This window comes from Rousettus aegyptiacus, unplaced genomic scaffold (genome assembly GCF_014176215.1).
Source record: "Rousettus aegyptiacus isolate mRouAeg1 unplaced genomic scaffold, mRouAeg1.p scaffold_m13_p_12, whole genome shotgun sequence".
Taxonomy (NCBI): Eukaryota; Metazoa; Chordata; class Mammalia; order Chiroptera; family Pteropodidae; genus Rousettus; species Rousettus aegyptiacus.
Window position 1 is genome coordinate 30,437,489 of NW_023416287.1, and position 288,358 is coordinate 30,725,846.

The following is a 288,358-nucleotide window of genomic DNA, read 5'->3' on the forward strand; positions in this document are numbered from 1 at the left end:
TGAACTGAAATAAAAGGTAAAAGTGAAACATCTTAGAACAAAATCAAAAATCAAATTCTAAAGGGATTCTAAAGTTCAGTTTCATGTTTGGGGGAGTAGAAAAGTTACAATTTAAGCTGAGTCTTGGGCAATGGGCAGGTTATATAGAGATGAGAGATATGAGGAAAGAATTGGAGGATGAACAGCACAAAGAAAAGCAGAGAAATAAGAAATCATCTACAAGTTTGGGAAACAGCCGACAACAGCTAGTTTGGCTGAAATATAAGTTGTTTGGAATTTATGTATTAGAGATTGGGAGATAAAATTAGAAATTTAAGCAAGGGTCAAATAACAGAAAACCTTCAATGTCAGGCTAATGTTGTGACTGAGACACCATTGAAAGAATTTGAACTGAGTATTATTTCACTAGATTGAGCCTTAGGACAGTGAGCCTTAGAGAACTGTGTAGAATCAATTAGAGTAGGAGAAAATTAAAAAGTAAAAATAAAAAGTATAACAACCAGGTAACTATTACATCTATCATGGATGCACTGTAAGAGCAAATACTAGCAAGAATGTGGAGCAACTGGAATCTTCGTACACTGCTGGCAGGAGCATAAAGTGGAACAATCACTTTTCAGAGTTTGGTGGTTTCTTATAAAGTTTAACTGTCCTTTGTAACCTGGCAATTTTACACCTAGATACTACCCAAGAAGAATTAAAATATTTCTCCCCAAAAACATTTGTATAAGAATATTTCTAGCATCCTAACTCAAAATATTGAAAAACTAGAAATAGCTCAAATGTCCATCAACAAAAAATTAGATAAACAAATTGCAGTACATTCATATAATGAAACACTACTTAGCAATAAAAAAGAATGAACTAATGCAGATTTATATATAGCAATACAAATCAAATAGTGGGTATTGGAGAGGGAAGTGAAGGATGAATGGAATGTAAAGGTGCATGAGAGAACTTTCTGGAGAGTACAAATGTTCTGCATATTATTTTTGATGGTTACACATACAGTTGTCAAAAACTCATCAATCTTAACATATGACACTTCTGTATTTTATGTTAAGTAATATCTGCATTAAAAAAAAATTCTACAGTCCTGAAAATGTAGCATCCTCTCAATCTTCCTGAAAACAAAACCTAACAAATTAAACATTACCTTGAGGAATCAATCAAAATAAAATGGCAGAAATAATGGCTGAAAAAGACCTAGAAGCGAGTGATAAAATCAATAAAAATTTATAATAAAGGTAAAATAATATGCTTAGATTTCTTAAAATTAATCATTTTTGTTAAAAATAATGAAAGTTATAAAATTAATGCTTAAATATTAGCCATTATCTCAAATGCTAAATTATGGACAAAAATTCTGAGAAGTCAGTTGGAAAAGATAAAGCACTGGTGTGTTTAAAGAAATCTGTAATTAAAATAACTAAAATCTTGAGGAGATTGGATTAAACATGGTGGAGTGAGAGACATCCCAGATCTCTCCCCTTGAAACAACAATAAGCTGAACATCTAAAACTCAACAACAACAAAACACCCAAACTGCACACCAGCACATCTGAGGCTGGGATCTGTGTATAAGAGCTACTACAGGTCCAAACCCCCCGGGTGTCAGTCGGTGGACTGGGAAAAACAAAGAAGCTGCCTCTCACAGCCAGAGCTCCCTGTGGGAGAAGGAGGAGGAGAGGAGAAGGTGTGGTGACTTCCATGAACAGCCCTGCCTAGAAGTACTGTGAGCTCTATGCAGTTGACAGCAGTGCCCAGTCATCAGGGTAGAAGGCAAAGAAAAGAAGACAGCAGAAAAGTGGGGATGGCAGAGAAACAGCAGTTGATTTTTATCAGCTGCGGTTGCAAAACCGAGGCTGAGCCACAGTCTGCAGCCTCCTGCCGAGAGGGCTCCTCCCCCTATATCCTCTAAGACCTGATCAATGCAGGGTTCCAGGAGAATCTGAGCAAATTCTACCAAAACTGTCACTAACACTGACAAGAACTGAGACTGAGAGTAGCAAGTATGATTAAATATCTATATATATATATATATGTAAAAAAGGACATTACTAAGACTTTATATAAAGCAGAAATCCAAGAGGCTTAAATGCCACATATTGGAAACCAAAAGAAAACCTTCTTTTTTGTAACAGGCTAGGGACCATTATATAATAAATCTTCTTTCTAGAATAAAAAAAGCAGAACACACTTCCATTACTGCGCAGGAAGAGAAATAGTCCATTAAACACCATGAACAATCAAAATGACACGACATCTCAGAAAGAAAAAGAAAAATCTCCAGAAAATAAGCTTACAGATGTAGAAATATACAACTTAAATGACAGAAAATTCAGGATGATACTTCTGAAAAACCTCAGTGAGATCCGAAATGAATCATATCAACAATTTCAGGAACTGAAAAACAACTAGATGAGGAGAATGAGATTGAAACCCTCAAAAGGAACCAAATAGATCTGCTGGAAATAAAGAGCACACTGCAAGAGTTGAAAAATGAAATAGCAAGCTTGGGAAATAAAGTCAACCAAATGGAGGAAAGGATCAGTGATATCAAAGACAGAAATCTAGAAATAAATCAGAAGGAAGAAGAGAGAAAGCAAAGAATGAAAAATAATGAAAGAGAAATATAAGAACTAGCTGATACCATCAGGAAAGGAAACATAAGATTAATGGGCATTATCGAAGGCGAGGAAAAGGAACAAGGACTAGAAAGCATTTTCAGACAAATAGTTGAGGAGAATTCCCCAAATCTAAAGAAGGAGCTGGAGCTTGGAATTTAAGAGGTCGACAGAACAACCAATTATCTCAACCCAAAAAGGCCTTCACCAAGGCATACTGTATTAAAATTATCAAAAATCAATGACAAAGACAGAATTTTCAGAGCAGCCAGAGTAATGTATAAAGAAGATGGTAACCTATAAGGGAAATCCCATTAGATTATCGTCTGACTTCTCAACACAAACCTTACAATCCAGAAAGGAATGGAATCAAATATTCAAACTATTAAATGCAAGGAACTACCATCCAAGAATAATGAATCCAGCTAAGTGCTCCTTTAGATATGAAGAAGAAATAAAGTCCTTTCCAGACATACAAAAATTGAGAGAATCTTCCATTACGAGGACTTCACTACAAAAAAAACACAGAAAGGGGTCAGCTCACATAAAATAAAATGACAAATATATCTATATCTATATCTATATCTATATCTATATCTATATCTATATCTATATCTATATCTATATTTATATCATCTATATATTTAGGAGTAAGGTGACTAGCAGGCTGATAAAAGCAGAGGATTGCAACTCTTACTAGAAACAGGGCATTATAAACTTAAAATAAAAAAGTGATTTTCTATAGCAAGATAGTAATGAACGTTCAGCATACATAGGGACAAATAGAGACAACAATGACTGAAAAGGGCAGGATTCAAAGATCCAAATTCACAAAGGGAAATGGAGATAAGGCAGGTGCAGAAGAAAAGGGATGACTATGTATATATGACTATCCTGTACATATTCATAATGGTAACCACACGCCAAAGATTCAGAACTAAAGTATATACCATAAAACAAGGGGAAGCAGAGGGAAAACCCACAAAAAACAACCAAAATAAATAAAAAAATAAACACAAGGGAAAGAAAGCAATGAAAACACCTAGCTACCAGAAAGCAAAGGATAAAATGGCTATAAGAACAACTCATATTTCAATAATCACCCTAAATGGACTGAACTCACCAATAAAAAGTCATAGGGTTGCAAATTGAATCAAAAAAACAAAATCCAACCATATGCTGCCTCCAGGGGACACATCTCAGCTCCAATATAGACTCAAAGCGAAAGAGTACAAAATGGTATTTCAAGCAAATGGCATTCAGAGAAAAGTGAGAGTAGTGGAACTAATATCAGATGAAATAGACCTCAAATAACAAAAGATAAAAAAAGATACTGAGGGACACTTCATAATGATAAAGAGAATCATGCACCAAGAGGACATAACACCTATTAATATCTACGCTCCCAATCAGGGAGCCTAGAAATATGTAAAGCAATTACTAACAGAACTAAAGGGAGAAACAGACCAAATACTATTGTTTTAGGGGACCTAAATACCCCACTGTTGGATATGGACAGATCATCCAAACAGATAATCAATAAGGAAATAACATCTTTAAATGGTACATTAGACCAATTGGACATAATTCACATACACAGCTGCTTATACTTTCTTCTCTAGTGCACATGGAACATTTTCAAGAATAGACCACATACGGGAACACGGAGATAGCCTCAACAAATAGAAGAGGGTTGAAATCATACCTACCATATTCTCGATCATAATGCTTTGAAAATAGAGATCAACTGTAAAAAGAAAGTGGAAAGAACCACAAGTATATGGAGATTAAAACATACTACAGAAGCATAACTGTGTCAAAGAAGGAATAAAAAGAGAAATCAAGAGATACATAGAAACGAATGATAATGATAGTGCAACATATCAAAACTTGAAACATGGCAAAAGCAACCAAAAGAGGAAAGTTCATTACAGGCCTATCTCCAAAAACAAGAATGAGCCCAAATAAACAACCTAACGCTTCACCTTTAAAAACTAGAAAAGGAAGAACAAATGAGACCTAAAGTTAGCAGAAGGAAAAAATCAAAATTAGAACAGAAATAAATGATATTGAAAACAAATCAACAACAACAACAACAACAACAACAACAACAACAACAAATAGAAAAATTAAATGCAACAAACAGCTGGTTCTTTGAGAAGGTTAATTAATTGACCAACCCCTAGCTAGACTCACTAAAGAGAAAAGAGAAAATACACAAATAAAATCAGGGATGAAATAGACACTGCAGAAATATAAAGGATCATATAAAAATATTATGGAAAAGTATATAAGACCAAATTTAATAACCTAGGAGAAATGGACAAGTACTTAGAAAGATATCACCTTCCTAGACTGAATAAAGAAGAACTGGAAAATATAAATAGACCAATTAGCAGTATGGAAATTGAAACAACCATCAAAAACCTACCAAAAAGTAAAGTCCAGGACTAGATGGCTTCACAAGTGAATTCTACCAAACATTAGAAGAAAATTTAATACCTATTCTCCTCAAACTTGTCCAAAAAATCAAATGCAAAGGCACTTCCCAACTCATTTTATGAGGCCAATATCATCCTGATACCAAAACCTGGTAAAGAGAACACAAAAAAAGAAAACTATAGACCAATATGTCTCATAAACATGATGCTAAAATCTAAGTAAGATATTATTGAACCGAATACAGAAACATATTAAGAAGATTATACTCCACAATTAAGTGGGCTTCATACCAGAGGCACAGGGATGGTTCAATATATGCAAAACGATTAACGTGATACATCACATAAACAAATTAAAAAATAAGAATCATATGATCATATCAGTAAATGCAGAAAAAGCCTTCGACAAGATACAGCATCCATTTGTAATCAAAACACTTAATAAAATCGGTACCGAAGGAAAGTATCTTAACATAATAAAGGCCATATATGACGAACCCTCAGCCAACATTATACCTAATGGTGAAAAACTAAAAACCTTCCCTCTAAGATCGGGAATAAGATGAGTCTGTCCACTATTCTCACTGTTATTCGATATAACATTGGAGGTCCTAGCGAGTGCAATCAGGCAAGAGAAAGATATAAGATGCATCCAAATAGGAAACAAAGAAGTCAAACTGTCAGTATTTTCAGATGACATGATTCTCTATATAAAAAACCCTAAAGACTCCACAAGAAACTACTAGAAACAATAAGCACATGCAGTAAAGTGTCTGGATATAAAATCAATGTTCAAAAATCCATAGCATTCCTATACTATAACGAAGTGTCCGAAAAAGAAGTGGAAGAAAATAATTCCTTTTACAATTGCAACAAAAAGAATAAAATACATGGGAATAAATCTAATTAAACAGTAAAGGACCTATGTAATGAAAAATACAAACTCCTATTAAAAGAAATCCAAGAAGATACAAAGAAATGGAAAGATATTCTGTGTTCTTGGATTGGAAGAATCAATATAGCTCAAATGACCATATTACCTAAAGCATTATACTGGCATTTTTTAAAGAAATAGAATAAAAATATCATCAGGCTTGTATAAAAGCACAAAAGACCCTGAATCACCAAAGCCAGCCGGGGGGGGGGGGGGGCGGGCGGGGGAAACGAGTCTGGAGGCATCACTCTGCCTGACTTCAAATTATATTACAAAGTGACAGTAATCAAAACAGCATGGTATTGGCAGAGAAACAGACACACGGACCAGTGGAACAGAATCAAGAGTTTAGAAGTAAACCCATATTTATATGGGCAAATAACTTTTGACAAAGAAGCCAAAAACATACAGTGAAGGAAGGAAATCCTCTTCAATAAATGGTGCTGGGAAAACTGAAAGCCACCTGCAAAAGAATGAAATTAAACTGTTGTCTAGCACCAGACACCAAAATTAACTCAAAATGGATTAAGGACCTGAATATAATACCTGAAACAATAAAATGCATAGAAGATAACATAGGAACAAAGCTCAAGGACCTTGGACTTAAAGAGAATTTTATGAATTTTACCTCAAAAGCAAGGGAAGTAAAAACAAAAATAAATGAATGGAACTACATCAAACTAAAAAGCTTCTGCTTGGCAAAAGAAACCACCAACAAGATAAAGAGACAATAATCTGAATGGAAAAATATATTTTCAAGCAACGCCTCCAATGGGAGCCTAATATCCAAACTATACAAAGAACTCAGACGACTCAATAACAACTAAAGAACAAACAATCCAATCAAAAAATGGGCAGAGGACCTGAACAGATTCTTCTCTCTAAAGAGCATACAAATGGCCAACAAATATTTGAAAAGATGCTCAACATCACTAGCTATTAGTGAAATGCAAATCAAAACCACAATGAGATACCATCTCACACCTGTTAGAATGGCTGTAATCAATAGGACAAGTAATAACAAATGTTGGAGAGGATGCGGAGGAATAGGAACCCTCATACACTGCTGATGGGACTGCAAATTAGTACAGCTGTTATGGAAAGCAGTATGGACATTTCTCAAAAATCAAATAATTGATCTACCACGTGATCCAGCAATCCCTCTACTGGGATTTACCCAAAAGACTTGAAAACTCATACCCAAAAAGATATTTTCACACCAATATTCATAGCACCATTATTCACAGTGGCCAGGACATGGAAGCAATCAAAGTGTCCTATGATAGATGATTAGCTAAAGACGCTGTGCTACATATATGCAATGGAATATTACTCAGCCATAAGAAGTGATGAAATACTGCCTTTTGCAACAACATGGATGGACCTTGACATCATCATACTAAGTAAAATAAGCCAGACATAAAAGGTTGAAAATCACATGATATGTGGGATATAACCTGAAAAGCAACAAAGGAACAGGACAAACAAACAGAAACTCATGGACATGGACAATGGATTAATGGTTATCAGAAGGAAGGGGGAAGAGGAAGGGGGAAGATCAATAAAATGTTAAAAAAAATAAATGTTAAAAAAATTTTAAAAATAACTAAAATTCTGTTGTAGAATAAACCGGTATGATGCTCAAATATCATATGTATATATTTAAAAGTATTCATTATGAACTTTTTTAAAGAATAATTTTTCAATTAAGTTCATGGCTCATAAAATTTGCTTTAGAAGTAAAACAATTTGCTGCATTTATTACTCACAGGGAGAAATAATATAATACTTACTAAAGTGTGTCCTTCTACCTGTTGGGTAGATAGAACTCACATAAAAAAGGCAGAATATAGCTTTATGTAATTACTTTAAAAAGTATAATTAAATTACTGTTTATCATCTCTCATCCAGATAAGCTCTAAGAAGTATATACTTAAGATTATGTTTTGGGAGTTAGAAATTATATTTCCTGTTTAAAAGCAAGATAGAAATCTGTAGAATCTGCCATTCAGGTGACTGGCGAGGGGAGCAAAGGTGAGTTGAGAGTAGTTGAAAATCCATTTGAGAATGAAAATATAACCCCATGTATAACCCAAGTACCTCTCTCAAGAAGGAAAGATAAGATTGTACCTGGAGATGTATTTTCCAGTGATAAGCAGGTGTAGTTCTGCATAGAAATCAGATACAGATACAAAGAGTAATGGGGTGCTAACTCTGGAAATACATTATGATAATTTGGGCCTCCTTCACTCCCCATTCTGGATACTTGTTAATTCTCTAGGCTTCTACTACTCTAAGAGACTAGAACTTGGTTACTGGAAATAAATGGAATGACTCTTAATGGTCAAGTCATTGAATACATAGTGGTAAATGTCTACAGCGGACTATTAGACAGCCAGTAAGCAGAGTGAATTAGATCCATAAAGACACTGTGTAATGTTTTCATGTTAAATGAAAAGAGAAAGTTTCAGAATGATGTGTGTTATAAGTATTCATTTTGATAAAAACAAATCATGAGGGATAAAATCCTAATATAAGATGTGAAAAATGCCATATTAGAAAAGTTAAGAATATTGTTCATATTTAGGAGAAAAAACTTGACGTATCTGTTTGTAATGTACATAGCAACTACTCTAAGGAAATATCTTAGGAAATGTATAAGAAAATATATGGATTACAGAGGAAAATTCAGGAATGAGGAGTTAACATGGATGGATGGACGGATGGATGGATGGATAGATGGATGGTGGGTGGATAGATAGATGGATGGATAGATGGATGAATAAGTAAATAAACTGCTGGATGGAGAGAAGGAGAAAAAAGGAAAGGGAAAGAAAGGAAGCAAAATTATTTTTTTTCAAAAATATGAAAGCTTTGTTTTATTATTTTTCTAGTATCTAAGGTTTCCAATGATAATTCTGTTGCCAAAATGTCTTTTATTCACTTAGTGTTCTCCTAATCTGACATCATATAATCAGGATCTATATGTGAATCTTCTCTTTTTAAAGAATTCTGTTCCCCTTCAGATTTAAAATATATCCTCACAGTGTTTCAGAGATCACTTAGACCCCTCTATTTCCTCTGTTCTCTTTCTGGCACTACTATTTTTGCTGGCTTTTGGACCTCTTGGATAGATTCTGCATGTCTCTTACTATTTCTCTGAAATATTGCATATCCTTTACTTGTTGCTCCACATTTTGAGAATTATTTTATTTTTTCCCTTTTTTTAACTAAGAAGATTATTTTATTCTTTCTACTTCATAGTGTATGCTTTGTGTTAGTTCTTGCTTTATGGATATAATATCTTGCTTTTGGGATATAATATCCTCTTAAATTATTGAGTGTCTTTAAGTTCTCTTGTGTGCCCTGGTTATCTCTGTATCATTTAGGAATACTGAGAGGAAGACTGGGGGAGAGAGAGAGAGAGAGAGAGAGAGAGAGAGAGAGAGAGAGAGAGAGAGAGAGATTGTATTATACTAAAAATTAAAAGAACAGGAAGTGAGATTATACTTATAGGACAAGATATATCCACAGATTTCTTGAAGATAGAGAATATATTAAGGATTATTGATGACTAAGAAAAAGGTGAGGAGAGAAAGCTGCTTCTTAGAATACATGCCAAGGAATTTTGTGGAAGAAGCCAATGACCTTGTAGAAATGAGTTACAATTCCAGCACTGCCACTTATTACCTAGATAGTTCTAGTATTTTATTTAATTTAGAAATTTTACTATTATTTAATAGATCAAATTTACAAGATATTTACTTTTTAAAGACATACTTGTGTTTTCATCCCCCAATTTAAGATATTGAAGACATGGTATTCTAGAAGGTTCCCTGAATGGTTTTTCCATATAACATACCTCTCTCATTGCTGATTTTGAATTGTGCTAATTATTTTTTAAGTTTTTAAAATTTTACCATCTATGTTTGCATCTCTAACATACTTATATTAGATATATGGCATTTATATATAATTATATACAACATATAACTTTGTTTTGCTTGGTTTTGAACTTACATAGAAGTATGTTATAAATGTCATTCTAAGACTTGTGTCTTCCAATATTATGTTTTTGAGGTTCATTTATGTTAAGTCATATAGCTGTCATTTATTTATTTTTACTGCTAGAGTACATTACAATTTATTGATTCAGTCTACTTTTATGAAAATTAGGTTATCTTTAGTTTTTGGCTATTGTGAATCATGATGCTGTGAACATTCTTGTGCATGTTTTGTTACATGGATGCACAACTGAAATGGATTATTGTTTTACATAAGTGTGTAGATTCAATGCCATATTTGATGTTAAACTGGTTTCCAAAAGCATACCATTACACCTAAGTCAACAGTGAATAAATGTTCTAGTTCCTCTACATCTTAATAATCATTTGATATCTTCAAATATTTTAAATCTTATCAAACTGGTAGCATGCAATGAAGTGTAATTTTTATTTTAATTTGTATTTCTATTATTACAATAATTTGGTGCATCACTTCCTTGAGAGTTGTGATTTTTTTGACTGTGGAGAGTGCCTCTTGCCATTCTATCTGAAATTTTGTCTGTGGGAGCTTTTAAATGTGAGATTGAATTTGAGGTTTTGCAGAAAGAATATGCATTTTCATCTGCAGAAGAGTATTATCAAAATGGTGTCCCTTAAATTATTTAATTGAAATTCTCCAGAACTAAAATCCATGTAAGATCTGGCTTATGGTTGCCTAATTTTACACGGGGTGATTATTTTATTCTATTCAGTACCAACATCAGAAAAGACAAGATTTATCTATCTATCTATCTATCTATCTATCTATCTATCTATCTATCTATCTATTTATTTGCAGGGTGAAGTTTCATTTTAGTTCACCTTACCACTAGGAACCTTTAAGAATCCCATAATTATAAGGAGATATTCTAATGGACTTCCACTGTGGGGAGGCCCTAAGTTTGCTTCCTGTGCCCTCTTTTTCATAAAGCCAAATCAGAGCTCAAATTCACCAAGTTTTTAGAAATTTCTGGTGAAGTTCCAGCTATGACACTTAACCTAACTCACCGGGTTCCTGCCTCTACTTCAGTTTGAAGACTGCAGATTCTTTTTTTCTTTTTCTTGTCTTTTCTTTTTAATACCAGCTCCCTGAGGCACTTAAATTTTAAAAAATATTCCACCCAACATTTTAATTATTTCACTTGGCAGAGTCATTCAGCATATCCCATATAAATCTAGCAAATTATAAACCTTACTTCTTTAATCTCTACCAAATAGACCAATGCTGCTCAGTAGAACTTTCTGTGATGATGGAAATGTTTCATTTCTCCTCTGGCCAACATGGAAGCCACTAGCCACGTGAGGCTGTTAAACACTTGAAATGTGACTTGTATCATTAAAGAATTTTTACTTTCACTTAATTGTTTAAAATTTAAAATTAGCCACTTGTGAGTAGTGGCTACCATGTTAGACAACAGGAAAATAGACATTTATTCACCCAAACTTAAGTGCTCTTATGAGGTATATTAGAATTATATATAAACTGGAAGATGAGATTCTTGGGTACATGACTTGGGTACATGACTAAGAATACCATAGCCAAAGGAAAAATAATTTTAAAAAAAGTTTAAAAGGGAACCAGTCTTTCTCCTAAAAGTACTGAGCTTCTGTCTTCATAATTTTGTTTTCTTAAGAAGAATTCTGGATGTGTGGCATCCACCTGACTACATCACAAGAAAGGATTTAGCATAGTTTATGGGATTGCACAATTCAAAAATATAAACAGCACAGGAAATGGTAGGAGGCACTCCCCAGAAGGTTTCATTAGGACAAATCTTATCTCAGCTGCAGTGGCCCTGCCTACCAGCCCTAATGAGCTAGCTCTGACTCAAACTAGCTTCTTGAATTCAAGCCAAAACCAGTACATGATCACAGCTTCTTCTTTTTGTTATTCGTGGCATTGAACTTCTCCTTGCAACTTCGGGAAATCAAGCATTCAGCAGTAGGTCCATCCCAGAGTTATTTCTACTAGACACACAAAATTTGCATATTCATTTAAGAGTACGGGTGAATATTTAAATTATTCTTTTTTAGAGTTTCATAGAATAGGCATAGTCTTGTGAAAAGAGCATTGTACTTAGGGTTAGGAGAAAAGGGCTCTTACCCCAGCTCTGCCGTTAGCCAGATGTACTCTTCCTGCAGAAGTCACATACATAACTTTCTGGGCCTTGGTAGTTTTGAGCACTTGGTGTTGGTATAAGTATCTTCCTTCCAACACCAATTATTATTAATCTTGTTTATCTTTGGTCCTTTGCAATTTACTATCAATATCCTGGTTTCTAGTTTAGGGAAGATTTAACGCCCACAGTTTCTGAGAGTGTTTCTGGGTCAGTTTCTGGGGATTATGTTCTCTCTTTAAGGACAATATTTTATTGCCCATTAATATGCATTTCATTTTCATAAATAGAAAATTTTTTCATATATAGGATATCTGAAAAGGTGGAAATCATATAATAAACTTACTTTAAAATCATATTTCAGTTTCATTCAGATAATAGGCATTAAATTTAAAACAATGGATTTAATTCGTAGTTGAAAAACTATACAGTAAAGTGTCCTAAAATCTGGAAACATAAAAGAAATAATATATTTATTGTATGTAATACAAATCAGGAAATGAGTCTCAGAAAGGCTAAGAGCTCAAAGTTAGTAAAGAGCATACTGGTTCCAGAATTCCAGCCTATATTGGTCTACCTCTAAAGCTTTGTAGCTTGTCCCACATTGGATATAAGTCTCTCAAATGAGAACTAGCTCCCTAATACATTCTTATATTTTTTTCTCATTGAAAGTTTATATAGAATAGTCCAAGACACCAGCCTATCCATCTCAAAGGTGATTGGATAAAGTGGTGCTGATTCTTTTAATGTATGATGGGAGAATCTAATTTTTGGTTGTGTTAAAACCTAAAAAAAATCATTATCTTTTTATTATTTTTCTTAATGAACGTTCTGAAAATATCTGTCTACTTTTCAAAAGAAAACTTGTTATCCTGAAGTCTATTCTGTGTATAATGACCTTGTCTTCATTCTATAACCTTAAATATATGTGCATATTAATATCCTCTGCTTAAAGTGGAAAATGAATTGCAGGGTGCTGTCATGTCCCTCTTGTTTACACAACATATGTCCCAGTACCGTAGGCAGCTCCGATGATATAGACTTGAAAGACTCTTCAAATATTTGAGCTGGATGAGAGCCCATAATAGGCTACTCTGATCTCCTTACTTCACAGATGAAGAAGCCAAAGTTCTTTCATTCATTTAGCACACATTTGTTGAATATTTATTGTGTGTCTTCCATAGGGTTCAGTACAATCAGCAAAAGAAAAAAGAATCATCTCAAAGAAGTTAAATGATTGCCCAAGAATACTCACAGCTCCATGCTACATTTAGGATAATGATAATTGGGGCAATGGTAATCAGAACACTTAAGATTTAAATAAGGTCACTCAGGTCTGACATTATTTATGAAGGTGCTAATAATAAGAGTCCCAGTGAATGCAAATTTAGTATCAAGGGAAGAAAGCCTGGAGAGTTTTTTTAAATATTAAAATCAGAGGACTTCAAATAAATTTTTCGAAGCCGATATAGCAATGTCTCTTATATTGGAAAGACATAACCAGATTGAACAGTTGAACATTTAACAGAGTATTATTAGAAAAATATGGGCGTTGGGATGCTATGGTGTCCAACAGATTCAAAAATAGTCAAGAGGTTTTGCAAGAAAATAAATGACAAACATTTATTCAAGGGTCTTGGGGTTTATGAACTGGAAACACAGCTTGGCAAAACATAGAAGTGTTCTGAAAGAGAAAGTAAAACTAAGGTTTCTTATAGTAAAAAATACATTCTTGAGAAAAATTAGTTCTTCACTCTTGGCACTTGAATTGTTCTAAGATGATGATCTTTAGGTGTCCAGTGGTCCAGATAATGGCATAATTTCTTCTTGATATAATTCAAATGGTCATCTGAGAGTCTGATGTATGCTTAGTCAGTAATGCACAATGACCTGATTTGCATCCAGGTATTAATGTAAGACTGAAAAGTTCGGTAGTTTAAGTCCCCAGACTAGTCAAGGCAAAGTGGTGCTTGGCAAAATGTTCTCATATCTCAGTTTACCTTATTTTAATAATTTAGCAGCTTGACCATAGATACCCAATTCTATTTCTTCACTCTATTATTCAGGTTGAATAAATACCACATATATATTCCCATTTATTTTTTTCCCTTGGTAAATGTGCTTATTCAGGCAGTTTCTAATACAAACTACAAACAACTCACGCATATGAACAAGAAACAGGGAGTTTAGGTGTGGAATGCCACAACCTCTTGCTCTAATTCAGGACACCGAAGGAATTACTAAACTAGGGAGGTTCTGGCCCTTAGGTGCATAGAATTAACAACTGATTAGTGTTCAAAAGTGTCATCCCTTTTCCCATGTGACATTGAGTAGGGGAGATTGCTTCTTGTACTGCACCTTCATTCACAGGGTGAGATCTTGGGCAATTAGCTTAACTTTCTTGGATGTAACTTGTTTATTCATAAAAAATAATAAAATATATGTCTTTCTCTCCCTCAAAGAATTGTCATAAGATATCATCACATAAAGTAGAAAATAATATACAGATATATTTCTATTTTATTACAATTAGCCTCGTTTAAAAAAAAATTACATGAGCACTGTAAACATCTTGGTAATATAAGTAAGATGGAATAATAAGCAGTCCCAGTACTTCATCTCCCACAGAAAAATATGTCACACTGGTATACATACCAAAATATTTCTATGAGAGATCTAGATCATTTTACGAGATTTCAGTGCTCAAGATGAGGACACCTGTTAGATAGCCATCACCCAAAAAGGTAAGCATTGACAAGGATACAGAGTAATTAGAATCCTTATACACTTTGTATTGTTGGTGGCAATACAAAATGGTAAAACTGCCATGGAAAACAGTATGAATCTTCTTCAAAATATTAAAAATAGAATTATCATACAATCCAATAATCTTATTTCTGGGTATTTATCCAAAAGAATTAATATTAGGGTATTAAAGAGATTTATGCATCCTTGTGTTCATTGAGGCATTGTTTAAAATAGTAAAGAAATAGATAAAGAAAATGTAATCTATACATACAATAAAATAGATTCAGCCATAAAAAAAAAAAGGGAAATCCTGCTATCTGCAACAACATGGATGAAACTTGAAGACTTTATGCTAAGTGAAATAAACTAATTTCAGAAAAACAAATAAATGTTGCATGATTTCACTTACATGAGGACTCTAAGACAGTGAAACTCAAAGAAACAGAAAGTAGAATGATGGCTGCCAGGTGAAGTAGGAAACAAGGAATAGTTCAATGTGAATAAAGTTTTGTTTATATATGATGCTGTACAACATTGTGTTTATAGTTAAGATACTGTACTGTACACTTAAATTTTTTAAAATGTCATTTATTTATTTATTTCCAATATACATTTAATGACATTTTATTTTATATATTTTTAATTTTTATTTTTTAATTAGTTTCTATTCAATATTATTTTATATTAGTTCCAAGTGTATGTATAATGGTTAGCCATTTATATAATTTAAGAACTGATCCCCTGATTAATCTAGTACCCACCTATATGTAGTTATTATAATATTATTGACTATATTCCCTACGCTGTACTTCACATCCCCATAACTATTTTGTAATTACCAATTTGTACTTCTTAATTTCTTCACCTTTTTCACTAAACATTTGTTGAGAGTAGATATCATCTTATCAGTTCTTACCACACACACAAAAAATTAAGTAATGAGCCCTTCTAGGATGACTCCCTCTCACAACCTAAAATATTGTAATGCTAAATTCCAAAGCAAATTATAAATAACCTTGAGAACAAAACCTTATCATTAGTTAACAATAGTCTGTATAGGATATTTGGTGGGACAGGAGTTTTGGGTCAAATATTCCCTGAGATATGAGGTAATAACTCCACTTTTTCTGTAATTCGGGTACTTCATAACTCAGTGTAGTACACAACAGAAGTTTGTTCACTATGGTTTGGAAGGTAAAGAGGCAGAAATCACATGTCAGAGTTTTCTCACCTGAATAGTAAACACTGACAAAAGAATGTAGATTAAGGGAAAAAAAAAAACAAATTTGTGCCCATAGGTAATGATTTCTCTGGCACCTCAATAATGCTTCATCAACCCCCTTGGCTGACTTCATGAGGTCATTGATCAGACAATCTTTTGGCAAGAGGAGCATGTGAATCTTAGGGCCACTGCCTGTGATAGACACTGGGGACCAGACACCCAATTTCTATGAATCCAAGAAGTGTTTCTCTTTATGACTCTGATACTACACTTGGTGGAAAACTAAGAGCTCTTATCCAACCTGTCACTACAAAGCAGGTGGTTCCTGGGGACAAAGCTGATAAATGTCCTGCCCCTCCAAAAAAGCAACTTTAAATGATGTAAACAGTATTGAGATTGGGGAACACCAGCAGTTACAACTGGATAGTGGTCCAACTTTCTGCCCTGCCCCATTCTTGTACTTGAACATTTTTGTCATTCTCATAGCTGTCAGATGACTTTTACATTAAAAAAAAAAAATAGGTTTGCAATGTTTTGTTTCTTTGTATTCTAAAAGTCCTAACTGTTCTTTATAAAATGTTGATTTTAAATAGAAAAGTTTATTGTTTTTATCTTGCCCTTCATATTTTTATTACAATAACAATCTTATAACATAACAGATATAGAAAATAACCAACATCCCTCCATAAATATTTTTTAGTTCTTGTTCATATGCATTTGAATTTTAGCAAGGTATTGTTTTAGTATAATGCAATTTTGCGCTTTCAATTTTTTTTTACTAGACTTTTCAAGATAAATATTTTTCTTGTTATGGAGTCTGCCCATGTAACAGCTGCTTAATGATTCATGGTTAGTATCAATAAACTAATTAATGATTTACCTATTGTCTAACATATGAGTTACTTTTTCATTTAATAATTACAGATAACTGTGAAATGAAAATATTCATGAATATAAATCACTCTTTTAAAATAAATTTTCCTTGGATAAACTACCAAGAACAGAGTAGAATAAATATGTTAACAGATCTTGAAATGTCATGTCAAATTAATTTCCAAAAGTGTGGTACCCATTCATGCGGGCACAAGCAAGGGATTAGACTTCTGAATGACATGTAAAGATCTCTAAATAAAGACCAAACAATCTTTAGTTTTAATGAGTTTTTTGACATTTTAGAAGTATGATATTTGAAACAATGGTTATCCCTGGGGGAGATAATGACTGGAAGAAAGAGCAAGTGGACTTCTGTGGCCCTGGTTAGGTTCTGATTCTTGATTTGGGAGCTAATTAGTTGTATGAATTCAGTTTGTGAAAACTAGGAGAGCAGGACACTTCAGCACTTTTCCCTGTGCGAGTTATACATCAATAAATTTTCAAGAAATGCATTTTGAGAATTTCATGGGAATGCCTGTCACATCGCAGAGACACATAAATAATCTGGAACGTTTTTCCAAGCGCCACTTTGAACCGGAATTGAATATCTATATATGCTCATATATTTTGCTACAAACCATCAAAGATGTATCAAAACACCAAGTCTATGGGTGTTAGAAAGTTTCCCCAAGTCCTAGATGATCAAAAATTCTTTGTTTTCTAAACTTTGACAGCAGTTTGACAGTGACACCATTGGGAAAACCAGACCTATCAACTTGGAGTTTATTTATTCTCAAAAATGAACTTACCTAGTGAAGAACTTACCTAGTGAGAAAGTCCAGAGAGATTAAATGATGGGTCCAAGGCACACAGCTGGCTAACGAGTGGTAGAGCTGCAACTAAACCCAGGCCTCCAGTTTACTATAACAGTGATTTTTCCAACATAGCAGGTCACTTTCTCTCTAGCCTGAAATAAGCATTAGCCAAAATAGCTGTTGATTAAAGTCCTTAGTGGATTCCCAAAGGGACTGGTTCAAGTCATCTAACTCTATTTTTAGTCCTTCCTTAAGGTGTCTTCAGCCCTACTTTTTTACCTCCCAACACATACTCTCATCCTAGGAGAAGTATGTACTTTTGTGCTTTATACCTATTGCTTCTTTCATCTAAAATACCCTCCTATGTTCAGTCCTTTGCATATATTATCACATTTAAAATATTCCACACAATTGTCTCATAAAGTAGGTTTTAGAGATGTGTCCAAGAGCACACAGATACTAAATTTTCATCTAGTTCTGTTTAATTCCAAACCCCATGTCTGAACCACTCCTACCTGTTGCCTCCATTCTTGCATTCACAGCTATTGTGAGTCTTGACACTTACATGCACACTTGCGTATGCAGTGTCTCATTTCCCCTTCATTATAATTTTTTGAGCTAAGCATTAATATTGTCCCCACTTACAGATGAATAAACATAAGCACAGAAAGTTAAAGTGACTTATCTAAAGTTATACCATGATTATAGTCCATATCACCAAATTTAGTTTCTGATTCTATATTATCTTTGAGCTAATTACATAAATATTTATTAAGGATTTACTTGAAGAGCATTAAACTAGTTACTCTAAAAATTAAATAGAACACTTATAAATTGCTTTCTGTGTTAGATACGTATCTTCCACCTAGTTTAGAACATCCTAAACAGAACTGAGCTCATCTTGCTCTATCAGCTAGCTTCCCACAATGTTTAGATTGTCTTAGGATCTTCTCATCTTGGCTGTCAAGAAAACCAGATGCCAATTAGCCATGAAACATTTTTATCTTGTGGTTTATTCAAGTTCATTCATCTCCTGGTGCCCCTTATTTTCCTTGTTAGAAAAATAAAAGTCTGTTTAAGTTTTTTTATTCAAGCCAGCACTAGGCAACACATAAGAATTCAACATTTCCAAAATATATAGAGAAAATCATCAACTAGTTTGCCACTAGAAATTCTTTCCTAAAATGATAGTAAACATATCACATTACAGGAAAACAATACGATTAAATTTTAAGCATTAACAATGCAAAAATGCTTCGAAATCTTATTTAAGAATAAAGTTTAATGACACCAAAAGCAGAAAGTGAAAAATAAAAAACAGATAAATGAGACTTCATCAAAATTAAAAACTTTTGTGCTTCAAAAAAGACCATCAAGAAAGTAAAAAGACAACCTAAAACATAGGAGGATATACTGCAAATCATATATATGAAAGACACTTGTATCTAGAATATGTGAAAAATTTTTACAACTTAATAATAATGTTAAGACAAAAAAAAGTTAAAAAAGGGCAAAGAATTTTAATAAACATTTTTCAAAGAAGACATAGACATAATCAATAAACACATGGAAAGATGCTCAATATCATTAACTATCAAGGAAATTAAAATCAAAACCACAATGAGATACTACCTCATACCTACTAGAATAGCTATAATCAAAAAGACTGATAATTGCAATTGTTAATGAGGATATGCAAAAATTGGGACCCTCATATATTGCTGGTTACAATGTAAAATGGTGCAGCTACTTTGGAGAATAGTCAGGTAGTTCCTCAAATGTTAAACATAAAGTTAACACATAGTCTAACAATTCTTATATACTTATCCAAGAGAAATAAAAACACATTTCCACATAAAACTTGTATGCAAATGTTCATAGAAGCATTATTCATAATAACCCAAAAGTAGAAGCAATCAATTAACTAATGAAAGGATAAACAAAATGTAGTATATCTATATAATGAAATGTTAGTCAGCCACATTAAAAAAATGAAGTTGTGAAGGAAGCCTTTCACAAAAGAATACAAAACATATGATTCCATTTATATAAAATGTTCAAAAATGTAAAATGGTTAAACTAAGAAACAAAAAGTAGGTTAGTGGTTGTCTAGCTCAGGCAAATGAAGGGAAGGGAGGAGGAGAAATTAAGGGAAAATGAGGAGTGACTGCTAATGGGTATGTGGTTTCCTTTTAGAGTAATGAAATGTTTTAAAATTTATCGTGGTGATGATTGCACAACTCAGTTTGGTGTAAACCATTGAATTGTACCTTATAAATGAGTAAACTGTATTGTATGTGAATTACATATTAGTGACACTGTTAAATAAAAACAATAAAGCTTGGTCTTGGAAATTTCAAAAACAGAAGAAAATATTTGATGGCATACCCTTACATTCAAAATAAGCTAAGGCGTAATTGGTGTGCATGTTCCTTGTGGTTTATTTCTGTGAATTTTTCCCTAGATCATTATGTATGTGTGATTTTGTCATGCTCATCATTGCTCTAACTTAGCAAGAACAAGAAACCAATTAGTTGAAAACAGTGAGGAAAAATTGTCAGGTTCCTAGAACTGGAAGAACAGGTTGAATATAGATAAATTTGGTATGTCACCAGCTAACGTTTCCTGCACCAGCTCACTCACAGGAATTAAAAAATAACCACTTGGAAAAGAAGACAATGTGATTAAATGTGTCAACCAATATTTTCTGGTGATTTAACACACCATGGTTTCTGGGAAACCGACACTCTATTCAAAGGTCAAAAACCAGTTAATACACAACCCTGGCTTCCCCACCTCCATTCGGAATAGACTGAATTCATCACCATGTGTGTGTGTGTTTGTTTATGTGTGTGAGTTTTGTGTGTGTGTGTGCCTGTGTCTGTGTATCTATGTGCCTATGTGTGTTCATGTAAGAGGAAAATTCTGGGGGAACTTACTATGACATCAGTAGTTACAACTTTAAGATTCAATACAATAAATGTTATCTGGCAATAAGAATAAACAAATTATAGTTACATACAAGGATATAGAAAAATCTCACAATTATAATGTTGAGCAAAAGAAGCCAGACATACCAAAAAAAAAGTATATTCTGTATGGTTTCATTAACATAAAGTCAAAAAGAGGCTGAGCTAATCTGTATTGTTAGAAATAGGGATAATGGTTACTCCTGGGCAAGTTATAAGTGGAGGAGGCAAGAGGAAGATTCTAGGGTGCTGGTAATGTTCTACTTCTTGTTTAAACGAAGGGTCCATATTCTTTTCTTGTACTAGGCCTGCAAATTGGGTAGCTGGTCCTGCTGTTCGATCTATTCATTTGACATTTCTCTGTCTGGAAATTCAAGAGGCAATATTTACAGACTCCACAAAATATCATGAATCATGAGTCCAGTGCTGGAAAATAAAATCAGTGAAGACAAGACAGTCTGAATAAAACAAGAATTCTTATATACATTATATGACGTACCCCAATACTGGTACCATTCAACTTTGAATCACATCTTTAATGTGGTTTGAAGAGGAGAGAACAAGGGGAAAAAACAAGAGAGACTGAATTTTGAACCTGAATACCAAGCTGATATAAAATATTATCTTTTATGCTTTTCTATTTCCACTAAGGAAAAGAATAATTTATTTGATCACCAATTACTAATTGATTGTGATGTCTCTCTCATCTATTTTTTTCCTGAAAAATGATACTTAGATTTTTTTAAGTTTAGGAATACTTAAAAATTTTACATGCCCATGCTTCGCTTTCACAAGTGCATTGTTGAATGTTAGTTGCTCAAATATCTTATATTTCTTGATGCAACTGACATTCATTCTCTAACATTTTATAGGCCACCCTGTATGAAATAGGGATTCCAAAGTAATTGGCTGGCCAGTTTGATTTCTTACCAAATGTCGCTTGAAATCTCCAAAGTTAACAGTTTTCTTTTTCTTAAAAAGTTTTAAAATGAGGAACTTCAGGTCTTTCAATACTTTAATTTTATAGGACTATGTGGTCCTGAGCAATTTTGACTTTAAAATGGTTTAGGATAACACAAGGTAAATGGATTTGAAGTAAACTCAATAATTATTGAAAACTCAGCTGTGTTGCAGAGTACTTTTTAATTACCTGGGACCTACAATTAAACAAATCAATTTTTAAATCTCAGTTTTAAATGTATAAAAAGTACATTTTATTGCTTGTTATTGTGAAAATTACTGTGAAAACTAAATGAAATGTAGAAAAACACTGAGAAACTATTTCGAATGTTGATGAAACAAGAATAAGATTAGAATAGCAGTTTAGATGCCAAAGAAACAGTTTATGCTACAAATGACTATGGTATAATTTTCAAAACAGTAAAAAGCTTAACTTTCAAACAAATATAAAATGAACACATATAAGTTTTATTCAACTTTTTAATTAATTAACCAACAGTAATATATTAAGTCAGGGAAGTCAGGGTCAAAGGAAAATTTAAAGAATAGATAGCTGTAGATAGATACATATAGAGGCAGGAATGCAAAAATGAATTTTCTAATATATAAAAAACTGGATAGTGTCCTCAAAGGCAATGAACTATAATGTTTAGGTTTATCTTGTCAAATCAGCAGAAATCAATTATATTTCTGCCAGTCAAAATTTATTTGCATAGCTAACCACAAGAATCATTAGCATCGCTATTGGTTTTGTACACATTAACTTCTATTCCTACAGAACTGTGAAATAATCAACAGAAAATCAATCAAAAGGCACATACTCTCATAGAATCAGATGATCCCCCGAGAGTTCACCAGACTATGTGCTGCACTCCACTGAAAGGACAACTTCTCAATTTCTTTTGCCCATTTCCGAGTCTTGGACAATTTTTTTTCTTATAAATTTATCAACCGTATAACTCAGTAGTGTATGTGTATATGTAGCTGAATGGAAACAATTTGAAATGCCTATGCTCACATTCATTTCAAGTGGTGGGACAAATACATTTGTTTCTTTGTGTTGTGTGTTAATATGTTGCAAGGATAGATAGGTAGATAGGTGAATTATTGTTGTAGAATATTATTCTAATATAGTAACTGATAGTCATTATTACTCTCTTCTGCACCCCTCATCCTAGCCATCAAGCTGCTCTACTCTCATCAAATCAGGAGAGAGAACAGAATACAAATAATCTTCTCTGAATTTTTGTTTTCCAAACAAAAGTGAAGACCTTAGGGAAACACAAAAGACTCCCATTGAGTGATAGTCTCAGTTTTGAGGAGAAAAAGATTCTCAGAGACTAGGAGAGAGATGCTTCCAGGCTGGGAAGAAGGGAGTCAGAAGGGAAGTAATAGGAGGAGAGGCATAGGTGGGTGGCAGTGGGAGGAATTTAACCTGCTCCCCAGGCAATGCCTCTTGGAGGAGGGAAGTCCCTGCAGAGAGAACAGCTGCATAGAGCCTGGATGGATGGGGCCATAGGAAGACTTGTAGAGATCCCTGAATCCTAGCCTGGCATGGAGGGAGCAAAATGATTCTCTTGCTTTCCCACGTGGAACAAGAAAAGCAGAGAGAAATTCACTAGAGCCAAAGAAGGCAGGAGGGAATAATGACAAAATATTCAGTAGTTTATGTCAATGACCAGCAATATTGTCATTCTCTATTTTCTTTTTTTTTGCACAGCTGAGTTGTGGGTTTATGATTTATGTATGCTATATTTATGATATGCTTAGAGAGATTCAGCCCTCAGCAGACGCAACGCTGAACTTCTCATTATTAATATCAGAATCCACAATATTGATCCTCTTATTGTTAATATCAGAAAGGCTCAGACACCAGCCCCTTGGAAGCTTGGAAATTTCTCCATTCTAGGGCATTACAATCACCTCAGGATGTACCTCCAGGATCACTCCACTCCAGGATGGGTTTACCCTACAAGTGTCTAGAACTCACTTGGCTTTTTAACTGTGCCCTTCCCATAAGAGCTATAAAATGACCCAGTCACACTTAGGAGTCCAAATGAACTGTCTAGCAAAGCGAGAGACAGGCTACACCAATGTATCAGTACTTCAACCTAGAGAATATACTTTTCCTTAGAGTTATGTAATTGTATTGTCAGTCTTGGAAATATTGAAGTTAATAGAGAGGTGATAAAAAATCAAGTCCATAGTATTAATATTTGTGTATTAAATTTAGGAGTAGTCTATCTTTGCAAATAAACTGAAAAATCTATAATATTTAAGGTACTTTCACATAGTAGTGTTGTAAATTTAAATGAAAACATATAACAGAATATTAACTAGTTTATAGATAGCATTGAGATATTAAGGAGAATTTGATTTACTGTATAAATTATTTAAATTTATTAAATTTATGTGGGTCAGTTTTGTGCTTGGCAAGGTTTGGCTTATTAAGGCTAGAAGTTTCCCCAGTAGCCATTTCAAGGGCTTAAAAGAAAAGAAAATATATTCAAGTGTTTTTGTGTTTTAAAATTTAAAGGCATTTAATTAATTAAGTTTTAAATGTTTTAAGGCAATGCATTAACTAAGTTTATAAATGGCATTGTTTTCTTTAAAGAGAACTTAGCCTACTCAACTTTAATTAACCAAATATTGATCGATTAATAATTATGAAAATAATTGTTATTTTTTCATACAGAATTTATAACAAGATTTATAGATGGAGCTTAACTAGGTTGTCAATTTGTTTTTAAAAATACATAAATAAAGCATTATTGCTTTGTATAAATTACGCCCCAAGGAAACAAAGAAACTCATTTGACAGAAACAAAAATGTTTTTTTGGGTTAACAAAATCAGGGAGCTGTTTCCAAAATATGGTTGCTTGGAGAAGCTCATCCCCAAACATCTGAAGTTGCAGGTTGATAATAGTGGCTTTTGAGTACTTCTTAGTATTTCACTCTCTATTTTGAAAGTGTGAATCCTAAACTTTCTAAAAAGACATGTTCAGTTTCATAGGCAAAGAGTTTTGACATACAGAGGGAGGGTGAAACCCCATTCTTTGCTCAGGGGTATTCTGCAGGTAATTGCTGCTACAAGAACTTCCAGGACACTACTTCCTGGAAGATTATATCATGAATAAAAGAAGAAATAGTATACTTTTGCTGACCTTGAAATCATAGCCATAGATAACAGTTTTTTTCCTAACTTAAAATAGCATTACCATACTATTAGCCCATATTTTGAAAGAAAGAAAGAAAGAAACTTGACATCTGACACCTGTAATGTTGGTATCTGGCCTCCTCTGGTTTACAACCTATTGATGAGAAAGTTTTTTAAACTGAATTATCTCTACACTGAGAATTTTCCACACTGAACTTTTTAGGAAACTTAAATACTTCCCTGGAGAGGAATCACAGACTATCAAATCCCAATAGATTTTGAGATGTCGGTAGATTTTTTGCTTCTGTTTAATAGATGACAGGATTTTAATGGATCAGGAAAGCAAAATAAAATATTTTTATTACTTGGCATGGCCAATTCAATGCAATTTCCCAAATCATAACAGTTTCTGTGTTTTCTTCTTGATCCATGTTCTTCTGCCACATTTTCTGTGGCTTTGGAAAAGTCACTTAACTATTGGAACCTCAGTTTTTGCAGCATCATTGTGCCTTATTAAGGAGGTAAAAATTGATTTACTGAATAGGTTTCTAGATACTATAAAATTCTGACTATTTTCTTTGCTCATTTTTCCCTTTTCTGTCAACTTTCCACCTCCAAGTGATTCCCAGAGCTTTTGTAGAACACATTACCAAGCCCCGAAACTTATTTTTCTTGCCTATCCCTAGATTCTAGTATCTGGGCAAAATGTCTCTTCAGGGGATACCAAGAGGCCTTCATTAAATAATTTGTTATTTGTCCTTAATACATTAATGAATAGGCTTATTTTTATCTTCAATAATGAGAGATCTTTAGTAGAAGATATGCAGGTGCTGCTAACTCTTAGCTTTTTGAGCGTGAAGATTGCCTGTATCTTGTTCATTGTTATATTGAAGGGCTTAGCAAATAAACTAGTACACAATAGTTATTCAGACATTTGTTAGGTTTACTGATTGATCTGAAATACATAAGATTATTCAAAGACAACAAATCATTCTCAGTATTTAGCCTGTGTTTTAGTGTTGATTGATGTCTTAGCCGTTTTGGGTTGCTGTAACAAAATATCATAAACTGAGTCGCTAATAAGCAACAGAAATTTATCCCTCACAGTTCTGAAGGCTGAGATGTTCATGATCAAGGCATCAGAAGAGATGGTGTCTGGGGAAGACTTGCTTTCTAGACAGTGTCTTTTTGCTGTAACCTCACATGGCTAAAGGAGCAAGGGAGTTTCTTGGGCCTCTTTTAGAAGAGCACCAATCCCCTCATGAGGGCTCCACCTTCACAACCTAATTACATTCTAATATCATTGCTTTGGGAGTCAGGATTTCAAAATATGAATTTGGTGGAGGGTTTGGGGGAGGACAAACATTCAGACTATAAGCAATCAATATTCTTACACTCAAAGCTACCACTCACTCAAACTGACCTCCATGCTTATTCTCACTAGAGATGATATAAAATGATTGATTATACATATATACAGTATCTGATGGTGAATGGTTGGTGTGGTAAGACAATTCTGTGCACACAACAATTCACATATTCTAATATAACAAGTACAGTGGAAAATTTGAAGAGCGAGAACATGTGGTAGATTTTTCCTGAAAGTCTAACCTTGGCAATTGGAATTGGGAAAAAGAAAAGTGAAGCAGATTTCAGTTGTCTTTTGAGAGTATACACACACACACACACACACACACTCTATATATATGTGTGTGTATATATATAACTTTTTTCCCCTTGTAAAAAAAAAAATGAGAAGAAAAAGAGGAGGAGGGGGAAAATTAGAAAAAGGGGATAAGGAGAAATTTAACAGAGGTAAGGGAAGAAAACAGAAGAGAAGAAAAGCAGGAAGGATAGAAGTATCTAATGTTCAGAATTTAGTTTGATTTATCTCAAAATCTTTATTAAAAAATAACTTTCTGCAGGTCAGTATAGCTCACCCAAAATAGCAGTGTCTTCAACTTGTTTTTCTAAGTTGAAGCAGTCAGGCCAATAGTTACCAGTTCTCCATCTTACCTTTCCATCTCTCTTTTGCATAAGTCTAGAAGAAAATAAGTCAACAATACAGGTTTAGCTCCCAACACCAGGTGTACTAGCCATGAAAGACCAGTAAAAATCTAGTTCTACTCTGATGACAATGGTTGGGAAGATACAATAAAAATTCTGAACTTGAGACATAAAGGAATGGGTATTCTTGGCATTAACTTCATCCTGTTATTTGGCCCAAGACCTTATTCCTTCAGCTCTCCATGGGATGGAAAAAATGGCAATGCTCACATGCAAATCATGGTTAGGAGAAGCATGATCATCATGTCCTCTGTAAGGCACCTCTTCTGGAGGGGAAACAAACCCTGACCAAAGCTGAGAACCAGGAAGTGAGGCTTTGACAACAGCAGCCATTTTTGTCTTTTTGTTTTCCTTTTTTCTTTGTTTTTATCCATTGGCCCAATAAATGTTTTTGTTTTTGTTTTTCTAAGTGCCTGATGTTAAAGAAGTCTTGATTTATAAGAACCATGAGGGTAGGCTTGGAAGAACCTAACGGGCTATAAATGATTGACACTGTCTGACAATCATATCACCACAGTGCCATTGGATGGTAATAGGAGGTAGCAGACCTTTGATGACTAGTGCATTTAGAGAATGAATTAATAAGTAAACCAGAGGTGTTCATGACTGGGACACTGCAGTCACCATCTGTCTCACAACACCTGTGTCAGTAAAAAAGCCAAGTCACAGTTTTACTTTTTTACCACCTCATCAGACATTAGCCCACAAAAAAATGTGTTTTTTTTTCTCATTTTACAGGTAGAGAAACTAAAGCATAAAGAGAGAAAATGGTTTCCCCTAGGTCATGTGACAAAGTAATGCAGTCATGAGAAACCAAGTATTCTGTCTCCCAAACTTCTGTCTTACAGGAACTTTTGATGAGTTAGCACCTCTAATCATATCACTGGTTTTAACATTAGGTTAAACATTAGGCAGGTTCGACATCAGATGGAGTCTAAATATTATTTTTCTTCATCATTTTTGTATTATAGGAAAATATGCATCACATAAAATTCATCATTTTATCCATTTTTAAGTGTACAGTTCGGTGGTATTTAGTACATTCATATTGTTGTGCAACCATCACCATCATCTATTGCCAAACTTTTTCTCTCTTCTTCAGCTGAAACTGTGCTCATTAAACAGTAACTTCCCATTCTTTCCTCCCTCTAGCTCCTGGCAATGACTTCTAAATGTTATTTTACAGCAAAAAAAAATGTTGACTTTGCACTTGATTTACAACCAAAAATGTAATTAGATGCCAGAGGGAGGGCTGGGGAATAGACATAAATTCTGAACTGACTGTACCTACATAGAAGACTCCACGTAAGTGTGTTCTGTGTATGTGTGTATGTGTGTGTGCATGTGTCTTTAAAAGGTTTTCCTCCTCCCAGTCCGCCCTCTCACAGTTGGCCACCGGGTTTTGCAGTCTCCTGATTTCCTCAGTCCATAAGTGAGCCAGCATGGGCAACCTTCTTTGTAGTTTCAGGATCTAGTTTGCTGCCGTGGAAGCCACATTCTTAATTGAGGAGTGGAATGGTAACAGTTTGTTTTTAGTTTCACAGATCTCCCCAAAAGATAGACTGTTGCTCTTCTTCTGGAAAATCTTGATTGGTAGGATTCCTCCAAGGATTCAGCCTAAAGTGCTAATCCTATCCCCTCACCAACTTCAAAACTGAAACGTGCCAAGAACTTCTGGAGGAAAATCTGCTGGGTTCCATCATTTCGCACAAATGGCTAATTCTGGAGGTGGTGCTGTTTGTAATGGGCATCTTCACAGTCACAAAAAACAGACTGACGGCTCGCCAAGTGGGAACTGCACAAAGAATGGGATAGTGAAAGAAGCGCAGGTAAGAAGCAATCCCTTCCTGACTCTGACCAGAACATTTCAAACTTTCTTTGTAAAACTGTTTGAAGCTGTCTTCACTGAAAATTCTTTTTTATGAGGTGTTATGTGTTTTGATTCTTCACTTCAGCTAATTTCAAATGCTTGGCTACCAAACAGTTTAGATGTGGGTTAAGGAGAAAATTTCTTCTCTGTGCAAGAGAGGGCACACACAGTCCCAAGACCTTTAAACAGAAAATACAAACATACACACTAGACTTTTGTTTTCTCTCAAGCATTTCTGGGGCAGACTTGTGAAGGCTCAAACTTTTCAGCTAAATTTCAGTCCATCAAGAAATCATAACAGCCTGCATTCATCATGCTTTATAAAAAAAAAAAAAAAGAGGAAGTGAAAGTAAACTGAAAGTCGCTGAGATTATGTGGTATGGATGGCATTTTCCCTTGGTACACGATAAATGCTTCTCTGGATAAAAGGTGGATTATTTTTGGTGTTTAGTGGAGCATTATCATAGCTTACAGCTTGATTTTGGGCCAGAGTCTTTCTTTGAAACTTGACATCACAGCATTCCTTTGGAAGACAGTTCAGAAAATGTGGCTTATTGTTACATTCTGCCCACATGAACCATACAGCCTTTGTTTTCCTATTTGATACTTTTTTTTTTTTTTTTTGCTTCTGTTGTGGCAGAATGTTTGATGGTGATATACTGAGGAGGAGGAGAAAATCAAGAAAAGTTATCAGCTTATTCAAAGAGGGAGCTGGGCTCTGTAAGATACCTGGAAAAAAAACAGTTTCCCACTTCCCACATAATGCCTTGGCTCTTTGCTCTAAGTAGAGAAGAAGCATATTAGCATAGCCAAACAGGTAGCTTCACTGTTGGGAAATGAGAAGCTGGGCAGGGAACTTACATAGTCCTCCATCACTCATCCATTCCCAGAGAACCAGCATCCACCCAGGAGACAGGTCTGATTGTTCTAAGATCATAGAACAGGTTGGGCTGGCTGGGGGCCAATTCACCACTCAGTACATTAAATTTGTGCATCCAGTTGGAAGAAGTAAAGGGGCAGAGTGTAGGGAGGTACTCTGGAGCCTAGGTTGTATATAAATAGGTTATGGTCTCCTCTTAACATAGGCATTACCCTGACCTTAGAAGTGTCTCCCTGAAATCTCGGGCCTAGCTTCTCCCAGCTCAGTATCTGAAACCTAGTGCAGTATAAAGAGAAAACAGTCATGAGGGCAATCATGATAATTTGCAACATCTATTTGTCATTGTGTTGATTCAGACAGCTGTCACAAAAGACACTCCTTGTCCCTGAAATGCCTGTAAGACTGACCATTCACCTACTCACCCTCTGGATTGTTCTGATCCTGAGGACTCTCATTTGGGTAGAGAGGTCATTAAAGCCATTCTTCTCTCTTCTTATTTTATCTTGGTTTTATAAGCATCTTCTAGTGTCTAAGGTTAAAAATTTAGCTACATGGTTACAATCATTTCTAAGACAAAAGCTAGGATCCTGAAGATTCATTACTAAGTGCTCCCACAAACTGTAAGTAACCTTGGACACTGAGACTTTCCTGAGAGCAGCAAGAAATATCAGGGGTCCTGTTACCTTTCCTGACAGTTCTTTTTGAAGGACCATCCAGAACCTGTTGGCTCAGATATATTTACGTGTTACTAAGTTGGGATTTGCAACCACTGAGAGACTTGATTATTGCTTTAGAAATATTTTCCATAAAGAGTAAGCACTGCTGAGATCTTGGTATAGTTGAGAAGAAAGGACTAGATTTCCCCTCCATGATATGGACAAAGTTCTCTTCAGTTCTTGTTTTTTAGTTTTAGGCTATTTTGCCTTGAGACCCTTTATCAAACTGGGTCTTAACCAAAAACCTTGATAATTGATAAGCAAGCACTCCATAAAGGCTTACAGATGTCCTGGCCAGTAGTTTTCCAAACACGGTTTGCCAGGCCTAGGGTCCTATGAAGCAGCATCTAAAATCCTACCATCTCCTTTGAAGATCCCTCCATCCTTTCTCTTTCCGCTTATATGCAACCATGCAGCAGCACATTTGTCTCTTGTATATACTGGGGGAACTTGTAAGATTCTGTTGACGTGGGGTTATCGAGCATAAAATACAATTTAACAAGTACTGTTAGACAATTTCTCCGGAACTCTCCTTTTCTTTGTTCTAACATAGCCTGGTTTCAGTACTCTAGTACAGAGTCCAGGTTCAACTTCCTGACCTCAAGACTGGGAAGAGAACCAGATTCTTTCCATTTTCCATTCTTTCCAAACTTTCTAGAGGTCCTTTCTGGGCCTTTTTTGGAACTCAACTGTTGTCTGTTTGTTTTTCCTCCTTAAATCTCACATGACCTGAGGATGCACTGCTGATTAGTTTTCATCACTGATTAAGCCCATTTCTTTGTTCACTTCTAATATGACATCCTACCTCTTACTTCTGACTAATGGAGCCTCAGTCAGTAACAGAATATTATTGTCCTAAAGGGTTTGTTCTCCCTCCTCATGAGCATATCCTCATAACAGACAGAAGGGCCCTTAGTGTCTTAATCCAAATTTGATATTTTCTATAATTTCCTATTCATTAACTTAATCCCCACCTAATTAATTTGCAACTATTATTTACTTAATTGCTCTTTTATCTCCACTTATTATTTTTCACCTGGCCATACAATTTTATTAGGAAAGCCTGAAGTTAAGAAGGTAGTTGTTGTGTCTTCAGTGCTTTTAATATTGCATTTCCTCAGAGGTATCTTTTCATGAGAAGGAGTCACAATTTCTTCTTTTTAATTAATCCTATAGGATGAAGGAAAATTGTTGATCTTTTTCCTAAGCATTTCTTTCCTAGAAAATAAAATGTTTGGAGGTAGAATTATTCTAATTCAGTGAGTTCTTGATCCTGAATGTTGTAATATTACAAAGAGTCCTATACTGGGCCCTAAGAGGTAGTTGTTCATTCTATTGTTCATTCATGCACCAATATTTTTTAAGAATCTGTTATCCTTGGAACATATAAAGATATATTAAAAACTTTATAATTTAGCTATTAGGAGAAAGTTTATATTAAAATTAAATAATAAATTAAAGTTAAATAATATGCAAATATAAGAGCTGAGCTATCACAAGGCAGATATGATTTGAAGACAAATGGGTCTCAGATATTAAATACCAGAAGTGCAGAGTGGATGGGAAAAAACATTTATCAGTGTTGTATTACATGTCAAGACCAAGCTAAGTATATCATGTAGAAGTCAACTGTGCCCTCATAACAGCCTCATGAAGTGGTATAGTATTGTGCCCATTTTATAGATAAGGAAACAAGAGATTAAGGAACTTGTATAGAATCACAAGTGGCATAGTCAAGATTTGAACCCACATCCATGTTACTCCAAATTCAGTTTCTTTTGTACTACTTTCTAGAACCCCACAGGTTGGAGTGGTCAGTGATGGCTTTATAAAGCAGGTAGGACTCAAAATGAATCTTGATACATTTGAAATGGCAAAGTAAATGGGGAGTTTATTTTTGGGAGCAAAATGAGGGGGAAAAAAGGAAAAGAGCTCCAGAGATGGAGTTGCTAGGTGAAGGACATGGGAAGCTCTCTAGGAATGAAGAGGAAAGAGTGCAAACTCTGGGAGAATGCAGGGTATTTGAGAAATTTCTCTCAATTTGGTGAGACTTTAGCTTAGGGTGAGAGGTAGTGCCATGGCTGATGTGATACTCAGAAGATGCTAGATGAAGGGGAAAGGTAAAAAAAGGTAATCATGGAAGTCTTTTCTAGTTCTATAACCACTGAAGCTAGCCTTCCTGTTCTTTACACCTTTCTGCATCCTCTCGAGACCTGCAATCTGCTGGTACACCTGCTTTTTTGTTATGGGTTAAAATTCTGGAAAATGAGAACCATGATTGACAGTTTAATTGTGCAGAGTGGTAACTACCCGACAGGGCTTTGTAAATATTAGTGTCTTTGGGGCTCATCTAGGTTGCACACTGATTGAAATAGACGCCAATAATCTCACCAATTTTTAGAAGAATTTATAAACTAAAAGCTTTGGAGCAGCTACCAACAAAGTTATTTATTAGCCTTACTATTATTATTGAACCCATCAAAATGACTAGATTATTCCAACTAAGTTTCAACTTAATTTTGTACTTTATAGATACAACCTAAGAAAATAGACTTTCCTTTTTTCTCATGGAAACTGATTCTAGTTTATTCCTTTCCTTTTCTCACGTCTCTTCCCCTCTTTTTCTTTCCTCCATGTAACTCTGAGTCATGTGGACTCACACTGAGGCTCAGACAGAGTTCTAGAGATAAGATGCCTTTCGAAAGCTTTCTTCAAGGGCAGATGGCCACCCTAAATAAGCAGTTCACTTAGCACAGAATTTCCTGGTAATAGTGATAGTTTTGGAAAGTGATAAAGTAGATGAAAAATAGTTGCAAATTATTTGGTATGTTTCTCATTGAAAGGTGACCTATACAATGTGACAGAAGACAGAATCTGAGAAGGACTTTGGGGATTAAATTTGCAAGAAACCATATAGCTTGAACTCAGTCCTCTTAGAACATTCACTCTTAGAACCCAGCCATCATGCTAGAGGAAAGCCCAAGCAGCCCAGAGAAGAAGTCCAAGTAGAGAGAAACCAAGGATCTTTGCTGTACTTCTAGCTGAGATGCAGCACCAGATTATAAACTGTATAAGAGAACTGTCTTTGAAGTGGATCTTCCAGGTCAGGGTCTATCTGTTCTAACTGATATTTCTTGGTGTATAAATTAGTAAACCCTGATGAACTCTGTCCAAATTACAGATTCTTGACCTAACAAATGATTGTTGTTTTAAGTGTGGTATTGGTTTCTTAAGCAGCAATACATAAGTGAATACATGGATATTCTATTCCTTTAAAATGTCTAGAAAAGTCATTCTGCAACATCATCATACCTATTGTCAGTGCTGACATTTATATTTTGAAGGAAGAGTTTGTTTTGGCCATTTGCTTTCAATTTGTGGAAAAGATGCCTTTCCCTAAGCTATGCTTTTACTTTGTTTTGTGTTTTAGCATAGACTATGTGCTTAAGAAGAGCATCTGACTGGTATAGCCAAATACAATGCATTCAAATATTACTAATGCAAAAGCACAATCATTTGAATGCTGCTAAATCTGAGGTGTAATTATTCAACCTGAGAAGGCCTATAATTTGTTGCATTATCTATGAAGAAATAGTTGGCTCAGGAGAGTGTATGTTCAGGTGCAGATGTTTTCTTAATTAAAAGAACAGATATTTTAAAGTATATTTAATATCTATTAATTACATCTGTTTGCCAAATGGGTTTAATAGCAGTATCCATTTGCTAAAGTTTCCACTGTTAGAGGTGGACTGAGGTTAACCTAAATACTTGCAAAGATTCTGCTACATTTATTTTGGAATACACTGAATTTAATCTTTTTAGTAAATGTTGTCTCCTTTGTCTCAGTTGGCCTGAACTAATATAGTTTGACTGGAATTCTAAAGTATACCACCTGTAAATTCATGTGAGAGGAGCTGTTGCCGCCCTACTAAAAATAGAGATGTTAGCCAGGTCATTTACAATATAGATTTGACATTTGGGGAGGGGGCGGGGACAAAAACACTATAAGAGTAACTCTCAGAAGTATTCAAAATTGTTCTCCACAATCTACTTTAAGCATCACAATGCCATTTGTATCCTGCTCCACTCAATAGTTTTGCCACATTGAAGATTATATGATTACAAGTAGAGGTAGAGATTGCAAATGCCCAGAAGGGTAGCAGGGCCTGGTATGGAGCAGTAGGAAGTGGTAAGAATAGGATTACCTAAACAAAGCTTTTGTCACCATGAGGTAGAACAGGTCCTATGTTGACAGATCTTAGGATTTTCCAAAGAAGCTGGAAATCCAACTATAGTGAGTGGGGAAGAGAATCTCCTGATTTTTAAGTATTGGCATCTAATCTTTAAAAATTAAAATAGTGTAAATTTCAAGTAAATATTGCTACCAGCCACATATCTGTACTCTCTGAACTATAGGTATATAGGGTGAGAAAAATAAGAAGTTATAAACAGAGTGCTGTTTTCTCATATACATTTAGAAAGAATGATTCAGAGAATTTGGCTCCTCTTAATTTTGACTTACTTTATATTTTTAAAAAGCAATAGATGAGTCTTACATTTTCATTTTCCTGAGTTACATGAACACTTAATCCTGGAATGTGCAAGTTTGAGGAACAATTATGACAGACCACATATACTAGATTTCCCTGGCTTCAAATATTACTTGTCAACATGTTTGTCAAAATGTCATAGAACCGACAATATTTTACCAGTCAACCTTTATCTTTCAAATTCCATAGGAAATGACACACAAAATTTTTGTTAGACAATGCACTCATAAAGTTTGATCACCATTATTGTTCTCTAGATATGGTATATACTGGGCCTTCAAAAATTGATGAAGAAAAAGGTTATGTGCAAACCATAATTATTCTGTTAACCACAAGTTCTATTTGACCTTTCTCTGCCATGTGGGCTTAGCCTTTTGGAAGTCAAAGTTCCTTTGAAGATCTGATAGATACTTTTTAGAAAAATGAATACGTCTATAATCATAAAATTTTCCATGTCGAGAGTTCATATATTAGGATTTTCTCAGATCCCCAGGTTAACAATCTTAGCTTTGGAATGCCGTTATCAATTAGGCTACTTCTGTTCTCACAACCTAACCAGAAAAACCAGCAAATCAACCTCTCCAGAGAAGCTAGGGTAAGGTATTCATAAATTGATTCACCAAGAAGAGAAAACCACACATAACCCTAAGCAACTCAGGCAATAAGTACCCACATGTGTTGTTCATTTATTTAAAAATTTATTTTAGAATTTTGCATTCTACTCTATAATACATTCACATTTCTTTTACTATAAAGCTACTTTTATGTCCTCCCTTAAAACCTTGAGTAAAAATGAACTCTCCAGAAAGATATTTTTTTTTTCCTGGTGGCTTTTCTCACCCCAGCACCCCTCAGGATTTCACAAAGAGCCGTTTAAGGAAGAATGATAGCAGTAAGACAACTCGCTTCAACATCAGATAGGACTGGGTTTGAGACCTAGCTCTGCCCCTTACTAACTGTGTCACACTGGGCAGATAACTTCATGTCTCTAATCCATAATCTCACAAAGCAATTATAAAAATGAACTGAGATCATAGAAGTAAGGCTCACATAACTCTCAGATATTTAGTAGATACTCAGTAAATGATAGCTGTTATCTATTAAAATTAGCCTGCAGTTTTCTCTTTCTCTTCAACTTCTTTTATGAGTATTAAGTATAGTGCCTGGCATATAATGGGTACTCAATAAATGATAGTCTTAAACCCTCCACTTCCCTTGTCCAGTGATGGCTTCTCGGTTTTCATTATACTTGGCCCGTCAGCAGCATTCGACATGAGTGATCACTACCTCTTCCTTAAAGCACCTTATCTTGGCTTCCAGAATAGAATCCTTCTATATTATTAGCTGTTCCTTTGGAGTTTCTTTTCCTGGTTCCTCTCCATCTCTTTCACCTTTAAACAATGGGATGACCCCAAGGCTCAGTCTTTGTACCTTCTCTCTTTTCTAACTGCATATCTAATCACGTCCAAAACTGAACTCTTGATACTTTCTCCCTCTGTCTCCAAACTGTCTCCCCTTATAGTATTTCCAATCTCAGTAAATGACAACTCTATCCTTCCAGTGGCTCAAACCAAAAACCTGGGCATCGTTCATGATTTATCTTTTTCACTCTACATTCAATCAGTTTGCAAACTCAAGATCCTACCTTCACAGTATGTCCAGAATCTGACCACTTCTCAGCTCTCCCACAGCAACCACTCTGGTCTCAGCCACCATTATGTCTCATCTGGATTGTTGCAAGAGCTTCATTTCATCTCCCTGAGTGCCAGTTATGTATTGCTGAATAACAAAACCTCCTAATACAAGGTGGCATAAAACAACAACTATTTTATTATGCTCACAGATTCTGCTGGTCAGAAATTCAGAAATAGATGTAGGAGGAACAGCTCTTCCCTGTTCTGATATCTGGGGCCTCAGCTGTGATGAGTCAGTTAACTGGGCCTGGAACAGCTGGGCCAGGAGAATCTGTCTAGAAGACGGCTTCCTCACTCCCATGTCTGGCATCCAGGCTGGGATGGGTGAAAAACAGGACAAGCCCAGATGGTGGATTGGATTTCTGCATGGCCTTTCCAGCAGGAAAGACTCCAGAAGAGTTGTCTAGTAAATAAAGGAGAAGTCTTGTGGCCTTTTACAACCTGACATCAGAAGTCAGCTTCACTTCCACCTTACTCTGTAGGTTGCAGTAGTCACAAAGAACCCCCATCAGGTTCAAGAGGAAAAAACTATCTCATCTCTCACTGGGAAGAGTATCAGAAAATTTATGGACATATTTTTAAATCAACATACCCTACTTTCACCCTTGCCTTCCCCTCAACCACCATCAGAAAAAAAGTGTTCTCAACACAGCAGCCAGAATGATCTGATCTTGTTGAAATGAAATCAAGATGTCACTCTTTTGCCCAAATCCATCCCATGACTCCTGTTTCACTCAGAGTAAAAGCCAAAATCTTAACAATAGCCAGAAGACCCATCACACACATGACTTGGTCTTCTCTGACTCATTCTGTGCTTCTTTGCTCAGAGCTCACTATATTCCAGTCACACTGGAGCAAGTAACCATGTATCCTTTTACCTGGGGACATGTGCACTTCCTCTCCTATTTGCATTTCCCAGATGGCTGAAAAACAGGACATGCCTGTGCCCTCCCTCCCTTACTCAGATGTTATCTCCTCAATGAGAGGTAATTTCTATCTAAAATTGCAAACCTCCTCACTTCCTGCCTCTTTCATGCTTGTTTTCTTTAGTACTTAACACCATCTACGTGTGCACACATGGGCACACACACTCAGGCACCAATTTATTTTCTATGTGAGAGCCACGTGGGCAGGGATTTCTACCTTATCCACTGCTGAATCATCAGCACCTAGGCCAAGCCTGTACATAGTAGGTAGGTGCTTATAATATTTGTGGAATGAATAAAAACCATCTGTTTTTACCAATCTATTGTTTGTAAGAACTCTCATTTCAGCTTGTTTTGCTTGTTATTTAAATTGCCATTTGCTATTCACATGCCTAGTTCTTTAAAAGACTAAAAAGGCCATACTCATATAGAAGCTTGTTTGTAGACATTAAAGTGTATAACCTCATTAATTAATTTACAGATTTCTTAACCTTTGTTGGAGAACATTCACCATCCTTCTTTTAATAATCACTAAATCATTGGGGTATTTTGTATGACTAGGTAGCTACATGCTTTTCTATCTGACTTAATTTTACTTAGCATGATACCCTCTCGATCCATTCATGTTGTTGTAAATGACAATCTTTCATTCTTTTTTATTTGTGAATAATATTCCATTATATATATGCCTCATTCTTATCCATCTATCGACGGATACCTAGGTTGCTTCTATATCTTAGTTATTGTAGATAATGCTGCAATGCATATAGTAGTATATCTTTTTGAATTAGTGTTTTGTCTTCTTCAAATATCCAAAAGTAGAATTGCTGGGTCATATGGTAGTTTTATTTGTAACTTTTCGAAGAACAATATTGTTTTCCATAGTGGCTGCTCCAGTTTACAATCTAACCAAGAGTGAACTATTTATACTGATATCCAGATATTATGTATATTCCAAGCCTGGGGCCAAGAAACATGCTTTAAGCAAGTGAAACTTTTTGAAGGAAATGAAAATAGATATTAAATATTATTGATTCATCCTAATAATTTTGTTACCTCTTAGCAGGAGATGAAATATTCTGAATTAGGGAGAAAATAACTAATACCTTAGGGTATATATGCTGTCATTGGATTTTAATAAAATTCTGCATTGTCAGGGTTAAATGTCCAAAAGTCAGTACAATCTGTGTTCCCACCAATGACCCTGTATATGAAATGATTTTAACAATTTCATTTAACAAAATGTTGCCTCATACTGCATGCAAAGAACTCTACAAATACTAATTTATTTGAGCCTTGCAACGTCCTTAGGAGTTTAATACTATTACCATTCCTATCATTTAAATGAGGCAACAGATCATACAAAGTTAGGTAAATTTGCCTAAGATTAAGCCTCCACTTAAATCTCTACTTAGTAGTGCAATCTGGCCCTAGTGTCTGTGTTTTTATCACTAGGAGGAAAAAAATGCATTTCCTCAAACATCTTACTGCAAACTTACAAAATAGAATTTTATAATAAATATTCATATGCCTACCACCTGGATTCTACAGTTAATATTTTACTGTAGAATCACATATCTATCTACCTATCCATCCTTCATCCATTAATCCATATGCTTTATGCATTTCAAAGAAAATTATAGAATCATCAATACACCTTGCCCCTAAACTCTTTCACAAGCCTATCATTAACCAGAGTTTAATATTTGTTTATAGTTATTTTTTTCTTTCCTTTGAGGCAAAAGTTACATATAATGAAGTGCATGAATCTAAAGTATATCATTCAATGAATTTTGACCTACAAGACTTTTTGATTGTTCTTATTGGAGAGGGTTTAATAAAATAGTTTTGACTGTAGAAAGATGTTATAAAAACGTTTATTTAACATTGGAGAGTTTAATCTCTGAACAAAAGAACTGAATAATATGTAAATTGGCATTTAATGAGGTAAAGGAAGGGTCTAACAGAAAGCTGACTCACTAGAGATATTCTCTTCTTTACACATTTAATTCCAAAGGGATTGAGAGACATTTCTTTTCTTTTCTTTTCTTTTCTTTTCTTTTCTTTTCTTTTCTTTTCTTTTCTTTTCTTTTCTTTTCTTTTCTTTTCTTTTCTTTCTTTTCTTTTTTCTTCTCTCCTTCCTTCCTTCCTTCCTTCCTTCCTTCCTTCCTTCCTTCCTTCCTTCCTCTCTTTCTTTCCTTCCTCTCTTTCTTTCTTTCTTTCTTTCTTTCTTTCTTTTTTTCTTTCGTTTGTCATATAATCCAACTAACAGGAAGGGGAGTTAGTTTAGAAATTCTTACAATTCCACTTCATCCCCTGTCTTCTTACCCCTGGAGAAATAGGGCTCAGTAAAGCTAAGTACCTGCCTCCACAGTCACACCAACATGAAATCTCTCCCTAGTCTCTTGGTACTCAGACTAAAGCCCTTTTTGAGATGCCCTTTTTTTTTTTTTTTTTTGAAACATCCAAGTTCTTAAAGTAAACTGCAAGGACAACATATTTGATGACTCAATGTGGTATTTGCTATTGCAAATTCTTTAGCCTTAATTTCAAAATTGATATCACAAAATTACATGTGTCTCATGTAAGGAATAAAGGCATCTCCTTTCCTGCTTTTTTTTTTTTAACCTTATGCAGAGAACTTTCTTCTTCCTTCCTTCCTTCCTTCCTTCCTTCCTTCCTTCCTTCCTTCCTTCCTTCCTTCCTTCCTTTCTTTCTTTCTTTCTTTCTTTCTTTCTTTCTTTCTTTCTTTCTTTCTTTCTTTTTCTTCTTTTTCCTATCTTAAAGCACCATGTCAGAGAAATAAAGATTAGTTAGAGTTAATGATTGCTACCACATGTGGGAACCTACTATGTATTTGTGCTTTTTGAAATATTATTGTTAATCAACAATAAGCTTTCAAATTTCACATATAAATCTAAAGTTCTAAGATGTCAATCACCCATATGGCTGGAAGTACTGGAACCAGAATTTTTTGACTCCCAGCGTCACATAACCTTTTGCCAAACCCCACAGTCATGCTGTCCTAATAAATTGAATCATCACAGAAATTAGGGATAGGGCTTATTTAGGTACTGCCTAGGCTTGAATTCCAGCTTGTGTCGGTAGCTCTGGGACCTTGGGTAAGTGGCATAATCTCTTTGTGCCTCGGTTCCCATTTGGGAATTGAAGATAATCATAGTGCCTACCCAATAGGGTTGCTGTAAATGATAACTATGGTAGTGCATGCAAAGACTTTGAACAGTGCCAAGGACAAAAGGAAATTCTCCATAATGTGAGCTTTGTTAATGTTGACCTTTAGGGAATCTGCCTTATTTCCATCCTTACGCTTTCTTTGAAGAAACAGTGCCAGAGTACAATGAGAGGATGCATATTGGTCTGCATATTATCACTGTCTTTAACACACAGTGACAGAAATACTTGAGTAAAAGACCAATAAGTCTTCAAATGAAAACAATTTGAATATTAGAGAATAATAAAATAGAGGTGAAGATTAGGTATAAAGGTAGTTATGAAATCATGATGACAGCAGTAGATCCTGTTGGTGCCGTGTTCACTTTCCCTTTCTGCTTTTACCATTTCTGTGTCCAAAGCTTCCTTTCAAAGACCAGCTCCTAGATCCTTTGCCTGAGGACTTTCTCTGGTCTCCCAAAGCCTGTTGTGCCCTCCTGTGAAGCAGACAAGAAATGCCTGAGAATCAACACCCCCAGGAGCAGCCCTCAAGCATTGATGGAGTGACAGGATAAATACCGCCACTCTTTCATCCTTCAGGTGCATAACTCTGAAGAATGTTCCACAATGTTTCCCAGAGTCCCCAGCGTAAGTGAGCTCCAGTTTCCCACAGTATGAAAGGGATTGACAGCACAGCTTTCACTGGTTTCTTATCTTTTTCTGTCACATTCCCCCTCCTCTAACAATACTTCCTCGGATCACCCTCTGAATAAACAATTTGCATTTGCACACTTTACTTAGGGTCTGCTTCTAGGGAACCCAAAATTAAGGTGATGATTTCTTTAAAATTTAACCAATTATTTGCCCCTTTAATTTTCAGCATCGATGACAATGATTCTTCTATCAATGATACTTATATCAAGGATCTCATTATACACTCACAGCATTGTTGTGAAGTAGACAGAACAACTGCTACTTACCCAATTTAAGGATTTAAAAACCAAGACTCAGAAATATAATGAGACCAAAGCCACATGGATAGGGACAGAACTGGACAACAATCCCAGACATTCTGACTAATTTCAAGAATGTCTTAAAGGACTGGCTGCAGTAGAATCTATCAAGCCCTTATTTAGTGCATGCAACCCCATTAATTGCTTCTTATAAGAGGTCCTGAAAAAATCAGGACCTCTGTCCTTTAGCAGTTTAATTCATGGCAAGAAAAAAAAATGGTGCTATTTTGTTTATTACACTTGCTCAGAAGAGCAGCTTTGGAGGTCAGTTTTACTTTTTTTTTTTTTTAATCTGTGAGATTCTAAAAGCCTTGAAAAACGCTTTTTCTCTTAGATTTCTATAACCAAGTAGCAAAGCAATTTCATATGACATATCAGATAGCACAACTTTTAATAAATCTTTTTCTGAAAATCATTTCTCTTTGTTCTTCTAATGTTATAAAGCATGGATATTCCTCAGAATCACCTTTTGAGCCCTTGATCAGCCTCAACTCCATTTTCAAACACATGACATCATGAATGCTTGCTTTCAGACCTCTCAGGGGAACATGAGTCAATTCACTTCTTAGTTCCTTTGCTGAGCTTGCTGGAGGCATTAACACTATTGAACACTTGGGGTCTTGCAACTTAGCATGTTTCTCAGTTACTTACTCTGATAGTTAGTACTAAAGAAACTAGGCTCCAGATCTCACACACATGAGTAATAATGGCAGAACTGATCTCAGATCTCAGAGAAGCATGTTATCTTGTTTTTCAGATCCTAGTGACACATTTATCAATAGGCAACTGAGAATTAAATAGGTGCCATCAGTTTCCCAGGATCTCAAAATGGCCAATCCAGGGCAAGACACCTCTGTCCACCACCAGTTTCTAGCACTTCTAAACAACACTGCCTTTCACAGAACCAAAAATGAATGTAGGAGAATGTAGGAGCCCTTGGCATTAACAGTTAGCCAACCCATGAAAATAATTTGGCACACCTGGGAAAATCCTACAACTGATGTATATACCTCAAGATTGGTTTGTTAGTTTATGTAAGACAGGCTGGGATTTTCTCTAAGGGGCCATGCTTCCTGTTTATCAGTTCTTTGCAAGATCACAGAATCAGGTACCTATAGACTGAAAAACAGAAGTACTCCACATGATGACCTGAGAAAATGATTCAAAAATTGAAATAAACAGGTTTCAAATATTAGTTTCCTTTTGTTAAGTGTAGTATCAGTCTTTATATTGACCATTACTAACGCCTGCACCCCTGCACCCACCCATTATTTAGAGGTCAGAAACTATGATGGCTAAAGAAATTCCTGGATCAGCTAGGCTGGTTGATTCAAGAGAACAGGTAAAAAACTAGTCAGGATTAGCCTTGCCCTGGAAGAAGTTATTTTTTTTCTATGTTATATGCCACAAAATAAGAAAAAAATAATCATGTTACTATAACCATGGATATTATCATATTTTTTGGAGCAAAGAAATAAATTGTAGTGATGTCCTGTTCTTGATGAAATGATTGTTTGGAGACAGGATGCTTATTTTTCCAAGAAGCAAAAACAAACTTTTTATAGAAAAAAGAATGGCATGTGCTGCCTTTTATGAAAACAAAAGATTTTAGCCACAAAAGCATTATCTCTTTAAGGATACGTTCTGTCTTAAAGGCAAGCAAAAGATAAACCAAGTTATAGGCTCCTAGGCTGTTCCTGACATGCATAAAATGTTCGTGGTTTTGTAGAGTGGCAAGCAGAGAAAAGTTGGAGGGAGAGAAGCAAGGAGAATATGTATGAGCAAACATGAGCCAAATCCTAATATACACAGATAGAAGGAACAACAACTGAATTCTTGGCCAGTTTCTCTCTTTCAGAGCAGGAAAGCTTTCTGTTTCTTCATGTTGTTGAATGGAAGGCACTGTTTGGTCTAACTTCAGGGGAAAAGAAGTTTGGGGTGGGGCTAAGAAAGTTCAGCATTACTGAGGTACAAGAAGTTATATCAATTTGATTCAAAGAGAAAAATTATTGTTTGTTATCCAAGTTCAACCCTCTGAGCTTAGCCAAATGACTCTCAGAACCATTTGTATGCTTCCAGGAGCTCCACCCTTGTTAAAACTTACCTATGACTCATTGGCTGCCTGGCATGGGAAAGAAAGGCCATGGTGCACACCATATGTCAAAGCATGACTCTGTTGTTGGTTCATTGTCATGCAGTTTAGAAGACTCTTTTTTTTATTTTGTTTTTTGGTTGTTGGTTCAAAATTTCAGAATCAACTGAACCAGTTTGCTTCATCAAATCTTATTCTATAATGGATATAGTACAGATTTTAAAATTGCAAACCATAAAACCATGAATCATTGTGAGTCACAATGTGGGGCTCCCAGAAGACTCATTCACCACACAGCCTTGCAAGGGCCCTTCTGAAAATGTATATCTGATCATGTTTTTAAGCCTTCATTTGCTTAAAACTCAACAGTTCCTTATCGGGATAAGAACTAAAAACCTAAACTCGGCTTATGAGTTCTGCATAACCTAATCATTCATTCTTCAAATATTTTTTCAATACCTACTGTATATCAGATGCCATTTAGGCACTGGAGTATAAGCAATGGATAACATGGATGGAGTTGTCCTCCTGGAACTGACATTCGGGCATGCCTGTTCCTTCACGATCCCTCACAGCCAAATCTCCCTCACCTGCTTCCCACAGATCCTCAGGCTCTTCCTTTTGCCAGGAACACTGTACCTGGCAAACTCCTACTGATTATTCCAATATCATTTTAAATACCACCTTCCTTAGAGAAGCCTTTCCCTTTTTTGTGAGCTACGTCAGATCTCCAACCTCTCTGTTCCATAGCACCCTTACTTATTCATTATTTCCTTTATTGTAAGTGTTCGTTCTGCATCTGTACCACCACCTAGTTCAGGCATTAGCAAACTTTTTCTATAAAGAACAAGATAGTAAATATATTTAGTGGGCCCTACAGTGTCTGTCACAACTATTGAACTCTGCCATTACAGTGCAAAAGAAGCTAAAGACAATACATAAACAAATGAGTGTAGCTGTGTTCCAATAAAACTTTATTTACAAAAGTAAGTGATGGGCCACTTCTGGACTATGGACCACAATTCGCTGAACTCAGAACAAGAGAAACTCCTGTGATGATAGAAATGCTGTATGTATGTCCCGTCCAGTAATGTAGCCATCAGCCACATATGGTTATAAGCACTTGAGATGTGCCTAGTGCAATTGAGGCTCTAAATCTCTAAATGTATTTCATTTTAATTATTTAAGTTTAAATGTAAATAGTTATGTGTAGCTAGTTATTATTGTATTGGACAGCATACATATAGAACATGAGTGTTATGAAGACAGGGGCTGTGTCCCTCTGGATCACCACTATGTCACCTGGACCTACCATAGCAGCTGGTGCAGAGCAAGTGCATGCATAAATGAACGAATGTATAAATATGGAATGACTTATCAGACTTCTTATTTGTTTTTTACCACTGTTACATACTTGATTAGATGTTGCCCTGGATACTTCTTGCTTTTTGGTCCTAAAATGTTCTATTTTTGTATGCACATTTTATCTCTTCATTAGCTCATGACCTCCAGGAGGATGGGAGCTATAAGAGAGACTACTTGAATGATCCTTCCAGTATTCAGCATAGGTCCAGGCATGTGGTAGTCAGCCTTTCCAGAAAGTGTTTGTTGCTGCCAGTACCCACCTGGAAAAGAGAAAGATTCAGCCTCCTGGCTATTTCATTTGCGAAATATGTTCTGTACTGTCATGTTTCACAGATCTAATTTCAAGTTTTTTTGCTTTAATGCTGATGTTGTGGAGTTGAGAAATTCAACTTAGTCCTGACTTTTCTTGTTTTATAACCTTGTGGAAGTTGCTTAATGACATGTGTCTCTTTTATTAAATGATGACAATTCTAATTCTGTTACAGCTCTTCACTATATATCTCTTAGGAATATTATGTAAATAAATAAGATCATGACCACAAAAGCTTTGAACACCTTAGAGATAAGCACTGTTTTTGTATGGCACATTATAACTGATCAAGAAAATAGTAGATGGTAATTATTCTCAGTGATATTAAACCACTGATGTATTGTTTTCGTTGGTTTATTAGAATAATTTAATACAAGTGCTGTGATCCTCTAGTGAGCAGCTGGTTGCAAATAAGATCAGAAGAATGAAAGCACTGAAGGATGGTGAAGGACAGCCACTTTGTTCCAAAGTTGATTTATATCTAATTGACTTTAGAGCCTACATCCCAGCTGTCATTTTAGGTAGGATCCTAGGATCCTACAAATCTCTCTGCCCTGCATTCCTCCTGTAGTTCTGATAAGGGGTATCTCAATGATGGTACACCTTTTTTCACTGTTGTCTGAGACAGAAAATCTGGTTTACCCTGCTATAGAAGGCTATTCAATTCTAGTGGGATTTATATATGCCATTTCCAAGTAGATAACACATGAGGTCCAGCCAGAGGTCCATGTTTGGTGCTGGTCTTCTTGTTTCTACCCACTAACAAGAACTAATGCTTGTCTTCCTGGCCTGCAAGGCCCTTACTTCGTCTCCCAACCTTCCCCAATTGTGACTGTCTCTCTCATTCATTATTAATTTATTCACTCATACAGCAGATAGTGATTGGGCACTCTGCTAGAGACTCTGTTTAGACTCCTCCGAACAATATTGGCCTTTCTGTTAATTCTCTTCTTCCAAATCTGGATGTATCCTATGGAAGCCTGTGTCTCTCTTCATGGGCTGCCCTGACTTATTATACAACTTCTCAGGTGGTGAATGGGAAAGCCAAGACAATGAGACACCAACTTAACCTCTCAAGAAATAAAATTGTTTATAAATAGAAAGAAAAGGTTATCCTACCAGAGAGCGGGGGCCTCTCCTGGTGCATTGTGCAGGTTCTTGATGTCTCGAACAAAGAATTGAGCAAGACACCAAAATACAGTAGAAAAGGAAAGCTTTATTAAGAAGGGAAGGTACAGTTCCAGACATGGAAGTGGGCCTGAGCAAGAGACATGTGGCTCAAAAGACCTGGTAATGAAGCCTTTGGGGTTTTTATCTCTATTTGCTATGTCTGGTTACTTTTCTTAGAGGGGTGGGCCTCCTTGATTGACGATTCAGTTTGACAGGACTCAGTGATTCATCATTTGCTTCCTGCGCATGTTTGTTCTCAGAATTCATTCTGTTATAATGATATTAATGAATTTATGAGCATATGCATCATATTATAATGATGGCATAATGAGGCTCAGGTGAGTTGAAGGTCGTTGGGTCTTCATTGCACGGGTTTGAGTGACTGGATTAAACTGGTAGCTAATTCTCTGCTTACTTGTGTCTTTGTGGAAGTTACTTTTAGCCTAAAAATGCCTTCTGGCTTGCTTAATTGTGCACGGATTAGGGTAGACCTCTTCTAGGATAGGATGACCTCAGTGTCTTTGCAGGCAGACCCAAAACCCCCTAACTAACTTTCCTGCCTAACTCTTTGCTAAGAGCCATCAACACCTTATTATTAGTATGGATGGGAGGTCTCTTTTTCATATCTGCTTCCTGCTGAGAAGGGCCCTTGTTCCTGTCTATTGGGGTTTCATGGAGCTCTTTCCCTTACTGCCTTAGTTAGGGTGGGGTCTTGGGTTTCCTGCTGAAGTGCCTCCTCAGTCCCTAGACAAGGAAAAGAAGATACAAACTTGTTACTTAAATCATATATCTCTTAATTTCTATTATTGATTTGCCTATTAAGCAAGTAAAGGGAAACAGGCTTGGTTAATATATTTCTTAAAGAGTAAAAAAAGACCTTTGGCCTAAAGTCCTCTCCCCTCTCAGGCTCTAAGGGTCCTATCTGGCCTAACACTATTTCTGCTAACAGTGGGCTCCAATGACTCCTTATCAATTGCCAGAGGACCTGAGTCACCAGTTTTGGGGCAATTATCAGGATTTGAGGGAGAGGGCCTTTTTCCCAAAGAAAGAAGAGAAGAAAACTTAACTAGGTTTACTAAAAAGATTAAGAACTCTGCAAGAGATGTCTCACATCATTTCCTGCTAAAAGATTAAGAATCTTACAAGTGATGTCTCATATCAGTTGGACTCGCTATTATATAATGAACTGGTTCCCTTTTAAAGGCTTCATGTTTATAATATGTCTCTGTCTCTGACTTTTGCAATCAGCTAAGCCTAAAATTTATAATGTAATTTTTCCCATCATGCACTGCCCAACACATAGAGATGTTCAATAAATCAAAAATTGATCTTTGATTCAGTTAATTTTCTGACATAAACTTCCCCAGATTTAAATCTGAATTTTTGTCAACTGAGATTGGTCTGATACATACATTTCTTTGGGAAGTTAACATGGTTCTCAGATTTATTTCAAATGTTTCTAAGTGAGGATTAACATGAAAGAATTTCAACAAATTTTTATAGTATATATTCATTAAGGTGATACTAGATGTCAGAATAAATGAGCCACCATATCTCAAAGGCATTATACAATAGAAGTTTATTTCTCACTCATATTAAGTCTAATTGGCAGTGGTAGGAAGTGGAAGGGGAAGGTGGTGAGGACTCTGCTCCACAGAGTTATTTAGGAACCAGACTAACAAAAGCGCCGAAATCTTTAAGATGAGTTTCAAGGTCACCTTGACCATCAGCATTCAGATAGCAATGAGGGAAAGAGAGAAAGAGATGGATCATGAGAGAGGCTTTTTCGGGCCAGGCATGGAAGTGACACATTTCACTTCTACCCATTTCACATTGGTCAGAACTTAGTCACATGGCCACATTTGTTTGCTAAAGATGTGGGAAATGTAGCTAGCTATGAGGAAGAGGGAAGGAAAATGGGTTTGGTGAATAGTCAGTCTTTGACACACTGGACAAGAAGGTTAAAATATTTGAAATATTTGAAAGGCCTAAATGAAAGATAATGAAAGCTCCTTTATTTTCTGTCCTTTTTGTTAAATGACTTGTCTTTTAAAAATATTATTGCAATTTAACATGGTAAATGTAATGATGGTGTTATGCTGTGAGAACATCTAGCCTGGATGTTTTTAGGAAGTGAAGCCAGAACTGGGTCCTAAACAGTGGATATTAGCAGGCAAAGAATATACTAATGTGGAATGAAGATGAAGGAGAGTTGGCATCAGAGGACAGTAGGGAAAATGAATGAAAACTGAAGAAATTATAGAAGAGTGGCAGCATGAGGAAAGGTTTGGAGGGGACAAAAATCAGAGTGTGAAATGAAAGCAATCTGATGTTGTTTAGGTAACAAATGGAAGGCAGGAAATCAGAGGACTTATAGGCAAGTCATTGTCTTCTAGGCTAAGAAACTTTGTGCTGAAAGCCAACTTCCCAAAGAGAGTTTTGTCATGGCATAGGCAAATTTATAGAAAAGGTGAAAAACACATTTGACACATGCTGAGTTCCTCAAAGTTAAGTGGTTTTCAATAGCATTCAATACGCTAATTTAATTAGCAAATATTTATTCAGTACTTACCATGTGAAGCTGTGTGCTGACAATGGGGGTTACAATAATGAACAACAAAGATGTCTCCCCTGGCTGTTGCATTCTAGATTTTGTATACTGTGAACACCCAAGGAGTGTAGCCTTTTCCAAACCCTTTTTGTTGAAGTCCATATCTAGGAAGCACTGTGGAGATACTATTATAAATGACACTTGGATGTTAGAGCTAGAGATAAAATTACCTAGCACCTGCAGATTTGGGTAGTAATGATATAGCAAAGAGATCATCCAAGAGGTGATTGCCATGGTTGAGGAGAAAGGTTAATGAACATCTCTCCTTATGCTCTCAATTCTTTCTGGGGAACATTTCTCTCAGTGCATTTCTACTTCCCTTATTCTTCCAGTCCTTATATTTCCAGCCTTTGGTCAACTGCCTCATTATTCATGAAAGCTCCCTACCTATTTCAGAGGCTGTCAAATGTATCTTCCTCCCACTTCCCACAGTACCCTGAACATCCCTCTGTGGTACCATCAATCAAACTATAGTCTGTCTGTGGACACATCCTGTCTCCTGGCAGAAAATTTGGTGACACAGGCATTCGATAAGGATTGCTCTACTGTTGAAATAAGAAAACAATAACAAAATCTTTTAGATAGACTAGATACTGAAGTTTTAAGACAGTAACATATCTCAATGATCTGAACAACTGGAGCTGGCTGAGCAACTGTTTCTTCTACTCCAACTATCCTGTTTGGGTCTCCTAGGGAGCAGGTTTCCACCATATTTTATCCTGTAGAACATCTTATCCCAGAGGCTGCTGATAAGTTAATGACTAATAACACCAAGAGTCTTAAAAATTATAAACAAAATCATCGGGAATGTGTTTATGTAACTGAATGTGACTGTATACATATAGAATCAAATGACACATTCTAAACCAAAATGACTCCTCTATTTGTGACAAGATGACCTGAGTTAGACTAGAACAAGATATATGTTTTATAAAGCATTTTCTAAACACATGACATAAGCTTAAAATGTGGTTAAAATACTCATTTCTTAAAATCCCTAGACAAATGTAAGACCCTTCCAAATAAGATAGAACTGTGTACTCTAATTATTCTTGTATCATTCTACTTTCACGAGCTTCAGTTCAGCATTATTCATATGACTTCAATCATGTCTAATAACATTTCAAAGTATTTTAGAAGAGAAAAAAATGGCAATTTTGGAATCAATAAGACACACAAGTGTTTTAGAGTAGAAGTGGAGAATTCTGCTGAAGAAAGACCTACTTTAAATTTTACCTGATTTTATATATATATATATGTGTGTGTATATATATATATATATATATATATATATATATATATATATATGCATGCAAGCAGTAAAGCATGTATATTGCCAAGCAGAGAAGACTCATTGCTAACATAAAACAATTGAAATAAGTATATCATGTGTACTTAGTATTAGTATTAATATTAATACTAAGTATTAGTATTAGTCCAGCCCTCCTCCACTAGCCTCTCATCTATTCTACAATTTTTGTTACTCCCTTGATTGGAGATGAGAACTGAACTGATGGGATCCTTTCAGCTGGAAGTAATAGAAGACTCAAATATAGGTAGATTAAAAAAAAGTTTTTGTTATTGTTACATAATAAAAAGCCTAGAGTTGGGAAGAGTATAGAATTGAATGGTCCCTGGATTGGTTGATCAGTGACTCAACACTGTTATCAAGGACCACAGTGCTATCCTGGAAACATATAAATGGAACTATACAGTTCCTGGTCTATCGTGAGTGGCTTCTTTGACTTAATATAATGTTTTCAAGGTTCTTTCATGTTAGAGCATTTGTCAGTATATTCTCCATTTTTTATGTCAAATAATAATCCATTGTGTGGTTATGCTATATTTTATTTATTAATTAGTTAATAAAATTCTAGGTTGTTTCCACTTTTTACCTGCTATGGATGTTTGAGTACAAATTTTTGTGTAGACATGTGTTTGCATTTCCTTTGGTTATACACCTAGGAGAGTTTCTGGGTCATATGGTAACTCTATGTATAACATTTAGAGGAACTACAGTGTGAGAATCACAATTTCTTCACATCTCTGATAACACTTGTTATTATCCACCTTTTTATTATATTTATCCCACTGAGTGTGAAGCAGCATCTCATTATGATTTTAATTTACATTTCTCTGATGGCTTATTGGACATTTGTATATATTTGGACAAATGTTTACTCAGAGCCTTTGCACATTTTTTAAATGAGTTATTTGTCTTTTTATTATTGAGCTGTAAATGTTCTTTACATATTCTAGATACTAGGCCCTTATTGGATATGTGATTTGCAAATATTTTATCCAATTCTATTGTTGTCGGTTCATTTTCTTAATAATATCCTCTGAAGCATAAAATCTTTTAAATTTGATGAAGTACAACTTAACTGTTTTATTTTTGTCATTTGTGTTTTTGGTGTCATATCTAAAAAGGTTTTGCCTAACCAAGTTCACAAACATTTACTCCTATATTTTCTTCTGGGGGTTTTACAATTTTAGCTTTTACATTTAGGTCTATGATCTATTTTGAGTTAATTTTTGTGTATGTTGTAAGGAGGGAGTCTAACATCACTTGCTCAAATTTTCTTATGAGAGTTCCCATTTACAATATTGTTTCTTAACTTTGGTATCTCAACCACCATCACCACTCTTTCCTCTTAACCTCCCACTTCTTTCCCTCATACTTGCTATTTCCTAGTGGACCCCATTTCCCATTTTTTCCTATGTGTAAGAATTGGCTAAGGCCCTATACTTTTTTTTCTCTTCTTTTCCTAATATTTCTTTAAAAGCAGCACCATCCATTCTAACAGTTTCATCCATCATCTCTATTCAGATTTAATTAAAGTTATGACATTTAATAAGTGCTTAGTCTGTCACAGGTACTTTGCATATAGTATTCCAATTAATTTTCAAAACAACCCATATTAGCTCCATTTATATAGTTAGCAAATGAACGTGCTTATATTTGAACCCAGGCAGTCTCACTCCTGTGCGAATGGTCTCCAACTTTATATTCTATGTACCATCAAGACTGAGATCAAACTCTACTTTTTTCAGGAAGCCAGAAATGATCACCTAATGTGATATGTTCCCCATTTGTGTCACCCTTATGATATTTACTTTTTACCCTATGTTACAGTCATTTACACTCACTTCCCTCCCATACTTCCACATACTATTATCCTATTGACTCTGAGAGAAAGGGACCATATTTATTGATTTCATATCCCCCTTAATATTATCCTAGGACAGTGCAAAATGGCGTCCAGTAAAAGACCTGTTAATTTAAAGAGAAGAATAATTGTCTGTAAAAGTGGGTTTTACCAGCATGCTCAACATCCTGTTTATTTCCAGATGTGACAGGCATACAGGAAGTAAACCAGCCCTAGGGTGTCACTGTGTCCCAAATGACCAAACATCTGAAAAAGGTGACTCAGGATCTATTCATTTTCAAGGCTGTGAAAGAAAAGGTAGAACAAGGAAAGAAAATATATTACAGCTTCCCATGCTGTGTTAGCCTTGGTCAGAGAACTTATTAAACAAAATTTTATACTACATTTACTTTGATAGGGCAAATTCTCATATTTCAAAATAACCTTCTAACCTCAGTTAGAAACTCTTCTCATGGGGTGTGCTGATTTCAATTTTAAATAAAAGTATGTAGTAAATGAGTCACTTTCCATCTATTTTAGTAAGACCTGTATATTTCCAGATAACTTTGTTCTTCATAAAGGTATCTCATTTTCTCTCTGCCAAATAACATTACATAAATTAAATTAAAAATAAAGTTATAAGAGAAAGAGTAAGGTAGATATTGGTTTGGGCTGATGGACATTGTTGAAAATTTCTCCTTTGTGTTTTAACTATTTTAGAGAACAAATCACACACACACACACACACACACACACACACACACACACACACAGTTTCACGGGCCCAGACTGTGCACTCAACTGAGAGTTTTATTTGCATCTAGGTAGACAGTCTGTTATGTACAGTGTAGGTTTGCCTCAGAGATAAGTTAAGCAGAAAGTTCTCATGGATTTCAGGGGAAGTGCTCTGCTTGTTTTGGCCACATACGGAGCTCAGAAATGGATGTGGAGCTAGGGAAAGAAAAAGAGAAAACCTGCTGATCCTCACAGGATAGCTTTGAATGTCCTGGTAGTTTATCTCTTCACATGTGCCCACACAGCTCAGCCATCCTTTAAGTCATCAGTCCCCAACCTTTTTGGCACCAGAGACGGGTGCTCCTATGAGAATCTAATACCTGATGATCTGAGGTGGGGCTGAGGCGGTGATGCTAGCACTGCGGAGTGGTTGCAAAAACAGATGAAGCTTCTCTTGCTTGCCTACTGCTCACCTGCTGCTGTGTGGCCCAGTTCCTAATTGGCCACAGACCAGTACTTGTTCACAGCTTACAGGTTGGGGACCCCTGCTCTAAGTCACCCTAAGGAATTAATTTGTAAGCAGGCTAAATCAGGTTCCTGAAGTCACCCACATTGGGTCCCCTTCACTCATGTGTCTTCTTCTGTGGTGAACTTAAAAGCAATGGGTCCCAAAATCCTGTCCCAAGCCCACTCCTCTTCTCTTTTTATAATTTGTCCTTTTTCACATTCACTTTTAACCATAGCTTAAACTTTGCCTTATAGTAGTGGACTCCTAGATCTTCTACTTCAACCAGTGCCTTTCTTTTTTCCTGCATTCCTAACTGCCTGGCAAAGAGTCCCACTTCTATGAACAATTATCATCTCCAACTTAGGCATGTCCCATACATACTCACTGTCTTCCTCTGCATAAGCAGCCCTCCTAATTTCCTGTTTCTTACAAACAATACTATAATGCTTCAGAAGATACTTTTCATTTTCTTCTTCCTTTACACCATACCTAACTAATCACAAAATTTCATCAAATCTTCCTTCATGAGAATCTGTGTCCCTTTTCTTAAAATCAGGACAAATCCAGGAAGGAAGGAAGCCAATTGTGTGTCTCCATGATATGGAAGAAATCAGGAGGTAGATATCACCTGGAATGCTGGAGACAGATGCAATCCAAAGGTCAAGTGTAGAACAGAGCCAAGGAGGGGAGCCAAAGGTTGGCACTAGAATAGAAAGACGAGCCATCCATCAGACCCATAGGACTGGTGAGAGGACATAGTGAGAAGGAGGTCAAGAAGTCAGGAGCAGGAACCAGGTCCTCTTTCAAGCTCCAGAACCTAGCTCATTGCTGGTTCATTGTAGGCACTCAGTAAATGCTCTATATTCCCAAACATGATTCATTTGTTATAATCCTTCTTTCATCTTTTCTTTAAGACCTCATATTAAGCAATGCTGTCTCATTTTTATTATTCCAGAACACCACATAGTGTTTGGGGATGACTTATTAGAAAAGAGCCACATTCATCAATGTTAGTCTGGGGTGTCTAGATATAATGGATAAATAATAAATAATAAATATAATTGATAAATAAGGAAGCAAGGAATTTTAATAAGATTAATAATAATTTGTAGGGTTTTGACTTAATAACTCAAGTGTTAGATGTCATTGTAAAAAGGCTTTTTAAAAATTGTTTTAAAAACAAGTAATGTCAACATCAAAAGTACCTACTACAGAGTTTTTTTTTTTTTTTTGATTGTCATATATTTTGTGGCTTGGTGACTAAGTCATAGAGGTTCTAAAAATACTTCATCTCAACAATGTGGAGGAAATAAAGGTAATAAGCTCTAGGAAACTGTGATGGTAGAATAAAACAGTGCTTGTGTTGACAAAGACTATGTTAGTGGCAAAACCAGTATTTCTATTAACATAATTTTATATAACACAGCATTCTAAATATATGCATAAGATAATACATTAAATATCAGCAAACATTTGCTGATTTCAATTTCCTGTAAATCTCTAAAAGTTATATATTCTAAACAGTCAAAATAGATTCCCCATTTTCCAGTGAGATGATCCATAAGAAATGTTGTTAAATGAAATAATGAATTAAGGTATAAATACTTATTAAAGGCTAAATCTTAAGCAGTAGCATTAGGAATAGCTTATTCACTAATCCATTGAGCCAGCACTGATTGAGCTACTATGTACAAATTAATTAAACAGGAATTAGAATGGTTTGGTACTAAAAGTCTATTTTCCCCTGGAATGTTGACATCTAAAATAAAAGAGGAAAATACTGTAGTATTTTATTATAAAAAATTTCAAAAACACAGAAAAGTTAAAAAAAATTATTTAACACGTATCTATAATGTTCATCTAGATGTAACAGTTATTAACATTTTTCAAGAATTGTTTTATGTCTATATTTTATTTTTGAAGGACCATTTGAAAGAAAATTGCAGTTGTCATAATGCTTTACCATCCCCCTTCATAGTTTGGTATGCATCTACAAAGATTAAAACATTCTTCCGCGTAACTTTAATACTGTCACTCCTAACAAAATTTATAATTCTTCAGTAAGATATATTTCCAGTTCACATTTGGATTTTCACAATTGCTCAAAATATGTATTTTACTAGTTTTTTTTTTAACAAAAACAAAAGTTTCAATGAAAGAACATACACTGCATTTGATTGTGTCTTTTAAGTCTTCTCCCCCACTCTTATCTTTTTTTTTCCTGCTTAACTCAGGTATAATTGACAAATAAAATTGTATGTTTGAAGTGTACAATGTAATTTTATCAAAGTATATGTTGTGAAATTATTACCACAATCAAACTAATGAACATATCCATCGCTTTACTTAGTTAAAAAATTGTGTGTGTAGTGAGAAAACTTTAGATCTACTGGTTTAGCAAATTTCTGTACCGTATTACATTAACTACAGTCGCCACACTGTACATAGATACCCAAAACTTATTCACCTTATTATTGTAGTTTTGTACTTTTTGACTGATACCTCATTATTTCCCCATCGCCATTCTAGTCTCTGTTTCTAAGTTCAGCTTTTTTTCGATTCTACATATAAGTGAAATCATACAGTATTTGTTGTTCTGTGTCTGGCTTAATTCATTTAGCATAATGTCTTACAGGTTCATCCATGTTGTTGCAAATGACAGGTTTTCCTTCTTCTTTATGGCTGAATAATATTCTTGTGTGTATGTAACATTTTCTTTATTCATTCATGCATTAAATGACACTTAGATTGTTTCTGTATCTTGACTATTGTGAATAATGCTGCACTAAACATGGGAGTGCAGATATCCTTCAAGGTACTTATTTAATGTCCTATGGACATATACTATAGATTTAATGTCCTATGGAGATATACATATATATATATATATATATATAATTTTTATTTTTTAATTTTTTGTGGAAACTTCATACTGTTTTCCATAATGGTTGTACCAATTTTATAGTCCCACCAATTGTGTACTAAGGTTCTCTTTTCTCTACACTTGCTATCTCTTTGTTTTTTGATGACAGCCATCCCAACAGGTGTGAGGTGATATCTTCTTATTCACAATTACATTATCAATGAAATTTTGATTTGCATTTCCCTGATACTTAGTAATGTTGAGCACCTTTTCATATATCTGTTGGCCATTTGTATGCCTTCTTTGGGAAAATGTCTGTCTGTTTAGGTCCTTTGTTCTTTTTTCAATTGGGTTATTATTTTTTTTTAACTTATATGAGTTTCTTTTATGGTTTGGATATTAATCCCTTACCAGATATATGGTTTGCAAATGTTTTCTCCTATTCACAAGTTGCCTTTACATTTTGCTGATCATTTCTTCTGCTGTGCAGAAGCTTTTAGTTTGATGTAGTCCTATTTATTTATTTTTGCTTTTAAAAACCATGCCAGTTGTCAATCAGAATATTACATATTGTGGATTATCTGTTTGTTTCCTCATGAAGTGATTTACCTATTCTTTTATCCTGTTAATTCTTGTGAAATGGAAGTGAATTAACTAAATTCAGCTTAAATGTTTCATTAGTATATTGACTGTTACATCATGATAAGAGCATAGAGTGGCTGGTTTTTCCAACATTTACGATAAAATTTGATCACCTAGTTAAGGTATTAACCTCAGGTTTGTGATTACGTAGTAACCTATGAGTGATATTTTGGTATCTTGCAAAAATCCCATTCCTCATTAGCTGTTTAGTTAATGGACTTAGAACCTGTTGAGAATTTTTACTTGAGTCAATTATTTCATCAGGGGTTTGTAAAATAAATTTACATTTCTGATTACCCTCTTCATTGATCAATTTCCAATTTTCTTCAAGCAACTTTTATAATCTTAAATATGTTCTTTGAAATCTAAAAGGTCAAAAGTCCAAAATTTTAAATATCATATTTTATTGCAATTGGAGAGTGCTAATCTTTGATTTTATTTTGTGTTTTCAGCAAAATGGGAAGCCACATTTTTACGATAAGCCAATTGTTGAATCCTTTGAGGAAGCACCTCTTCACGTTATAGTCTTCACTTATATGGGATATGGAATTGGAACTCTATTTGGCTATCTCAGAGACTTTTTGAGAAGCTGGGGAATAGAAAAATGCAATGCAGCCACAGAGCGAGAAGAACAAAAAGTACGTATGTGCATCTCCCTGGATCTTTGTCAATGCTATTCTTTTCTAAAGTGCTCTTTTTCATAAGTGTTGATGTATATATGGATTCTAAAAAGAGTGAAGAGCTCAGAAAATCCTCAGGATAAATTCTATTTATCTTCACCTCCTAAGACTCCTCCCTTGTTTGTTCATGGACTTGTTGTTTACGAATATTTACTGAGTAACTACTATTTCTCAATACTGAACTAAAATTTTTCTCATACATTACCATACTTAATTTTTATAACGACCCCATGAAAAAGATTAAAATTCTATTTTAAATATTTAAAAAATCATAATATAAGAGCAAGGCACATAAATGGGACTGTACTCTGTCTTTCTAGTTGTAAGATAAGTATCCTAGAATAGAAAAGTATATCTGAATGAAATGTACAATTTTTATTTCATCTAGATCAGAGCTTTTCAGCTTTGTTTGGTACTATTGATATTTTGGACTGGATAACTCTTTGGTATGGGAGGCTGCCCTGTGCATCATAGAATTTTTAACAGCATTTCTGGCCTCTACCCACTAGATGCCATTAGCACTCTCCCACACATTCGTGACAATTGAAAATGCCTCCAGACATTACCAAATATCTCATGGACTACAAAATCACCTTCGATTTAGAAGCACTTATCGTGATACTTTCAACAATTAACCTGTAAGAGTCTACATCATCTTCTTTTCACATAGAGATAACAAAATAACCTGAAAAATATTCAGAGGTATGCAAAGAGCCTGCATTTTGTTACCTTGTTTCTCAACTGGTTTCATGATGCCATAAAAATCTTTTTTCTAAAAATTGCTTTGGAATGCTATGAGTGTGGGCATGAATCATTTGACATGATGAAGTTTTAAACACATCCAAGCGAAGAAGGTAGGTGAGGCATGAATTTCAATGTAATTAAAGAACCTCAAATCCTATAACTTAGCAATCAGTATCCATGGTAAAATAAACACTTATTACAGTGGTTCATCCATGAACCAATCATGTGGAACATTTCTTTTAGAAATGCCTTAAGTCAAATGTATCATGTTCAGGAAAAAATCAGGCCAAGTTTTATTGTTACAGTCTCTCCTATTATTTAGCAAGTATTTAAGCACATGCTTTATACTGAGTAATGGGTGCTAATATACATAGAAAACAGTTTCTACCATTAGAAAATTTGAAGTTTGGTTTGCAAAAATAGACTCATGAGCAAAATATGTGAAAAAAAAAGTGGTCATGGGGAGAAAGGTAATGTGGGAGACTGGGATCTGTGCCCTGTGATTCTCTTAGAAATTCAGGAAAGCATGGTGCTGGGTCTTGAATGGTGATCAAAATTTGCCTAGTGAGCAAGGGCGCAAAGGAAAACTTTCTTAGAAGAGGTTACTGCTTGAATCAAGGCATTCATTAACTCATTAAACAAGTCAAATTTTTTAAGCATGTATTTTGTATCTCTAATTCAGAGATAAAGAATAACAAAAGCAGATATAGTTCTTGTCTTCAGGAAGCTAATCAAAAAAAAAAAAGCAATTGCAATTGAATTTGATAAGACATACCATTGAGGTAATTAGAGAACATCAAGGATGTGAAGAACAGAAATATCTAACCTGAACTTGGTTTTCACTGAAAGTTTTTGGTAGGAAGAGAAAGTTAAATTGAGATCTGAAGTCTGAAGAGTAAGTAGTAAGGCAAAGGGTGGGGCAAGATAGGACTGAAGGAATCTTTGGGGAGAGGAAACATCGTGAGAAATGGCTCAGAAGTAAGAGAAAGCATTGTACATTCAAGGAATCAGGGAATTCCAATGACTGGAGTGTTGTGAGCAAGAGTGGGAGTATGTGGGGAGGATTGTTTGAAAGGCAAGTAGAGGCAAGACTATAATGGCTTTTTATAAGACATTGATATTTATTATAAGAATAATGAGGAGGCATTGAAGGATTTCAGGCAGAGGAATGCACATTTGCAGATTAAAAATATCATGTTCACTACCTTTTGAAAAAAAAGATTGCAAGAGAAACCTTAGAAGGCTGATGCAGAAATTCAGGTTAAAAAAATCTTGGTCAGAACTTGGACTGAAACCAAGGTAATGATAACAGGGATGGTGATAAGCGATAAGACCAAGAGATGTTTAAGAAGATAGGGATGATTGGTTTGATGAGGAATTACAGAGATGGACAAATCAAAGACCATATCCAGGTTTGTGACTTGGACCACTGGGTAGAAAGAAAGTGGTGTCATGGAGGAAGACCTAGTTAGAAGGGGAAAGCGATCAATTCATTTTTTGAATTGGCAGCTAGATATAGAGCTCTAGACCTCTGGAGAAAAGTCTTGGACATTGTGACATCTTCAGTATATCTTAAGCAGATCAACATTAATCAATGCCACAGAAGTAGATGAGATCTTCCAAGGAAGGTCAGAACAAAAAAAAAAGAGAAAGGGTGAGAAGAGAACAAAAATAATAGATGTTAGAGATGGAATTCCAATTCTAGACTAGAAGCAAAATGGCAATAGAAAGGACATATAATAGTTTGAGAAAGAGGTCATTTGGGCTTGAACTTGGAAAGAGATAGATGAAATGAAGAAAAGAGAATGAATTTTAGAAATATTTGGGAGGTAGAATCAACAAGTCTTGGTGGCTGAGTGCATAGGAAATAAGAGGGAAGAAACCAGAGTAATCCCTAATTTCTACTTTGCTCAGACAGGTAGATGATAGTGGCATACCTATCACAATGAAATGGTCTTATTTAGGCAAAAAGATGCCTACAAACACAGTTTTGAGGATACGAAGGTTTTTGAATGGTAAAGGCTTTAGAAGCAGTTATACAAGTTTTCCAGTCCTAGCAGAGATGATAATGAAACTGGGAAATTGGGAAGAGAAATCGAGTTTCTCTTGGGCATGCTCACAAGGATCTCCACAGCTCCTCCTTGACACCAGCTTGTTTTCTAGAAGCTCTTATCTCCAATCTGCCTTCGCCCCAAGTGTAAGTAGCATGTATCATAAATCAGCCCGCTCCAGAATATCTGTTGGAACAAAGGGTGAGTCAAATATAAATTTGTCAGGTGTGGCATGTCATGACTGGCTTAAGCTTCAGATCAACCATCTATTTTCTAACCTGTTTCAATATTTTTACTCTATCAACCCAATGGGGCTAGTCATTTTGCTTTTTCTAAAGCATGTCTTATATTTCAAGCAAACATATTGATATATATGCAAGTTGGTTTTTAACAATGTGGACTCTAAGATGGAGGGTTGAGGGCAGGAAGATTATTGAGGTGTGCTTCTGGGGTCAAGATAGGGCAGATGAATTGTAATACAGTTCTAGCAAAGGCATCGGTGGCTCCCATTGAGGGAATTCTCTAGATTATGTACCCTTTAGAAGAACTGAGGCAAGGGAGTTGAGCTTTCAATAATGATAGATGAGAGCTGCCACCAGAGGAGAATGTGGTCTTGAGCTGGGCAGCAACCTTCATTGAGCTGTCAGCCCCCAACACAACACTCTCAGCTCAGGGCCTGTACTGCAACACCTGTCACCACTGCTATAAGAACTGCTGGAACTACTTCCCAGTGGGGAAGACCTTCTATTTGATAAATCAGTGCCTTTTATTTATCTACAAAATAAGTTATGTCTTTCCTGTTTGATCTCTGTGAAGTAGAGATCAGTCAATTGACCCACCCTAGTAGATATTCCTTTTATATGGCACCCTTTAAATGATGTGTTCCTTCCTTTTGAGCCCATTTAGAGATTTAGAGCCTTTCCAGGTGATAGGTTCTAATAAATTGCAATAGCTGCAAACATTTTTTTTATGGGATTCAATCACTACACTCTATCTTCAGACTGATCTTTATTCTTTTAATACTGTACCCAGCCCCATGTTTCTGAGAATATCCTTGCTCTGTATTACTAAGCTATGGGAGGGACATCTTGAAGTCTTTTTCTGGAAACATGGAATGTGCTGCTTTTCAATAACCCGTAGTTCTTTTTAGCAGAAATTAGAATTACTCTATTGTGAAAGGTGATCACTGGTAATGCATAATAGATTGCCCTATAAGACAAACCAACCATTGTTGATACCACAGAAGAGCACATTCATGAAGGTGTAGACAAGAGTGACTATGTTTTTTAAATATCATAAATGGATATTCTTATTTATGATTACTCTCTTTAACTCTATGTTCATTTAAAATTTTATCTTATTTTTAACAAAATTGTATATATTACAGTTGTACAACATATTTTTATATACATAGTGAAATAATTGCTACAGTCAAACTAATGAACATGTCCATCTCTTCACTTCTTTTTTCTTAATCAAATATAAGTATTTATTAATCCAGTTTTCCTATTTTCTCTCACTGAGAAGACTTCTGTCATACCAGACCATCCATTCAAACCTGTGTTGCCCCAAATTTAGAAACTCTTTTTGCTTTTTCTTCTTTTTGATTTCTAGCCCAAACTCACTGAAATTGATTCCAAAACATGAAAGCTGTGATTATCCTCTTTTTCGGAATCTCTTGATTTCTGATTCACTTAGTATAAATTAAATTTAAAAAGTAGAAAAAACAAAATCTCCCTCTAAGAGAGCACTAAAAACACTAGAGGCCTGGGGCACCTGGAACCTTCCATAGACTCCACTAACAGTCAGAAGACATTGGCAAGGAAAAAGGCAATACAGATATAAAGTTTAAATATTTTTCTTATATCCTCCTTTTAAATCTTAATTTTGGGGACATATATATCATTTTTTAATCAAAGGCAACTTTAGAGTTGAATCACAGTTTATTAAAAACTTATAGATAAATTACTTCCTCAATGATGTAATGGTCCAACTTCACAAAACCCAGAAGTGGACGTCAGTAAATATAATCAGATGAATGTCAAACATCATTGGAGGCTTTAAAAACTACATGCAAAGTCACATTTTTCAGTTCTTATGGTTTGGTAATGGGGTCAGCAAGACCCACTCCAGATAGCACAAGTCTGTTATAAAATATTTCAATTGCAATTTCACATTCACATTAGATCCAGATAGTTTCCAGTGCCCCTACAAGTAAACCCCAGACATTTCTGGCACATCCCCAGAACTTTTGCTCCTACATAAAAGAAAGTGGATTGATCAAGTTGTAGCTGTAGAAAAATTTAAGACACATCTCCAGATATTTGCATGAATTAAAACTTGCTCTTTTGCATTAAATTTTGCATCTGATGCAACAGCAAGATTCACCTAGAGACTTTCTTCCAAATAACTTGAAGGATGGGTTACACTAAGGCCGCTGGATGTGTAATATGGTTTTGTCCAAAGCAAACAGATGGTTTAAGCACTGGTCTTCCTGTTTGGACTTGGGTGGTTCCAAACTCAGAAAGCTTCATTGAGGCTTCCCTGGGAACTTAATATTTTAGCCAGCAGCTTGTAGGGCGGTAATATCAGAACAATGCTTCTCAGTCTTGTCTACATGTTGGAATCACTTTAGAAGCTTTAAGAGCAACTTATACCTGGGCCTTACCCACAGGTATTCTAATTTAATTGGTTTATCCTGCATCCTAGTTGATGGAGCTTATGAAAGCTTCCCAGGTGATTCTCATGTATGACCCAAGTTGGAAATCAATGTTTTAGAGCAATGCATCTCAAACTTTTCTGTGCATACAAATGCTCTGGAGATCATGCAGATTCTCCTTTAATAGTTTTGGGGTGGGGCCAAGATTCTGCATCTCTAACAAGCTCACAGGTGGTGCCAGTGCTGCTGGTCCAAGGACCACACGTTGATTCTTACCATTATCAAATGAGCACTTATTAGAAATATAGAATTTCAGGCCAAGTCCAGAACTTCTGAAGCAGAATCTTCAGTTTATTATGATCCTCAAGTGATGTGGCCACACATTAAATTGTAAGCAGCATTGCTATTCTAGAGGTTCTCAATGTGAAGTTCAGTTATGACCTGTGTTCAGGTGTAAATAGTGTTCTGAGACTAAATTTCAATATGATGGTGAACCCTAACACCAACAAGCAATTCTTGGACACCAGTAGGGTCTCCAATAATTCAACTCAATTCTGACACTATCTACCCAGAGATAGAATCAGATTCAATAGGTTAAAGATTCAGTTCTACAAGACTGACACACCCTACCCCTCTAGCCCCCTGCCCAACACTCTCTCTCTGTCTCTCTCTCTCTCTCTCTCTCTCTCTCTCTCATGCTTCAGATGCCAGTCACCAGCTTAACTTGTGTTTCTGACTGGCTATAGATTGAAGGTTCTGATAATCCTTTCCTTGGACTTCAGACTCCAGTTACAAGTCACAATTGTTACTTGTATTTCTAACTGACTAGCTATAAATCAGAATGTTCCAGATCTCCTTCTCGGGTTTGGTTAATTTGCCAGAGTAGCTCACAGAACTCAGAGAAATGTTTTACCCTCTAGATCACTAGTTTACTATAAAAGTATATAACTCAGGAACAGCCAAATTGAAGAGATGTATAGGGCAAGGTATACGGGATGGGGCATGGAGCTTCCATGCTCTCTCCAGTACACTACTCTCTTGGCACATTCATGTGTTCACTATCCCATAAGTTTTTTGAACCCTACCCTTTTTAAAAATTAATTAATTAATTTTTATGGTGACATTGATAAACAAAATCCAATAAGTTTCAGCTGTATATTTTAACAGTGAGGCATATATATGTTTATACTCTGTGTTCCCTTCCCATAGTTAGATTTCTTTCTGTTACCTCCCCCTTACCCTCTGTTAACCACTAGATTATTGTCCATGACCATGAGTCTCTGTTTATTTGTCCTGTTCATTTGTTGCTTTTAGGTTTATATCCCATACTTAAGTGATATCATGTGGTATTCAACTTTTTCTGTCTGTTTTATTTCGATTAGCATGATCATCTCAAGGTTCATCCATATTGTTGCAAATGGCAGTATTTCATGTCTTCCTATGGCTGAGTAACATTCCATTGTATATTTGTGCCACAGCTTCTTTAGCCAATCATCTATCGTAGGACACTTTGGTTGCTTCAATGTCCTGGCCACTGTGAATGAAGCTGCTACTAACATCAGTGTGCAAATATCTTTTTGGATATGGGTTTTCAAGTCTTTGGAGTAAATACCCAGTAGAGGGATTGCTGGATCATATGGTAGATCAATTCTTAGCTTTTTGAGGAAACTCCATACTGTTTTCCATAGTGGCTGTACCAATTTGCAATCTCACTAGCAGTGTAAAGGAACCCCATCCTTTTGAGGTTTTATGAATGTTTAATTACATAGTCATGATTGATTAAATCTTTGGCCAATGGCAATTGATTTAAACTTCTGCTCCTCTCCATGGAAGTTGAGAGGTAGGATTGAAAATGCCAACCTTCTTATCACGTTTGGGTCTCATGCTTAGGTATTTTTAAAAAGTCACCTCATTAATACTATCTCTTACCGCTCCCTGTTCCTGGAGGCCATGACTCCTTAATTTTAAGCTCTTTCATTCTTCCATACTCCCCCATCCTGCTTTTTCCTTCTCCTATCCAGCTTAAATTTCATGGACCTTTATACACCTTCAACTGGATTCACCCACCATACTGATGAGTCTTCCTTTAAATTTAGGATCACTAGCTTTGAGATGGCCTTCTGCCAATCACATTACATTACCTTAGTGCATTTAATCCGCAGCTCTTCTAGATGATTATTTCATACTTTCTCCTTTTCTTCCCAACTTCCAACACTTCTTGACTTTCAGCTAATAATCTTGCTTCCTATTTCATTTTGGAAATAGAAAAAGTCAGAACTTCCATACACTTCTCCAGCCACCACCTATCTGCACCTGTGCTCACACACGTCGCCTCTCCATACCTCTCATGACCATGGAGTAGATGCCTGGTCTCTTATCTAGGCCAGCTTTCCACCTATACAGTGGATCCCATTCATCAGCAATCACTCGTGGTTAACATGTCCAAAGCTGTGTACTTGAGTTTTCCCTTAAACTTATTCCTCTTAGTCTTTCCCATCTCAGTAAATGGCAACTCCATCAGTCCATATATTCTGGCCAAAAAACTTAAAGTCGTCCCTGACTCTTTTCTCACATCTGTCCCCAAATACTACTAGTTCTGTGTTCAAAATGAATTTATTTTTCAACTATTTTTTACCACCCCTGCTGCTAACAGCTTTGTCCAAACAACCATCTTCTCTTGCCCAGTTGTACCCTGCTTTCACCTTTGAATCCCATAGTCTCTTCTCAACTACCAACCAACAGGATCCCTTTAAAACTTAAGTCAGGTCACTTGGCATCTCTAGGCAAAATCCTATAATGTCTTCTCTTCTCACTCAGAGTAAGAGCCAGCTAGCGAAGGCTCTATGGAACTCAGCCCCTTCTTACATATCTACCTTCATCTCCTCTGCTTCTTGGCTCTCTCACTGTGCCTCAAACACCTGCACCCCTTCACTCTTTCTCAAGAACTGCCCACATGTACCTACCTCAGGGATTTTTCTTATTTTACCCTCTTCCTGGAACGGTCTTCCCTTAAGTATCAGCACAATTCACTTCCTCACTTTCTTGACTTAAATGTCACTAAGAAATCAATAGCTTTAAATGCAGTAGGAATCACTGACCAGTGAAATATCCAATCTCCCCAACTAGGCTCACTTCCAAATACTTCCTAGCTGCTTCCAAAAAGCAAATGGATCCTTACAAAGGATTGATATTTTTCACAATTGCATCTAGCCAAAGAGCATGTGCTGTAGGTTGGGAAAACAATTCCAAAATCAAATTCTAGAAATATAATGTAAAATAAGGCCATTGGTAAAATCAGATCACAGCCTCCCCACAGTAAACACTCAGGTCAACATTCATTTGAGTATAAATATTCAAATATCTAAATAAATATATGCATATGTGCATACAATATGTATGCACAGCTATTTTCTGGTGTATCATTAAAATGATAGTCAAATCATTTTATTAAATTCTTTTTGTATAATATAGACCTCACTGGTTCCCTTAGCAAAAAGGAATCTACAAAAGTAAGCAGGGTTGACTGATTTTGTTAAGGTAGAGCTTTGTTAATGTATATACCAACTAGTACTAAGCCAACGCGAGGAATATATAACAAGCCCTAATGAAGAGACCATCCTCAAAGTCGTGTCTTTTTTATTTTGGAAATAATGAGTAAAAGTAATCTTTTTGTGCATCTTTTCTGTCTTTTTGTGACCTTAATTACACATATGTTCATTTGCGCTTACTCTGCCTTTTCCTTAACTTAAGAGATCATATCATATATACTGTGTAACTTGCTTTTTTTTTAACCTAACTTTATTTCTGGATATTTACACACCAGTATAGGACTACCTCATTCCTTTTAATAATTGCATATTGTGTTACATAATACAGATATATGATTATTCCTTTATATTCCCACATTTTTAGTATTGTAAATACTTATTTAATGAACAGCATATGTACTTATTTGAGGATACTTTCTAGAATTAAATTTCTGAGTCCAAGAAATGTATATTTTAACTTCTGAGAGATTGGTAAATTTGCCTTTCAAAAAAGGTTACCTATCTAAACTCTAGTCAGCAGTACCTGAGAGTGCTTGTTTCCTTAATAGCACTTGATATGTTGATATTATCAACATATATTTTTTTATTTTTGTCAATCTGATAGGTAAATATATTTTTGTTCTTATCTTAATTTGTTTTTTCTTGATTAATAATGAGATTGAGCTTCTTTTCATATGATTATTGGTCATTTATACTTATTCCTCTTGAACTGCCTATTCATATCCTCTGCTCAAAATTTTATTAAATTTTCTCCTTACTGATTTAGAATGCTTTCTATATATACTTATATAAATAATTTGTATGTTAAATGTATTTTAAATATTTTTCTAATTCTGTTTCTTGGCTTTTAATTTTTTTTCTCTATTATATTTAGCCATACATACATTTTAAATTTTAAGTCATATGTATCAAACATTTCTTTTATGTTTTCTTTGTTGTTGTTATTTTTGTTGTTATTGTTTTCCTTTGAGGAGGGGGAGTCAATTATGTTTAGGAAGCAATTTTTTATCTTAAATTTATAACAAATTTTCCTAAAATTTCATTCATTATTTTCATGATTGGTTTGTTTATTTACATATTTAATCCACAAATCAATCTGAAACTTATTCCTATTTGTTGTGTGATATTGGAAGACTCTTTTTAAAAGAAATTTTAAAATTGTCTCAATTATCATTAATTTTCTTTATTTACTGATTTGAAGTATTTATCTGTTTGTCTAATTTTTAGGTAAATACATAAGTTTTTGCAATTTTGAAAGATTTTTTCCTGTGTACGCTTTAGAATTATCAGGTATTGAATTTTAAGAAAAGAAACAGTTGCCATTTTAATTAGCAAAACGTTAAATTTAAAAAAATTATTATATTTATTGGGGTAACTGGTTAATAAAATTATATAGATTACAAGTATACAATTCGGTAATATGTCATAAACGTACTGCATTGTGTATTCATCAACCAATTACACTTCCTTCAATCACCATATATTTGACCCTCTTTAACCTTATATCCCTTCCTTATCCTCTTTCTCTTTTGTAACCAGTAAACTGTTGTCTGTGTCTATGAGTTCTTGTTTGTTTATCTTGTTCATTTGTTGCGTTCAGTTTTACATTATACCTACAAGTGAAACCATATGGTTCTCATCTTTTTCTGTCTGACTTATTTTGCTTAGCAAGATAATCTCAAGATCTATCAATGTTGTCGCAAATGGCAATATTTCAACTTTTCTTATGGCTGAATAATTTTCCATTGTATAATATGTACCACATTTTCTTTATCCAATCATCTGTCAAAGGGCATTTCGGTTGTTTCTATGTCTTGGCCACTGTGAATAATGCTGCAATGAACATCGATGTGCATACTAAATTTATAGGTATAGGTCAACTTATGGAAAACTTGACATCTTAATATTTAGTCTTCTCATTCAGAACTATGATGTGTTTCTCCATTTATTTCTTATGTTTTTAAATAAAATTTTATAATTCTCTTTATTCTAAAATTCTATCATTTTCTCTTATAATTTACTCATAAAAATCATTACTTGGGTACAATTTTATTTTTTATTATGGGGATATTTGAATGCAGTCTTTTTTCCTATCCCACATTCTAATTAGTTATTGATGGCATATCGAAAAGCTATTAATATTTTCATATTAATTTCAAATGTTACCACCTTAATGAAGTCTCTCCTTAGTTGTTAGCTTCTTAGATAGTTGTATTGCAATTTCTTATAATTTTCCATGAGTACTGTGAAAAACTATATATTGTTTTTTTAGGTCCATTACAACAAATTTGTTAATTATGCTACTTGAATCTAGGCTTACTTATTTTTTGTCTATTCAAGCTTATAATTTCTGAGAAATGTGTGTTAATGCCTTCCACTGAGACTGTGGATTTGTTAGGTTTTTCTTCTTCTTTTTTTTAAATGTATTTTGATGTAATTGGCAGATATTTAAAAGTCCATAGTTCTTATAGTTCTCAGTGGATTTTTCCATTTATCATGCACTTACCTTGTACTCTATTTTCCCCAATAGTAATATTTATACATTTATCTTTTGCCAAGAGTCATTTATTTATTTTCAGTCTTCATCATTTTCAGAAAATGCATATAGATTTATTTTTAAAACAAATGTGAAAACTTCTATATTTTAATAATATATAATTAAAATACAGTTACTTGAACCAAGTAAAATTGTTTATATAGGTCAAAAACAGTCAATCATTGGCAATTCCATAGGGTTGAACCTAATATTTTAATTACTTGTGTGTTTAAACTTATTTTGGCCATTTTTATATTTTACATTCATATTTTCTGTTGTTCACTTATTTTCTATTTTAATTATTTCTCCTTTCATACCTTTAGTACTTTTGATTGAGTTTTCTTTGTTCTGCATTTTTTCCTTCCTTTTTGTTGTTAGGAAGTTGTAGACAGTATTTTCCCTACTACTTTTTAATAGTCCTCTTTGAATATTTAACACATATATTTAGAATTTAGATATCACTATTCAGTAACTAGAGTCTTCTTCTAGACGGGAGAATTCAATAAAGTTTCACTTTCTTTCTCCCACATACCAATTCTCCAGGTTGATATTTCTTTATATTTTTAATTTATGTTTCTTTATATTACATATATAAAATTACTTGGACCAAATCATATTCCATTAGTGTCTTAACTCACTATTTTTTCTGGCATCTCTTGTCTTCTTCCTTAGTTATTTCATTATTTTTGTTGAGGTGCATGCTCAGTTATTACAGAAAATGCCTGTGGAGGTTAAACTCATGATTCTTTTTGTATATTAAAATATTTTTATTTGGCTTCTCATTTGATTGTTGGCTTGGCTGAGTACAGGGTTTTAAGTTCAAAATAACTTTCTTTCACAATCTTTTAAACCACTGCTACCTAGTAAAAGTCTGAGCAATCTCTTATTCCCTTGTATACAAACTGCCTTTCTCCCTTTTTTCTGAAAAATTTAAGATTTTTTTTCCTTATCCTTGGAGATCTGAAATGTAACCAGGATGTATCCTGGTATGAGTTTTTTACTTGTTTGCTCCATTCAGTACCTGATAGCTTATTAACATCTTAGGATTCAAACGTTTTTTTCCTTTCTGGAATTTTCTCCCTCCTCTTTCTCTTCCTTCACCTGCTTTTCCTCAGCTTCCACTTCTCCTCCTTCTCTTCCTCCTTTTAATCTTGTAACTCCCATTAGGGAGATTTTGGACCTTCTTATCTGAATCTGTTCTTTGAATCTCTTGACTTTTCCTTCATATTTTCTTTTCTCTGTCCTGTCTCATTATGGCCTAGAAAAATTAGTCAATTTGCTATTCTAGTTTATTAATTTACTTTTCAGCTGTGTTCATTATACTTTTAAGTATTTCATCTTTTTCAAGGATACATTATTTTGTTGCATCTCTCTAAAGATGTTATGCACATATAATTCTTTTTCTGTTTGCTCTATTAAGTCTTTTTACTAGATGTTAATTCTGCTCATTGATTTGGTGCATCTTGTTATGCTAGTTTTCCTTAAATAGTAGTGACACTTTGCATCATGCTTATTTTTTATTTAGGAAGGCTTACTTGCCCACATATTCACCTATCTTGGGCGATTATAGAAGAGGAATAAAATGAGTTGCCAGGACCAGTGGCTTGTGTTCTAGCTGTGTGGGCTCCCCACTTCTCTACATTGGAGTACTGCTCTTTTGTTCATCTCTTGTTGCCTACGACATGCTTTGTTCTATGGACAATATTGCCGCTTCTGACCCTTTAACCTAATAAAAGAGATCTAGCTTTCTAGCTATTCACCTTGGTATCAACTTCTTGCCGGTATTGACTCTCAGCTTGAAACTCCCCTATAGGTAGTTTATGTCCACACCAGTCTTCTCTGCAAATGTTTCAGACCTATGATTTTTTATGGTCTTGTATCTCCATTAATCAGATCTTATTTATGTTCTACTTTTTGTGATCCTTCAATATTTCTGACTCATTAAGGATACTTGATTGTCTTTCTAGGCATTTTAAATTTTATTTTGTTTTTATATTGCAATTTTATTTTTTTACAGTTAGCATGCAATATTATATTAGTTTTGGGTGTACAACATAGTGATTAGACAGTTATACAAGATACTAAGTGACCACCTTGATAAACCTAGTACCCATACATAGTTCATACAATATTATTGACTGTATGAACTATGCTATACTTATGCTATACTTTATATCCCCATGACTATTCTGTAACTACCAGTTTGTACTTCTTAATGCCACCCCCCTTTCATCCACCCTCCTAATCCCCTTTCCATCTGGCAACCATCAAAATGTTCTTTGTATCTATGAGTTTGTTTCCATTTTGTTTGTTCATTTATTTTGTTTCTTAAGTTCCACATAAAGTAAAATTATATAGTATTTGTCTTTATCTGACTTATTGTACTTAGCACAACAACCTCTAAGTCCATCAATTGTTGTAAATGGCAAGATTTTAATTTTTTATGACTGAGTAATAGTACATATGTGCCACCTTTTCTTCATCCATTCATCCATTGATGGACACCCAGGTTGCCTCCATATTTAGGTTATGGTAAGTGATACTGCAGTAAACATATGGATGTACATGTCCCTTCGAAGTAGTCTTATGAGTTTCTTCAGATAAATACTCCAAAGTGGGATTACTGGATCCTTCGTTGTTTCCTGTTATAACTTTGTTTTAAAGTATTTTGTCTGCTAAAAGTATTTTTACTCCAGAGTCTTTATTTTAAATTTCCTAAAATATCTTTTCCCATCCCTTTACTTTCAATCTATGTGTGTCTTTCAATCTGAATTGAGTCTCTTGTTGGCAGCATATGTAAGGGTCCTGTTTTCTTACCCATTCAGCTACCCTATGTATTGTAATTGGAGCATTTAATCCATTTACCTTCACCTGTTGATAGATATGTAGTTATTGCCATTTTATTATTCCTATTTAAAATTTTTTTTTCTTCTCCTTAAAGAAGTCCCTTTAACGTGTTTTATAATGCTGGTTTGGTGTTAATGAACGCCTCCAGCTTTTTCTTGTTTGGGAAGCTCTTTATTTGTCCTTTGATTCTAAATGATAGTTTTGCTGAGTGGAGTAATCTTGGTCGTAGATCCTTGCTTTTCATCACCTTGAATATTTTATGCCAATCTCTTCTGGTTGCAAAGTTTCTGTTGAAAAAACAACTGACGATCTAATGAGAGTTCTTTTGTAGGTAACCAACTACTTTTTTATTGCTACTTTTAAGACTCTATCTTTGTCTTTAACCTTTGACATTTTCATTAGGATGTATCCTGGTGTGGGCCTCTTTGGATTCATCTTGTTTGGGACTATGTGCTCCCTAGGCTTGTATGTCTATTTTTTTTCACCAGGTTAGGGAAGTTTTCCATCATTATTTCTTCAAATAGATTTTTAATCCCTTGATTTCTATCCTCTCCTTCTAGTATCCCTATGATGTGAATGTTGTTTTGATTTATATTATCCTATAAGCCCCTTAAACCAGGGGTTCCCAACCCTGGGCTGTGGACTGGTACTGGTCCGTGGCCTGTTAGGAACTGGGCTACACAGGAAGTGAGTGGCAGGCAAGTTGAACAAAGCTTCATCAGTATTTGCAGCTGCTCCCCAGCACTAGCATCATCACCTCAACTTCACCTCAGACCATCAGGCATTATGTCTATCTTCTAAATTGCTGATTTGATCCCTTGCCTTATCTAATCTACTGTTGGTATCCTCCTAAGGTATTCTTCATTTCAGTTATTGCATTCTTCATTCATGATTGGTTCTTTTTTAATGTTTTCTATCTCCATTTTAATATTTTCTATCTCTTTGTTAAAGTTCTCACTGAGTTTATCTACTCTTCTCCTAAGTTAATTGAGCATTCTTATAACCAATGTTTTCAACTTTGCATCTGGTAGATTGCTTGTATCCATTTTGTTTAGTTCTTTTTCTGGAGCTTTGTTCTGATCTTTCATTTGGGACATGTTTCTTTGTCTCCTTATTTTGGCTGCCTCCCTGTGTTTGTTTCTATGTTTTAGGTAGAGATACTAAATCTCCCAGTCTTTGTAGAGCGGCCTTCTATAGTAGGTGTCTTATGGGGCCCAGTGGCACAGTCTCCCTGGTCACCTGAGCTGGTTGCTCCAGATGTGCCCTTGTGTAGACTGTGTATGCTCTTTTGTTGTAATTGAGCCTTGATTATGGTTGGCGCATCAATGGGAGGGATTGACCCTTGGGATGATTGGTTGTGAGAACTGGTCATGACTATAGTGGAGGAGATATTGTACAGGGGCTGACCCTATGGAGAAGGATTTTCTTTAGCAAAGCTCTGGTGACTGCTGAGTCTGTCCTTTGGGTGTTTCATTTGTAGAGGTGGATGGTTGTGTTGGTTCAGGGCCTCTTGCGAAGGGCTCTGGTGCAGGCCCAATTCGGCCACTGTTTTTGTCCTGCCTGAAGCCTTCTGGCATGAGCTACAAAATGATCTGCAAATGGTTACCATTTGTGCTGGACTTGGAAGTGCCTGGGAGAGACTAAGCTACAAACTGAGGCCAGCTGGCACTAGTGCTGGGCTTGGGGCTGTTTAGCAAGAGGTAGGGGACACACCAAGGCCAGCTTGTTAGGGGTTGGTGAACCTTTGATAGATTTTAGGAAATCCCATAACATGAGCCAATACAGGCCATTCATATGGAAAAGCCACTAAAAGTGGCTTGGGTGGGCCTGCAAGTTGGGTGGGGCAAGGTCTCAAGGAATCACTAGAAAGGGACCAATTAGATTGGCTAGGTTGATGGAGACTCAGATATGGTGACTGTAGGAGGGCCTAGCAAAGGAACAATGGCTTCTGCCAGCACTTCTATCTGAGAGAAAGCTGCTCCCCCAGCCCTTGCTCTGAATGAAGCCAGTCAATTCAATCTTGCACATATGTCCCTGGCACATTTCAAGCTCCAGTGCTGGAGTTCAGAGTGAATGAGTCCATCAGCAAGTAAGTTTGTGTGCAGGCCCTTTAAGAGGAACACCTGAAACTCCAGTTGCCCTCTGTTTCATTTGGACACAGTCTCTGCTGGTTTTTACAGATAGAAGTTATGCAGACTTCTGTCCCCAGCACTAGAACCCTAGGGTAGGGAAGCTGATGTGGGCTGAGGATCCCTTGCTCTTTAGGGTGTACTTCCACAGCTGAGATAGCCCTTGTGATCTTTAACCGCCACACTTGGATGTGGGACCATCTCATTCTGTGTCTCTGCCCCTCCTACCAGGCTTGAGATGGCTTCTCCTGTATATCCTTTGTTATAGAACTTCTGTTCAGCTAGATTTCAGGCGATTCTCAGTGTAGTTTAATTGTGATTTTGAAGTGGTCGTGGAGGAAGCCAGCACAGTATTTACTTACTTTGCCATCTTGACTGGTAGCCAAATTTATTTTGTTTTTAAATTTGCTTTTACATCTATTTTTGGTCACTTCACAGGACTTTTAGATGAGTGGTGAGATACATATAAGCAACAAGTATGCTATCTTTATTCAACCACCCTCTAATTTCTTAATAAGAAAAATTAAATTTAGCTATTTTACTTTGTGTTTCTTATACTTCAAAGAACTGTTTATAATAAAGTTACCCTTTTCAACAACAACGACAATAACAAAAACCCATGAATGTATTTTATTATTATTTTGAGAACAACAGCTGTTTCTAAAAAGGAAATAATGATATAAAATTAAATATTAGGTGAGAACAGAAGTGTCAATGTAAGGACAAATGAATAACTAGTGTTTGATAATGATTCATTCTCTCTTTACAAATCCATAATTCTATTTGCTACTGAATGGGCCTGAACTGAAATCAAATAAGAAGAGGGACACTTCCAAATCCGGTGGTATTTTTCACAATAGGCTGTTCTCTTCACTTCTTTATAAACACTTGGCCCTGCAACATGATTTATTGAAAAGAGCGTTGGTTTTACAATGAAGTACAATTCTCAATTTTTCCACTAAAAGTTTCTACCTATTGACTTGTCTATAAAACTTGGATAAAAATATCTGTAACACTTAGAAAATTATAAAGTATGCTATAAGTTTAAAAGTGGAAAAAAGAATATTGTAATATTGCAGAAGAAACAGCTGTTTTTGTAGCTGCATTTTTAGGTTTTGCTCAATTCCTCACACCCTACCCCTAGAGTGATTGTATCCATCTAGTCATTTGTGTCAGGAAGAAGAATAAAGAGTAAATAGGCTAAGTGACAAGTTAAATCTACAGATAGAAAGACAGTGCAATGCTATTGGAATGCTATCCTATTACAATGCTTCTGTTTTGCAATATCTAGTACAGTGTCATTTTCTGGTATAGCTAAAATGCTGTGGGAGGCTTACTGAGACTAGAGGACACTGACCTATTGAAGGTGTTGACTGTTCCTGAAGAAACCTCACTGATGCTCAAAGGAATGGGGTGAGGTGAAAATACACCCATGCAGAGGTAGGAAGCCTCAGAAGTGCAGAGGAAGAGGAGAAGGATGCACCTTTTAAGCAAGGTAGTTCTTTTCTGGACCAGATCTTGAATTCTAAGTATGTTTTCAAGCTTAATTTTCCCTCTCAAAAACATATAGACTGCCAAGTTTGATTTTCAGATCTGAGTTAGCACTCACATCATCCACAAAATAATGGCTCTGTGTGGTTAAAAAGCTTGCTCATCTATTTTACAGAAAAGTTTCAAATACCTAATTAATAAAAATTCCTTTTGAATGTGAAGGTCATTCTCTAACAGAAAGTCTTCTCTGATCCTGCAGAATTAGTTAGAATCTCTGTAACCTGCCTTACAAGCATGTATCTCAATTAAGAGCTAGCTGCTGGTTTCCTCATAGGTAAAAAATTTGGCTCTCTGAGCCAGGAGCCAGAAAGGTTGAGCACTTCCCCTCTCAGGGTATCATGAAGGCACATCTTTATGAAGCATCAATGATGGGAAGCTCCTGGTTGTTTTCTTAAGTCAATGCCAAGTTCCTTATGACGAGTGGACACTCCTCGATGGTCTGGCTATCATTTGGCCCTAGTTTTCCATGTTTTTTGCTATCATTGGTGTTTTATATGGAAGCCTAGACAGGCTAAGGTATGTGCTAGCCTAAGTTCCCTCTGAAGTGACTACTAGGAGAGTGGATGAAGCAGGAGATTGACCTGAATTCAAGTCACTCACTTTGTTGTCTGATTTTTCTCACATGTCAAATGGGTATTTGAACCCTATGATTTCAATGTCTACTCTGCCCTGGTATCTTGTACATCTTGTGGTTCCATGTCTGATATTAATTTTGTTTTATGAATATAGACATAATTTTTTGGTTCTTTTCTATAAAAATATTTGTTTTTCTAAATCTGCTGTTAAGTTTTCTCCTAAACCAATTGTTAACTCTTTTCCTGAGTAAGATTTCTTATAAAATTTAAAGCTATAATTTCATTCAGAATCCAGAAAAACTATTTGCAGACCTACTTGTCTCTCTCTCTCTCTCTTTTTTTTTTTTGATAGGATGAGTTTATATGATGTATTTCAAATAAAAAAAAATAGAAATAGAGTGATATAATTTTTGGTGATATAGAGTATTCTATTGACCAGTAAATAGTCTGAAAAAATGTTATTAAATCAAAGAGGAAATATTTGAAAAAATATTTTTCCGGAATTACACAATCTCCTTTCTCTCAAAAATACGTTCATTTTCCTACTTGCACATAAAAATGTATAATTGTAGCTTTAAAACATAACAAAACCTATATCAGAATATTTAGCTATTTGAGAGAAAATGCACTTGGTATGAGATTTTCAACTTATAAATGTAACCAGTAGAGTAGCCAAATCATTCTTCAAATTTGCATGTAATAGATAGTCCCAGTATGTGATGATGAACATTCTTTCGTATAGATAATCACAATTTCTCCCTAGAAATGATGCCATTGTCACTGAAAACCAGATGGTAAGTAAAGCTACAAAAAAGACTGTGCCTTGGATGCAGTCACCAGTCATCAAAACTTGCAGACTCTTTTCCTCTGGAATGAGCCAGCTCAGGAGATGACTGGGCCAAATCCATAGCACGAGTAGGTCTTACACAAAACACTTCTCTATGGTTCTTCTAATTCTCTTAGGAAATCAGCTTTGTTTCACAAGGAGAAGGAGAACAATGAAATCAAAGGATGGGAAGGAGAATGAGAAAGCTTACTCTCAATTATTCAGTGGCTCCCCATTGCCTCCAAGATAATGAGTAAGTTCCTAATTTGGACACTTACAGATCCTACTTTCGGTGCCCAGCAGACATTATAGCCTCACCTACACCACAGGCAATCGTAGGAGATAAGATCAGAGAGGTAACAGGGAGCCAGACCAGTCAAGACCTTGGATTTAACTTTGGTGAGGTGGGAGCCTTTATACATTCTGAGGAAAGGCTAACAAGATCCAACTTAGTTTTATTCAGTTAACATACAGTTTGTCTTGTACAAAATGTCCATGGAGATAATTGGTCCATGCTAACTGTTCTTGATATTTGGTTTTAACCAAAACAACCATGCTTAGAAAAGGTCATCAGATTCAAATAGCCAATAATATCTATTTCGACTTTTGGCTTAGGGGTTGCATACATTAAAACTCTTATCATGTCGTATTGCTAAAAATAACCCTTTTCACCTCAGTAGCTTAGTTAGGAATGGCACGTGGGGTACGGTAGATGAATTGGTGTGGACCAAATATCTTCATCAATGTTTTGGTACATGACCAAATGTCCTGCAAGAGCTTTAATATTACTCATTCTTTTTAAATATATCCTACGTTTCCATCATAAAGATTCCTTCATCCTGAGTGCCCTCTTCAAGCATCCCTACCCATAGCGATCTCATTCTACTTTCAGCATCCCTCCTACTTGAAGCCACCTTGATTCCTCCAGAAAGATGAATCTCTGCCTCTGGTTCTAGTCTTATAAATGCCCAAAGAACTTGGCATAATCCAATGTTTTGCATTTTATGCTTTATACTAACTCTTAGGAGTTAGGTAACAACGTTAGATGTCTTGCTTTGAGCTTTGGCTGGATTGCAAACCCCTCAGGCATGAATTACATTTTATAGATCAAACCAGTGCCATTATTTCAATCATGATAGAAGCCAAGTGCCTCCATTAACTCAACTCAGTTTCTAGGCCCTCGGCTATTATGACACCTGCCAACAGATTTGCCAACAGGTACAAATTTCAAGTTCATTCACGTTTTCGATAACACAATGAGTGAAGGTATTCATGTTTTAAAAAGTTAAAACCAAATTATCATTTAACCAACTTTTTCCAACTAAACTGCTTTGGACACTTATTGTTATCTTTCAGATAGAATCTGCAGGGATTTACTGTCTCCACCTCTACTTTGAGACTTGTATTGTGCTGTCATCTTTGTTATATTTATTTGCCACATTTTTTTACTTACCCCACTGAAATGTAAGTTCTTTGGGGATGGAGGCCTCACTGAGTTAGTTATGGGTCCCACCTGTTCCCTTACCCAGGGACCCTAACTCAAAAAATATTTGGAGATGGAATATTTGCATGGCTCTTCCAGGTCTTCTCCTAGCCTTCAATTGCGAATGAAATACAAAAAGTGACTAAACATTAACTTCTGCCTCTGTTATACAGGATTTTGTGCCACTGTATCAAAACTTCGAGAATTTTTACACACGGAACCTTTACATGAGGATCAGAGACAACTGGAACCGGACCATTTGCAGTGTCCCAGGAGCTCTGTTCGATGTGATGGAGAGGGTATCAGATGACTACAACTGGACATTTAGGTGAGGCATTCATCTGGAGGGGCTCGCTTGGACAAAAAACTTTTCAGGGAAATCCTAGCCTGGGCACCAGATTACAGACCTGAACAACTAAAGCATGGAAAAATTTAGTCTCCTATCATTCAGTCTTTTGCAAGCCATCATAAGCCAGTGGGGGAAGTCACAGTAATTAAGTTGCTAAGGGTGGCTTGTTTATATTGCAATTTAAGTGAGATCTGTGTCAGAAGGTACAGGATACAAAGAAAGCCAAGAAGAGTCATTGTCGGCTTTTTCGATAAATTATACCCTCCTACTTCTTGCTGAAGGAGACAGTGATGGCTGTGGCTGTTTCTCGTTTAAAAGGTTCTTGATGGAATTTAAACCGGAACATAGATGTCATGGCTTGGTATACCTTTTTCTAATACTCCACCCAGTTTCATTATGGGGATACACTCCCCTTACGGCAAACCATTTTGTTGTCAAAAAGAAAATATATGACTTGGACCAGATCCAAGATCTTTTTGTAAGAGTCTTTTATGAGGCACTAGAATGATATTAAATGACAAAGCCCTTTGTGTGCTCACTTGACCTCTCTGCAGGTTTACTGGAAGGATCATCAAAGATGTCATCAACATGGGCTCCTATAACTTTCTTGGCCTGGCAGCCAGGTATGATGAATCTATGAGGACAGTGAAGGATGTTTTAGAGTCATATGGCGTAGGTGTGGCCAGTACCAGACATGAAATGGGTATGTATATATTCATTATTTTGAAATTTTGTCCAGCGGGTCTCGGCTTCCTCATGACTACTTCTCAAATCTAGGGCATATCTAGACTTCGTGCCTCAAAAACCTATTATAAAATGCAAAACAGGAAAAGATAGATTAAAATCTTTGGGGAAATTTCAAACATTATATTCTTAAAAGCGGTTTATTAATTGCAGATTTTAATTCATTGGAATAAATAAAAATGGATCTTTCCTGATCATTATTATCTAAATAGCAGCTATTGTGTCTCTATCATCTGGCCCTTTTTTAGGTCCTTTCTCCCACTTTTTTTAAAAGAGTTTTATTGAGGTATAATTGATATTCAAAAAAATTGTACTTATTTAACATATACAATTTGGTGAGTTTGGACATGTATATACACTCGTGAAACCAGCATGACAATCAAGGTAATAAAATTATCCATTATCTCAGAAAGTTTCCCCACCTTTTCATGGTAAGAACACTTAAAATGAGATCTACCTTTAAAAAAAATGTTAAGTGCACAATACAGTATTGTTAACTATAAGCACTATGTTGTACAGTAGACCTCTAGAACTTATTCATCTTGCATAACTGAAACTTTATGCCCATCAAACAACTTCTCATTTGGAGTTTTTCTGAATGATGTCCATTACTAATCTTGCTTTTGTGTTTGTGTATTGCCTGCCTCTAATGCTTAAACATAAGTATCATGAAGGAAGAAATTAGCCCCTTGACTGTTACGTTGAATGAATGAATGAATGAATGATGAGGGAATGAATAGGCAAGGTGAAACAGACTGCTTATTTAGTTCTTTTTTATTTTTATTTTTTGCTGAAATATTCTCTCTTACTCAGAAGAGTGAAATCTGTGAGAAGGAAACCACTACTCCTCTCCTGTCTGGGGAGAAAGAATGATGCAAACTTCCTCCTATGAGTTCTTTGTTATTCTTGGCACATTGTTTTCTTATTTATCTCATTTATTTCTCACAAAAATCATGTGCTATAGTAGGTAGCACAGGTGATGTTATTCCCATCTTCTAGAGGAGGAAACTAAGGATCATAGTGACTAAGTGCGCATGCAACCATCCTAACTCCCAGTGTAGAGCAGCAATTTCTACTATGGCAGTTTCCCATTCAGAATAATATATGCAGGGTCCACCAAGTCATTTTCAGTCCTAAGAATCAGAGGTAAATCTGCTAAAAAAGAGATTTACCATTAATAAAAATTGAGTGATTAATGAAAATTGAGGCACCTCGTAGATAACTAGCTGGCAGAAGGGCTTTAAAAACACATAATTATTCAGACCTGTGCCATAAATAACTCAAATTGAACAAAATAATTTTTACATCCATATATTCAGTAAATACTTAGTTAAAGCTCTTGCATTTATAAGAGGCTGCCCAATTTTTTTAAAAAGACATCTTACTTATTTTCGTTTTGATAATTGAGGGCTGAAGATATAAGCAGGGTGCACAAAGAAGATTCTGCTCCACATAGAAGATCTGGGTGTCCACAATGCTCCATTTGGCAATGGGGCAGAGACTGGAAAAAGATTCCCAGTTCATAAGAGACATGGTGTCAGTAACTTTTGGGGATGTTTCCTTTTGTACCAGCGGCACCCAATACCAAGACTGTTAACTAGACAGAAAACACATTTCTAAAGGTGATGACTCCCAAATCACTGAGACAGAACACTCCCGAATCACAGCCAGCAGAAGCTGAAGGGAGGAAGCTTGACAAAGGCAAAGGTTTGCTTCCAGCGGAAGCTAAATGTGAAATTCTGCAGCCTCGACAAGTCCAGAGAAACCAGGGAGAGGTGAAGATCCTAATTTGGATGGCCTACAGCCTAAATTCTTTCTCCACCTACTCACTATTCTGAGTTGCTGGGCATTTTATGTTTACCTGCTTCATTGAGCTCTGAAGCTCAAGATCTAGAAAGAATATTTTAACTGTTTTCAAGTAAACACTCAGAGAGCAAAATAGAAGCTACCCACAGTAATTTTAGGCAGTTAGAAGGACTAAAAACAAGGACACAGCAAACTAAAATAAATAAGTAAACAGGGTACATCTAAAACTATTCTTCAACATAAATAGTAACCTTAACATAGCGTGAAATAATTAGTAGAATAATTTTGAATGTCATTTATTTCAAGAAATACAAGTAATTTTTGGAAAACATATGCTACATAGTCTTAAGAAAAATGTTTGGTAGTGTCAATGAATTAACTGTAAAAATTTGGGAATATAGAGGGTTAACAATTTTTAGTAATCAAATTGCTTCTTGAGGAACCAAAAGTAAAAGTTTAAGAATGTTTGATGACTTAAAAATACTTTCTAGAGCTTTTGAAAGTAGTTTCTAAAGTCCTATAGGGAAAAGAATATAGAAATTATATTACAAAATAGAAAAATTGAACAAAAAAGAAAATCAAGAAGAAGTATTTGAAACATAATAAAAAGATAGAAGACCACACATATTACTTTGACCAAGAATATGTAACTTGAACATACTTTCCTATTGAAAGAAAAGGACTAAGGTTTGACAAAATAATAAAAATAAAAATAAAAAAATAAACTCAATTATGTGCTATAATTAAAAATAAACACAACTAAATTTAAGTTCTTTCAAAGGATTAAAGTAGAAAGATAGGTCTTAGCCAGGCACCTGGTTCTCAACTCCCTCCTGCAACCACCACCCAAATATACCTCAGTGCCTAACAGGGAGGTCGATTTAGTGGAAGGAGCAGCAAAGAAGGAGTCCAAGAATAAGGTTGTTTGCCAAATCTGCCAATGTTCAAACTAAGCCCAAAATACAACTGTAAATAATACATTTTTAGACAGATATATAAAGAATTGTAAATGCTATTTTTAAGATGTGAAATGATGTGCTGTTGTCCATTTTTGTGTACAACTGAAAAACAGTGGAATTCAGAATTAAAGGAGGCTTCGATTCCCTTGTGGGCCAATTTAACTTTCTACAGGCTAAAAGAGCTGTACAGTTTTTATATCTTAAATAGGAGGCAGAGAGGAATGGTGATTTGGAGTTATGATCAAGTATTTGAAATATTTTAAATTTATATTTACTATACTCATATTGTTTTTTGTTAGAATGCTCCCTGATTTGGGCAGTCTCCTTTTAATTATGTACCATATGTAACATCTTTGGTAAATACATAATTGCATAATGGAGATAGATACAACTCTTATATCCTTTATGCATCAAATAACACAGTAGAAACATATATAGCTGTTTATTTTTCTATACAATTGGAAATTAATAGGATAATGCATGTAGGGGAGGGTTTGAAATCATGTAGATCAATTTAACATTCCACAGGCTGATTAGAAAGAGCAAGAAAAATTAAAAAATGAAATAGTGATAAGCAACTGTCAAGAACCTCCTAGTCCTTAAAACAGAAAAGTCAAGAAAATAAGCATATAAAGATATACAACATTAACAATGTAATTCTTGAGTTTAACTTAATATTTACATATTGAATACTAAAACTTAAAACATATTATCAAAATACTTCATCTCTTTAAAGTTATTGAATTTTCACAAAAATGTACTATATATATAGTATGCCACAAAGAAAATCTCATTAAATTCTGAAAAGTGAAATCTACATAGGTCATTGTATTCTTGGATCACAGTAAAATAAAGCTTAAAATTAATAACAAAATTAGAACCCAACATTTTTTTAAATTACTTGAAGGTTTTAAGCCCTCTCCTAAGAGACCCCTGAATCAAGAGGGAAAAAAAATAACAATTACATATTTAGAAACTGACAATTATGAGAGGACCACAGGACCCAACTACTTGTGTATTCAAAGCAGTATATATATATTCTTACCTAAAGAAGAAAAATTGAGCTAATAAACTAAACAACCAGTGCATTAAGGAAAAAAGGAAGCAAAAGTATTGAATTATCAAAGATAAAAACAGAAACCTATGAACTAGAGAATAGTAATTTTTATTAGGTTGAGGCATCTCTGTTCTAATAAGTCACTATAGGTGATTCTGATGAGCAACCAGAGTTGGCAATCACTGAGCTACAACTCTATAATCTCGAAATTTGACAAAAAAAAAGTATTTAATAAAAGGAAAATGATTAGGCAATATTACTTACAAAAAATTATTTAAGAAATTGGCTCTTGTTCTGTGGGAGCCACCAGACTGAGAGGAGGGCAGCCATCTCTTCTCCCTACCGTGGCATGTGCTCATCCACTGGTATTGGTGTACTCAGAAAAGGGAGAATCATCTGGCAAAATGTCACTTTGCCTACTATGTTCAAGGCTCCCATTTAATCAGCTATTGTAAACTTTTTCATACTAACTTGTGCAAAAAAAAAAATAGCCCAGTGCTAACAGTAAATTAGCAGGTCATCAAACCAGTGCTGAGTCATGGGGTATTGGCAGAGGTATGGCTCAAATTCTCAGAATTGAAGGCAATAAGAGTTATCATTCTGGCCAGGATGTTTTTGGTGATATGTGTTATGGGGTATACATGTTTGCACCAACAAAAACCTGGCGCCACTGGCACTGCAGAGTAAATACAACACACAAACAATATGCCCTCTGCTCTGCCCTGGCTGCCTTGGTCTTACTGGTACTGGTTCTATCTAAAGGTCTTCATATTGAGGAAGTTCCTGAACTTCCTTTGATGGTTGAAGATAAAGCTGACCAAGGAGGCTGTTTTGCTTCTTAAGAAACTTAAGGCCTGGAATGATATCAAAAAGATTTATGCTTCGCAGTGAATGAGAGCTGGTAAAGGCAAAATGAGAAATCATCATCGTATCCAGTGTAGGGGACCTCGCATCATCTCTAATGAGGACAATGGCGGAAAGAAACCTACCATAGAAGAAAAGCAGACTGTGGCATAAACAAAAATTTGTCTGTTCTGCAAAGGTCAAATCACTTTGGATGGCTAATTTTGGATAAAAACCTGATCAAAGAGACAGTGAGAAACATGAAAAAAGAAAAAAGAAAGAAATAGGCACTGTGAAACCTGCGGTATATTTAAATAACAGAATATCATGATCAAGTCATTCTAGTCAGTTACTGCACAAATTTAAAAATTTTGTCCTTATTGAGCACAGATCTTTATTTAATTCTTTACTGAATGTTTATTATTTTTAATAAATTTTTGATTATTTATATATGCAAAATGAAAGTGGTCTAAAACTCTCTTGCTCAGCTTCCCTTCATCTCTGTGGTGGCCCCAATAAGAGCCCCTTCAGAGGTCTGCTTTACTCCTCACAGACAATTTATAACTTTGAAAGAGTTGAGAAGAAAACACATGATTATCTTGATATTGCAATTATAAAATTCAATATCCATGCCTTATAAAACTTTTAACAGAATAAAAATAAGAGATTCCTGAATAGAATTTTAAAAATCTACTTTAAACACAGACTGTACTATGCTTCATAATGAAACATTAAAAGCTTTCACTTTAAAGTCAGAAAAAAAGATAAAGATGTGTTTTACCATCACTTTTAATAACCCTTGGAAGTATACTAAACAACATAATTATTCATTCACTTTTGAAGTCAATGAATAAGAAGTATAAGTAAGTAAGAGAAGAGGTAAACTAACCATTATCTGTAGCTGATCTGACTGTTCATAGCTCTGGTTTTCAAGTGTGATCCATGAGGAGTAAAGGGGACGCCTAAAGGAACTTTCATTGGGGCCACCACAGAGATGAAGGGGAGCTGAACAAGAGAGTTTTAGAACACTTCCATTTTGCATATATAAACAATCAAAAATTTATTAAAAATAATAAACATTCAATGAAGAATTAAATAAAGACCTCCATTCCATTCAATAAGGATCAAATTTTTAAATTTGTGTAGTAACATCAATAATCAATAATCAGTGAAGATATACTTGGAAAAATTATATTTATTAATAAATATAAGCAAAAAGAGCAATCACCTAATGCATAAATTATTTTGAAAATGTTTAGAACCTATTTGAAACAAACTATAAAACTTTTATAAAAGACTTACAAGAAGATTATAAAAAACAGAGATGCCATATCCTAGAAGGGAATGACTTGGTACTATAATTCTATCAATATTTCCCTAAATGAATATGTAAATTGAACACAATCCCAATGACATGAATGGACAGGGTGAGAGGGATCTAAACTGAAATTCCAGAGACAGATACAACATGGCACCTTATTTTGTATATAATAAGAATAATATTTCAAATCAGTTGGAAAAGGATCATAATTAGTGTTGTAATAACTGAATGATCATATAAAGAAATAAGTTAGAGTTCTATCTCACACTTTACACCTAGGTCAGTTATACCTACAAATTTCACTAGGTAAATTACAAATGCATTTGGAATTGAAATGTGAAAAACAAGAACAACCATCACCAAAAATAACTATATAAATTGAATGAATAACTGAATTGATGAATGACTGAACAAATGAACAGAATAAAACTACTTGGGCAATTCAAATACTAAATGCACTTGTGTGAGTTCCTTGGTAAGTGCCCTGCTACAGATGTCGGATTGTAGCTCCCTTGATGTGAGTGATGCCTCTGTCTTAGTCTATTTAGGTTGTTAAAACAAAATACCACAGACTGATTGGCTTGTAAAGAACAAAAGTTTATGTCTCACTGTTCTAGAGCCTGAAAGTTTAAGTCAAGGTGCCAGTATGGTTGGGTAAGGGCACTTTCTGTGTTGCAAACTTCTCATGGTATTCTCACAATGTGGAAGGGATGGGTTAGCTCTCTGGGACCTCTTTTATAAGGGTACTAATCCTATTAATGAGGGCTTTATTCCCATGACCTACTAACCTCCCAAAGGCCCTACATTCTAATACCATCACTTGGGGCATTAGGTTTTCAACATATTAATTGATGGGGAACACATTCAGACCATAGCAACCTCTTTTCTAGCTTGTCACTTATGATCACTCCTCAGTTCTATAACCCATAATGACCTCCAGTCTTTTCCAGCAGAACTTACGTCAGCTTGGCAGAATGCCCTCTTAGGAGGAAGGGATGCATTTTAAATGACTCATACCAGACTTGCCACCCTAGTCCATGGAAAAACAAGCACTATTCCCTGTTGTAGTAAAGCCAGCTTGCTCCCAACCCAACTGCTAGCCACAACTGTTTGCCCTTGAGATTCCTCAACTCTGACCTGTGTGGTAGTCTACTGTGTCCTAATGTCCTGGGAAACCAGAGAAAGCACTCCCAGAAAATTTAATAAAAAAGGAAACATTTAAATTTCTATACATAAAACAGTCACCAAAATTAAAAGTCTAAGAACAAAATTAGGAAAAGTTATCCCCAATATTTATGATAAAATGTTAAAATTCTTAATGTGTAAAGACTTACAGATCAAAAGAAATGTATCAGCCCAACTTGAGAAGTGGACCAAGATTTTGACAAAGATCAAAGCAGGCAAAACTGCACATTCAAAATAGTATGATCTTTCTCAACCTTTCTTAAATTATCACTCCCTCCCAATGGTATTTTAATACCATAGATACACTGTATATCTGTTTATGTTGTACATGGATATCTGTGCTTTATACATAAATAGAGTAAGATATTTCCCCTTCCAAGAACCAATTTTCAACTTTTAGAGCAATAATACCCCTATTGAGAATGCACAGAATAGTAGTCACCTTTGGAAGGAGGTGGATGGTGACCAGAGGAGCACAAAGAGACTTCCTAGATGCTATGCATATTGTTTCTTAACTTAATGCAGTTATATGTCTGTATTCACTTTATGAAATTTCATAGAGCTCTAAACTTATAATTTCTTTCCTTTTCTATATGTATGCTATAGTGTAATTAAATTTTACATTAAAAGTTAGATTCAGTATACAAATGAGCAATTAAGAAAAAAAAAATGTAGTGGCCAATGAGCCTGTGGGAAACACTCTGCTTCATTAATAATCAAAGAGTGATTGAGACAAGAGTCACCATTTTTCATCTAATTAGCAAAAGTTAAAAAATAACAATATTCCATAGTTTCAAAGGAGTGAATAAAAGGGCATCCTTACAGACTATTGATAGAGTAAATTGGAAGGTTGTTTGAAAATGTATCAACGGAAAGTCATTTAACTTAGCATTTCCATTCTGAGAAATTTTGCCTTAGAAATTGGAATAAGTAATCAAAGATGCATGATCAAGAATAATCATTACAATGTGTTTAAAAATAACAAAGAGTTTCCAGTCAAGATGGTGGGGTAAGTAATCATTGTATATGCCTCCTCCCATGGTCACATTAAAATTGCAATTAAATTATGAAACAGTCAACCTGGAGAATGACCTGAAGACTAGCTGAACAGAACTTCTATAACTGGAGATATAAAGAGACTACATCAAGACTGATAGGAGGGGCAGAGATGCAAAATGGGCTGGTCCCACACCCACCTGTGGTGGTTAAACAACAGGAGGGATATCTCAACTGCGGAGGCCCTTCTCACAAGGAGGAGCGAGGGACCTCCGCCCTTCACCAGGCTCCCCAGACCAGTGTGCCAGGACCAAAAAGGGGAGTTCCCACAAAATCTGACTGGGAAAATCAGTGGGGATTCTGGCTGTCCGGATGATATGGAAGGCAGCTAGAAATCCAGATGTACCCTTAAAGGGCCCACACACAGATATATTCACATGCAGGCACTCACCCTGAGCTCTATCAGGACAGCAGCTCAGGAGGTGCTAGAGACATACAGGGAAAGACTGAGTTGTGTGGCTCAGGGAAAAAGCTGGAGGGACAGCCACCATTGTCCCTTTGTTGAGCCCTCCTCCTCTGCAACCTGCAGGTGAGTGCCATTTTGCCTGTGGTAAGCCTTCCCCAACAGAGCCAAAACTAAACCTACACTGGTGAGATCTGCTTGTTCCACCCCATGACTCCCTGAGACCCTGCCCCATCCAACTTGCAACTTACCCTGTGGCAATTTTGGGTGATTACTGGGCAACCAGCTCCACCCCACACTCTCAGCAGGAGGTTTTTTCTGGCAGCAATCAACAGGCCTCTGCCCTAGCACCTCAGGAGACACTTTTGGTGGTGGGCAACCAGCCCTAGCCCTAGCTGTAGTTTTTCCTGAACAAATCTTGGGGTTCTGTTGGCCCAAGATGAGTAGCAGCTGGCCTTGTTGTGAGCTGAAATTTTTGCGAGTGGCCATGGACTCAGCACTGCCAACAAATCTGAACCTGCACCAACCTGAGAAACTCCACTTGCCTCACCCTGGTAGCTCTCTGAGACCCTGCCTCATTCAACTCTGGTACCCCCAAGGCTCATTCAGCTTTTGAGCCTTACAGGCAATCGACAGGCAGCCTCAGACCTATACCTTTTGCTGAGCTGCCTCAAGCTCAGTAGTGGTGGTAGTCACTCAGTTCACCACAAGGCCTCTCCCACATACCTCCCACATACCCCTCCATCTCAGGTCCATCTCAGGTCCGTCTCAGGTCATAACCAAACATGGTAGCTTTGTAACTCCTACCAGGTAGCTGTGGGCTACTCAGTAAGACCTACATAGAGAGACAGACAAATGAAAAAAACAAAGAAACACATCCTCAAGGAAAGAATAGGAGAAAACTTCAGAAAAATAACTAAATGAAATGGAGACGAGGAACCTACTAGATACAGAGTTTAAAACACTGGTTACAAGGATGCTCAATGAATTTAAGAGATTAGATGAGCTCAGTGAGAACTTCAACAAGGAGATAATAAGCACAAAAAAGAACATAGAAACCATAAAAAAGAACTACATAGATATGAAAAATACAATAACTGAAATGTAGAATTCACTAAAGGGATGAAGTAGAGGATCGAATCAATGATTTGGAAGACAAGGTAGCAGAAAACACCCAATTGGAATGACAAAAAGAAAAAAAGAATTTTAAAAAATAAAAATAGTTTAAGGGACCTTTGGGACAATATCAAGTGTAACAACATTTACATCATAGGATTACCAAAAGAAGAGAGAAAGCAAGAAAATAAGAATCCATTTGAGGAAACAATGACTGAAAACTTCCCTAACCTGGTGAAGGAAATAGACATATAAGCCCAGGAAGCACAGAGTCCCAAAGAAGATGAACCGAATAGGCCCACACCAAGAATGTCACCACTTTTATTCAATATAGTATTGGAAGTTCTAGCCACAGCAATCAGACAAGAAAAGTAAATAACCAGCATCTAAATTAGAAAGGAAATAATAAAACTGTCATTATTTGCAGATGACATGATACTATGTATAGAGAATCCTAAAGATCCCACCAAAAAACTGTAAGAACTGATAAACCAATTCGATAAAGTAGCAGAATACAAAAGTAATATTCAGAAATCAGTTGCATTTCTATAGATGAGCAATGAGCTATCAGAAAGGGAAATTAAGAAAATAATCCCACAAAAATTACATCAAAAAATTTAAATACTTAAGAATAAATTTAACTAAAGAGATAAAATACTTGTACTTGAAAAATTATGTCATTGAAGAAAGAAAATGAAGAAGATACAAATAAATGGAGACACATTGTGCTCATGTACAGGAAGAATTAGCATTGTTAAAATGTCCATACTACTCAAAACAATCTATAGATTCAATGCAATTCCTATCAAAATACTAATGACATTTTTACACAACTAGAACAAATAATTTTATAATCTGTGTGGAACCATAACAGATTCCAAATAACTGAATAATCCTGAGAAAGAACAAAATAGAGGTATAATGCTGACTGACATTAAACTATATTATAAGACTATAGTAATTAAAACAGCATTGTACCGACATAAAAACAGACACATAAGTCAACAGAACAGAAAAAAAATGCTCAGAAATAAATTCATGCTTATATGGACTTTTAATCAATGGCAAAGGGTGCAAGAATATACAATTGGGTAAAAACAGCTTATTCAATAGTGTTAGGAAAATTGGACAGGTACAGGCAAAAAAATTAAAGTGGACCATATTCTTACATCATATATAAGAATAAACACAAAATGAATTAAAGATTGAAATGTAGAAAACATAGACAGAAAACTCTCTGACATTGCTCTTAGTAATACTTTTTTCTGACATATCTCCTCAGGAGAGGGAAACAAAAGAAAAAATAAACTAATGGGGCTACATCATACTAAAAACATTTTGGAGAGAAAAAAAAATCAATAAGACGAAAAGACAACCTACTAAGTGAGAGAAGATATTTGCTAATGATACATGTGATAAAAGGTTAATATTCAAAATTTATAAAAACCTTCAACTCAACACTAAAAAAAAAAAATCCAATTAAATAATGGGCAAAGGACCTTAAAAGACATTTCTCCTAAGAGGACATACAGATGGCCAATAGACATATGAAAAGATGCTCAATGTCACTAATCATCAGAGAAATGCAAATTAAAACCACAATGAGATATCACCTAACACCTATCAGAATGGCTGTCATCAATAAATCAACAAACAAGTGTTGGTGAGGCTGTGGAGAAAAGGGAAACCTCATGGACTAATAACGGGACTGCAAATTGGTACAGCCACAATGGAAAACAGTTTGGAGGTTCCTTAAAAAATTAAATATGGGACTACCTTATGATCCAGCAATTGCACTTCAGAGTTTTTATGCAAAGAAATCCAAAACATTAATTCAAAAAGACATATGCACCCCTATGTTAACTTCAGTGTTATTTACAATAGTCAAAACATGGAAGCAACCTAAGTGCCCAACAATAGACAATTGGATAAAGAAAAGGTGGTACACACACACACACACACACACACACCAGAATATTACTCAGGCATAAAAATGAAATTTTACTATTTACGACAATGTGGATGGACCTATGGAATATTATGCTAAGTGAAATAAGTCAGAGAAAGACAAATATATCGTTTCATTTATACGTGGAATCTAAGGAACAAAATAAATAAAGAAGCAAAAGGAAAACAGACTCATAGATATAGAGAACAAACTGGTGATTGCCAGATGGGAGGGTGGGCTGAGGGGCTAGTTGAAAAGATGAAAGGGTTAAAAAGTACAAAGGAGTAGCTACAAAATAGTCACAGGGATGTAAAGTACAACATAGGGAATATAGTCAATAATATTCTATTAATTACATATAGTGCCAGGTAGATACAAGACTAATTGGGGTGATTATTTCATAAATTATATAAATGTCTGACCACTATGCCGTACACCTGAAACTCATATATAAAATAACATTGAATGTCAATTCTAATTGAAAAATAAAAATTAAAAAGTAATAATAATAAAAATTGGAAGTGAGTTTCCAAGAATAGGAAATTGATTAAACAGGTTTATTTAGTATACTAAGCAGCAATATAAAATTTTATTATTATTATTATTTACTCACACAAAATTATAATGCAGTTGCTAAGCACCACGGTTGAGAGCTAAAGCTCTTGGATTAGGCTGCTTGGGTTCAAATCTTAATTACTCCTTTTAACTACTAGGGCCTCAGATAAGCTATGTGCCTTCCTAATCCTCAATTTTCTCCTCTGTAAAATGGAAAATGAGACTAAAACAAGTTATAAAACAGTAGGTATATCATGAGTCCAATTTTAAAAATATATTTTACATGAATATCTATATCGAAAAAGCTGGTTAAATTTAATTTTGTATTATTTCCTAATTTTTCCAAATGAACTCCTATTTCTTGGGTTAATTATTCTCTTAATAGTTAACAGGAGCCTAAAATGAAGGCACAGTCTAATGAAAATGGTTGTGGCACTTCCAAGGCATTGTCACAGAAGCAGACTGACCATATTATCCACTCTACTGGAGAGACCCTGCCCCAGGCTATGTAGATTCTTTAGCTTGTCCAATGAACTCAAAAAGAGTCTGGAGGTTTCGGCTAGAAAGAAATGATAAAGATTTATTCAAGAGTCTTAGAGTTTACAAACTGAAAATGCAACTAGGCAATACCCAGAGTGTTTCCAAGAAGAAAGAAAAGCTAAGAGGTTTTATAGTAAAAAGTACATTCTTGAGAGGAATCAGTCCCACATTTTTAGCCTCTGTATTGATCCAAAATGGTAATGCTGACAAGTGATCTAGATAATGGATGTCCGGTGGTCTGAATAGGCGAATATTCTTTCCATAATCCTTCAAGGTATTCAAAAAATTATGTGGAGGTTTGCTGTGTATCCAGGCATTGATTCAGTACTGAGAAGTTCAAAAGTTTAAGTTCTCGGGATAGTTAAAACAGAAATAAAATTGTATCCTAATTCCTCAACCTACTTGATTACAGTAATTTTATTGCATTTTATTTCTTCACTCTGTCTTTCAAGCTTAAACCAGTAGTTTTTAAACTTTAGCTCACATCAGAATCACCTACCCACAGAAAATAAGAAAACACAGGTTGTCATAACTACCCACAGAGGTTCTGACTCTGCTGATGTGGAATAAGACCCAAGATTTTGTATTATTTATTTTATTTATTATTATTATTATTATTAATTATTATTATTATTTATGTCTAGAGCACATGGTCTTCCTAGGTGGTCTCCCATCCAAGTACTACTACTAAGCTTCCTAGATCAGACAAAATCAGACTTATTCAGGGTGGCATGGCTGTAGACCAGGGACCGTGGCTCCGCCTGGGTGCGAACCCAGGACCTTCTGTATGTAAAGCAGATGTGCTAACTGCTACACTATGGAACCACATCCAAGATTTTGTATTTCTAAAGAGTTCCCACATAATGATGCTTCTGCTTTGGCTACCACACTTTGGGAAACACTGGAAACTATCTAAAATGGCTTTCTTAAATGAATTAGTCTAGAAATTTTGAAAACAACTTATACTTTGTGCTTCAGTTTTAAAATTTAAATTAACTATCATTAAATAAAATTTTAAACTTAGTTTCTCTATTGCACTAACCACATGTAACTTGTGGCTACCACATGGGACAATGCAGCTCTCGAAGTTAGAGTGGTGGCAAACAGAAAAATATGGGTGCATTAAAGTTTGCTCTCAGTAAGGCATGAGGGAATTATGTATAAAAAGAGGTCAGAAAATTAGCATATAATAGGTAGTAGAGTGGTAAAAATGTGAACTTTGGAGTTGGACTACATTATATGTTGGTTTTTATCTGTGATCTCTTTACACTTCAGTTTTCTTATCTGTAAAGCAATAGTATCTGTATTATTGGACTCTTACGATTAAATGAGATAACCTAAGTAGTGGGCTTTGAAATCTATCACATTCTGGAGGTTCAATGAGTTATAACTAGAGTTATTAGTATCTATGAAAGTCATGAGACCTGTTTGCATTTAGTGTGAGGAACCTGTGAGGGGTAATAATTTAATTACTTGTGGGATATAGGGTAAGGAGAGAGAGGCATTGTGGCTTTCTTTCTTTTCTTCTTTTTTTTTGGATAAATTTTATTGCATTATAAAGTATTTATATAGAAAAGTGTACCAATCATAAGTGTACAGCTCCATGGATTTTTGTAAAGCAAGAATACCCATGTAACCAGCATCCAGATCTAGAAACGAAACATTTGGAGAATCTCAAAGCTCTCCTCATGCTTCCAACTAAATAAACCACTATCCTGATGACTTCTAACACTGTAGGTTAGTTCTTTCTGTTTGTAAACTTTACATAAATGGATTCATACAACCTGTATGAATATATGTGTCTGACTTCTTTCACTTATTCATATATTTGTGAGATTTTTTTCATGCTGTTGTATGGGGTAATAGTTTGTTCTTTCTCATTGCTGTGTTGCATTCCACTATAAAAATATTCCCATAATGCATTTATCCATTCTACAATAAAGGGAAATTTGAGTTATTTCTAAATTGGGGTTATGGCAAATACACCTGCTATGCACATTCTTATACATATCTTTTGGTTATCGGTAATTACTGGAATTTGATTTTTCAATCTTGGATTTGTTGAAAAGAGAAAACTTACTCATCCTGTCATTTCATGTGCAGGAACCTTAAATAAGCATAAAGAGTTGGAGGACCTTCTGGCTAAGTTCCTGAACGTAGAAGCGGCCATGGTCTTTGGGATGGGATTTGCAACTAACTCAATGAATATCCCTGCACTAGTTGGAAAGGTGAGAATTTGTTAACATAATTGTCTTCTGCTCTATTATCCCTAAGAATTATGACTCTGAGAGGCCCTTTTCTTAGGAAAAGCTGATTGGGTGTCTAGCTTTTTAAATAAATGTACCAGCTTTGTTAAGCAAATCTCTTTAATCATGATATTCTGCTTATAGAATTGCTGATTAAATGTGGGTCAAATTTCATTTTTCATGATGGTTTAGCAAAATGGATTGAATTTTTAGGCTCCCAAGTCACCATTTGGCAATGTAGTCAACACATATTAAACATTTATTTAAACAAAACATTTTGCTTGTGTCATTCGTTCATTTTATTTATCCAATAAATCAGTTATTGAGAATCCACTAAGGACCTGTGCCTTATAAATTTATGTAGTTTAGAGTCTAGTGGGAGAAAAACACACCAAATAAATAGGATGATTATCACAAAAAGGGTATGTACATACATGGGGAAGGACAAAAGAGATGCCTTGAACTTTTCCTGAGAAAGATTGTGATGCCTGTGCAAATTGGCTGACATGAGAACTTAATCTTTTACTTATCTGTTAAGATAAATAAGTTATTTTCTTAAAACAAGGGAGAGGGAGTAGCATGTGTAAAACACAAGGTTTGAAAGAACCTCAATATAGGGTAGTGGATGAAGAAGAGACCAGAGATGAAGGCAATTGCCAACTTGCAAAGAGCCTAACAGTATAAATCATGTTAGAATGTCTGAAATTCTTCCTGGGAAAAATGGGGAGATGATTGGTTCATTTTCAGTAAAAGCAAATGCCATAACCAGCTTTATGTTTTAAAAAAAATCTGACTCATGATAACTAAATGTAATGTATGATCTTTGATTGGATTCTGCATTAAACAATAAAAGGAAAGAAAACATGTATAAAAGACATTGAGATATTATTAGAACAGTTGGGAAAATGTGAATTTGAATTGCATATAAGATGATAGTATTATAGAAATATTTAACTTCTTGCGTGTGATAATTGCATTGTGATTTCATAGGAAAATGTCTTTGCTCTTAATAAGTACATGAGATTTATAAATAACTCAAATGTTCACCAAAAAAATTATAATACACACAGGCCTAGAGTATAGAATTGTGAGAGTTTTGCTGGTTCCTGCCTCAAAAACTTTAAACATGTCATGTTTGAACTTTCCAAAATGCAAAGAACAACTCAGACTCTGGGTAGCCATGGAAGACAAATGGCTACCATAGTTTGCCATAGTATGGCTGAGCAATTCGTAATTTAAAATTTTTTTTATTAAAACAAAAAAAATTTACAAACAGTAATTTATAAGCAGTAAATTAGATTTCCCTTTTTCCACTTGCCTCAGACTGAATTGCCATGCATACATTTCCAACGCAAATTCAAATTTTTTAACTGCAAAGCAGTAATGCTTTTATCTACATGGATATCAATACAGTGGTAAATGATAATTCAGAAAACAAGAATTTGCAATGTCCTTCAGAAAAAGACCTTTGCCTTCCAGATGGAGTACACTAAAATTGTCCCAAATAATTCAGCATGGGATAAAAGAGCCCCAGAAATTCTACAACCTACCCAAAAGTATATCAGTTTTCCTTTCAAATATAAATCCTTTTGATGCTAGCTGATACTTAACCAAGATCTTAAATGACCTTTTCTGCTGAGAACCAGATGTAAATGATTAAAGATGTAATTCCTTAAAATGATACCCATTTTCATCTGTTATTTGCTCGATAACATTTTATTCGTACAGATACCTAATTAACTCTTGGCCTTTTAAAATTGAAACAGGTTTTGGGAATCTGTGTTTCAAGCGTTGAAGTATCTTTCTGTTCATACATGTTGTTTTTACTTAATTTTATTTATTGAACTATGCTTTATGTGTTTATTTTCTGAACAGGGATGCCTCATTTTAAGTGATGAGTTAAACCATGCATCTCTTGTGCTTGGGGCCAGAATCTCAGGTGCAACCATAAGGATCTTCAAACACAACAGTGAGTATCAATGTACTTATTCAACATGTACAGCTTGCTTCTTGAAGGAAGTGATTGATGGGGCTTCATCCTTGCTCTTCAAACTGGGAACTTAGCCTAATGAAACACAATTATGTTTATATTCACTACTGGCTTGTTAACCTCTGCTGACCCAGAACATTTGGTTGACGTGCATTTAACGCTCAGATTGCTAAGTATAACCCAAACGCATTAGTGTCACTGTTAGTGGTTTTGCAGCACAACCTCTGAAGACATGACTGATCCCTTAGGACTACAATTTAATTGTTAGAAGTGTTATAACTCTTCTTTTTCTGTTACTTTGCCTTGGGAAATTTGAAGACTTATTTGTTTTATTTTATTGTCAGGTGAGAAGTGATCTTCTTCCTTAGCATAACACTTCCTTTCATTATCCCCACCCACCACATGGTCAGACACTCCCCCTCACACACACATACACACACACACACACACACACACACACACACACACACACGTACACAAAAACAGTCTATTCAACTTTACTGAATAGCCCTTTCAGGCTCTGTGTTCTGTGGTGGAGTAATGAGGAGGCAGAGGCTATTTCTTCTTAGAGACTTGATGGTACAGCATGAGAAATATTAAGAAATCCTTAGAAGCAGGTGGTGGAGAATACCTGCGTTCTATCATCCAGTTCTGCCCCAACTTGTTGCATCACTTTATGTAAATCTTTTAAATCTTTCTTGTACTCAGTTTTCTCATCTGTAGAATAAGGATGTTGAACTAAGATGTATAAGGATCCTCCTGGTTTAGTTTCTGATTCCAATTCATCATTACTGTTATCATAACTCTCCTCTCCTACACAAATGCAAACATACACTTGATTTCTATCTATTCTCACCACCTTTCTCTCCTGCTTTCCTTTCCTCTCTACTTTTATCTGTTCATCTTCCTTGGCACTCCAATCTATCTTCTGAGGAAGTAACAAAGATTGAAGTGAGAAGAAAACTGATAAAGAATTGAGGGAGAATTGTTCCAGTTCTGTTATATCCACTTCACAGAAATCTTAAACTAAAGAACAATTGTCCTATATAAAGTAAAGCAGATGCATAAGAGAATTCTAAAGTGAACCTCCTTTTTAACTTGTAGAGTTATTCTAATGAAAAAATCTGCTCTTACTGAGTAGGGTGAGGTCTAGCTATGCCTTTACTGACCCTCTTTCAGCAGATGTCTGAATATGAATGTTCTGGATTCAAGTTCAGTCAAGACCAGGCCCTCACACCATTCAGGCAAGGTCTTTCACACCTATAACTCAACTATGACATCCAGGTCAATGTTAATTCAAAATACATTGACTCTACTTCTTAATTTTGCATCAAACACTCAATTTTGGTTAGTCTCTGATAAACCACATTATATTCCTCAAGTTCTGTTTCATTTATCATCGATTGTCACATATAGATTCAAATTATTTCGACAGCTTTGGGAATTCATGTTTGAAGTTAAATATATTTTGGAGTTTCAAGAAGTGAGTTTACTAAGAAACAATGTTGCAATACTCTTTTGAATCTTTAGCATAACAGGTGATTAGTGATCAAATCTTTTGTCTTCTTAGGGAAGGATAAAGAAGATAGTTGACAATTATTCAACTGTAGCTCCATCCATAGATATGGTTAAATGAGATAAGCTCATTCCTAGAGAGAGACATATGCAGGTTGTTACCCGTATGAAACAAATGAATCAGATTGTAGTCAAGGTTAACCTCTCATTTCTTCACTTCATTCTTCTAAGAACAAGGGCCCATGTTCCTAGTTGCACAATAGAGGCATCTAGAAGACATCTATGAAAGATCAATGACTGGACCCACCTCAAGACCAACAGATTCCAAATATCTAGGTTGAAGGTCAAGGCAGTTGAATTTTTTTTCAGTGCTCCCCCATATGATTCTGATTCACAATGAAGAATATAAACCCTAGAATCTTGTTTTCTATCCTTCTTTAGTTTAGGTTGACCCTGGATCTTCTCAGTGTGCCCTGGAATATATCATCAGATACACATTGTCATATCAACTCTCATCACTCTTCTCACCATAGCCAGCACTCTTTTATACTTCTGGTCTAAAGTTGGCAAAAGGAGTCAAAAAATGCAGAGAAAGAAGTAAAATAATAATAATAATAATACACCTCTTCTGATTCAGGCACTGTGTTAAGCCTTTGGAGAACTATAAAAATAATTTGGTAACATCTTAGCTATGTGAAAGCTTACAATCTAGTAAGAGAAATAGATGTGTATGAAAATAACTGTATTGTGGATTAAAGCATAAAAAGACCACAGCAATAACAGGCAGTTCTTAAGAGTACAGGCTTTGGCCAATGCACCCACTAGAATAGCTAAAATAAAAAAAGATGACAGCACCAAATGTTGGCAAAGATAGGGAGCCACAAGTACTCTCGCCCATTGTTGAAAGGTAAAATGATACAACTTATTTGAAAAACTCTTTGGCAAAGTCTTATAAAGCTAAACACATCTCTGTACTATGATCTAAAAATTCCATGCCTCCGAATTTCTAAGTTAAATAAAAGTGTATGTTAACAAAAAGACTTGTACAAGAATATTCATAGCAAGCCTACTCATAATAGCCCCAAACTGGAAACAGCTCTAAATTTAATAGGAGAATGGGGAGAAAAATGTGTCTTATTTATATGACTCTATAATAAAAAAAAGGAATAAACTATTAATACATACAACGTGGATGACTCTCAAGAAACATTATAATCAAATAAGCCAGACACAAAAGAGGATATATTATATGAGTTTGTTTATAACAAATTTTAAAAGAGACAAAAATGATCTATGGCAACAGAAATCATAACAATGCTTGTGTCTCATTGTGCAGGAGGGAATTGGTAAGAAGAGGTACAAAAGAACTTTCTGGGTTTGTAAAAATGTTTGATATTTTAGTTGGAGTGAAGCTTACATTTTTATTAAAACTCATTAAATTATATGTTTAAGATATGTATATTTCCTTATAAATAAATTTTCCTAAAATATAATTATCATGCAATATATATAAATTTAAAACCATTGATTTGGTATTTTTTTAAAGTATAGGCTTTGACCCAAGCATTTGTGTTTTTGTTCTATAGCTTATTAGCATGTTGTCCTAAGAAAATTACTTAACCATCTTAGATGTTAATTTACTTATTCCCAAAATGAGGATAACTACAATGCCAGATTTATGATATGTTGGAGGAGACACATAAAGTGCTTACTTAGCATGGTACCTGGCAATGGAAACTACTGAATTGTTTGTGCCTGCTGTGTTGTTATGATTATTATTATCCTTATTATTGTTATCACCAGTATCACTAAGGGACAGTAGCAAACGTTATGATGAATGATAAGAATGCAGAGGTCATTTCATTTTGGAGATTGCATGAAATGGATAGTATTCATCATAGATTTTGAAGGATTAAAATAATTCTAATCAGGGATGAGGAAAAGATATTTCAAACAGAAGAATAATCTAGAGTATGCAAAGAGATACAAGACCTCCAGTGTGGCCTAACTGTGGGCTGAACTACTGAAGAAGAGCCTGAAAAGTAATGCCTCTGCTGGTTAATGTAGAGCTGCTAAGATAAATAAGCTAATTTGGATGTACTCAAAAAAGCAACAAAAGGTATCTGCAGTTTGCTTCATGTCATGCTGTTCCCTGGATGAATTGGATTTGCTCAAAGTATTTGGTAGCCCTTTCATATGTCCACTGGAGATTGAAATAGAGATACAAGCTTTGAGTTAAGCTAAATCTTTAAACAGCAACAGGTGGAAAAAACTATCTACTTATGGAGTGTAAAGATCAGCTGTCCCCATTGTAATTCTCTTACTACTTCTCTATGTCACATGTATTATTGTTTAAAATTAAGCCTAATTGGAGGTTCTATAAAGATGATGATAATGATAATTTAGATAGATAGATAGATGATAGATAGATAGATAGATAGATAGATAGATAGATAGATAGATAGATAGATAGAGATAGAGATAGATAGATAGATAGATAGATAGATAGATAGATAGATAGATAGACAGACAGACATGCATACATATCCAACAAGGAGACTAAGTGAAAGCTTTGTTAATCACTAACCAAGCGTTTCCTATTCTTCAGTTTAAGATCCGTAGGTAGTGATCCTCAAGACGGCCATGATCTCTCATCTCCTAGTATTTATGCCCTTGTGTAGCCCCCACTTGCATTGTCTCAGGATTGGTTTACATGATCCAAAGAATATAATAGAAGACATGGTGTGTCCCTCTTAAGGTTAGATTGTATGTAAATACATTATGGCTTCTGACTCTCCTCTTTCAGATCACTTGTGAAGATATTTAGGCAGCCTATGAAGTAGAACTGAGGCCTCTTGCCAACAACCATGGGAGCAGGGCATCTTAACTGATCCTCTGGTCTCATTCAAGCCTTTAGATGAGTGTAGCTCCAGACAACATCTTGACTGCAGCCTCACAAGTGTCCAGAATAACCTCTAAAATTCCCAAATTCATGATCTATGGAACCTGTGAAATAATAAGTGTTTATTGTTTTAATACTCTAAATTCAGGGGTAATTTGTTACATACCAATAAATAACTAATACAGCTTCCCTGGCCACCATTGCTGGGGCAGAAACTCAACAACCAAGCGTGACTTCCTGCTTCCTCCTCCCCTGAATCTAGAATGAATGATTATTCTAAAATGAAGGTCTCAGCAAAACCTGAATCCATTCACCCAACTACTTTGCTCACCCAGTCACTGACAAAGAAGCCAAAATAGAACAAGTTGGAAGATAAGCTGTTCTTGGTTTACATGGAGGCAAGAAACTTGAGAGCTTATAAGCACATAGGTCAGGAAGTGAAATAGTGTTTGGCTAATGCTTCTTGAGACAGTTTCTCATGGCCAGCATGGCCAAGGAATGTCAGGCCCTGACCCACCATGTTAGCAACTCCTTGTTGGGGAGGAGAGGGGCAGAGATGACTAGAAGTGCTTCTTTTCTTATTTGGCTAAGGCTGAAATATAAAGAGAAGAGACGATCATCACTTGCAATCCAGTTCCACAAATAGTTGTCAAAAATACTGGTCTTCTCTATGGATATATGGAGTGGATGCCAACAACGTGAACACATCAGTGCATAATTTTGTTTAAACACTAACATAAAATACAAATTATTTAGCCAAAACAACGTAATGGAAAATTTTTAGAGCAAAGCCCTATAAAACAACTTAATTTTAAATATTTGAATAAACAGTTGTAGTTCAACTATAGATTGAGTCTTTCCATTCATTCCAACTACTTAGTAAATGATCCAAGGATACAGAGCAGTGCAACCAGCTTCTCCTGGTCCAGCCCATATCACCTTATGTAGCTATTTCCTATCTTCTCCTTCAGATTCCAACCTCAGGATAACAATTTCGGTGAAATTACACCCAAAGGAAAACATAGTAACTATATCAAGGAGAAATCAGACAACATCTGGACAGCTGGTAACAACCATTGTTATCAATGAGAGGCAGATAAACATTGTATATCTCCATATGTGATACTCTGAGAAGGACTCAAAATCACTTATGTAGTATTCAGAGCAGAATGCTAAATTTTGTCATTTAACAACCCAAGTTAGAAACGTTTTATTTAAAAAAATAAAAGCAGAATGTAGTCTCTAACCATGTTAATATAAAATACAAAAATAAAAATAAAAATAAAAAGCTGAGGAGATGGTCCAGATTAAGGATACTGCAGAGCTATGACGACTAAGTACAATATCTGATCCTAGACTGGCTTTAGAAGGAGGCAGGGAAATGCTATAAAGGGCATTACTAAGCCAATTTACAAAACTGGAATATGAGCAGTAAGTTAGATAATACTGGATAAGAGTAGTAACCAGTGTGAAATATTCTGAAGTGGATAACCATCCTACAGTCCAGGAGAGACAAACTATGGCTTGTGAGCCTAGAATAGTTGTTACATTTTTAAAGATTGTATAAAGAACAAAGAAGAATGTGTGACAGAGACCATATGTGGTTCACAAAGTCTAAAATATTGCTACATGACTCTGTACAGAAAAAGTTTGCTGACCCCTGCTATAATAATATAAGAGAATGCCCTTATTCTTAGAGAAGACACACTCAAATGTTTAGGAGTAAGGGCCATGATATATTCAACTTAGTTCAAATTCAGAAAAAAATTGTTAGTGTATGTGTATATGCACATATATACATAGAGATAGATGGATAGATTAATGATAGATAAATGGATAGATGATACATAGATAGCCAGACAGACAAATGATACAGATAGATGATAGATAGATAGATAGATAGATAGATAGATAGATAGATAGATAGATGAATGATAGATAGATGATAGGTAATTGGATGATAAAGAAAATGGTATAAAGTGTTAATAGATGAATCTGGGTAAAGGGTATATGAGTGTTCTTTGTAGTATTCTTTTTCCTGCAATTTTTCTAAGTTTGGAATTTTTTGCAAATAAAATTTTATTTAAAATCTTAATTCTTTCCTAAAATTATATTTCAAGAGTTTCATTTTATCTTCCTATTTTACAAAGCTCTTAAAGCATCCAATAATTTATTCTTCATTCCCTCCCTTTGTACTCCCAGAAAATAGGTCATAGTTCTTATCTATGTTTTTATAATAAAGGTTAGCTGTGGTTATTTTACAGCAGCAACTAGCACTTATTGAGAATCTACTCTGTGCCAAATACTGAGCTAATGTCCTTCTTTTATGTATATTTTTTAATCTTGTGGAAAATATCGAGAAGTAGGTACTAGTTTACAAATGAGGAGTTTATAAATCAGGCTTAGAGGTATTAAACAACTTATCCAAGACCATCCAGTTGCTCAGTGGTGAAGCCTGAAGCTATCCATATAAGCGCTGCCCTTCTCAACTAATAGAAAAATGTGTGCAGCAAGGGTCAGAAGTCTATCATCTAATTCATGAAGTTCTATTATAATTCTGTGGTAGGTAAAATAATGCCCCTTCAAAGATATCCATGTTCTAATCCCCAGAACCTGTGAATATATATTATGTGGCAAAGAAGAATTAGATTACAGATGGAATTGAGGTTGCTACTCGGCCAACATTAAGATAAAGAGATGCCCTGCATAGGTCCAGTACAATCATAGTGGTTCTTAACTGTGGAAAAGGGAGGAGTATTAGAGAGTGTGCTACTTCTGGCTTTGGCAAAATTATACCATAAAGCAAGAATAAACAAAACGGCATGGTATTAGCAGGAAAACAGACACAAACCAATGGAAGAGGATTGAAGGCCCAGAAATAAACCCACAGATATATGGCATGTCATTTTCAACAAAGAGCCAAAAAACATACAATGGAGCAAAGAAATCCTCTTCAATAAATTTTGCTGGGAAAATTGGAAAGCCATATGCGAAAGAATGAAACTACACTATTTGTTACCATGTACAAAAACTAACTCAAAATAGATCAAAGACCATATTCAATACCAGAAACAATAAAATACATAGAAGAAAACATAGGTGCTAAACTTACAGACCTTGGTCTAAGAAAGGATTTTATCAATTTGACCTCAAAGACAAGAGGATTAAAAGCAAAAATAAATGAATAGGATTATATCAAACTAAAAAGCTTCTGTACAACAAAAGAAATCAACTAAACAAAGAGACAACCAACTGAACAGGAGAAGAACTAGCAAATAACACATCCGATAAAAGCCTAATATTCAAAATATGTAAAGAATACATAAAACTCGACAAGAACAACAACAACAAAACTCAAACAATCCAATTAAAAAATGGGCAGAGAAATTGAACAGACACTTCTCTTAAGAAAACATACAAATGACTAAGAGATATATGAAAAAATGCTTGGCTTCACTAGCTACTGGAGAAATACAAATCAAAACCAAAATGAAATACTACCTCACACTTGTTAGAATGGCTATTATCAACAAGACAAATAATAACAAGCATTGGAGAGGTTGTGGGGGAAAAGGAACCCTCATATGCTGCTGATAAGAATGTAAATTGGTACAGCCACTATGGAAAACAGTATGGAGGTTTCTCAGAAAATTAAGAATAGAATTACCACATGACCCAGCAATCCTTCTTCTGGGTATCTACCTGAAAGATTGGCAAACATTTATTCATAAAGATATATGTATCCCTATGTTTACTGCAGTATTTTTCATGGTAGTCAAGACATGTAAACAACTGAAGTGACCTTTAATAGATGATTGAATAAAGAAGATATGGTACACATATACAATGCAATACTACTCAGTCATAAGAAAAGATGAAATACTGCCATTTGCTACAGCATGGATGGATCTCGAAAATATGCCAAGTGAAATAAGTCAGATGGAAAAAGTTGAGAACCACATGATCTCATTCATGTGAGATATAAAACTGAAAGCAACGAACGAGCAAGACCAACCAACAAACAAAAACTCGTAGACATAGACAATAGTATGGTGGTTACCAGAGGGAAAGGAGGAAGGAAGGAGGATAAAAAAGATCAAATACATGGTGATGGAAGGAGATTTGACTGAGTGATGAATACACAATGCATATGCAGATGATGCATTATAGAATTATTCACTTGAAACCTGTATATTTTTATTAACCAATGTAACCCCAATAAATTTAATAATTTTTTTTAAAAAAAGTGATGTGAGAAAGACTTTAACAGCTATTGCTGGCTTTGAAGATGCAAGCCAAGGAATGCCAGGAGCCTCTAGAAGCTGAAAAAAATCGAGGAAATAGATCCTCCACTAGATCTCCCGGAAAAGAAAGAAACCCTGAAAATATTTTGATTTTAGTCCAGTAAGACCCATTTCAGATTTCTGGACTCAAAACTGTAAGATAATAAATTTGTGTTGTTTCTAAAACATTGAGTTTGTGTTAATTTCTTACAGCATCAATAGGAAGCTAATACACTTTCATCCTCAGATACACAAAGCCTGTTCCCACTCATCAAAATGCTCAATGTGACTTTTATCAATAAGCACACTCTCTCTACTATTGTATTTACATCACAAAAATAGCCACCTTTGCGAGCAGGGGTATCTCCAGATTCCTTATCTCCAAACTTATTACTTGATAAGTGAGGGAAAGAGAACGTATATGGAAGGGAAAGAGTTAAATGGAGTTATAATATGCTGACTCTCTTTCCTGTTCTGCAAGCCCCAGGATAATACTAAATACCTCAGTAAACAATGGTGCTTTAATTTTTAATATGTATCTGTGAAGATTGAAATGATAATGTGGAGATTGTGTAAGGATCTGCAGAGATGTAAAGCTGTCTTCTTATGTGTGTATGAGACAGGCAACCAGTCCGGAGAAAAGTTAATAACTTGTGAGACAGGTTCTTGAAGATAGTCACCTAAACCAGAATGTTCTTAAACATCGGGTTCCTGGAATTTCATACAACTCTACACAAGTTCTGCTCCCCTAGACTTTCATCCACCTCACATCCTCTGTCTATAATTTAAGGATATTCCCTTGGCTTTTGGAGTAGAGAGGAGGTTCTATTTTATGTAGATCAGTACTAGAAAATACTCATTGTTATTTAAAGCAACTATAAATGAATCAAAATTCTTAACTCTTGAATTTTCAATTTTTGTGTGGGAAAAATATGCCCACAATGAAGTTAAACCTATTCAGACCATCATAATAAACTTTGAATCCTTTGTGAACAGGCCGGGCCACTAACTTCAAGCTATTCATCATTTCTCTTTCTCTATTTCCCATAAAATCAGAACAAGGAACAGACAAGACTACACAGAAAAAGTTTCAGAAGGGAACAAAATCAGAACACTCAAAGGCTTCTTTCCAATGAAACTCAGAAGTGCATTTTTAGCAATGCTAAATTCAAAATTGAGTGTCAGAATTCTTTATCACCACGATTAAGTCTTCCTGGAGAGTGAATGTGGACAGTTACTGAGATGATAACTATCATTTATTCAGCATTCACTGGTGCCAAACACTACCAGTTCACTTAATTTTAACAAAAACTCAAATTCATAGTTCTCCTTATTATCCTCACTTATTAAGAGAAAACCACTCATCAAAGTGATTAAATGACCCACTCAGTGTCACACAGGTAGTAAACAATGAGTCAAAATTCAAACTCAAATCCGTTGCTCTTGCTTTGGTTCATTTTTCCTTGGAGCATATCTAAGACAAGGGTTTTAGTGCAAGTCATTTATTTAGGAAGTGAGCCCAAGAAGCATCAGCTGATGAGCAGGGAATGGAGACAGAGAAGAGAAGGTGGCCAATAAAGGGTATGTTGTCAACCAAGTTACCACAACAGACAACTGGAGCTCAATCTTACTAGGAAATTCTGGACAACAATGTAGACATGTCATAGTGTTATTTCACCTCAGGGCCAAGCTGGGGTATTTATCTACCAATTTACACTTGTGGTTTGTTGAGGGATTTTTCTACACAAGCTATTTGCTTCCATAGCCAGGAGGATGGGGGAGGAAGAAAAGGAGGAGGAGGAAGGGGAGGAAGTAAGAAGAAGAAAGAAGAGAAAAAAGAAGAAGAAGAAGAAGAAGAAGAAGAAGAAGAAGAAGAAGAAGAAGAAGAAGAAGAAGAAGAAGAAGAAGAAGAAGAAGAAGAAGAAGAAAAGAAGAAGAGGAGGAGGAAGAGGAGGAGGAAGAAGGTGGAGGAAGATGGTGGAAGAAGAAGGTGGAAGAGGAGGAGGAGAGGGAGAAGAGGAAGAGAAGAGAAGGAGAGAGGGAGAGGGAGAGAGAGAGAGGGAGAAGCAGTAAGCTCTTGGACCAAGAATGACTTGTATTTGCAAGAAGTTGCTAACGTTTTTACCCACTAGCTAAGTCTGGCTATTGTCAAACCATATGTAGGAACCAGAGAGCTGTAGGTCCTTGTGTAAGAATATCTCCTTGCATTTTCTACTGTGGGAAGCTTTAGTAAAATAGTCAGTCTTTACTTTGCTTTCATGACTCATTGGATGACACAAAACACTCTCCAGCCCATTGCACAGCCTAAGCTAAGGCATCACCTCCAATCAGGGACCAATAAGTTTGATCTCCACTAGAATTTTGGGACACTTGTCTGTCTTTGGTAAACACATCCCCTGGGCTGAGTGTATCAACACCCTGAGCATGCCAGAAGCTCGAACCCTTGGGTAAGTTTTATTTCTCTGAAAAAAGGGCAACATCTTTTTTTAGAGATTTGTATATATTGAAACTAAGTTATTTTTTTTTCCCTGAATCTGCTTGCTTTGCTAGTAAATACATACAATCTAGATTCTAGAACAATGTTTCTCAAACTTTAATGTACATAGGAGTCACTGGGGGCAGAATCTTCTTAAAATGCAGACTCTGTAGATGTGGGATAGGGCCTGCGCTTCTGTATTTCTGACAAGTTTCCAGGCCATGCTGATGTCATTGGTGTGGGACCACACAGGGAGCAGTGAGGCTGTAGGCTATCTCCATCCTCAAGTGAGCCACAAAGGGTTTCTTGAGCTAGCCTTGAAGAGGAGAAACAGTCTTTTCAGCTAGGAGAGTTGCTATGAGGTCAGCGAGCTGGACAGGCCAAGAATGTGAAAAAAAAAAAAGGAGAGAAGAATCAAGACTCTACCTAGAGGCATTTAAAGGGCAAGAGGAGGAAGAACAAAGAGTGCAGTGTTTGTGGGAAAACTCTGAGCCCCACCTCATCTGCACAATGTAGACTCATGAGAATAGTTTGAGTGGAAGGTCAGACCTAGAAACAATATTTATACTATTTTATAAGCCATGGCCTTTTAGATCTCAAGGTATAATTTGGGCTCTCAAACTAGATTTTTTGCTTTAATAAATATAGCTATTGCCTCTTAATTTTTTAAATAATAACTAACAGTACTGAACCCTTGTTATAATGAGCTTTTTACATATGCTAACTCATTTAAGCCTCACAACTATACACCTGCTATGATTATGTCCTTTTTTATAGATGAAGAAACAGGTACAAAGTGGTGAGGTGACTTGCTTAGAGACAGAGCTAGAAAGAAGCAGAGCTGGTATTTAAATGGAGGAGGTTTGACTACAGAGTCCCTTATTTTTAAGTACAATGCACTTCACCTCCTTTCTCGACCTTTTCTCTCTCATGCTTCCCACTGGACAGTAAAATGATGCAGGCAATACTTAATAGCCTCCATATCCCATGCCACTCTCCTTGAGTCAGGGAAGTTAGGTCCAGCAGATGCAGCCAGCATTCTTTCTGGTTGACTTTGCTGTCATCCTGACCTGAGATACAGGATCTCAGCACTGAGCTCCCATGTTATTCCCTAAATCACATCTCACCTTCCTGAATTGCCCCACACACTTAGGGATCTCATTTCAGTACTTCATCTAATTCTACAGACCCCTCTCTGAGGATCAAAGCTTTACATGCTGCATCAGGCTCAGAGCCTGAGTGCATTCTGTGCCCATGTTCTAGGGTCTGCTTGTCCTTCATTCCATGTCCCCAAGGTCATAAGTTGTGGGTATGAACCCCTCCCCAAGGTACATGGGCTCTGCCCTAGCATCTTCCTCATTCTTAAACCCAGCCTAGGTCCTCTGCTCTCAACTGCCATTTATACTCTTCCAAAGAGATCATTTGCTTCTTTGACCTACCAAGGGCCATCTAACAACTGCTCACATATTTACAGAGCCATCAAGGAAACTTAAACCAAAATATTTGTTCAGACTGCTTTGAGAAGCTTAAAGCACCAAATTTTCAAATCATCAGAAATGCACTAATTGACCTCATGGACAAGAGACTCTATAAATGTAACTTTGAGAAAAAATTTGCTTTGCTTGCCAAAGTTGGCCATTATAATTATGTTTTCCCCTAAAGGTTAAATAATGGGGCAGTCCCCTCTGCCACCATCTTAAAAGTAAAAATAATTTTTTGTTATCATTGTCCATAATTATTTAATACCTATTACTTATAATTTCACATTTGGGCTCAATACTGAAGGATGAAACTGGGTGTCTTAAAAGAAACAAGAAGAATGGGAGAAAAGATGAGGAGCAAAGAATTAGAAAGAATAACAAGTAGCATTTCTTTATCACCTAACCATCTTTTCCATTAAGCAAAAGCTGTCGAGTGCTTATCGTGTGCAGACATGAAAATATTTTTGGCAAGTAGCCCATGGAGTAGAAAACCAGAGGGTGTATCTAAACTCAGTGACAAAGGATGAACCACCAACTACACTGAGCAGCGTATGGAAAGTAGAGGTTGACATTCAGCCCGAACACGACCAGGGACCCTGGAAGAGAAAGGGCATTGAGGGATGGGCAGTGAGCGAAGGCTCATGTCTCAACAAAAGCTCAGTTGCGATCCCAGAGGCTCGCTGATACCATCAGGCTTCGAATTTAAAAACAGGTCTAGCAACAGGCTCTCAAAGCGTATTTGTCACCTAAACCTGTTTTGCAGTTTTTAGGGCATAGTTGTATTATTCCAGATGTTTAGTAACTCAGTAATCCAGTTAGCCATGCCTGTGACAAACCAGGACTTGCTTTGTACCAGCCCCTGGCATGTGGCCTCCATGCTTTTTTATCTGATAGCTAAATGTTCATCACACATCACCTCAGCTGGGTCCTTTCAGTCCTTCACAAACCAAATGGAAGTGCCTTGGTTAGCCAGACTTATAATGTGACTAATAATGTCTAAAGCATTGTCGATTCTCAGATTTGTGGTAATTAAAGCCCATAGTGCGTCATTGCAACTTTATAACAACATTGTACAGTAGTGCTATGTATATGTGCCTTGATGGTGTCAAATTTGTCCTTTAAAGTTCCAAATCTCAGAGTTTTCTTTATACACTGACAAAAAAACTGGTTTGTTTGAATCTTGGAATTTGTTTTTGTTTTTGTTTTGTTTCTAAGGGGTTGTGATTATTGTTTACAAAGCTTCTGGCATTGGATTACTTATCTGAAAAAGCAAATACCTAATCATACTTCCTCACTCCTCAGAGGTGTCATGAGGATTAATGTAATGCAAGTATAAGTGCTTTTATAAGTATCATTATTTAAAAATCCTTTGCAGATGTTAACATGTGGCTTGCTCAAACAGTAGAATCCCATAAGCCTCACAGAACATAAGCCACAATCCCCTGAACCCTATGGGTCCATAACCCACACACTGTAGTATAATAGAGCAAGACCCTAAGAACCAGAGAGAAACTACCAGATGCTAACATGGGTCCAGAATCCCATGCTAAGTGAAGTTGTTTCTTTTCCTGTATAGTGTCTGTGACTCTATGTGGTTTTCCCTCTGGTCAGAGATCCCAACATGTGGACATCAGGGGTTTTGTGAAGTTGAACCAAAGCCTCTCCCCAGGGATCTGTTCACCTTGAACACAATAAGCCCTGCCACAGAAGGGCCTAGGATTCCTCTCACTTCTACCTGCAAAATGTGTAAACTACATCATGGCCATTGTTTTCAGGTCCTGCTTATTATTTTTAAAATGAAGAGAAAATTCTCTTCTCTTTAGTGGTGTTTCCTTTTAACTTAACTTTGGACTAAGCCTATAATATATCTGTGACCTTTATGATTGCATAAACAATACAATAATCTCTGCATGTACAGATTTTTCAAAATCTTAGAATATTCATTTTTAAATGACTGCTAATTTAGTTCACGTGTGTTTTTTAAATTAATATGGCATTGGAACCACACTCTTCATGCGTCATTTCTGTATAAAAACTTATAAATTCTAAGTCAAAGAGAAAAAATAGTAAACAGGAATACTTATACTCATCATCTCTTTCTTCAATTCAGAGACTAACAAGCTCGTGGTAGATTATAGAAAAGGGAGCTGGTTTTCCAAATCACATGGGTTCCTTCAACATTTTAGGAATCCATCCTAAAGCAAAAATAAGATGTCCGTGCAGATGAGAGTTATCCCTGAAATTCTCTAAGAAAGCTCCTTTTTGTTCCCTTGGCTGCCATCTAGTGGTCAATGATACAGTGTCACTAAAACACTCTCCATCTTGTGAAGACAGACTCTAAAGTAAAAAACACAATTAATTAAAGAAATATTACTGCAGAAATGAGGCTTTTCTAATAATTCCTGGTTAGATCCAAAGGTGTCATTCTCTTTTCTGTTTCCTGGTCTACATTCTTTTGCACGAAAAGACAACTGATTCAATTATCAAACATAGATTTAGTATTCATACTATGTACTAGTACTAGGACTATCAGGATGAATTAGATAAGGTCCCCTGCCTTCCAAGGAAGAGAGACATGAAATCAAATAATGAGAAATGTGATGAGTGCTTAAAAGAAGAATAGATGAGTCATCAGGGATATCGAGAAGAAAGAAAATCTATATTACTGGTTAGAAGACTTTGAGTTGGGGCTTGAGTGATGAGTGGGAGTTCTCCAAATGAGAGGGGAAAAACATAAAGGAGAGTTGGGATGCTGTGTGTCGGACAAAAGTGAGAATCTACTTCAGGAAGACAGGCAGGAGGTAGATCGGAAAGGGCCTTTTGAGATTGCATTAAGTACCTAGAGTGGTCTCCCCTTATCCACGGTGTCACTTTCCTCAGTTTCAGCTACATTCAATCAACCACAATCTAAAATATTAAGTGGAAAATTGCAGAAATAAACAACTTATAAGTTTTAAACGATGTGCTGTTCTAAATGTGGTTTTCTTAAATGTACTTTATCGATTCAAAAATATTGTTCATACTTCCACAATTCTATATCAAAGAAATACCTTGTGGCTTCATTGAGGTTGGCAGGGTTGCAGTGCGGCAAAGTAAAACGCACCAGCCAGTGCCCTCACCCAGCTTTAGGGAAAGCCCTAAAACAGACCCAACCACAGATCGCGGACTAAAAAACAAAGTTGAGAAGCTCTCAAGACCAAGAATCTCAGCTAACTTGAACCTAGATGAGCGATAAACTATTCAGTACCTGCCTCTTGAGAGGTTTGTGTACAGTGGTTAAAACCAATATTGACTGTGCTGTTTTAGATTTATCTTTGCTAGATGTCTCTTTATGAGCATTTTAAATGAGGTCTCTAATGCCTGGTGACCATTAAATAACAGTTAAGTCAGCACTCCTGTAGCATCTCTATCTTTTCAAGTTAAGACTGGATGCTAGATCTGAAGTACTTCTGTTTCAGATCCTCAAAAAGTGAAAGCTTAAGGGATGCAAAGAAATATATCAGAAATATAATGAGCAAAAAGCATGCACGTTAACTTCTGCCTTTTTTCCCTTTTCTCTAGACTTTGCAGGTTAAACACATAGCTGCATTGATAGGTAAATCTTTCCCAAGGGTCCCTCAATCAAAGCCCAGTTATCTATATCTGATTGCAGATAAATGAAGTCACCATTGATTATAGTTGACATCAAAAGTTAATAAGAAAAATCTAGCAGACATGCATCCTTCCTTCTTCTACATTACAATGGACATTGAGGAGAAGGGACAATGGCTCTCACCTACGGCATTAAATGGTAGTGGTTATGGTACCAGATTGCATGTATTTAAATCCTAGCTCTGCTATTTATGATCATAGACCTCAGGCAATTTACCAGACCTCTCTGTGCCTCAGTTTCCTTAACCATAAAATGCAGTTACCTCTTTCGTAGGGTCATTGAGAGGATAAAATGAGCTAATACAAAGAATGTACTTAGAAGAAATGCAGATAAGGCTCGATAATTGTAAGTTATTATTAATGTGTCCAGAAATGCTAATTATTCCATTATTTAAATCGTTGAAAGCACTGAAAGTGGAGGATGTCAAAAGTGAGGTCCCAAAGTATAGGAAGTGAGACCACTACCAAGCAATGCTGTCACTCTATGCAAACTCAGCTAAACTCTAAGGTGCTCATGTCTAAACAGTTAGAAAGGTTAATTATACCTATCATAGTTCATTTTAACCTGGCGACAAAGCTGCATTTTATATGGAATTTCAATGCCTTTTAAGGCAGCAGAGGAGAGCCCTTAAGAGCCTATGAAACCATATGCCTCCGGTGGAGGTTTATTCTGACGGCTACACAAACTCAACTAGTCACTTTCTCAGAATTAAATTTTACTAAGACATAGGCCCCTCCCTCTCCCCAGGTGTTTTCTGATTCCAATGTTCCTCTCTGAAAGTTTAGGTCTCAGCCTAAGCCTAAAAACCTGACACCTCCCCAAAAAATAAGATGGGGGAGAGAAAGAAGAACTCTCTCATGGCTCTTTTTTTTTTTTTTTTTTTTGGTATTATTTAAAGACATACAAAGCCTTGAGAAGCTCCTGAGAGATGCTATAATCTACGGCCAGCCTCGAACCCGCAGAGCTTGGAAAAAGATTCTCATCATAGTGGAGGGCATCTACAGGTATGTTAATAACCAGAGACATTTGCATATGCCGAGGTCCACAGCAAGCTGACAGATGGGGAAAGGCTAACCTCTCCTAGCTAAAGGGAAAAATGAGTTAGATGTAGTATTATGAAAGGGTCTGAGCTAGAGCTATTCATGTGAGCTGTCAGGCCACAGGTTGCCTGTCTAATGACTACACATATGGCAAAGCACCTTGGAGACTGGCATGTTTATGTAAGTTTCTTTGGCAATATCCTCACAAAGCATTACTAACTTGCATTGATTCTTTCTACTACCTTTGGCTGTCTCACAGTTTCAAAGGCTCTTGGGGGCTGGGTGATTCAACATCAGAATGTTTGCCTTTACAATTTTAGTAGATGTTGCTGATGGGCACCCAGCAGCCCCTAACTGGATAGTGCAGCCAACCTGCAGCTTCTTGCTGAATGTGGCCAGTAGTTGGTATCAGAATACAAAAATCCTGCTTATTTTCTTCAACCCACAGTGCAATTCTCCATAAAGAGCTAGGGAGGGAGAGATGGTCTTAGCGTCTGAAGGAATGCTCTAGCCAGTTTTCCCACCGCTTTTAAACTGAGCAGACAAAACAACTACTAAGTTTTACAGAGTTGCACTTTTATATTGCAGCTGTGATTGAATTTGCTTCATTCTCTGTGTGAATCAATTATCATTAGTGAAATGGAAATTTCCCTCAAGTGTTTCTTCTTGAGGGACGAAACAAGTGTTAGATGCTCTAGTCAATGGGTCAAGGAAACAGTATCTCAGTTACTCACTCCTAAATCAATTTTCAAATGACCCTAACATTACAGGAATTGAGGAAGATGTTTCCTATGAGATAATTACAGAAAAGTGAAAGCTATGAAAAGGTAGGAAATGAGGGCTTAATGTACGAACAAGGAGGAGTGTGGCTACAGAGGATAATTGAGAACAGAGGTAGTATTTCTTTCAGCCAGCTAATCTAATCGGTCCCAAAGTGCACACTGGTTTAAAAATACAGTAGTATTATTTTAATATTTTGATTTGTATTTTTGTTTAAGTATTGTTTTAAAGTCATATTCTTTTAATTTTGTGTCTCTGAGAAGTCTAGTTTTTGACTCATCGTGGTTGAGAAATCTCAAAATTACCCAAAAATATACCAGAGAGAGAGAGAGAGAGGTATCCCAAATAACCTGAGATATAAACTTGCACAGCTCAAAATAAAATGAACCGAGAAATAATATTCAGCCCTTCAAAAAAATACATCCATAAACAAATGCTGAAGTCTCAGAATGCCATTTTCTCTAAGAATATAAGCAATTCTCCTCCCCAAAATAATGTAAATTTAAAGATTGAGAACTTCAATAGTAACCTCTAACCTATTTCTCTATGGTTTAAACAAATAAAGACAAAGAAGAAGAAAACACTAGCTTACCTATTTTTAATTAGTCTTAGCTCCTTTTGTTTACTCCACTTTCTTTTCTTCTCTTGAGTTATACTTTGGGCGCACCAAAGAGATTTTTCCACCATGTAAATTGGCAAATCAGTGGTTTAATTCCAAATTCTGCCAGTGGATAATATGGTTTACATGTGGAGGAGAAGGTGGTGAGAGGGAGATTTCTAAAATGAGTCTTGTCACTTAGCTAATACATTATGTAATAAAAAAGATATAAAGAAATTATTCACTGGCTTGCTGGTTTGAGAATAAGTCAAGTCCCTGCATAGAACTTCAGTTAACTTGTGGAATTATCTTTACCTACAGTTGTATTTCAGTTATTTTTTTCCCCTATTGAATTCAAAAGAAAATACAACCTTCTATTCAAGAAGAAAGAAGAAAACACTGCTCTTATTTTCTATACATTTTGACACTATTTTCATTTTTTTGACAGAAATTTATAGGAATAGAGTAGATAGCCTTTTTGTACATACACCAAACTCAATATCCCATATAGCATAAGGTTCAATTTAAATTGGGCCACAAATAGAAAATGAAAACAGTGCAAGTGAATATAACTCTTTATAAAAGCTGAGTTTTACCTAGGACTCATGTGTGCCCTGCATTAACTCCAGAAATCAGCAGTATCACAGAGTCATTAATCTTAGAGGGAGAAATACAAACCAGGTGGGTAGACTCCTAACATCAGCTAGACCAGCCCCTGCAAAGGATGCCTAATTAGCTGCCCTGAGTGTCTGTACACTGTTCGACATTAACTCTGGCTCCTGCCAAATTCAGTTCCAGAACAAAGAATAGTTATTTGTGACATGTCAGGTTTTTAGTATATTTGTTTTACCAACTTAAAACATTTCAAAGATGAGAAGAAAATTCTAGAATTTTGAGGGCAGAGAGCCATTTATTATGTATGACACCCGTATGCCTCTTTTCTAGAAGATGCAACACAGAGCACTGCCAGGGGCTCCTACTTTCTCAAGTTAGAGCTCATTACAACCATTTCCTCCTAGGCTTCTCCTAAGAGCAAGAACAACCCAATAAATGCTCATTATATGTCAGATACTTTACTGACATTATTTCTATTCATTCTTATACAAACGTTATAAGGAAGGTCCCATCATCACGCTTATTTTACATATAAGGAAACTGGGACACATCATGTAAATTGCCCATGTCCTCAATTAGTAAGTGGTATGGTGACAACCTAAGCTTAGGTGGCCAGATGGCTGTACCTCCTCCCCCTCAATGAAAACACCTTTAATAAGCAATTAATCTAAGAAAATATTGGAATTAACTCACAAACTTATGTAAAAGAAGACGACTCTATTTGGTCTTCATTAAAATCTAAAAACGGTCATTCAGAATGACCTTATAAAAAGCATAAATGCAATAAGCTGGACTTGATTAAAATTAAGAACTTCAGCTTTGCAAAAGACAATGTCAAGAGAATTAGAGGTTGAGCCACATACTTGGAGAAGATATTTGCAAAAGATACATCTGATAAAAGACTGTTGTCTAAAATATAAAAGACTTCTTAAAATTTGACATTAAGAAAGGAAACAAACTAATTAAAAAATGGGCCAAAAACCTTAACAGACACCTCACCAATGAAGATATACAGATTAAAATATACATATAAAAAGATGTTCCACATCATATGACATGCAAATTAAAATAAATGAATGCGAATTAAAACAAGAAAATACCATAATACTCTATTAAAATGGCTAAAATTTGGATCACTGACAACAATAAATGCTGACAAGGATGTGCCTCAAGAGGAACTTTTATTCATTGCTGGTCAGAATGCAAAGTGGTACAGCCACCTAGAAAGATAGTTTGGTGATTTCTTACAAAATGAAACACATTCTTACTATACAATTCAGCAACCATCATCCTTGGTATTTACCCAAAGGAATTAAAAACATACATTCACAAAAACAAACAAAAAACCCACACAGATTCTTTATAATATCTTTGTTATAATTGCCAAAACAAGGAAGCAACCAAAATGCCCTTTAGTTAATGAATGCATAAATAAACTGTGACACATCCAGACAATGAAATATTATTCAGCACCAAAAAGAAATGAGCTATGAAAAGACATGGAGGGAACATAAATGCACATTACTGAGTGAAAGAAGCTAATCCACAAAAGCTACATAGTGTATAATTCCAATTACATTACAATCTGGAAAAGGCAAAACATGGAGACAATAAAAATATCAATAGCTTCTGGGAGCTGATTTGGGGGGAGAAAAGAATAGGCAGAGCACAGCGGAGTTTAGGGCAATGAAAATAGTCTGTGTGATATAATGATGGACACATGTCATTATACATTTGTCCAAACTCACAGAATGCATAAGACCCAGTGAACCCTAAGGTACACTATGAACTTTGGGTGATGATGTGTCAATGTAGGCTCATCAATTGAAACAAATGTACCATTCTGGTGGGGGATGTTGATAATGGGGGAGGCTGTGCACATGTGGGGCATGAAGTATACTAGAAATCTCTGCACCTTCTGCTCAATTTTGCTGCAAACCTAAAACTGCTCTAAAAAAAATAAGGTTCTATAAAACACACACACACACACACACACACACACACACACACACACAAATGCTACACTCGATTGTCATACTCCTTTCAAACCAACACCACTTGGTCTGGATAACTATAAAACCAGCTGGACTATTTTGACTGAATTGACCTAACACTTAAGTTTATTTTTTCGAAAACATTAAATGTAATAAATAAACTAATTAAGAAGAAGGGAGAAGTTCAACTGTATGTTTACATCAGTTGATTAGTTCTTGAACTAAATTGACAGGTTATTTGAATTGTTAAACAAACTTCTTCGTGTGGTGAGGGTGTGAGATTGTGTGTTTCATAAAACTGGCCAGTCAGTGCAGTCAAAACTGTGTGTGGTGTAGACACAACTTGCAAAGTGTTCTGAGAACTGATTAGTCAAAATTTCTTTTAAATTCACTGAGTTCCAGTGAATTTAAATATAAATATAATTTATATTTATATAAATATAAATTATAATTTTACTTATTTATTTACTTCATATTTTTCCCTTTGCTAGAGGACTTGAAGTGTTTTTGTTTTTTTTTTTTTTTTTGCAATTGAAAATACCATGAAGAATTAAGCACTTAGGGCTAAACCAAAATAGTTTATCTCTAGCAGTGGTTCTCCAAGGATCATCCCAAACCAGCAGTATGATCATCTCCTGCGAGTTTGGTAGAAATGCATATTCTTAACCCACCCCAGACCTACCAAATTAGAAACTCCGGGGATGGTGCCCAGCAATCTGTGCTTTAATAAACCATTCAGAGGTTTCTGATACTCACTCAAGATAGAGAATCATTACCTTAAAGAAACCAAAAGAGGGGATACCACCAGATGCCTCGATAAACCCTTGACTTCCAATGAGTACAGTAGTGCCCCCTTTATCTAGGTTTCCCTTTCCACCAATTCAGTTACCCATGGTTAACTGCAATACAAAAGTATTGAATGGAAAATTCCATTAATAAACAATTCATAAGTTTTAAATTGTGCACCATTCTGAGTAATGTGATGAAGTCTCATACTGTCCCTGTCCATCCCACCAGGATGTCTATAGGCTCCCATCCATTAGTTACCTGGTTATCAGATCAGTTACCAAGGGAGCAGACCATATTCACTTAACTTTTATTACAGTATATTATTATTATTATTATTCTATTTATTATTAGTTATTATTGTTAATCTATTATGGCACTAATTTATCAATTAAACTTTATCATAGATATGTATGTGTATGAAAAAACATAGTATATATAGCATTCAGTACTATCCTTGGTTTCAGGCGTCCACTGGGGGTCTTGGAACATATTCTTTGAGGATGAAGGGGCCAGGGACGACTCTACTGAACAAGAGATCTTAGGAAGTTTCTAATGTACTTTAATTAATATTATGTGTTCTAAATAAAGTTGTTTTGTGTGTTTTTCATTCCTTCTCTTAATGTTTTGCAGTTTGAGCATTGCCATTAGGTCAGACAAAACCACCAAATAGGCAGTGGCGGGCTGATAAAGATGGATCACCATATGGCAATTTAATTAAAACTAGAAAAGTACCCAAAACCCATAATGGTCAGTTTAGTTACACTAGTCACCTTTACAGATAAATCGATCAACAATGCCATGAGTTAACTATTTATTTGGGAATTGGCTATAACAACTCAAAGCACTTAAATCCACTAAATGTAAATTAATTTTTTATGTAAAACAATGCCAGATTAGCCTTATAAGATTGAGAGGGTTGTCTCACCAAATAAAATGTCCCTTAGGAAGAAAGAAGTGACATGTCCCTGTCATCCTTGACTACAGGTGTCAGGTCACTGTCTGAGAAGTATTGAAAGGGAGACTGACACAGAATTTCCCAAGGGAGTATGCACTAGTGACAAGCATTTCTCCTTATACCCTAGCATGGAGGGTTCCATCGTGCGTCTTCCCCAGATCGTGGCTCTAAAGAAGAAATACAAGGCTTACCTCTACGTAGATGAAGCTCACAGCATTGGGTCCCTGGGCCCAACTGGCCGGGGTGTAGTGGAATTCTTTGGAATGGACCCTCAAGATGTCGATGTGTTAATGGGCACATTCACCAAAAGCTTTGGGGCCTCAGGAGGTTACATAGCTGGAAGGAAGGTAAGAAGGGACCCCTTGTGACTATGTAAAACCTGGCATTTCAGGGGATGCAGTCTGCAGGGCTTCTCTGGATTCCGTGAGCACTTAGGTTCTGTTTGCCACACCTGGAATGATCGCTGTGGCTTCAACAATGGGTTTATGGCCAAGTAGCACCCAGGACATCAAGGGACTCACCCTCTGACAGTGTAGAGGAGCCTGTGACGAGTAACCACAATATAATAAAATGGCAAAACTAGCGGTGTTCACGGGCAAAGACTGAGTGCAAAGTAGAGGGATGATTAACTCTGCAGGACAGTGCAGAAGAAGTTCTGGAATGAATGTCAGCCTTATAGAAAAATGATGGGGGATTATATTTCTGTATACCAAACCATAGAAATGATGAGGGGATATTACAGAACTGTAAGTAGCTTGGTTTTAGTAATGTGAAAACACAAAGCAGGTAATAGCAACTATGGGCAAATATCAGATATTAAGGAAGTGGACTCTATGCTACAAGTTGTGGGTTTTAAGTGTTTTAATCAAAATTATAGTAGCAAGATTAGAAATGTTCTTTTAAGGGATTTTCTCTGAGGAACAATTCTCTCTCACAATTTTGAATAAGACAGAGATCAAATTTTGTCATCTTGTAATATCTTATCTATATGCCTTAAAAATTCTGATCTGATGAGATCAGACTGTTAAGTAAGTGCTATTCATGCAATTATAGTGCCAATATCCCTAAGGAAGTTGCCAATATAAACCAATAAATGTTTAAAAGAAATTTAAAAGAAGAGGGAAGCACAAAAACAAAGTGAAATATTCAAGCTTGCATTCGAGGGATAAAAGATAGAGTTGTCTGCTCCATTATATGATAGTTTTATCCAAATCCTGAAAACTATGTCACACAGGCCTACACCTGTTCCAAAGTGCATGACAGTGGTGTTGGCTTTGCCTGGGAAAGTGCAGCTGGCCCCAAATCCAGCGCTTGCCCATGGCAGCAACAGCTTACCTAAAATTCTCAATTCCTTACTCATTGTGACCAGCAGAAACAAGAACTCAGACTCCTGGTAAGCCAGTTAGACAAACTAGGAATAAAGCTAAAAACAGTCTAGTCATTGAAACCCTGTGATTTAAAACAACAGATTTCATTGTGGCCACTTGCCCTGCTGTGAGGTACAAAAAATGCTTCAAATGTTCAGAGTTTTCAATGGTCTTTACCTTTCAATAAGCACTACTTTCTTCCGAGCTCGAAACATTATTTTTCATCCTGTGGCATTTAGCTGGGTAACGCTAAAAACATAGGGAGTGCCCAGAATCCTACAAAATTCAGCTAAATCTAGTGCAGAGTTAAATGTTCCCTTCCTCAACTGTTGAAGCCATGGGGATCAGGGAGTCTCAGATATAGGAGCTCCCTTCTTCAGGCTGCAGTGCTTTGTGAGCTTGTGGTTTTGTGATTACTTTAGCAGCAGCTCTGAGCTACAAAAATTGTAACCAAGCGTAACTCTGTTTCCTGAACCAAAGGCACCTGAATAAACTGAAGCAAGCAGATCTTTGAACTACTGTCAAATTTGGTAGATGTCACATTTTTCTTAGAGTTCCTTCATTTGATACCCACTTTAAACAAAGGCTCGTGACTACCCTGAAGTCAAGGACCAGCTCATAGTTTTCTTTCACACTCTCTATTCTGAAGTCAGACCATTTTAAAGGTGATTTGCTCTTGTCTACAAAACTTCTGTTCACTTGGGGTGAGCAATTGTGAAAATTGTTAGTATTTACATTAATCAAGGTGCAGAAAAAGTGTGTAGATCTGTTCATTTTCTTAGTCGTAAAATACTCATTCTGTGCATACTGGGATCCAGAGGACTGCATCATTCCTCCTTGTCCTCCCCCTCCCACTTCGCCCTTCCCTTTCCCCTCTCTTCTCCCTCATGTTACTCCACAGTCTCTGAATTTACCACTAGATGGCAGCAAAAATTGGAGAGTGTTTGGCAGAGAGATCCACCAGCCTATACAGAGACCTCCTACCCTGAAACAGCAAGATGCAAAATCCTAGAAAACAGGGCAGATTTTAAGACATGGATGGTGAGCAGGAGGTAGGAGGTCACTTGAGAAGGGGCCTATGGATCATTCTCTGTCAGATACACACCTGTCTGGAATAGTTTTGGTGAGACTGATAAACACAGATAAACCTTCCAGGTTTATAAGCCCAGTAGTTAATGGAACTTTGTATCTGCTCCTCTGGACTTTTAATTTTTAAAATTATGTTAATTTTAAATTATGTGATTTCAACTTAATGCAGTTTTTATTCTCTTAGACTGAATAATTTGTATAGAATTTTCACTTTGAGTTTGTTTTATACTATGCTTTCTAACTAATAGGACATAGGAATGGGCAGCTGATAAAGATACATATTTGAAAAAAATCTTTCCACTTACCTATTTAAATAATTAGAGTACAGTTTTCAGAGTTTCAGCGTATTTTTTTCCTGGGTATTTTGCAGTATATATCTCAATTGTGGGGAGGGAGATGTTACTGCAAAATATCTAGGATTTTAAACCAATGAGTAAAAAAGCAACAAAATGACCCCCCAAAATTTAACATACACACTCTAAGACTTTATGTTTCTGAAACTCTAATAACTTCAATTTTACTATGCTCATGGGGTTTTTTTGTACATCTTGAAATTTGAAAATTATTACTTGGGTACAAAAATCTAGAAAAAGATAAAACTAATTGGCTATTAACTCTTTTTAAATATCAGTGTTAGCATAGAAAAACTATATTAACAATAACAGTTTCTAGAAGGCTTTAGGAATCTTTATTGAGTCAATCAAGATCAACTAATATGCATTAGCAACCAGGTGCATCATAAGAAAAAATACTTGTAAACAAACAAGGGGTGAAAAAATTGGTTTGGCGCTAAGACACTCTCACACAGAATAGAGGTTTTGTCTTGGCCTCAGTCTTCCTGGCACAAAATATCTTACAAATTCATTTCTGCTTATTGGAGTTTAATGCTCTGACCTCAACATTTTCTCCCCACCTCAAAGAAACTGCTAAAACAGTCTCTAAAGCAAAATTTTGCTATTTTGCTTACTCTTAAGTTTGGAGCTGCTATAGATGATCTGTGAACAACCTTACTTAGAGCATTCTGTTCTTTCAAGGCTTTTGAAGTGAAACGTCAGGTAATTACTTCTCTTCACCTGTCAGAGCTCCATGTCATGAATGGCTTCTTTAAAGAATGTCTGAGCTGATGGGCTAGGTTTCTTTTTTTATTTTTTAATTTTTATGAATCCAGTTTCTGAGGAGATGCAAATCCAGTTTTGCAGTTCAAGTTGTTCTCAGGAATGGATCCTGAGTCCTCTGGAATGCTTGGTGCTAAACACTGGCTTCCACAGCCTCCACAGGCTGACCAGAGACTTGCAAATGAATGAAGCACAGGTAGCCTTCATAACCGATAGGTTATAAGGCTGAAATTCTGGAGGAGAGAAGTGGGGCAGGGCATCCAAGTTTAGGGTGAGCATTAGCCCCAGAAGCCTGTGTGTCATACAAAGGCAGGCCCCTTGCAGAAGCCAGCTGTGCCCTATATGCTCAGCCCTGGCCATATTTAACAGCTCTTTGAAGTAAATAGGGGTCATGGAATGAATGCCAAGATGTTTATTCTAAATGTCTCCTGTCTGATTTTCTCAGAAAAGGCACCCTTGTCCTTGAACTCCAGGCCTTTGGGTAGAGAAAATAATCAGGATTTTGAACTTACAAATGGACTTGGAAACCTCGGTCTGAGGAGACCTCTAACCCACTTTGAAGGAAGACACAATCCAGACTCTCCTTGCAAAACACCAAAGCCAACTCTTAATCCATGGCTCATGATGCCCAATGAGGGAATGCTAGGAGAGAATAAAAAACCAGGAAACAAGGCTTTCCTTGATGGTCTGCAGAAGCTTCTCAAAGAACCCCACTTTACAAATCACACAAGCAAAATCTGAGTCAATATACTCAGATTTTGATAGAAAGTAGACTCAGCTAATAGAAATAAGATTATGAGCAAGATAAGCTTAACATTAAAAGGCAGTGATGTAGCACTGATGAGGCATTTATTCAAACTAAGAATGCACATGATCTTGGCTTTATAAAATTTCTCCATTTGGAAAGGAAGTTTTGGGGTGGGGACATTGAGAAGAGCCAGTTAGGGATCAAAGGCAGCTTTGTTTTGTTTCTTTGTCTGATCTTTGTCAGCAATATCCCAAGACTAAGACAATATTGCTACATTTTTTCCTAAGAATGTAGGTTGGTATCCCCGTATATACTTCAAGGACACTCCACAATCCTTCCTCAATCTGTAAAACCCCTCTGTTCTCCATTAGGCAATAAGTATTTACTAGACCCCAACTAAGTACCCACCATTATTGATTTCAGAGAAGTATAAAACTCCATTCCTAGATCTCAAGGAAGTTTCAGACTTTGGAGAAATAAGATCAATAGACAGAAATATTTGAGACTAATGTTTTTCAATTTGTGGTTTAGTGCTATAAACACTGAATATATAAGGAATTCTTCCTTCCTCCCAAAAGGAGGTACAATCTCTGGAGGTTAAGAGAAGCACCAGAGGGTTAAATAAAAGTGAAGATGGTCTTCTCTGTACCCTCCTGGTCCTTCCTTCTCTGGTCTAGAGACATAATATAGTGTGTTGCTAAGGGTAAGGACCCTGGAGCCAGACTCTTTAGACCCAAATCCTTGTGATTCAGCCACTTTTTGGTTGAATAATTTTCTGATCTTTTCTGTAACTCAGTGATTCTATCTATGAAATAGAGTAAAAATATACCTACTTCATAGAATTATTCTGAAACTAAAATGCTTAACACATATAAAGTTCTTAAAATAGAGACTCAAGCAGCCAATGAATTTCAGCCATAGGTATATCAATGGCTATATCAGCTATGTTATCTCTTCAGAGTCATGCAATCTGAATCTAGGTACTTCTTTCTTTAAAATGCCTCTCTTTTCCTTTCCTTTCACTCCTATGACCAAAACGCCAACAAAGATGGAGGAAATGCTGCTCTAAAAATCTTTGGTTTGATATCTAGATCTACCAATGTGTCATTACATAACCTTAGAACAGTATCCTCTGTGAAATGATAGAGCTGGAATAAAGACACTCCAAGGAGTTTGTTTTTATATTTTTGTCCCCTTGTCTCACCCCATGCTCCCAGTTCTAAGAAGATTGAGTTGGCAATCCATTAATAATAATTGCCAACAGCAACAGGTATTTACTATGTACCAGACACTATTCTAAGCACTATACATGTATTATTAACTCATTTAATCCTCATAATGACTCTGAAATCAGTATTACCATTATCTTATGTTTCAGAAAAGAATACTAAGGCAAGCAAGCTTTAGTAACCTGCCTATGGTCACATATCAGTAAGTGGTGAAACCAAAGTTTGAACCCAAGCAATCAGATTCCAGAGCCTGTCCTATAACTCTGAGGTCAAACCACCTCTCAAGAAGACAATTTCTCATCAAGTCTCCTTGGAAACACTATCTTCTCCCTCTACTCCCAATTGCCTTATTTATTCATTCTTTGCTAATTAAAATGCTATCTTCATTCCTAGTTTTAGCACATGTCTATGTCTCTCCCTTCTGCAAGGCCAGGTCACTTCTCTGAAACAACATTTTCCTGACTCAGGTCTATATGAGCCCCCATCACCCACTCTCCTGCACCCCTCCCACTGTCTCCTAGTTTGCTTCTCCAGCATCCTGCTGGGAGGTACCAGCTCTCAGCAAAGGAAAACCTTGCAGCTGCTCAAAGAGGAGCACTGAACATGGAGCTGTGGAGGACAGCCCAGCTGCAGCTACTCTGGAAAATGGCTGCCTCTCTCTCTTTGAGCCCCAACCCCCATCTGCCATCCTTCGAAGTGAACTTCTTGAATACCCTTTGGCCAGTGCCTAAGTCAGACCATAATCATGCACATACTCTTCAAATATAGTGAAAAACCACCCAACTTTTTTATGAGATTCCTTAAACAAAAGCCGAATTTTACTTTTAATATAGGTGGATAATAGCTGCCAAGAACTAGGTTTTCTATCCTTCTTCTCTTCTTGGACTCCCACATCCAGAATGTAGGACAGAGCAAGTCCTTTGTACAAATTTGATAAAAGGAAAGGTGAAAGGAGGAAAGAAGGTGAGAATGGGGGAGAGGGAGGAAAAAGAAAAAGGGAAAAAAAGAAGGATGGAGGGGCAGAAAGAGGAAGAAGGAAAATAGAAATGTAGAGAAAAAAATTTTAAATGGAAAATTTGAAATTAAAAGGAGGAGGAAAGGAATTGGAGTAGAAGGAAGGTGGAAGGAAAGAAAGAACAAACAAAAAGGAATAAAGAGTATGAAATGAATAAAAAGAAAGAGAAAGAAATTCAGGGAAGGAAGATGCATGAAAGAGGGAATTTCAAATGAAGGACATATTGAAGGAGGCAGGAAAGACAGAATGGAGCTACCAGTTACCCTCATGAGCGAGGTAGAGGCATCACATCCCCAACCAACCATGAGGTAGGCCACTCACCTTATTGAGGAAGATGAGCTGTGAATGTTTAAAATGGTTGAACAATTATGGCACCCATATCCTAAGAGAGATAGACAAGCGGAGGGTGGGGCATGGTCCCATGCCCAGAGGTGGGAACGGATGTGGACAATGAAGGAGGATTAGGAGAACATGGGCCTGCTCAAAGCTAAGTTCCTCCCGGTTCACCTATGTGAGGGAAAAATCAGAGAAAGTGCCTAAGTGGGATTCTAATCTGTCTTGTTATCCTAGAAAAGAGAGAGCCTGATCCTTTATAGGCCCCACTGCTAACCCAGAGAGCTGTAATCAACCCATCATCTTTTCTGCAGAATACCCTGAAGGTCTCAAGCAATGAGCTAGCACAAGTGGGCAGATAGATGATCTTTCCAGCTGGGGCTTAGCACCTCCAGATGCCAGCTCTGAGGCCCTCCTGACTGTGGTATTAGGTTATTGGAGCTTTTTTGGGTTCTCAGTATGTTTACCTGGAACCTTATATGCCTCAGGAGGCAGGCATGCAGGTAAAGAGTAATTTCTGCCACTGAAGACCAGCTTTCAATGGTGGGTCTCACTTCAAATTTGAGTGTGGCACAAAAATTCTAATAGTTTTCTAGCACTCAAGGCATAACCAGAGATTATCTGGTCCTAACCTATACTCTGGTTTAATTTCCCACCTCTCCCTCCTCCCAAGTTTTCTTGTGTTCAATATTTGTTTTCATTCTTCAAGACAGTCCATTTCACTTTCTCACTTGAACCTTCCCTATCTACTTCAGCTAGCAATACTCCCTCTTTTTTCTTCTGCAGTCTTGTAGCCTGTTGCATATACTAATTTGTATGTCTTCTTACTTTTCCTGCCATTACTTTTCAATGGCACAAGTTCATATAATATGCTCAAGGGCAAAAACTACATCCTGTATTCTTTGGACAGTCCTGAATACTAAGCCAGTGTTTAAACATACCAAATACTCAACAAATGTTTGGGAAATCTTTTTTTTTTTCACACCTCTCTGGTTTAGCCTCACAGACCTCAACTCCAAATTTTCAGACTTTACTGTATACCTTCCAAGTTTTGAGGGATAAACTACGTAGAGAGATAAAAAAAAAATAGTTTAGTGATGCACATTGAAAATTGGACCACATTTGGAGTGACGTCAGAAGTATGGTGGAGTGAGGGATGTCCCCAGATCTCTCCCCTTGAAATAACAATAAGCTGAACATTTAAAACTCAACAAATAACACCCAGCCTGCATGCAAGCATGCCTGATTGAGCGGTTGATGAATAAGAGCTTCCTGAGGTCAGAACCGTGGGAGTGGAGCAGGAGGAGTAGATTGAGAGGAACAAAGAAGCTACCTCACACAGCTAGAGCTCCTTGCAGGAGCAGGGGAAGGGGATAATTTGGAGCAGGTTCCCTGAACAGCTTTGCCTGAGGGATCAGTGAGTTCCATGCAGTAGAGCCCAGAGATCCGGGCGGAAAGCAGAGCAGGAACTAAGTGCAGAGGAGCATAAGCTATGTCTTAACAGCTGCAGTTGCAAAGCACAAGGCTGAGATGCAGAGACTAGCAGCCATCCCCACCCACCAGCACAGGGTGTTCCTTCCCTCCACTCCATATTCTCCCAAACCTAGCACCACAGAGCCCCAAGGAAATTTGTGCAAACGATACCAAAACGAAATTCACTGTCAGTACCACTGACAGGCTGAGACTGAGGGTAGCTGATTGTGACTTGAATATTTAACATACCAAAGAGAAAAAAAGTCATTATCAGCCTCAAAGCAGAGACCCAAGAGGCTTGGATGTCGCCTACTGGAAATTAAAAAACAAAACAAAAACAAAAACAAAAACAAAACAAAACAAAACAGCAACAACAACAATAAACACCTTATTAACAAGCTAGAGAGAGGCCCTATATAATAAGTCTTCTTTCTGGGGGAAAAAACATGCAGAATGCACTCCTATTAATGCCCAGGTGGAGAAACAGTTCATTAAACACCATGAACAACCAGGATGACAAGGAAGTTCAGAAAGAAGGAGAAAAATATTTAGAAAATAGCTTCAGGATATAGAAATAGGTGATTTAATGGCAGAGAATTCAGGATTGACTTCTGAAAAAACTGAATTGAATGCAAAATAATTCAGATCAACAATTTTAAGAATTTAGAAGAAAGTAGACCAGTAAAATGAATTTTTTAGCAAAGAGATTGAAACCCTAAAATGGAACTAAATAGAACTTTTGGATGTGAAGAACACACTAAACGAGATGAAGGGTGAAATAGCAACCTTAGGAAATAAAGCTGACCAGAGGAAAGAATGGAAGAAAAAAATCAGGTGATATCGAAGATAAAAATCTAGAAATAATTCAGAAGGTAGAAGAAAGAAACAAAAGAAGGAAAAATAATGAAAGAGAAATATAAGAACTAGCTGACACCATCAAGAAAGGCAACATAAGAATAATGGGTATACCATAAGGGAAAGAGAGGGAAAATGGATCAGAGAGCATATTGAGATAAATAGTTGACAAGAATTTCCCAACTCTAAGGAATGAGCTGGAGCTTAGAAACCAAGAAGCTAACAGAATAACTCAAAAAGGCCTTCTCCAAGACACATTGTATTAAAATTATCAAAAATCAATGACAGGAAACAAATTCTCAGGGCAGCTAGGGAAAAGAAGATGACAAACTATAAAGGAAAGCCCATTAGACTCTCTCTGGACTTCTCAGCACAAACCTTACAAGCAAGAAAGGAATGGAACCAAATTTTCAAACTCTTAAATGAAAGGAATTACCAGCCAAGAATAATGTATTCAGCAAAGCTCTCCTTTAGATATGAAGGAGAAATAAAGACCTTTACAGACATATAAAAGTTGAGGGAGTTCTCCACTATGAGGCCTGCACTACAGGAAATACTGAAAAGGGTCAGCTCACCTGAAACTAAATAACAAAAGTATATATGTATAAAGTGACTAGCAGGATGACAGAAGCAGGATAGTGTAACCCTTGTTAAGTATTAGAAGCTTAAACAAAAAGAAGAGAATTGCTATTGAAAGTTGGAAGTGAATGTTCAGCATACATAAGGAAAATCTGAAACAATAACAGAAAAGGGGAGGAATCAAAGATCTAAATTCACAATGAGGAATGAAGATAAGGCACACACAGAAGAAAATGGACTAGTGTGAATATATAACAATCTTTTACATATTATTAACGGTTACCACATGTCAAAGATCCAGAACTGAGGTACATAACGTGAAACAAGAAAGGCCAGAGGAAAAGTCCACAAAACTCCACCAAATTAAAATAGCAGGCAGAAATGCAAGTACAAGGAAACAATGGAAACACCGAACTACTAGAAAACAAAAATAAAATTGTTATAGGAAAACCTCATATTTCAATGATCACCTTTAATGCAAATGACCTTAACTCACCAATAAAAAGGCACAGAGTGCCAGATTGGATCAAAACACAAAACCCAACCATATGCTGCCTTCAAGACAAAGTTCCAAAAACAAATATAGACTCAAAGTGAAAGGGTGAAAAATAATAATCCAAGTAAATGACATTCAGATAAAAGCACAAGTAGCAGTACTAATGTATGATGAAATAGACTTCAAAATAAAAAAAAAGTAAAGAGAGATACTGAGGGACCCATCAAAATGATAAAGGGAATCATACACCAAAAAGACATAAGACTTATTAATATCTATGTTCTCAATCAGGGAGCCTCGAAATATATAAATTACCAGCAGAACTAAAGGGTGAAACAGACCAAAGCACTATCTTAGTAGGGGACCTAAATACCCCACTGTCAGATATGGACAGGACAGCTCATCCGAACAGAAAGTCAATAGGGAAATAACATTCTTAAATGACACATTAGACTAACTGGACATAATTGACATTGATAGGGCTATTCATCCCAAAACGGCTGCTTATACATTCTTCTCTAGTGCACATGGAACATTCTCAAGAACTGACCACATATTGTGACACAGAGGTAGCCTCAACAAATAGAAGAGGGTTGAAATCATACAAACCATATTCTCTGATCATAATGCTCTGAAGCTGGAGATCGACTGTAAAAAGAAAGTGGGAAGAACCACAAATACATGGAGATCAAACAACATATTATTGAAGAACGACTGGGTCATAGAAGAAATAAAAGGAGAGATCAAGAGAAACGTAGAAACACATGAGAATGATAATACAACATATCAAAACTTTAGGACATGGCAAAGAGTTAATAGGAAAAGTTCATATCATTACAGGCCTATCTCAAAAAACAATGAGCTCAAATAAACAACCTAACGCTTCATCTTAAAAAAATTAGAAAAAGAACAAATGAAGCCTCAAATAAACAGAAGAAAAAAGAAAAATCAAAATTAGAATGAATTATATGAAATTGAGAACAAAAAAAAATGCAACAAAAAGCTGGTTCTTTGAGAAGATTTATAAAATTGACAAACTTCTGACTAGACTCACTAAAGAAAAAAGAGGAAGGACACAAAAAAATCAGGTATGAAAAAGGAGAAGTTATGACAAATACTACAGATATCCAAAGAATCGCACACGAATACTATGAAAAATTATATAACACCAAATTTAATAACCTAGAAGAAATGGACAAGTTTAGAAATATACAGCCTTACTAGACTGAATCAAGAAGATCTGAAAAATCTAAATAGACCGACCAGCAGTGTGGAAACTGACATCAAAAAGCTACCAAAAAGTAAAAGTCCAGGATCAGATGGCTTCACCAGTGAATTCTACCAAACATTCAAAGATTTAATTCCTATTCTCCTCAAACTCTTTAAAAAGTCAAAAAGGAGTCAATACTTTCTAACTCATTTTATGAGGCCAATATTACTCTGATACCAAAATTTGGTCAAGAAAACACACACACTACAGACCAATACCTCTCATGAACACAGATGCAAAAATCCTAAATAAGATACTAGCAAACTGAATACAACAACACATTAAAAAGATTATACCCCATGATCAAGTGGGCGTCATCCTAGGGTCACAGGGACAGTTCGACATACGCAAATTGATTAATGTGATATACCACACAAACAAAATAAAGAATAAGAATCATATGATCATATCAATAGACACAGAAAAAGCATTTGACAAGATCCAGCATCCATTTATGATCAAACTTAATAAAATAGATATAGGAGGAAAGTACCTCAATATAATAAAGGCTATATATGAGAAAACCTCCGCTAACATTATACTTAATGGTGAAAAACTAAAAACCTTTACTCTAAGGTCAGGAACAAGACAAGGCTGTCCGCAATCACCACTGTTATTCAGTATAATATTAGAAGTCCTAGCGAGTGCTATCAGTCAAGAGAAAGAAATAAAAGACATTCAAATAGGAAACAAAGAAGTCAAACTGTCACTATTTGTGGATGATATGATTCTGTATGTAGAAAACCCTAAAGACTCTACAAAACACTACTAGAAATATAGAAAAATGCAGTAAAGTTTCAGGATACAAAATCAATGTTCGAAAATCCATAACATTCTTACATTCTAATAATGAATTTTTAGAAAAAGAAATGAAAAAAAAATTAAACAATTCCTTTTGCAATTGCAACGAAAAGAATAAAATACCTAGGAATAAATACAACTAAACATGTGAAGGACCTATATAATGAAAACTCTAAGACACTATTAAAAGAAAGCAAAGAAGATACAAAGAAATGGAAAGATATTCCGTATTCTTGGATTGAAAGAATCAACATAGTTAAAATGACCATATTACCTAAAGCATTATACAGATTTAATGCAATCCCCATCAAAATCCTATCAGCATTTTTTAAAGAAATAGAACAAAAAATCATCAGATTTGTATGAAAGCACAAAAGACCCCAAATTACCAAAGCCATTACGAGAAAAAAGAACGAGATCGGAGGCATCACTCTGCCCTTCTCCTAATTATACCACAAAGCAACAGTAATCAAAATGGCATGTTATTAGCAGCAAAACATATACACACAGAACAGTGGAACAGAATCGAGAGTCCAGAAGTAAAGCTCCATTTACATGGGTAAATAATTTTTGACAAAACATACAATGGAGAAAGGAAATCCTCTTCAATAAATGATGCTGAGAAAACTGGAAAGCCTCATGCAAAAGAATGAAAATAGACTGTTGTCTAGCACCACACATTAAAATTAACTCAAATTGGAATGAGGACCTGAATAAAAGACCCGAAACAATAAATTGCATAGAAGAAAACATAGGTACCAAACTCATGGACCTTGGACTTAAAGAGGATTTTATGAATTTGACCTCAAAAGAAAAGAAAATAAAAGCAAAAATAAATGAATGGGATTATATCAAACTAAAAAGCTCTGTATAGCAAAAGAAACTGTCAACAAGGCAAAGAGACAGCCATCCAAATGGGAAAATATAAATGCAAACAATGCCTTTAATAATATCTAAAATATACAAAAAACTCACAGCTCAATAACAACCAAAAACAAACAATAGAATCATTTCTTCTAAGAAGACATACAAGGGGCCAAGAAATATATGAAAAGATGCTCAACTTCACTAGCTATTAGGGAAATGCAAATCAAAACCACAATAAGATATCATCTCACATCTGTTAGAATGGCTATCATCAACAGGACAAATAATAACAAATGTTGGGAGAGGGCATGGAGAAAAAGGAACCTTCAAATGCTGCAGATGAGACTGTAAATTTGTATGACCACTGTGGAAAACAGTATGGAGTTTTCTCAAAAACTAAGAATTGATCTATGATTTAGCAATCCCTGTACTGGGTGTTTATCAAAAAAACTTTAAAACATTTATCCAAAAAGATACACTCACACCAATGTTCACAGCAGCATTATTCACAGTGGGCAGAACATGAAATCAACTGAAATGTCCTACAATAGATGATTAGATAAAGATGTGGTATACATATATAATGGAATATTATTCAGCTATAAGAAGAGCTGAAATGCTGCCATTTGCAACAATATGGATAGATCTTAAGAAAATCATATTAAGAGAAATAAGCCAAACAGAAAAAGTCGAAAACCACACGATATCACTTATATGCAGGATATAAATCTAAAAGCAACAAACAAACTGTACAGAGACTTATGGACACGGACAGTGGACTAGTGATTACCAGAGGGAAGTGGGGAGGTAGGTAGGGATAAAAGGGGTCAAATATGTGGTAATGGAAAGAAATCTAACTATGAGTGGGTGGTGAACACACAATGCAACACACACACACACACATACACACACACACACGACTTACTGTTGAATTGTACACTTTAAACTTATTGGATTTTATTAATGTCACTCTCCAAAAAAAAAAATAATTAATTAATTTAAAAAACAAAGAAATAGTATTGGCAATAAAACCCAAAACCATATCTTAAAAAAATAATGGACCACATTTAAGAATCAAACGTCTTGTGCTATGATGGATAGGGTTAGAACAAGATGTGATGCTTATCCCAACACTGAGATTTATTTACCTTCTTTTTGGATTTCCCTTTTTCATTAAAGGATCTTGTGGATTATTTACGAGTTCACTCACATAGTGCTGTTTATGCTACATCCATGAGCCCTCCGATAGCAGAGCAAATCATAAGATCAATGAAACTCATCATGGGACTGGATGGGACCACAGAAGGTAAGTTTCTACAGTGAGCACAGCTCCCATGAACTCATTTCCTAAACCTCTCTCTCCCCTTCTACTCCATTAATTTCTCCCTTCTCAAATATATACCTTGACTTAATGTAACCCAATTTGTAAAGCAAGCCATATGTGCATAGTAAATAGTACCTAATACACAATCATACATAGTACATAAATACACTAGAACTGCTGTCAGCACACACCAAAAAAGAAATGCTTTTTTAAAGCAAAGAAAACTTTCTAATTCACCTTTTAATATGATTATCATATTTGGATAATTTTGTGTGATTAGTTATATTAAAATCAAGCAAATGGTGGTATGTATTTGCCTGTGCTTGCTTGAGGCTGTCATTTGTGTTTCCCTGAGAACAAACTAGTCAATTTAATTTGTTTTTTATCTATCCAGCCACCACTTTCGGGAGGGGCGAGGGAGGGGGGAGGGAGGGGAAGGAAGGAAGGAAGGAAGGAAGGAAGGAAGGAGGAAGGAGGAAGGAAGGAAGGAGGAAGGAAGGAAGGAAGAGGAGAGGGGGAGGGAAGGAAGGAAGGAAGAAGGAAGGAAGGAAGGAAGGAAGGAGGGAGAGGGAGGGAGGGAGGGAGGGAGGGGAGGAGGGAGGGGGGAGGAGGGAGGGAGGGGAGGGGGGAGGAATGAGGAAGAAAGAAGAGAAAGAACGAAGAAAGAAATGGAGAGGTGAAGTACTTAAGCGGACATAGCTGAACTACTACTACATCCTCCCTCATACATCCTCCTTCCTTCTTCCTTTCTTCCTTCTCTCCCCCCTCCCTTCTTCCTCCTTCCTTCCTTCCTTCTTTCCTTTCTTTCTTTCTTTTTTTATTTAATGGGAGAGGAAATCCACCACTGGTTATTTTGGGATACATAGACAAAACACACACAATGACAGCCATATCTTTGACTTAGGGTTACCATAGTCAAGGTGTGCTACCTTGCTTAATCCAAATGAGCTTAATCTTCCTTTTGAAAAATTGTTTCAAGGCCTCTCAGAACTTTTCTTCTATCTTTCAGATATAGTTTATGTAGCTTCTACTACATATCCCAGTGCAGATCCAGTGATAAATAAGGCAATTCTTGCTGCCACAATTTAGTGAGTGCATGTATGGAAGTAGCAAATTATCCTAGCCCCAGAACTGATCACCGGGCTAAATAATCCATGAATCCCACCGCTCCTACCAGCTAACATGAAGCACTACATTTTGCACTACATTGCAAACTTAAAAGCCTAATATTTCAGTAGAAGTATGAGAGGGCCATGATTTTTCAATTGTATTAAATCACCAGAATGTTAACATATAAATTTTACTGAGAAGCCCACTGCATAAAATAGATTAGAATAGGGTAGTCTGGTTGAAGTAGTGTCTCCATCTACCTCCAAATGGATGGCCCTGAGACCTTTCTACTGAGCTCTAGTGTTCCCTAAGTCACAAGTTTGAAAACCTTCAAGATAGGCCTTTTTCACAAAAAGCAGGAAAATGGTTTGCAGGGTGATCTTTGTTCCTCTGTGTAAAATGCAGTGATTGATTGATCTCTAAGGTCCCTTCTACCCTTTTCTTTCCAGTTTTATGATTCTATGTCTTATCGAACAGTCCGTGTAATAAGGAAATTAAAATTCAATCCAGGGCAGACACATAATGCAATGGTTAATGTCATAGACTGAAAATAGCTGCTTGGATTTGATTCCTGGGATACTACTTACTTGCTGTGTGGCCTTAGGCAAGTGACTTATCTTGCCTGTTAAACTCTGAGCAAGTTACTTCTCTGTCCTTCAGTTCCTCCAGCTGTAAATGAGGAAAATAATATTGATAAGTTAGGTTTCTATAAGAATTAGACAAATTAAGACATTTAAAATACTTAATATTATGTCTGAAAACAATTACATAGTATATATCATATAGTTGCTTGCTATGTTATTTGCTGTTATTCCTAAAATGTTTGAGAAGTATTCGGACCACGTCTCAGGCCTGCTATTGGAGGATTTTGTGCTAGAAGTGAGGTAGGACTAAATGTCCTCCAAGGTTCTAGATTAGTCAGGATAAGTTAAGTTTTACCACCATAATGAAAAAACCTTAAAAATCTCAGTAGTTTGACAGAATTAGGTTTTATTTCTTGTTCATATCATTTCTAATGCAAATCAGAAAACTCTCTGCATACTTTACCTCCATGCAGGCAGTGATTCAGGCTGCTGCTAACTTGAGGCTTGGCCATCTCAGCCCATGGCTCCCATAGTCACCATAGGAGAAAGAAAAACAGCATCTACCTGGAAGTCACGCTTACCACCTTATTTATAGTCCATTGGCCAAAACTAGTCATATGCCTGTGCTCAAATTTGGGAGATGTAGTAAATTAAGGAATTGAGTATGAGATAGATAAGCAGGCATTTTTCAACCTTTTAAAACTGAAGCTAGACACAGAGTTGTAGTCCCACATGAGCTGTCAGGTTGTGTGAAAGAAACTGGTTTGGAACTATGGGCTTCTCATAAAGCCATATTAATAATCATTCTGAACTTCATGTATTTTTTAATAGAAAACAATTATTTGAGAATTAAGCTAAAATGTAAGTTAAATGAATTCTCCTACAATGACCATAATTATCCTTTGGTCTTATTTCAAAGATGGATAACTAGGAAAAAGTTATTCTGAAAATTAGCCTATGCCTTAATAAGGAGTACTAATTTCTTATATCCTTCAGTGTATATGTTCTCTGAATCAAATAATTTACATGTACCTACTTTGACAATTATTTCCTTCCTTCCTCTGGATTGCTTTATCACTTCATCCCAGACAGAACTCACTCTGTGTATCTGATCATGGTTGAAGATCTGCAGAAAAATTACATTAAATCTATGATCATTTCTCCTTCGTTAGTCATCTATCATTAACTTTTCTTCCTCTGAAGTGGGAGATATTTCCCTTGATTCTTTCTCTTAGCCTCATAGTTAAGAATTATTTGGTTATTATTTTTAATCTCCCAATTAGTTTCCCACTTCACTGTTCTTTCTGTCTTTAAAGAGGAAATGATAGATAGATAGATAGATAGATAGATAGATAGATAGATAGATAGATAGATGATAGATAGATAATAATAGCAGAGAAGACTATGTGGGCAGTCTGTTTTCTTAGATCCAAGACAGGAGAACCAGAGAGAAAGTGAGAACAGTTTCTTTTCAAGGAATGAACAAAGGAAAGTAGTAGGAAAGAAAATTGACAAAATCATCAACCATGTTTCAGATTGTTCTGCCTGACACGTCTTTTGAAGAATTCAAAGGCATGCACTGAACGAATATGCTGGCCTCACTTACAATGACTGCTTTAAATAAAACGAACAGGACAGGTTGAGAATATTGTGTTAACTCACCCCTCTCTTCTGAGATAGATTGACTCTCAGGGTAAAGTTGCCCAAAGCTCAAAAGGATGTACTGTGTCATACTGGAGCTGCCTTCCAGGATTTGAAAAAAGGGCCTGCTTCGAGCCTTCATCCTTGGCCCACTCCACTGCTACTGTGATTGCAGCCTTTTAAGGTTTTGTTTCGGGTTGGGTTTGGGGAGCTGGTTGGCCAGATCTCTTCCTTGATGAATGTCTTCACTTTAATCTTCATTGCAAAGCCATACGCTTCAAAGAAAAGCAAGCTATAGGAATAAGGTCAGTGTTCCTTTGAAGCCAAGGTTCAAAGATGAAATAGCAGTCCCAGTGAAATGACAGTGTTTATGCACAAATAGCCACCTTCACTCTGCAGCCAGGCTGTCTTGGGTTTAATGCACACGCTGAGGGGCTGCAGGCCTGCCACGCATGCATTCCACATGCACCGAGGCCCTTTTCACCTCCAGGCCTGTCATTCTGTGTAGCACAATGAGACCAAAGTGGAGATTTCATTTCTCCGTTCTAATGGAAGTTGGGTGGTCCACCAGAAAAACCAATGTTGTAAGCCCCTTAAGGGCTAGAATGTGTCTTGAATTAATTTGGTGTTCTTCTGAGTGTCAAAGCCAGTGCTCAGCTTAATAAATACGTCATGACTCAACTTCTATCTCACTGGCCTACTCAATTTCAGTGTCAGTGTTTACGCTAAACAAGATCGAGGGGATATTGATCTCACAAGACTGGGAATCAGTTCTATACCAGTTGTGGCTGTCGAGGAGACCCTTCAGTGATCAGGATCCCTTAGTGCCTGACATCACTTTTAAAGAGTTTCAGAAAGATTGCAGCTCAGTAATTTTCTTCATTTAGACAGTCATGGCACAAGTGGCCACAGGAGAGTGAGCCCCAAACCATGCCAATGACTTCCCTACAGAAAGCATTGTCAACAGTCGTCAGTTATGTAAATCCTTGATCCATATTTTTCAATTTTGGCCCTGCCTCTCTAACCCTCTCTTTCCCCGACCCTGGGTAACCTTTCATTTCTCAGAGACAATAGAGGTTGCATAGTGTGGCGGATTAAGGGTATGTGGTCTGTAATCAAACTGCATGGGACCCAGTCCCTGGCCTACCACTATTTGCTCCATGAGTAAGGTGCCTACTCTCTTTAGTTCCTTCTTTGTAAATTGGATTGCAGGGAGAATTCAAAGATATAATATAGAGAATGAACTTAGCATAGAATGATAAGTTCTCAGTAAAAGTTATTATTGTTATTTTTAACTCATCTGGTTTCTTTTCTTCCTTCTCCTAATTTTCCAATAGCTTTTACCCTTTCTGGCACTGTCCCTCTCTCTCATACTTTAGATCTAATCAATCAGCAAATCCTGCAGCACTTCCTTTGACAAGTATCCAAAATCTGATCATTTCTCACCAACTCCATCCCTACCTCTATCAGGTCTCACCTAGATTATTGGAGTAACCTCCTGAATAGCCTCCTCGCTTCTGCTCTTGCTCTCCATGTGGAAGCCAACATTATTTGTTTAATGTAACTTAGACCATATCACCCCACACTCAGAACTTTTAATTGCTTCCCATTTTACTCACTATAAAGTCCAGACTGGCCTTCAAGGCTTTTCATGATATGGTCTACCATTTTTCCACCATTCTTTCCCTTCTTGAGCCACTCCAAGCAGCTGACATCCTTGCTTTTCCTAGAATACAGGGAGCAGCTTCTGCAGAAGGGTCTTTGCACTTGCTAGCCTCTTTAGAACAGCATTTTTGACCAATATCTGCATGACCCACTTCCTCACTCTCTTCACATCTCTACTCAAAATTGGTCTTATTAAGGGAGCAGCCCTATCCTAATTGTACACTTTCCTTGTCCCTCTAATTCTCCTCACCTTGCATTAGTCTTCATAGCATTTACAAGTGCCTGACCATTTACACACACACACACACACACACACACACACACACACACACACACACACGTACGTAATTTTTTGTTTTACCTCACTAGGATGAAAACTCCAGGAAAACAAGCATTTTGTCTACTTTATTAATTACACTGAGAACAGTGCCTGGCAGTTACAGGCATTCAACAGATATTTGTAGAAGGCTAGAATCATTCTCTATTGCTCTCTTAACTCAGAAAATAAATGACCTTTTTCTCCTTCAAATCTCTGTGATTGATTCACTTCCTCTCCACCTTCTAAAGGCACTGGTCATTGCTCAACCATGAACTTATTCATTTCCTTCAACCTAAAAGGGCTTCCCTTACCCTTTCTTCCTCTTCAAATGGCCACCATGTCACATTCCTTCCATTGTTACAAATCTTCTTGAAAAAATGGCCTATACTGCCCTCTTCCCCTCTCCTTCTCCACTCAGTGTTCAGCAGCTTCAGCCTGTCCTCTCTCCATTCACATGTACTCTGCTCCCTCAAAAGTCACCCCTGCTTACCTACTCTACTTGACTTTCTCAGCCAAATTTGACTGGCCCCTCCACCTCATTCTCTCTCTTTGGAAACAAACTTTCCTTAGTTGTGGAGATATTCTTCTTTTCTGGTTCTTTTTACATTGTTCTGTCTTTTCTTCCTCTTTTTCCCCCACTTCCTTGTCTGCAATTACCAGAATTTCCTCCTTTGTTCTCTTTACATTTCCCTCTGCACTATATGCCCCCCTTTACCTTTCCTTTATATATAAATACGTTTCTCAAACTTGAGTATACATCAGAGTCATCTGGAGGGATAATGAAAACAGATTGCTGAGCCTGCCTCCAGGGCCTCTGACTCAAAAATGCTTTTTGCAATTTTCATAAGCTCCCAGGTGATGCTGCTTCTGCTGGGGACCACACTTGGAAAACCACTGCTGCATAATGACTTCATAATCATTCTCTCCCTCCCATAAGGTACCAATGGGTTGTGGATTTCTTATGAATAGAAACTATCATTATATCACCAGTAATCAGCTTAGAGTCTGGCACATAATAGGTTTCCAATACATACTTTCAAGTTGAATTAAAAAAAATGTTCTAAGCCCCAATTGTGTATTTGCCATGATTCAGATGCTGAACAAGTATCTGTTCAGGGCCATATTTTCATTGAAAGATTCCAGCAGAGTCTCTGAATGCTTAATATCAGCCATCTCAGCAACTGAATTTGCTCACTGAGTTCAGCCTTTTCATTATAATTCTTGCCTGTGTTCACATCTAGTTTTGCTCATTACATGTATATGCTCATTATAATGCCATCAATGTCTGAAAAAGTTGCCCTCATGTCTCCAATCATCACTTTAGGGAGAAAATGACCACAAATCATTGTACAGCAATAGTTCTCAAAGTGTGGTCCCCTGACCAGCAGCAGTAGCATCACCTGGGAGCTTGTGAGAACTACAACAAGCATTCCTGAATCGGAAACTCTGGGGGTGGGTCAACAATCTGGTTTCACCACCCCTTCAGGTGATTCTGATACAGGCTCAAGTTTGAGAAACATATTTCTATGTAAAGGAAGGGAAACAGATGAGTGTATTATGCAGAGGGGAAGTAAAGAAAACAGATGATGGAATTCTGTCAAATGCAGACAGGAGTAGATCTAGAAGAAGAAAAAAAAACAGAAAGAAGAACAGACAAAAATAAGAGAAAACTCAGAAAAGAAAAGCATGAAACATCTTGACATGCTTTGATCTGCCTCTTTAAACCCCTCTGATTTGTCAATCCTCTTCACTCAGTTACTATAAGCACCTTCCCCAGTGCCAGTGACCACTTTGACATCAGGAACATCAGAGAGCTTTATATCCTCATGAAGTACTTGCGCCTCACAACAGGCTCCCTCTTGAAACCTTTGTTTTCATAGAACTTTCTAAAGTACATAAGTCATTAAGAGGTCATGGTCATGACAGTGATTATATTATTAGAATGGATAGTAGGCATCTGGCAGAGATACTGCCACTTCTCTAATAATTTGTATTTCTTGGGATCAACAAGGTACTATTTGTAATAATTAAATTCTTTCTCTTCAGTGCATCTTCAATCAGTGGAATATGTTTGGTGAGAAAGGGAATCCCCAATGGGCAGCACTTCTAAGTTTAAATTATGACAAATTAAGTTTAAGTTAAAATAAATTATGAGAAAGTACTACATAGTCATAACTTAGAAGGAACAGCTTTTCCTATAATTATGTGGGGTCTGCTTGACTATGCACTATGATTATCACCCTCCTAATGGCTACTCATTTTCCTGCTCTGGTGGTTATAATTTTATGAAATGGTGTTAAAATGATATTGGCACTTTTCTAAGATGCCACTATTGAATAGTGGATACTGAAATTCTTGATACACTTTCAGTTTCATATTCCTGAATCATCTTCAATATATCAATCAAACTTGAATATTATCTAGGTAATTATCTCAATTCTCTACTTAATAAGGCTTAATACACTTAATTAGCTTAATAAGCCTTTCAGAGTATAGGAACCATAGTTTTGGTGAACTTTAGAAAGAAGGCCATTAAGGGAAGGATGAGCAAACAGAGTCTGAAAATTAGAACTAAGTACTCTCAGCTATTGTGCCAGTGCAAGGAATTCTTCCTCAAGTTGAGCTTTCTTTGCCCTTTAGAAAATTAGATATGTGATCAGCCCAAGATCTGAGGAGGAAATATTAAATAGACACGTTCCCTAACAGAGGGCTTTCTCACACTAAATGTTTCTTATGTTTTATTTCTTGCTTGATTTGGAAAGTATTCAAAACATTCCACCCGTGAAGAAGTTGCTACCTCGGCCCTAGAACTCTGCACATCACACACTGCCTTTAGCCGGTTTGGGGAATGAAGGCTCTCAGCTAACAAGATTGTTCTTTTTTCCCTCTCATTATCCATCTCTGGGAGGAAGACTCTCCATTCCTGAACTGGGAAGGGGATGTCTTTGAAATCCGCATTCGGTTATTTTATGCTGTCACTATTTTATGGTGATGCTAACTATTCTAAAATTAAAACTGAATATTTGTTCCTTTTTTGCAAAATCCCTAGTTCAATTCACTGAGACCATATAAGAGGCTAAAGATGACTGTAATTTCTATGCAAAAAAAAGAACAAGCAATGGAAAAGAGGGCATGTATTCTGTTAGTTGAAGAAGTTCAGATCAGGTTCAAAAGCACAGAGATGTCAAAAATTGTCACTGATAAAGTTTGTCTCAGCTCCACAAAGAAAGAATCTCTCTACAAAATCAAAGAAAAACAATTGGAGCCTTCTCTAATTTTCCAATAGCATACTACTGCCTTCCTTCATTTTTGACCTCTTGACCACTACCTAGACCTTCCTTGTTCCTGACCCTAGACACAAATGCCCTTGTGGTTTCTGCTACTCGATATCATCATTCACAACAGGCTCAGACCCAAACTTAGGGCCCAGATCTTATCTGAACTCAGAACAGCTTGAAATGAGGGTTCATGCTGGAGTGACCTTCTTAGCTCCTATCAACAACCCAGAGGGACTTTCCCTAATCACCTTTGCTAAAATATCACCCGCTTCCTGTCAATTACCATATTTACTCTCTTATTCTGCACCATTTTTCTTCATAGCACTTATTGCTACCTGAAATTACTTACTTGTTTCCTTGGCTATTGTCTGTCTTCCCCAAGAGAATGTAAGTGCCATAAGGGCAGGGACATTGTCCTCGGTCTCAAGCAGTATATGTTGACTGAATGAATAACTCCTTCATGTAAGCTCTGGCCACATTCCATCAACTACTCACCCAGCATAGGCACCTCCCATATGCATGCTCATGGTATTTCCTGTATCTGAAAGGCCCCTATCTCTCCCCACAACCCTATACCTTTTCTTTATTCTCTGAGCTCCTCTTCAGCCTTCTAAGCCCTATCTCAGTGGCTACAGTCAGAAAATAATTCTTTCTTTCTCATTCCCATGCAATTTTTTGCTTTTACTGTTAGTCGCACACATTCCACTCTAGCGCTCCTAATAAGTAGTGATGAATTGTGCCTTAAGAATCGAATAGGTAAATGAATGAAATTAAATGAACTGATTTGGGAGTTGGAGCATATTTCCTGGACAAGGCTTGGAATCTAATCATTACCTACAATATCATTCCTTTAGAGGTTACTTATAGAATTATTTTGATCCAAATACTAGAGTTTTAATCACTTCCTTGGTGCGTATATACATAAGCCAAAATCTAGAGTTTCTTTCTATTCTTTTGATGAATGAATGGTTTTACATTATTACATATATTAAAGCTTTGTCTAGACACCATCTAATATAGAGGTGAGTAAGAAGGATAATTCAAGCCAATAGTTCCCAAAATGGAGTTTTTCTTTTAATTATCCAAGCAGTTTGCTGAATCCCCCACTTAAGGTTTCCTATGGAGATACCAGCCAAAACTCAAAAGTGCATTTGACTTTTTTATACACAGTAATCAGCAAAACATGGGCACCAGCTAATCCTCTCTGTCCAAGTTGAAGTACACTTCTGAAATAAAGGAGAGTAGGTTGATACTTAAGTATGCAAAATGACATTTTCCACTGAGTATGCTGGAGGGATGTCCCTCCCCGCCACCGCCCATCTTAATGATGATTTGCACTTAGGCTCCTTTTCAATCAAGAAACTTCATGTTTTGATGACATTACTTGGCGACAAGTAATGAGAGGTTGACAAACTAAAATTCCCACAGAAAAAGTAGTTTCCCTTTACACTATACAGCCAATGAAAAGTAGAAGGACATTAGGATTTTGAATCCTTGAAAGATTTTTATGGTATATTTGTTATAAGGCCGGTATTAGTTAAGGTAAATTTGTTGTTGTAACAGACAAACCCCAATATACCAGTGGCTTAACATGATAGAAATTTATTCTTTGTTCATACAAAGTCCAAAATGGGTGATTCTATAGGGCAGGTTCCTCTTATAGGAACCCAGCTTTAGTTCCCTTTGTGGCTCCTCAACTTGAACAAGATTACCACAAAAAGGGTAAGGAGCATAGAGGATCATATGTGTGATGTTTTAAGGGGCCATAACTGGAAAGGCAAATTTTATTTCTAACAGCATTCTATTGGTCACATCTCAGTCACATGACCTTGGCTAACCACAAAGCAGCCTGGGAAGTGAAGTTAACTGTTTGCCTAGGAGAAGAAAATAGGTTCAATAAATAGCTAGCCAGTCTTTGCTATAGTATTTAACCTTAGTCCAGGACATTCTTTCCCCAGACTTTCTGATGGAAGACATTGTATATTTTAGACAGTTTCCCAATCTTTCTCTATTGACTTAGTAAATAAACTCTTGACCTGGAATGAAATAAAAGTAGCAAAGGAAAAAAGAAAAACAAAGTCCAAAGGACTGAAGATGAATCTTTTTTTCTTTTTATAGGGACTCTCAGGGCTTCTAGTCTGGCTTTTACTACAACCACTTCTGCTCCTTTTTCACAGAACCTAGTCCCAGGCCATGGCAGAAATTGAGATCATTATCATTATTACATTGCTAAATTCCCTAATGCTGTGTACTTTTGGGGAGAAGAAAATGGATCCGGGTGTAATGCCTCCCCAGAAGAAATTAAAATAACATGAAATTGGAACAGTTCTGGAAGTCAGACCAGCACAGAAGAAAATGTATATTTTGGAAATAGTACCATACTCTCAGATGTTCAAGACATTTTTTTTGGAAGAGAGGATGTGATGAGACAGAAAATTATAAAGTGCATCATTATCAGAAAATTGTAATTGCACCTTAAAACATGCAATTTAAAAATGTGGACATTTAGGCTAGTTATCTAAATTGGATGGGTTAATTCTGAGTTACTCCAACTCTCCCATTCAGCCACACTTTCATTCTTTTTGGACTATAGACTGAAAGAATAAGAGACTTAAACAAGGATAGAACCTCTGATGTTCATCACATCGGCACCCGGCCTTTGACTCATCAATGTAACTAGTCACAAGAGAAGACAAAATTGTGAGCCCCAGTAAAGGAATAAAACTAGTGACTCAAGATTTAACTCAAAGGATAATATGATCCTGCTCAATCAACATCACATTAAGTTTTTCATCTGTTTTAGGGAGCACATGGGCAGGTTCACTCCAGATCATTCTTCCTGTACCATATCTGAGATTTAAATGTTATTTCAGATGATTAAATTGTGGTTGTTTATTCAATTATAAGGGGAAGAAGTCGTATAAAATGGCAATGTCATTCACGTAACCTCATTACTTAATGAATCTCCATCATTTTTCTTTTCTTTGCCCTCTGGAGAGAAAATATAAGATAAAAGAAAAAAATGTGAGACTTAGAATGCATTCACACTGGAAAATACAACTATGCCTCATTTTTAAATTATATCATCTGGATTATTTCATTCATCCTGATCATTTGTGAAATTATATCATGAAATTAGCAGGTGAAGTATTGACCCTGCCTCTAACCTGACATGGACTTGGAGAAAGTGGCACCAGAGCCTTCCAGCTGTGACCTTGGACCTTTGCTCTGGTCCCTGAAATAGGGCACACATATTTTTACACTTGAGTTTGATAGGTTTAAAAAAAGACAAGTGACTGGGAAGATTTAGGGCTTTGAGGGGGGAAAGAAAGGAGTACACTGGGTGACAGAAATTCTCTCTCAAGAGTGGAATTTTCTCACTTTCCTACTGTTTATATTTGACACGAGATACGTTCACAAACTGCTCTCATAAGATGTTGCTTTTTCTCAGTGTAAGCCTCTTGGAGGCTGCAAACTATACCATCTGCACCATTGAGCTTACCTTGCAGCTATTCCTGCTAATTTACTTCTTCACCAGGAATTCTGTCTCCTAGAGGAAGAGACAGTGAAAACCAAAATGGACTTTGAGGTGATAAAACTATGATAATTAGACACAGGGTTTTAAAATGGCTTCTCACGTTTCACAGCATCTACCTTGGTGGAAAGTTCAGCGAATACAAAATTGTCTTCCTACAATATCTTTTCTCCCCTCAAACCTAGTAAGTGGTGTTAGTTCTGTCCCTATAAAGTCCCTCAATGAATGAAAGAGGAGTTCACAGAGAATTCCACCTGAATGCACCTCTGAGGGCCATGGCACTGAAGGCCTTTGGCATTGTTGAAGGAGGAAGTAGCTGCTGCTTCCTAAGTATATTTGCCACTTGGTTACCAGCTGCAGCCAGAGAGAGAGAGGCAGAGAAAGAGACACAAGGCATGGAGAGGCTGTGTTTTCTAAATGGTTTCAGGCCACTGGCATTTCAGCAATAGCTAATACAAAACAGATGGCAGGCGCTACGGTCCACTGGCTTTCAACTGAGGGGCTGCCTTGGTCCATGATTAATCACCTGTGCTGGGGGGTGAAAAAGTTCTACCTGGTCTTTTTGTGCGTGTAGACCCTATGGCTGAGGTTAGCAAGCCAAGTGGCCCTAGAGCTGCTTATGTGCTGTGCCTGTTGGACAACTTCAGTTTATCCAATAAACACAGGTTTAGCCAGCAAATGAAAGTCTAGCTAGGAAGGGTAGTGTTTGTTCAGAAAAGGCTTGCAAAATATTCTACAACCTGCTGTCCCTTTATTTACTTCACCTTAAGAGTTAGCCAAGGGTAGAATTTTATGCAGCTCAGTAAATATTGCACTTGCTTTGAGGCCTCAAAATTTTTCTCTAGCAAGAGTGTAAAGAGAATCTGTTTGTCTTTTAGATGGCGCTGGGGCAAAGGAATAGTGTGGCCACTTTCTTCCACCTGCCCTACAAACAAATTCTTTTACACCACAAGACCTACAGAAAACTTCCTCTTCACTTTTGTTTACTGTGTGGATAGACTTTGAAATGGGGGAGTTGTAATGCAGCACACATGGAATTTCATGTTGGTTCAGTACAACTAGGAAAAAAAAGAACATGCCAGCTGTGGCATCTTTGAGGGTGAAGAGGAGCTGCTGCTCCACATTGATCATCTTTATTGTTCCCATTAGGCATTCATTTTCAGCTAAGCAGCAAAACCCCTAAATGCAGCAGGGGCCATACCCTAGCCCCAGTCTTGTCTAGAGAAGTTTGTGGAGAAAACCAGCTACCCTAGCAAGTACAGCTGGAGAGAATTAAGCAGGTGGATTTGTGCCTTAAGAATCCCAGCATGTTCTCTGGGCTAGAGAGATTGTATTCCTTTTCTATTTCTACATAACAGATTGCCACAAACTAAGCAGCTCAAAACAATGGCCATTTATTATCTCACAGTCTCCTTGGGTCAGAGTCTAGACACAGTTTGTTCTCAGCTTGGGTTCTCACAGGGCTGAAATCAAGGTGACAGCAGCTGCCCTCTTTTCTGAAGCTCAGGCTCCTCTTCCAAGCTCATGTAGTTGAGGCAGGACCCAGTTGTTTGGGGGTCACAGGACAGAGGCCCCTGTTTCCTTGCTGGCTGCCAACCTGACCCCTCTCATCTAAAGACTGCTTGAATTCCTTACCATGTGGCCCCATCCACTTTAAACACAGTAATGGAGAATCTCCTTCACATCAGATCCCCCTCTTTCTTCTTGAATCTTTTTCTTTTATCTTTGTAAAATAGGAAGACTTTATGTAGTTAGATCTCCAGTGATCATGTGCTTGAATACTAAGAATGAAAATCAATCTGGTGAATACTTAATTCTGGGAGATAAGATATATGAGGACCTGTTCCAGACACCAGAAAGATTAAGGAGGGCGCAGGAACAGCCAGATTGGCTGCAGGTGCCACAGTCACTTCCACTGATAACAGGGCCTAACTTTCAAGGGCAAATCCAAATTGGTCAGTCTAGTCTTTGGTTCAAGTGAGTGGTTTCAATATTTTAAACCACAGAATTTTTTTTTCAAGTGAAATGTACATGGAAGTCCCTTTTATAAAATACATATAGTTTAAATTTTACAACACTTACATAGGGCTAAGTGTGTGCCAGACACTCTTCTAAGTGCTTAATATTTAATCCTCATTAACAGTATATAATGGGTGCTATTATTATCATTATTGTTAGTCCCATTTTACAGATGAGTAATCTGAGGTAAAGGAAGATGGAGTACCTTGTCCAAGATGGCAGAGCTGATTTTAAACCCAAGACACTGGGCTCACAGTCCCTGAGCACTTAGCCTTGATGCTACTGTTGTAGCGTAGTCAGGCTATGGAACAGGGTGATCTGATCTTCCATTTGCTGAGCCTCTCCCTTAATTTTTCCTCACAAGCCCCTCCCTGAGGCTTCCTCAGTGCACCACCACCCAGAAAACACTGAAAACCAGAGGTTTGAAGCATGTAGGCAGCTGCCCCAGATGGAGCTTCCTTGTAGTCATTTTTATTTGCATCATTTTTCAGAGCCCTTTTAAGGGTCCCATTAACCGGTTACTTAGCCCAGGACCTGTCCTTTGCCTCTTCCTTTGCCTTCTTCCCACAAATAAGAATAGTTGTTGACACACATCTGCTCACCTATTTCAGATGTCTGCTGCCACTCTGGCTTCCTATCTTGTCTTGCCACCTCCAGTTTTTTCCTCATCTTAATCCATGCACTACACACAATGAGCTTTCTCTTCCTAAACCTCCTCAGAACACGGCATTTCCTGCTCACGATGCTGCCATGGCTCCCTATTACTCATCAAAAACTTCCAGCTCTTTGGATAGCATTTGTAGCTCTCAGTGGTCTGACTTCACTGATCTTTCTCACATTCTAGGCAATTGAGCTACCTATTTCTCTGCTGCTCCTCCCCCACCGCTGAGCTTACATGCACAAGATGTTAACATATCACATTTAGGTCTTTGCCCCAAACTCCCAGAGCATTCCTTTCATGCACCAAACAACTTTCTACCTTCCTTTATAATAACGTGGATTTTTCTAGTCTATACACTCCTTGAAAATAATAGATACACTCATCTTTTAATCCTCCACTTTCACAATTGTCACTAAGTAGCATCTTCTCCAATATCCTGGGAAATAAGTAGGGCAGCTATTGTTATCATCCCCATTTAACAGATCAGTAAAGTGAGGCTCCAGGATGATGAACAACCTGCTCATCTTCATATTAAAAAAAAAAAAGCTCAAGTCAAACCTTATTCAGGTTTGTTGACTGAAGACAAAATACGCTGAGACTAAATTGCTCTCTGTTGTCTTCAATTAAAATCAGCCTTATTATCTTTGTAGAATCGAAAAATCACAATATTATTTATGACTTGGAGTGGTGGTTCTTTACTGAGGATGCACACCACAGTTGCCCAGGAAATTTTTCTAAAAGGTTCATGCCAGTTCTTCTGGAATAGACTCTTTACAGAGGTGGCCTTACTGTGTGTATTCTAGGGAGAAAAAAAATCTGTAAAATTCTGCCATGTTCTTCTGCTATAGAATACCAATTTACAAGGTTCCCAGAAGACCCCTAGCCTTCCAAATTACCCCATTTAATGTGTAAAATTTCATAATTCATGACTTGCTAAGATACTACTCTCTATTTAAATGATAATTAACATTAAATCTTATTATTCATTGTGTGAGTATTCATGAAGTACTGGTATGTGAAAAACCTGCTAACGTCTATGTCTGTCTTAATGGCTCTTCTTCTCAACTGTATATATCTGATATCTTCCCTGTCTACTACTATATCATTTCCTCCCTAACAGTCTCAGAAATTTTTCATCTTCTATTCTACCTTGCAGCTGGCCTGGCTCCTGTACATAGTGAGGGCTTTTCATTTGTGATACATATGAATCCATGAATCATGGAATTCACACCTCATCGGGAATGAGTTTACCAGCTTCTTTCCAAAGAACAGACTTTGTTAGACTCAGAGGCACAACCAGTTTCCAGGTCAGCTGGGTAATACATAAATGACCTTCCAGTCTCAGTTTCCTCATCTGTAAAGAGGGCCCAAAAACACACTTCCTGGATCATAATTGGTGCACAAGAGATGTCCATTCTCACCCCTCCTTGGGGATTAAACCTCTGATGGTGTATTTGAGCAGTGGGTGTGGAGTTGGAGTGGGCAGTGTCTTCCCAGGGCCCTTGAAATCAGACCATGCAGACAACCATCCACCCTTGATATCCGATCACCCTACTCCTGCATGCTTTTCACAGGGATAGGACTGAGTGGCATGGAGAGTCCTTGGAACATGTGTATGTGACTATAAAACATGCCATAACCTTGGAATCCGGACATCAAAAGGGAAAGCTTCAGTGCCTGATAAAAATGTGCATTCCTCTCAGCAAACCACTCCAAACGCTGTTTTCTCCATCCTACTGGGAAGCTTGTCACTGCTAATGTGATTCTTATGATTCTTGCCTCTTGATCTTTACTGAGATCTCTCTGCCCCTGAGTGTGTTGGAAACAAAATGTCCTGTCTGGTATCCAGAGCTTAAAATAACAGACGCTGGGTTCCTGCTGCCACGTTGAAACTTTACTCCAAGGTCTCTCCCCAACATCCCACCCCACCCCCTCCCCATGCCAGGGAGAGAAGCAAGGCTGACTGGGCAAACAAAGAAGGGGAAAGAGTCAGGGAGATTAGGCATTCTTAGAACACTGCAGGCATTCTTTAATATCAATTTGATTTTTCAGTAAGATTGACTTCTTGTGAGACATGTTTAATGGAAAGATTCTTCCCGTCTCTAAAGAAAAGGACCACATTTTCCAAACAATGCTGCCTAGGAGCGTGCTTGAGGTCATCCAGCCTATATTCAGACAGTGATGATGTGCTAAATAATTAAAGGAAGGAGAGCAGCATGTATTTTTGCATAAACATTTTTAAGCCTGGGAAATAATACAATAAGTCACCCAGCGGCATCTGGGCATATTCATGTTTCCTCTATTCAAAAGTGAGTTGCAAAGTCTGTGGCAAATAGAGAGAGGCACTGGTGTTGGCTCACAAAATCATCAAATCCCCCTTTTTCACTTAGTTTCACAGAGGGAAATGACTTCGCTCTCTCTCTCTCGTTGTTGTTGTTGTTGTTGTTGTTGTTGCTGCTGCTGTTGTTTTGCACGCTGATGGTTTAACAGAAAAGAAATTTCCCTTCCTTAACTTTTGACAGGTTACTCTGGGAGTCATCACTGTCCGCAATTCTTTCTGGTCCTTTGGAGATTGAGTTGTCCCAAATTTATTTTTGGAAAGGCCACAGACGATTGTTTTTATTAGGGGACTGCAAAGCTTTGTAGTGGGATGCTTTGTATTTTATTTGTTTTCCTTCCCCTGCTCCAGCTGTTTTTGTTTTAACAGCATTGGAGAGAAGGTTAAAGTATTTGTGGCCTCCATTAACCTAGCCCATCTCTCAAATCGGCAGAGCTACAAATCCGAATGGCTGGAACAGCCACATACAGGTCATCTGCCCAGATGGGTTCATCTCTGATTTCATCCACCCTCAGGAGAGTAGAGTGGTTGACATTGTGTTGATCTCAAGTTGAGTGAACACTTTGGAGCAGATAGCTGTCAGGGAAGCAGGTCACCTCCACAATATGTATTATCTAAGCACCCAAGCACTCAGTAACTGCAGGGATGTCATCATGACAAAAAAAAAAAAAAAAGAGGAGGCTATGACATATGCCAACATTTTACTTTCTATGTTCAGTTGGGGTGTATGATTCAGCCAGGACACAATCAGGTATCTAACACTGCCACACATGGCCTTGTGGGGTGAACTGGTAATGACAGCCGTTTCTGAGCTATCTTAGTCTCCTTGGCTATAACTTGTGAAAACCAAAACTCATTCCTGGTCCCATCCCCAGATATCCTTATTTGCATGGTCTGGGGTGCAGCCTGAGCACAGGATTTTGTCAACTCTCTAGACAAGTCTGAGGTGGCATCCAGGCTGCTGAGAAGAGCTGCCTAAAGGAAAAAGGTAATAATCTTTCAAGCACCTGTCGTATGCCAGGCATAGTACTAAGCACTTTCCTTGCATTAACTCATTTATTTTTTAAAATTTTCCTGTGATATAAGCTCATTTATCTCTAATTTTACAGGTAAAACTGAGGTTTTAAGATCTTAGGTTGTCCAGGTAGAGTTTGCTTCCCAGTCCATTTAACTCCAATGCCTATTCTTTTCCACTCAACAGGGGACCTAGAATATAGCAAAATAAACACTTGGATAAATTCTCCAGATCCCTATTTAAAAGATCAGTCATTTACTTATTTATCTGCACAGGGACCTCCCCTGTCTTCTATAGAATAGATGGAAGAAAGATCAGAAATTATGATGGACTTTCTGTGTTGCAAAAACAATGTGGCTGCAATGTCCAGTTTCAATGCCACCTGGAATGGCTATCCCTCCATGAAAGGATAAGTGCTAAAAATTCCTTCTACTTTTATAAAACCCTCTTCAAGCAAGGATCTCAAAGCACATAATTAATAAAATCACCCACATCCTGTCTAGATGAGTAGCATTTTATATGTACAAATTCCTCTCTGCCCCCAGGCCCTCCAGGAGTAGGAGAATGTTTCTAATTTTAAGGAGTGAGCAATGGAGTAATTGAAAGGAGCTGTATGTTGGCCAACTCAAAAGACCTCAAAGGCATTTATAGTGACCCGTAGGAGAAAACATAGTGACCACAAAGTGTATCATATGGCTTGTAATCCATGTTGTGCTAAATGGTTCAAAGATAGGGAAGACAGGGTGAGAATAAAACATTCAGTTCTTAAGAGTCAGCTACCCCTAGGATTGATATTCTGATCTGTTCAGTCAACTCTCCAAAGGATCTAGAAACAGTAAAGTGATGACTTTAGCTAATAATTCAGTTACTTGGGTTAATCAAGGCACAGGGGACAGACGGGGCCAATTAAGTAGCTAAGCAGCCCAATGATAGATGAATCATTAGGGGCAAGTGCAAAGATAATGCCACTGGGAAAAAGCAATTTAAGTCATTCATGCACTTCCAGGCCAGGAAATCCTTCTAGTCTTTGACGGAGATCATTTAGGATTCATCAGACTGGCCTAATGAACTCATCTATTCATTGTGAAACTAACAATCAACAAAAAACGCTAAACACGCAGGCCATATGGAATACATTTTGGTGGCTGGGATGCGTATCTGTACCTTCATTTCAATCACCTTCTTTAAAACAAGTCTTATCCCTCCCCTTTTTTCTTTTATTTCCCTGTCCAACTCCCCTTACTCATGTCCTCATCTCCCTAAACACAGTTTCAATGTATGTATGAATTTTTTTTAAATAAAGATAAATATTCTTCTTCCTAATTTCTAGTTCTGTCCTTCATATAGGTGGGTCTTTGTATACATGCTAGTTTCTAAGGAATTCTTTGACATATTACAAAACAGGTTTTCTTTAAGCACCAAGGAGGCTGAATCTATAACAACAACAACAAAAAATGATACAAAGAGTTCTATACCTCTCTAAATCCCTTATTTGTGTTCATGTTGCAAATCTGGACTTTGAAGGGAGAAGGCTTAACATTTTTTTTTTGAAAAAGAAGAAAATGTGTGAGAAAATAAAAGCACATATAAATTAAAATAAATCATACTTGCAACTACTCATTTTTTTTAAAAAAAAAAAACAAAACAAAAGTCCCAACAAGGGACCTGAAAGTAAAGGTTATCAATAACGGCCATGCTGATAAATTCAATTAACACTAGTTTGTCTTCTGATTTATCTACTCCCTCTCCAATTGCTGTTAGTCTCCTTTTAAGTTCATCCTCCTCTTCCCAACCATTAATTGTTGGATTCTTCAACCCCTGTACTTTTTTTCCCAATCTACCCATCCTTTCAGCCTCTTCATGCCCCCACACTCGAATACATCTTGCCTGGTTCTCAACCATTCTGTTCTACAAACCACACGAGCATTGCACCTCTTCTATTCCCTGTGCCTGGAACGCTCTTTTCTGTTTTTTTTTTTCCCTGCCAGATTATTTGTTTATCATTCAAGTCTCAGCTCACTATCATTTATTGACTTCCTCAAACTCCACCCAATTTAATATGGCTTCTCACAACACCAAATTGCATTCTTTATAACACTCATCAGAGTTGCAATTTTACATCCATTTATGTGATTATGATTAATATCTATCTCCTCCACTGAACTATATGCTGTTCCCTCTATTTATTTTGTCTCTTTCTGTTTCTATTAACTGACCTGCCTACTTCTCTTCTTTGTGGGTTACCATAGCTTCTACTGACCAATGCTTTCCTCTGTCTTATAGATTCTGACAATAAGTTTTTTCTCTCTATGACTCACAATATCTAGTCTTACCACCAATTGTTGGTTTCCTCTAAATTTTTCACTTTCACATTTTACCAGTAAGAGGGTCTTATTGGTTTAATTCATACTTATTTCTCTTTGGCAAAGTTTCTGTGATAGATCAATTCATGACTCCTTGAACAACACCCAAATGGACTGCCTTTGAATCAAGGGTGTCCTGCATTTATTAGCTATGGCCAGCATGGTAAGAGGAAGAGGTCAATAAGTACAATAAGCCAGATGCTTTTTCTATCACAACCTGCTTTCTCAGAGCTTGCAGACTTTGGGAGGAATCTTCCTTGAGAACTTGGATTAGGTGAAAGGTAATAACAGAAAAGAAGTAGAAACAATTGGAGCATTTGACGTCTTCCTCCTTGATTGGTTCCACTCAACTGAATCTCCATTTTTTGGCATATACCGTTAACACATTTATAATGTCACAGGAGTCAAGGAGTTTTGGGCCTGATGAGCAAAGAAAAATTCTCAAAAGAAGATCTGAAATATTTTGGGAGTGATAGAGCCTAGTTTAAAATGTCAGATGTTTGATAAAGAAAGTGCTCTTTGGAGGGCTGTCTACATCTGGTTCAGCCTTACTTCTCAGGAGTAGCTTTTCAGGTTCCTCACCCAAATTGAAGGGGATCACTAGTCTCTCTCTGTGGCAGGCTCCAGACTCTAGTCTTTGATTTCTCACTCTATCCTTCACAACATGAATCTGTCTAAAGCTTGCTAAGTCCTCAACACTCAATTGCCTCTACTAAAAAAAAAAAAATTGGTATAACAATGATCCTAACAGCTGGCAGAGGTAAATTTTATTGAGGAGGAGAGATGGTCACCATCCATTATCTGGGAAGACATTATCTATTGCCGCTATTGGGCAAAGCACCATAATATAGGGGTTAACAACACAGAATCTAGAATCCAATTACCTGAGCTCAATTTCTGGCTCTGCTACCTACAAACAGTATGAGCTTAGGTAAATTATTTGGCTCCTTCTCATGTATAAAATGAGAACTAACACAGTAGTTATGAGAACTAAAAAAATTATTAAATGTCAAGTGCTTATAACAGTGGTGACAGACATTACATGTTTGTGAGCTACAATTGTTATTGTTGTTTATATTATTATTGTCCTTTAGAGGTAACTTCATTCAGTTAGTGACCACTTGTATTACTAGGACATGTTTGGTTATAGGTTATAGAGATTCAGCTCAAAGAACTTAAGAAGAAGAAATGTATCGGTTCACACAATAGGGCCAGTCCAAAGGATGGACTCACTTAGACATGGCTAGACACAAGAATTCCAATTACGCCATCAGGACTCATGCTGTCTTATGCCTTGGCTTTCTTCTGGGTCAGCATCATGCTCAAGCAAGTTTTCTCCCTGTGGTGACAAACATGTAGCTTGAGAATGACCATTCTTACACTTCTTTCTCAGTAGATCTAAAAGACTGATAGATCTAAGTTGCTTTCCATCACTGAACCAATAATCAGGGAGATGGAGTATTCCAATTAGCCAGGTCTTTGTCTCATGCTACCCTCATAGCAAAGAGGAAAAACTGAGTGAACTCTGCCTGAACATCATGGTCTCCTGGAGGAAGGATGCTGAGGAGGAGGTGCCATTTCTTAACACATTGTCAAGGCACAATCTGGGGCCATTTCTCCAAAAAAGAGCTAGAGAACATGTTTACTGGACTTTTTACTCATTTTTTATCTGAAGAGTTACAGAAAGTGAGGAATGTTGCTCGAAATATTGAATAACTGGTAGATCAAGAGCTCTAATCAGTTCGAATGGACACCTGATCAATCAGAATGGAGATCAGTGGTACCAGCACATTCCTACTGAATAGTAACTTTATATCAAATGCAAACGTTGTACTTATTTCAAGGAGACTTAAATATCCAATCTTATTCAACTTTCCTTAGTGAGGGAACACTCTAGTTGTGGCTAATTTCTTTACTACCCTGATTAGAGGCAGGACTGGAAAAGGCAGATGTATTCAGAACTCTTTGTGCTCTTTAATTCCATTTTTTCATTTTGCATGTGTAGCGTCACCACCATGACACATGCTGAGGATGGAGGATAAGGTTTTGAGCTGAAGTGCTAATAACCTAGAAATCGACACATGTACCTTGGCTTGACCTTCTGTTTGGGATCAACTCTGTCATTTTTTTCTGCTTGGGGAAAGTAGAGGTCCCTCTCTTCCCTTCCCTCTATTACTCTGCCACTATTAAACACCTCACTAAATACTCCTGGTCTCAGTTGGACCTATCTTATCTGGGGATATGCTACCCTTTCAAATTCAGATTGGATGACATGTTCTTTAATTAGGACTTAGATGAGGGGCAATTTAATGGACCAGCTCAGCTTGCTAAAAAGCTTCTACCAACAACTGACATGTTTTTAAAGCAATTAGTCCAGAATTCATATACAGAATTCATTACTAGGCACCTAGTAAATGATAGTCCATCTCATTCCTTTTTGCTAGACACCCTCCCCTTCCCCCACTGCATTCTGGTCCTGTTGCCTAGCCTGCCTTTAGTTGCTGTCTGTACCTGGCAGCACCATCCCCCTTGGGCCCTGCCTTCCGGACTCAGGGCTGTTCCCAGGCATCAGTACCCACACCTGCTTACCAGGAGATTTTTCCTCACCCTACTGCTACTTCCTCCCAGCTAATGATGCAGACCTGCACAAAGACTTAGAAACGCTTGCCAAATCAACATGATCTTTGCACACTCTTCTTGGTGGGAATTGACGGATTTCATGCCTGTCTTTTTTCAGGGTTGCAGAGAGTACAGCAACTTGCAAAAAACACAAGATACTTCCGACAGAGACTGAATGAAATGGGATTCATTGTATATGGCAATGAGGAATCTCCCGTTATTCCCCTGCTTCTTTACATGCCTAGTAAAGTAGCGTGAGTATCCAATGGACTCTCAGAATAACACCTGAGCCCCCAGGTGATCTGACTAAGATGGTGCTCTTGACACTATGAGGCTCTTCCAGCACAGACATTGATCGTGTACTTTGAACAGAGTGCCAAGTTCAGAATTCAACTTCCCAGAAGCCCCCGCCAGCCTATCAGCCAGGCCTTTTTACAGGTCTTATAAGAAGGCAACCAGGTGCTAAGGCCCACCATTTTCTAGCTCTGAATTTAGAAGTCTCTACTCTTAGTCTCAACTGCAAAGTAAGAATGATCTTGTGCTTCCTCTTGGCCTAAGATCTTTCTCATAGAGAACTTCTTAAGACTATCTCTCCCAACATTTAAAATTAACATTACTAGGCTCTGTGCTTTCTCCCATTAAACTTTTGTGGCCGTCCTCAGAAGAAGGCAACTTCACTTTAAGGGTGGAGAAACTGAGGCTGAGAGTAGTTAAATAGCTTGCTCAAACTCATATTTGTCAAGCAATAGGAAACCAAGAGGCCAACCCAAACTTAGGCTTGCCCCAAAGCTTATGCCCCTAACACCAAATTTTAGTGTCTGTCCTGTGAGCTTATTTGGGGTTGTTTTCCACTGATCACAACTCTGAAATTGAGCATTCGTAGTAATGGCATAAAAAGAAAAAAATGACTTTTTTCAGTATGTCATAGACAATATTATCTATGAGTCATTCTCCAACCCGATAGAGACTAATTACCTCTGTAATTAAAAAGAAGTTAAAGTCTTTTCTAAACATAAAATACTTATTTGTGTTCCTGACCAAGTGCTTGGTGGAAAGTAATATTCAACATATATTTATCAGATTCTAAAGATCCTGACTCTCTTTTAACATAAACCCATTGTTGGAATTTTCTGTTTATCTCTCTAACAGTCTGAGTAGTCTGGAAGAGTACTGGAGGTATAGAAAAGAGGTTCCAGGGGTATTAGTTGAGGACTCATGATGGGTAAGAGTGAGTTATAAGTTTCCACAAGATTGATTCTTCAAAGTTTGCTCTTGTGTCATTTCACCACAGCAAAACCTCAAGCAGTTAAAACACACATGTGAGTTATTTATTGTGCCACAGCTTCCCTGCCACTCAGACCTTTGTGAGTCAGGAGGTTAATGCCTACAATGGCCAAGAAGACAATGTAATATGAAAACGTCACTTTGGATATTGCTCCATGCTAATGGCAAAAAGGGGTGACAACAATGGTTCAAAGTAGCAGATAACCCCAAACTCTTTACTATCTGATTTTGGAAGGCACAAAGGAAAGCCTACATTTATTCAAAGTAGTTGGGCAAATAGTGTGTTCTGGAAGAAAGACTCCACACTTAGCTCATGTCAGTCTAATATTTTATCATTGACTCATATAAAGATGCCAAATATCAACTTGTTTTATTTTTATGAGTGAGGTACACAACACTGGTGGGTAGCAATAGGGGGCGTACTGGATATTTCTGACCTTAATAATGTAAGCTGGAATTGAATCTCAAAAGATTGGTAAAATGAATCAATCCAATGAGAAGAGTCCATGAAGAGTAAAAACCAAAGCATTTAAATTCAAGAATTCAACTGTACAATAACAGAATGAAAGCAGGAGTTCCTCTGCTCCCTTATGTGCCAGGAGCCCAGCTAATGTGAAAAACAAAAACAGAACTGAGAGGGAACTTCATGTGAAAGTCATGCTTTACAGTGTAGTAAGATGTTTGGAATGAAAAAGAATTTTGACTCTGCCTCTTCCTACCTGGGGATATTTGATAAGTTACCCAACCTTCTGACGCCTCAGTTTTCTTATTTTAAAAATGGTATATAATAGTGATTATTTCATGAAGATTAGACAAAATAAGGTCTACCAACATTCGATGTGTTGCCTCCTATATAGGACATATGCAATGTTAGCTGTTATTACTAATAGTATTAATAATGTGTATAAAAGAAAACGTAGTATTTGTTGTATTATAAGGACTCAATTAGTAGTAGTCATTATTATTGCTACTACTTCTACCTCCATCATGATTATTATTCTTTTCAACAAAATGCAAGATTGAGTCACCGGGGTTTCATGGCTCTTCAAAACAATTATTGCAATCTTTAGTTACATTAGTGAAAATAGAACTTCCAGGAAAATAATAAGTAAAGATCCTATTATACTCTGCATCAATTATGCTATATTGGACACTGGAGGATATGTGAAACCAGTGGCTTCCAATTTAAGATTTTTTTAAGGTTTAGTTAACATTGCTGAATGCTGATTATATGATACTTAAGGCTCTTATACCCAGTGATCATCCACTGAGGGTAGGATGCTTTGCCCTAGCTTACAAATGAGGACATCAAGACCCACAAATGTTAAACAACTTTCTAAGAGTCACTCAGCCTATAGGTAATAGAGCCCATAATTCAAAGCCAGTTCCATTTACCTCCTAAACCAGAGCTCTTTTCAGTGCTCAGCACACCCTCTCAAACTTTAGTCCATAGGGGGAAAAATACACATCTCATTAAAGCAACATAGGGTTTAAGTTTAACCCTCTTTAATGTCATCTTTGGTGAATTCGAAGACATCAATCACTATAATGGAAAAAAAAATGTAATTGTTTGTGTTGTCTAATGAAATTTAGAACAGGTTAGTTACAAAAGGTCATATTATCTATTGTTGGCAGGAGCTGCTGACAAGAGCTTGCGCTGTCAACTGGCCTTAATTCTTTCTCTGATATTTCTTCAATGAAAAGTTGATGTGTAAAGAAGTTTTTAAGACAAGGAGTTATGAGCATTTATTTTACTTTCTCATTTAAAAACCTTTGATTTTATTAAAGAAATGTGATTTCTCCACATTTCCACTTACCGCAGAATGAAAATATAATCTCTAGCCAGTTGAACTTTTGAAAAAGAGTCTTGTTGCAACTCTACCACTGGAATCTTTTATAAAGTTTGGTATAAGTGATTTCAAACATAAAATACGCACTTAATCATCAAGAATATATTGTATTTACTATTTGGTACAAGGCTTACATTTTCTTTTCAGGGTCCTCTCATACACTCAGAAGATGGTGTGACACGAGATGCAATAATACTGTATGCAACACAGTGCTAATATTTATTATTATTATTATTATTCACATAGTTTAGTTTCTTTCAGCCTATGCCAGTTCTAATTTCCTTTGGGTAGTACAAACCTAGAAACTCATTATATAAAATGTTCAGGGCAATTATATGCATTAACTGAAGGAGGCTAGGTTTAGTAGTGTAAGTTTTAAGCTCAAAAGTGCTCCAGCGAGGCCTCAGATTAGCTTAATGAATCAACAGTCATATATTTTCCTCTACATTCTTTGGCAAAACTCACTTCCTCTGGTACAAAGAGAAACACACAGACAGTGAAAACGCTCCTTTGGGAGTCCCAATGACTGGCCTAAAATCATGGGTCAGGTGGTTTGTACTCTAGCCATAAAAGCACTTGCCTTGTTTCTCAGACAATTATGAGCTCTCATCCTGTGTAAGTTCTGTGAGCAGCCTTCCATAGGGTGATCAAGAAAGAGAAAGAATAGCCTCTGTTTTCAAGCTTTCTCGGTTAGAAAGCTTCACCTCCTTGTAGCATTCCCAGTCCAAATCAAAGGGTGAATCTTGCCTTACTCAATCAAGCCAGGGGGCCGTAAAGGCTGTGCGTTCGGAAGGTCTTGGCGATCTCCATTACTTCATTCGATAACCTGCATTTTGCATGATGCAACCAAAAGGCAGACAGCTAAAGGGTGGGAGGAATGAATAAACAAGCAGGCTTGCTCTCCACGTCTGGTTCAAGAATTCTTCCTGAGTTATGACTGGAAGTTTTTTGTGGTGCTGTCAGCTTCTGGCCTAAAATAAGACAACAGCAACCTCTTAATGCTAAGAACAGATCTGAGACATTTACCTCACTTACGGGCAGAGACACTCAGTAATTGAAGTTTCCTGCAGAGAGCAACAGATCACAAGGAAGAAAAGTTCACTTAGGGGCACATCTTTTCGTCTGACATTGGCTCTTGGCACAAGAAATTTATAGACTTTAAGAGCTTGATATTCTAGAATTGTTACTGAGATTAGCTCTGAAACAAAAAGTGACTAGAAGCTGTTAAGAAATATGAATCATAGTTTACAAAGATTTACCCTGTATTAAAGAACTTTGTAGTTATATGACTATATCCCACAGGCTGCATTTACCTGCTAGCCTCCATGTATCTGCACATTTCTTTCCTTTCTCCCTCCTGCCCCATTCCTCTTTCAAACAGTCAATGGATTTATTATCCCTGAACATACCTGGGTGTGTTCATTCACATAAAAAAATGAGGAGACACTTGCTATTTTCGAGCTCTAGTTTGATGGAAAAATAAAATATTTGGCTCTGGAGTGAGAATATGGCTTGGGGTTGACTCTTACAAACTCTCTGATCCCGGTTCTCAAATTATAGTTACTAAATATAGGCTTCTTAAAATTTCCACACTATATTATTGGTATTAAGTTTTAAAGACATATAGATTTGAATTTGATATATAATCTTTATTTATGTAATGCATTGCACTAGCTATTTGGTTTTTATTTGTAGGAACCCCACAGACAAAAGATTTAATATCAATGCAAACTTGTTAAGCCAGGGTCATGTACATTACATTTTCTGCTTAAATGTCAAAGACTCAGTACCTGAGATTGTTTAATGAATGTGTCAAGCCCCATAATATTAGCACTCAGTTATAGGTGCCATCAGGTGACTGACTGCCTCTTTTCCTTGTCCACTGTATTTGACAGAAATTTAATAACTTTAATCATTTTCTACGTATTGTTATATAAAAAAAGTCAAGTAGCCATATTCCTTTCTTTGCAGCATAATTTTGTCATCTCTCAGTTAACCTCCATTTTTGTCTTAAGGGCTTTTGCAAGGCATCTGTTAAACAGAAAAATTGGAGTAGTTGTCGTTGGATTTCCAGCTACTCCCCTCGCAGAAGGTCGGGCACGATTCTGTCTTTCAGCAGCACATACACGGGAGATGTTAGACACAGTGAGTATAGCACAGGCCAATGGAATCTCCAATTCTGGTACCTTGGATTCTGAACACATCTTTTTATTGAGATGGCTTGGGTTTCCCTGGGTTTCTCTCGGGAGGTTTACAAAAACAACACTAATAAAACTCACTGCTAGAATGGCTATCATCAATAAATCAAAGAACAGCAAGTGTCGGCAAGGATGTGGTGAAAAGGGAACCCTCATACATTGTTGATGGGATTGTATATTGGTACGGCTGCTATGGAAAAACAGTATGGAGGTTTCTCAAAAAATTAAAAACGGGTATACCTTTTGACCCAGCAATTGCACTTCTGGGTATTTATCCCAAAAAAATCAAAACAATAATTTGTAAAGATCTATGCACTCCAATATTCACGATAGCATAATTTACAATAGCCAAGATATGGAAGCAACCTGCATGTCCATCAACAGATGATTGGATAAAGAAAGTATGGTTCATATATATATAATGGAATATTACTCAGCCATAAAAAAATGAACTCCTACCATTTGCAACGACACGGATAGACCTAGAGGTTATTATGCTGAGTGAAATAAGTCAGACAGAGAAAGATAAATACCATATGATTTCACTTATATGTGGAATCTAAGGGGAAAAAAAAGAACAAACTAATCAAAAACAGACTCACAAATATAGTGGACAGTTTGATGACAGACAGAAGGGAGGGAGGTTAAGGAGGTGGGAGAATGGGGTGAAGGATTAAAGTACAAATTAGTAGTTGATAGTTGGGCATGAGGATGGAGAGCACAGCACAGGGAATGCAGATAGTATTAATATGATGGCTAAGTGGAGGGCCAGGAGAGGCAGGGAGCAATTGGAGGAATCACTTATGAATAATAAAGATGTCGAACCAAAATAAATAATTAATTAATTTTAAAAACCCCACTGCTAAAAAAACAAAAGTATGCAACACTGCCCAACAATGTACAAAAAAAAAAATCAGTTTAGTCAAACTTTGAATCAAGTCAGTGTTTTGATTTCATAGAAAATACCGAGTAGCCAAATATTGTTGTTTACTAGCTCTTACATACAAAGCTAATTTAATACACTATTTCAGCATCAACTGCCTGCATACTGACATTTTTTATAGCCACTTTTTAAAGTCATAAAAAAATATGACCCGAATAAGCAATATGTTGGCAAAACCAAAAACAAAGACAAATCTATCCTATCAGCCATTTACATAAGGTGTAAATGACTTTAAAACCACATTTCATTGTCCTTTGATTTAAATCTTTATGTGAATGAATATTATCAGAGAATTAAGCCATCTCAATCAGTTCAAGGTTGATAGAAATTTCTCATAATGTCAGTACAATTTATCCAACACTATTCAGTGTCTCCTGTATGAAAACCCTGGGGTAAGAGTCTAAGAGGAGATATTAATAAATAAGCAACTAATGATAATACCAAGCAGAATAAATTTATCTTGGAAAAGAAATGTAGACAACTGAAGGAACATGAAGGTGAGAATGAATATTACATATGAAATTATATAATTTCATCAATTATATATGAATGAGTTATTATATATAAAAGTGGGAATGACTCTGAAAGGTCATTCCCCATTAGTCATTCACTCTAATGTTAACAACTCTCACTTCACCTTTTTCAAAGCTTTAGACTTTAATATTGTCTTCTTCATTTGACAGTTCAGAAAAATAGGCTCAAAAGAGGTCAAAAAATTATGCCTAATACCATAAGATTAGTGATATACTAGTAAAAATTATACTTTGTACATTCTTGATCTTAGTTGTTTCATTTATAAAATTGGGCATACAGTTACCTGCCTGCATTAAGAGAATTGAAATAGATGAGTTCTTGGTCCCTCGTGGTTTTAAAATCTATTATTCTATAGAACATAGAGATGGGTATTTAAAACTGGGGGAGGGGAGAAGGGTGAGGCAGGGGTGGGGCAGCAGGCATGAGAGAGAGAGGAGGATGCCAATCCTCTCCCACAATGTTTTATGTTACTCTTGGCCAGGTTGATTTGCTGTGTCATGAAGACATAACCCAAATGTAATCCACAATCTTATCTATTTCTTCCTCAAGGCTATCTATAAGTCATTAAATATTAAAATAGAGCTAAAGGGTAAGCATGGGTCAGATGCTTTTATTCCTCTCCTTACACCCCCAAAATAAGTTAAACATTTAGATTAGCATCTAACATCTTTCTTAGTGCTGGTTTATAAGCCACACCTTTATAATCTGGATCTTTCTCTTTTTCTTTAAAATCAATGAATCTGGCAAAAGAAGACTGTGGCTCTCTGTAAAGCACATGAGAGCAGAGACACTTAACAAATTCAAAGATAACTGATGGAAGGCAATCTCTTTACAGGTTTTGGAAGCCTTGGATGAAATGGGCGATCTCCTGCAACTGAAATATTCCCGGCACAGGAAGTCAGCGCGCCCTGAACTCTATGATGAAACAAGTTTTGAACTTGAAGATTAAATTTCCTAATCCTAAATGAAACCTAAAGATTTTGCCAGAAAGATCTCTTTTCTTGCCTCGAAAGGAATATAAATGGATTTCTCCCCCTTTCTAAGGATAATTCCGGTTTCCGAATCAGTTTAATTGAACTAAGGGAGACTTTGTTGTTTTTAACATCTCCAACTCAGAACTGCAGAGACAAAAATATGATTTCAGATATTAAGTTTTCCTCTCCCAAGTATCCTGCTACAAATACACATGCATAAACACACACTTCTTAGAATATTTTTAATAGCAAAGTGCCTGTGTTTTAGTTGCTACCATGCAGCCTCTTTGGTTTCAAGATTTCCAACCAAATGAGAGTGTTTTGATTTTTAATTCAGAGTTTTGATTTTTATTTCATCCGCAGACATGGGTAAGAGTGGTAGGCAGTAGCCGACCTTCTTGTTGCATGCATGAAAACACCGGCTAGTACCCGGAATCATGAGAAGGTCCAGGCAGGAGTATAAAGACATGTTGCTTCTACTATATGCCACGTTTGGACTTTTTCCAAGGACAAGTGTCACAAGCCATAGTTAGTGTTTCAAGGGAGAGAGCAGAATTGGCCAGCAGCAACTAGAGACGTCTTTGAAAGAAACTTTCTTTTTCCTCTTGCTGGTCTCATGCAGTTTTACAGCAGAGCTTTTGAGGTTTGGAAAATTCAAGACTTTCATTTCATAAAGAAGGGGACAGAAAGCAAGCACAAGCCAATTTTTGGCCTAGACTAAAACCATAAAGTTATAACAACTTGAATATTTTCAGTACCCTATGGAATGAATGTTCAGCATGCATAAACTTTATGACTTTAAGAAATGAATTGTCATTTTTCTATTGAATTTTAAGTAAATGGTAATATTCAATTTCCTTGAGTTGACTCCCAAGACTACACCTGAAAAAAATGTATTGATTCAAAAACAACATGGAAAATCAAATTCTACTCAACTTTTTCAAGACTGACACCCCCCACATAGGCCTATTAACATTAAATAGCACTGTCATCTGTACATGCGCTTCATTTTAGTGCGAAGTGGGCTTGCACGCTATTGGCGATTAACTATAATTTACTTCAGTTCTTTCTGTCTGTCTGTCTGTCTGTCTGTCTCTGTATCTCTCTCCTCCTTTCTCTCTCTCTTCCCCCTTTTCTCTCTCCCCCCTTTTCTCTCTCTCTCCCTTCTCTCTCTCTCTCTCTCTCTCTCTCTCTCTCTCTCTCTCTCTCTCTCTCTCTCTCTCTCGATGTGAACACAAACTTCCCTGGAATAGTACCCCCTCGCTAACTGGATCTAGTTGGTATGGAAAAAGCCAGGTGAAAACCTTATCTTTAACAAGCTCGCAGATGGTGCCCAGATTTGGAAACTCTAAAGAGCAGTGGTGACCTTTTAGCAAAGCTTCTGTAACAATTTGAATGAGTTACAGAACATTCCACTCCATCAAATGACACTATAAACAAATCACTTCAAGAGAGGTTTGACTTTGTGTGACACAGATGGACCCAAGCTTTCATGCTGTGCACTGAGATAGAAATGCACCCCTAAGCACCAGTGTTGGATGGAGCAATATGCCTTGATACTTAAGGCTTATTAAAAGATAAAGGTGATCTGCATGGAAAGTTTTGATAGGGAAATTATAACCCCCAGTAAGTATAATAGCTTAAGAGTGGATCATGAATGTTTTTAAATACTATAAAATTCCTCATTTCTAAAATGCAGGTGCCCTGCATTTTGATAAGTAAATTCCAATTATTCTCAATAAACTGGTAGAGAATTAGTTATGCAAAGATAACATATGTTGTGAAAATGTGCAAAGAAAAGGAAGACAAGTGAGTCTTTCTCTTGAAAATGTGCATTTAAATGAAATTGAACCCAATTAATTGTCCAAAATGTGTGAATGTCTTCAGTCCTGTAAAAGAAACAGGAGACAAAGAGGGCAGCGAACATCTGGGACTTTCATAAGGTACAGCAGGCAATAAGATCCCCTTCCATTCTGAATGTCTGTGATCTTCACATCCACGATTTGAATTTTAAGGCTCTAGGGGGGTGTCTTCATGAGCAGGAATGCCTATCATTATTACTTTTATGGAGGATTTTGAGTCTAGCTTACAATAGGAAACTAATTACTTAGCCATCTGGCATGGAAAGCAGAGGAGGTTACTCTCCCTTCACCAAGAACCAAGAGTTCTGAGGCAATTTATTACTTTCTCATGTACCTGACAAAAGACCCATCTCTGTCCAAGAGCCTATGTTGAATATACATTTGTGAGAACAACTGTCCAAGTGGTATGCTTCCTGAGCACATAAGAAGGGACCTAGCTCCCACTGGGCTGATGATACAATAATATATATGTCATATAGAATGAGGTTGATTAAGAAAATGATTGTTTATTCTTTTCTACCCCTTAAAAAATCTTTAATCTCTGACTATTTATTTATTCCAACAATAGCTCTTGAGTAGGGTGAAAATCTTAACAGTTCTTCAAACATGCAATGCTCTTCTGTATTTTTCTTCAGCGGTAACAAATATAAGTGGTTTACTCTGACTTAAAAGCTCTGACGATGAAACTTTAATTCTTAAATATATATATATATTTTTTTGTTTTCAGTAATGATAACAACTGCTTCTTCAACTTATCTGGTGATTTCTTGGCAATTCATCTTGGTCTCAGTAAGAACAACATATTTGAAGTCTGTTTTCTCAGAACACCCTATGCAATTGTGCAATGTTTAGAAATTAAAAAAAAAAGTCTATATTTTAAATGTTTCTAAGCAATTATTGTGGGACATTGTCTTACAGTGTTGTAGTGTGTGTATGCATGTGTGTGTGTTTCACTGAAAAGTTTGAGGTGACTAATTTCATGGTGCCTGTGAAATGTTAGTTTCTTTAATAAATAAATCACAAAAATTGATATTAAAAATAATTGGTGGTTTTGTGTTGATTTAGTTTTGGTTATCCTAAAAAACAACTGAAGCAGAGATTTGTATTTAAGAATTCTATTGAGGAAAATTGGCAAGGATGGCTGGCACTGGCTTGCAATATGTCACAAGAACCAATTGTGCTCATCTCTTCCCAATTCTGTATTCAATGACATCACATTGATAGCCTAAAATTGGCCATATTGGGAATATTTATACATGGAACGTGGCAAACACTACAAATTAAGGATTTGGAGAGCCAGCTGGTAAACACTTAACAGCACACTGTGATACCACACAATGGTATAGTATCTGGGTTGGAGTGGGGGAACAGGATTGGAAAAAGCAGTTGAACTGTGATTTCACCATAACAAAGGACTTAATCAATCCCATGGGGAGCTATACAACTGAGAAGATCCTTTAGAGTTATTCCAAAATTAGGCAAAGGAGACTTTATGTTCTCCCCGCCATCAACTAGTCACAGGATGCAAGCTACCAGGATAGAAGTATGGGGAAGGACGTTACCATGGGCAAAACTATTTAGCTGAGGGCAATTCTTGGGGAGGAGCTCAGCTTTGACTGACAGCAGTCTAACTGCTAAAAAATATATTTCTAATGCATCCTCTTTTAAAAAAAAGTTTTATTAAGGAAAATTTTAAACATACAGTAAAATATAGAATAGTATAATGAACCCACATGCACCTATCACCAGCTTCAAATATTATCAAGTCATGACCAGTCTTGTTATCTAATTTCCCCACCCACTTCATTTGCACTCCCACTGGATTACTTTGAAGCAAGCCCAGAAATCATATGATTTCATCAGTAAATATTTCACTGAACCTCTCTAAAAGGTTGAGATGTCTTAACTTGTTCCTTAATTTGTCTCAACCTCATGAAATGATAAGTCTTTAGGATAAAAAAGGCATTAAAATGAGTGAAACGTTAACCTTTCCTGTCTCTATCTCATACCCTGCATACAAATCTCCTAGATCAAGACTAGGAATTATTTCTAAAGTAAGTATGTAGTATCTTAAAATATAAGAAACTAATTAGTTTTGGACACTTACCGTTCGTCAGACACTATACTAAGAACTCTGACATACTCTATCTTCTGGAGACTCTCAGAAAGATTAATATCAAAATCATCTTAGAAGGCAACAGTGTTGAAGATGTCACGGGGTTAACAGAGCATAAAGAGAACTCCCAGGACTCTGACAGGATATTGTTTTTTTCTGTTAACACCCTCTTCCTTATAAAATCAAATTTTGACAGAAATGATTTCAGATAAACTTTATATATTAACAGGAGTAGTTCAAGCAAGAATAAGAGAACAAGCGAGACCAGTTTACCAGTTAAGAAAAGGTTGATGCTTGTGACAGTTAGGGTTTAAGGGTGAATTTGTCACTCTCATTCTCGTTGCATCCCTTGGTTCAAATGAGAAGCTTAAATCTGATGGTCGCAAGTCAACTACTCTGAAAAGTTATCATAGATACAACTCAATAAAATACCCAACATCAGGAAGTTGGAGTAGAAGCAAAAAGGGATTTTTATTTTAATGTGGCGTAAAACAGTGCTCTCTTTTATTCAGCCCAGATGCTAATTTTTATATCAAAAAATATTGATTGAAGGATTTAGTGATTTTGGCCCTCACCCAAGTTTATTCAGGATCTTTCTTAATTAGGTTTGGGTCGGCTGCAATGCCCATGGTCAGGGTTAGGTCTGGCTCCAATCACCACATCACGCTCCCTACTTCATCACTGTCCAAGGGATATGGCAAGGAAATTGCTGCTTCTTTGTTTCTCCAACCCATAAGTATGTTTTCCTTCCAGATTTGAAACATACATGGAACAAATGTGTAAGGAAGACCAAAAGAAGTGTAATGGCTTCACTAGCCTACAACCTGACTGTGATCCCCAGGATGAATAAGGTTCTCTGTGTGAAAAATGAATGGGTAGCATGTGAAATCATGGAAAAAGATCTTGGCATCTTTTGAATGAAAATTTTCACCAGGCTGATGCATCCAATCAGTCTATGAGTTTTTTAAAAGGGAAAAATAATGTCTTTTGCCAACAATACATGATTTCTCAATAATGTATCTATTTTGTAAATAATTACAGTTAAGTCGATAACTATTTTAATAGTATCCATACCAATTCATATACTTTTTACCGGTCTTTTAAAAAGTCTCTGAACACATAAGGCATCAATAAATCATGTCACATATTATAGACACCTATGACAAAATGAGTTTTCCTTTATATATAAAATAGTGTGTTAATATTTAAAAATGTAATTTAGTTCCTCTAAAACTTTTTCAACTAAATATTTATGAAGAGTTTTTAATCAAAAAATTCTTAGATAAAACTTCAAAATATGTATGTGTAAGATATTCTATTATTTAGACAACTCTAAGAGAAATCAACCAAATGCTAAAGATTTCTTGTATAGATAAGTCTTTAAGTTCTATAGTTAGTCAATGTTATAGGCACATTGTATAGAAAAATTAAAATTTTTTATTAAAGTAGATTTATATCTAATAAGATGAACACTAATTTTTTTGAAAATTACCTTTTTTATGGTGCATTTATTATTTATAATAGCCAAATAGAGAAGAAAGAAAGATGCCAGCTATTCAAATTACTCAACATGGACCTCGATTGTGAATAAGAAGGAAAGATCAGGAATTACTAGATATTTGAGGAAAACCAGCCACACCAAAATGAGTGGGCGATATGAAAAAAGAAAAACTTTCACCAACAGAAACAGACAATCATGGAAGAGAGAACTTTTAAAATATTCTAATTATTATCCTTGTTTGTCAATTTAATTTTATGAAGATATCACATTCACAGAAAAATAATAGGTTGATATGAATTGGAGCCAGAGTTTATAAAATTATTATAATATTTCATATTTAAGTGTTTAATGAAAATAAATAAAAAGCAAAGAATAAAAATTATTAAATCTTTCTCAAAATATAAAGCAAAGGGCAAAAAATTAATAACACTAGAGAAAATTTAAGATATGGCAGAAATATACAGGAGGACCAATATTTATCTAATAAAAAGTTGAGAAAGAAGAAATCAGAAAAATCGAAGCCAGGAAAAAAATCAAAGAAATAATAAAAGAACTATTTTCTGAGTCATAAAAACAAAAAATGGTGAAAATGGTCCAATAAGCGATAAGCTTAATAATAAAAATAACTTTTCTTTTTTAAAAAATTATTATTTATTTTTTAATTATAGTTGACATTCAATAGTATGTTAGTTTCAGGTGGTTAATTATGATTTAGCATAGTGGTTAGATATTTACATAACTTACAAAGTGATCCCCCTGAGAAGTCTAGTACCCACTGGCACCGTACATAGTTATTATTCACTACATTTCTTATGCTGTAATTTAAATCCCTATGACTGTTTTGTAAGTGCCAGTTTGTAATTCTTAATCCCTTCACCTTAAAAATAGATTTTTGCCTAAAAGGATCTTCATGATATTTTGCTACACCAAAGATAAAGAGAACTAAAATGTTTCCAGCTGGGGAAAAAAAAAACGTTTTATTTCTGAATGTTATGAATGTGTCCTCCATCAAATTTATTCCAGTTTTCAACTTCCCTAATCTGTGCCAATGCTGAACATTACATTTTTATAATCTATTTTAATCCGATAGAGAAGAAAACAGAATTTCATTAATATCTAATTCGCACTTACTAGTGAAGCATGTTTTTATGTGAGCACTGGCTGTTGTATTGGTCTTTTGAGCATTTTTTGTTTATATCCCCTGCCATATTTTCTATCATGAATGTCTCATTAGCATTACTGGATGCTAGAAGATAATCAAGCAATGCCTTTGAATTTAGAGGGAAAATCGTTTTTAATCTAAAAATCTTATAAGCAAAAAAATCTACCTAATCAAGGAAGAATGAAATTTGGACTCTTTCTTTTTTTACATGAAAAGTTTAGAAAGTTTATTTCCTCAGTATCCTTTCTTTTAAAATAATTACTTGACCAATACTCCAATAAACACATCTAAACAAAAGGAAGACATGGCATCAGAAAAAGAGCAGAATTAATCCAGGAGTACAATGAAAATAAATCCCAGAATGATAATTTATTAGTTAAAGTGATTAAACTTTCATAACAAAAGGTAATGGGCTGTTTTTTGCTCTACAAAAATCAAAATTAGTGTCTGTGGTTGACAAGCACCCTCCTCCACATGGTATTTCAAGAACCCAGGCTCTTTCATGTCCGGAGCTCCACCAAACTGTAGAACTTTGCCACTTCATCCGTTTTGGAGGCCATAGATTTCAATCTGTAAGAAAGAAAAAGTGAGCATGGACAAGGCCTACCTCTTATTCTTGTCTGATGATTGACTTAATTCTGACTCTTTGGACACATTCTGAGGAGGAAGCAGACCTTGATTCCACAATCCAAAAAAATATCCAGATATTTATAAGCAGAATTGCTGCAGATAATACTCTGATATCTCGTTTCCTAGAGATCTTCCCCCAACATGAACTACATTTACTCCCATTAGATAGAAGAGACCTTGTTAGCTCTATCATACTTCAGTTTTACAGACCAGTCATGACCCCACAGCTGACTGGTCAGCAAGTCAGACCAGTTTCTTATCCTATCTCTCATTCTCATCACCTTATCTCATGTGGAAGCATTTACCTAGTTCCTCAGAAAAGACATGTGCAAGGTAGCTGTCAGATCTGAATGCTGTCATCTAAGACACCTTTGAAAAGGCTAGGCTGGGCCAGACTGGAGGTGGGGACTCCACAGGGGTGAGTGTCCATTCATGTGCAATTCTCAAGCAGTGGGAACTCCATGTTGGACAACAAGAACTTTGGACATTCTAAGTCTAGCCCATATGTTCCTCAGGTTATAAAAAAAAAAAAAAAAAAAAAAAAGGTGATAGGTTTCTCGCCTCTGTGATCTTCATTCTTTCTCCCAAATTGTCACACTTTACATCGAGGACCCTCCTGGGTTTCATTAGTGATAGGGAAACTCAGCCAACTGGAGATTAGTATAGATTTGTTTGAGGTTGGCTCTTTTAAAATTCCACTTTCACAGGGTAATAGCCTGGGGTAAAATGCTGGAAAAAAAAAAGTATGGTACACTTTATGGCTTGTTTATCCATCTGCATCTTCCCTGGTGCACGTTCCTAAAGTCTCTCCCCTCCTGGGTTATGACCTTTCAGGGTTTTGCAGCTTGTTCAAAACCACTCTTCAGTGACTGTTTAGGAACTAGGAGAGGGAGCCACTAAAAATAACAGCATGCACAGCAATTCATTCCTGCCCAATCACCATATAGTAGCTTCCTTCATTTCACCATTCAGTCTTAAACATGAATATATGTGAGTGATATGAAAATATGTGCAAAAGTATATATATATTCGAATATATATATACTTTTGCATATATATATAGATATATATATATATATATATATATATATATATATATATAGAGAGAGAGAGAGAGAGAGAGAGAGAGATTACTCACCTTGCAAAAGAAAGAATTTGAGGCCATGCTTTTAGAAGGCTTTCATTCATCAGAATTCCATAAACATTCATGTTCAGGTTCATGATAAGACAGATGTTCTATTAAAAGGGAAAAGCACCAGAAACAAAAGTCAACCAGTGAGCTTCACACTTTAAAACTTGCTTTTCTTTTTTTCTTTTTATATTTTTGCTTCTGAAAAAAAAATTAAAAGTTTTAATAAAGTAATGCTTAAAATGAGAGACAAGCAAATTGAACAAGATTTAGTTAACCAAAGAGTTAAGAAATTTTTTAAAAGATGTCCTGTTTTCGTTATTGTGCTCTTGAATTATAAGATATTCCAATAAGAACAAACTGCTTTCAATATCCTTTATTATTTATCAAATTTGAATGAATGGGCTACACTAAAAATGTACATGCCTTTTAAATTTGAAATTCCTCCTCTGAGAATTTTCACTAGAGAAATACTTAAGAACTCTAATTGCTGGCAGCATTATAGTCTTAATAACCAGAAACTCTCTCATTGCAAAGTGGAAATAGTAGAGAAAATATAAGATCATTTTAAACACAGAGCTGAACCTGCAACAAAGTTAGAGAAATCCCAGGGATGAAAAAAAAAAAAAAAAGGGAATGTGAAATCTTAACCTGTAAGAGCTGACCTGAAACTCTGGTGGCCTGAAGGGTGTTTTCTGCTCTTAGTAATATAGAGGCTTGGATTTTACACCGATTTGAGAACAAGGATGAGAACTTAGTCCAGTGAGAACAATCTACCCAAAGATGAGGAGAGATGACAATGATGTTTTCTGTCTTGATGCTAGATGAAGATCTACTCTGAAAATTTATAACCATAGAACTAGCCTCATAGGTTTGGCATTCACATTTACACTAGAATTCTTATGTCCAGAAATTAGTATAAACTATTTTCTGAGCTGATAATACACACTCCATGCCTGACAGAAACTATCAGAAAATCTCTCTGAAAGGGCGTATTCTTACACTAGGATTTCCATTGAGGTTCCGCAGAAGATGAGTTCAAAGTCCAAAATTACAAAACTCATGGGGAAATAATCCACTATGAGCGAGAGCAAAGTCAATATTGGAAACAATGACAATAGACGTCCATGGATAAAAATCACAAAAAATCATATTTAAGTAATTAAAGACATTAAAAATGAATAGAGAATCTGAGAAAGGAGGAGGGGACAAATTTGGAAACTAGAACCTTTAGAAATGTCAGAATATGGCCAGTGAAAATAAAATCTTAATGGATTAAACAGCAGCTTAGACATAGTTTAAGAGGATACTAGTGAACTGTAAGAAAATTATTCAGAATGCATCTCAGAGAGATAAAGATAAGAAGAATGTAAGAAAGAGCTTCAGAACAAATTTCGAATATCACAAAGTTTAAGCAACAAAGATCAGTGTATTGTTTGTAAAATTTAAATATTGGAAATAATAAGATGTTTAATTTTAATGTCTTATTTTTAAGATTTTATTTATTTTAAGATTTATTTAAGTTTAATTAACTTAGGTTATCTGATATCATAAAAATGTATCTATTGGTATTCAAAGTATAAATATTTTCCTAAAACTAATTAAATATTTAAAACATGTATGTATATAAATTTGTTTAAAAATCTAGGACTATAACCAATTTTCTTGCAGTAAGATATTTTCTGTGTGTGTGTGTGTGTGTGTGTGTGTGTGTGTGTGTGTGTGTGTAGATACAGTAGCAGCATCAAGGGGGTATTGGGAAGGGCTCCATTAGCTCCTCCATTATGTCCAAGAGCCTTTTCTCAATTAATGATGTGTTCTCAATCTTCTGAAAACTAGCCATCGCCTGCTTTCCCTGCCATTTGGACTACTACTATCTGCTCTAAGTTTCCCAATATAGAAATCCTAGAAAAGCCACTGAAGATCTATTAACTTGTTTGTTTCTTACCATAATATTTGAGTACAGCATCACTAATGTTAAAGATTAAATAGACTAAGAGCAAATAATTTGCCCATTGGAATACAATGGCTTAAATCACCAAGCCATGGACTCTACACAATCTGTCCAGCCTCAGGAGCCACACTCTTCCTACTCTCCTAAATTGTCTCCCTATATCAACATATATTGAGTAACAGATGTGTCCAGCTCTGAACTAGATTCTGAGAAATGAAGGTAAAACCACTTCTGTCCTTACCTGAAACGTGCTCACTCACAATAACAAGTGTTTATTGAATACCAGCTGAATTCACAGAGCTGTTTAATAAAAGGAACCATGACATCCTCTGGCTCATTTTAAGCTCTGCATTCTAGTATTGTCTTGTAACGGATGCTCTGCCTATGTCTTCTCAGCTCTCCCTGGAGGTTAACTGTAGCTCGGTGGACATTTTCCAGCACACTAACAGCTTCACAAGACAAGCACCTACATTCCTTTGCCTAAGTGTTTTCTCTGAACTTGGTAAACTCCAGTTCACACAAAGCAAAAATTCATACTCCAAGAGCACCCCTGCTCAGTGAGCAATGAGAGTTGGCAAATGAGCACTTCAACTTCTTTGCCATATGAGAGCATAATTTGAAGGTGTGTTCTATACAGAGTTCCAGCTGCCCACAATGGTTACCAACTCTTTATTGGTTATCTTTTCTTCCCTTTATTTCTTATCTACACTCTTTCCGTGCTTCTGAAACAATCCCCCAAATAAACTACTGACACAAATCCTTTTTCTTGGGTCTGCTGTTGGGCGAACCCAAGCAAAAAGTCACCTCTTTCCCTTCTACCCACAAACATCTCATCTGAAGACCTATGGTCTTATTGGAGTCACAAGAATTTGCTTAGCCAACTATGGTATTGTTATAACTGTCTCCAAAAAAACCAAACATTAACCTTTCCATAGGACCATCTTGTCAAAGAAACCACCAGGCATATAGAAAATGCCCAGTCTAGATCAGCTGAATCTTAGTTAACCAATAGACATGAGTAAGAAATAAATGCTTATAGTTATAAGCCATTGAGCTGTCACTCCAACAGATGGGAAGATCTATACACTTTAAATAATTGAATGGTAATAACTAAAGTAAGAGAAAAACAAAAGATTGGAAAAGATTTTTTTCCTCAAATATAAAAGATAAAAAAATATATAAAATACCATAAATTTATGTAAAAAATAATATCACAAAAAAATAAATAAAAGACATAAGATAATAATTATATATAAATAAATGCAATAAAAAGTATTGAATTTGGATAGCAATAAAAAGAAATACAAAATAAATCCTTAGTAAGGTATCATTTTTAATTTTCCACCTATTAAGTATGTGAACGGTAGAAATTGAGTTTGGGAGAAACTAGTTCACTGCTCTTAAAACAAAGTCCAAGTATTCCACAATGATCACTAGGCCTCCCCTCCAGGACTATCCCCCAACCCTCTACCCCTTCAGTTCCATTGCCATATTTCTTAAATGTTCTTAGCTTCTTCCTGCCTCAGGCATTTCCCATGCATTGTTCCTCCTGCCTGGAACTGCCACTTTCTCCTCCTCCTCACCCCCACATCCCAGCTCTTCACTGCTCCTTTTTCCTAGTTGATACAATTCTATGTACTATGCATTGACAGGAAGAATCATTCACATTATTTAAATTACTTTCTCTCCATTTATTAACTTTTGATTTGAGCACATCTAGTTAATTTTATGTAACTTGAATGTATATATGATTCAACTCTGCTTTGTTTCTTTATGACAATGAAATTCCCTTTAAAATTTAAGTACAGAATGCCATTTTATTGACCACATGCTAAAAGTCTTATGTTACTTTCTCATAGATTATTATCTTATAAAATCATGGCAATAACTTTGCAAGGTAGCTGTAAATAAATTTATTTTTATAGAGGAAAAAAGTCAGACTCACAGGAGAGGTAAGGGAACTTATGGTTGAGCTAACATGTCAATAGCTTGGCAGTTGTTACTCTCATTCTTACAACAAGAAGTGGCTGAACAAACTGAAAACCAATTACTTTTCTTAGACCCATCAGAGAAGTCAGGTGGCTGGGCAATGGACTCTCAGAAATCTGGACAGACTGGTATAGAAGCTGTTGGAGCCACAGAGTAGTTGGAATTTATACATTAATCTTAATGAATTGCTGGAGGCTGAGTGTTGACTAACATAAGACTGAGAATCTTGTGAGGGCCCCAGTTTTAAAGGGTGGGGGCCAAACTTTCATGGAGTTTATCTCCAGAAACCCCACCTGGTTCTCACAATGAAGACACAAGAAAGATTTTCTCCTGGCTCTAACTAGAGAGGGGAAGAATAATCCTTATAAAAATATGTCCATAACATTTTCATAACAAAAACCTGCTCTCTAGGAAACAAACAAACAAAAGAACATTACCAGAGCCTATATCATCTGAGGAAGGAGCATTTCTTCCATGCCAGTTCCCTCTAGCCTTCTTGTTTCATTTAATGGGGTAGGGGAAACAGTCAACAGGAGACAGGGTTCCAAGGAGATAGATTGAGAATGCTGCAGCCAGGGAATGAAGCAGAGGCCAGAGGGAAAACAACTATACTACCAGCAAAACACATGTGAAGGTCACAGCCCAAGAATACAGGGTAACTAACACATCAAGATTTAACTGAAAACTACAAAACATTCCCCATCCCCACCATAATATCACCACACTAATAGGAATCCAGCATAATAACAGTGAGTTACAGCTGAAAGCCAAAATAGACTCTCCCTGAGAAGGAAAATTTAGGGAAGCACAAAGTCAAGAAAAAAAAAAAACAAAGACAACAGAGGAATCCTAAACTTTTTGCAAACCATAACAAAAGTCAAACTCCTAATTGGACAAACATACATCATCACACTAAAGGCTTATTTATCTTAGTTCCTATTACCCAATAAAACATTCAAAATAAAAAACACAATCTAAAGAAACAAAGTAATTATTATAACTAGACTCAGATGTGACACAGATATTTTTGTTTAGAAATAAGAAAACACTGTAGCATAAATAAAGAATGACTTTAATGGGCTCATCAGTAGACTTGACATGACTGAGTAAAGAATCAGTGAGCTTGAAGATAAGTCAATAGAAACTTCCTAGAGCAGAACATCCAAAAACTATAGGACAATTTTGAAAGGTATAACATATGAGTAATTGGACTACCAGAAGAAGAAAAAATGATGAAGCAGAAGAAATACGTGAAGTAATAATGGCTGAGAAATTTCCAAAAATAATGATGGAGACTAAAACACCACAAATCCAGGAAGCTCATAGAATATTAAAAGGATTTTAAAAACAAAAAGCTTAGGCATATTATATTAAAACTGAAGAAAAATGCAATGAGAAAATATTAAAAGAAGCTAGGGTTGGGGGTGGGGGAACACCTTACCTATAGAAGAACAAGAAAAAGAATTAAACTGGACTTCTGATTAGAAACCACGCAAGCAAAAGAAGAGTGAAGTGAAATAGCACAAGCATTGAAAGAAAAAAAATACCACCAACCTAGAATTCTATGTCCAGTAAAATTATCTTTCAAAAAGTAAAGAGAAATAAAGATAACAAAAACAGAGAATTCATTGCCAGTAGACCTGCTCTGTAAAAAATATTTTAAAAAGTTCTTCAGGTGGAAGGAAAATAGTATAGGTCAGAAACTCGGATCTACATACATATCAGAAAAGTGTCAAAAAAGAAATAAGTAGAGGTAAAATAACATTTTATTTCTATTGTTCTTACATTGGTTTAAATAAGTTTTTAAAAGTAGTAATGGTAACAATGCATTGCAGTGAGTATAGCATATGAATAAATGGTATAAATGACAGCAATGTCACAAGTATGGAAAAGATGAATTAGGAATATTCTGCCAAAGGTACCTGGACTTTATGCGAAGTGTTATGTGTTATTCGAAGGTGTACTTGGATTAGCTTAAATTTTTTTTTAATAAAAAGTAAATTAAAGGTGTACTTTACACTCTAGAGAAAACACTAAAAAATTTTAAGTATATTTGATATGCTAAGAGAGAAGATAAATGAAATCTATTGTATAAGATGCTCAGTTAAAACCATAGAATGAAGAAAAAGAGAAGAAAAGAGGCAAAGAACAATACAAGAAGAAAAAAATTACAAACATGACAGATAGTAATCCAATAATATAAATAACCACTTTATTTTTAATTAATTTTTATTTTCAACTACAGGTGATATTTAATATTACTTTATATTAGTTTCAGGTATACAGTATAGTGTTTAGACATTTATGTAATTTATAAAGTACTTCCCCAATAAATCTAGTATCTACCTATTATAATATTATTGACTATATTCCCTATGCTGTACTTTATATCCCCATGAATATTTTGTAACTACCAACATGTACATCTTAATCCCTTTACCTTTGTCACCCAACCCCTTCACCCCTTTCCTATTTGGCAATTATCAGTTTGTTCTCTGTATCTATGAGTCTGTTTCTATTTTGTTTGTTCATTTATTTTGTTCTTTAGATTCCACATATAAATGAAATTATATATTATTCTTTTTATTCTGTCTGACTTCTTTTTCTTAACATTAATACCCTCTAGATCCATCCACAGTAGTTACAAATGGTAAGATTTTATTATTTTTTATGGCCAAATAATACTCCATTGTACATATGTACCATCTCTTCTTTATCCAATCATCTACTGATGAACACTTAGGTTGATTCCATATCTTGGCTGTTATAGATAGCACTGCAGTGAATATAGATGTGCATATGTCTTTTTGAATTACTATTTTGGGTTTCTTCAGATAAATATCCAGAAGTGGAATTTCTGAGTCATATTTTTAATTTTTTCAGGAAACTCCGCACTGTTTTCCATAGTGGATGCACTCATTTGCAATTCCTTTTTTTCCACATCCTCCCCACAATTTGTCATTTGTTGATTTATTGATGATAGCCATTCTGACAAGTGTGAAGTGATATCTCATTTTTCTGATGACTAATGACTTTGAGCATATTTTCATATATCTATTGGCCATCTGTATGTCCTCTTTGGTGAAATGTCTATTCAGGTCCTCTGCCCATTTTTGAATTGGACTGTTTGGTTTTTTGTTTGTTTGATTGTTTATTTGGTATTAAGTTGTATAAGTTCTTTATAAATTTTGGACATTAACTCCTTATCAGATGTATCATAGTCAAATATTTTCTACCAATCAGTAGGTTGTCTTTTCATTTTGTTGATGATTTCCTTAGCTGTACAAAATCTTTTTAGTTTGGTTTATTTTTTTATTTTATTTGTTGTTGTTGTTGTTGTTGTTTTTCTTGCCTGAGGAGATATGTTCAAAAAATGTATTACTAAGAGCACTGTCAGAGAGTTTACTGCCTATGTTTTCTTCTAGGAGTGTTATGGTTTCTGGTCTTACATTTAAGTCTTTAGTTCATCCAAGTTTATTCTTATATGTAATATAAGAAGTTTATCTTGTTTCATTTTTTTCAACACCACCATTTATTGAATAGACTGTCTTTACCCTATTATATATTCTTGCATCCTTTATCATAGATTAATCGAATATATAAGCCTATGCTTATTTCTGGGCTCCCTATTCTGCTCCATTGATCTATGTGTCTCTTTCTGTGCCAGTACCATGCTATTTTGATTACTATAGCCTTGTAGTTTAGTTTAATTTCAGGTAGCATGATACCTCCAATTTTGTTTTGTTGTTTTTTTTTTTTTCTCAAAATCTCCCTGGCTATTCGGGATCTTTTATGGTTCCATATAAATTTTAGGATTATTTGTTCTAGTTCTGTAAAAAATATCATTGGTATTTTGATAGGAATTGCATTGAATCTATAGATTGCTTTAAGTCGTATGGATATTTTAACATTGTTAGTTCTTCCTATCCATCAGCCTGTTATACGTTTCTATTTGTTCATATGTCCTTCAATATCTCTCTCCAGTGAGTTATAATTTTTTGAGTACAGATCTTTTACTTCTTTGGTTAAATTTATTTCAAGGTATTTTTTTCAATGCAATTGTAAATGGGATTGTTTTCTTAATTTCTTTTTTTGGTAGTTCATTATTGATATATAAAAATGCAGCCGATTTCTGAGTATTAATTTTGTATTCTGCTCCTTTACTGAATTAATTCATCAGTTTTAATAGATTTTTGGTGGAATCTTTAGGGTTCTCTATTTGTAGTATCATGTCATCTGCAAAAAATGACAGTTTTATTTCTTCCTTTCCAAATTGGATGGCTTTTATTTCTTTTTTTCTTGTCCAATTGCTGTGGCTAGGACTTCCAACATTATGTTGAATAAGAATGATGAAAGTAGAAATCTTTGTCTTGCTCCTGATCTTAAGGAAATGCTTTTATCTTTTCACCATTGATTATGATGTTAGCTGTGGGTTTGTCATATATGGCCTTTATTATGTTGAGATATGTTTGCTTTATTCCCACTTAGCTGAAAGGTTTTTTTCCTAAATCAATGCTGAATTTTGTCACTTTTCTGCATTTATTGATATGATCATATGATTTTTATCCTTCATTTTGTTCATGTGGTATATCATGTTAATTGATTTATGAATATCAAACAAACCTTGCATCCCAGGAATAAATGGTATATGAACGTTTTAATATATTGCTGAATTTGGTTTGCTAATATTTTGTTTAGGATTTTTGTATCTGTATTAATCAGGAATATTGGCCTCTAATTTTTCTGTAATGTCTTTAGTTTTGGAGTTAAGGTGTTTCTGGTCTTATAAAATGAGCTTGGGAGCCTTCCCTTTTCTTGAATTTTTTGGAATAGTTTGAGAATAAGTGTGAATTCTTTAATGTTTGGTAAAATTAACCTCTGGAGCCATCCAATCCAGTACATTTTTTTGTTAGAAGTTTTTCAATTACTGATTAGATTTCATTAGTAGTCCGATATGATTTTCTGTTTCTTCTTAATTCAGTTTTAGAAGTTTGTATATTTCTAAGAATGTATCCATTTCTTCCAGATTATCCCACTTGTGATATTTTCTTATAATCCTTTATATTTATGTGGTGTCAGTTGTGAATCTTCCTTTTTCATTTCTAATTTTATTTATTTGAGTTCTCTCTCTTTTTTCTTGATGACTCTAGTTCAATGTTTATCCATTTTGTTTATCTTTTCAAAGAACCAGCTCTTGATTTTGTTGTTATTGCTGTTGTTTGTATTTTTTTAGACCCTTGTTTATTTCTGCTCTGATCTTTATTATTTCCTTCCTTCTACTCACTTTGGGCTTTTCTTGTTGTTCTTTTTCTAGAACTTTTAGATGTAAAGTTAGATTGTTTATTTGAGATATTTTTGTTGGTTTGTTTGTTTTGAGGTAATCCTGCATTGTTATGAATTTCCCTCTTAGGACTTTTTTTACCGTATCCTATAGATTTGGGGTCATTTTGCTTTTACTTTCATGCATCCCAAGGTATCTTTTAATTTCTTCCTTGATCTCATTGTTAACCCATTTATTGTTTAGTAGAGTATTATTTAGCCTGCATGTGTTCAATTTTTATGTTTTTATTTTTCCTGATTGATTTCTAGTTTCATACCACTGTAGTCAGAGAAGATACTTGATACGATTTCAATCTTCTTAAATTTATTGAGACTTGTTTTGTAGCCTAATGTGATGTATCCTAAAAAACGTTTTATGTGCATTTGAAAAGAATGTGTATTCTTCTGCTTTGGGGTGAAGTGCTTTAAAAAATCAACTAAATCCATCTGATCTAGTGTGTCAATTAAGGCTGCTGTTTTCTCATTGATTTTCTGTCTGGAAGATCTATCCGTTGGTGCAATGGAGTGTTAAAATTCCCGGCTATGACTATATAACTGTCAAGCTCTCCCTTTTGTTGGTAATTATCTACTTTATATGTGTAGGTTCTCCTATGATGGGTGCATAAATATTTACTAAGGTTATATCCCTTTGTTGGATTGATCCCTTTATCATTATGTAGTGTCCTTCCTTGTCTCTTATTATAACCTTTGTTTTAAAATTTATTTCTTCTAAGTATTACTACACCAGCTTTTCTTTTAATTTTCATTTCATTTATACAAAATCTCTTTTTTTATCCCTTTACTTTCAGCCCATATGTGTCTTTTGATCTGAAGTGTGTCTCTTGCAGACAGTATATATATGGGTCTTGTTTTCTTATTCATTTTGCTATCCTATGTCTTTGGATTGGAGTATTTAATTCGTTTACATTTAAAGTGATTATTGATAAGTGTAAAATTATTGTCATTTTATTATTCATATTTATGTTATTTTCTCCCCATTCTTCTTCTTAAAGAAGTCTCTTTAACATTTGTTGTAATACTAGCTTGGTGGTAATGAATTCCTTTAGCTTCTTCCTGTCTGAGAGGCTCTTTATCTCATCTTTTTATTTAATTGATGGCCTTGCTGAGCTGAGTAGTCTTGGTTGTAGGTTCTTATTTTTCATCAATTTAACTATTTCAAAATGTCAGTCCCTCTGGCCTGCAGTTTCTGTTGAGAAATTAGTTGACAGTCTTATGGGAGCTCCCTTGTAAGTAACTAGCTGTCTTTCTTTTGCTGCTTTTAGGGTTCTTTCTTTGTCTTTAACTTTTTTTCATTTTAATTATAATGTGTCTTGGTGCAGGCCTGTTTGGGTTTGTCTTCTTTTGGTACTCTCTGTGCTTCAACTTCTTCTTCTCTAGGAAATAATCACTTTAAATGTGAATGGTCTAAATACAGTAATTAAGTAGAAGAGCCTAGATATGCTTCCAAGATGATCCGAGTCCACAATAGATGCTCTTTCTACTTAACTTCAGTGTTTTACTTAACTCAGTTGAGTGTTTATTTTTTTAAAAGGACTCAGTCACTGATGTGTTTGATATATGAATACCTGCTGGTTAAGTTACATCCATCCGAATATTTAAAAAATGGAGTTAAAATATGAAATTACCCTAGATAGTCAAAGAGTTATTGAAGTGCATATACCAGTTAGGAATGCATTAGGCCTCAAGTCAGATAACAATAAACACTCATTTAAACAAATAGAAGCTTAGATTTCTCACCTAAGAGAAAGGCCAGAGACAGCAGTTTCTAGCATGGGTTCTGCTGTTCTACAGTGCTATCAGGGGGCTAAACTATTTCTGCCTTTTCATTCCACTTCTCTTAACTTTCATCCTCATGTCTGTTGCCTTAGTATCACAAAATGGCCACCATATTTCTAGACTTCATATAATCATCCAAGGTAAGGAAAAGGGAGGTAGTATATGTCCACTTTATCAAGAAAGCAAATGTTTTCCTTGAAATTCCCTCAGAAGACACCAGTTTACATTTCTTTAGCTAAAACTGTATTGCATAACCACTTGTAGCTGTAAGATTGGCTAGGAAAATGAGTATTTTACTTTTTTAGCCTATAAAATCGAGGTAGGTGAGAGAAAAGAAGGTACATCAACCCTTTATAGTGGCTACTACTGTATAACCAAATAATAAGAGATATTGTAATTTTTTAGCTATCATTCATTTTGCTTTTTCTTCTTTTGTTGCTGGAACTTATGATTTCTTTGAAAAATTTTTTTCTGAATATTCTTCATATGAGCCACAAATTCACGTAAAACAAGTCTTTCTTCTTCATCTACTTAACATTTTTGCTCTTTGATCCCTAACACGGAACTGGTCTCGAAACTATAACCTGGACCATATTTATGCTTCCACAGATTATGAATACACTTGAAGTAAAAATGAAAAACTTCAAAGTTAGGTGAACATGTTGTACAAATGACGTGTAAATTCCTTCTAGATTGTGCATATATAACAGGATATTGAGTTATTTTATTTTAGGATGTCTTGGTGTACAGCAGCAAGCCAGGATACAAACAGGACATTCTCAACTGCAAGTGTTTGAAATCCAACTCCAAATGGCTTTTTTAAACAATAAAAGGAGTTTCTTGGTTTCAGCAGTATACTATCTAGTGGGTCAACAAAGTCACCAAAGACCCTGTTTTTGTTTTTTGCTTTTTTACATGTCTTTTCTTCCATCTATGACATCATTTTCATATGATGGCTGCCAACAACTAAAGGGCTACATATTTTCTCATATACATGTAAAATTTAAAAAAAGAGAGAGAGAGATAAAGAGATCTCTATCTCTTACCCCAGACATTTAATGTGCAGTCTTTCCTTTTACTCTGACTGAACTGAAGCAGTCACTGTGTCAATAAAAACACAAAAATCTGATTGGTTTTGGCCAATCAAGGCTCATTTCTATAGCTAGGATTGGGATCAATTCCATGCAAAGTACAAAGTGCATAGTTGCATGGTAAGGAATAGAGAATATGTGTGGGTACTAAAGAGAAAATCATAATTTCCTATAGAACCAGATCCCTGAATTGCTTCTTTTGTGAGCATGGGCTCTCATGAATCTCAAATCCCTTCTCTGCAACATATAAATAGGAAAACCTGCTCAACCCACTCCTCATGGTCCTTGAATTAAGGTCCACAAATTAAGGTCTTTTGTAAACAGTGACAAGCTAAACAATGTAAGGTACACTTATTAAATGCTGTGGATAAACTTCTGGATAAATTTCTATTATACACATTGAGCAGCTACTGTCAGTGGCTTGCCCACATTCATTTGGTCTTTACCATTCTTGTTAACACCATCCCACTTCCAACTGCCAACACCTATATCCCTTTGCCTGAAGTTTTTCTCAGGACTCTGGAGCCCTCTCCACCCATGCGGGAGTCACGTCACAAGTGCTAGAGTATTAACATTCTTCTCCCCAGACCGGGAGCAGCCCAACTTGTGACCAACAAAATTAAGGAACAAATTCCTTGCTCCTGAGGTGGGATAATTCTGAAGCAGTTTCTATTCAAATCCCAGAATGTGTTACCTCCAGTCAGAGTGGGCTCCTTTTGTCCACTATGGTGATTGCCTTGCTAATGTACCTTGTATTAGATTCTTTCCCTCCCTGTCTCATTTCCTGCGATCACCTCCCAGATAAACTTTTCCCCGCAATCGCCTCTCAGATAAATTTCTTGCACTAATATCCTTTTCTGAGTGGGCTTCTGGAGGAATCCAAATGAAGACGTACATCAAACTAGTATCATATGAATATCAGAATGTTTATTTGTCATGAAAAGTATATTCCAGACGTTTTATTTTAAAATGTATTTAATGATTCTTTTTAAGAGTTTTCTGTGTGAGTTTTCATTTTCTATGTATAGCATACCTTTCTCTCTAATTAATTCATTATGTTGCTAGGCTAACTGAGGGGTCAAACATGGCCTGCCTCCAGACAAAGATGAAACATGAGCAATGGTACCCAGATGTATTTTTCACAAAGTCATGTCTTAAAGATAGATAATGCTATTAGAACCTAGAATCTACAATTAGTGTACTTTTCAGTAAAATACACACCAGATTGTGATAAATTTGCATGTTTGAAGGCAAAAGAAAAGAAATATGTTCAAGATGCATTCACTTAGCTATTATATATAAAAAAAAAGTTTCGTTTTGCACTGAGTGCATTTTTGTTGTGACCAAGCTATTAAACTGAGGTGAACAGATCATTTCAGTTAGGCACATAAAAAATGATGGCCTGTTGTATTACGTGAACACTTTGAAAGAATAGTTTGGTTTTAAACCATTTAGCAGAGCTGCATATGAGTATTATAAATTGAATGTCTAGCTATATTTGTCTTCTTATTTTCAATTAAATTCAAATTTGTTTAAAAACTTAAACCTGCCTCAGGGCCCTTGCACTTGGCATATTTCTTTCTCATTATTTGAGTGGTAGAAAGTCCCTCTTCATCTACTATCTAAAACTATCCTGTCCAAGATAGTAGCCACTAACCATTTGTAGATGTTGAGTACTTCAGAGGTGCCATATATATATACAATATACATTGGATTTTGAAGACTTAGTATGAAAAATATATATATATATATAAAATATCTCAATAATTTTTATATTGACTACATGTTGAAATTTTATTTTGTACATATTGAGTTAAAATGTATGTTATTAAAATTAATTTTGCTTGTTTCTCTTTGCTTTTTTAAATGTGACTACCAGGAAATTTAAAATGACATATGCAGCATATTTTGGCCTTCATAATATTTCTATTGTTCAGTGCTGGCCTACTGTAATGCCTACACCAACCTGCGTGCCCTGCTTTATTGTCATCATAGAACTTTATCACTCTTACGTGAGCAAATTATAAACCATTTACTTGTAAACTGGAATTATCCAAGAGAATTCTATATTGCTTACTTGCATACTATAAACTCCAAGGATCATGTTGGCCAAACTCATTCTACACTAGTGTCTGATATATAGTAGAGTTGAAAACCTAATTTATGAAATAAATAGATGGAGAAATAAAAAAATAAGTGGACCACATGCTCTGTTTTTCTGAAAGCTCTCCCTGTCGATAGTGACTCAACTTCACTGAGTGTTCACCAGGCTGGCTAATGAGCTGGATTAGATCCTCCTGGAGGGAGGAGGGATAGTCACACAAAACATAACTTTCTTTCTGACCATTTTTAAATTATATATTATGATTTTCTTTATGAAGTCACAATCAGAAATGCAAGGCTATCGGATTCATCTGGTAAGAATGACCAACACCTAAGACAGATCTATTTGGGTAGAAGATTTGCTGGTTATTAGGAAGCTAATAACTCAGTAACTAAGGTGACTGACTGGGATCAAAAAGACTTTAACTGACCTTCTGCTTAGTGAACAATCATTACAACAATCAAGAAACTGGAGGCACTTTATTGGGCTAGAAGTCACCACTAATTGCTGGCCTCTGAGTCCCGTAACTGCCATCAAATGGCTACCAGTGATACAATTAAATGTCATAGTTGACAACTCCATTAAGATGAATGGGAAAGTTCACACTTTACTCACTACTATTATTTTTAGATTTGCCTGTCTGAAGACTCAAAGACTTTGTCCAGACCAAGTCAAAACCTACTTATACTTTGTTCACTGAACTGTCTCTGTCTTGTACAGGAAAGTCATGAGTCTGGGGTTAGGCAACCATAGTGTGCTATAACTTATGTTACAAATTGTATATTGTCTCTTTATTATCCTAGTATAGAGATTTCTGTATTGAAATAGTAAAGATGGTATATGGTTTTCAACTCACATCCAGGGGGCCTAGGGGTCAAATTCTACCCTGGTCAATGATTTACAGAAAGATTTTAAACAATCTTTTAACCTCTTTCTGTTCCTATTTCCTAGTTTTGGATATGCCCACTGAAAAATACTTTAGTTGCCATAAAAAAAAAGTTTTATTTTGTGTACATACTAGCTATGTCTTTCCTAAGACACAAATTACTTCAAAAAATTAATTAAAAACTCATCTTGCATGAATATATAACTAGAAAATCTTTCTGGAATCCTCTACCAGTCTTTAGCAAAAGCTTAGAAAATTTTAGCTTAATTAATTTTTCAATATTATTCTCCATATATATCACAAATATTCAGTTATTTGGGAATGTCTGGGTTTTTTTTTAATTTTGGTTAGATTCTCATTATTATATGGACATGACCGAATAAAGAGCAATTCTATTTTTCTACTTTATGCCTAAATGCCTCATCTCACAAACCTACAAATTCACTTTCATCCTTATTCTCGTTATTTCCCTCCACTAGAATGTTCTTATTCTCATTTGTTTCTCCAAACCCATCCTACCATTAGATGCCTGTTCATTGCCTTCATCCTCCCTGAAACCTACCCATAGTAACTGGTTTCTATCTGAATAACAACAACTTAAATAGTTTATTTCATTTTCTCTTTCCTTCCTTCCTTCCTTCCTTCCTTCCCTTTCTTCTTTCTTTCTTTCTTTCTTTCTTTCTTTCTTTCTTTCTTTCTTTCTTTCTTTCTTTCTTTCTTTCTTTCTTTTTCCTTCCTTCTTTCCTTTTCCCTTACTCCCTCCTCCCTCCCTCCCTCTATGTATTCAAAAAATATGTATTGTATTTTTTATTCTCTAAGACCCAAGCAGTGAGTGAAACAAATCCAGCTCCTTCTCTCATAATGCTCCTCTTGTGGAAGACACAAATATGAACCTGTTAACCTTAACTCTATAGCTAACTCACATGCCCCTTGAGGGCAAGGAACACTTTTCATTCTGCAGGACAAAAAAAGGTTCTTAGGAATGCCTCTTAAATTGATCAGTGCCCTATAAGTGAATTTGATATTTATGTTCATAACTGACTTAGTATATTTGCCTCTAAGACTCTGGTTCTGGATTTTAGTGAACAGTTGTTCACCATCCCCAAGGCAGGGTCCTAGACATTTCTGGGAGATACAAGGGAAGTTAAGAGGTAAAGCCTGTCTTCAATAAGCTGTCAAGATGGTGCCCAAATCTAAGGATATAAGAGTCAAGACATTGCTTTCACTTCATTTCAGTAATTTTCATCTTCCCAGGTTGGCCTGTGCTATAGAATCACTCCTTCATCCAATGATGTTAACTTCACTCTTTCTGCACAGACCAGTTTAAAGTCCAGATTCAAAAACTCTTACACTTAGGTAGCTTTATCTTGCAATAATAATACCCAGTTAATGACATGAGTTTATCCTTAAAAGTTTCTTTCAAACTGAAGTGTCTCTCTTCAAAGTGATTCCAAATAGATAAAGTAGCAAGTTTCTCCTGGTACCCATAAATGTGAGTTGATTTCTCAAAACTCAAATATTAGATCACTTTAAAATAAATTCTCAAAGGTGCTGTAGCTATTTCATTGTGGCTATCTGCATCTGCTTCTTTCATGACCTCCGAAATCAAGCTAAAGTGACAAGCTGAGACATAAACTGTAGAAATTAATAAAGAGTAATTTTGCTCAACGCTATTTGCAACATAATCTGTGTTAAGTAAATAGGTTTCCCTTTAACACTGTCAGTTGTTGAGTTTATCGAGGCATCTGTTTGGAGAGGCATCTGTTCCTTTAAACTGTAGTGTTCTCAGAGCAGAGAACCTATTGAGAATGTCTTCTCTTCTGCAAATAGCACTAAATAGGATCCTGGAAGTTGGTCAAACCCAAGACTAAATAATAAATCTCAGCATCATGAGTGCCAGCACTAAGTCACTTCTAGTAACGCTTCTCCTCTCTCTCTCGCTCTCGCTCTCTCTTGCTCTCTCTAGCTCTCTCTCTCCCCCTCCCTCCACCCCTTCTTCCCTTCCTCCCTCCCTCTCTCTCTGAGGCTCATTTGGACCTCACTTCCCAACCAAGGAAACAGTAGAAGTACACTGTCTAAGGCTAGCTTTCTTATTTTACCATAAACTCACTTAACTTAAAGCATCTACATCCAGTTTATAGAAAACAAAACAAAACAAAACAAAAATAATAAACCTGAAAACATCAAGAGTGACCAAAGAAGGAAAATGACATTTGAGTTAAATTTCCACCTTCTCTGAATAGTTTTTACCGAGGGCAGCTCCCTGACCCTCAGTGAGGGGGAGGGGCTAGCAGCGAGCTTCATTAGCCATAATGATAATTACATGCACTTTCAAAGAAGCTTTTATCCCCAAGCTTGAAGTGCTCTATAAACATTAATTAATTTAAACTCTGGGTAGCCCCAGTGCCACTATGTTTTTTGTAAAGAAAAGTAAACAGAAGTACAGAGGTTAAGAAGTTTCACTAGGCTTGTTTAGCCATCCTAGTACATAACTATTAATGAAATTGAGTCTGAATGACAGCTTATAACACCAGTCACAAGACCAGGAAGCTACTAGGGTGAGAGAGAGGGGAGATAACTGCACAGAAAGGGCAAGTGAGGAAATGGCTACATTTTAACCCCCTCAAAAAAAACAAAAAACAAAAAACAAAAAACCCGGTAAACTGCAGCACAGCTGATGAGATAGACTTCAGTATGTAAATAACTGTGGTCTCTAATTTTTTTAGGACAGGACTTCTCAAACTTTAATATGTAGACAAATCACCTGGGCGCCTTACTAAATTAAGGACCCTGATTCATCAGGTAACTAGTGAGGCCTGAGGGTCTTCATGGTTCAGCAAGATCTCAGATGATGCTGATGGATGCCACTCGCCATGGACCACATTGTGTGGTAATTTCCTGTGTAATTTTTTATTGTTAACTTCTTTCTTTATGTAATTCTGTACTGTTTGAATTTTTCAGTACTCAGGTTATCTTCTTTTTTCTTTTAAAATTGTTCTATGATATTTATGGGTGGGGAAACATAGGTCTTAAGTGTTTGGTTTTATGAATTCTAACAAAGGTACACACCTGGGCAATCCAGAACTCTACAAGATAGAGATCATCATCATCACCCCAGAAAGTTCACAACCTCCATTTTGTGTATCTAAGATATATGTACAAGGTCAAAATAAAAACAAGATATTGGTTAACTTCTAAAATAAGAGGCATATTATTTCTGTAAGCCTTTTAAGTTAGTAAAATGGCACCCACTCATTTCACTGTGACCCTCTTTGGAATTTGGAGGCGGAGTTGCAAACACTATGTTGCAAACATCAGGCTGGAATCTAGGTCATCTGCCCTTTGATCCTGGCATAAAGAGATGGCCAGTTCTTTGAGCGGGTCTGCCTCAGCTCTTCCTACAAAGTGACAAAACAAATTCCATCTCATGATATTTATTATTCATTATTAGTATTTGTAATGTTTCTCAGCCTTTTCTTAAAGACAAAATGCTATATTTTTATTTTTTTAAAGAGGAAACACTGAATAGAGGCAAATTTGTACTGTCTGAGCGAGGGAGAAAACATGGTTAAGATGATAAGAAACAAACCATGGGATCGTGTTTAAAAAATTCTAAACCACAAAGATGAAAAGGAAGACATTTGATCAGTCATTCAGCTTTCTTTTTTTCCTACATGAAGCTAAACATCTGGACATTTGGAAACACTTGGGTAATTAACTCATTTTTCCAGTTTTTCTCATAAACAAATTAATTGAGTGACTTTTACAGAGGGTAGGGTTATCCATAAAGCATGCTGCTAGGTTTCTCAGGGATGAGGGTTGTATGGCCTCTGGAAAAGTTTATAGTCAAGCAAGGTAAGAGCCTTTAGGGGGGCACAAAAGAGGAGTAGAACGGCGCAGTAAAGAAAATGTTCATTTGGGAGGACCAGAGGAAAGTTCATGGAGGGGCTAGACTTTGAGATGAGATTTCATCTACAGCAGGTAGTAGTGGAACAACAGGTATGCTTGGCTAAAGGAAATGAACAAGTAAAGGCATAAAAGTGAAAAAAAAATACATGAGTATTGGGAGACAAACTCTTATTATACTAAATAGCAAAGATAAAGGGCAAAATGAATATTATTTTTGTTTTCATTTCATAGCAAAATATAACTCTGGGCATGACGACACTTCCATCTTTTATTCAATAATTGTTACTGAGTGCCCACCAGCACTGTGCTAGGTGTTGGGCATGCTCTAATGAAACAAGACAGATATGGCCCCTGAATCATGGATCATACAATCTAGTTGAGGAACCGGACAAAAGACAAGTAAATAAATAATATACGTTTACAGAAAAATGAAATAAATAGTTACAGATCTGTGATTGAAACAAATAATAAGAGAAAAGCTCTATTTTATGCAGAATGACCAAGGCAGACCTTTCTGAGTAAGTTACATTTCAGCTAAAATCTGAAGGACAAAAGCAGCTATGCTTTGGGGAATGGGGAAGCACAAAGATGATCCGTACAACCAAATTTTCATGCAAAGGCCCTGAAATAGAAAAGAATGGATGTGTTCCAGGAACTGTCAGAACAATGAGCCTGTAGTTTAAGAAGTAAGGTGGGAGAATGGCCCATGATAAGGTGTAGCAAATGAACAAAGACCAGATCTTGTAGAGTTTTATGGGCCATGGCAAGGAATTTGCATTTTATTCTAAACACAACGCATAACCCTGGATAGATTTTAAGATGAGAGCAACATGACCTCATTTGCTGTTTAAAAGGTCATTCCTATGGATAAGTATCAGAGATTCACTGTACAATAAAATGCCTATAATTAATAATACTGTAGTACGAAATTTAAAATTTGCTAAGAAGATAAATCTTATAAATGCTCTTATTACAAAAATAATAACAAATAGCAAAGGTAGAAGGAAACTTTTGGAGAGCATAGATATGTTTATGGCATAGATTGTGGTGATGATTTCATAAATGTATACTTATCTTTAAACTCACTAAATTGTATATATTAAATATGTACAGCTTTTTGTATGTCAATCATACCTTAATATTGTAGTTTTTAAAAAAGAATGGAAAAAATAAAGTTAATGTATTCTGAAAAAAAAAAATAATTCCCACTACTATGGGAGAAAGGGATTGGAAAAGAGCAAGAGTGAAAATAAGATGGTCAAGACTGCTAGAAGAGCCTTGATGAGAACTGATGGAAGTCTGGCTGAGGGGCTGGTGCTAGGGATGAGAAGTTGGTGAATTTCAAATGCATTGTTGAGATAGAGCATCAGTAGGGTTTGCTGATGAACACAGTGTGGAAAGTGAGAGAAAGGAGAAATTTGCATGATTAAATGGATAATGTTGCTAAAGTGGATGCCATTTTGGATTTTCTATGCCATAGCTTCTTGTATTAGTACACATCTTTAAATGTTGCCAATCAATTAAAAAGAAAGAAATATAATACCCAGTTCTTAAGAATTCCTAAAATGCTACATATATGCTACCAAAAGAAGCATTTCTTAGCATTCAAATTTAAGAAGAGGTCTATCTTACCAGAATATTCATTAAGAAGCAATTGCTAAGCATTAGCTATGTGCTCAATAACTGGGTGCTGGGGATTGGGGAATAGAAGTAACATCAATTGAATGCTAGTCACTGTTCTATACTTTTATTAACTGAATTAATACTTGCAACAACTTTATAAGTAGCTGTTATTTTATGAGGAAAATTGGAGCATAGAGACGGTTAGTAGGTTGATAACATGACAATTTGAACCCTTTCTCTAAAGTTAAGATAAATAAATAAAAATGAAGTAAAATTCTTCGACAATCCCTTGAAGATCCATATGCATGTATATATCTATTTCATATGCAAACGCCATCTTAATATTCATGATCAAACTTTTGTATATTGTTTATATACTAGAAGGATTTTTGCATTTTCAACTGCTTCAATGTACTTGAAATAATGTTCTATTTTAATAAAATGTACCTTTATTGAATAAAAGAGAATTAAGTTACATGACATAGAAAAGCAATTATTTGAATCAGTTAAAATGGTCGATACTTGCATTTTTATTAGCAGTGATTTATCATACATTTTTATAGCCATTGATTATTCCTCTCGATGCTAAAACTTGTAGAGACTTAGTTATAAAAAGTTTATACACCTATAAAAACCTCAAGCTCTGTTAAATGGGAAACAAAGAAAGTAATTTGTACTGTCAGACCATCTTTTTAAACTTCAGATGAGGGCTGGGAGCTTCAGACTAAGAAATGCAAAACCTGCAACGATAAATTCACCTTTTAAAACACTTTCTGACCCAACTATTTAAATCTAGTTTGAAACTACAATAAATGTGCCTCTCAAAGGAAAAACAGTGTTTATCCAAGTGCTTGTCACATTGGCTCACACAGAAAACAGCTTTGCAAAATCGTTTCGCATAAAACTTTAATAACGCCATAAGACTTCTCAGAATCCTCATGAATCTAATAACTCAAATAATATTACTCAAGCATCTATACATTTAAAGACAGAATTAATCAGTCTTTTGAGTACTGATTGGTTTTGGATTTCCATAGTTTTATTTTAATTTTGAGATGTCTTAATTCCAAGTCTCAAACAACCTAATTGCTTTCACAACAGAACCCCCCACCTTTGAAGAGAATGGAGTGACAGAGACTCCCTTCAGAAGGTTGAACTGTTGGGCTTGTCTGAACCACTTATTGTCAGTTATTTTACATCCATAGATCACAGTTTCCTGTGACATTTCCAAGACGGTTGGTTGGAGTTTTCAAGAGCCCATTTTACCCACCTTTGTAATAGAATTCTTCCCCTGGGCACAGAAATATAGCTAGAGCCTCCTTTAATAATTGTAACAGGGTGTGGTGCAAAAAGATATTTATTTCGTATAGGGCAAATAGTGGGGGAATGGCCTTTTAAATCATGGCTAGTATTTTCTTCCCGGTCGAATTAACTCCACTTTGGATTTGGTATGAGGTAGCTGACAGTTTAAGGGTTTTAAGACAGAATAGGGCCCAACATGTCAGTTTAGAAAGCAGCGTGGGGAGGTGCCTTCACTGATCCAGGGCGACCTCCCTCAGCCCTTGCTGATTGGAAGAAGGAAAGACAGACTGTGGTAAAAATGGAAGGGAGAAGGCAGGGGCTTCGTCACCACACAGGAAGGCACTGGACACCTCCCCTTACAGTGAGCTCACAAGTGGACTCGTTAGGCACCTATGCTGCCTCCTGCTTAAAAGGTCCAAAGCATTTCTTGCATTTTCTGAAAAGGTCTGTTATTCGACTCCAAAAAACACAAATCAGATTAAACAGCTCCCCTGCCTGAGACCATTTGCTGGCTTCCCATCTTTCTTAGGATAAGATCAAATCTCTTTTGGAGATCTGACCCATGCCTACCTCTCTAGGAGCTCCCCACCACCATTCACTCTCTTGTTGCAGCCACACAGGCCTCATTTTTATGCCTTGGGAATACCAAGCCCTTTCCCATCTCCAGGGCTGTTTTAAGGGGTGAATATTTTGTCTTAAACTCTCTTTTAGTATGTCTCATCTTGAATTCAGGTCTCTGTTCAAAAGTCACCTTCTCCTTGTAGATGCGTTCTCTCAAGCTCTCTGCCTGTCATGTAGGGGAAGAGGTGGAAGTGAGAGTGAGAAACAAGGAGACAAGAGAGGGAATGTTAAGGGGCAACTTATCACTGTGAGCAATGGGCCTCAGTCCCTCTAAAGACCCACTGGGATACTGTAGAACAGGCACTGAAGGATGGAAATCAGGGTATTTGCCCACCAACTCCTGTGTGTGCATTGGTGGAGGAGAGTTCCCAGAACATCTGTCTCTGCATGCAGGTTGGATGCACTCCTATGGCCAGAGAACACCCTGAAGCAGAGTCACAGGTGAGCAAAGTGGGGAGTTCTTGCCATCTATCAGTGGTTCCAAAGCAATATGAGACATTGGCAGTGTCAGCTACAAGCTATTGCATAATCCTGACAGGACTAAATACATGTAGAGCATTCCTGAAGCATGGCTAGTCTGGGACTTGGGCATCTTTGATTCTAGCCCCAGTTCCTGTTCCAACTCATTGTGCACACTTGGTGGCACCTTCCCACTTCTGGGCCTCAGTTTCTTTGACTGTAAAATGGGGATTTGGATCATAGCTGTGTTTCCAAAGTGTGGCATATGGGTCACAGGTGGTACAGAGGCAAGCTTAGGTAATACATGCATGTATACGTCTTAATTTTAAGGATTGTGCGTTTATATTAAATAGGTAACTCTGCTAAAACAAATACCTCCTGAATTCTCAGTAGCTGAACACAGTAAGATTGATTTCTCACTCATGGACAGTGCAGTTCCAGTTGATGAGGTGGGGAAAGGGCAGAAGGGAGAGGAGGAAGCAAAAGGGAGAGGGGAATGTGGTTTAAAAATCAAGGTTCATTCCTTCTCTCTACAGACTGCCATTCTCAAGGATCCTGGAGTTCTAAACTACATTCTTTGCATTCAGCCAGTAGATAAGGAAAGAGAGAGTTAATGCAGGAGATTTCAAGAATCAAATCTAGAAATGAGTAAACCAGTACCACCGATTCTGATTATCCTTGATCTAACCATTCTTGGCTTAGAAATGTAATCTTTCTATATACCTAGGAAAATAACAAATGAGGGTTTAAGATTTGATGAATACACACATAGAATGATCATAGCCACAGTATGTGTGCACACATGTACATACAGATACTAGTATAGCTACAGGCACAGATATAGATATAGATACAGATACAGATGTGAAAATATAATAATACATAAACTTTTATTTTATGAATACTATTGCTGAAATATAGATAAGTGGAAATGTTGATCTAGATTAATGGATTGAAATTAAGTCAAAAAGATTAGGTTAATAATAGTGGAGAAATTATGTAGATATGGCAAATTATAAAGATGGGATATGAATATCTTCCAACTATATAATTTTATATAAAATTTATTTATTCGAGTTTAGTGTCTGTAAATATAAAGCTGGGTCATAGTAAAACAATTCAGGACATTTTTCTGGAAGTTGTAGAAATCAGTTAGCAATAATGCTACATAACAATCATCCTAAAATTCAGTAGCTCAAAACAATTATCATTTATTCATAGTCAACTGACCCGGTTTGAGTCCAGCTGGCCTGGGCTCCAAGCCGCGGATTAGGTCCACATCTGCTCCACATGTCTCTCATCCTCCTTAAAGCAGTAGCTGCCTAGGGCAGAAGCACAAGAGGGTTAGATGAAACACACAATGTCTCTTAAAACCTAGCCTAAGAACAGACACACCATTGCTTTTCACATGTCATGAGCCAGAACAAGTTATGTGGATAAGCCTAATATCAACAGGGTAGGAAAATATAAATGGGAAAAAGAATGCAATCCATCACAGGTCCCCTCAAAGATATCCAAGAGATGAATGGAAGATCCGAGGGAGAAAAAAATGGGAGGAAATCAGACTAAAACTCACACCCTATTTAGACAATTTTATTTATTTATTTATTTATTTATTTATTTGTTTGTTTGTTTGTTTGTTTGTTTGTTTATTCATTCATTCATTCATTCATTCATTCATTCATTCTACTATCAGTTTCTCTGATCATGCCGTTTCTCACTATAGTTAGTTGAATGATGAACACTCAAAATATGGAGAGACAAATTAGACCAAGTATTATGTGTCATCTTCCATTGCTGTCATAAGGGGCGCTAGTGAACAACTTCTTCAAGATCTCAGTATGAGCCTAAGGTCTTAAGTGGACAAAAACCTATCTGATGACGGCTTAATGATTCTGGACAGCACACAGTAGGATCCTAAGAAGAGATAATAACACAGTATAGTTTTTTCCCTTTGTGTCACATCTCTGTTAGAGGAAAGCTAAGCTGAAACTGAATTAATAGAGTTGAAATCTTCTTTCTGCTTTTTAAAATCCAGGTGTTCCTCTTTTCTTTCCACCCTTACAAATGTCACGATAGTCATTACTGTAGATGACAAAGCCAGCCACAAATCTCCGCTCTTTCCTTTATCTATACCCTCTGCAATGTGCCTTTGCAGCACTTCCCATCAGGTTGTGGAGACTATTTGCCTACATTTTGAATCTGGACCAGTCTTGTGACCATTTAGATAACAGAATACAGCAGAAGTGACACTGTACATGTCTGAGCCTAGGCTCAAGAGTCTTGTAAGCTTCTATCTCTTTTGGACCCTGCCATAATTATGAGAACAAGTCCAAGCTAACCAGCTGGGAAATGAGATACCACATAGAACAGAGCCGTGTTGTCCCAGCTGAGGTGATCCTGGATAAACCAGTCCCCAGCCCACCTGCCACTTGACCACAGATGCATGAGTAAGACCAGCCTAGATTAGCAAAGCCATCTAAAGCAACTCATAGACTTGTGTGAAATAATAAATTTGTATTGTTTTAAGACACTGAGTTTTAGGGTTGTTTGTTATGCAGCAGTAATTATTGATACAGGTGAAGGATATTCACCCCAGTCTTCCCGATGTCTAACGCACTGATGTTAGGCTTGGCTATGGTGCTTTGGCTAGTAGCATATAAGTGGATGTGACATGAGCTGAAACTTTAAATGTGCCTAAGTGCCTGGCCCAGGTCTCTTGGAGTTTCCACTCACTACGTTAAAGGTCCACATATTTGCTCCTTTAGCTTTGGTCCTGGAATGTAGACATGGGGAACAGACTTGAAACTGACCTGAAACCTGTAGTCCATTCTGGACCAGCCAAGATCTTTCAAACCATAGCTGACCTACAGATTTGTGAGTGTGAATTAAAATGTTTGTTATAGTAGTCACTGAAATTTTTGTGAAAGCACTATTATAACAGAAACCTGACTAATATATAGAATATTTACATGTAAAGTTATTATACTGTGGGATGCATAATATGTTACTCCATAATCTAGCAACATCCTTGAAAACATAAAACAATTGTTTATTAATTAGACCATAATTGAGGTGTACTAGAAAACTTTTACCAGATAAAGAATTCTATTATAAATCCATTTTGTAAACTGCGGTTCATGGAGAAACATCTTTAATTACACGGACTTTTGAAATCCATTTTTATATGTTCAATACTGGATTAAATTGAAACTTATATGAAGTCCAAAGAAGAGTATAAGAGTTCTAGTCATGACTCCTCTGTTGATTTATTATCCTTTAACAAATCTAGCGTTATCTGAAAAAAATCCATCCTTTATCTTATGTGATAACAGGGAAAGAAATCTGTAACAGAAAAAGAGATATACTTTTAGAAAAAATATGCTATTTAGTTCAAAATAGTATTTCTTGGAACATATGAGATTAAACTAAGGAATTTATAAGAAATGTAGTCAAAATCTATTTTCAAAGACATATCACAAAGTATTTTTAATCTTATTTCAGTTTATTAAGATACAAGTGCTTAAGTCTTACTAGAAGTGTACAGCTCAATTAGTTTTTACATTCATATACACCAGCACCCAGATCAAAATATAGAATACTTTAAGAACTCTGAAGATTTCTTTGTGCCCCATCCCAGTTTATATCCCCAAGGCACTATTCTTATCACTTTAGATTAGTTGTACCTGTTCATATGAGTGGAATGATATAGAATGTATTCTTTTGTATGTATTTTTTATATTAAACATTATATCTGTGAGAATCATCCATATTGCTACATGCAGCAGCCAGCCATTAGTTCTTGTCCACTGATGATTAGTATTCCAGTGTATGGATATATCAAAATTTGTTTATCTATTCTAAAATTAATATATATTCAGATTGTTTCCAGCTGTGGATTACTGAAAATAAAGCTGCTATGAATATTCTTATACATGTCTTTTTGTTGATATAAGTACTCATTTTGTTGGGTATACTGCTCTATTTTATATAGAAAATTTTGTACAATATAAGTGTCCAAAAATAGAGGTTTGGCTAAGTAAACTGGATATATTCATACAAAGTCATATGCTACAGCCATTAAAAATATTCTTGTAGAAGTTTATTAATCACCATATATAATATGATTTCTATAATGCCCCTAGATTATGTAAAAATGTCTAAATAGATATGTATATCTGTGTGTGTGTGTGGTCATCTGTGTGTATCTAAATGGGAAAGAACTATTCCAGAAGCCTAACAGTGATCATCTTTAGGTGATAGATGTAAGTAATTTTTCATATTTTCAACAGTGAAAGCATACTACTTTTCCCTTTTTTTTTTATTTATTTATTTATTTATTATTTATTTATTTTTATGATGCCATTGGTTAACTAAATCCAATAAGTTTCAGCCATACACACAGTAAGGCATATATATATATTTACACTGTGTTCACCTCCTATGGTTAGATTTCTTTCTGTCACCACATATTTGATCCCCTTTACCCTGTCTACCTGCCCCCTCCCTGCTTTCCCCTACCCTCTGGTAACCACTAGTTTATAGTTCATGTCCATGAGTCTCTGTTTGTTTGTCTTGTCCATTTGTTGCTTTTAGGTTTATATCCCACATATAAGTGATATCATGTGATTTTCAACTTTTTATATCTGGCTTATTTTGCTTAGCATGATTATCTCGAGATCCATCTATGTTGTCGCAAATGGCAGTATTTCATCTCTTCTTATGGCTGAGTAATATTCCATTGTATATGTGTGCCACAGCTTCTTTATCCAATCATCTATCGTAGGACACTTTGATTGCTTCCATGTCCTGGCCACTGTGAATAATGCTGCTATAAACATTGGTGTGCAAATATCTTTCAGATGTGGGTTTTCAAATCTTTGGGGTAAATACCCAGTAGAGGGATTACTGGATCATATGGTAGATCAATACTTAGTTTTTTGAGGAACCTCCATACTGTTTTCCACGGTGGCTGTACCAATTTGCAGTCCCACCAACAGTGTATGGGTGTTCCTTTTTCTCGGCATCCTCTCCAACGTTTGTTTTTATTTGTCCTGTTGATTATAGCTATTCTAACAGGTGTGAGATGGTATCTCATTGTGGTTTTGATTTGTATTTTCCTAATAGTTAGCAATATCGAGCATCCTCTCATATATTTGCTGGCCATTAAAACATACTAGTTTTACAATCACAAAAATACTTAATAATAAAAAAAGATCAAAAGCTGTAACAGAAATCTTCTATTGATTAGTAAAATCTTATAAGCAACATTTTTACAATGCTTCCTTTTATTTATTATATCTACTTAATATAAATGATATATAAAATTTTATCCCTCACCATACCATGAGTCAAGATTGTTATGATTAGGCCAAACAGATTTCCTTCTGTGTGGCTCTGCCTGGGCTCTTTCATGATCCCAGTTCCTGCTTAGTATTATTGCTCAGTTGTACAATATCCAGGAAAAGAGTGAAGACGGAACAAAGAGAAAGGCAACATCTGAGTGTTTAATTAAGATAACTGAAGTCCTAGAGAAATCTCATTAAATAAAGTTGTTATAAATAAAGTGCCTAGAAAATATTAGCAGGTTACTGTAGATTATGTTGCAGAAATGAACCCTTTTACAATGACATATTGGTTTACTATATTTTGAAATATAACTTATTTTCTATACACTCATATAATTTGACAGAAATGGTCATTTGAAAAACCTCAACCAAAGTCACAATCAGCTTTGGAAAAAAATCTGAGAAACAAAAAATCCTGCATCATCAAACTTTTTCTTTTAGAGTTTCTCTTCTGCAGGGGTCAGTAAACTATGGCCCCCAGACCACCTCCTGCACTGTCTCTGTTTGTATGGTCTCTGAGCTAAGAATGATTTTTACATCTAAAACACTTATATAGCTATACAAGTACATATATGATGTCTTTAATTTTTCTTCTTGTCAAACAAAGCTGAAAATGTTTGCTATCTTATCCTTTATAAAAAAAAACTTGGTCCCTGTTCTAGTCCATCAGTGATATTATACAGTTTTGTTCAGATACTGGTGAAAATGAGTGATGTTTTGGCAGAGGTAATTGTGGGGGGGGGGGACATGTGCATTCAACATACTCATTTTATTTTCCTCCTAAACATATAGGAATTCCATATTTCCCATCCATTCTTACAGTTGGCTGGAGACATGTCACTGAGTTCTGGCCAATGGCATATGGTCTAGCCTTAAAGCTTCCTAAGCAAGTATCCATATATTCTCCTCTCTACCTTTGTCTGCTAGATGAAGGTTCTAGAAAATGCACAGCAAATAGATAGAAGGACCCTGGACTCCTTAATCAAAGGAAGACTGCTCTTTGAATACCAACGTACTCAAAATGTTGTGGCATAGGCAAGAAATAAATTTTTATTGTGTTAAACCACTAAGCTTTTGGGGATTATTTGTTATGGCAGCTAATGTTACTTTCCCTGAAAAATGCATATATACAAAATTTTCGATATTTCTGTGCCTCCAATTACCATCACATGTTGTTTATTCATATATACACCAAAAAAAATAGCATGAGAACAGTTTATTCTTAAATCTTTATGAGTTATCAAAATATCCCTTTAAAGTACTATTTGGCATTCATATCCCCAACAAATAAAATCTTTATTCCAAAACACTATTTTTTGTTTGTCACTTATGGATAAAACAAAATTATGATTTCAGAAGTAAGTTAGACACCAGGTAAATAAAGGAAAACTCCAACCTTTGTAAAATAAAATAACAACCAACTCAAATTCGAGGTCCAAAGATGTGTAAATAACTCTTTCATGCTTATTCCTTTACGAGGCTATTTTTTACCTAACTTTCATCATCCTATTTAGAGTTTATCATTGAGACTCTTCAGATTTGGGGTAAATACCCAGTAGAGGGATTGCTGGATCATATGGTAGATCAATTCTTAGACACATCTGGCTCACAAATGAGGCACTCCACCACCACCCCCCAATCATTATGAGATCCTGCCACAAGCATTAGTGATGAGATCTTGTGTTTATGAGTAAAGATGTGAGAACCAGTCAGTCGCTAAACTATTTTGAGTGGAGACATCTCTGATGTGGCATCTTAAAGTTGTCAGTTTGATCTTTCTCTGCTGAGGAACTGCTGTCATTAAATTCACTTCTGAATGATGCAAATTTACCAGTTTTAGTTTTCTTTCCGATATAACCTCACCTGAAACTGTTGAAAAGATTATTTCAATTATTCTTTAGTTGTGAAAAAAAAGGGTTAACATTTCCTATTTGTTGGGTTCTTTTCTACTGAGCTCTTTTAAACTTCCAAAAGTATATTTAGATTTCTTGTATTTAAAAAAGTGCACCATAGAGCTGTTTTATTTATTATTTTTAAATCATTGAAGGTAATTGTAATTAATAACAAACATTTCTCCATTGTCTCACAACAAGTCTACCTTCCTAACAAAAAGGAAAAAAAGAGTTTAAGGTTAAACTAATAAGAATGAATTGATCATGACTTTGGAAGAGGGCGAACAAAAAGTGACCTCTATATTCATAGAGGAAAGTCACCCACTATTATAGTCACAGCCCATTGACCTAAGGGTGCTGGACAAGGTTGACAGTTTACAACAAAGTGGAGTGGATTCTTGGGAATGAGATAAACTCATGTTTTCCCTTTCCACATATGGAAACTATAACACACCGACATATTCGCAATCAAGACCCCTTCCCATTTAGCCTCATAGAATGACTTAAGATTTCTGCGTCTTAAAAGAAAGTCCCCAACAATTGGGGAAAAAATGGCATTTTGAACCCTATGACGTGATGCACTGAGAACACATTATCCAGTAGTAGTATCCTGCCCAAAGTATACAATATGAAGTTAATCTTGGAGAAGCAATCACACAAGTATAAACTGAAGGCCATTCTGCAAAATCAACTGGCCGAGACTTTTAAAAAATGTTAATGACACAAAAGACCAACAGAGAAAATTGGGGAGGAAATGAGGACTGTTTAGGATAGACATAAAGAGACATGACAACAACAAATAAATGCAATAAATAAGGTGATCAAAAGGTACACACTTTCAGTTATAAAACAAGTAAGTCATGGAGATATAATGGTGACTATAGTTAGTTAAACTGTACTGTATACTTGAAAGTTCTTAAGGGAGTAAATCCTAAAAGTTCTCATCACAAGGGGGGAAAAAAGCCTTGATAAAATGAAGGAAAAACTGGTGTTCATTTGTACAATCTACCACAAAAATATACGGATGTTCATTTAATTATACTTGTAATTTTCCATAGGTCTGAAATTTTTCAAACTGAAAAGCTGGAGAGAGGGATAGAAGATAGCACAAGAAGCCAGATATGGAGAAGGATATACTATAAAATTCAAATTATATTAACTTTTCTAAAGTCAAATCAAATTTATGATAATAGAAGTTAGAATGTTGGTAACCTTTGGGTAGTTGTCTTCTGTGGTGCTGATAATATACTATTTCTTGATCTGGGTAGTAAAAATTCATTGAGCTATAAACTTAGGACAGGTAGTCTTTCCTATATGTATGTCATACTTTAATTTTTAAAACTTTGCTTTGAAAAATAGAAAAAACTGGAAAACCTTCTGTGATATTGGAAATGTGTCTATTTAATTTTCTGGGCCTCAGTTTCTACATCTGTGAAAGGAAGCTGGATGAACTCTATGGACCCTTTCAGTATATAGACTCTGGAATTCAATTCAGACTGCGCAGATTGTACTCTTCCTGCCTAAAAGTTATTTCTCAGAATTTTTTTTTAAAAAACTTACATGATATATAACATATAATCTTACAATTTGTGAAGTACTTTTCTTCTCCAACTATCATATGTCCCTGAGGTTTTATTTTGCTTTCCAGAATGTGCCCAGAAAAACCAATGCAACAGGAAAATCTCTTTGCAACAGATGAGATCTACAAGGGCCAGCTGTTTGCAGAAGAGGTCAGTGGACTATCAGGACATCATATTTTAATATCATGCTAGACATGCAGTAAAGCGGTGGTCCCAACCTTTCTGGCACCAGGAACTGGTATTCCTATGAGAATCTAATGCCTGATGATCCGAGGTGGAGCTGAGGTGATGATTCTAGTGCTGGGGAGCAGCTGCAAATACAGATGATGCTTCACTTGCTCACCTGCCACTCATCTCCTGCTGTGTGGTCCAGTTCCTAATAGGCCACCAAGTCCATGGTCTGGGGATTGGAGACCTTTGCAGTAAAGAACCCTGACACATACAGAAGAATCATCATGAACCCTTTTAAAAAGCCATCACTCTTGAATGCAGTTTCCTGACCTCTTTGGTCTCTTGGGTTTTTGTACATTCAGGGGCTTTCAGAGTAAAGTGGAGAGCTACAAGCAATCCCTCTATCTTCACATGTCTTGTGTACATGTTGGAGCATCAGGAAGCAGATGGTCCAGGTGTCCCACAAGCCTAGTTGTTGCTTCAGGGATTGGAGCCCCTGGGAGTGCCTCTCAGGCTCTGTGAATGGTGGTTTTCTCACTTCTGAGCATTGTGAGCCCCTCAGAGTTCAAAGGACTCTAATGGAACAACACTTTGGGCTTTTTGTTTATTTGTGTTTCCTGGAGGGTTTAGAGCTTACCTCTCAAGCTCCTTTCAGCTGCAATTTTCGGCAGCCGAAATATTTATGGGACATCTACTATGTGAATTTTGAAGTGAATGTGACAGGCAAGCTCCCTGTTCTCATGGACACAATATGGAGTCCTTCATCTGTTAGAGAGAACTGGAACTACCCACATGTCCTGTTGTGGGAGTAATATTGAACTTCACAACAGCCCTAGAAAAGGCATTCTTAACTCCAAGTTACAGATGAGGAAACTCACTCAGAGAGATAAAACTACTTGCCCAAGAGGTTACATAACTAGTAGGTAGACTCCATCCAACCCCACTTTGCTATAATTCCTTCATATATGGCACCAGAAGTGGTGTCTTGTGTCAGTGTTTCAGAACAGGGATTGACAAACTAAGTCATGTGGTCCAGCTGCCTGTCTGTGTACAAAAAGTTCTATTAAAACACAGCCACACCCATTTGTTCACATATTTTCTTTGACTGCTTTTCCACTGTAACAGCAAAATTGAATAGTTGTGGCAGTGACCTCATAGCCCACAAAGATAGAAAGATTTGTTATCGGACCCTTTAAAGAAAAGATTTGCCACCCCCCCTCCCAGAACAATACCCCCTATATTAGTGAGGATAATATAAGCTCCTGTAACAAACTCTCAAATTTTGGTGGCTTAACATATTTTAAAAGTGTTATTTCTCAATCATACAACAACGCAGCCAGGGTTTTCTGGGCAGAGGTAGGGGTGGGGTAAGGGTTCTTCTTCAGGGATCCAGGATGATCATTGCTCTGAGTTCACCCTGGACAGAATCCAGCCAGTAGACAAGAGAAAAAAGAGAGATCATGCACAGGAGATCCACATGGGCTAGATATGAAAGTGGCACACTTCACCTCCACCCACATTCTATTGGCCATAACTCAGTCAAATGGCTGTACCGAAATGCATAGGATATTGGGAAAAGTAGTTTACTGTTATGTCCAAGAAGAGGAAACAGACTTTGGTGAGCACATAACAAACAGGCTTCACCACAATCCCTAAATGCTAATCATTCTTATATCCCCTCCAAAATCTCTAGTTTTGACTTCTTGAAACTATTTTAAAGCTCACATACAGTATCCATATGTTTAATTTTTTAAATGTGTCTAAATTTGTTTTAATTGAAATGGAATAAATTTACCCTTATCTTTTTGAGATGAGTAATATTAGCTACTGCAGCAAAAATCCTACAATTGCAGTGGCTTTGAACAACAAAGTTTTATTTCTCACTGGGCAAGGTTAAATAAAGATATTTCTGGTCTAATAATCTCTTCTGAGTAAGCAACTCAGAGGATAGGGCTCCTTCCACCCCAGAGTCCTTTGCCATGTGGAAAGAGTGTGTACATAGACTATAACTCATGATGTTTTGTGGCCAGAAGTAGAAGTAACAGAGCAATTCACAGTCTCACCTAGACCTAGGTATTGATGGAAAAGGTTTCTCTAGCTGTAAACTCAGGAAGAAAACTAAATACTGGAGGGATGGAGGGTGGAGGATGGCTGTGGGGTGGGAATTATGCTCTAGAATAGTCTACCACAAAGATGATCCAGGTCTTGTGAAAAGACAGACATGCAAATAGGCATTTTACTAGGCCATAGTTAGATCGATAATAAGATATGAGGAAGGTGCTGTGAGAACTCTGAAGGAGCTAGGATTTTTATAACCTTCCTCAGCTATTGGTAGGAGTTCATAAATGTGCCTGAAACTTAATTTGTTTAGGCTGTCAATCCTATAATTCTTTTTTCACAAAAATTGTAAGCCCATGTTTCCTAACTCCTCAAAAGTGGAGCACTGCTGGCAGCCTCGTTTGACAGCTTAGAGAGCTCAGACATTTATCCATGTGTGCTTACTAAAACATAAGCTCACCTGGAATTTGGATCTCACAGCGTGAAAGGATTTTAATAGGATTCATTCATACATTTGTTCAACATTTTATAAAGACTTCTGTCCCCAAAATTCAATTTACAATTTTTACAACACTTACAAAGACTTTGATCTTCAACTCTCCCTTTACAAATTTACAAGAATTTACACTCACTGCAAGGGTTTCTTTCCAGAGTTTTTTAAAAGTCATTTTTCCTTAGGATTCAAAAATGTTAATTTTAGATGAGAGGAGAAGCAGTTGAGGCTCACATGTGGGGACTGTGTGTGATGAAACTGCAGGACACGGCAGCGCCCGGATTCTAATTTAGAACAGCCTGCCTCAGGCAATAGGAAAGTCATTTGTCCCTGTGCGCCCACATCACAATCTGGCACAACTGGGGGTTAGAGCCAGCCTCAAACTCTGGCTAAAGGATTCTAGTTTGCCGTCTTAATTTATATATTCCATCCATGTGCTGACGCTCCTGCCCTCTCACCCCCTTTCTAAGTGATTCTAATTAGAAAACACACAGGAGGATCCTTGTGGGATCTGAAAGCTGCTGGGAGCCCCTCTTTGATCTCCCATCTGAACCCGGGCTGTCTATTGTTTCAAATTCTCCTCCAGAGCTCCAGTTGACAATTATTGGCATTTTAGAGCCAGGAGATTGCAATAAGATGCCTCCCAGTACCAGCCGCCTAAAAATCCAGAGCAAGCAAGCACTCCCTCCAAACATCTCCCTCCGCCAAAACAAACAAACAAACAAATATACATACATACATACATACGTATACACATACATACACATACATGCATACATACATACACAAATACTGAAAAGGAAAAGATATCGCGTGTTTTATAAACAGCTACCAATTTATTAAGATGCTAGGGCTGGTTAGAATTTTAAAGATGCTCAAGGCATCTTTAAAGCGGCAACTACCCCGGACACAAATAAACCTAACCAGCACCCCATAACTTAACCACCGCTGTTTAAATTCCACAAAATGTGCCACGGTGACCTGTGGAATTTTCGGAATGATTAAAGTGTTTCTTGTCTTAATTTGGGTAGTTGGCTAAGGTACCTAGCGAAAAGCTGTGAAATCAGAAGGTAGTTGATTTAAGAATCTTTCCTCAGTTTGTAGGACAGAAGGAGGAGGGAAGAAACTGGACAGAGGGGAGAGGGAAGTGCCGACGAGATTTGTTTATTTATTTAATATCAGTCACTAAGGGAGCATTGGGAGGGCCCATCCCAGGGCACTGGATGCGACATTGCCTTGAAATTTGCGAAATGAATGTGTGCGAACGCCTGGACTGAAGGCTCCGCACGCGGCGAGAGAAGGGCTGGGCGGGCACAGGGGAGGAGGGAATGGGAAAACGGAGCGGGAGGCGGGGAAGGGCAGTATAAAAGTCCCCAGTCGTGCACAGTGCCCGCCACTCCTAGCTACCTCGGAAAGGCAGGAGCCACAGCAACATCCTGAGGGAGGGAAACGCGCATGGTGCCACTTCAGTGATCCGAACCCACAATCGCCTCAGTTCGCTTCTGCATCAGAGGCAAGGACCGTGCGGCCTCTGCTCCACACGAGCCCTTCTACTCGCCAGCTGCCCTCTGCAAGGCATGAGCGGCGCGCGGGAGCCCGAGGCTGCAGCGCGGTCAGGAGGCGGTGGCCCACGAGCGGCGGCTGTGCAACGGCAGCCCCCAGGTCCCCTCTGGGAGTAGCGCCTCCGGGATGAGCCCCCCGACCCGCGACTGCCAGAGCTGAGATTTACCCCCAGTTCCCCACCTGCGTCCTGCCCGCCTGAGCGGCGGGTACCCCGCCCCAACAGCTTCCAGCCGCTACACCTGCGCGTTGGACCGGACCCACGTCCAGCGAATTCGATTCGTCTCCTCTCCCAGGCTCTACACGGCGGCATGCGTGCGTGAGCAGCGGTGCCCAGGAGGCGGGATCCCCACAGTCCAGGAGCAACTGTCAAGACCTTTCTGGAACTACGCTTTATCATCCCCCTCTTACACACGCACGCCAGCTTCAGGAGGGGGCGCACAGTCGCAGACAGACACCTGGCTTGTCCCGCGCCCCCTCCGTTCTCCATCACAATTCCAACTCCACTTTGTCAATAAAAGTTTCTAAATTCGCCCAGGCACCCCTACCCACCCACAGTCCCGAGCTTCGGTGGACATAAGGGCTCTGCCCTCGCCGGCCAGTGATCTCGGCAGCAGGGGCGCACACTTGGCACAACCCGTCAGGCGGACGCGGACCCTGGAGGGGCGCCCGGGTCACCTACAAACAGTGACAACCCCCGTGTACCCGGGGACCCCATCTGGAGCCCGCTAACCCTAGCACTCCGCAGCTGGGCGGCTCGGCCCGCGGCCCGAAGGAGAGCAGGGAGGAGGGGAGGTGGCTCGTCGGGTGAGTGGCTCAGGGCGGGGGAGCCAAGCGTGGAGGTAACTCCGGGCCGCCACTGAAGCCCTCCTCCTCCTTCTCCTCCTCCTTCTCTTCCTCCTCCTCCTCCTCCCCGCGCTCCTCTGGCGGCCGCTCCGGCTCCAGCTGCGGCGCCGCGGCCACATCTGGGGCGCCCATGTGCGCTCGGGGGCTCGGCTGCGCCCGCCCCGCCGCCGCCCCCACTGCCCCCTGCTCGCAGGGTGGTCTCCGGCCCGGCCCGGGTCCGGGGCAGCTCCTTGTCCCCACCGCCGCCGCCGCCAGGGAGTGCCGGGGTTTGCTCCGCAGCAGGCTTGGACGTCCCCGGCCCCGCCGTGGCTCCGCCGTGGTGCGGGGGCGGCGGCGGCAGTGGCGGCGGTGGTGGCTCCTGCTCCCCCGGCCCGGCGCGCCCCGTCGCGACCAGCGCCAGCCCAGTGGGCCCCGGGAACGGGGCCCTGGCGGGGGCCGAAGCGGGAGCCGCGCTGCCGGGATCCCAGGCTCCGACTCCTCCTCCCCCGGCGCCACCGCCGCCGCCGCCGCCCGCCGCGCCGGGTCCTAAAGCCGCGCGCCTCAAGAGGATGGTGCGCCTGGCTGCCGAGCTGCTGCTGCTGCTGGGTCTGCTGCTGCTCACGCTGCACATCACGGTGCTGCGCGGCTCCGGCGCCGCCGACGGGCCGGACGCGGCCGCGGGCAACGCCAGCCGGACCCAGCTGCAGGTGAGTGTGTCGCCGGAGAGGGGCGCGCGTGGCAGCGGGCAACCGGGTGGCGGGTTGCTGAACTCGCGCCTGATGCATGCGAGGAGGCGCTCCCTCTCCGCCCGACCCACCGAAGAGCAACTGTTTTGGCAGCAGTTTTGCCGGGGTAACACGTCTTAGGCAGAGGCGGAGCGGGCACGTGCGGGGAGGCTGGACCTGGCTGCGAGATCCCGCGGACGCGCTCCTCCAGGTATCACAGGTCAGGTACTTGGGGGCGCGAGGGGGTGGGATGGGCGGAGGAAGTGTAAAGCATGTCTGTATTTGCTTTGGGATGCTGCCAGGCTTTGGTCGCTCTTTAGAGACCGAGTAATGTACTCTGCCCCTTCAAAAAGTAATACCAAAGGTCACGAAATAATTTCTCGAGGAGAATGACCAGACATCCTCTCTTCCCCACGGGATCCCGGTGCCTCCGGTTTCTCTCCTAGGCCTCAACGGAGGCTCCCTCTTGGCCAAGGGGAGGGCGCGGAGTCAAGGCACCTGCCGTGCTTCGGGCCGGGGTTACCTGGGCCTTTAAGCTTAGAGCAACGACTTCTTCCCAGGGCTCTGGTTGGGTTGAATGTCGCCTTGGGAATAGGGTTCTAATGATGGATTTCAGTACCAAGCACGGGGGTAGGAGTGGTCACGACTGGGGAGGAGGGGAGGAGTGGTGGGCGTCATATCAAAGGTGAGTTTCGTTTCCGAATAAATGGTTGCCCAGGTAGGGAATTCCTGCAGCTGCCTTGGAAAACGCTTTTCCTTGAGTCTAGGGGTGTGATAACTGACAGCTTAGGGCGTGGGTAAAAATCCGCAGGGTTTTCCTCAGAAAGCAGAGGGAAGTCTTTGGCTTCTAAAATCTCCTCCTCAAACCAGCCCCTCTAAAATCCTTTGCTCTGCAATGTCGAGATAAGTACTATTTATTGTTCCTAAAGGGCTTTGCAGTCATTGTCTCTGCATATTCGTCTTTTACATCTTTATGTAATTTGTTGAGGAAAAACTTTACTGTTGAGAGAATTCGCTCAACACTCCCAGTGCTTACTATGTGCTGCCGTTTAAAATGCTTTACAAAATTTAACTGATTTAATGAGGTACCATATTATTGGTATATCCTTTTTACAGATGCAAAAAACAAATGAGGTACAGAAAGGTTAAGAAATTTACTAAAGTTCACACATTTCGAACTCGTGATTGATTAATTATACCAAGTTTTCTCTCAGCCAGGCTGTTATAGCCTAAAAGCAAGGTGACCCTTGAACACAAATGCAAAATCGGGGATGGAAAAATGTATACACCCCAAAGCCTAAATTTCTTTTAAATTTGGCATATTTCTGCATACTTTGTGGGGTCCTCTCTCGTCTTCTGTGGGAGTTACAGTGACAAACTAATGGGATTCCTTTGGGATGAATTGAAGATACCGCCATTCCATAAACTGTGTTACAACCACCAGTCTAACATGTAGGAATAATTCTTAATATCTTCAAGATTTCTGGAAGTCATATTCTTATACATGATGCTTTCTTTCTTCATGGACTCATTTTTTAGAAAGCTGTAAAAATGATGTTCTATGGAAAAGTAAATTTGGCAGATTTATTTATGAGGTGTTTGCTATCATTAGAATAACCTGGAGCTGGCCTTTTCTGCCTGAACAGTAAGGTAATGAGAGAAGCAGGTGGTGGAAGTGGCAACTGCAAAGAGGAAGTGGATTATATTCTCAAAAGGGCCTTTGGTTGAAGAACTGCCCCAATAGAACAGAAGAAATGGGGGATTTAGAAAGAGTAATGCTCCTAGGAGTAACTTGGGTCCCAAATAGCTTCTGATCGATCAGTTTCAGTTTATCTTACAATAGCATTCAGTTATTCTGTCCACTCAATGCACTTATCCAAACAGAATGATGAGTTTAACAGTTTAGTTCATAATTTTACTCTCTTTTGTAATTTGTTATAATAAAAGTTTTATAGTCTTCCTGACTAAAGTTATTTCATTGGCCCTCTGACTCCCCAAAGGTATTATGATTCAAATGGAGAATGTATGTTCCACCAAGTGAGTTCTGCAAAAGACATTTATTAGCCTGAAGTTTTCAGGCCCCAGAAAGTGCATTTGCTAGTAGCAGGTGTATTTGAAAACGAAACTATGGATGTTATATTCTTTCTGTTTACTGGACATTTTTAACCCATCTTAAACTCTATTTAAATATATTGGCCCCATGATATTTTAAGCTGTTAAAGTCATTCTTTGCAACTAGAAAATTAATCAGTACTAATAGTATTTTGTTGTTGTTGTTATAGCTGCTTAAAACATTCTCAAATACAAGGTTGGAGTCAGAAATGCACAATGGTAGGTTAATTTACTCAAACTGTAGTATATTTGGGATCATTTAAAAAGAGATACGCTCTTATAAAATAGTAATAAGATACAACAATAGTAGATAAAATTCGTAAAATGCCTTTTATTTGTCAGACACTGTTCTTAGCACTTTAAATATATTACCTTTTTAAAGCCTCACAAAATTCCTACATGAATTAGGCACTATCCTTATCCCTGCTTCAGGTGGAAAAAAAAAAAAACTAATATTGCACAGCTACAACTGCTTAATTTGTTTTTGTTATTTTATAGTGTAAAAATCTTTTAAAGAGTATTTGTATTCTAAGTGCTCCTTAAAGTCATCATGCTGGCTACAAGAGAAAAACTTTTAACAATTTACATTTCAAACACATCTTGAGTCGTATTGTGTCAAATATGAACACATATGTGCAGATATACACACAGTGATACATTATATATTCACATACACACAAGCATATATATATATATTTATTTATTTATATACATTACCTAACATAATTTTATAATTTTGGGGGTACTTTCAACATTCTAGAGGATAGATTTTTCAACTCTGTAAGTGACTGCCCCTATATTGGAGGTACGCTGTTATGGGGTGGCAGTAAGATACTTTGTGCACACTATCTCTATTGGTTATGTGGCTCATAAAAATAATGGTGTTAGTCTTTGTACTGTTATCAATATTTTAAAATATCTAATAAGAAATTGTACGATTGTCTGCAACAGCTGCATAAAAATGCGCAGAAGCATCAACTTTTTTCACTTTTGAATGAAATTTCATCTCCTCATTGAAATAAGTCTGACTCAGGTTGATCAGATACTCAGATTAGTTCTTTCATGTCTTTATAGTAGTAATAAAACAATTATGTGTAATAAAAGCAATCTGGAAGATAGAACATCCCAAAATATAAAATCCATAGATAATAATAGTAATACTAATAGTACCTCTTTTACTTGAAATTCAAATAAGTGCCTCTCTACTAAAACTGTCAGATTTAGAACCATGAATTCCTATAGATTTTAAATAGTAAAGCTAGAACTCACTAAGACAGTGAGATTTAAGCAAGTATAATAAAATATCAAATTGGTTATTTCTACAATAATATTAAAAGAGACCAAACTCTGAAATGTAATGAAATGTCTTTGTTCTCTATCTCCTAACTACCATCTTTATGAGCACTTTCACCCTTTTATCCCTTTACTTGCCTTCAATAAAACAGCTTAGCTTCTTATTCTGTCCCTCTGGGTTCAAGAGTTCATCTGAGCTATTTATAGCAGTAATGGCAAAAGAAACATTTATTTGTACTTAATACAAGCAAAGTTCTGTACAATGACCCTGTGGGATAGATAGTAATTATATACCCATTTCACGGATGAGGAAATTGAGGCCTGGAAAGATTTGAGTAACTTGCCCTGAGGTCACACAGCTGTGATTGGGCAGGATCAGGGTTCAGACCCAGGCAAGCTAACTGTGAAGCCCAAGGATTGTTCCAGTCCATCAACTCTTCCAGCTCTGACTAAAGTCAATTGTCATTGTGTTACTTGTTTTGTGACTTGCCAGACCATTTTTCAAGCAAGTTGTTTGCTCCTATCCCTGTAATTCTTTATAAATTATGGACAGCTGTCCCACTTAGTTATTGCTGTGTAACAAACCATCCCAAAACTTAGTTACTTAAAACAACTGCCATTGTATTTGCAACTTCTCTGGACTCAACTGGGTGGTTCTTCTCCTGATCTTGCCTAGGTTTATTCATGTGCCTACAGCCTTCTGTTGGTTTGACATTAGCTAGATGGTCCAAGGTGGCCTCACTCATATGTTTGATGGTTGGTGCTGGCTGTCACATTGGCTCTCTTTCCATACAGGCATTAATCCTCAAGGAGGGTTTAGCTTGTATGTCTTTACATAGTGAACTCAGAGCACCAAGAGAGTCAAAGCGGAAGTTGCAAGGCCTCTTGACAAACTTGTATAATGTCACTTCAGCCATATTCAATTGGCCAAACAAATCACTGGGTCAGCTCAGATTCTCGGAGACAGGAAATAGACTCCTCTTAATGGAAGTATCAGCAAAGTAACATTGCAAAGAAGCAGGTATACAGGAGTGGAATTATTGTTGCCATCTTTGCAAAATATCTACCATATTTACCTTCTGTCTCATATGCTTTGTAAATGTTTGGATCAATCTTGTAGTCATCTTTTAACATTGTTTATGCTGTCTTTGGCCATCAAGAAACTCTCCCTGTTTCCAATGTAATCAACTCCGAGTCCTTTCCCTTATGACTTCTTGTTTTCTTGTCTTATTTAAGAAAGTTTTCCTCAAATAAAGATTGTCAAAATCTTTAAATATATTTTGTTCTAACAGTTTTAGTTTTATTTACTTATTTTTGTTTTAGACTACATTTTACTTTGAAGTTATTTGTGGGTTTAAGGTTTAAGATAAAGACACAACTTTAGTGTTTATCCAAGTCAATAGCACTGATGTCCATTTATTAAATACCCCATTCTACATTCATTGATACAAAATAACATTTTTATCATATACTAAATTCACATATCATATACTAAATTCTTGACCTTCACTTGTCTATTCATGTACAAACACCACACTAGCTTCATTTAATGTAGCTTCATAGAATATTTTAATCATTTAAATTTTCATTAAAAAATCTTTCTTAGAAATTTTTATAAAATGTCTTCCTTCAAATAGACTTTAGAATTATTTTAAGAATTCGTTGTGATCTAATTGGAATTGCTTTATATATATTCTTGGTTGAGAATTTTTTAATGCTCCCATTCAAGACATGGTATAGGTATCTATTAACTTCTTGAATAAAGTTTTATAGTTCTCTTCATCTTTTTTCACATTTCTTTTTACAAGCTATTTTTCAGATTTGATTACTTTTGTGAATAGCATTTTATATTCTGTTATATTCTCCAATTTGTTCAGTACTGAATCTAGGAAAGGTGTACTTAGCAATACACACTAATAGTTTTCTTGGTGGATGTGTAAGAGGTAACAGTAACCATTTCAGTATTGGTACCATTATGATTTTATGGCAGGAGTTGGAATCTTTTAATTTTTTTCATTATAGCACTTTAAATAATAAGAATGATCTGTTTCTTATGAGGTTATTATAATTCACTTATACAGCCCTCTGTGCTGGTACATCTTTGGTTGAGATTTCTGATTAACACTCCACATTATTCCAGGGTCAGTAGTCTATTCAGATAATATAACTTTAGTCAATTCTGATAATTTATATTTTCCCAGAAAACCTTACATTTTAACTGAAATTCAAGTTTATCAGTACAAAGTTTATATATAGTGCAGGCGTACTTTACAAATATTTCACAACTGTATATGTTTATTATGTACAAAGTCCTATATCACTTTATAAGACCTATCAGATCATAATGATTCATTGTGTTACAAAAATCTTGATTTACCAAGTCTTGATTTATTTATTGTCTGCTTATCTGCTAATTCTTCAAACAACTTAATTGCATTTTTACCCTAATTTTGTAGATTTATCTGTTTCTCCTTATTATCCCATTGATTTTTGTTTCACTTGTTTAAAATCCATGGTGTTAGGACATAAAATATCTTTTTTAGTGGTTAATTTTTATCAAAGTGAAATTTCTTATTTATTCGTTTATTGACTTTTGTCTTGAACACTTTTCTTGTTTGATATTAGTATTGCAACTCCTGCTTTCTTTTAATCTTTTTGCATTTGTTGGATGTCTTTTTCCAACCTTTATTTTCAAACTTTCTCTGCCTTACTTGACTTAAATACCTCTCATTATTAACCAATAGCTAATTTTCTTTTGCCATGAAATACATCAATGAATTTAACTCATTTATATTTATTGTGATTACTGATAGATTTGAAAATATGTTTTCCATTTGATTTTGTGTTCTCAAATTTCCAATTTTTATATTTCCTCTTGCTCCCTAAGTTATCTAAATGACTTTTGGCAAGAGAGTTAGCCTATGTCTAAATTTTCTCACCTGTAAAATATGCATATGATAACTACGGACGCTATATTCTTTCTAACTAAATTTGTCTCTGAAATGTTAATCATATTATCTGAATATTTAGTGCCACAGTATTTCTTCTTCATTCTGTTTCTTTTTTTCTTCATTCATTCTTTCAGTCTTTCCTTTTCATTATAGTTTTGGAATAATTTTTTAGTGGTTTTATTATTTAGACTTAACTGTAAGATTTACTTATTTCTTTATCTGATGTGGCTGCTTCTTGAATCTAGTATTTTCATCTTTTGTTTTGCTATAATACAAAAAGTTTTCGGAAAGGTTTTTTAAAAGCATAAACTCTCTGAGATCCTATCGATGGGCATTTGGACATTTGGGTTGTTTCTGTTACTTTGCCTATTATGAATAAGACCATGTCAACATTCTTGTACAAACCTTTCTATACACACGTGTTTTCATTTCTGGTGAGTAAATACCTAGTAGTGAAACTGACACAGCTCTCTGTTCTTGATATTATGGGAATTATTCTAGGGAAATTCACTTTTTTTGAAGATCTTTCTTTTGCTTTCTCAGCTCTATAGTATTCCACTTTCAATTGGTTACCATTTGTTTCATACCCATCAGAAATCATTTCTTCTTCTATAGGTGACCCCCTCTCAGCTTTCTATTTCCATTGTGGATTTATTTTTATATTTTGTCCGCCTCTTCAGGAGAATTTGGAGACATAAAAGAAGTAAACAAAAAAGCTTGGTCCACAACCTTGAACGGAAACACTACACTTTTATTTCTTAATTATATTTTCCTGTATACAAACCAGAAGAAAGTTCTATTATTTGTGCAGCCATGTTCATTTTCCTACAGCCATGTTCTAACAGGCATTGATCTTTGAGGCTAGCAGACAACCTCAGGGGTCATGAGAACTATACATTCAGTAAAGAAGATTCCATTTTGGTTTTAAAGCCCCCAAAGGAAGGAATCCCATGACCATTTTGCCACACAAGTGGTTTTTTTTTTGACGACATTCAATGTCAGAACATTCTTTCTGTGATGTGTCCTTTAAATCTTTTATGCTATGTCTTGATTTCATGTTCTCTTTTTCTTTACATAAAAAGAGCAAGTGAATGTCCTATTTTCAAGAAACACCTCACACAGGATTTGAAGATTATTATTTAATAGTTCCTCTGTCTTTTCTGGATTCAATTATCTCAGTTTCTTTAACTTGTCTTCATTGGTATTATTTTATAATTTATAGTGGTTTCTGAGGTTCTCTTGTTTTTCTCTCATCTTCTGAGAATATTTCTTCTGCAATCCTTGGCTCAGGACTATGATTTATAAAGAAAAGGATGGTGATGAAGCTCCTTTATTCAGTGACAGCTCAGAGTGTCCCTCTGTCTATACTCATCCCCACTAAAACAGAAGATTAATTAGGGGATGGGATGAGGCCATCAGTTTAATGCCCAGGATCATGTGCAGTGAGTTTAAGAAACAACAAGGGAGTGTGTTACTGGGGAAAAAAAATTGATTTTGCATTTTATTTAAACCTTGTCTGAAATCCCCTTCCATAAGCATGTCACAAGAAGCCATGAATATAAAAAATATAAAGCTTAACTTATTTCTTTCTTTGACATATCAGTCCACAGGTTAGATGGAGTGCCATTGCTAATGTCAACATGCAAGTGCTCAGCATTCCTCTTGGGACTCACCACCTGCCACAGTCACTGACTCGATAACATAACCTTATGGCTCTTTCCCTTATCTGCCTTTTTCCTCCTTCCCCTACCAGTTTATCTCCAAGATTTACTACTTGCTTTTTGTCTCAGAGTTTGCTTCTGGGAAACTCAAACTAAATGAAGCATTACTCAGTGTTAGTTATGGGCAAAGTGACATGTTCTCTAGGTAGCGATGGCATAGGAAAGGTACAGCGCAGTTTCCGTAAGGCACCTGATGCTTCTTGTTATTAACAAAGCTGAAGTCTGTTAGCCTCAGAAAGAGACATGTTGTGGGCAGCAATGGAATCGGGCCACACCATGCCCTCCCAGAGCAGCTTGGAAGAAGAGAATTCCAAAATTTTATGAATGAGAAAGGTCAGGCCTAGGTAAAGGCTGCAAATGGCTGGTGTCTAGAGAGATACCTGGTTGTTTTTCTCCTGAGAGCCTGATCCCGTGCTTGTTTGCTGTGCTATGTGGGAGGATGAATAGCAATGGGAAGGCATCAAAGATGTGTGGAATTGTCATCTAATGCCTGAAAGAAGGCAGAGCTAAGGTGCCTTGATAAATATAGCTTCACATCAACTCCCCAAGCACAGACCAGCCAGCATGTGTCACTGGAAAGTTGTTTCTGTAAACTGAGTAGAAGTAAAAACAGTAGGTTAACTACTCCTTCTTCCTGTTAGCCTGACCCATGGGCATTTTAGTAAACTGAGTCATCTTGCATAGAGCACTCTCTGTGACTAATGTACCTCTGTAAGAGAACAAAACACCCATTTCCCCTGAAAGGGGCAGTGCTGCAGGGGCACATTGTGAGGCACTCCAATCCTCAGATGTTCAGCAGAAGTGACCTGGAAAAAGGAAGGTAGACTGAGAATGCTATAGATCACTTCCTGCTGGACACTACATCTCTATATTAAAAAATAACAAGGCATGGCTGGAATCTATATGAAGGAGGCAGGAAAGCTGGAAATGACATAATAGGCCACCCAGGTGTTAACTTCCTCCCACAGGCATCCAGATAAAATATTCATACCAATATCAATAAAACAAATAAAAAACACGCTTTGACTCCCAGCCACCTCTTAGAGATAGAGATGGGGAGAGAATGAGGGTGAAAGTGGAAGTTATATTATTACTTTTTTAAATATAGCTTTATTGAGGTTTAATTGACATAGTTTTAACTGGAATTATATATTTAAAGTGAAAAATTTGAAGAGTGTGACACCTGTGAAATCATCACCATCAACACATTGAATAAATGTACTATCTCCAAAAGTTTCTTTATGCTCCTTTGTGACTCTGCCCTCATTCTCCAGGAATCTCCAGGCCAGCATAGATCTGCCTTTTGTTACTATAGATTATTTTTTGCATTTACTAGGCTTTAAATAAGTAAATCGTACAGAATATACAGTGAGCTTCTTTGCTCAACATAATGATCTGAGATTCATTCATGTTGTTTCGTGCATAAAGAGTTTGACTCTTTTTATTGCCAATTAGTATTCTATATATATGTATAAGATATGCTTATCCTTTCACTCACTGAAGCAGATTAGGTTGTGTCCATTTTGGGCCTATTAAAATAAAGATGCTATGAACATTTAGGAAAGTCTTTGCATAAACATATGCTTTCATTTCTCTTGTGTGAATACTTAGGAGCAAAATGACTAGGTCATATGGTAGATGTATGTTCAGCTTATTAGGAAATCAAGCAATATTTTTAAGGGAGCAGCCCCCAACCTTTTTGGCACGAGGAACTGGTGCTCCTATGATAATCTAATGCCTGATGATCTGAAGTAGAGCTGAGACCATGATGCTAGTGTTGGGGAGTGGCTACAAATACAGATGAAGCATTGCTTGCTAGCCCGCCACTTACCTCCTGCTGTGCAGCCCAGTTCCTAACAGGCCATGGACTGGTACCAGTCTGCTACCAGGAGTTGGAGCACCTGTTTTAAGACACTCACATAGCATCTTTAGAATCTACAACAACCCAAAGACATCACTAGAAAACTCCAGAGAATTAAGAGGTTGAGTCCACAAATGATACATACCTTCCTCAGTTCAAACACAGGTGTATGATCTATAATATATTTGAAAAACTGAAGGAAAGAGAGAAGATACTGTCTCCTTGAAGAGAATTCTCTTATCTTTTTAGGGTGACCAAAGTACAAAAGTCTCATGGGGCTCAATTCTCTAGGTGATGGTGGTCATGGTGGTAGAAAGAAAGTTAAGTGCTGGGCAAAAATCAGGTTGAAAAAGTGTTCCAGCAGAAGACTCAGCTTCCTCCATTAGCTTCTTTTGTCTTCCTGTCCCCATGCCCTGCCTAACTGGAAATTAAGAAAACCAGATACAGGTTTTGTATCTCCTGCCTGGGGACTCATTTTTGTAACTTGGAAATATGGTATTGTTTATGAGCCCAAAATGAATTGGAAGCCATGTGAATTGCTGAGAGCCTTCAAATTCCAGGAAGTAGAAAGGATAAAAATAGAAAAGGGAGATCTTAGGTATTTCTAATCTTTAGCCCGGGAAAGGGGCTGAGGAAATATTGACATGAGCCAACCTCCTTGCCACAGTGGCCATTAGGAGAATGCAGACTATTAGACCTACACAAGAATCTCACTGGAGGCATAAAGTGGCCCATCTACTGCCCTAATGTTCACCAGGTGCCATCATGGCCCAGAAAGACAGGGGAGAAGCTCAGGAAGACTTCTCCAGCCTTGTTCCCAGAGTGTGGTCTGTGGAGCAGCAGAAGCAGCATCTCCTGGGAATGCTTTAGAAAATGAGAATCTCAGGCTCCACCCAGAACTACTGAGACAGAGCCCCAGGTTAGTCTTACAGACAATACAGTAGCACTGGTCAAGATGCCTGCTTTCTTGTAAGTTGCAAGTCCCAGAAAGCACTCAGTACAGATCAGGTGTTATTTAACTTTTGCACAGTTATGCTGCATGACAAACTACCCTGAAATTCAGTGCCCTGTTACAATAAGCATGTGTTCTCCCTCTCATAGTTCTCTGGGTATGCTGGGGTTCAGTAGATCTAAGAAGGCTAGTGTCCAAGCTGTGAGTTGCGCCTGAGTGTTTTCCATGTATCTCCCATACTTCTACAACTGGCAAGCTAATTGCAATGCATTTCTCTCATGACAAAAACAACAAAAAAGCACAGAAAGGCAGAGAGGAGCCCAAATGGACATCACACTTCAGCCTTTTCTTGAGTCACACTGTTAGCATCCTATCAGCCAAAACTAGTTACAAGGCCCAACAGAGGGGCCAGAGGCAGAGGCTACAGATTTGTGCTATTTCTTCTACTGTTTCATACTACACGTGTACTCTTAGGCAAAAGTCTCAGCTTCTCTGTTCTTCTGTGTCCTGGTCAGTAAAATGGGATAATAATACCTACATTGCTGGGAGGTTATAATGTAGTGAAGACTGTCCTTGGGGCATAGGAATGTTTTAATTCATGGGTGTTGGTATTACAAGAGCTGTGTGACCTTGGGCAAGTCACTTCAACTCTCTGCATTTCATTTTTCATATCTAAGAATAGACTTCCTAGTGGGACAATTCTACTAATTTTTAAAGTTTATCTTCAGATTTGATGATGATAATAATGATGATACAAAGCTAACACTGAGCATTTATTCTGTGCCAGAAACTGCTGTAAAGACTTTATAAGTATTTACACTTTTAATTCTCATCATAGCCCAATGGGAATTATCACTATTTTGCAGCTGAAGAAACTGAGGCAGAATAATGTCAGGAAATCTGATTGTTCTGAGTACCTTACATGGAGGGAAACATATCACAGAACTGATACTGTTTCCATGTGGCTGGCTCCATGCGGCTGACACACATTCTGCCTCATGCCAATTCATGATGCTTCTAAAATGGTTATTCTTGGCTTCCTCTCTCATGTGGGAGGAGGAAAAGAAAGAGCAGAGTCCCCATCTCCACACGGCTATGCCCCAGGAAACAAGTGCCTGATGGATGTGCCAAATGTTTCCAGTGGGACCCAACCATCACCCAAGGTTGGGTTGTGAAACTGCTCAGCCTGGCTCTGGGCCAGAGTCGGGCTGAGAGGAAGGGTGGGGTCCAAAAGACCCGGCTTCTGAGAAATTAGAGCTGGAAAAGGCCATGGATTGCTCCACCGGCACAAGATTCCACCCACCAAAGGTTGTTTCTGAGTCAAGATATGCATGTCCATCTCTTTCCATCTTCCCTCTAAATAGTCTCCTTCATGCAGTTTCACTGCTTAAAAATCATGAGCTTCGTGGTAGGGATGGAACAATGCCTGCAAATATGTTATTCATCATTCATAGATCTTTAACAATTCAAGCCTGCAACCACTTTCACTGATGAAGGGGCACCCTTTCCTACCTTCCTCTCCCTGATGTAACAAGAGTAACAGGAGTTCCACTAACTCTGTGAGCTGTATATTCTGCTTTTTAATTATGGTTTCTGGCCAGAAGAATTTCTTCCTCATGACTAATTGTATTTTTCCTTTTCTCCATGTGTCTCAATGTCAATTTCCCCAAGGTATTCTGAGGAACACTTGCTCAGAGCTTTTAAATTGTTTTCCATAGTTGAAGTAGGTTCATATTTCTTTTTATAGTTATGGCATTATGTTGCTGATATCTAATCAGCTTATGCACCACTCTGGTTCCAGATCTTCTGTTATTTTCCCCAAGTTCCTGACTGCCATGTGTTTCCAATGAATTTTATCTGTTTTGTTTTGCTTGTGATAGGCCATGTCTCAGAATTCAGGTATATTCTATAATGCCCTTTCTCTTTTCTCTTTGCACCTCAAATTTCTGAAAAATTTATTAATTTGGTAATTTTCACAGGACCGAGCTCTGACTGAGCAGATAGCTAAAAGAGAAAAGATAACTCTAAAAAATGTACCATCACTAAAAATATGAAATCACTATATTATCCCATCAGAATAGCAAAATGAAAAAAAAAAAAAGAAAACTGAAGACACCAAGTATTGGCAAGAATGTGAAGCACATATAGAGAATGTGAACTGATATGAACACTTTGAAAGACTGTTTTCCCAAAGTGAAACAGAATATATACATACCTTCTGACCTAGCAATCCCGCCCTGGGTATATACTCATCTATGCACTCAAAGAGCTGAGAAAGAATGTTCATAGCAGCTCTAAAGTAGCTCCAAACTGGAAATGGCAGAAATGCCCATCAACAGGAGAATGACTAATAATGCAGTAAGCGTACACATTGGGAATGAACAAATGGCAACTACAGACAACAGGTACAACTTCGCACAAGTAATGTTGAGTGAAAGAAGCCAGGTGCAAATGAGTATATGCCAGATGATTCTTCTTCTAATCTATGCTATTGGAAGAGAGGACACTGGTTACCCTTGTGGAGGAAGTGGCTAGAAGGGGGTACCTATTTCTTGACCTGAGTGTTGATTACAGGGTGTGTTCAGTTTGTGTAATTTCACTGAGCTGTATAGTTATATATGTGCATTGTCTGTATGTATATCATACTTCAATTAAAAATATAGTAAAGAATGCAGCAGGCAAGGCAGATAGTGAAGAAGAGAAGGCCATTTTTCACTGGTAAAGGCAACCCGCAGCCCTGGAGCTCACTCTTGGTATTCCCTGATGTGCATTACTCCACATACTAGTCTCCAAATTTTAATTTTTAATGAATGTGGACTAGTTTTTTAATTTAATGAATGTGGACTAGTTTTGATTATGGGGACCTTCCTCTGTGTCTGAAGCCCAGGGCTATTGTTGTGACATCAAAGACCAACTGCTGGCTAAGATACAGTCTGTATGAAAAGAGTGACCAGCAAATTTACTGCTTGACTTCATTCCCTTTAAATGGAAGTGGCCCCATGGTCCTCTTTCAAAGCTCAATTGTGGACATATATCTTCTTTATAGGACATTGTGTACAATAAAGAGAAACAATAACTTAAATTTTTTTAAAAAAAGATTACCATTAAGAGCACTGTGAGATGGGCATTCCATCACTGTCCGAACACTCCTAAAAGTCTAGCCATTGGCCTGAGAGTATTCTATTCAGCATGATGACTTTTTTAGACTAATTGTTATATTTTTATGCTCCAATCCTTCCCCTAAGCTCTGCAAGGTCTTGGGAAAATCATTAATGAGAGACAAGCTACTTCAAACTAGAGCACCACCTCAGTGAAATCAGGCAAAATGGTGAAATTCATATCCCATGACTCATTAACTTCTTTGGGTTTGCCCTTCATAGAGTAAACATGAATTCAGAAGTGAAGCCAAACCAAGCTCCTGGATCAGTAATATGCAGTCCCTCGATACCCACAAGGACAGCATTCTTTCATGTGGACCTGGTGTGGTGTGGAGATCTTAGGAACTTCCTGACATTTACAGATAGTAGAACTGAGTGAGAAAAGGATGGAATTGTTTTGATGACTACCAGAAAATGAAGAACATTATGACCTTTCTAGGAGGGAAAACAACAGTTCTACATCATACAAGTAAAGTTACTTATAACATAAGGGAGGTTGTCTTTGGCTGAACTTGGAGTCTGACCCACTGAGTGGTGAAAGAGGCATCTGCTGTCAAAATTACCAGCCCGCTCAAAACCGAACTATCTAGAATGATCTTTTCAATATGCAATCAATTATTATAGCAGTGAATTAGCTCCCAGGGGATAAAACATTTTAAAGAATAGCCAGGTCACCCTGGCTTGTAGCTTCTACTTCTGTTTAATCTATCACTCTCAAAAAGGTTCAGCACTCCACACTTCGCTGGAAGAAACTAACTACTACGTAGATCTTTTCCTTTCTGCTCCCCTCACTGGCACATGTAGGAGGAAACACCCACTGTGTGAAACAGCTGTGATTTCCTGCTGAGATTTTGATGAAGACAAAACATTCAAGAGATACTTATGAAATGAGATAAATCTTAACCTATAAATGAGAACAAGCATCCACTAGGAGAAACTGAGAATATTTGGAGAGGCTGTGAAATGGCATAGAGAGTGACTCTAAATATTGAACAGCACATAGAAATAATGAGAGTGAGGCTCTTAGGAAGGTACCTATGGCAGATGGTTTTTCTGTTCCAAGTTCTTCCCAGTGGCCTCATTGCCCTGAAGTGCAGTCTAGTGTGGTTCCCATGCCCCACTGGTTCTTTCACTGCCTTTTCTCCAAGGCTTGGCCTAATGCTAAGCTCGGGATAACCTGAAAAAGAACATCAATGTCCTTGGACTTATATTTGCTCATGAAGGAGGGAAGGGAGAAGGCCAGAAGGGAAATGGGCCTGACCAGACCCAGCAAACTCAATTACAGAATGATATGGCCCCAAATAAGGGAAGAATTATACATCATGGGGCCAAGATTATAATTCCCACCTTCCTAACATGAAGGAAGGATGAGGATATGAATAGAGGGGAAACAAAGACAGAATCACAGTTTCAAAGATTTACCCTCTAATTAAGGAGACTGCATCTTTTCTTTGGGCCTCTGAATGGTTGCTGCAAGACTGCTCAAACCATTAACTCAATTTACTTTACTTTGAGGCTCCTGCATGTGTCTATTGTTCATATGGGTTGGAATTCGTCATGCCACTTAGGGCGTGGTGTAAATTGAAGCGCTGTGGGAACCTGCCAATGAGATTGAGCTTCCCCAGATGGTAGGAGCTGTCTGTAGGCTACAGAGTCCTTTTAGGAAAAAAACAAACAAACAAACTCTGTACCCGCAAAACTCCGAGTGTTCACCCTGGAGCAACAGAAGAGGGACATCCGTGGGCTCCCCCTTGAGATCCAAGGAAAGGTGGATGCTGACAGGAGAATTGCTATGGTCATGGCCCTGGAATCTTCTGTGTCTTGGTATGAACAATCTAAGCGGAGTGCCTATTGTGTCACCAGGATACATGAGTGCATGACATGTGCTTGTGTACACAGGGCTTACTGCTGTGGCTGTAGGCATGTTCACTGCCCTGCTCACTGGGTTGAACCAAGGCTTCCACTAAGCTCCATGTCACCCCCACAACCACAATCAGGTACTATGCTTAGAAGACAAGTGGCAGACACTCACCAAATCCTAGCATTTCATTGACTGCATCCCACCTTCTTACTTTGTGCATGAGAAATCCAAAACACAGAAAAATGAAAGGACTTGCCCAAGAGTATATGACTCATCCCAGGGTAATTGACTCTCAGGATAATTCTCTTTCACAAAGCCAAATTCTCTTCTACTCCCTTTTTGAACATCTCTAAGAATTTTCGTGGTCTTGCTTTGCTGGAGAAAATTACAGCAGAGGTACTTCTAAAATGTCCAGACCCCGTGATGTGACAGTTGCTGTTAGATTGTTATGGGACTGGAATGAAAATTAAGTGAACATGAATTGTGTCTCTTTTAAGTCAGAGACAATCAGGGTACAGTCAGATAAATGAAATAATGTTTATATAAGTTTAGAGCATGGTCTGACCAGTTAATAAGCATTCCACAATTTCATTCATTCATTCAAACTTACATATTATGTGCCTATCATGTACACATGCTGTGCTAAACACCAGAGATTCAACAGGGGACAAGCTTATGTTCTAGAATGGGATATTGACAACAATTACTTCATAACTAAAGTAATTGTTATAGATGGGATAGGTGCTTAGCAGCATGTAAACAGGAGCAAAGATAAGGAATACCTGGGGTGCCTACTAAGAGAGGGTGACCAAGGAAGGACTTGGTGGGAAAGTGACACTTAGGTCCCAAGCTGGGGAATAAGAAAGGTCCAGCTCTGCAAAGAACTAGGGAAAACGCAGGTCAGGCAGGGAGAATTACAAGCACCAAGGCTTTGAGGTGGGAGTATAGCTATAGTGGTGGGAACATGAGAATTACCATTTGATGAATGGCTTCTGTTCCTTCAATGAAATATGCGGTCAGGACAAATAAGGAGATTTGGAGAGAAAATATATTAAATAGTTGTCTTGGATACTGGAGGAGGAGAGATTTTGAGAAAGGGTAGTCAATTTTGGAACAGAAATGAGTACTCATTTGAGGTTTGAGAATATAAATCTAAAATGGAGTAAATTTTTCACATTGGGCTATTTTATTTTCCCATCACCCATCTGCTTGGCTACCAACCTAGAGAAGTTGGATCATTGGGTTCAACCAAAATAGAGGTTTTGCCAATGAAATAGGTCAGAAAGAGAGAAAGGGGAAAGGAATGTTGAGGGGAGTTGCAAAGCAATGGTTATAATAAGGGAATGTGCTGAATACGAGGAAAGTATAAGTAAGAAAGAGCTCAACCTTGGTGAGAAAATGGTAGTGGACTGGAGCTCTCAATGAGTTTGAAAACAAGGAAAATGAGCTAAAAGGATAGGAAGTATCTCTGTGTAGGACATTTGCTGACAAAAGGGCAGAGGGTTGCTAAGGTGCAGTGGAGGAAAAGTTCAGAGATGGTAGGAGGTCAAGGAACTGGAAAGGCCATCTACATTAATGCTGAAGTCACCAAATAGGGTAACAGAGGAAGGAGACTGTTAAATAAGATTGAACCAGAAGCCTAAATTTTTAATGAATGAGAGAGATTGACCAGATAACAGGTGGCATGTGCATCATCCTGAAAGGGGCAGGGTTTTTTGTTTGTTTGCTTTATTTTTTTAAATCATTTTTGTTTTTGTTTTTTCAGGAAGAAGGGAAGAAATGGTCAGGGAACAGCTATGGGGACCAGAAATATCTAGAAAGAGGTTGAAGGGATATTCAGGGAAGAGGCTGAAAATGAGAGGAGATTGCTTATCATGGAGTAAAAGTCCTAGAAGGTCCAGTAGAAGAATGTTTTGGGAAACTGGCGAGGAACAGGTTGAGTCTAGTTAAGAGACATTCAAAGCAGTGCCAGGTCAAGAGCCTATGGTCATGGAAGATTTCTCAATGGCAGCTAGAGAAACTGTCATCAAAATGGTCTTAAGCTTCTCTTAAATGAAGGTAATGCCCTTTGCTCAATGCCGTGGTGGCCTCCGGGCTCTTGTTTCTATGATTGTTTATGTTGGTGTAAAGGCATCAGATGAGGGGTAGGGGTTATTTCGGCCTCACAAGGTGGGCTCTTGGCCATCAGCTCCCTTAGTGTTCATGGGAAGTGGCAGAAGCTGGTAGTTATACAGATCTCATCCAATTTTATCTACCTGTTTTTGTCAAATATTTATACAGTGCTTATTTTGAGCCAAGTACTTTTATTAACATCTGACTAATATTAATTTATTTAATTGTCATGACAATATCGTGGGATCAGCACCATTATTATCCCCATTTTATGCAATTAGGTTAAGTAGCTTTCACCCAAGTTACAGTTAGTAAAGGTGGAGGCAGGATTTGAATCCCTGCTCTCTGATTCCTATGCTTTCAATCACTGACTTGAGTGCCTTAGGGCAGAAGAAGTTCCTTTTCTATTGCCAGAAAGTTCTTGTCTTGAGAGTCAGAAGACATGAATTTGAGTCCCCACTCTGCCACTAAGTGGCCGTGACCTTGAGCACAGCATTTAACTTCTATCATGCTTAGCTTTCCTAGTGGTAGGTTCCATGTAGTCATTCAGGGACTAAGGCTGATAGAGGCTCTGATGTCTTCTTAACAATCCCAGCTCAGAAAGGACATGCCCCTCACTCTGTTTACATCAATCATAACTTTGTGCAAGGTTGCCGGGAAATGCATTCCCTGGCTAGGGGGCTGCCTCCACTTGGAGGAGGGCCATGTATTTTTGGTGGATAGCTTGCCCTCTCTGCCTTATTACTCAGTGCAACTTATGCTTTCAGGATTCTGTATGTTCCCATACTTGGGTCTATACCCTCAGCTCTTTGTCTTCATCCTGCCTCACTTCTAGGAATCTCTCATCACATGGCCACTAACTGACTATCAATTGCCATGCAGCCCATCACTTCTCAGAATACAAGAAATGAGTTAAAGTCCCTCCCCACTGCCAAGACCCAAGGATTAAATCAAGTTTTCCCAGAGTTTTGAGCCATATTCATCACTTCTAAGCATCTATTTGCACTATAAATATTTATCAGATGCTAATCAGGAAAACATAGTTTGGGTAGGAGTTGTTATAACCCAAATGGTAGGGAATACAGGACCTGGGGGTTAATAGTAGTCTTCAGTTAGAGTAGCAGGTACAGTTTCCCTGAAATAATTAGATGTTTGAAGGAGAGATAATTTTCTCTATTATCTAGATATGTTTGCTTTAGAGGAAAGGAGCTAAGCCTTAATGCTCCTAGTTTTTGTAGAAAGGAGCATTCATCTTTGCCATACCTGGAATGAAGGAGGTGCCAGTACTCCACAGGTGAAAGAGAGAGGTGGGGGGAGGAAGAGAGAAGAAAGAGAGCAAGAGCCAGTCCATTGGCAGTTTAGAAAGGGGACATTTATGGACAAACCCAGACAGTGTACTTTACTATCTTCTCCTTCATTCACACACAGGAGAGGTGAGTAGAGAGAAAATTTGCCTCAATCTTAGAATCAAGGCAGAAATCTACTTACACTTTCAAAGACTGAATGAAAAGTCTCCATGAGCAGGAGATTGGATTGAGAACAGTTAATTTCTGATAGGTTTGCAAGTGGCAGTTTCTCACATGTTATGTGGTGAAGCAGTTCTGTAATTTGTTTTTCTCACAGCAAGATCGGTGAAAAGAGTTTAATTATAAGTAATCAATCATATTTCATATAAAAACAGATTTAAAAGGTTTCACATGGAGATTTATTCCACAGTTCACAGCCATGATATTAGTTTTGCTAGATGCTACCATAATCCGAGTATAAATAAAGAGATACTGCAGTTTCTTAAAAATCCCTTGGCCAAGGTTTTGTTAACTATAATTCACATATTTTGGTGCCGTTGATGATTAGTTTTATATTGAGAGACTATTTCCCCCTTCCCAGGCTCCTAAAAATGAACTTCCAATGCCAAATCAAAGGAGGGTAAGATGTGTGAAAAGGAAAGATGTGTTTCACCCGTGTGTCGGATTCAGAAGCACCTGTGTTGCCTGGTGTGTATGGCATTAACTTCTTGTCGATTTTTCTATTGGATTGCCCCCCTGAGTTGCTTGAGCCTGAAAATCAAGTCATGTTTTATTAATCAGCTCTCAGAACAGTGAAAGAAAGAGGTGGCAGAAAAGTTTCTAACATCAACAAAACCTAGAAAAAAAATGTGTATACAACTTTAAACCATGAATCTGGGATTTTAATCTCAAAGAGAATTTGTTTCCCATCATCTCCATGTCAGGTAAGTATCTCCCTCCCTATATGAGTTATCTCTTCCTCCAAAATTTAGCATCTTAAAAAAAACAGACATTTATTACCTCAGAATTTCTATGGGTGAGGAATTCAGGTGCAGCTTAGCTGGGCACCTCTGGTCCAGGGTCTCTCACGGACTACAATCAGACAGGACTGCTGTCATCTCAAGGTGTGGCCTTCAGGTTCATTCACTTGGTTTTTAACAAGGTTCAGTTTCTCCCAGGCTGTTAGCTGGAGGCTCCCGAAGCTCCTTCCAGGTGGATCTCCTCACAGGGAAGCTCAAACATGGCAGCTGGCTCTACCGGAGCAAATGGGAGTAAAGCCAGAAAGGGAGCGTGGGACGAAATCCATAGTCTTTTGTAACCTCATCTCATTGACATCCCATCACTTTTGTGATAACCTATTTATTAGGAGCAAGTAACTTGCTCCATCCCACACTCAAAGGAAAGGGATAGCACAAAAGTGTGAATTCCAGGAGCTGGGACCACTGAGGGCTTTTCAGAAGCTGCCTTCCATATCCTCTTTCACACATACATAGGTGCCTGAGACCATTCCTGTTTGTACCAATGATGACAGTTCTCCTTCACTGTCTGGTGTGGTGACCTGGGTCCTTACTTTCCCAGATCTCCTAAATTTCAGTTTTGATTTTTCTTTTCTCCTGTCCATTTAAAATGTAATACTCAGTTATCTTCTTAGAAATTGTTGCCCTCCTTCACTTAAGAATTTCCAGTGGTTACCCCATTCTTAGCCTCAAAACAGGTATTGAGGAACTACATATCTGGAATTAATCAACTTTTGCTTTATAAGCTATATTTGCAGCCAAATAGGACTCTTACTAGTCCTTGTGCCCCTGCCCCCCATGCTATTTCTCCTCTCTGCTCAGGTCATTCCCTTGGCTAATAGTACCTTCCTCCATCCTTGCAGCTGCCAAAGTTCTGGACAAGCCACAAAAGCTTTATTGTGAACTGCCAAGGTGGACACGGACCATATCTGAACCCCCATAACATTACATCCATTAAGTGATGATTACATTCATCCTCATCTGAAATTATCTGGAAGGAGGAAGTATCCCTACGGCCTACTCTGCCTGTCAAAGCAGAGTAAGGGCCTTGAGAGAGCAGGGTTGGTAGCTTGCTTCTCTTTATACCCCATGGCATATGGTGTAGCCCTTGCATATATATATAGCACACATTCAATAAAGTCCGGTATGTCAGTGAGTGTTGTGCTTTCAAAATGACCTCACAACATTTGTGGAGACAGAACAGATATTGTTATTTTCATTTTATAGATGAGGAAACTAAGACCCAGAAAGGTCACCTACTTACTGACAGCAGACAATGACAAAACTCCAACAAAATTCTCAAATTCCAGGGTGTCATCCAATCTCCCAATGCCTCTAAAAAAAAAGTGACTAGTATGGGTTTCTCTATTCATATCTGTTTTTTTTTCTTTTTCTCAGTGTGAAACCACCTAACTTGACCTGATATTTAACGAAATGATTCAGTCACTTAACAACCCCTGCATGTAATAAGGGGTCCTCCTCATGAATTTATTTTTTATTTTTATTTTGTTACTATTCCAGGACAAAGAAAAATGTAAGATTGAGAATTTTTTTAAATAAATAAATAAAAGACTGTCAGGGGCAGGAGAATGACCCATGTCTATAATTTCTTATTATTCTGTGAATTAAACTTTTTGTCTACCCAAAAAAGCAGCATCAGGAAATATGCTTTTAAACGTCACCTTGAGTGTCCCTTGCTGTCCCCTGATTCACTTCTGACCATGTGATGAAGTTATCTGCAGTTTGTGGCCTCCACTGGTCAAGAGGGTTCTAGTGACCCAAAACACCTTTGCCTTGCTAGATGCATTTCTGTCAGGAAAGTAGTGTGTGTGTGTGTGTGTGTGTGTGTGTGTGTGTGTGTGTGTGTGTGTGTGTCTAGTAGCAACTTAAAAACTTAAAAGGGAGACTTAGGCAAAGGGATAATTATTTCTCAAAACCCACTGTCCAGACCTCTGTTGGCAATATTCTGAATTCAAAATGACTTTCAGCCAAGTCATGCTTGCACCTGGGAACTGTGAAAAGTAATGAAAGCTTCATAAGGGAGATGAAACTTGACCACGACAGGAAGTGACTTACAGCCCCAAGGCTCAGATGTATTGACATAAGGTAGTGAAGTAGGAAAAAATTATGGTTTTCAAAAAGAAGTCGGATCCTGGTTTCTCTTTTATCTCAGTATGACGTGTGTGTCCTAGAATAAAATCCTCTAACCACAGTGCAAAGGTGACATTCATGCAACAAGCGTGGTCTGAATCCTTTGCTTTTGTGGGTCTGATAAGGAGGAAAAGTCAGAATCTCCTCTGTGACATATGTCAGTAATGTTGTTTCCAAATACTATGTGAACCTGATTTTCCAAGTCAGGTTACGGTACCAGCCAGAAGTGCTGAAGGAATTAGCTATAGCCACTGAGTTACTTGGAGATGAGGCTATGGCTATTAGATTCATATCAATGTTTCTTTGTGCACAGTTTGTCAGAAACCTTTATTCTATAGCATTTCTTCACTTGATTCTCCTTTAAGAAACTTTCTTATTGCTTTACTGGAATTAGGAGTCTGAGGATCAGCAATAGATGATTATCCAGAAAGCTGAGTATGAACTGCATAGCCAGTGTGTGAACTGACTTGGAGGGGCCATGATCAACTGGAAAACGTGAGAAAATTTTGACAAGTCGGTAGACTGTTCATCTTAGCAGTAAGATGGCTATACTCCATAGGAAGGTATTTTTAATGTAACAGTTTGCCTGACAGGCTGCTTCAGGGTCAATCTTAGGAGGATTTCAGGTTTAGTGAGAGCACACTTCATCATTTCCAAGGATGTAGTTTCATAATAAATGAGACCATTGAACTTCACCCCTTGAGCCAGGTCCCATAATACTAATTTCTACCAGTGTTCTTTGCATGTTGCCCAGGTGAACTACACTGATTTTGTTTCCCCTTTCAATCCACTTCTTTCCCCTTCCTTTGCCCCAATCCCAGTGTTGGGGTAACAACTTCAGATATCCTGAAGGGGTGTCACATGATGACTTTTGATGCCACTCCCTTGATCCCACTAGATGTGTCCCTGTTTTGTATTGCCATCTCTTTGAGGGGTGGGGCGGACGGTGGAATAAATATATTTCTATCTACAAAGCACAGCACTGACTTTAGGTTTAATGTGAAGATGCAAATGGAAGCTAGGATAAAAGTATATGATGTAAGGAAGAGTTGATAAACAGGAAAATGGTAGAAAAGGCTATTATTTCTTAAGCTGCTCGTATAGGAGAAAAAAGCTGTTTATATTTGGGTGAGATTGGCTAAACATAATGGGCCAAATTCTGGCCTCGAGTACATGTGGTCAGCCCATGAGCCCTGGAAAGAATCTGGCTTTGCCTTTATCCAAATATTAGTCATTGCTGAGTGGATTTTTTTAGGATGATTTTTGAAAAGATAAATAAAATAAAGACACAAAGACCTGGAAGAAAAGTCAAGTTTCATAGGGAACATGGGCTCCTAATGCTCTTCTGCTCCCCCCTCCATCGAGAGATAAAGAAACAGGTGTGAGCAAGTGCCAGTGGTGAGCCTGCCCGTTTCACAGATGGGCCAAGACTTGGGAGTTGGCGCAGCCAGTCCAGGTCCAGCGCCTCCTGCCTTCCCACCTCTGGTTCTACCCAGCAGATCACTGCCGCCAGACGTGAAACAAGAGCAGGGCCAACTCGAACTTCTCTGTGCCCTGAGCGGACGGACGCAGCGGGACCACACGGAGTCCATTCTTCTCCAGCAAAGCAGTGATGTGTTCCAGGCAAAAACCCAATCTGGGATGTTTTGGCCCAAAGGAAACATTTACAACCAAATTATACACCTCAGAAAATAAATGAGCTTTCATTTTGGAAGGAAACCCTGCCAGGCTCTTTATTATTTGCACCACAATCATAAAGTTGGTTTTAATCTCTGTAGTGGAATGCCGCTGGGTTGGCCAACTGGCAGGCTCTGGTGGTTTGAGTGGAGACCACTTCACCCTTAAGAACGCACAATGGGAAACAGGGGGAAGTACTTCTGCTGCAGCATTTTTCTCAGGATCCATCATTTTGGGGTTTTGGGTTCTGTTTTTTTCTTCTGGCGCATTCATTGCAACTTCAAAGCAGACTCATTTTTTCTTTCTCTTTTCTTTTATTCTCATTTTTGAAAATTCCTGGGACCTTCCAGAAAAAGACTTAATGTAATGTTTCCTTTCTAAATTGGTGAAAATCCAGGAGTAGGTCCAAGAAAGTCTATAAGAGATTTCCATTGATCACTTGAAAGGGAACTGGATATAAAAGCTCAAAGAGAACAGAGGGAATGGGCTTATCAACCAAGTTCTCTTTTTCTACCATAACAAGGGAATCAGGTGATTTAAACCTACTGGGAGTTTGCCTTGAAAGGACCTTGTAGATATGGTAGCCAGAAGGCTTAGGGTTTCTGGGATGGCCTGGGTTTCCAATATTTTGTACCATGATCAGATTAGGTGCAAGGTAATGTGTCCTATTTTAGATTTTGGAATAAGGAGGCCATCTTATCTCCTTTTGAGAATGTGGCTAGTACTTTTAGTTAGGAAACTCTCTCGGGCAGATGTAGAGTAGATGAAGTTTACAGAGGATTTTGTACTTGTAGTGAAGACATTAGCATGAGGTCCCTGTGAGCACATGAAGTTTTAGAAAGCAGAGCAGGAGCTGCTAAGATGAGCAATGGGCAAGACTTTTGTGCTCTGCAATGGGGCCATCATGGCAACAGGTGAGAATTCTAAGTGGTTCCTAAACTTGCCACACATTGGAATCCCCTAGGGATCTTTGAAAGTGTGGTTCCTGGATCCTACCCTAGACACAGGGTATCGGAAGGAGCAACAAAGTGCAGGAACCCCTGCCGAAAGCTATAAACTCCGGAGGGCAAGGACTGTCTCCTCACAATTGTATTCCTAGCTCTTAGAATGGAGTAATTGGCTCTCAGTCATTATATGTTGAATGAGTAAATGAATAAAGGCCTTCAAGCTCATCTGCCTACACACCATAAAAACAAATCCCAGCTAATTAGATGATTACAGCTCTTAAATACTTGGGGTGGTATATAGGGTAGAGTGTGGCATAAATTCTAGGTTTCTCTGCCCCTATCTATTTTACTCTCAGCTTTCTCACTGCTTAAAATATCCTGAGAACGATTTTATAATGTCTTCGTAGACCATTTATAACTGAGGACCATTAGTTGCCTTGCATTTTCTATAAGTTGGGGACTTGTACCTGAGCTACTCTGCCCCTTGGGTTTCCCTGTCCCTCCTTGTGATAGAGTGGGCCCCTTTTACACCCGGTTTCGGTTTCTGCAGTTTCAGTTACCCACGGTCAACCACAGTCTGAAAATATCAAATGGAAAATTCCAGAAATAAACCATTCATATGTTTTAAATGGCGTGCTATTTGGACAAAATCTCGTTCCGTCCCACCCGGGTTGTGAATCATCCCTTTGTTCAGCATATCCAAACTCCACATACAGTATAATAAGATATTTTGAGAGAGACCACATTTCCATAACTTCTATTACAGTATATTGCTATAATTGTTCTATTTTATTATTAATTGTTATAATCTCTTACTGTGCCTAATTTGCAAATTAAACTTTATCATAGGCATATATGTATAGGAAAAGGCACAGCATATATAGGGTTTGGCACTATCTGCAGTTTCAGGTATCCCCTGAGGGTCTTGGAATGGACCCCCCAGATAAGAAGAACTACTGTACTTTAATTATTTAGACTTGGATCAACTCAGTTCTTTGCTGGCAATGGACTGGGGCATCCTTCCCCCCTCAGTTTAATGCACAGCAACTTGTTTTCTTGTTCTGATGTTTAATTTTTCCACTTCCCACTCTTTGCTTCCATCCCACCTCACCCCCTCTTCTACAGACACCAAATTCTGGCAGTGGATAAGTCGGCTTTGATTGTAAAAATGTTTATGGAGACTGTCAGTTCTTAACCTTAAAACTGAACCATGCTGTTTGTATTTTTCCAAGTGATGGAGAGTGTGAAGGACTAATGAAAATGGAGCGTGAAGAGATCAAACATGCATAGTGGAATCTTTGTTCAAGACCTGGAACTGGAGAAATTTCCTTGGGGGATAGGAATTCTGGGGAATGGGATCTTCTCTTCATCAGGCTCAAGGCCTGAGGTCATGATTGGGGATGAGGGAAAAGGAGACTCCAGAAAAGTGAGGGAACCAGCAGTAGCATGCAGAAGGGAGGGACCCTAAGATGCTTTCTTTCTGTTAAAAAGCAAAAATCAGATATCATTTGGTCAGGGAGGGAGCAAATCCACTTGTAATAAACTCTGACCTTCTTGAGCCTACTTTCAAAAGTCAGGATTTTGAAAGAAGCCATTCATAAGTTTGTATAACATGATATGTTGAAGGACTTTCTGCATACTTTGTGCCTTTTCTATAGAAAACTGGGGATGGTGAGTGTTTGGAACTCTTAGTGACTGAATACCCAGGGCTTTGGTTAAAATTGGTTGGGTTCTATCTAAAAACCAGTCTTGGCTGGGGGTGAATGGGAGAGTCCAAGAGAGGCAAACAAATGGTACTTGGACAGAATGAGGTATGGAGGAGTGAAGCTCTGGTTGCTACATGAGCCTTTCCAGTCAGGGCTTGTGTGGCTTGTTTGAAGAGAGCATTTTCTTGGCAACAGATGACCCAGTCTACAGAGCCCTCAGACACATGGTGTGAATATATTCATCAGGCTCCTGTTTTCCAGAAGATCTCCCTGGAAGATTAAGGAGCAAATGTGCAGAGGAGTTGCTGAACGAATGCTATTCAGGGCGTTTTTCCTTGAGACTAGGGCACATTTGACACTTGGTTTAGTTGATGACTGCTGTGTATATGCTGGGAACAAATTGGTTTTGCTTCTTCAACTTCATACATGAGTCATTGTCTTAATCTCCTAGAAACTGCAAGTTAGACTTAAGACAATTTGAGATTTATCTTTGCTGATGGGTTTTGTGTGTGTGTGTGTGTGTGTGTGTGTGTGTGTGTGTGTGTGTGTGACGGGGAGCTTTTGGGGCACTGGGGAGCTTTCACATTTAAAGAGGAGTCATCATCAAACCATGGGAATAATCACCTGGCATTTGGGGTACCCGGAGGAAACTTTGGGTTCAACTCTGTACTCTATATCTTACCTGTTTTCTTCCCAGGATTGATAATTTCTTCTCTCTCTTGGGCTAGCCTGAGTACCCCCTCTCAGGTCCTGTTTAATCTTATGTCAGCTCTCTGAGCTAGAAAAGTTTATCCAGGAGGCAGTCAGAACCCAAGCGGTCTTTCCCCATGGATCTGCATGACTTTTTCTGAGACAGACACAGTGAATGAGGAATTAGTTAGAAACCCTTCTTTGCCCCGCTTGCAACATTTTGCTACCTAAGCAAGCGTGATGAGTCTATACTATATTGATGCTGAGAAGGGCAGGAAGTGAGTCAAATCTTACAGTTTCACTCTCCATCTTGGGGGTTTTATCTTTTTACCTCATGTGTTGGTCTCTAATGTCACTTGACTCAGCAGCAGCTTCCTTCACCCAGGGATCCAGGAGGGCAAGGAGCTCTGCCCTTCCCCTCAAAGTGTCCTCATTGTGGGGGATTTGTGAGGAGTGGGTAACTGCTCAGAGGGTCTCCCCAGGCCAGACTGGATGCCTTGTGTCTCATTTGCTATTTATCTGAATACATTTCCTCAAAATAAAAGAACACAACCATTTGAGAGCCTTCATTTCCTGGAAATCCTTCCCTTTGCTCAAGAGGCCCTCAGAATAACAACCTCTTAACTGCTAGTCAGCCATCTTATCTTCTCCTGGTTAGAGACCAAGTCCCCAGCCCTCCCACATAAGAATCACTGGGGAGACTGGTTGAAACACAGGCTGCTTGGCTCCACACCACAGACTCTGATTCTGCACAGGGCCTGAGAATCAGCATTTTAACAGTTACCCAAGTGACACTGATGCTGCTGATTCTGGGACCACACCTTAAAAACAGCTAGGTTAAAGTGATAACTCAGCATTATTACCAGCTTTTCTGTGAGCCTGGTTATGAAAGAGGGAGACACTTAAGGTATTTTAAAATTAAATTACAAATTAAAACTGAAGTCAAAGTTAAAACACACATTCATACATAAATACTTACATATATATTTATGTATATTTTGTATATTTATATACATATATATATTTATGTATATTTATATACATATATACTTACAAATATATACTTGTATATACATTTATATATACATACAAATATGCACTTTTGTACATATACTTAATATGAATATATAAATAAATATGCATATAGATGTATATGAAATCTTTGAATTCTTATTTGACATTGAAGAGAAGCAAGCAGATTCAGAAAATGTTCAGAATCAGAATTGAATTCAAAAGAGCAAAATACCTGTGCCCCTATATCTCATTGCCTTCTGAGTTCCATTCTGTCCCTGCTTCAAATCCTGGCTGCCCCATGGTGTCCACCAGGGCTGCTCCTTGGTGTACTTGCTGGGAATTGAGTGGTGAATTGGGGATGCCCAGGCTGCTGTCATCATTGGTACCTCCAATGCCGTCTGTACATTATCCCCTTGGGCAAAGGGAAGAGCTGGGCACTTTTCATGGCATCACTGCGAGGTAGATGATGATGCCATGGCATGTTGTGACTCAGTTCACCACAAAAGTGGAGACCAAGCCAGGAACTGAGCCAGGGAGACTTTTCTCCACCTCTGCCAGAGCTTTTCCTCATCCCTCCATATTGTCGGACCCAAATGTGGTTCCAGAGATATAGGGTGAGTCATTTGTGTCCATGCCTATTGGGCTATGAAATTCTGTTGTTAATTCATTCACTCAGCTATTCATTCATACATATACATCTTTCATTCAGAGAGCATTTAGTGAGGTCCTACTACGTGCCAGGCTCTGAGCTAAGAGCAAGGGATACAGAAGTGACAAAACAAACATAATCTGTGTTTCAAGGAGCAGACACCCTGATGAGGACCAAGAGTAAAGAAGAAAGCCCATAAATTGAGTCATTTTAGCTTGTGATAATATTCTAAAGAAAATAAGCAGAGTGATGGAGGGGAGCTATTCAGGGAGGAGAAACACTATTTATATAAAGATAATCATAGAGTCCTCCCTCTGGAGGTGATACTTAAGCTGAGATGTGAAAGAGATTGTGATGATGGTAGCCTGCACTAGGTGATAGCAAAGAAATTTCAGAAATGGACCAAATACTCCTTTTGTTGTTAGCAGATATGCATTTACTTGAAAAAGTTGATATGGCTAATGTAATTTATCCCTTCGTGCAGTTGAGTTTACTGTTAAATTACTTTTTGTGTGCTTTTTTTAGCCAGAAACTGGACAAAAATGAATAAACATCTAATAATGTATATAAGTATAATAAAAGAAGTATTGTAAGTTACAAAAGTAATGCAGAGCAAGCAGAGATCAGAGAAGGCTTCACAGAGAAAGCAGTATCTAAGCAGGGTTTTAAAGGATGCACAGGAGTTTTCTGTGTTAATAAGGGAAAGAAGGGTTTTACAAGTGGAAGAGACAGAAAGAGGCGTAACACTGGGGTTATACTAGGGCACTCGCTTTAGGCAGACAACATCCTTTCCTCCAGTCTGAATTTCAAACCCTGATAGCCCCCTCACCAGACTCCTTTGTGCCATACACATATTATATAATGTACATGACACATGAAGGCCCTGAATGAAACCACAGGGAGTCAAATGTGCCCACACCTACCAGGCTTTGAAATCTTGTTTATTCATCTCTCCATCCATCCATCTACCCATCCATCCGTCCACTCATCCATCCATCCATCCATCCAACCATCCACCCATCCATCCATCCAGAGGGTATTTAGCAAGGTCCAGATTTTATGGTGAAATTGCAACTATAAAGGGAAAAGCTAAATTTCTATGACTCGGTCATGGAAAACTATGGGGAGCAGCAGGGCAGTGTCACCAAAGCAGCAAGTTCAATGGGATGAGCACCAGGCTGGAGGTCAGGAACCCTGTATTCCAGGTCCAGGTCAGATACCCTCTCATGTGCCACATGCCTCCCCAGTGATCCTCTGGATCATGTTCTATGAATATAGGGAGTTGAATCCCAAGACTACCTTGTTCCCTGCTCCTGTCACACAGGTCTGATGTTACTATTTTCAGGACCAGCTATATTTTATTAGGGGATGATGGTGATGAAAATGGCTTTTAAACTCAACACACTAAAGCACTGACCACCCTCTCCCTCCCAAAGGTGCCTATTTTAAGAGGCAGCCAACGAATAATCTGGGTCTTATCTCTACATCCTGGCCACTCTCTTTATACTGGGGTAATCAGAAAGTATATTAACGTTCTTCTCTGTGGCTTCAGCCAATGTAGGCTGCCTTCTCTGTGTCCACTGGTCCAGTGTTAATGCCTTTGACTCCTGCCAGTCAGCCAGATTTCACAGGCATATTAAGCTGAACACTTTGTGGGCTGGGTAACTTCAGTAACATTTTCAACTTCATTTTTCTCATCTGTACAATGGGCACAATGATAATTATACCCATATCAGGAGGGAACTTGGGGAGGCATTGCTTGAGATAATGCATGAAGAGTGTTTGGACAAGACTAGCACAGAGATGCACCTTAGAAAGGTGGTGGAGGTGGAGGTGTGTTTATGACAAGGGAAGGTAGGAGCTGGGCCTGATGGGGAAAACATTTAAGAAAAAAGAACATCAATCCTCTCACCTCCATCCCCTGATAACTGCTATTACATTCTCTGTTTTCACAAATTTGTGTGTGTGTTTTTAATTTCACATGTAAGTGCTATCATACAGTACTTATATTTCTCTCTGACTTACCTCACTTAGCATAATGTGTTCAAGGTCCATCTGTGTTGTCACAAGCAGGATATCCCGCTTTATCATGGCTGAATAATATTCCATTGCATGTATGTACTACATTTTCTTTAGCCATTCAGGATAAATGCAGATTGAAGGATGAGAGGGAGTGTTGAAAACACAGGAAAAGAGATATGTATGCTCAATAATTAAGAGGAAGAGAATGGCTTGTCATCCCAGATGCTAGGAAAAAGGACCACCCACTGCCCATCCCCTCTGGCGCCTGTCTGGTCCTCTCCTGAAGGGGAAAAATAAAAAAAGCAGGTTGAGTTTTAGGTTCTGGGAAAAAGAGAGAGAAAGATGTAAAGATAACAAAATACAAATGAGTACTAGGAAAAGCTAAGAGAGAAGAGAATAACAAAAGATAGAAAAGAAGTGTTTTTACCACAGAGATGCTCCCCATTTCACAGGTTAGAAAACTACTCCACAGAGAAATAACGTGCCCAAGATGGAGCCCTTTTTTTCAATGCTGTATTTCCCTGCACCCTTTGTTGTTCACAAAATAGTAGTAACAGAGAAGCTTGACATCTTTAAGAAGTATCTATGACCCTGCCAGTTGCCACTTCTCTCTAATTCTCTTTCCATTTTCCTTTCTTTTTGTGTTTTTTTGACAGTTATTTAAGTTGTAAATAACATACATACAAAAGGGAGCACAAATCACACATGAATTCTTACAGTGAGCACACCCATGTAACCAACTTCCAGATCAAGAAATAAAGCATGGCTCCTCTTCAAGGGCTCCCTGCTAGTCACTAGCACCCCGAAGGGTACCACTGTCCTGATTTCTAATAGAAAAATGGGTTAGTTTTGCCTCCTTTTGAACTTGATATAAAAAGAATCATAAGTTTTATGGTCATTTGTATCTGATTTCCTTTGTTCAACGTTATGTTTGTGAAATTTGCCAATTGTTTCATTTGGTGACTATTTTATGCATACATTTTACTTCTACATTCCATTGTGGATAGCCATTTGGAATCCTGTCACTTTCAGAGCTCACCCCAAATGTTTAGCAGATATGAGGAAGAATGCGATGATCCCAAATGCTAATATCCAAAATAATACGTGTTTGGGGCCTGGCTCTTTGTGACCTATTCTTTCTCTGTTCTCTGTCTCATCTGGCCCACTGAATAGCTCCCATAATGTTCTCATGAAGTGTTCTCATGAAGTGTGCCATTTTAATCCTGGTTCCTTCATGAATTAAGGAATCACATCACATCAGTTGTTTTTGTCGAATCAGACTGACCTGACCCCGTGAAGTCATCAGCCTGCACAAGTCAAGAAGCACTGGGTTAGTATAAGTTTTTTTTAAGAAAATGAGGCCAGGACTCCCCACCAAAGAAAGTGGGGAAGCAGAGTTGAGGATTCAATCAATGGTGCACTTCAGGCCAGCGTTCTTGAGCCAATCCCCTTAGAATTGTTATCCCCGGATGGGCTATAGTTGGTAGAGGATAAGGATTTCAAAGTGGCTGCGGACCCTCTTATTCTAAACAGCACCTCCAGGGGAGAAACGAGGATAGCTTGGCACAGTGGAAGGAACAGAGTGGTGATGCCTACTTACCAGCTCAGGGCTTCTCCAACTCAATTTCCTCATCCCTGGAACATGGCACTCATGTCCACTTCAAACAGATTTTGTGAAGGTTATTTAACGTCCAGTGCCTGGCACAGGTGTGTCCTATTTACTCAGTATCTTCTAGTCACTTCTCTAGATCAAGTGTTTGCCCTTCTCCATACAAATTTATGCCTCAGGTACATGATCTGTGTGTATTACATCCACAGGCTCCCTGACTCTTGGGCTTCTAATTGGATAAGGCCAATGGCAAATGTGGCAGGAAATGAGAGGACGTGGAGGGAGGTTGCAGTATGTAGTGAGCCCCCTATCTCACCCCCTACCACACATATACCACACTCCCCCTTTGGGCAACAGTAAATTCTCCCTTTCCTTGCCCCTTCAGGCCTGGGGGTATAAGATCTCCCAGGCTTTCATTGGCCCTGACTACTGTGGCATCTTTGGTGGTTTTGGCCTCTTTGCCCAGACATCTGTGAATTGTTCCTTTATTAAACTCTCCCTGGTCACTCACTACCTCAGTGCTATCTATTTCCTGCCCAGATTCAGACTGATCCACCCTAGTACTGTGATGTTTATACCTGGGAGCAGTAAACTTGTACACTCATTCTCTGTTGCATGGCCCTGTTTGTGACCACCCCCTGACAGAAAGCCTCTGAGAAGCTCACTCTTCTCTTTTCTTGACCCTCAGCTAACTGAGTGAGCCCTAGTGGGAGAATTATCTTTGTTGAGAACAAAACTAGGGGGATGCTTTGTTTCTCTAGGGTCAGTGTAGGAAATTGCGTCGGGGCAGAGAGGTAATAAAATAGTTGAAGGTAAGGTGGGTGCCCTCTGACACCTGATACTTGGCCTTCTGCCCTCTTGTTGGGACCCCTCATAAGAGGAGAAACCCAAGAGAAGTCTTGCTCACAAACCATGCTTCTCAATACTTGTCTCAGCATATTAGTGCATTGGTCCAGTTTCAGATCAGGGTCTTTTAAAGAAAGTGAAAGAACATAATATGGTGACGTTAAAGATTCAATGCATGATGAGGTGTGAAATCATAATTAGGAGTCTGGATGATTTTATGTCCTTACATTGAAAATTTCCACTGCTAAAGAATTTCCCACTTTCTACCGTGCATTTTATAGGTGTGTAAGCATTTCCTAACTTCCCTGCTGGAGTCTAAAGTCTTTGAAGACAAAAGCCTGTACAATATGATTTTCATAATGTTGAAAACATGAGTCTCATACAAATATAAAATTAATATATGCCAAAGATTTATTTAACTAATTAAGGAGTGACCTAGGAAGATGCTAATAACAGTTTAAAGCATTTAAAGGAAAAGATATTTATAAAATTAGTTGGGAAAATGATGAGAAAGTAAATCTGTAAGTTAGAAACAAAACCGGTTAATGTCCTATAGGGCAATAAGACAGTAAGTTTTGAGTTACTGTTTCTTTTTTTTTTTCTGGTTTCATTGAGTTATAATTGACATATAACATCGATAAGTTTAAGCTGTAAAAGATAATGATTTATGTATATATTGGGAAATGATTACCACAATAAGTTTAGCTAATATTCATCACCCTACATGGTTACATTTTTTTTAAATAAGAGTCTTTAATAAGAGTCTTTAATTATTTATTGTTTCTACTAAACAAAAAACATTTGTACTTCTACAGGATGAAAATCTACAAGTGTTCATGTAACTTTTAGTCTGGGCCCTAATCAATAGTAAATAATAGGTAAAACAAAGGTACAGTCTCCTAGAGAATTAAATAATCAGGGACAGGCCTGTCATACTGTGTCCCAATATGAACTGATAAACTTGCAGTCATCCATTTGCTTTATTTTCAAGTTTTGGAGAATCTGTCTTAACAAACTATGTGCTATTAAACAGTCTGAGCCTAGCAGAGCACCTGAAATAAAGCAGACATCCAGTCAGTGTTTGTTGAGTGAATTCATGAATAAAGCAAACACCCCAATCATTTATAAAAAAGAAAGAAAGAAAAAGAAAGTTAGCCAAGCTAAATCAGGGGCCCGCAGTTGCATCGGCTGCCAGCTTTCCAAGCAGGGATCAAACAGTTTCCTGGAGAGAACAGAACAGCAGTCTAAATAAGAACAATCTGTATAGGCAGGTGGGAAAGAGCACCAGTCGTGGTGGCTACAGCTTTCTCTTCACCTCAGGCCCTAGTTGGTCTACGATAGCTCTATAATTGTTTTATGGTGTCAGTAGGGGTTCCCTAATAAATGGACATTACTAGTTTCTGGCAGCCCAGAGAGCTGTACAGGTGCATCATGAAAGTGTAAGGGAGAACTGTTAAGTCTCAGCTCCGAATCTTTGAAAAACTGTCAGTGGAGCTTGTTAACAAAGCAACTCATGTAAATGACGGAAGCGGTAGGCAGGAGGGTGTTTTCCAACAGATTCTACCTAGCGTGGAGTTAGCAGGTGGAAGGATAGGAGAAAAGAGTGTTCTCGTCACTGAAGATAGTAGTTATATTTTATGCATTTAGAACCATAATCTCTCCATCCTCAATTTGATATTTTCAGCATTTAGGATGTATTATTATTATTATTATTATTATTATTATTAGAAAATAATTTCTCCAGGACAAGTGTCTCTTGAGGATTCCATTCAAAACTGGATGGATTGAAGGTTTTCTGCAGTTTCCATCCTTCCTTACTATGCCCACTTTACAGAAGAAATAACTGAAGTCCTGTATCAGTTACTTTTGCTGTGTAACAAACAATTGTGAATTTGTTAGCTTAAAACCACAACTAATTATTGTTCCTCATGATTCCATGGGTCAGCTGGGTGGATTTTCTAGTATGGTTTGGCTCAGCTGGAGCCGGATGGTAGAAGATGGTCTAGGATGGTCTCCCTTTGAGTGACTGGCCATTGGCTGGCTGGTTGGCCTGGGATAGATTGTCTTTGTTCCACATGTCTCTCATCACCCAGTAGGCTAGCCAAGGCCTCTTCACACAGTAGTGTCAGGATTCCAAAGAGCAGCAAAAATAGGCAAGCCTCGATGCACAAGCACTTGTTTCTACTTACTGTTGTCTATTGGCCAAAGTAAGTCACATGGCCAAGCGCAAAGACAGTGTGGGAGACAACTACCCAAAGTGTGGATATTTAGAGACAGAGAATTTATGGACATTTTTGCAAACCAATCTATCACAGGTGCAAAGGTGCAATCACTTGCCTAAGCTTACAAAAGTAGGTAGGGGTGATGTTGAGACCTAGACTCAGGCCTCATACCTGCTGTCCCAGAACCCTTCCACAATACCATTAGTTTTTTTCCAGGACTCCAAGGTTAAGATTTAGTTCCCTTTAAAACCAATTTTAGAGGTACTTGGAGCAGAGAAATTTGTGGTAGGTTTCAATGGGGGGGGAGGGTCTTGACTTTGGGTGTTGAGAGAAATCCATCTTCTTAATTAAAATAATAAGCTGAGCAAGAGTTCCCAGGGCCACCCCACCTCCGACCGCCCTCTAACTCTGCCATCCCATGCTCTTTGGCATGCCTTCCAGGTTCTGCCTTTCAATAGCAGAACAGCAGCCTTGAGTGAGGCCTTGAGTGTCCACCCCCATTCTGTGTAGGGAGACATAGAATTACTGCAGGAGTTGTTCACTTCCTAGGTCTCCTTGTCCTGTTCAATATACTCTCCCTTCGGTCAAAGGAGGACCTAGTTGGACCATTTAGGCATACTAATAATTTGATGTCTCTCCAAATTGGGTCCAAGAAAATGGGTCCTGGATAGTTATCACTTTGTTTTCTTTGCTAGAAATGGTGAAAGCACAATTCGAAAAATCCTCAATAATCCACACTCCTTAAATATTTGCTCAAAGTTTGGCTTAGATGGAAGCTGAGCTCCACATGCTAAGGGGCAGGGACCAGAGTTCCCTAGTGACTACCTTTGGCCTATTCTTTATAGCCCTAAGCGAGTTAGCTTTGCCTTCAAATTCAAATACTCCCTCAGCAGACAAAGCCTCCCCTTAGCTCACTTTTGAGGAGGGTTTGTCTCATACGCCGAGATTTATCAAAATGTCCCTTCTAGGCAAGCCCATCATTCCTCCTGAGAAGGGTTCTGGAAAATACAATTTCTTCATCCTCTTACATTTGCAAAGATGTTTTAGATGATGAGTTAAGTTTTCTTTGGCCAGTTTGGCTTTCCACCCTTGTATTCTGCTCCTTACATGTTTTCTTAGACTTGAAAGAATAGCTCATGTTTCTTTTCTGTTCATTCTTTAGCCTCACAGGACATAAAGGAAATGGGTCCTGGAGAGCTCCCATTCTGTTTTCTTTGCCAGCAGTGGAGAAAGCACAACTTGAAAAATCACCAGTAATCCTCACATTTTCAAGATCAAAGCGGTTTACAGAAGTATCCGAGGCAAGCCAGTGGGGTGTTGACTTCCATTTTGTCGGCCGGCACCAAGAGCCTTCAATGAAGAAAGCGCAGGGCTGGGTGGCCCACACTAGAGGCCCCTTCCCCTGTGGAGCTAGCTCTGTGCCCAAATGCAAGTTGACCATTCTTCATTTCTTCTAAAGTGTCGCCCGAGATCATAAACAGGGTCATTCCCAAGCCCTAAAATAAACATTCTTATGATACACTCTGCCACTATAATGAAAGATTCTTCAGCTATTAGTCAGGCTTTCAACAGAAGGCTCGAGTCCCAACCAAGATGCAACAGTCCTGCATTCTTGAAACATGATGTGCCTGTGTCACTGGCTCCCAGAGTTGTCTTCAGGGCCCTGCACCAAAGATTAAAGCACGTTTCTGGCCATTTCCCCTCGGCCAGGAATTTGCATTTTTATACTTTCTATAAAATAGAACCATTGAAATTCCCTCCATTCCTGCTGCCTGAAGGGGAGTGATCCATCACACAGGTGTGGAGAGCGAGCAGGTGGGGGCCAACTTGGCCATCTGTGTATTCAACAGTGCACAGTTCTCCCCATGGCCTTCTGACTTCTCTCCAGAATGAGCCTCCACCACCCCCTACTGCCATTCCTCCAATGATGGTCCTGAGCCCTAAGACCGAGTGCACCCCTGAGAAAGCAGGTTTTATGGTCTGAAATTCATTTTGTTTACTCTTCTGATTTTTTCTTCCTAGGGGCGCTTGCTCCCCAATCATGTGTAAAGATAATCAGTATGCCCTTTTATTCTTTTATCTCCCCAAACAGGGAAACATTTTCTCTTCCCTTTGGCATTCTTGAACTTATTTTTAGACATGTGGAAGTGTTCCAGACAAAAATCGATGCCCGGTACAGATAAAACCCTGTGTATTTATCGTGGGTAGAAGAAAACGAAGTGTTTTAATGTGGAAGGAGCATAGCCATATGCCTGGGTGCAGTATGGCTTCCTTTAATCTGGAAAAAGGAAACAAGCATTGTCGATAATAATATGCAGATGTCCAGCCCCAAATGAGGACATATTGCTAATTAGCTATATTGTTAGTATGTTTTAAGGAGAGAGGCTGCAGTGACGTTAATTATAATCTCTGTTGTTTGTTGTTCAAAGTCTATGAGACCAAAAGCATTGCTAATAATATCTTCTTTAATATCTTCAATAGAAGATTCCTGGATTTCTTTTTCTTTAGGATCCCACATAAAAAGCCACATGAGGGGTAATGAGGCCTATAGCCTGAGCCTAATTAAAATAAAATCTAACTAGGCCTGTGGCCATCATTATCATCAACTAGTACTTATTGGGTGCCCCCTGAGTTTGTGGAATTGGAGGGTGTGGGGTTCGAGATGGTAGATATGGCCTGTTCTTTGCCCTCCAGAAATCTGCCATCCCGTCTGCCTCCAAGAAGTCTGCCTGGTTGTGTTAATGTGGGAATACTTACCACAGCCTTTATTTAAAAGAAAGAGAAAAAGAAACGAGAAAAACAAAGCACAAAACTGTCCTAGCCAGTCAGTTTGATACTAGTTTGTACGTCTTCTGGAGGGTCCGGAAGTGGACAGATCAGACCTATTTTCCACACACCAGCTTTTGGCTGATGTTCGCAGAATAAAGCAGGTGGCTGTTTTTACAGACTAGGACAATGATGCTTAGCTCACTTTTTTCCCAGGTTGGACCCATTACCCATTTCTATACCTCGATTGCCCCCTTCAAACTGATCACCCTAATTTCCCCTGTGGCTTAGTTTTCTGAAGATTCCCTCTGTCTCCTTCTGCCCCTGCCCAGTGACCAGCTGGAAGCTCTGGCCATTGTGACCACTTTAACCTCAGTGTGTTGGTGCTAATCCACCTTGATCACAAGGACAGTCAAAATAAGCAGCTCCAGCCATGCAGTTGCTGAAGGCAGTGGCTGGGCATTTTTGGTCTTGGGCCAGTAGTGTTCTTGGGAAAAAGGCCACAAATAACAAAGTATCTGGCCTTGTCATCTTAGAAACTGTACCCAGTCTACAGATGAGAGATTTTCTCTTCCAGTTCACCTTGGCAGAGCTTTCCTGGAGGCATTTAGGGCCAGCTGTTGAGAGTGAGAGAAGAGGGAAGAGATCCAAGCCCATTTAGCTTCAGCAAGCCTCCAAATGACTCAGAGAATGCCACCAAGGAAGTGGTGGCCTAGTGATAAGTCACAACGCACTGTGGTAGAAAGGTTTCAGACCAATGGCTGGTGGGTCAAGATGTCAGAATGTTGTATCTGGTGTTTTCATTATTTAACTCAGTAATCTCTTACTAAGTGGCCTGGATCCTAACATCCAACTCCCTTCCAGTTCCTTTAGGTCTGATTTCCTTTAGGTCTCTATCCCAGGACCTGTCAGGTCTCAGGGAGTCTGGATCTGCTGTATCCTTTGTTGGGACTCTTTGCTCACTGGCCCACCTCCTCCTCTGCTCTGTTCTCATCACTTGCTTCACTTTTACTCACTCGCCTTTTCAATCTCAGCTCAAACATTACTTCCTCGGAAAACCTTTTTTTTCTTTTTAAACCAATATTCAAGTAAGGAGTGTTGTAAGTCCGACCATGAATGATGACAATGGTTTTTCTGTCTTTTCCCTTTTGTGAGTACCATCATAGACTCATGGGTTTTCATTGATTTAATATATGGTGGTCAACTACAAGCTTTTTGTTTTGATGTTTCAATTGTCTAATCTGTGTGCAATGAGGTCCCTTTAAGCTCGCTCCTGTATTCTTTCTAGAGGACACTGTTAATCACTAGAAGCTTTCTTGTTTCTTACACAGCAAAGTATTTCAAACCCACCTATACTTTCCTGTCCAAGCTGTGGAAACAGCCGTTTGTCCTAGAAGCTCTGGTTCCTTTTAGCAAGGGCAAACTCCTTGAAATTTAATGATAGTATTTTAGGACAAATTCAAGGAAACACTACATTGCACAGTGAGTAATAGATTTGAGTAATGTAATGTATAGATGGTGAAATAATAAGATTTTGTAAATATATGGAAAAGGGTGTTGACGGTAGAGTTGAAATAAGATATTAGGAAAGTTAACAGCAGAGCTGAGCATCTGTAGCCTGACTTCCATTGTGAAGTTCACCATGATGATTCATTAAATGCCCCGTTGGTATGTCATTAGCTGAGGATTGTGTCCCATTGCAAAGAACAGAGGACTCAATTTTGCCTCACTTAGCTAAACAAGGCTTCTCCCTTTTTAACTGGTAGTCACAATTAGAATTAGTCACAATAGGGAACTCATAGTGGTGCTGCACCATTGTCAAACTTAACATTAATGTTGATGATAGAGGTAAAAGTTCAGAGGTCACCATTCCAGGACTACTGTGATGGCTCTGCAATGCAATCAGGGACCTAGGCACCTTTCCATTATGCTACGTTTAACGTATAGCCTTCATCCTCCTGCCTGCCAGCTACCTCATTCCACTTTAAGCACTTGTACCCACATTTCAAGCAGGAGAAAGTGGAAAGAGAGAAAGGCAAAGGCAAACTAACTATGCCCCCTATTCAGCAGTCCCATCTAGCCCCTTCCACTTATACCTCATTGGGCAGGACTGTGTAACATGGTCACCTCTAGCTGCAATGGATGCTGGGAAATGTAGTTTTAGCCAGGTACATTTTCACCTGGAGCGAACACTGAGTAAGAAAAAGGGGAACAGATTGCAATGTTTGCCACAGTACTGTCTAAGGCAAAATACTAAGCTGCATGAGCATGGAGCCTATTTTATTATTTGTTATTATCGTTAACATTTTATTATTATTTTATATCTATTTTAGGTAAGAATAAAAATGAGCCGTAAAATAGCAGAGGGACAGGAGGCAAGCACAAAGATAGGGATTATCAGCAGTAGCTGGATAATTTGGCCACGGTATATCACTTGCCTCAGCAGTTCAACAATGCATGTGTATACACCATATAATAGCTTGAGTTCTTCTGTTTCTCTTTTTATTGGCAGTCACAGCTCTCAAATGAGTTGCAGAGAGAACATTGCTACTAAAGCTGTAGCACTGTAACAGAGTAGAACTCAACTCAATGACACATTGTGGGTAAAAAAAATTATACCCCCAAACTGAGCAGGCCCCCTCATGTCACTTGAACTTAAGCAGAATGAATCCTGCAGCACTTTGGAAAGAACGGTGACATTGCTTCAATTCTTGGACTTTCCTAAGCTATTGTCTTCAAGGAAGGATGTTTGCTTTCCTGAATAAAACACAAACTATTTAAATCTTTACTTTGAGATCCACCCTTCCTGAGAATCTTCATTCTGCTAGAATTATTTAAGTGAGACACTCAGTGAGTGATCTTGGTGAGATGAGTGATGTTCATAAAGCAAGACCTCCAATGGGGGCCTCTGCAAGGAAGATGTACAGTGCGTCTATAAGAAAGAAGAAAAGGACTTTGCCTGCGTTGTTAGCAGATCCTGTAACCAATGCCGTGTCCCACACTGGATTTAAAATCTAGATTACCAAAATAATGCCTACTCCCAAATCTTGTTATCGATTGAATAAAGATGAGTTTCATTTTATTTGAGCCATTATAAGATGGCTCTATCCCGGGCTTCCAGTCTCTGAAGAGTTTGGGGACATTCCACTGGAAGGAGCCAAGTTTTCCAGATAAATATATTTTGGTAGAGATGCAAGAGTAATTCAGATATTCAGAGGTCGTAATTAGTATTTCTTTATTACATCCCATCCTCCAAATCCTTTACAAACACTGAACTTGTGGAGGACAAAGAAGGGGGAGAACTGGGGAAAGATGGAGAAATGCCACAATTGCATGCCTAACTGAAGCCAAAACATACTTTAGCTTCAGTCTATTCCCGGCAGAGGCACTTGAGGCCTGACTTGTCCAGATGATTGCCCTAATTCTTTACTCCTCTTTTTGTGTGCGGATTCAGCCCAATCTGCATTATCCTGACTGTCCTGCTGGGAGGGTGCAGGACTCTCCATGTAACTGCTGTTTTACGCGAGGGATCATTGAGCCTCAGAGACAAGGGGTTTTCTTGGTCTGTGGCTGAGCCAGGATCTCTCTGTGGTGGTGTATCTTCTACCAGGAAAAATTCCAGAGTCAGATCAAGAAATCAATCAAACGCAGTTCTTGCCTTTTCAGCCATCTAAGCAAAATGTCAAATAATACATTCAACAATACATTTCTTATCTCTTCTTCTAAAATATGTTTTAGTAGGATAAAGAGTACTTAATCACAGGGAAAAAGAAAGAGAGCTCTGTTTTTAACCCAGTGAAGCGGTATGTCCCAGATGCTACAATGCAGTCAGGGCTGGATTTGCAGGGAATCCCTCAAGCAATTGGCAAACAAATCCTAGTCCTTTTCTGAGACATGTATATCCAGATCCTCTGCAAAAAGATTTCCATGAGAATCCAACTGTCCTCACTAACACTGTTGTGGAAGTTTTAGGGTTGGGCATCCAGGGAGAAATATGTTGAAGAAGATACAGCATTCTTTCTCTCTCAATCTCTCTCTCTCTTATTCTCTCTCTCTCTCTCTCTCTCTCTCTCTCTCTCTCTCTCTCTCTCTCTTTCTCTCTCTCTCTCTTTCTCTCTCTCTCTCATTCTCTCAGAACTGGATTCACTCTCAGCATATTACATTTGGCCTCTGCTATATTAACCAATGCCTGAAAATGCCAGGACAACTCCCTCTTCGAGGATGTGCCAGGAGACAAAAAACATGGCAGAGGCAGTTGGAAAGGTGAACAAAGACACTGCCCCCAGCCACATCTCTGAGCCCAAAGGGAGGGCAAGCATGCACATGAGGAGCATCCAGCTTCCCCCTCTGCAACTGCATGTTTCAAAAAGGAGACAACAGACATACTGTCTGTCTCAGCCCTCTTCTTGGCCTCTTGGAACATTCATGAAGCTGGTTTCTGCACCAGCAAGTTTATTCCTCAGCTCCACTTCTGCTTATAGAGATATAGAAAAATCTACTCCCTCAGGTTAACTCTCTAAGAAGATATTTATCTGTTTCATGTGTTTCATCCCCAGGCTGTTCTTGACCTTGGGGACTCAGAGTCAGGAGTGTTTTGATACCAGATGTAACCCTTTGGCTGGGTCAGAGGCACTGTGGTGGGGGCAGGGAGTGCGTGTGGAGACAGTGTGCTGGAATATACGCTCCAAAACCCCAAAACATGCCCAAGAATAACATGAACATTAACCACTGACCCAATCGCTGGTGAAATTCTATCTCCACATCTCCTTCCACCAGTAAACATGAAAATGCCATCCCTGAAGGGATGAAGGAAGCCTCCGAGGCGAGGTCCAGAGAGAATGCGAGGAGAAGGGCTGGTTTGGGAAAGAAGTCTAGCAACTTCTACACTCTTCAATCACTGGAAAAATTTTCCCCAAGCGACAACTAAATGGAGACATTTCCACTAGCTGAGAAAAACAACAGACTTGCACTTTTCAGTATAAAGACATTAAACTTTAGAATCCCTTTTTGTCACTTTTTCTCTGGCTATCCCCATCTCTTCATCTTCATTTCAGGCTGTTCTGCCCTCTTTCACTTTAGGCCAGCATCACTGGCCGCCTTTTCGTCCCTCAAATTAGCCAAGTTCATCACCACCTTAGGACTATCTTACTTGTTATTCCCTCTGCTGGAATGTTCTCCCCTAGATCTTTGCAGAGTGCCTTCTTCTCTTGTTCAGATCTCAGGTCAGATGTCACCTTCTCAGAGAAGTTTTTCCTAGCTACTTCGCTAATGTGTCCCTGGCCACTGTTATTTTCTTCTTAGTAGTTGCCACTCTCTGGCCTGCTTTTATTTATTCATCCATGTATTTATTGTTTATTCCCCTTAACTAGATGTACACTCCAAGAGAATTAGGCCTCATGCCTTTCTTGTTCATAGTTGTATCTCTTGTGCCTAGCATGTGGTTGGTATTTGTTGATTGGATGGATGAATGGATGGATGGGTGGATGGATATAATCAATGATTTGGCTCAAGTACTTTATACAATTTAATCAGATCTTTTGCCCTATAACCCCCACCAAAGAAATGAACTCTGGACTTTAGAGTTATAACTAAAGCCAGAGTGGTTAATCAATTGAAGCTGTGAGAAGAAAACCATAATTCGATTCGAGTTCTAAATAAGCACCTATCCCTCTTCAAAATGGCACTTTTGTATTGATGTGTTTGATGTTTAGTAAATAGCCCATAACTCATTTACTTTCAGACAGTTCCCAAGTAGCAGGCTGGAAGAAGTTTCCTGATGAAGTTTCCTAGTATGTTGAAAATGGAAAAATTAAACTACAAGGAATGAAAATGAATTGAGAATACCATCTTGGCTTAATTCCAGCCATTGCAATTATTTTTACTCCTAAATTTAATGAACTATTATTAAAGGTGGCATTTTTTAATCATGCAACTCCTATTTATCTGTTCGTTGACTTGTTCGTTTTAGAATAACCTCAACGTGGGAAGTGACTCTACATCAGAAACCAGCTTTCCTTTCTCCCAAGAAGCACCAGGGGAGCTTCTGGACCACCAGGCTGCACACCAACCCCTCCCCAGACAGCGATTCCAGCAAGAGGCTGGGCATCCTTCATTGCAAAGAGATGGCCCCAGATCCTTTCTTCTTGATCTACCAAATTTTCCAGATCTTTCCAAAGCTGATATCAATGGGCAGAATCCAAATATTCAGGTAAGGCTGGCTGAGCAGCTGAAAAGTGGAAGAAAATGAAATTCTGTCTTTTCATTTCCTGATTTGATTTCAAAGCAACTGCTGCCTTACCTCAATTTTTTTTTAACCCCTCAACAAATCCTGCTTATGATCATGTTATCTCTATAAGGACAGTGTTGTATTTCGTTTATGTAATACCCTTCATAGTGAGATATACTATTATTTTACGAACCACTAAAAAAAGAGAAAGCATTGCTAATTAAAGTATAACCCGCCAATGATTATAAAGCCTACATGATATCAGATGACATCAGAGATATTGACATGTAAAAACAAAACAAAAGAGAATGATATGCCCTAAAATTGATGAAATATGATAGCTGTAGGAAAGGGCCAAGCTAACACATGCATGGACTAGGAAAATCATAGTATGATTTCAAAGGTACTAGGGAAGGCGCTCTTTCTCAAATGCTTCTCTAGCTTGCCTTGGACACCAGAAATTCCTTCAGGAGGTGATCCCACTTCAGTTGCTCTAAAGTGTAAATGACTCATTAAAAATTTTGATAAGAGGAAGGGAGTGAGAACAGAAGTTCATAAGGGAGAAATGAATACCTACCACTAAGATAGAATGGGATGAAGCCGAGGGAAATAAGAGGTTATGGAAAGAGGTACCTGGGATTGAACATGATAATACTCATCTACACTGAAATAGCACAGTATACAAAGCAGATGTTGATCCTATTTGACTCTCCCAAAACCCTCCTGAAAGAGATAAAGCGTGTGTCATTTTTCTAATATTATCAATAATGCAACCTATAATCAGGAAGTTACTATTTGGTTTGCCCAAGGTCACATGGCTAGTAAACAGTAGTTGGGGGTTCAAATCCAGACTCTCGGGCTCCCAAGAATACTCACCCACAAATCTGTGTTTCAGAAACGAACTCCTAATTCTGGATCCTGATTGGATCTCCCCCCATTTCTTCCTAGAGATGGTCCCAGGACAGCTGAGAGAGGCTTCTTTTAAGCAACATAGTCCCTATGCAGCTCCTGTTCTTTCATTTGATTGCTTACTTTTAAGCTTTGTTCTCAATTCTTTTCATTTGGGGAGGGACAGCTTTTCCTTATTCTTCATTTCCGCATCGGATTACAATTAGTTTATATGGCAGAAACTTCCCAAACCTGACCCCAGAGCAAGTGATCCTTAATTAAGTTAACTTTCTCTCTCTAGAGACTGACACTCTCCACATGGCACCATTTTAGACCAAGTTTCCTTGGCCAGAGCTGCTTCTCTTATAGCACCAGTGACATGGTGGCTATGAATGTCACTGGGAACACACCTCGATTAGAATACATCGACCAGCCCCTACTGCACACGAAATGCTGTGTTAGGGTCTGTGAAATTTAAAAATGGAAGGCCTTTTCCCACCAGAAATGACATAGGTGTGAGAATTCCAGCTACCACAAAAGACGGGCCAGAAGGATTATGGAGACAGGGCAGGAAAAATGCTGTGTTCCATGGTGGGTAGATAGTATAGATGGGACAGTGTAGGTCAGGGCAGTCACTGTTGATGGTACAGAGGTGAAAAATATTTCGGAGGTCACTCTTTGACAACCCATGTGCAAAATCACTACATGCCCCAATTAATATTTCTTTTGAGTCTTGTATTGTTCTAAATGATTAATTGGAAAAACAGGTCTTTTACTTCTCTGCCCTCTCTCCAGGAACTGGCCACACGGTTCTCTGATAAAGAACAAAAGATCCACTTGAGGGAGGTTGAAAAAAAAGCCCCACAGATATCTCTTTACTATTGCTCAACATCACTCCTCATTATGCCTTCATCTATAAAAAAATGATTTTTTTCCATGTTTATAGATTTTTGTGGTTCCAGGACCAGAACACCCTTCCCCCAAAGATGCTGAGGCCATGCCTGAAACAACTTAACACTTGTTATGGTTCATGTTTTTTTCCAAAGATGGGAAGTATCACCGTGGGGGTTAATGCTAAGGACTGAGCTATTAGTGTAATAGATTTAAGAGCTACTAATGTAAAGTTATGAAAATATGCTTGGATGAAGGGGTATGGAAGCCTTTAGGGAGAGTTTCTTCTCAATGAAGTGTTACTAAGTGCATGGGACTTCACCTAAGAACGAAATGTTGAGCAGAATCCTTCAGGATCGCCTCTCTCTCTCCCAGTTAAATTTATCCATCAGGAGATCCCATACTCCACCCAGACCCCACCTGGGCCCCTTAAAAATGTCAGAGAAGAACAGTGGTGCAAAAGTAGTTGGGATTCACAGAGCTGGGAAACCCAGATTACTTTTCCTAAAAGAATAAAAGGCAACAGTGAAGTGCTAAGTCCACGTGACGGACCTGTGCATGAGCTCAAGAAAGCAGCCAAGGTTGGAATTCATTTTTCATCATAATAAGCTCTGTTGGTTAGCCAGATGGGACATTAAGAATGCTTCAGAATAGTTCCACCTGACTTCTTGAGGGGCGAGGGGGCTGAAGGAGCTTATGGGTGTGGAAAACTAGAGTAAGATGAGGGTGAGTTTTGAGAAGGCCGCACATAACTCTCTCCAGCAAAGCCTCTTGGACTTTTATCAAATGCAGCTTCCCCCTGTGCTGTCATAAAGATATGGCTGCAGAGGTAGTACAAGTGGAAATTATTTGCCCTCCTCCGCTCTGATACCCCAAGCCATCTGTTCATATAGACTTGTAACAGGTGAGAATAACAATCGGTGCTTTGTTTTCACTCTCTCTTATCCCTGCCCCCACTTAAGAAGGATTTCTCCTCCAGGTGCTGCTTTGGAAAGAAATGCTTTGGAGCACAGGGTTGGAAGAAGGACAGGGCCTCTCCTGTGTAGTCCCCATACTTTTCTTGAGTTATCCTTTCAATAGCAAATATCACCATACCCCTCAAGAACATAGGTCTCACCATAGCTCTGAATATCAGGATTATTGGCTGAATGGATTAAAAACTAATGAAACTCCTACCAGATACTATTAAAGCAAAAACTCCAAAAGATTGGCCAACACCATCTTTTTGCCCACTACCCAGTTGGGTCATTCTCTTTCTGTTTTGCACAATCCCTGTGTCTGTTAACCTTCTGTAGGCAGTATGGAGGGGTGGGATGGCCCATGTTTTATTGACCTGATAACTTGTCAGCCCAAAAGAAAAGAAAATCGGCCTGTGTTTTTGTCTTTTACTTTCTAGAAAACCACAAAAGGTTAATGCTGGTTACTCAGAGAGATGTTCAAAGAAAAAATGAAGCAGCTGCTGCCCCCAGGAGCCCCAGCCTTAGATCTCCACATAGTGTGTATAACTGCACGTACACACAAGCGTGTGTGCACACACACACAGTGCTGGCTGCTGCAGCCCCACGCACCACTGCACTTGAGTAAACCAGTTCCCTGGTGGTCCTTTAAAAGATGAGGTGCTTCCTAAAAGAGGGTGATGGTTTCCGTGTTGGCAGTCCTCGCCCCTTCCTGCCAGCACTGCTCTTTTGTTGAAATCCACTGATTTGACACGGGCCAATTCAGCCAAGCAGACAGCCCTGCTGGTCACCACAGCCCCCTGAAAGCATTTTCTCTCCCTGGGGAGGATAGTGAAGACAGGTGAAGGGCGCATCAGTAGGCCGGCTTCCGCTGCCAGGGCCCTGGGGCCTCATCTCCCCCCTGCCCCTGGCAACCTGCCCCACACCCCACCTAGTTATTTTTGACCAGAGCCTGGGAGCTGAACAGGAATTCGATACTCCTCTCTCTGAACACCCCCAATGTCTCCAGTGTCTAGAAGCATTTCCCACGCCCCAGGGCTGGGGTCCACTGTGCCTCCTGCCAAATAGCCCACACCTTTCCAAAGTGACAGTGCTGAGCCTGGGCAAAGGGCCACATCTCTCTTGGGCCTCTTGACTTTTAGGAAAGGAAATCCTCTAAAAAGCCCTGCTTTTTAGAGCTTTTTAAAACCCCTCTAAGCCAGGTGGCCTCTGTCCCAAGTGGTTCAGGCTCTCCATTTTAAGACTGGCTTCGGGCTATGTAAATGAGTGTGTGTGTGGGGGGGGGGGGAACAATACAAAATAGAAAGAAATAGCCTCAAACTCCTGAACTCAATCTCCATATTAAATTTAAAACAATGCTAGAAGTTGAGTTTTGTTTTTTAAAAAATAAATAAATAAATCATTCAGGAAAGAAAGTAGATAGATCCCCCAGGACAATTTAGACTTGAACTTTAATATCTTTGGCTGGGTTTTTTGGTCTGCAGCTGATGGTCAGATAGCAAAGACAAAAATCTCTAAAATAAACTCATTATTAGGCTTATTGCATCAATTCATTACCACAGTAGCTATTCACAACCAAATATTTCTCTTTTCTGGATCAAGCAGAGATTAGTATTCATTTCAACTAATATACTTATTTCTTTTCTTCCGTTGAGAGAGATGTAAAAATAGTCATCTAAAGGCCTTTTTTTTTCCTTGCACAGACATATTTACATGGCTGTAGGCCTCTTGAGTACCACATAATACAATCAGGTGAGTTGGCCAGTGCTATAAATGTACATGCTTCTACTTCTTTTTCTCTGAAATACTTTTGGAATGCCAGATCTAGCTGAGTAACAACCAAGAAATTTCTGTGCCCACACAGCCATGGAAACAAGTCTGTATTATTCAGATTCTCTGTATTATTCAGACCTCTGTGGCTTTGTGCCGGGATATTCAACCTCTCTATGCCTCAGTTGCCTTGCCTATAAAATGAGAACTATAATACCACCTATGAGTGCCTGTGTAGTACAAAACGACATAAGAGTAGAGTTGCTACGAGGATTAAGTGAGATTATCCGTGGGAAGCACTTATCACAGGGCTAGGTATTGGTAAGTTTTCCCACATGGATAGAAAATGTGATGAAGATGAGAGGAAATGTGTATAAAAATAACTGGGAATCAGAAGACCTAGTTTTCAGTCCAGCTCTACACCTTTCTTGCTGTTCACCTTGGAAACTTGAATTCTCCACGCCAGTCTCTGTGCCTGAAATTTAGGTCTAAGTTGTGTAGGATGAGCAATAATGTTGGGCAAGCACGCTGCAAGTGTCAAAGCATTAGCCACAGTCAGCTGCAGTTGCCAGGGTTGTTTTTAGAGCATCACTAGGCCTGAGAGGAGGGGATTATATATCTTCCTCATCCATTTTGTGTTCTTTCTGTGACGATTGTCAAGGAAAGAGGGTATGTAATCTATTAAGGTTGCATAAGATCCTCAATTCCTGATTTTGGACAGACTTCCCCAAATTGGCACTGACTTTGAACTGTTTCTTGGAGCTGATGAGATTCTGCCATAGGTAGACATGAGTGTTTTGAAAGAGTTTTCTTTCTTTTACTATCTTGATTCTTGGTGTGGAAAAGTCCAGAAGAAACAAATGTACTAAGACACTTCCATTATGTGCATTAAGGAAGAGAAAGATGGTAATTTCTAGAGTCTTTATCAGCTTGGAAATCTCCTGTGCTCACTCCCACACCTTCAGCTCATCACATTGATTATTGTTCAAGACATCTTTATAAAAGGACTCTTTAATGCTAAGGGACATGCAAATAGAATGAGAGCAACAGGAAACATAAAACCAATCCTTGCTATTGGAGAAGTCATTGATCATGTTCATTAAGTCTTTTTAATTGTATGCCTATAAAATTTCAGGTTCAAGATTAGATTTCTTTTTTTGATATCAGTATGAGGTTTCCACATTAACTATAGGGGTAGTAGATCCTAAGGTTTGTGTGTCTTTTGTTTTTTCTGTTTTTAATTCATTTGAGGCAGTGACTAGAAATTAAAAGGGAAAAAGAAACCTCTAAATTGTTGAGATTTAGTCATCGATATAGTTTTTGGAGTAAATTTGTATTTTGCTACTCATTGCCTGGCCAGGCAACAAATCTATTTTGTTTGGATCTGAACAGCAGTTTAGAAGAAAAAAAAAATTGTATTGACGGTAATAGCTTAAAACATTAAATTGTTTTTATTCCCAGCGTGGAGAAATTGCAGGGCATGTTTTGTTTAGGCAATCCCTTTGACTCCAGTCTGAATACAAATGGAATACCAAAACTGTTGGGCATATTCCCCCCTTATCTCCTACCCAGAGACTGATTTCATTACCATAATTGCAGGCTTGCCTGGCTCTTGGCAGCTTCTACCCTTCAAGACCCTTAACAGCCTTGCAGACAATTGTTGCGGCTCAGTTGTTCTTTCCGCAGGCAGACGGGACGAGACCAAGGAGAAAGATTATTGTCTCCAAAGGTTCAGTATTGCCTTGTCACTGCCTGGCTTGATTCTGCATAGTTCAGCTGTGCACTCCTTTTGCACTTGTCCTTCCGGGGTTACATGTGGGTCCCAGCCACTGTCACTCCAGCAACCACCCATTCTAGCAAACAGCAATAATATAAGACATATGATGTGTTCCTTTTCTTCTTTTCCCTTTTTTTTCTTTTTGGGGGATTACTAAAAGTTCCATAATCACTTATAAATATTCAAGGAGTACTTACAAGACTGAGGTAATGGTGGTAGCATGGAAGAAAGCCAGCGGTGCCCTTCTAGACATCCCACACCAGAGGAAAGATGCACTTGACTGTTGCAGCCCAAGTATACTCTGGGATTGAAGGCCACACTCCTGACCTTGTGTTTGGACCACACAAGGCCACAGCTCAGGCCCACCATCAGATGGGCAACTTCCTTTGTCAAAGTGAGTAGAATTCAAACCTCCCTCTTCCTAACACAAAAGGAAGGGCCTGTTTGTCTCAGGTTGGGCACACCCTGGTGCAATTTGGCAGAGCATCCCAGCAACTCTCTCAGATGTCGGGTTAGGGCAAAACTAGAAATGCATCTGCCCAGTACATCTTGCGCTGATTACATGAAGCACATGTTTCTGATTCATTTGCACATAACTCATCCAGGGAGTGTTGCAAGAGCTATGTGATGGCCAAAGGAACCCAATGAGTCTTTTATTATATTTTTTAAACAAGCTCCTCTACGTTGATTGTCTTTCAGAGCCAAGAAGCTACATTCTTTCAGCCCTATGACTTCCAAACTAGACTCACTAAATCTGAGAGCAAGTTCTGACCTTGGCTCTGAGACTATCTGTTTTGATCCTCAGGGTTGGTTGAGAAATGTACATGCTGGGACTAGACTACGGGGTGAGTGAAAATCATAGCCAGGAAGATCTGTACATTAAGGACCTGTGTTCACATCTCTACACATCCCATGACATCCAGCCTCACTGGCATCGGTGGCCTCTTTGCTCCCTCGGGTGCATGAGGAGACAACACCTCTGTCACTTACTTTGTGAGAGGCAGTGTGGCAAAGTTGGTAAGAGCATGGTCTCTGGAACTAGACTACTCACATCTGTCAGTTACTAGTTGTGTGACTTTAAGCAAGATGTTAACTTCTTTGTGGTGTGCCAGTTTTATCCATCTGTAAAAAGCTATCTGTTGCTCTCTAACAACCACCCGAAAACTTAGTAGCTCAAAGCAACATCCTTTGCTTGTGGTCCTGTGGGTCAGGAATTTGAATAGGTCTCAGCTGTGCTCTACTTAGTATCAGCTGGGGTGACCCAACTGGGCGGGAGGATCCAAGATGGCCCCAATCCCATGACTGGGGCTGTGGTGTTGGCCATGGGCTGAAAAGCCTTGGCTCTCCTCTTCGTGGCCTCCCTCTTCACATGGTCTCTCTATGAAAAGTAGTCTAGGCTGGTCTTCCTTACGTAATGGTAGGAACATTCTAAGAAACAAAAAAGGAAGTTGCAAGACCTCGTGAGGCATGTCACATTGGTACTCCTACCACACACTACTGGACAAAGTGTGTCACAAGGCCAGCCCAGATAGGAAGGGAGAGGAAATTAACTCTATCGCTTGATAGGAGGTGCAGCACATATATACAAGGATGGGAGGAATTACTGGGGCCGTCTTTGCAGATAATCTACCATAGAGGCCAATCAACCAATCTTCTAAGGTTGTTATGAGGATTAAATAAGTTAATATATGTAGAACATTTAGAACAGCACATGGTACAGACTTAGTACTCAATAAATATTCAGTTTTATTATAAATATTCTTCTATCACTTCAGGAGCATATATAGTACATGTTTACTCCTTGAATTAAAGACCTCCCTGCAATGTAGTCATTAGCAAATCGGTGACCCTACTGATGAATTGTCTCCCCAAACTCCAAGGCCCATGTATATCATTTCTCTCTAGTCGTGGGGTTCATTTGGGCCATTCCTGGATGTTTTATGTTCTGTATTGGCTGTCCTTCATGAGGGACATATCCATCAATTGCCTCTGCTCTCTCAGACTTTCTTCCAAGGGTCACCCAGCTTGGAGGCTATCGACTCCTCATTGACCCTGGCCTGTTCTGAATTCTTCAGGTCACCATAGAGGTGGTGGACGGTCCTGACTCTGAAGCAGATAAAGATCAGCATCCGGAGAATAAGCCCAGCTTGTCAGTCCCATCCCCTGACTGGCGGGCCTGGTGGCAGAGGTCCTTGTCCTTGGCGAGGGCCAACAGCGGGGACCAGGACTACAAGTACGACAGTACCTCAGATGACAGCAACTTCCTCAACCCCCCCAGGGGGTGGGACCGTCCGGCCCCAGGCCACCGGACTTTTGAAACCAAAGAGCAGCCAGAATATGGTGAGTTTACCACCCAGTAATATAAAATTGGTGGGGAGAAAATGAGGATGATGAGGACATGGAGCCAAACAAAACCCAGTTTACAGTATGTGGCTTTTGGTCTTCTATGAGGCGTACCTCATAAAGACTTGGTTCCAAAAAGCCCAAAGAAGGCACCAGCAGCCACATTTTTCTGGAAAGACTATAATTTGAAAATCATACCAATTATCCTAAAAGAGATTTTTTTTTTTTTTTTAGTTAAGGGTCTTTGAGGTTCAGAGTTTTCCTCCCCCCAAAATTATTTTTATTTCTAAAAATTAAGAAATCACCAAATCAACCTTGTACATTTTACTGTAAAAATTCATACTGAAAATAAATTTAGTGAAAAAGATGTGTCCAGCTGCTTCCTTTGACCAGACCACTGTATTATGTTTGACATTGGCAGTGACACAGCCCTCGGGAATCCATATAAACATGTGCTTCATGGGTTGTCCAAGTAAGGCCCCAAATTTCAAGACCCCAAGTTGGGGCCTCTAGTTTCTCATGTTTTTAGAATAGGATAGGTGAGGTAAACAATTTTCAAATATAGTAATTTAAATAATAGAAGTTCATTTTTCACTTGAGTTGAGGTAAGAGACGGTGGCAGGGGAAACTCGGTTCCCCTCAGTCATTCAGGGACCCAGGCTCCTTCCACCTTGGCATTCCACCAACTGTTAGGGCCTGAGAGTTATCCACTGGGTGCTCTGTGTCCACCCGGCAGCCAAGGAAAGAGACACAGCCCAGAGAAGGCACACATGCTCTAAACTCCCTCAGCCTTGAGATGATATACATCACAGCCGCTCAAATTCCATTGGCAGGACCTGACTATAGGCCCCACATAGGGAGGTTGAGAAATGTATTCCATGTGTCCAATAGTAAGAAGAAGCAGCTTTTGTGAGGAATCAGGTAGCATGCCTTGTGTTATAGTATATTTGATGCCTTCCAAATGCATCCATCATTGTTATGTTCTTGTGGCCACACCATCAGCAGACTTAGGGATGAACACTATATGATGAGGATGACTTGTCTTGCGCAATTTACACTCTCACATTTGCACCTGTTTTTCAACAGAAAGACCAGTTTTATATTGGAAAGTTATTTCTGTCCACTATAGATGATTCTAACCAACTTCTAAAAAAGCAAGAAAATTGTTTTCCAGCCACATCGTTCAGTTGTTCAAAAGACATTTATTAAGAGTATATCTTGTGTTCAGCACTATGCTAGGTGCTGGGAATCCAAAAGTGAGTAAGAGACAGTCTTTCCCTAAAAAGGACCTTACCTGTCTGTGGACAAGGGGAGAAAAATTGATAGAGCAAACTAGTGCCATGATAAAATACACATCAAATGCTAGGAGAGCAGAAGGAGAGCTCTCATACCTTCCTAGCCAGGAGGCTCGTGGAACCTCTCCCTCTCCCAAAAGAAGTCTAATTTATCTATTTTCCAAGAGGAAGGACTGGGAATAGTAGCCAACATATATATAGGACTTATCTTGCACGAATATGTCTTTATGGCATCTAACATATATTAGCTCATTTAATCAACTCTCTGTGGCAGGTACCCCATTTTACAGATGAGTAAACTGAAGCCTAGAGAAACTAAGCAACTTAATCTCAAGGATTCTTCTCAGTCAGTCTAGGTCCAGAGTTTGTCCTCTTAATCACTATGTTATTCTGCCTCTCTGGGGGAAAATAGCACATCCTCTAGGACAGTAGAGTGGATCTAGAAATGGCCACTTAGATTGGAAGATAGGAGTCAAAGGAAAAGTCCAGTGCCATTGAACAGAGACACACACGGGATCCCTGGGAGCCAGCCTGACAGCTTTGTGGCTTAACCTATTTGCCCATAAGGAACATTGTTTTTATGAATGGGGCTTAGATCAATGGCATCAGAATCCCTTGATTGCAAGTTAAAAAATATCAATCCTAGCCTCAACTGTGTCCCTCTATCTAATAGTCCTCAAACTGTGGTTCCTACACTAGCTACCTCAGCATCACATGGAACCATGATAGAAATGCAAATGTTCAGTCTCCTGACACCCAGGCCTACTGAATCAAACATTCTGGAGTGGGTCCCCAAAATCTATGTTTGAACAAACTTTCCAGGGCTCTCTAGTGCATTGAACACCACTATTCTAGATGAATCCTTTGCGGTTGGTTGCTCATATACTCACCTGTGGAATTTTTTAAAAATCCAAATGCCTAGATTTTTCTCCCGACCAATAAGTTGAGATCTCTGGAGGCAAGGACCATGCAACAGGGTTTTTTAAAGTTCCATTCATGACTCCAGTGTACAGTTCAGGTCGAAGGCCACTGTTGTCTTTCTACTGAATCAGAATGTCCAGTAGTGAGATCTGGAGTCTGTCTTTGTTTCTTTTTTCAGCCAAGGTCATCAAGTGATCGTCATGCTCACTGAAGTTTGAAGATCAATGCTAGAAACCACTCTTTCATCTAAGGCTTTTACAGGGTGCTCTCTGTCAAATTCACAAGCATTAGAAACATCCCTCCCTTTCAATCTTGAAGATAGAATTTACTTCCAGTGGAGCAGTTACTGTAGTTTCCTCAGCCACCCTCACCCCAGCTTTCTGTAGAGCACCTTGCATCTGAATCTTACAGCACCCATGGACCATGAAGAAAGTCCCATCTTTTACAATTTTGCAGTCTCTCTTAGTAGCTTCCTCATCATTAGACTAGATGTAAGGATTGCTACTTTACAAAGAAAAATACATCCTCTATAGTGGTCCCCAAACTTATTGGTGCTCCTATGAGAATCTAATGCCTGATGATCTGAGGTAGAGCTGAGGCAGTATGCTAGAACTGGGGAGCAGCTGCCAATACAGATGAAGCCTCACTTACTGGCCTGCTGCCCCCCTCCTGCTGTGTGGCCTGGTTCCTAACAGGGCAAAAAACAGTACTGGTTCACGGCCCAGGGGTTTGGGACCTCTGCTCTATAATATCTCTAAAGTAGTGCTTCTCAAACTTTAATGTGCACACAAATAGACTGGGGGACTTGTTCAAAAGCAGCTTCCAATGCAGTAGATGTAGGAACAGAGCAGGGTCCCAGATCAAGCTGACTCTGCTGGCCCTTGGACCACACTTGTAGTAGCAAGACTTTCAGTGTATATTATAGCTGCTTAAAATATTTGCAAAATGAATGAAGAATTTTTGCTTCTTAGACCGAGTCACAAGGAACATGTGATTTTCAGAATTCCATACAGCATTGGATGACCTGTATCTTCTTTTATTTTAATCAACAAGAAACTATGGAGCAATTTCTAAGTATTTATTCCTATGCCGTGGAGGATATGAGGGGGAACAAATGGCCCAAAAGATGAGATCCGTGCAATGGCAAAGCACTGCAAGTTGGCTCTACTTAAGTTCACGCTGCCTTGAGACAGGCTAAAATTGCCACAGGAACTAGTCTTTGTGGAGGATGTTGATCTCAGATTTTCAAAGGTAGAATTTTTAAAAAGAATTTAAACGTCTGTGGCCAAAGAAAATTTCAGTGACTCCTAGGTGAAATAAATAGAATATAATGGCATTTTTAGAATCAATTATACAATATATAACAGAAGTTAGTTACACTTTGTGATCATGGAAACATGAGTCAGCTTAACTTTGGACTGTATGTGTTTGAGATAATGCACTTTAAATACCATCTGTGTTGATATTGAAGGTATCACTCAGAGCAAAGGAAGAGTTCAAATAAGTCATTTTCTGTCAAGTAGTAACATACCATTCCCAAAGTTGTTCATAACAGCCTGCCTAATTAAATCAGATGGGTACTGCTTATTGTACCCTAGGTTGGGACTCAGTTCTCTAACCAGTCATGGTCCTATTTTAATAGAAGATCGCCCAGTGATTTTTTTTTCAAGAGTTTTTCTTGGTAATGTTAAATTATGGTCAAATAAGTGGATGTTAAAGAAAGGAGGCCAACCTGGTCCAGAATCAAAGCTACAGGAATATCAGAGTGTAGAACAGGATATGGCAGGAGCAGACAAACCTCAAATCTAATCCCAGCTCTGCCAAGTTTGAGCCGTGTGACCTTAGGCAACTTCCTTAACCTATCTGAGCCTCACTTTCCCTATCTATAAAAGGAGGCCATTTCTACCTACCTTGCAGGATTATTATAGGATTTATATCAATGTGTTAGAGCAGCTGTTTAAAGAAAGCCTCCAGTAATTGGTAGCCACTGTCACCTAGTATTAACAGTGGAGGCTTGCCAAGTCACTTCGGTTGCCCAAACATTATAACTGACCCACAGAACTCTAGTGCCCTGAAACAATATAATGACTACTTTAAATTTTCAAATGACATCCTTGAAACCCAGCTCTCAGCCCACTGTACTGTGCATTGTTTTCGTCCCTCACTGAGCAATTTGATGTCACAGTAGGGGCTGTCAAAACACCATATAAATGTTCACAGAGACTGTTTTTCACTGTCATTGTTGTCATCTTTGCAATTACTGCTTTTCATATTCATTTTTTTTTTTTTTGCTCTGAGTGATGTTCCCTGGTAAGTGAGCAAATGAAAACAAGCTGATTTTATTATAGCATAAAGGAATACTGCCCTCAAAGCTTTGTTCCACTGTCAAATTCCCTCCATGTCCTTTGAACACATTAAACAAATAGAAATCTCCAAGAGGAGGCTCTTTGCTGGAACATTCATCTGGGACATTATGCTATGAAGGCTTCAAGGTGGTGAGCTGACATAGACTCTTTCCCTAGAAGGTGGCTTTATTTCATTGCTAGCCCAGTAGAAATGACTAACCACCTGTCTACATAACTGTTCTGTGCCTAACTTTTGGGGACCCATATAAAAAAATGTTTGGAAAATAAATGACTTTGTGAGCACCTAAAATAAAGACTTAGAGAACCCACTTATTGGGTAAGAAATCCTTTATGGTTCCAGAGTCTACTAGCCATTGAGATAGCATAGCTTAGAAAACATTTTATGGTGTGTTTGTAATAGTTAACTTTTGATGCTTAGGAAACCACCCCCAAAATTTAGTGGCTTAAAAGAACAAACATGTTTTCTCTTAAAAGTTTGCAGGCTGTCTGCTCTGGGCTGGCTCGGCTGGAGCTGGATGGTCTAGGATGGCTTTACTTACAATTATGGGGTCCCAGATGGACAGCTGGTGCCTCTCTCTACCAGATCTCTCACCCTCCGGGACACTGGCCCTAGGCTCTTCACATGGTGGACCAAACCTCTAATGCATGAGCAATTTTCTAGCCTCTGTTTGCATCACAGGCTAGGGTCTGCATACGAGGAAAGTAACCAAAGAGGTGGATATGGGGAGAGGAATTATGGAAGTCATTTTTCACACACTCTGACACAGAATTAATATCCAATAATTTCAATCCAAGAAACCAATACAAGAAATTACCTCACTCAGCGTTTCCGATATAAGCCTCATAGTGTGTTTAACGCTAAAATCTCAAATGATACTACCCAAAATTAGCTCTCCATATTACTGCAACAGGGAAGAAAGGTTTAAAGAGATTTCTAGGTAGTTGTGGGCCCGTTGCTTCTGCTGAGTTAAGCAGATCTCCATTTGGTGTCATTGGACTGTGTCTTATGCCAGTACCCACCACACAGGTGACACAAACTCTGCCTTTGTGATTTAATAACCTTTTTCTGACTAACCCACTACCCCTTTTTCATGAGTCTAAAGACATTATAATCTTTACTTGTGACTTGTTGTTGTTGTTCCCTTTAACAAAGCTGGCCCAGTGGTGCATGTAGGATGTGTTCACGTGTGCATATAACCCACTGCACCTGAATGCTCCTGCTGACAAGAGTGTGATCATGTGATTGTTCCAGGTGCCTCTCTACTGTTCTCAGGGAGATTACCAAGAGACACCAGACTTCAAGGATTTCAGAGAGAGCAGCAGCCCCTATCTCCCTCAGTGGTTTCTCCCTCTGGAAGCAAAAATGTCTCTCCAGTTCTACTATGTTGGTGCCTAGTAAGAGATGGGAGGGATGAGGAAAGCTAAGGCTGGGGAAATAGGCCCAGCTCTCTCACATGCAGCAGTAGTTTCAAACATCTGATTAGCCATGTGGTTGGAAAACCATTTCTTAGAAGAAAATCAAAGTTCAGAAAAATTCTTTTTTGGGAGGAGGTAGGAATGGATGGGGCCCATTAGGGAAGGCAAGGTGTGAGCAAATGCTCCACTCTGGAGTAAGGAAGAGGACACAACCATGAATCCTCCCTGTCCCCCAACTTCAACTCTGCTGAATGAGCTGAGGAGACTCAGGGGCCCTGTGTTTGCCTGAGGAGTGTTCAGAGTGAATGCCATGTAAACAACTGCCTGGGAGGCTGGCACCAGGCCTCAGTTCGGGTAGAAACATGTGTGAACTACATTCTTGCCAGGCCTATGTAGTAACAATCACCACAACCTGTTATGAATGGAGAGAACCCCTTCCCTGCAAGGCACATTGTCTGTAGCTCTGAGCTTGGCACCAACAGAGGCCTGAGATCTATAGGAACATTTGGATAAACCAGGAGAGATGCTGCAGAAAGAGTCACGCTTTCGAGATTAAGGGCTTAACACTAGAGTCCAAGTTTTCCTTTCTGTCACCATTATGACTTTACATAGGCACTCAATCACTCCAAGACTTAGTTTTTTACTTTTAAAGAGAGGAATTTAGTGTTGACGATATACCAACTTCTCTCGCCCCTCTCATGGCTCTGGGCCCCCAGACTAGTCTGCTTCTCCTTTTACCACACCATTTACCAACTTTTAATATACTGTATAATTTACTCACTTCTGACTCTTCTCACTAAAGTATTAGTTCCATCAGGGCAGTGAATCTTTGAAAGTTATATTTAATGACATATCTTATATACATAGATTTGTGCCTAGCATCTAATAGGGGCTCAAACGAGTATTTATTGGATGGCCGTTGAGCAATGACTTTAAAGGACCATCTCTATCTTCACCGCCATGTATAGGTTATCTACAGCTGCAAAACAAGCCATCTCAAAATTTTGTGGCTTAAAACAACAGTAGTTTATTATTTCTCATGATCCTGTGGGCCCCACTGGGCAGTTCTGAGGAGATCAGCTGCATTCAGCTGTCCACTGGGAAGGGCTGAAAAGTTCATTAAAGCTTCACTCATGTGTCCAGTGTCTTGGTGGTCCTTCAGGTGGCTCCTCTCTTCTGTGGTATCCCATAATTTGCAGGTGCAGCCTCAGCTTCTTTCGCAGTGACTGGATTCCCCAGAGCAAAAGTCAGAAGCTGCCAGGCCTCAAAGCCAGCACAGATTCCAAGAAACGGGACATTGTGTCATAATGTTTCTGTTTCTCTCTCTCTCTCTCTCTCTCTCTCTCTCTCTCTCTCTCTCTCGCTCTCTCACTCTTGCTCTTGCTCTCAATCTCTTCTCTCTGTAACTGTATGCGAAGGGAAGGAAAGAATTAATGGTCATCATCTTTGAAAACTATCTACCATATACCATGCTCTGCAAATGTATGCATTAGCAATAAGCACTTACTAGGTAACTTCCAGGGGTCAGGCCCTGGCTGTGTGCTGATCATCTCAGTGCCCAAAACCTCAGACAGAGTCCCTGCCTTCATGAAGCTAATCCCTCAAATGAACGCTAGAGCTGTAAGTCTTTTGACTCCGGCTGGCATCTGGTTCTCTCTAATAGTGAGAATGATGGAAACGAACAATTAGCGGGCTGCTTGACAGGGCGGATTTGGGGACTCTGGGTGCAGCTGTGACCATCTCCCTGACTTCCTTCTAGATTCCACAGATGGTGAGGGCGACTGGAGTCTCTGGTCTGTCTGCAGCGTCACCTGTGGGAATGGCAACCAGAAGCGGACCAGGTCTTGTGGCTATGCATGCACCGCAACAGAATCTAGGACGTGTGACCGTCCAAACTGCCCAGGTGGGTTTGTGTGGGAGTGTGGCTCCGGGTTCAAGGGAAGCTTTAAATTTGTATTTAAAAGCTTATGGAAATTGACTTCGTAAAAGACATCTCCTTAATCAGAATTCAGACCAGACTGGGACAAGAGGCGAGTAACAAACTTACTGGATGAAAAGTTGGATTTCCTGAGTCTTATGCACAATTGCAGTAGCTGTGACCTAGAAGACAATGCTGTAGTGTAGCTACTTAATTTAAAGAAGGGACTCTGGTTAACTTGGGTCTTTGATGTAAGGTTTGTTGTTCCTTGAAGAGACACGTAAAGATAGGCATTCATGTTCTGATAAGGAAGCCAGGCTCGGCATCCATTTATAGAAAAACCATGCAGTTAGCCCTATTCTGATGTCTGAGAGCTGCTGAAGGCTTCCAAGGTAGCAAATTGGGCAACTTGGCAGTTAATTATCACTTTACACTGCACCGTCAGTGTTTTAAACACCAGACACATGACAATCTTCTTGTTTGCCAATTAGTTGGGGATGAAAAATAATTGTGACTGTCTGTAGTAATGGTTGTCACACCATGGCCTGTTTTTTGCATGGCCAACACAATTTTAAAAGGCTGTGAAGAAGAAAAAGAAGAAAGGAAGTAGACAAGAAGAAGGAGGAGGAGGAAGGATATTCAACCAAGACCGTATGTGAAACACAAAGCCTAAAATATTTACTCTCAGACGCTTTACAAAAAAAAGTTTACCAACTCCTGATCTGTAGTTTTACATTTACTGTGTGTTCCCCATTGCCAGATAGAATGCCAGCCTAAAATAATACCTTAGGTTCTTCCAAGAAATCACATATTCCAAATGGCTTCATTTCAAAGGAATTCAGAAACAGAAAATTTAATCTCTGGATCTAGGAATTTCTTTTTCTATACCTAGAAACTCTGTTCTCAAACTGTAAGTCTGAGATTTGGAACAAAAAAGTAGAAGAGCAAATGGGGTTTCAGAGGAGAGAAAGGAAGGATCAGATTGGGCATGTATAAATTGACAAAAGGTTATGTGTAGAAAATAAGGCTGAAATGTAGAAAGTGGCAGTTCCCACTTCCTGTCGGCCATGCAGATCGAGTTTAAAAAGTGGAGCAAACATCTAAATGCTTTTCCTAAGTGGATTTCCTGAATGATGCTGAATTGGAAGTCTGATAGGATGAGTAAAAATAAGCCATTAAATAATAATAATATGAGAAGGAAGAAGAAAAGGAGCACAGGAATAAAATAAAGAAGGAAAAGGATGAGAATCTGAAGATGATGGAGATAAGATAAAGCAAAAGAAAATGAAGATAAATATGAAGAAGATGAAGGTAAAGAAGGTGAAGAAGATGATGAAGAAGAAAAAATGAAAAAGATTATGAAGAATGGGATTTCTTGAGTATCTCTATATCAAGCAAATTTCTAAGGTCTTTATATGTATTTTTCATTTAACCCTCACAATAAATAGCCTCATGAAATAGGCATTTATTATGGTACTCGTTTAACAACTGTGGAAATGGAAGCACAGGGGTTAACTTGGCTAGAGTCACACAAGCAATCAGTGATCAATCTGAAATTCTAATCCAGGCAGCTGATTCCAGAGTCTATGTCCTTAACCATTAACTGTTCCACCTCCAGAAGGAGGAAAGGTTTGGGGCTCAGCCACACATGGATATAGACAGCATTTAATGTCAGGGCTTGGGGGCTTGCCTCTTGTTATTTCTTCTAGAGCTGGTATCCAGACCCAAAATGGTAGATTTAGCTGTCTTATTAAGGAAAGGTTCTTCTCTGCCACCATTTTGAAAATTGCCTTCTTGTTTTCTCTTACCACGGAGAGCAGTATGGCCAGCAGCCCTCCTCATGCATTTTCTTCTCATCTTACCTTGTACTCCTTCCATCCTTTCTGCCTCTCAGTTCCTGGCTCTTCCAGCTTTTCAGGGCTCCCTTGGAAACATGAGGTATTTTTTACAGGATTTTCCCCCCTATTTGGTGTGCTGATTCTCAGCCTAATTAGAAAGAATCCTAGGGCAGGTAGTCTCCCTGGCCTAGCAGTGATTCTGCTGTAAAAGTTTGTACCCTAGGTCAACTATATAAATAAGTTCAAGGAGCCTCACCTAAGATCAGAGAGAGCCCCTTAAAGGAAATCAAGTCATACCTAGCAAGTAGCCAAGGCTCTCCAACAACTAGTCTACATTCCACAATCCCTGCCTCTTCTGACTGCCTCAGCTTGCATAGGATTCCTGTTTGTAAAGGAAGCCTGGGTGGGGTGGTAGTTTGGGGAGGGGAGGGGCGGGGAGGGGAGGGGAGCCAGGAAGTTTGAGGCAAGCTGGATTCAGTCCCTCAGAGCAAGTAATGACAAGCTCAGCTAACTCTTATTAAAGCATCATCGGCAATGGCCGAAAGTTCCAGAATATATGCTAAAGCTGTGGACTGCTACAACCTCAAAATGAGCTAGACAAATATTCAAGGAAAAAAATATCAGCCACCACTCACCACTTAATACTCTAAGTACTTTCTTTATACATAGCCCATTTAATTTTTTCAGCTCTGTGAGGTGGGTCATTTATTTCTCCCCATTTTATAGATGTGAAAACTGAGGTACACAAATGTTAAGTGGCTTGCCCAATGTCACATGCCTGGTAATGATTTAACCCAGTCACTCAATCCTTAACCACTGCCTCTAGTTTAGTTCGTTTCCCTGACACTGCCAGACAGAAAGCCATCTTGACATGTGTCCCCCACTGCCCAAAACCCCACTCCTGGGCCTTGTGAATCAGTTCCTTACGATTCATTCAGGCACATTTGGATCTGATTTCATGCTGCAAATGGTATCTGGGGTTTTAATATATTTTACATTCAACTACCTGCTTTTTACTGTTTCCTCTGTTGGCAAGTTTCTACCCATGAGTAGTAATAAACACAAAAAAAGGCTTTGTTCAGGTGTATTTGTTTTTTTTTTAATTGATGGTTGAGGGGACTTTTTCCACATAACTAGGGAAAAATAAGCTCCTGTATGTGTTTAGGAATTGAAGACACCTTCAGAACAGCCGCCACCGAAGTGAGTCTGCTTGCGGGAAGCGAGGAGTTTAATGCCACCAAACTGTTTGAAGTTGGTAAGAAGGTTCTTTTTCTTTATTATCTAAATATTGATTTAGTGTTTTGGAGATTCTTTTTGCCCACAATATCATCTTTGGATCCCTGTAAATATTTTGTTTTCCCCTTCTGGGGTCAATTCCCCCAGCATATTTCTTGTACAAGGTCAAGTTCCTCAACCCAGCACTGCCTCCATTTTCTGATCTGTAAAATGATCTGAGGCACTAGTGCCTACCTTACAGAGTAATTGTAGAATTAAATGAGTTCATATTTGTAAAGCACTTATAACATGTCCATCACAATGAACATCTCTATGTTTGATAGATAAAAATAAGTCAATAAATGTCCTATAGGTACATGAATTATGATGAACTTCCACCCTGGAAGGAAAGTACAAAGCCATTTACTGGGCCTGAATTTTGTCTCTGAAGACCCTGCCCTCTGAAGGAGACCCCCACTGGCTTTGCAGAGACACACTTCCCAGTAAGGAGCCTCCACTCTCTCAGCTACGACTCGGCAGGGGCTTGCAGGGGTGGAATCATAGAACTCAGAGCCTAAAGGAGCCTCAAACGTCCCTGCCCACTGGCAACACCCGGGACCCTCTTCTATATAATCTCTGCATTCCCTCTTCTTTAATCCTCATCACACTTTATGAAACAGGCATTTTTGTCATCCCTAGTTTAGAGATGAGAAAACTGACGTACAGTGAGAGTGGTATCTTGCTCAGAATCACAAAGCTGCAAAAGAGTTCAGTTGGGATCCTATCCCAGGTGGTCTAGCACAAGAACCCACACTTTTCATCTAGGCCAGACCTTTCTGATTTCCTGAGAGATGTCTCATCTCTCTCTTTTCAAAGAGGACTCCTCCAACTGCTCCCCTCCCCGGCCACTTGATTTCCACTCATGACACCACCAGCTTCCCAGGCACCTGGGCCAAAGCTTGAGTCATTTTTGACATCTTCCTCCCTTTACTCAAAGCCCACCAAGGCCTGGAAACCCTCTCTGACCATACTTGATCTCACCTGCTGTTCCCTCCCAGAGAATCTCACCTGGACTTTTAGCATTTATATCAGCACTGAATGTATCTTCTTACTGCACAGCTCGGTTAATAGCTCGCTGTCACTCAAAAACCTTCAGTGGTTCCCTACTGCCCTCTGAACAAGCTTAACCTGCACTGAAGGCCTCTGTGATCTGACACAACAACCTTACTTCCATATAACCTGTGTTCCCATGAAATTGAATGTATTCCCTGCTGACAGACAACCCCAGCAGATTTTTTCTACTCAACCTTGGTTTGCACAAATGGTCACTGTTTGCCTGTTCACTCAGCCAGTTGTTCCCCTGGGATAATGTAGGAACAGCATAAACATATTTTTTTGGATTTTCAGATGAAACCAGGAATCTATATGAATAAGTGGAATTACCTAGTTCTTAAATGTTAGCAATTAATTCAGTATTTTTAATACCGTAAGAGCCAAACATAACATCTCTGGGGGCAGGTTCTGACTCAAAGCCAGAAGGTCAGTGTCCTCTAGCCTAAATATTAAGTTCCCTAAAAGCAGGGGCCACCAGTCCCTTCTCCCTCTGAAGCATTTTATCATATGGATTTTCATACAGTGATTGTTACTGTTTGGAGCCTAAGGTTAAGAGGTTAAGCCACTAGCTCTAGTTTAAACCAGTGAGTGAGTGGCAGAAATAAAACAGTCCTACAAATATTCTTTTGAGGTATTTTCTACCCCCATTGCCATGCATTTAAAGAGAAGATTTAAAATGGCTCTCTGAATTATTGTTAATTTTGTTATGAGTAATAATTAGGTTATAGTTAACCCGATATTCCCTATATTTGCCCTTTTTTTTTTGTAGATGCCTACTAAAACTTAAACTTAGGAATAATAATATCGTATATTTCCAAAAAAATTTTTTAAATGAAGCAAATATAATGATGGCTAAATCTAGGTAACGGCACACAGGTAGTCGAGTTCAAAGTTCCCAAGGGAGGTGAGTATGGCTTCCCATGGTCTGATGTGCCAAGGGGTGGCTGGGGATTGACTCTGGGAGGAGAGGGATAGACTGCAATGTCATCCCACTGCCAGTTTTGCATGTAGTGAGAGGGTTTCTCTGTGGTCTTTTTCAGACACGGACAGCTGTGAGCGATGGATGAGCTGCAAAAGTGAGTTCTTAAAGAAGTACATGCACAAAGTGATCAATGACTTACCCAGCTGCCCCTGCTCCTACCCGACAGAAGTGGCCTATAGCACAGCGGACATATTTGACCGCATCAAGCGCAAGGACTTCCGCTGGAAGGACGCTAGTGGGCCCAAGGAGAAGCTGGAGATCTACAAGCCCACAGCCCGGTACTGCATTCGCTCCATGCTGTCCTTAGAGAGCACCACGCTGGCTGCCCAGCACTGTTGCTATGGCGACAACATGCAGCTCATCACTAGGGGCAAAGGGGCAGGGACACCTAACCTCATCAGCACAGAGTTCTCAGCGGAGCTCCACTACAAGGTGGATGTCCTGCCCTGGATTATCTGCAAAGGAGACTGGAGCAGGTATAACGAGGCCCGGCCTCCCAACAATGGACAAAAGTGCACGGAGAGCCCCTCTGATGAAGACTACATTAAGCAGTTCCAAGAGGCCAGGGAGTATTAAAGAGATGCCACTTCTGGTATTTGTGACGCAAATGCACTGCACTGATCTGCCACCTGGAGCAGAGTCCCTCTTATCCACATACATGGGTATTTGTATATACCACATGACTATTATTCATAAATTACACTAGGGATGTGCGCCAGGCCCAGTGACCGCCGTCTGAAGCCACCCTTGCCATCTACAATGCCCACAGACCTCCTCGGACCTCCTCCTAGTGGTGATGTGGGCAGGAGGATGAAGACAAGCCAGAAGAACCTGGAAGCCATAGTGGGTGGGTTTCAATTTACACCCAGATCCAGTGTTTCATAGAGAAGCAAAAGGGGAAAGAGACTGAAGTTGTAAACATAAGTTTTTATATGTAACTTATTTAATATGAATGTGACTTAACCTTAAACTTTTCTCTGGAGTTGTCATCGTGAACTGTTCAATCACTTCTGTGAGAGTTCAGACAGGGCTTAGGGAGGTGGAAGAAAAAGGGAATTTGTAATGATTTCTTTAAAAATGAATAACTTAATGGAAGTATATCAAAATCAAGAAAATTTCCACCTTAAACCAAATATTATTTAGTTATGAGGTACCTTGCTTAAGTCTCAGTGTCCAAATGCCTTTGCCTAAGACTGGGTAGGAAGTAGACGGGTGGGGGTGGGGACGTTCGGATATTTTAGGGACAAATCTGAGGCTTGGTTTTAAATGAGCTTTAAAATAAAAAGCCAATATTAGCACAATATTTGATGCTACTAAAAAGCTTCAGAATGGCAGAATTTCTGCTCTTGTCTTAGTAAGTCCAGAGGCTTACAGAAGTCAGGGAGATCTTACATAGAAGCAGGGAGTAGCACTTTTCCAAAGGGGGGGAAAAAAGCAAGATGGATGAAAAAAAGACATGGACGTCATTTCATCTGTTTTATTTTAATACCATCTTAACAATCTTTTTCTCCACAAATATATTAACAATAAATAAATATAAAAAGAAGAGGGGGACTCAAGTCTAGGAAATCCTAATTTTTTATGTTTTAAGAAAGGAAAAAAAAACATTATTTTTGTAAAGTATTTATTGAGTCATTGAGTATTGTGCATCAAGCAGTTGTAATATAACCTGGTTCTGTAGTGTGGAACTTAGGACAAATAAAGAGTTGGTTCTTATGTAATCTTTACTTGCAAAACTCCAGGAAAAGAGAATATACAATAAAATCATAATAAAATGTGTTATCTACAGTAAATGTGTTATATGCAAATATTTATGACACAGATACCATAAACAGCCCTGGTGAAGCAGGGCTTTGAAGCAGGGAGAGAAAGGTTCAAACTAGGTGGGAATAAACAGCTCATTGATGTGATGGCAAGTGGTGTAAGTCATAGCCTCTTTGGCACCAAGAATGTCAATCCAGCTCCCAGAAGGCCAAAGCTTATTGCCACACATGCAACTTTTTACCTACCCAGCATTATGAAAAAGCTAAGAAAACCAAGCTAGAGTAAAGGCTTAAGACAGCACAGATGAGCAGGGCTGCTTTCAAAAAAAAAAAAAATGCTATGATTATGGTAATAAGTAGAACTTCTCATCATGCAAATTATTCCTTTCCCAGATGACAAAAGTTAAGCTCAGATGAAATAAATCACATTGGTCTCATCTTTCATTTCCTAGCCCAATGCTCTTTCTACTACATCCATTTTTTGGTTTCCTCACATTTCTGGTATCTGTAATATTCTAAATGACCCACCTTTTGGCTCTCCTAATAAACTCTTCTACATATGTAAAAGCTTTTATCAATCGTTTACACTTAAGAATGAATTACCCATGTATTACCTACTCTCAGAATATTTAAGATCTATTTCTAATTATGAAATAAGAAGGAATTTTAGGCAACTAAAATGGTGGAGAGAAAATCAACCGGGAAGCAGATTTGGTTTCTAATAACAAAAATTATTTTTGCAAAGAGCTTATTGCAGCAAAATGCATTACCTTTGAGGCAGTGAGTCCCTTGTCAGGACAGGTATTCAAGCAGATACCGGAGATGAAGTACATGAGAGGTTCAATAATTGAATGCTGAGGAGAGACAAAAAATGTAACGCAATAATACCCTCTGATATGGGTAAGTGCAAAGTATGATAAGAAAAAAGAGACAGGAATCAGGAAAGTGCCTGCTGGGTCTAATGGAGGAGTGGTATTTTATAAAGCAGCGAAGACAGAGGTGGAAGTGGATGCCTTTGGAACAAGAAAGCCGTGTGGACAAAGGCAAGCAACAAGGAACGAGCTCTGTGTTTTCTGAAGACTGGAATGTTTACAGCGATAAGCAGAGAAACAAGAGTGGCAAGTTATGGAGCCATATCTCAGGGGTTTTTGTTAAAATTTTAGCATGGAACATTAAAGGGAACAGCTCTTTCCTACTACAATGAGAGTGACCGCAGTGAGCAATGAAAAGGTTATTTGCCTTTTCATATCAGGCTTTGCTGATCTAATGAACTAAAAGTTGGAAGGTAAAATGAAATGGGAGCAGAGGAGGGCTCCTGGGCACTTTGTCTACTGAGACCACCCCTTGTATTCTGTCCATCATCAGGACAGTGTCACGACTTTGGAATTTGCTGAACTATAATCTTCCTCAATCAAGATGAGCTAGTTTTTAATCTCAAAGCTCTAGAAGGCCAATGAGTGATCCTCAGAAATCCACACCCCTCTTCTCAGGTTATCTAATAAGACAAGAAGACCTGTCTCACTCAAACAAGGCCACAAGCCAACCCCAGGGTAACTCCAGATAATTAATTTCCCTCACAGAAAGTGGATCATGTGTTCAAGGCCTACGTTGCCTGCAGCAGAGTAGGATCTCTGTGCCCTCACCTGCGGCACCTGTAAATATGACCCCTCAGCAGCTGCTTTCATCAAATGTTTTTGCTCCTTTGCCTCTGCCTGAAAAGAGAGCTTTTTTCTAGTAATCCACTGGGCCTCTTAGGTGCCACCTGTGAGCAAACCCATAGTGGAAAAGAGATGCCCATGGCCCTCTAGCGGCTGCACATGAGAAGAGCAAGGGAGAGGTCTGGGAAGTGCAGAGCTTTCTCTTCAGCCCAGTTCAAGCATCCGCCATGATTATAGTCTCCCAAGAGTTTCTTTCTTTAGAGTTCTGTGGCCAAGAGGGTACAGTTCTCCATCCTAAGGCCAGGGATCAAAGAATAGTTGCTATAGCAGTCATTCTTCCCTGAGCACACACTCTAGGCCTCTATGCGAATCACTTTACTGTGGGAGGCAGGAATATTAAATCCTTTTCAAATATGAGGAAAAAGAAGCTCAACAAGGTTAGCAATCTTGCCCAAGGTCTTAACACTCCATAAATGGCAGAGCTGGTTGAAGTCAGTTCTGTCTAATCACCAAGCTCACATGATTAAACTTAACCCCTTGCTCTACTCTCTTCTTAACTCTTCCCAGCACTTACAAGATCAGTTTTTGTTTGTTTTTCTCTGACTCACCCTGCTTTTGCTCAAATTGTTCAAATCTGCCAAATGTCCCTGTGCCAATCTTAACTGTGTCTCACATTGGAGACAAAATCTGGTTTCGTTTCTATATATTCTGCTCTATTCTCTCATTTCATAAGAGAATGTTTGATCCTATAGCTGAGTCCTAGCTCAGGTTAGGTTAAGTAGAAGAGCTCAATATTTCTAGCAAAGTGCCAGGATGAGAACAGAGACTGGTCTGTTTTCCCCCACTGCACATAAACCCCATGCTCATTGCCTGTTGGGCAGGCCTCAGGGGCTGGTGCTGTGTTTCACGCTTTCCTACACCCCCAGCTGCTAGCACTGTGCCTGGCAGACGTCATCAGGCAATGTACAGAGGGCTTAAGAGTTTAAGGGTTGAATCAGACTGCCTAGATTCCAGTCGTTGCTCCCTCACTAGCTTCCTGGGTATCACTGGATAAGTTAACCAGCCTCTACACATTTCAGTTTCCTCATATAGTTGTGAGCATGAACTAAGATAAGAGACAAAGTTCCCAGCACAGGGCCTGTTGCGTACCATCTGCAATGAAGACTGGGCATTAATATTTAATAACTAGACAAAAATGTATTGAACACCTACTAATTGCCAAGCATTGTTCCAGATGCTAAAGATACAGCAATGTACAAATCCAGGTCTTCCCATTAGAAGGTAAATAGCTGAAAAATAGATGCATACATAATCTGAGATAATAAGTGATAAAATAAAAAATAAATTATTTGATCACATGTGTATGTCGCCTTATTTAAAGTAATGTTAGTTGCTGCAATAGAAATTCTCAAAATCATAGCAGCTTAACACAATAAAAAAATCTAAAGAGTATGTTTCTGGCCAAGTGTCTCTCTTCTAAGTGATGATCCAGGGACCCAGGCTCCTTCCTTGTTGTGGCTTGGCCATCTTCAAGGTGCGACTCTCTAGGATACCCTCAGGGTCATCTTTATTCCAGTCTGTTCAGAGAGAAAAGAGCAGGTAGATTATGCATAAAAGTTTGTATAGGTCAGGCAGGGAAGTACTGTATATCACTTCCACTCAACCCACAGATTCGTTACATGCCACACTCTTCTGAAAGGGAGACTAGGAAAGGAGTCCATTTGGGGACCCAGTAAGCAGAGATGGGCTGTGTGAGCACCCGGCCAGTCTCTGCCACTCTGATAGACCAACAGCTACCTGGTTATACAAGGCAGGAATAAAAGCTAGTGGAATGGGCTCTGGATGAATCCAAAGCAGGTGATCAAAGGGAGAGATTCTTCTCATCCCATTACCACCTTCCACTTGTTATTATAATGCTAACCTGGACCTCAGTTTACTATCTACAAATTGGATGAGACCACCTGTCCTACCTATTCATTGGCAAACACTTTTGATGTCCTTCATATCCCTTGGAACTTGCCATTTCTGTGCATACCAGCCCAATTCTCATTTGGAGGCGCCTGCAAGTCTTTGCCTGCTAGCTTTCTCTAGCCAGTGGGGCCCACTCAGCTTGCACAGGAGCAGACTGAAGTGCCAGGAGTTAATAGTGTCCCTCAGGATCACTTCGCAGTTGATTGACAGGAATTTGGTAGATGAATAACCCAGTTCCCTCACCCCTCAAGGGGGGAGCAATTCTGAGGCATATTTAATACCATTCCCAGATCTCCCAGTGGGACCGAGCTCCAGTCGTCCATGATGGTCAGTATACCATGTACTAGCTTCCTTCTCAACACTGTCTTTCATCTCCACTTCCCTACTCCTGCTTGCTGGAATCATCTCGCAAAGGAGCTACTTGCTCAGGTTATTCTCTCCAGATCTGCATCTGGGGGGTCCCAAACCAAGACATCGCTTCACACTTCAATACTTACTAAATTCTATTCAGATATAAGCTTATTATTTTTGTCAGTATGCTCATGTAACGATGAGGTTTTGTGTTGGTGATAACTCTACCAAAAGAGACACTTTAATCTCATTCTGACCAGAAATAGGAGCTCTACTAAATGTCAATGTCATTACTTTTTTACAAAAAAATACATGAATAAACCCCTAGATATTATGATTAGATTCTGATAGAAAATGTCCCTGCCAAATACCTCTAAAAATTTCTGAACACATTTTCTTAATTTTTGAATTCCTGTCTTTGCTGACAACAGACCAGTCCTGCTCTGTAGACCACACTGAGTAGTACTGCTCTGATCGACTGGGCCACAGTGAGTGAGCAACATCCCCATGAGCAGTGATACTGGCCTGACGTACAAAGAGTCATGAAATAGCTTCACAGGAAGTATATGTGGCAAGGAGAGGGGATGGGCTTCTCTCTTAGTTATCATTTACAATTTCGAATGGAAAAATGTGTGGGTCGTCACCATTATGCCTGCATGATTTCAGACTATTTAAAGGCTTGCATCGGTATTATTGGATGAGTTTATACAAAACATACATCTGTGTGTACAGACCCTGAATACAGTAGTGTAAATTAAGGCAGAAAGCTTATAGCCAGTTGCTTTTCTGAGATTTAGTTATTGTTTTACCTTATTGGATTAGAAGAAGAAGGACGTTTTCTGGGAGCAGAAGGTAAGATTTTTCAGAAACAAATTTATGAGACTTTCAAATCTTTGTTGAACTCCACTAGAAGAACAAAGCTTAGATACAGATTTTTTTTATATCTCCATGTAAAGATTTGGAAAGCCAACATATAAAGACCAGTGCCTTGCCTGTAATGGCAAAAATAACATCATCCTTAACCATTTTAACAGCAGGGGAATTGATGGAGGACTGGTTGAGACACAGCTGCAATAGCAAAGCTGGGTAAGAATTTTATGACTTTGCTAATTTTCTATCTGTTCTGGGAGTAATAAATGTGCCCTTATAGATATTCATCATTACCCTCAAAATGAAAAAAAAATCTTTTAAATGACACAGAAAGCCTTTCATTCTTGGAACATGTAATTCATGGATGATTTTCAAAATGTTATGTTTGAATTGGGAAAGAAACATTTCTTGAATTAATCAGCCAATTGCTTCAAGGATATGACTCAAAGGATATAAAAATTTCAAGCCTGACTTTTAAAAAAGAAAAAGAAATTTTTTCTATGCAGTTAAGTTTATTTTTTCACGAAGGTCATGGCAAAATATTTTATTGGCCACAAAAGGGAACAGTCTAAATGAAGTATACATTTTATTCCTCAGTGAAAGGGAATGGTAGCAGATTTTAACAAGCACCACTTTAAAATTGTACACCACTAGACATGCAATTTAGTTTTGTCTATCTGTACCATCTTTTATTCTTCATCCCTCCCCTTTTTTTCGACCTTTGGAGAGCTCAGCAAATAGAGAAGGAGAAAGGCCAAAAAAAAAAAAAAAAAAAAGGCAAACAAAAAAAGCCAGCATGAAATCTTCTCTGAGGTCTCTAATGTAATTCACTGCCCCTGTTGTCACCAACATAACTAAAGTGACGTCCTTATACAGGGGAAGACTGGAGAGACTCACATCACTGATGCGCCTGTCCCCAAGGAGTCTTTAAATTCCCTCTCAGGGGTGGCCAGGTGCTGCCCAGCCAAGACCAGGAATTGATTTCCAAAGGCCTCATGCCTCAGAGCCATGTGACCAGGATTCTGCCAGTCAAAAGAGAGTGAGGTGTTCTGTGCTCATGGCTATGGAAGGCAGAACTTTCTGTTAAGAATGTTTTAGGATTCTTACCTGGGGGCTCTATTGAATGGAGGCTCAGGCCACCTGCTCTATGTCTCAGGAAAAGCCTACCACTGAGCTACCGTTAAGTGCTCCCTTCTGTTATTACAGGATATTATAAAGAGGGGAAAAAAAGAAAAAGAAAACAGGGATCCAGTTCTAGAAGATAAAGGCTAGTTTACAACACTCACCAGCAGCAAATGTACAAAACTGAAGCCTGAGATGACAGTGAAGACTCACTTTCTGTTCCCTCCTCTCTCATATTTCTACACTAGACCATTCAGATTGTCTTCCCAACTGTTCTTCTCTCATCACCTTTATCACTCAATTGGCCATCTTGTAGCAAGTTACTAATTTTTGGGCCAATCTTTTAAAAAACATTCTTTGAACATTTTATTGACATATAATATACATTCAGAAAAATGCACATGTGTTATAAGCGCGCAGCTCAATGAATTTTCACAAAGTGGAAACACTCACACAACAAAAGCCCATAACTAAGGTCAAGAAATCGAACGTAGTTCACAAGGGAGCTCTCTGGGGTGACAAAAATGTTCTACAGCTTGATTATGCTGGTAGCTACATAACTGTGCACATTCGTCAAAACTCATTGAATTGTGCACTTTAAAAATTGAATTGCATCATATATACATTTTACCTCAATACAAAATAAGGAAAATATTACCAGTAATCCTGTGCCCCCCTTAGAGTCAGTATTCACTTCCCACAAAAAGTATAACAGCTTCTATACTAGATTAGTTTTGCCTAATTTTAAACTTTAAATATATGGATTCATACAGCATATGCTCCTTGAGGTCTGGCATCTTTTGCTTAATATCATATTGTGAGAGTCTTCCATACTGCTGCTTGCAGAAACGAGTCATTCATTCTGATCACTGTTCAGCATTGCACATTTCTATTTAACAGTTCTACCATGGGTAAATATTTAGGTGGTTGTCATTTTGGAGATTTTATAAATAGTGCTGCTGTGGGCAATCCAGGGTGTGTCTTTTGTTGCCCATATGCCCACATCTCTAATGGGAATAGAATTAACAGGTCATACATAGAGCATGCATGCTTTAGTGGATGCTCCTCAAGAGCCTTCCAAAACATTTACATTGGTTGACACTCTAACCAGGGGTGTTTGAAGGTCTGATTCATTCTGCTCCACACATTAAGTCTTCCCCAACCATTCTGTTCTTTGATTTTTTCATCCTTTACATTTAAGTCACCACATATGTACTGAGTACTTACTGTGTGTCTTTCAGCATTCATCATGCTGCGTACTGGAGACACAAAAAGGAATGGACTGGAACCCTGTCATAAATGAATGGTTCATGGGGTTGACTAACTCAGATGTCTATAATACAATATGGTAGGTACCATGGGGCCAGGGTGGGATGAATTATGGCATTTGTAATTAACAAACCAGAGTTGCCGTGTTTTACTTAGGGAAACAAGTCTGATAATACCAAGTAATGGCAAAATGGTAAGAAAACAGAAATACTTATTGCCACTGCTTATGGTGATGTAAATTAGAGAATAATTTGACTATATCTAGTGAAGTTGAAACTGTCAGGTAGCAGAATTCACAATTTCACTCCCGAGGACCTGTTTTTGTATTATCAAAAATTGAAAACAACTTAAATTGTCCACCAACAGAAGAATGGCCAAATAAACCATGTTGTATTAATAAGATAGAATGCCATTCAGCTGTTAAAATAAATGATCTAGAGCTATGAATATTGTCACAGATGTGTCATAAAAAATGTAAGGTGGAAAAAAAGCAAATTGCAAATGGATATGTAAAGTATTATACAATTTCAATAACTTAAAAACTCATAAAATAATAATATATTATGTCTGGACACAGACAAAAGTCGTAAAAGTACTAAATTATGCATGGGAAGGATAACTACCGACTTAAAGATAACAATTACCTCTGTGGATGGATGACAGCGAGCAATAGGTGACAAGTAGAAAAATTTTAGAGGTAATATTTGATCTCTTTTTCTCAAAAAGAAACTTAAAAATATGTATATGGCAAAATGTTAATACTGGTTAAATCTGAGTATTGGGTGATGTACAATTGTTACACTGTTTTCCGTATATGTGACATATTTTAAACTAAGTACTAAAAATAAGCAAAACTAAAAAGAAAAAATAAATGATGTAGTGAGGTTGGATGACATCCTACAAGGTCATTGTTCTAACAACCCTTGGCACATATGAGTCCACACACAGAGGAGGGTGTGCAGGTGGCATGAGTTGATGGCGGTTGGGACATCTGTAGTCATTCGCTCCCAGGTAGTAAAGCCCCTCCTACTAGCTGCTTCGGTTCCTCGGTTCCTTGGAGAGAAGCAGGCACTGCCTCTCTTCTCATTTGTATGGTCTGGAAAAGCAGAGCACTGGACCTTGAACCTCATCCCAAACCCAGCATATTCTGGATA

At 37.7% G+C, this 288,358-nt stretch overlaps 2 protein-coding genes across 5 annotated transcripts; both read left to right on the forward strand.

The window, feature by feature from the left end:
* Window positions 1–28,218: 28,218 nt before the first annotated feature.
* Window positions 28,219–166,554, forward strand: SPTLC3 (serine palmitoyltransferase long chain base subunit 3). 2 transcript variants are annotated; one of them, XM_016138117.2, is made up of 13 exons: window positions 28,219–28,279; window positions 28,511–28,803; window positions 57,692–57,877; window positions 79,042–79,196; window positions 79,772–79,920; window positions 94,854–94,978; window positions 96,872–96,965; window positions 114,194–114,299; window positions 120,194–120,413; window positions 134,483–134,609; window positions 157,893–158,028; window positions 162,924–163,053; window positions 165,419–166,554. In XM_016138117.2, exons 2-13 carry the CDS (start codon window positions 28,687–28,689, stop codon window positions 165,530–165,532), a joined length of 1,659 nt encoding a protein of 552 aa, XP_015993603.1. In that variant the 5' UTR covers window positions 28,219–28,279; window positions 28,511–28,686; the 3' UTR covers window positions 165,533–166,554. The 2 variants fall into 2 exon arrangements, with proteins under 2 accessions (XP_015993603.1, XP_036085561.1); XM_036229668.1 differs by lacking the exon at window positions 28,219–28,279 and having other exon boundaries at window positions 28,290–28,803.
* Window positions 166,555–211,406: 44,852 nt separating this feature from the next.
* On the forward strand, window positions 211,407–282,943 carry ISM1 (isthmin 1). Of its 3 annotated transcripts, none has more exons than XM_016138120.2 (6): window positions 211,407–211,645; window positions 256,254–256,493; window positions 264,869–265,133; window positions 272,894–273,037; window positions 276,056–276,145; window positions 278,259–282,943. In XM_016138120.2, exons 1-6 carry the CDS (start codon window positions 211,508–211,510, stop codon window positions 278,774–278,776), a joined length of 1,395 nt encoding a protein of 464 aa, XP_015993606.1. In that variant the 5' UTR covers window positions 211,407–211,507; the 3' UTR covers window positions 278,777–282,943. The 3 variants fall into 3 exon arrangements, with proteins under 3 accessions (XP_015993606.1, XP_015993604.1, XP_015993605.1); XM_016138118.2 differs by lacking the exon at window positions 211,407–211,645 and adding an exon at window positions 211,665–211,883; XM_016138119.2 differs by lacking the exon at window positions 211,407–211,645 and adding an exon at window positions 211,665–211,874.
* Window positions 282,944–288,358: the final 5,415 nt, after the last annotated feature.

Coding starts and splice junctions, on each gene's coding strand:
- SPTLC3 (XM_016138117.2), top strand. CDS start 28,687: ATGGCTAATTCTGGAGGTGGTGCTGTTTGTAATGGGCATCTTCACAGT. Junction 94,979..96,871: donor TCCCTGCACTAGTTGGAAAG/GTGAGAATTTGT, acceptor TTTTCTGAACAG/GGATGCCTCATTTTAAGTGA. Junction 134,610..157,892: donor ACTGGATGGGACCACAGAAG/GTAAGTTTCTAC, acceptor GTCTTTTTTCAG/GGTTGCAGAGAGTACAGCAA.
- ISM1 (XM_016138118.2), top strand. CDS start 211,722: ATGCGAGGAGGCGCTCCCTCTCCGCCCGACCCACCGAAGAGCAACTGT. Junction 211,884..256,253: donor CGCTCCTCCAGGTATCACAG/GTCAGGTACTTG, acceptor TGTTCGTTTTAG/AATAACCTCAACGTGGGAAG. Junction 265,134..272,893: donor CAAAGAGCAGCCAGAATATG/GTGAGTTTACCA, acceptor ACTTCCTTCTAG/ATTCCACAGATGGTGAGGGC.